Genomic DNA, 281,118 nt, shown 5'->3' with positions numbered 1-281,118 from the left:
TCCTGAGATCAGTCCCTGCAGACCTCATGTCATGTCACTATTTGCGTGTTTACCAGACTTCCGTCTACAACTTTTCCACCAATCAAGCCTCTGATTATTCCTTTTTCCACAACGGGTCTCCCCTATTTCAGTAAAGTAAAACTCTTACATTTTGATTGCTGAAGCATGCTCTCTTTCTCTCTCTCTCTCTCACACACACACACATACACACACTGAGGGGAGAGGGGAGAGAGAGAGAGAGAGAGCGCACAAGAGAGGGAGTGAACAGGACCAGAGCCAAAATCATAAGGCAGGAACTCAATTCAGGAGTCCGGCATGTGTAGCAAGAGGCAGGAACCCATTCAGTTGCAGGATCACTGCTGCCTCCTGGGTTAGCCTCACTAGAGGGAAACTGGATTCAGGAGCAGAGTTGTGTATCAAGCGCAGGCACTCCACTGGGGGAGGTGGGCATCTTAGCTAGCATCTTCACTGCTAGGCCAAATGTCCCTCTACTCCAGTTCCCACAAATGCTTTTGAGTTCTCTCTTGTATACCATTTCAATATAAAGACAACTCCTATAGTACCTACTTTTGGAATATTGGCAGGCCTCCACCAGTTTTCATAACACTTGACAGCTATTTTTCTCCTAATTATTCACAAACCACAATTGCATATCTTCAGAAATATTGTATTAGCTTTTTAGGAAGGCTTTATACTTCCCTAGCTTAATCGACCCTCAATTTAGCAACAAAGTGATTCCCTTAACTGCACATCACATCTTGTCATTTCTCTCTACAAAATTCCCAAATAGCGTCTTATTTTCTTCACAGTGATAAAAAAAAAAGAAAAAACAAACAAACAAAAAACAAAAAACAAAAACCCGTCCTTACAATGTTTTCAAGGCTCGTAAGTTCTGCTGTTCTCACCTCTCCTTCTGGCTTCATACACATTAGTTGCCTCTTAGCTCAGTCTGTTCCAGGCATATTTGCCTCCTTACTTCCCTTGAGCTTCCCAGGTACTCTCCTGCCTCCGGATCCTTGCGCTTGTTCTCCCCTTTGTCTGTGAAATGCATCTCCTTCATGTATCCATAGGGCTTGCTCCCTCATCTCCTTAAGGTCCTCTGGAAATGCCACATTCTCAGTGAGGTTTTTCCTAAAACCTATATTTGAATTTCAACAACCTCTTCCCCAGCCTATGCCCCCTATCCATTTTATGTTATTTATGCTTTCCAAATAATTTTAGAAAATACCTAATTATAATACTGCATATATAATAATAATTTTGTGTTTATAATTCTTCTGGAATGTAAACATCATACAGAAAGGGAGAGTTCAGTATTTTACTCCCTGTATTACTTCAGAGAACTTAAAACAGTTCTTTTCCCAGTGTAAGCATTAGAAAATTATTTGATGAACAGATAAACTAGTTGATTAAGTAACCTATGAATGAGCTCAACTAGAGACTAGAAGCAGGGGATTAGATCTTTTTCTATCCTGGAAGTTTCTTCCAGTTGTTGTGAAGGGGAGAGAATAAGCACAGTTTTAGGTCACTTTTGCTGGAATTTTCCCAAGACAAAATCTTGAGAGCATAAGAAGATGCTAACTAGAAAAAGATAGAGGAAGAAGGGAAACAAAGTTGATACAAAGACCTTATAGTTAGATGACTATGAGGCCAGCTTGGAGAGCTAGTGTCTCTGTGCTTTTTGAGTGGAAAAACTTGACATTGGTTTGTTCTACATTCATTACTAGATTGTACCAGCAACTAAGAGTCCATGTCTAAAATGGACCATTAAATGCAGACTTTTCAAATTTAACACAAATCGTATCACCCTGAAGAGTGCTTTGACATAACTTAGAGTTAAACATTTGCTCTAAGTGCCACTGTTTTTGGTAATAATTGACAAACTGCTCTTAGGCTGAATGTGTGTAAGGGCAGACTGTTTTAATTTTGTAAATTTATTTATTCAAAAGGCAAAGTTAGGGGGGGGGGGAGAGAGAGAGAGAGGAAATCATTCATCCCTGGTTCACTCCCCAAATGGCTGCCACAGCCAGGGCTGGGCCAGGTCAAACCCAGGATCCAGGAGCTTCTTCTGGATCTGCCACACAGCCCTAGGACTTAGACTGTCTTCCACTGCTTTCCCAGGCATATTAGCAGCAAGCTAGATTGGAAATGGAGCAGCTTGGACTCAAACTGGCACCCATATGGGATACCGATGCCACAGTTGGTGGCTTTACCCACTACACTACAGAGCTGGCCCCAAGAGTTGTTTTATTAACGTGCAACATAATGGAATTCTCAAAAACATCAAATTCTAGGTGTGCTTTAAAAACTGTTGGATAAACATTGCAGTTGCCAAATAGCTGAGTTTATTGCTATACTAAACATAATTTGAGAGATACTAAACTGAACTTAGTTGCTCTCACAAACCTCAATGGAATTTTCTTTCTTGTCAAATATTACAAGTTTAAGATTCTGACAGTACAAACCTTTGTGAATGTATGAAATATATTCTCAATTTTTCTTTCACACACCAAATTACTTCCCTCTATTCTCATTTTGAGGTGCCTGATTTTCTCCTCACATAAATATTAGAGTCAGTAATTCTTGAGAAATAATAAAAAATTTACTTTTTGATGTGTTTTCTTATTTTGAATCAAGAAGAGATAATGGAGGAAACTAGTGTTTGTAGATTTTGCTGTTTCTACATCAGTTAGTAGTACAAATGTGACATACTAGGCCCATATATCACTATGAAAATTGAGTTTATTTGGTTTGTGGAGGAAAATATAGACTTCAGGAAGTTTATATTTTTTCCCAGATATCACACTGGCCAAAATATCCATGACTTTTTGATCTAAGCAGGTCACAGTAACTGTAGCTACTATACATCAAGTCCCCATTTCTTGACTAAGTAAGTTACAAACATTGATTCACTAAGGCCTTATCATAACTTTCCAAATAATGCCATTCTCTTTTACAGATGGAGAAAGTAAAAGCACCAGGCTGGTATAATTTGCCAAATATCATAGAGATAGGAAATGACTTCGGTGGAACTAGAAGCAGAAATTATTATGCTTGCCAGTATTCTTCATTCATAAAACTCTTTTTCTTCCCTCAGTATCAACTTACTGCCTTCTAGACATTGAATACATACAGATTCATCATTCTGTTATTTAAGAATACACTGTGGTCCAGTAGGCTAATTCACTGTCTAAAGTGCCAGCTTTCCATGTAGGTGCCCATTCGAGTCCCAGCTGCTCCACCACCTATCTGGCTCCCTGTTAATGTGCCTGCGAAAGCAATGGAAGATGGTTTAAGTACTTGGGCCCCTACCATCCCCATGGGAGACCCAGAAGAAATTCCATGCTCCAAGCACCAGCCTGGCCCAGCCCTAGCCATTGAGGCCAATTGAAGAATGAACCAGTGGATGCAAACTCTCTCTCTTTCTCTCAATAGCTCTCTCTGTCTATCCTTCTTTATCTGTAGTTCTAACTTTCAAGTAAATAAATAAATCATATATATAAATAAAATAATATAAATATGTATAATATATATAAAAATACACTTGGTGACCACTCTAATGAGATTTTCTTCCACAGATCTTTGTCAGTACCCACTGTGTGCCATCTACATTGGAGAAAATAGTTGAAATCTCAGGTTGTTTCCTCATGTAAACACAGAGTAGACCAGAATACATTTTTTTAATAACTGTGTAAAGAAAAGTCAACTTAACTTTAAAGAGATAGCAATTCATTTTTCATGGGAAGAGCTGAAAATAACACCATCTACCCAAAAATCTGCTCCTCCCTTCTTTTAATACTGATTTAATTGAAATATTTATTCCTTTTCCAGATGGCTTAGTTTATAACCCCATGGGTAGCTCAAATAATTGAGATCCATTCATTCATTTTGAGAATAATTAGTTTAGGCATTTCTAGTTCTAAACAATAAGACATGAGAAAATCATGCTATGTGGATTATAGAAAAAAATATTTAAATACCAACAAGAAAATGATTTAAAAATCACAACTTTCTGATTATGAATGTCTTGTGTTTAAAATATGTGTATTTCATACTGGGATTCATGGAGGAGATAATATTGGAGATGGATCAGGAGCCATGCAAAGAGGTAAAGTGAAGGCTATGTTCATGTCAGGCAGAAAGAAGTTTGTGTAAGATACTGTTTGATTGGGGAATGTCAGCTAGGAACTCCACTGTGGCTAGATATAGGGATCTAGGAGTAGATCATGGATACTTTGATTATCAAACTAAATAAACTGGATAAGTATATCCCTTTGAGAAATAAAATTTCTTGGATTTTTGAGTAAGGTGACACCATGCCTAAGCATCTCATCCACAGATGAGATTTCTGCAGGAGAAAATGTCAAGTGAAATGTTTGCCAATATTTACATCTAGATCAAAAAATGATTGAATGTACTACAGCATATCATTAATAATTAATCATCTATTTACTTAGTTTTTAATTCAGATATTAAACATGCTAATAGTGTTCATATTCCTAGGAGAATTAGGAGATAATTTAGACTATGAATGTCCCCAAACGCCAAAGAAGCAAAATATTCATTTCTTTATCATATATTGTGCCTAGAAGTCTCTTGAATGAGGATTGTGAAAGAAAATGAAAGATTGACTAATGAGTACCCTGGGGAATAACTTATGCTCTAAGGAGTCTGCATTCCATTGTGGCTGAGGAACAGAGCACTTCATGTTTGTAATTTAAACTGTAATTTGGGTTGTGATAGGGTGACACTAAGTGGCTGAAGAGGGAAAGGCTTAGTCAATGGAAATCAACATAAGAACAAAAAATTGCACTTCTGGTGACATTTATGACTCCCTGGCAACAGCACGAGAAAATAATGTTCATAGTTGCTCAGAACCATTAAAATGAAATCAACAATGAACAATTTCTTTCCTTATCTGAAGTTTAAGAACCTTACACTTGGATTTAAAAAAAAGCCAACAGAAAGTGAATTATGCAACTGAATTGGAAGATAAGACTTTGTTCTTTCAATTGTAAAAAATAGTATTCTGCTATTATATTCCCTGATTTACAGGAATATTTATTAGGTAACCTTTTTTTTTTCCTTCTTGGTGTTATCCATGATAATAAAAATAATAATGATTTTGATTTCCAGTATATAAAACCTATAATGAGTTATCAGGCAATATTTAAGTAAATTCTTACCTAAGATACTGCTTTTTGACTCCTTGAAAAATATTTATTTAAAAGTGGAAGGAAAGATTTTTCCTTCTGGTAAACACCTTAGTCAATTCGCGCTTTTATTTGATTTCTATTAGTCCTTTTGAAACTCACTGTTTAAAAAAGCAATTATATTTTTATCCAGTGGAAATAAAATAAGATTTCCTGTTTTAATATGTATTTCTTCATTCAGTAAACATTAAGTTAAGCCATATAAATCATAATGTTGCTGGTTAAAATGTTTTGATATTGTAAATTACATCTTATACAACCTACTGATTACTGAATGCTTGTAGGTAATGGAAATATATAAATGGGAACTTTATACATAGATCCCTCCAACCAGTCTTTTACTAAGTTCCTACACTGGAGCAGCCCATTTTTATCTTTGAGTAGGTCTCACAAAATGAAGACTTTTGTTCCTTGAATTGAGCTTAAATCTTTCTTTAAAGACATTCTACAAACTGGTTCTAGTTTTGGCTTTTGAAACCATAGGAAACAAATTCTCTCCATTTTACATTATACAAAATTGTATAAAATATGGAAGACATTTCTTACGGAGAAACCAGATAACCAATTCTTCTCCTGTCATGCAGATTTTACTTTTCTGGATTAAAGACTTCAGTTACTTGATCTGAAAAGTGATAATCCCAACTGAATTAGAAAATGTTGTGGCCAGGGAGTGCAGTGGAGGATGGCCCAGGTCCTTAGGCCCTGCACCCCATGGGAGACCAGGATAAGTACCTGGCTCCTGCCTTCGGATCAGCGCGGTGCGCCGGCCGTAGCACGCTGGCCGTGACGGCCATTGGAGGGTGAACTAACGGCAAAGGAAGACCTTTCTCTCTGTCTCTCTCTCACACTGTCCACTCTGCCTGTAAAAAAAAAAAAAAAAGAAAAGAAAAAAAAAAGAAAAATGTTGGCTACTTTATCTTCTTAACTGTTTCCTCTCTAAATTTCTATAACGCACCTCTCTTCTGGCTTTCTTCTTATTTTTCAGATTCTTTTTTTCTGGATCCTTTAACTAGCCACTTTAATGCCAGTTTCCTCTGCCTTCTTTACTAAAGGGACACTAGATTAACTCTACTGTTCATGGACTTCAACTGCCATCCGCTTGCTGTATGTTTCCAGACGTGTGGCTCGAGCTGAACACTCTTTTAACAGCAGACCTATATTTTCAACTGTCCCATAGATACATCTTCCTGACAGTTCCAGGTATACTTTCAGATGAACCTATCTACAATGGAACACATCATCTTGTGTCCAGCTATCATTCATTCGGTGCTCTCTCTATATACCCCATCACTCAAGAAAAAAACATGGATTTTTTTTGATACTGTCATTCTAATTTTCAGAATTAATCACCCACAAATGCACAAATCTGGCTCCTTCACAACTCAAAATTACACCCTGTCTCTTGGGCCAGTTTGGGACTGCATGTCTAATTTCTTATTGCTTTATGTTGTTCTTACTATTTTGCCCCTCCCATCTTTTTCTTCACCTCCTAATATAAACTCCCAGGCTGGCTTATTTTTCAAAGTGGTAAAACTGATCATATAACTCTAAAAAAAACTATTGGCTTCCAACAGATTCAGAATTAGATGTTTAAATTCCCCATTTTAATGCAAAAAGGAAGAGAGCAAAAAAAAAAAAGGGGAAATCAAGCATTTCAGTATCCTTAAGTGGCAATTTAACCAGTGTTCAATAGGAATTGAGGAGACAATGAACAAGAGAAAGGCAAGATGAAAATGTGAGAAAAAGAGAAAGTTCTTACTAGACTTGACAAGTGATATAGTACCTATACTTTACAGATTTATTTATTTATTTGAAAGTCAGAGTTACAGAGAGGCAGAGACAGAGAGACAGAGAGGTCTTCCATACACTGGTTCACTCCCCAGATGGCCGCAATGGCTGGAGTTGTACCTATCCAAAGCCAGGAGCCAGGAGCTTCCTCCATGTCTCCCATGTGGGTGCAGGGGCCCAAGGACATAGGCCATTTTACACTGCCTTCCCACACTGGCCCCTATTCCCTACACGTTAACAATCTAATGAATCCCTCTAGCTATATGGTTCACATTTGTTATATTACTTAAAAGATTACTAAAAATTGTGTCAAGACTATAACATTAGGAGATATAACAGCAATGAAAATTGAACTTTTTGGTTAACAGTTTACCTCATTTCACTCAAAGTATAAATGATGTAATACGCTAAAACTATTTAAAATCTCTGGCTCAATAAATTTGATACATTTACGAAGTTACTTCAAAAATCTCAAGAAAAATAAAACTAAAAACGTTTCCTTCAGGTAAAAAAATAATTTTTAAATCCATGTATTCTTGTGTACATCCATGACCCCACGGTCATACTCAAGGTATTTCCAGCCAACCCCAGATTCTCCTCAAGTTTCTTTGCAATCTATGCCTTCCTCCAACAAATTCCCAAGGGATCGCTATCTGATTTGTTATAGCATTATTAGCAATATCTGTAATTGAATATAAGTAAAGTAACAAGTTCTGAGCTCTTTTATACCTAGCTTTTTTCCTTCAAATTTACCCATATTGCTTCATAATTCAATAGTATGTTTATTTTTATTACTGAATAATATTCAGTTTACTACAATTTGTTTATGGATTCATTTGGTGACGGACACGTGGTTGTTTTGTAATTTTATCAACTAAAAATAAAACTTCTATAAACATGTATATGAAAGTTTTGGTGGCATAAATGTTTTTATTTCATTTGTATAAATGCCTAAGATTGAAATTACGGAGACACCTGTGAAAAAAACTTTTTAGAAAATTTGTAAATATTTTTAAAGCAGTTGTAACACTTGACATTAACATCAGCAGTGAATGACAGTTAAAAATGATCCATATTTTTGTCAACATTTGCAGCAGTCATCTGAATTCATGACAAGTGCTTTAAAGAACCAGAGGTGGTATCAATGGTGTTGTTTTATTTGCACTGCTCTGATAAATATTAAGCAGCTTCCCACATGCTTTTGGGTATTTGTGTATCTTTTACAAGATATCTATTCAAATTTTATATTTTTAGATTGATTTATCTTGCTGTTGAGTTGTAAAACTTTTTAATATGTTCAGATGCAAATCCTTTAATATATTGCAGACAATTGCTTATAATTTTTATATTATTATAAGTAAAAGCTTTTATTTTAATGATGTTCAATGTATATTTTTATTTATATTTCATCATTTTATGTGATTTCTAATAAATCTACCTTCCCCAATTTCACAAGGTAATTTCCTTTGTTTTATTCTAGAAATGTTTTATTTTACTTGTTCTGTTTTAGTTTAAGATTCTCTTTGAGTAATTTCTGTGTATGGGATGAGGTAAGGATTGATTTTTTTTTCCATAAGGTTACTTGAGGAAATTTCATATTCCTTTTTGTTGAGAATTTTAAAATTTAAAATTCTTAATGAATATTCAGCATTGTCAAAAAAAAAAACTTGCTGGAACAGGGTTGTGATATAGGGGATAAAACCACCACCTGCATAGCTGGCCTCCCATGTAAGCACCAGTTTGTGTCCTGGCTGCTCCACTTCTAACCCAGCTTCTTTCTAGTGGCCTGGGAAATGCAGTGGAAGATTGCCCAAGTACTCCAGCACCTGCCACCCAGATGGAAAACCTAGAAGAAGCTTCTGGCTCCTGGCTTCAGCCTGGCTCAGCCTTTGATGTTGCAGCCACTTGGGGAGTGAGCCTGCAGATGGATTCTCTCTCTCTCTTTTGTCTCTCCCTCTCTCTGTGTAACTCTGACTTTCAAACAAATAAATCAATTTTTAAAAATCTCATGTTGTATCTATTGAAATAATCCATATAAAGTGTCTCCTTTTATTTTGTTTGTATCATGAATTTTGTTAGATTTTTAAATATCAAACTACTCTTGCTTTCCAGGTTTAAAAATTGGTCTTGACATGCTTTCCTGTTTTTGTAGCAGCTCACAGAGATGCAATCAACATGTAGTAGTCACCATTTAAATTAAAAGAGGATCTTTAAAAAAGGTTGTGGAAAATGGAACCAGAAGTATAAGATCATTTTGGTGCAAAAATCTTTTGAAAGCCTTGCATAGCATTTTTTGAATAATATACATTTTCATGGACTTTTTGAAGTATACTAATACCATTCAATGATTTATAATACACTCACGGAATTGTGCAGTCATCATCACGATTTCAGAATGTGTTCATTACAAACCAAAGAAACCTTGCAATCCTTATCTATCAGCCCCCAGTCCTCCATCCTTTGCATCCCTAGAAAATCACCACTAGTGTACATTCTGTTCTTGTAGATTTTCCTACTCTGTACTTATAAAGTAACGGGCTCCTATAATATGTAATCTTTGGGTTTAGTTTCTTCACTCGATGTTCTCAAGGTCCACCCATATTTTATGGCCAGATACACATACATACTTATATGTATGTTTTGGGAAACTCCAAAAGATATATATGTGAGTATGTTATGAGTATGTATATATATATATATGTGTGTGTGTGTGTGTGTGTGTATGTCTGCATGTGTGTGTTTGTACGTATATATACATATCTTCGTGTGTGTTCACATATATGTGTGTATCTTTACATCTGTATACAAAGACACACACTCATATATATCGCATATGAAATGAATTTCTGGGTTAAATTATAACTCTATAACCTTCTGAGGAAATATGTTGTTTCCTAAAGTAGTTGTACCATTTTCAATATTAATAAAATATAAAAGTTCAGACTTCTCACTTCAGTTTTTAAAGATTTTATTTATTTATTTCAGAGGTAGAGTTACAGAGAGAGAGAGAGAGAGACAAAGAAAAAGGTCTTCCATGAGCTGGTTTGCTTGCCAAATGTCTCCAATGGCCGGATCTGAGCTGAAGTTTCTGACCCAGAAGCTTCCTCTGGGTCTCCCACATGGGAAGAGGGGCCCAAGCACTTGGGTCATCTTCCACTGCTTTCCCACACCATTAGCAGAGAGCTGGATTTGAAGTGGAGCATCCAGAATTCAAACCAGCATCCATATGGGATACCCGGGGCTGCAGATGGAGGCTTAACCTACTACACCACAGCACTGGTCTCTCCAAATCATTTTTGAAACTGCTATCTTGCTTTTTAAATTTAGTCATCCTAGAAATAGTTACAAAGTGATATTTTACTGTGGTTTTGATTAACAGTTTCCTTATTAGTAATGATTTTTCACATCTTTTCTTGTCCTTATTGGCTATTTGTATTTGTTCTTTGGATGTATACTTTTTCTAAATTTTTATATAATTTTTTGATACACTATTTCATATCATTTTATCAAAAACTTCTATTAAATCTAACTTTTATGGGCCTGGAAACTTTTCTGAGGGAATGTTTTAACTAAGGATTAAATGTGGGGCTGTGCTGTGGTGCAGCAGGTTAAAGCCATGGCCTGAAGCACCAGCATCCCATATGGGCACCGGTTCCAGTACCGGCTGCTCCTCTTCTGATCCAGCTCTCTACTATGGCCTGGGAACACAGTAGAAGATGGCCCAAGTGCTTGGGCCCCTGCACCCATGTGGGAAGAAGTTCTCGGCTCCTGGCTGCAGATCGGCACAGCTCTGGCCGTTGTGGCCATCTGGGGAGTGGAAAGATGGAAGACCTTTCTCTCTGTCTCTACCTCTCTCTGTAACTCTGTCTTTCAAATAAATAAAATAAATATTTTAAAAAGAATTGAATTTAATAAGAGATCATATTCATATTTATTGGTTCTTTTGGGTCAGTTTTGGCTACTGTATTTTTCTACAAATTTTGTAAAATTTATAATTGATATAATTGTCGAATTTATTGGCACCAAGATTTTCTATATTTTTATTATCCTTTTAATACCTGTTTTTAGTCAAGTTTCTTTAAAGAAACAGAAGCATTAGAATATATATATATCTCTCATTATATATATTAATCATTGGGATATATATATATATATATATATATATGGAGAGGGAAAGAGAGAGAGAGAGAGGGAGAAGGGATTTATTACAAGAATTAGATCATGCAACTACTAAGGCATATTTTTCATATGGAAGTTGTATGATCAGGAAAATCATGAGGTTAAGTCTGTAAGCCTAAGAACAAGGGGAGCCTCTGGTATAATTCTAAACCCAAGGCCAATGGACTGTGAACAAGGGAAGCTCCGGTGACAGGACTGGAGAAAATGTGTATCAGCTCCATCCTTTCTGCCTTTTTGTTAGGTATTGTGGGTTTTGTTGTATATCTCTGGAAAATGCTCCTATTTAATCTAATTCATCATTCTAGTTATATTTAAATGGCAAGTTCTGTTTCACCCACTGAGGCTGATGGTTCAAGTTTCACTTCATTTCTTCCAAACTCACCTCCATTCCTTGTGTCAGTTCTCTATACTTTATTACACTGAGGCTTGTGCAGGGTCATCCCCAGAACTAAATGTTCTCTTTGTATTTGTCTTCCCTCTGTCCACATCCCTGGTCCACCTATGTTCCTGTCTTTATGTCCTGTGGTCAGAAAGAAGACTGTACTGTCCACACTGTGCCACTCTGTAGCTATGGTTCACTTTTAACTTCTGCCAAACAGAGATAAAGCAACACTGAGAACTCACCACCCCTCCCATTTGTTTCTTCTTCATGCTTTGCCTGCATTCAATGATCTGTTTACTTCTGTTTTCTTACCCCTGTGGAACAAAAGATAGTTTCCTTATTTTGTGTAGAATCTGTCATTGTTGTCTGCAGAATGTCTGGGCTATTGGGAGCTCCCACAGCAGAGCAGTAATGGCATATATGCTGCTTCTTTGTGTCATGTTCTACAGCATTTTAGGGGTCACATATTCTATCAGGAGTTATACACACACTTCAGATTATGGAAGAGGAGGGAGGATTGTGACAAAAGAAGTGGAATTCATTTATTTATTCTACATCTCCAGTGTATAGTGAGGTTCACAGAACAGAAGAAAGAACATCTGAATTTTAGTCCTTCTTGGAATTAATTTGTTGTCTATGCTTGCGAAAGTCTCTTTCTCAGAGCACCGATTTAGTTAGTATTGTATCACCAGACCTCTCTGTGGAAATTCTTTATACACTCCAAATCTCTTTAGAAAATAAAGTCTTGTAGTACTCAGAAGCCCTACACAGCTAGATGAATGGATACTTTTGTTTACTATCTTTGGTTATTAAGAAGCATTTTAGTATTATGCATTCATTTTGTGAAGCTAAAAGAGAAACCTAAGAAGAATGCACTAATTGAGTTTTGTCTACGTTGTTGATGTCCCTAATATTGATTCAAAAATAATCAACATCTGTTGATCTACTATGTCTTTAAGCATATTTTCATTTGCCTAGATTTCAGACTGGTTTGTAATTAGGTATCTAAATTGTAAGTTATCTATCTGATCATTAACTTATAAACTCTTTCATTTTTAGAGAAAGCAATTAAGAATATGATGGACCCATTGTGAAAGAGGCTATCTGAAAGCTCTTTATGGTGCTCATCACTTAGAAGAATAGCTATGCAATAAAATATATCTGAAATTTATGGCTTGAAGACTTAAACTACTGTGAATGTAATTTTTTTATCTTAATAAGCTTTTTACTCTTCAGTAAATGAATAAGAAGTAATTTTTAAATTATATTTGATCCTTCATGCAGTTACTTTAATTTCTGCCTCACCACAATATTCCCATTTGTTCATTAGAATTTTATCCAAATAGCTTATAATTGGCATACAGGTAAAAAACTGACAAAATAATTTATCTGGGTTTTAAGCCTTAAATTTGCCCGAATCTTGGAAAAGAAAGGACACAAATGAAGCAAATGACTTTTAAAAATACAAGAGTTGTAATTTTTTTTCTATTTTTTGAGATACTGATACAGTTTTAGATTGGACTTTGAAATTAGATGATAATAGCTGGCACTTTTCATGACACATTATCAAGTCTATTTCCTTGACAAAACCATTTAACAATGAATACTGAAATACATTCTGCTTTAAGGAATTTCATCAGCTAATTCATGCATATTGCATTTGAAATTTCACATTTGGATGGTATATGTGAATTCAGCATGATAAATACCCAAAATGATTGTTGAGGACCTCAGAATATTTATGACTGTATAATTTATTTTCTTTTTCATTTCAGATTTTCAAAAACCTTATCTGTAATCATCATGTTAATATATTTTAACATCTTTATTTTTACTCATTATTTTAGTGATAACATGTTTGGACCTATGATACATGATTTGTTACATTAATATGACTGATTATTCAGTTTTGCAATTAGAAAATATATGATTATAGGAGGGTCCTAAAGGTAAAACCATAAGATGATTATGGGTGTCTTCTCTGAGTTTTACTGAGTAATTTTTGGTAGAACCAATAACCCCCTGGCTCCCCATCACTTCTAAATGGAGAAATCTTATTGCTATTACCATAATAGAAAATGGAATTTAAAATTCCTTTAAAAATGCACTTATTTTCCTGTGGTGTCTTATACATGGCAATCTTTGAATATATAGTTTTGATTCTGATTGATAGTGTTGGTCCACCTGATTAAGGCAAAATAGTGAACCATAGTAGTATAAAATTACTTCTAAGATGAAAAAGTTAAAGATGTATCAAATGTGTAGCTGAACTCACAAAATGAAAAGAGAATCCCCAGGTGCTAGTCATGAAGAGTAAGCTTATGGACTGAATCTCTGGAAACCATAGAGGGAAGTAGACAGAAAGTTTGAGTGGTAGACTCAGTATGTCTAGCATTTGATCTTATTTTATGAATTTTTCTGTTTTATTTTTGATTGACATCATTATAGATTTTTATGGGGTGTTCTAATGCAGGTATACATTGTATAATGATCAAAGTAATAAGCATTTTCATCACCTCAAACATTCTTAATTTCTTTGTCATGAAAACATTAAAAAATCCTCCATCCTATTTTGAAATATACAATGCATTATTAACTATTTTCATTCCATTGCATAAACAGTAGAACAGCAAAACTTGTTCCTTCTAACTGTAACTATTATCGATCGATTCTATCCTCTATCCATTTTCTCTGCTCCCCACTTTCCGGTAACCACTGTTCAACTTCTAAGAAATTAACTTTTTAAGATTTTTATGTGAGTAAGATCACATGGTGTTATCTCACTGCATCTAGCTTATTTCACTTAACAATATGTCCTTTAAGTTTTTCCATGTTGTCACTAATTACAGGATTTCAATCTTTTCTGTGATTTAATAGTATTCCATTATGTGTATATGGCATGTTTTCTTTATAAATTCATCTTTCAATAGACATTTAGGCTTATTCCATATCTTGACTATTGTGAATAGCACTGCACTAAACATAGAAGTGGTGATGTCTTGAGAACAAATTTCATTTCCTTTGAATAAATACAGAGTAATGGGGTTGCTGGATCAACTCACGTACAATGAGCAATATTTTTTTCAAAACTCAGAAAACTGACATAAAAGTAAAAATTCTGTGTGGTCCCACTTGTATTCAATAAATTATATTCAGAGTGTCAATTGTTAAATCAACAATGGGAGTCACTATGCACTTACTCCCCATGTAGGATATCTGTCCTTAATATGTTGTACTATGCAAATTAACGGTAAAACTAGTAGTTAAACAGTATTTTATACTTTGTGTATTTGTGTGGGTGCAAACTGTTGAAATCTTTACTTAGTATATACTAAGTTGATCTCCTGTGTATAAAGATAATTGAAAATGAATCTTGCTGAAGAATGGGATGGGAGAGGGAGTGGGAGATGGGATGGTTGCAGATGGGAGAAAAGTTATGGGGGGGGGGACCATTATAATCCAAAAGTTGTACTTTGGAAATTTATATTTATTAAATAATTTATTAAATAATTCCTTGGTGAATTTATTTAAACTTCTAAAGAATAAATAAAAGCAAAAACATATGTTCTTTCAGAACATACAGAAAGATCAAATGCTTTCCAACTGATTTTCAGATCAACATAATCCTTATATCTAAATCTAATGAGTTTAGGAAGACAATGCTTATGAGAGTCCTACATTAGAATTGAAAGGACAAAGATTATTATCATGAGAACACACAAAAGTACAAAAGATTAGCTCTAGAGCAGATACACAAAAGAGAAAAAGAATAATCATCTAGTGAATCATGTCATTTTTACTTTTTTCTCGATTTGATTTATTATATATTTAGAAGGTTTTTTCAATTGAATTAAATAGGTCTATAACACCTACATTTTAACGACCTCACCTTTGCTTTCTAAAGTAAGAAGCTGCAAAGTGGATAGATACTAGAGCCGGGGTAGGTATCAAGAGCTGAAACGGCTGTGAAGAGTAAAATAAAATAAGGGCTAAACACTGACAAAAGAAGTGGATAGAAAACAATAAAGCTTCTCTTTGACTAGGTTCTAGAAAGAAAAAGAGGATTTGTAAACCTGAATTTAAGTCTGAATAATAAAATCTAAATTGCCAATAGCTGCAAAATGTAGAAATCTCCATCTCAGTAATAACATAAAAACTAGTCCTAAATTATTATATCTGACAAAAGTAAATACAAAATCATTTTAAAGACAGATGTTACAATTCAGATTACAAAGAAATCTTAAATAATCTCTATTGCAATGATATCACACAAAAATGATTTGCAGAAAGTTAATGAGAACAAATGAGTGAGGGGCGCGTGTTGTGTTGTGGTGTGTTAGGCTGCAGCTTGGGGCACCTGCATCCCCTATCAGTGTGGTTGAAGGCCCAGATCCTCTGAATCTGACACAATTTCCTGTTAATGCACCTAGGAAGGCAGCAGATGATAGCCCACCTACTTGAGTCCCTGCCCCAAGTTTTGTGACCTTTTGGGAAGTGAACCAATGGATGGAAGATTTCTCTCTCTCTCTTTCTCTCTCTCTCTCTCTCTCTCTCCCTTTCAAGTAAATAAAATAAATTTTTAAAAAGAACAGAATAGTGAATTAGACAGTTAAAAGATGTACTGAAGGAAATTATGTGCACTACATCCTAGATAATGAGATAAAAACATGGAAGATAGGTTCAGAGGCAGTGGGGAAGGAATAAGAATCCCCAGTATGTATATGACACAAGTTCTAGAATAAGCCAATGTATAAAAGAAAGGAGTCTACAATTTTAAGAAAACATGACAGTATTTTAAGAATAAAAATTATACATAGGGAAGAAGCATATGCAATACAGAGAATAAGTAATTGCACACTTTGACACATTTTTGTGGACCTTCATTTTGATTCTTTAAATCAAAAGCAAAATGTAAAATAAATTTAGATAGAAAAGATAGATTTCATTAAAAGTCATACAATTAAACTAAGGACAGCTCAAGAAAAACAATGCTTCAAGATTATAAAGTAATATCCTCACAGTGTAAAAGGTTTTTAATTAATCTATCAAGAAAGAGGGTCATGGAATGAAAATACTCTATCAACAAAGACTGAGTTTTCTCCAGACAGTCCCCTGTTTCAGAAAGCAGGATTTTAAAGTCTGGAAGAATACTCAATGCTCAGCGAAGTATTGAGAAATGTCTGAGTAAATATAAACACTGAATTATTCTTGCAATAATTGTTCATATTGTTTATGTGGAAGGTAAAGCTATTGATTAAACTTGCAATCATATCTAGAAATTAAATTTAACCACAAAAAGAATATAAAGAAATTAAAGACCTAGAAATTAACTGTGACAAACTATTGGTGATATGCTAAAATTAGTCCGATGGAGGAACAGGGAAGAGAAAAAGAGCAAAGAAGAAAGAATGGTACAGAAAGCATAAAATCACATATATAGAAAAGCATATTTTATATATAAATCTATTGAATGCACAAAATAAATTTAGGCAGTATTTTAAGTGTATTACGTATGTTTTCTCATTTCATCCTAGCTAACACTGAAGTGCGGTAAGAATTAAATATCATAATTACTTCATTTTTGAGATAAAGAAATTGATATGAAGATGATTTAAATAACTTACTCAAACTCATGCATATAGTAAACAGTAAACAGAGAGTATGACTTCAGGATTTATATAAAGGAGTGTAATTAAGAAGGCTTTATCATATACAAATTCTTAGCTTAATAGTGAAATAGATATTTAAATAGGTAATCTTTAATATATACTGTGTAATTAAACAATGATGTTAGCAAAAAATATGCAGTTGGAAGTCAAGATAGGGGCTAGTTGTGTTTAGAGAAGATAGTCTTATGTAATAAAGGATAGTGAGTTGGAATTTGACAGAAAAGAATTTTGATAAGTCATAGAATTATAAAAGTTTGGGTCCATCTACTATAACTTCAAATTTTATAGGCTGTGAAAATTTAATTCTAGATAGGTAAAGTGATTGATTATCTCAGAGAAGTCCTGGGAGAGCCTGACATAGGACTTAGGCCTGAGGTCTTTTGATTTTTTATTTTTTTGGAAAATGAGTTTATTTTAATTTCTCATTTTTCTATTTAGAAGGGGGGGGGAGAGGATGAGAGAGAGAGAGAAGAGGGAGAGAGAGATGCCTACAACCATTGGAACTGGCCCAGGCCAGGCAGCAGCCTGGATTTCAACCTGTGTTTCCCACATAGGTGGCAAAGATCTAAGTACTAAGAAATCATTGATTGCCTTACAGTGTGTACATTAGCAAGAAGCTGGATTGGAAGCAAAGTAGCTGGGACTCAACCCAAGAACTCTGATGCAGAATGCAGGTGTCTCAAGTGGTGACTTAACTGTGACACCATAATCCTCCATCTCAGATCTCTTGATTCCTAACCATTTATCTCTTTCTCTTATAACCCATTTCCATATTTCACCTTACCAGAAAGAGTCAGCATATTTTCAGAAAATTATGAGTACATGGCATAGCATGGTTATTTTGTGGTTTCATTTTTTAAAAGTTTTTAAAATTTTTTTGATAAAAGTGCTCAGACCTTACAGTAGCATAAGGATAATCTCTTGAACAAATGGTGTTGGCAAAACTGGTGGCATATATGTAGAAGAATGAAATTAGATACATACCTTTCACCATATATAAAAATCAACTCAAGATTGATCAAAGACCTAAATTTGAGATTTAAGACTATGAGGTTGCTGCAAGAAAATGTAGAACAAATACTCCATGACATTGGGGTTGGGGAAGACTTCTTGGATAATACAACAGGTAACAAAAGTGAAACTAAACAAATGGGGTCAAATCAAATGAGGAAACTTTTGCACAGCAATAGAAATGATCAGTAGAGTAAAGGGACATTCAACAGAATGAGAAAAAAACATTTATAAACTACTTATCCCAAATATATCAGCAACTTAAAAAACTCAACAACACCAAAAAACCAATCTCATTCAGAAATGGCCAAAGAGCTTCAATAGACAGTTTTCAAGAAATATAAATGACCAACAATATATGAAAAAATGCTCAACATCACTAGCCATCAGGGAAATGCAAATCAAGACCACAATGAGCTATCACTTCACCCATGTGAGAAAGGCTAAAATCCAAAATACAGAGAATAAGAAATGTTGATGAGGATGTGGACAAAAGGAAACAATTATACACTGTTGGTGGTAATGTGAATTAGTGCAGCCACTGTGGAAAACATTGTGAAGATTACTTACAAACTAGAAATTAATTGCAATATATCGAGAAATCCCACAATTGGGTATATACCCCAAAGACTTGAACACAATGTATCAAAAAGATATCTGCAACACCATGATTAAAGCAGCACTGTACACAATAGCCAAAATTAGGAACCAACCAAGGTGCTCATCATGAGATGACTGAATAAAGTAAATGTGGTACATATACACAATGGGATATTATTCACCTGTTAGAAAGGATGAAATACTACCATTTGCAGTGAAATGAACCCAACTCAGTACATTACTTTCAGTGAAATGAGCTGGAATCAGAAAGACACATATCACATGTTCTCACCTATGTATGGGTACTGAAATATAAAAAACAAATGTCTGTGTATATCAGTATTGCAGAAAATATAATTTTGTATAACTTTGTTTTATAACTTTGTCCAAACAATGGTTAAGAATTTCATACTACTGTCATTTTAATGATCTGTGATTACTTTAAAATGTATTGTATATGGGTAAAATGGTTGTTATTCCATTCAATTTTTATTTATACCCATTGTCTATATAATCATTAAACTAGAGACTTCTTTTTTTTCTTTTCAACTTTTATTTAATAAATATAAATTTCCAAAGTGCAACTTTTGAATAATAGCAGCTTTTCCCCCCTATAACCATCCCATCTCCTACTCCCTCTCCCATCCCATTCTTCATCATGATTCATTTTCAATTATCTTTGAGATCAACTTAGTATATACTAAGTAAAGATTTTAGCAGACTGTACCCACAAAGACCCACAACAGACTGCACACACAAAGTATAGAGCATTGTTTGAGTTAGTAGTTTCACCATTAATTCTCATAGTACAACACACTAAAGGCAGAGGTCCTACATGTGGGGGCAGGTGCACAGTGACTCCCACTGTTGATTTAACAATTGACACTCTTATTTGTGAAGTCAGTAATTACCCAATGCTCTTGTCATGAGGTGCCAAGGTTAAAGTTCTTATTTGGCAAGTGCTAAGCCTTTTTACTGTAATGTAATTTTAAAATGTTTTCTTAGAAATTAAAAAGAAAGAAAAAGAAAGAAAGAAAGAAAGAAAGAAAGAAAGAAAGAAAGGGAGAGAGGAAGGAAAAAGGAAGGAAGGGAAAGAAAGGGAGGGGGAGAAAGAAAGAAAGAAAGAAAGAAAGAAAGAAAGAAAGAAAGAAAGAAAGAAAGAAAGAAAAAAAGAAAGAAAGAAAGAAAGAAAGAAAGAAAGAAAGAAAGAAAGAAAGAAAGAAAGAAAGAAAGGAGGGAGGGAGGGAGGGAGGGAGGGAGGGAGGGAGGGAGGGAGGGAAAAGAAAAGAGAAGAGAAGAGAAGAGAAGAGAAGAGAAGAGAAGAGAAGAGAAGAGAAGAGAAGAGAAGGAGGGAGGGAGGGAGGAAGAGAATATCATTATACAAACAAATGGAGACTGAACAGCATGCAGCTGACTAAATAGTGGGTCATAGTAGAAATCATAAAAATTACTAAATATGAATGAAGATGACAATGCAACTTATCAAAATTTATGGGATATAGCAAAAACAGTGTTAAGAAGAAAGTTGATAACAAATAGTGTCCACATCAATAAGTTGGAAGGCATTAAATAATTGATCTAACCATGCATCTCAAGGATCGAGAAAAACAAGAAAAAATCACACTCAAAATTAGTAGGTGAAAAGAAATTATAAAAATTAAAGAAGTAAATAAAATTGCAACAAGCAAAAAAGATACAAAAGATCAATGAAATGAAGAGCTGATTTAAAAAAAAAGCAAAATTGATACACTATTGGCCCAAGTAATCAAAAAAAAAAAAATGGAGGTGGGGAGAAGACCCAACCAAAGCAAAAAAATCAGTGATGAGAAAGGAAATATTACAATGGATACCACAGAGATAAAGATAATAATCAGAAATTACTACAAACAGCTATATGATAACAAATTGTAAAATCCAGAAGAAATAGATAGACACATACAATATACTAACATTGAGCCATGAAGACATAAACAAAAAAACCTAAATAGACCAATCACCAAAACAGACCTTGAGTCAGTAATAAAAATCATCTCAACAAGAAATGCCCAGGACAGGATGCTTTGTTTCTGAATTCTACCAAACTTGTAAAGAAGAACTAATTCCAATTCCTCTCAAGCTATTCAGAACAACTTAAAGGGAGAGAATCCTCCCAAACTACTTTTATGAGGCCAGTGTCAGTTTAATTGTAAAACTAGAAAAAGACAAAACAAAAAAAGGAATTAAAAACCAGTATCAGTGATGCACATGGATGCAAGAATCATCAATGAATTAATAACTAATCAAATCCAACAATACATCAGAAAGATCAGTGGGATGTATCCCTGTGATGCAGGAACGGTTCAACATATACAAATCAATAAATGTGATACATCACATCAACAAACTGAAGAATAATAACCATACAATTATTTCAATAGATGCAGAGAATGCATTTAACAAAATACAACATCTTTTCATAATAAAATCTTAAGCAAATTGGGTATAGAAGGAACATTCCTTAACACAATCAAGACAATATATGACAAACCCACAGCCAGCGTCATATTGAATGGAGAAATGTTGGAAGCATTTTCACTAAGATCAAGGACCAAAGATACCTACTCTCACCATTACATTTGAATATAGTTTTGGAAGATTTATCTAGGGCCATTGGCTAAGAAGAAGAAGTCAAATGGTTACAAATGGGAAAATAGAAAGTCAAATTATCCCTGTTTGCAGATCATATGATCCTATACACAAGGGGATCAAAAGACTTCACTAAGAGATTATTGGACTCATAAGATAGTTAGAAAAAGTTGCAGGATATAAAATCAACATACAAAAATCAATATCCTGTGTATACACAGAAAATTTCATGGCTGAGAAAGAAAATGTAAGATCAGTCCCATTCACAGTAGCTAAAAAAATTTAAATACTTTGGGATAAATTTAACCAAGAATGTAAAAGATCTCTATAATGATAATTATACAACATTAAGCAAATAAATAGAAGACACAAAAAATGGAAAAATCTTCCATGTCCATGGATTGGAAGAATCCAACAAAATGCCCCTAATACCAAGTAATTTACAGATTAAGTGGGATCCCAATGAAAAGACTGAATATGTTCTTCTGAGATTTGGGGAAAAAATGCCCTGAAAGTTCATATGGAATCACAAGAAACCTCAAACAACTAAACCAATCCTGAACAATAAAAATAAAGCTGGAGGTATCACAATAACTGATTTTAAAACATATTACAGGACAGTTTTATTTTATTTATTTTATTTTTTATTTTTTTTTATTTTTTGACAGGCAGAGTGGACAGTGAGAGAGAGAGACAGAGAGAAAGGTCTTCCTTTGCCGTTGGTTCACCCTCCAATGGCCACCATGGCCAGCGCACTGCGGCCGGCGCACTGCACTGATCTGAAGGCAGGAGCCAGGTACTTCTCCTGGTCTCCCATGGGGTGCAGAGCCCAAGCACTTGGGCCATCCTCCACTGCCTTCCCAGGCCACAGCAGAGAGCTAGCCTGGAAGAGGGGCAACCGGGACAGAATCCGGTGTGCCGGAGCCGCAAGGCGGAGGATTAGCCTAGTGAGCCGGGGCACTGGCCTACAGGACAGTTTTAATCAAAACAGCTTGACACTGGCAGAAGAATAGATATGTCAACCAATGGAACAGACTAGAGACTCTACAAATCAATCTACTGTCTACTACAAACTAAACTTTGGCAATTGAGCTGAAATCACTTCCTGAAGAAAGGACAGTCTCTTCTACAAAAGGTATTAGGAAAATTGGATCTCCACATGCAGAAGTATGAAACAAGACTGCTACCTTATACTCCATTCAAAAATCAACTCACAATGGATTAGAGATCTAAATCTAAGACCTGCAAACATCAAATCCTAGAGGAAAACACAGGGGAAGCACTGCAGAACACTGACATAGGCAAAAACTTGAATAAGATCCCAGAAATGCAGACAATAAAGGCAAAAATAGACAAATGGGATTACATCAAGATAAGAAACTTCTGCACTGCAAAGGAAACACTCAACAAAGTAGAGAGGAAACAAAGAATGGGAGAAAATACTTAGAAATTATAAATCTGATAAATGATATAATATCCAGAATATATAAGGAGCTCAAAACACTCAACAACAACAAAACAAGCAATCCATTTAAGAGACGGGCTAAGGATGTGAACAGACATTTCTCAAATGGGGAAATACAAATGGCCAACAAACATGAAAAGATGTTCAGGATCTCTAGCAATCAGGGAAATTCAAATAAAACCCCATTAAGATTTCATCTCACATCAGTTAGAATAGCTATCATCCAGAAATTTTTAAAAAATAATAATATTGATGAGTATATGGGAAAAGAGGTACCCTAATACACTGTTGGGGATGTGAATTTGCTCAACCATTATGGAAAAACAGTATAGCAATTCCTCAGTAATCTGAAAATAGATCTACCTGGAGATCCAGACAGCCCACTCCTGGGAATTAACCAAAAGGAATTTTAATTAGCATATGAAAGAGTTAGCTGTACCCCCTTGTTTATAGCAGCTCAACTGATAATAGCTAAGATATGGAATCAACCAAATTGTCAGTTATGGACTGATGACTGACTAAGGATATTGCTGTATACATCCACAATGGAATACTACTCAACAATAAAAAATTAAATCTTTTCTTTTGCAACAAAGAACAATTATGCTTAATGAAATAAGCCACTCCCTAAAACACAAATATCATAAGTTTTCCCTGATTTTTGGTAAATAATATATATATATACACACACACAGAATACAGAAAAATGTAGTGTATATGAGTAAAACTGACATCTTGAGGTTTGCTTTTTGTTTAGAGCCCTGTCTATGTGCTTGAGTAACAGTGGATTTTCTACTTACTACATCCGGAATTCATTATTTTGTTGAAGGTTAGTATTGTGATTCTAAAGAAAATTGAAAGTATGTCACTTTTAAAAATTAAAAGAAAAATAAGAAAAGAAGGAGGAACAGTGGAAATAAGGAAGGGAAGGAGGATAGGGTTTTAAGTATCATTATGCTCTGAAAACTCTATAGATGAAATAAATAAAATTAATTCCTTTTATATAATTATTTTATAAATTTTCAAAATTTTAATTGCTTTTTAACAGATTCAATGAGATTTATAAATAAAATTCTAAGAACATAATAGTATTCTTTTTAAATTTGTTGAAAGTCACTTTATTTTTTATAGAAAGCTTTTATTTAATAAATATAAATTTTGTAAGTACAACTTTTGGATTATAGAGGTTCTTCCCCCTATACCCGCCCTCCCACCCCCAAACCATCCCACCTCCTACTCCCTCTCCCATCTCATTCTTCATTAAGATTCATTTTTAATTAGTCTTATATACAGAAGATCAACTTTGTACTAAGTAAAGATTTCAACAGTTTGCACCCACACAAACACACAAAGTATAAAGTAGTATTTGAATACTAGTTTTACTGTTGATTCTCATAGCATAACACATTAAGGACAGAGGTCCTACATGGGGAGCAAGTGCACAGTGACTCCTGTTATTGATTTAACAATTGAAATTCTTATTTATGATGTCAGTGATCACTGGAGGCTATTGTCATGAGCTGCGAAGGCTATGAAAGCCTCTTGAGTTCACAAACTCCGACCTTATTTTGACAAGGCCATATTCAAAGTGGAAGTTCTCGCCTTAGAGAAAGGTACCTCCTTCTTCAGTGGCCACTTCTGAAAGTTGTTTTATGGCCTAACATCTGGTCTATCCTTGAGAAAATTTTGTGTACAGATGAAAAAAATGTGTTCTACAGCTGTGGGATGAAATGCTTTGTAGATATCAATTAGGTCCATTTGGTTAACAGTGTGGATTAACTGTTGTTGCTTGCTTGGTTTTGGTCTAGTTGATCGGTCCATTGCTAAAAGTGGGATATTAGCATGTTATCTAGGGTTTACCAGAGAAACAGAGCCATTAGTGTGTATGTATGTGAGTGTGTGTGTGTGTGTGTGTAGATAGGTGTGTGTAGATAGGTAGAGAAATAGATGATTATTAAAACTTTCTCAATTATGAAGTTCCCTTAGGAAAGACAGCAGTAGAGAAAATCCCCAATGTATGTAATCTAACAAGCTGCCTGTACTTTCCTTGAAGTTTTTCCGAGTATTAAGTTATGTAGTTACATAGAGTGTTCTAAGCATCCTAAATAAGTTACATTTCAGGAAATTAAACTTAAAAGAACTGAGATGTGGAATATTTCTCCCAACATAGCTTGGAATGAAAGATAATGAAATGAATATGAAAATCCCATTATACATAAATCCAAGTGAGGTAGCCAGAAAATAGTGTAACCAATACAATTCCATAATTTTGATGCATAAATTATATCTTTATAGGTAAATAAGGAAAGATAGTACAAAAATGGATGGATAAATAAAGAGGAATGACATGGAACTTGTGTGATGATGGCAATGGTCCATGAAGCACCTAAGAGTACAGGATGTGGGAACTAGAAGGTAATTTACAGACCATCTAAACCATACATACAAACCTCTGTAATTGATAAATGGGAAACCAAGGCCAAGAACAGTTAAATAAATGTGGAGTAATATTTTCAATGTTATTAACTTATTTATCATCATACAAGATACAAGGTATACAATACCCCTTGAAATATGTATGTTTTAACATGGAACACATGCCATAGGTATTGCTTTTACTGTCTTTTTATTCATATAAAATAATCAAACATTTTAACATATAAATTGAATATAATACCACTCTATATTAATACAGAGTCTAAAATATTGATATTAACCTTGCAATTTATTTAAAAATATTTATTTTATTTATATTAAAGGTAGTGTTATAGGGAGAGACAGAGACAGATCTTTCATCCACTGGTTCACTCCCAAAATGGCCTCAATGGCTGAGGCTGGGCCCGGTCGAGGGCCAGGAGCAAGGAGCCAGGAGCCAGGAGCTTCTGTTGGATCTCCCACTTGGTGACAAGGGCCAAAGCACTTGGGCCATCTTCTGCTGCTTTCCTAAATGCATTACCAGGGAGCTGAATAAGAAGTGGAGCAACCAAGATTTGAACTAGAGCCTATATGAGATGCCAGCTCTGTAGGTAATGGTTTAACCTGCTGTGCCACAACACCAACCCCGAATTTTTCAAATTTTTATTATCCACATCATGAAATAAATTTCAAAAATATTGCTTTTATGCTAAATGCTTAGAGACACTATGCTTAATTCTGTAGAGAAAGCATGAGATAAATTCAACAACATTCTCTACTTTCAGTTTTTCCATTATGCAAGTACTTTAATAACAGGGAGTAACTCCACAAGTTCTACTGACAAAAATAAATTAAGAAAAATAAACAACAAATAAATTAAGGCATTTCCAAAGGGGTATTGGAAAAAATAGGTCACAGAGAGTTTAATTTTATTCACATTGTTTAGGAAAACCATGAAATTAAAGTGAGGAAGATCGTGAAAGAATAATAAGACTTCATATGTAGGTTGGGAAAGTAGGCCACTTCAGATTAAAAGAAATACACATAAAGGCAGAAATACAGTAAAGCGTAGCATATTTTTCAGGAAAGACAAGGATACTTGCTGCATGTATTTAGGGTTCAAGACAAAGTATGCACTTGGCTAACTGATGCAGTTCATATCCTATACAGTCTCTTCTTTGAGGCTATCTATGTATCCAGACATTGCTCATGGTTCTCTTAAAAGTCATGATTCTACTATGTGTCTGTGTCTCCAAGTACTCCTTACTGGAATAAAGGTCTGCAGCTCCACACGTTAACTGAAAACCTGTATGTTGGCTTATATGAGACCAAACACACTCCCTGCCTTGATTATTTGAACTTAGAATCTCAGGGGAGAGCTAGAAAGAGGATAGATATATTATGTATTATATATTATATATATACACTTTAAGATAGGATCAAGGCAGTGACAAGATGAAATTGTTAGCAGAAAGAAGTGCCTTAAAGATAAACCATGAATTTCCTAAGAGAATGGTTTGTTTATAGAGCTATCTCAGTCCTTGATGTGTTCTTATAAACTTTCTTTTTATCGTGACTGAACTTGAGAGTTTCTGATTCTCAAACACAAAGAACCTAGCTAGTTCAGAAACTAATTAAGCTACTGCAAAATTAGGTACCATTTTTGTTGGTGTATCTCTCAGGGGAAACTGGGTAATTTAGAATGCACGGTATAAATATATATATGAGTTATCTCAAGGATTATTATAATTCAGTAGCAGAGATTTTCCACTCACTAGCTTAGAGATGCAACCAGGAATCTACCATTTCCATAGGTTCACCTGAGGATTCTTAATCAGAGAAAAATGATATAGATGATTTTTAGTAGGGAATCCTCATAATAATATCTAATTTTGTGAAATAGAGGCACAAAAGGAGAGAGAACAAAAATAAACTGTCAGAATATTCTAGATTGAAGTTAAATACTTATAGGGGGAAGTGTCTATTATACAACAAACAATCAATCAGATTCCTCTATTATGTTTTATAACTATAATCTCACTTTTTCCTTTATGGTTCTCTTGCCATCTCCCATTATTTTCTATTTGTATGTTGTCTATTTCAAGACAATTAAAAGTAGTTTCATACATTGAGATTCTGACTTCTAGCTCTGATCTGGCCCAGCTTTGACCATGCAGGTATTTGGGGGAGTAAACCGGCAGTTGGGGGCTCAATTCCCTCCCTACTCCTGCTTCTCTATCTCTCTTACTCTCTAATTTTTTTTTAGTAGAGAATATAGTGGTCTAGATATAACAAAGTTCAGGCTGCAGTATTTCTGTAGTATTCCTACTTATTTTTTTAGAGATTTATTTTCTTTATTTGAAAGACAGAGTTACAGAGAGAGGTAGAGACAGAGCGAGAGGTTTTCCATCCACTGGTTCACTCCCCAGATGGCTGAAATGGCTGGAGCTGCGCCCATCCAAAGCCAGGAGCCAGGAGCTTTCTCCTGGTCTCCTACATGGGTGCAGGAGCCCAAGAACTTGGGCCATCTTCCACTGTTTCCCAGGCCATAGCAATGAGCTGGATCGGAAGAGGAGCAGAGGACTAGAACCAGTGCCCATATGGGATGCCGATGCTTCAGGCCAGGGCTTCAACCTGCTGTGCCACAGCTCCTGCCCCAGTATTCCTACATATTAAATATGTTTCTAAGTTGAAGTCTTTAACACAGAAAACTGATTATACTCATCAGCCATATCAGAAGTGATATTTGAGCTATGATTTCCTTTTGGGTCTTGATGTTCAGGACTCAAACCACTTCTTTGTGTCTCTGAATGTACCCAGAGACACATAATCTATGCGGTTAAAAATCAATTCTTTGAGAGAAACAGAACAAGAGAAGTGAAACGACTTAATAGTTTTAGAAGACTTTTAGTTCTTCAATTAGGACTTCACTGATGAAATGTGAAAACGATGCATTCCCCAGAGCATCTTTGGATTGCATTAACCACCTAGTTCCTTAGATTTCCCACTTCCCTTTGCACCCCTCTGTATCATCAGTGTGACAAACAAGAGGCTGAATTACTGAGCTCTGCATGTACTTCTGAAGGGTCTATGTAATGGCCAATCTACACAGACTGCTGACTTCCTTACCTTCAAAAGGAAGTGCACTCCTAAAAACCAAATTGATTTCTTGATAGCACTGCAGAATAATTAGAGCTTCTTCTCTTTGTTATGAAGTCTTTGGTACTTACATCATCCTTTATCATAAGTCTTGAGAATATTAGTAAAAGAAGATAGGACAGTGACATTAGATTAAAGGCTTGGTGGGAAAAAATCTGCTCACTAAAGGTGACATGAAGGAATATTTAATGCCAATATTCTAGTTAATGGAAATGTAATTATCTTCATAGCATATATTAACACATAAGTCTTATGATGCAATGACTTTAAGAGCTGGTACTTGGGAACTGATTGAGAAAGGATTTAGTTTAAAATCTTACCACAAAAGTGAAGAGTAAGATAAACTAAACTCACCTATGGTGAGAATTGAAAACGTTTGAGTGTTCTTTTCCCTAACTGATCTGGAATATATCATATGAATGACAACACAAAATGTTCCTGTTTTAGGGAGAAGTCTTAGTTGCTCAGCTTATAGTAATGAAGATTTTGTCCCCTGCCAGACCTTTTGCATGGTAGGATAACAGCTGGGCTTCACTCATTTGGTCTGAAAACGCATAGTGGTTCTTGTGAAGGAAACAGAAGGGATCAGGAAGGAGAAGGCAATGGACTGATTCAATAGTAACGAGTTCAGAGGAGTTGTTTAATCATTTGCCTACCATGTGGTTCTATCTGGACAGGACCAAAAGAGCTTCATTTAATGAGAAGATTTATCTGATGTAGCCAGAGATGATCTGACATTGTTTAAACAGAGGACATCAGAATGCAGGGGTTTAAAACTGGTGTATTACTAAAATGCTCAAGGAATCCCATAACAAATACATTGACAACACACAATCTAAATCCTTTTTAAAGGGTCCCTCACATTAATCCTTCAGCTGGGGTTCCTCGTTTTTATAGCATCATTTATCACTTTAATGTAACGTTAGTTTAGCGGCTAAAAGCCATAACAGAAAACCTGCACTGAATGTTGGAACATTAATGACTTAAGCAAAAAGGAAACACTTGAAAGACCAGCCGATGATCTAGTCTTTTCCCCTAGGTTATAATCACAGATGTAGGAAGCAATAGCTGCTATATAAATAATACTGCAACGTGGTTAATGTTGGCAAGACTGGACTTATTTGTAATGCTAAAGGATAAATAACAAAAGGTTCGACAAACTGACTCAAGGGAGAAATGTGTGTTTTTGTGTGTGTAGGGGGAGGAGTGGTACTAGGGAGAGGGATGAGAGCAAACAGTCCTCTTCTACTGTAGATTTTTCTAAAGAAAAGACAGCATAGGGCTGGAGATAAGAGTCAGCGTTTGGAGGATATCAGGGCATCCTAGTAGCGCAGATGCCACCGGAGACTCATTGCCTCCGTCTACACCTGATCTATAGAAGCTACATGAGACAGGTATGAACGTGGGTGTGCAGGGAGTATGAGGGCAATTTCATTCTATTTAGGATAGAACAATAATCCTGTTATTTGTAAAATTAAATTCCCCACAGCACTTTACCAGCTCGACATCTCTGACTCTTCCCTACTTTGTAAACTTCTAGCATTGTTTCTTGGTCAAAATGCTAACCTTTCTGGGATCACTTTTACATGTTTATGAAATGAGCCAGAGATGGGAATACTGAGGATGGGACTCTGTATCACCATGGTCAGTTCTTTTGGGGCTAATCTTATTTGGATTGGCTTTGTGATTATTATTATAACCCATGATTTTTTTAAATATCATCCTTGGTACTGTGACTATATTGTATTAAATGGAAACTTCTGTAAGCCTATTTTTCAGTTTCCAGAATTTCTAAATGGTTGAGCCATTTGAAAACTTTCTAGCAGCCTCTGTTGTCACTGGGACTTCTTAGACAGCTGCCAGTCTAATCTTAAAGTGAATACTTCCCTAATCTTAAGGTGAATACTTCCCTAGTATTCTCCTGGTTCAAAAGGGTAAAATCCAAGCAAGTTTCTCACCCTGTATTTTATATAGCTCATGGTGGGCATTTCCCATCTGCCCTGTCTCTTCTGTCTTTGGGGCCCATCTGGCTTTTGTTTTAATCTCTAGCACAGCAGATGACATTCTTTGCCAGTGAATCCTATTTTCAGCTCTCTTGGGCAAGCAACAGAAGCTGAGCCATGTTCCAAAATTTACTGCTAGTTTTAAAACAATTAAAAAAATAGTAGCTATTTCCCAATGACTTAGGTAGGATCTAAAATGATGGACTTCTGTTTTTTTCTACAAATAATTTAAAGCCTATTTAAAAAGTATTTATCTCTGAAATTATGGGCCTGCATGGCTTGTGGGTCCCTGAGGAGTTCTTGCTGGTTATGAATTGGGAGTTTTATCCATCACAACTATCATCAAACAGTCTTGGGGAGGTGGCTCCGTCTAACATTTATTGTGCTGTCTCGGACTCCTACTGTATAGCACATGGTTGATCCCACTTGCTAGCTCAGAGTTTTCAGGATGGATCCTCTCTAGGACCCCTGGCAGGCAACGTAACTTGAGCTGCTGCATTTGCTTTAAAACTTTGCTTCTCAGCAGAAGACCACAGGTATCTGCAATATCTTAGAATTTTCTGGTAATGCAGAATCCCAGATCCTACCCCAGACCTACTCAACAAGAATTTACATTGTAGAAAGACCCCAGGTGATTCATATGTACTTGAAAGTTTGAGATGAACTGCTGCTTATAATACTCTAAATTTTTCCTGGGCTCCTTAGAGTCCCTGGATCCCTGCCTTCCTAACATACCCAGCAGACTGTAGATATAGAATTTCCCTTACTTGTCATAGATTCTTTTTACATAGACTGTAGTTTTGCTTAGTAACCTGGGAACCACAATACAATTGTCTTCTGGATGCCATCTGGAATTCCAGAGCATCTCTCATTCATGTTCCATTGCCTCTCCTAGGATATAGGCTTGCAACTGCATGCTGGGCACTCCCAAACTTTACTATCCTATTCAACACCTGCCTCGTCTTGGTAGATGCAACTGGTTCCAAGTAAACCTGTCTTCAGTTGATCCATCCTAAGGAGTAAAACAATTTTTTGTGCAGAGGTTCCAGGAAATCAAGACACACTTCAGTCGTGGTTGTGGAATTGTATAACAAGTATGGACTTAGAATTCACAAGAAACTGAATTTAACTTCATTTGGTGTTGGTGCTATGGTTTGGTTGTAAAACCCTCACATGCCTCTGGAACAAATACAATTTGTTGTGGGATATGCATATTTTTGTAATATAATATATATATATATGTGTGTGTGTGCAATGGGTAAAGCCAAGCACTAAAACTCAATTGGCCCATATAACTGAGAGGTGCTTATAGGAAAAAAATGATTTATTCATATTGCACCCCTCTTACAGATATATATGCAAAGTATTTAGAGACTGTCATAAATAATGAATAAGAACGCAAGAGGAATATGGACAGAAAAGTAAGTGATTGAAATAATGGTTGATTTCTTAAAATTTTGCTCTTTGTTTAGATTGTTAGAAGGTTTCAGAATTTTTACTTTTTTTTTTTTCAAAAGGGAATAAGGAAGACAAAATACTTTAACAGACAGTCCTTAATTTGGGTTTCAAGATCTTCCATGATGTGACTACAATCACCCTTTCACTTTCCCTCCCCACTGAATTCCTCACTTCATTGCCACCTTCCCCACCCCACGTAGCTGTTCCTTCATATCCCTTCCTTCCCTGAGCACTCCAGAGTTGTTGCCTTGTATGTAATGTATTTGTATCTGTGAAAGGATCATGTTTTTTGTTTTATGCCAAAAATGTATTTGTTTGTAATTCTAGTTCAAATATATCTATCTGGATTTGTTTCTGTCCACAAGGAAAGACAGGGAATTTGATTTCAGTCACTGTTTCCGGAAGGCAGGAGAGGTAGTCCTCCTCCCTCCTGTGTCATGAAGGAATCTTGAGGGCTTATGAAGTCCAGAAGCCTTAAAAAATAGTGTTTGGGCTTTAATTGTTCATGTCTACATGGGATGAAGATCCAGGAAATTCTTTCTCTTATGCAAAAATTCTCAATTTGGGGGGCCAGTGCTGTGGCACAGTAGGTTAATCTTCCATCTGTGGTGCTAACATCCCATGTGAGTGCCAGTTTGTGTCTCGGCTGTTCCTCTTCCGATTCAGCTCTCTGCTATGGCCTGGGAAAGCAGTGGAAGATGGCCCAAGACCTTGGGCCCTTGAACCCATGTGGAAGACCCAGAAGAAACTCCTGGCTCCTGGTTTTGGATGGGCCTAGCTCTGGCCGTTGTGAGTATTTGGGGAGTGAACCAGTGGATGAAAGACCTTTCTGTCTGCTTCTCCCTCTCAGTGTCTGTAACTCTACCTCTCAAATAAATAACAAATAAAATATTTTTAAAAATTGTTAAACTTGAAATGTTAGCAAATAATCGCAAATTTATAAAACGTTCATGGATCAGTCAGCATTTGGCCCATAGGCTTCGAGATGGTGACCTCTGTCCTGGATTATAGGGTACAAGGTCGTGTTTATCCATCTAGGATGGTGACACTAGAGGAAAGCAAGGAATTATTTATTTATTCATTCATTCATTCATTTTTAATGTATTTATGTGAGCAGTAGAAGCAGAGAGACAAAGATTTGCCACTTAGTGGCTCACTTCTCAAATGTCCAGAGCATCTAGGCAGGGTTAGGCCAACATGAAGCCATTAGCCAGGAGTTCAATCCTTGACTTCCCCAAAGGTGACTGGGACACAGAAACTTGAGCCTGCTACCTCCCAGAGTGAGCTTTATTAAGAAGCTGGAATTGGAGAAGTGTGGTGGAATGAGAAGGTCATGCCAAGATGGCCGCTGGCAAGCGATCCTCAGTTACTCAGGAATGGCTTCAAAACCCACCTGGCAACAGAGCCTGCCTGGCAATAGGCTGTGATTGGATGGCTTCAGATACTGCCTGGCAACAGGCTGTGATTGGTTAGGGCATAAACCATCCCTTGACCAGATTGGCTGCCTTGGCTATTTAAGCTGCTGTACTAACTGAAATAAACGAGTCTACGGGCTGCTTGCCTCTGGCCTGCTTTCATCCGACTCTGGGGGTCTGTGTGGTGACTCCGCGCCTCTTGCCCTCACCACACTCCTCCTCTCAGAACAAAACAACCTCAACAGAGAAGAGCTTGTCTTGAACCTAACAATTTAATTGTCCAAGTGGTGTTTTAACCTCCAGGCAAATGCCTGTGTGGAAAGGGACATTTTAAATTAGATCTTATTTTTTTATCAATTTCTTATAATTCTTAGAATATGACTGAGTTTGAGGTTGAATAAATTATCCTACTCTACATATTGAAACTCTATGAAGTCTTGAAAGTGTAGCTCAGCTGTGTTCTGTAACTTCCCAGGAGCCAAGAATTGCTTCACTTAATGGAATTAATTGCTATTTCCTCTATATCTGGTAGCACTTTCATTCTTCTCTCCTTCCATCCTACATTCTCTTCCTTCCTTCTGTACTAATCTAATTCTACCCTATGACACAGTTATTTTTATTTTTTCATGTAAATTTGCATATAAGTTAGCTGAAATCAGGTAAATTAGCAACCTGCGTAGGATCAACAAATGAACATGTCTGAGATTCATACTCACCAGGGAACACAAACCCAAAGATTGAGCTCTTAGTCATTGTACTGTGGAACCTAAGATCTAAGGAAGATACGTAAGACATTACTCTTTGTAAACAAATCTTTGATGGATTTAAACAGGGCTGTTACAAATTAAGTTAGTCCGTAGATGTACACATTTCCTCTACTACAATACAAATCTTTTGAAGAAAAAATTAAACATGATTAATTTGTTATTCTACTATAGCACCCAGCATGTAACTGTCCTATAGTAAGCACCAGTAAACATCTATTAAACAGATAATTCGGTCGGCACCACAGCTCACTAGGCTAATCCTCCACTTGCAGTACTGCCACCCTGGGTTCTAGTCCCGGTTGGGGCGCCGGTTCTGTCCTGGTTGCTCCTCTTCCAGTCCAGCTCTTTGCTGTGGCCCGGGAGTGCAGTGGAGGATGGCCCAAGTCCCTGGGCTCTGCACCTGCTTGGGAGACCAGGAGGAAGCACCTGGCTCCTGGCTTCAGATCAGCAGAGCGCACGGACCACAACACGCCCGCCGTAGTGGCCACTTGCGGGAGTGAACCAATGGAAAAAGGAAGACCTTTCTCTCTCTCTCTCTCTCTCTCTCTCTCACTGTCTAACTCTACTTGTTAAAAAAAAAAAAAAGTAAACTGATAATTCATACCTGAATATTACAAACTCCATAAAATCTGTCTTAAATTAATTCAACTATTGCCTCTCCCCTCATCCTCATTATCCACACAGTTTTAGAAACACACAGCACAAGGGAGAATGCATTATCCTTTATAAAACATTTGCGATGCAAAACACGTAGCAGAGAGTCATAGGTCTGAGTTCTGATTCTGCAAATCCACTTTACACAAGTCATTTCTATTACCATAGAAAGAGCTTAGAAAGACATGTTCTTCAGAATCCTTTCAACTGTGGTAGTGAAGGAAAATGCCTCTGGGGTTAGACACAGCAGGACTCAAATACAACACCTCCAATTTTCCAGCTGTATGGATCTAAGTAAATTATTTAATCTCTAAGACAAGGAAAGTGCTTACCACAGCATATGGCAAATAGAATACTCTCAATAATTGTTAAAAATTTTTATTATTATATTTTATTTTTACACTATGTGCTAAGATGATCTTATTAAAGTCACACATATATGTTACTCAATTTTAGTTATGGGTTGATTACATCTACTTGTAACTTCTATAAACCCACCTTTAAATGTAGCTATGTTTAAATGTTGTATAAGACACATATATAAATATTTGAAAATTGAAAAATTGAATCATCTAAGGAGTTGTTTTGTAGCTAATATCAGCCTTGATTTATTTCTTATTCATCTGACTTTTTTGTTCAACATGAATTTCCAAGATTTATGGTTTTGTGAAAGCACAGTCCATCTGATTCTTAGTTATTGTTAAGGGAAAGAAAGATGGAGAAAGAATATCCTCTATATTTATGAAAGTTTCTGAAAATTCATTAATGGTTCCACTTTCACCAAGAGAAATCAGCAGACATAGGCAATACCCATAACTTCTGGTTGAGAAAATTGTAAACCTTCTCTCCTTTGGGGAGAGTTGTAAAATTTTAGGAACTTGTCTGTGGAAATATAAATCTACTCAAAATTCAACTTTCATTTAGTGCTTTTCTTGGTGTGTAAGTCTACTAAAAATTCAACTTTCATTTAGCTATGTTAAACGATGTGTATTTAGCACCAACCCTTATAGATCTTTGTGTTTCTTTATTTTGTAGCTGTACATTTTTCATTTCCCCCAGCATCTGTTACTTGAAAACTTAAGGAATCTTATCCCTTTGTGTTTACTCACTAGCAAAAATACTGAAACAAAATACGTACAAAATAGACTCCTTTTCCACCCCGCTAGTGACTTCTTTGCAACTCCTAAAGTGTACTGGTGTCCAAACAAAAATCTTTTTTTTTTTTTTTGAGAGATCAATCTCATTCTCAATTGAATTCATATTTCCTAACCTTCTAATTTTTAAAATACAGTCACAATATTGAAAGCAGGGGAAGAATGAACAGAATTTGGAAGCCACATTGAATGTGTACTTTTCAAAGAACTTGAAATGCTCTTCAATTCCTCCTTAGGGTTATTTGCTAGAAGTGTCTTTATCAGTTTTCCCTCCTGGCTTCATTAAGTCAATTAGAGCAAGCCAGAGATTAATGTTTATTGAAAACTTATCTCCTCCAATGTGTATTATCCTCTAAGGTATTACTTTCTTCTTGATTATGAGATTCGCCTTTCTTCTGATAAATATTCTGTGCCATAAATTTAATTCCACTGATTATACTAGTCTGGGTCCAATCAGGAGGTGGAAGCCACTTCAAATGTTAAGTAGGGGAGTTTGAATACACACACACACACACACACACATATATATATATAAATATATATAAAATATATGTATATAACTGTAGCAAAAGAGTAACTGTATATATACAGAAACTCTATATGGTATTCTTGGGTAGATAGAGTGCCCAAGAAAGGATGAATTCAGAAGGTGTTCAAATCTCATCAGAACCTTCTGCAGTGCAAGTGAACTACAGGGGATCAGCTGCCAGATGGTGTAGGGGTAGAGTCATAGACACATGCTGAGTCTATGACCTTCTGGGCCACCAGTCTTCAGCATTTACCTAGAGAGCCTGAGTAGGTGGTTATTTTTAAATATAAATGAGGTTTGGGTGAGTGGGGGTGTCACTGAATCACTTTACTTGACAAGTGAGGAAAAGTGGCTCTTGAGTAAAACTGACTTGCTCACATTTGTGCAAAGATGTAGTAACACAAACTAATCTGAATTCAACAGTAGGCAGTTTAGGATTAAAAATAAAACCAAAGCTCCAAACTAATAACTGCCTCTCCCAATTTCTGGTTTGCTTTTATTTCCACAGTTTGTGAGTGTAACAATATGACAATTAATCAAGCTAAACAGGAGGGATAGGGAATAACTGTGTGCAATTAAACCATCCTTCCGTGCTATGACCTGAATGTCTTGTCTAATTTGATGCAAAGGTTTCCTGTAAAAGGGGGTCTTTTCATTATTAGCATGTCATGTTCTTGTTCTTCTTGAGCAACTGTTTGGAGCCTTTTCTCAAAAGCACTTTTCATAATTGTTTAATGTACTTACCAGTTCCTAAATCCCTTCACTATTTGAGCCTGGTATTGCTCTGCCTTTCTCAGAGGAGAGAAATCAGTAAAAAATGCTGGTTGCTAAGCAGTGCCTATTTTTACTCCACTTGAGCAGAATAGAGACCCACTCAACGAGATTCTATCGCTGAGACAAGTTACAAAGCAGCTATTGCAGGTTAAGCATTTATCAGTGTTTCTCTATGAACTCCACAGTTAGCCATATGGGGTGAGAGTGTAAAACTGAGGACAAGGAACTGCCCAAGGTAGATATTGATAAAGAGAAAAAAGAACTGATAAACCCATGAACTCATCAAGTATTTATTGAGTACCTACCATGCTTAAATCACTGCACTAGATTCTTGGAATAAATTATTGAAGTAAACAGATTTGGTCCAGCTTTCACAGATTAAAAGATCAAGTGGAAAGATGGACAAAGAAAAGCAACATAATCACAAATTATGTCAGAAATAACCAAGTTATCTGAAATAAGGATAGAGGGAGTTTGTTTTAATTGTGATTCAGAGAGGGCTTTCTAAAGCTTAGGTGTGAAGACTGACAAGGTGACAAGTATGTGGTGCATATTTTAGGTAGAAGGAATAGCTTGTGCAAATGCCATGGTTGAGGTGGGAGTGAGGTAGGGGGAAATGAGAAGTAGGGATGCCACAGGGAAGAAAAGTTTTCCATGGGGAACTGAAAAAAGTCTAATGTAACTGGAGGTCCATGAGTAGAAGATGGGTTTGGGATTATAGAGGTTTAGATTTTAGCTACAGTGAGTGAATGAAGCTCTTTTAGAGAGCTTTATGAATTGAGAGATTTTAGCCTATTTACATTTTTAAAAGATCATATTCATTTACAGGAAGAGAAGTAGTAGGAGGAGGACAAGAATGGAACAAGAATTCAGTTAGTAGACTATGGCATTGATCCAGGAAAAAGAAAAATAGACATTTGATGAAAAGAGTAGCAGTGACAAGTCTGAAATATATTTAGGAGAAAGAAGAAAATAAACCTGATGATTATATTAAATAGTTTTTCATTACTATAAAAATGCATGATGTAGCCTAACTTTATAAAGAAATGAAATTTTATTTTGGTTCATGTTTCAAGAGATACAAGTCCAAGATCAAAGAGGCCCCATGGTTTAGCCTCTTAAGTGATGGTGGTGTTCTAGCTGGCAGAGTGTCACTGAGCAGTCAGAGAAGGGGAACACACTTGTTGGTCCATGTCTATGTTGTCTCTTATAAAGCCACTAAGATTCAATTATTGGGTCACCAGTTTAACAACATAATCCAGTGTAGTCACTACTGGAAGGCCTCATATCACAATTAGATTAAGTTTCTACTCTGTTAGTACCAATAACATAAGACTTTGGGAACTAAATTCCTGAGTTCTGTGGGACAAATATTCAAATTGTAGTAATGATTAACTTTTGTCCATTAACTTAAGATCTCCTTCTTTTTCCTTTATAAATCTGTTTAGATTAAGGTAATGGCTACCCCCTCATCCTACTGCTATTCCATGCTATTCCCTCACAGCTCTCATTCAAACATTCAACCATACATTGCATCTACTTTAAAATAAATCCCAATTAACAACTTCTCACAAACTCTTTCTCAAAATCCTGAGCCAAAACCATCATCATGTCTCAGCTGTCAAAAGGCAATAGCCTTGTGACCGGTCTCCTGATTTGTCTCTCCTTCTACAATTTTTGAAACCCACAGCACTGTGGCCCCACTAAAAGTAGATTAGACCTAACCTATCTAATGCTAATACTCTGTTAAAAATCTACCAATAGCTTTCCATCTCACTTGGAGCATAAGAATACTTTACAATGCTAAAAGACTGTACAGGATCTGGTCAAACATTATATCTCTTATTTCACCTTCTACTACTTCTCCCTTTGTTCACTCCATTGCACCCACGTAAGTGTCTTGAAATTCCTCAAACATGACAGTTTGCTCATATCTCAGGATCTTACTATTTCATCTCCTCAGATTCTCTTTCTGCATTTAACTACATGCCTCATTGTTTCCTCTCTGTTAAATCTGCTAAAATGTCACCTTCTCAAGTAGATCTTATCTGACCACATTATATAAAACTATACTTCCTCCAGGACTCTACGCTTTTTATAATTTACTCTCAATAGAAATTACTCCATTTTAAACATTGCATATCTTATAATTTATCATATAAATTAGGAACATCATATTAAATCATAAAATTATTTAAACTGACCTATTTTTAGAGCAACTTTATATTTTCAGAAAAATTGAAATAATGCAGAATTTTCCTGCATACCCAACATCCAGTTTGTCCTATTAGTAAGATATTTTATTATGGTGCATTTGTCACAATGAATGAACCAGTGTTGATACGTTATTGAACTAAAGTCTATAAAGTTGATTCAGATTATTTTAGTTGACCTCTAAAGTCTTTTTCTGTATACCATGATTCCATCCAGAACACTACATAATTTTGACTTGTAAGATTTCCTTTAACTCCTCTTGGCTATTACAATTTAACAGAGTTTCCATTTTTTGATGACTTTCATAATTTGGAGAAACACTAGTCAGATATATTGGAGGATGCCCTGTTATTGGAAATTTTCTGAGTATTTTTCAAGATTGGATTGAGGTTGTAGATTTTGGAGAGGAAGTAAATATAGGTAAAGTGCCATTTTTGTCACATCATTTTGAGGGTGTGTTCTATCAACATGGATTATGACTGATGATGTTGACCTTGCTCATCTGACTCCTGTAGTATTTATTTGTCAGATTTCTCCACTGTAATGTTACTGCTGATCTCTCTTTTCATACTGAATGCTTTGGAAAGAAGTCACTATACATAGCCTACATTTAAGGAGCTCTTACTCCTAGAGGGAAGAATAAATATGTAAATTATTTGGAGTTTTGTTGCATGGGAGATTTGTTGTTTCTCACTCATCATTTTTTTTTTTTGACAGGTAGAGTTAGACAGTGAGAGAGAGACAGAGAGAAAGGTCTGATGATTCTTTTTATTTCTGTTATGTCTGTTGTTACATTTCCATTACTATCTTTGATTTTATGGATTTGGGTCTTCTCTCTCCTTTTTTTGGTTAGTTGGGCCAATGGTGTGTCTATTTTGTTTATTTTTTCTAAGAACCAGATCTTGGTTTTGTTGACCTTTTATATTGTTTTCTTGGTTTCACTTCTGTTTATTTCTTCTCTAATCTTTAGTATTTCTTTCCTTCTGCTGGGTTTGGGCTTGATTTGCTGCTGTTTTTCTAAATCCTTGAGGTTCATGGAGAGGTCATTTGTTTGGTTCCTTTCCAGTTTCTTGATATAGGCACCAATTGCTATAAACTTTCCTCTTAGCACTGCTTTTGCTATATCCCACAGGTTTTGATAGGTGTGTTGTCATTTTCATTTGTTTCTAGAAATCTTTTGATTTCTCTTTTGATTTCTTTGATGACCCACTGTTCATTCAGAATCATGTTGTCCATTCTCCATGTGTTTGCATATGGTGTAGAGATTCTTGGATTGTCGATTTCAAGTTTCACTGCGCTATGGTCTGAGAAGATACATGGTATAGTTTCAATTTTTTTGAATTTGTTGAGGCTCCCTTTATGGCCTAGCATATGGTCAATCCTAGAGTACGTTCCATGTACTGGGGAGAAATATGTGAACTCTGTGGCTGTGGGGTGGAAGGCTCTGAATATATCTACTAGGTCTATTTGGTCTATAGCGTCAATTAGCTCTGTTGTTTCCTTGTTGATTTTTTTAAGACAGTGACGTGTATTTATTCATAATTGACACATACATACCTCCATATGGGGTCCAGTGTGGTATTCCAGTGCATGTACACAACATGTAATGACCAGGTTAATTAACATACCCGTCACCTCAAATGCTGATCACTTGTGTTGGGAACCTGCAGAATCCCAATAGCTACTCTGAGACACAACTGTTCAGTGAGTGACCCACAAAGTTACCCCTCCCACTCGGCTGCACCTGGGCACCCATGGCCCATGCTCCTCCTCCCAGCCTCTAGTGATCCCTGTTCTTCTGAGATCAGCTTTCTAAGCTTTCACACTGAAGTGAGAACATGCAGTAGTTTTCTTTCTGTGCTGACACAATGTCCTCCTGCCTCATTTCTGCTGCTGCAAATGACAAGACTGCATCCTTTTTTATGGAAGAGTACTATTCCACTGCATAGAGGTAACCATGTGCTCTTTATCTACTGATCCACCAACGGAGCACCCAGGTCAACTCCACACTCTGGCTGTGTGAGCAGGGCAACAATAAACATGGGAGTGCAGGCATCTCTAGGACATTCCAGCTTCCTTTCCTTTGGATATAAAAACCCACAGTGGGACTGTTGGACTGTAAAGCAGTTCTGGTTCTAGATTTCTGAGGAAACTCCAGTTTCTCACAGGGCTGCACTGATTAACATTCCCATCAATGGTGTAGGAGAGCTCCCCTTTCTCTACATCTTCACCAGAATCTGAGTCTTTCTTGTTCTTTAGCCATACGAACAGTTGTGATAGTATTTCACTGTGTCTTTAATTTCCCATTCCCTGGTGATTTCAGATACTTGTTGCCCAATTGGGTATTTTCTTTTCAGACATGTCTACTCAGATCATTTGCCCTCTTTTTAAATTGGATGTGGGTGGGGGTGGGTGTTGGGTTGAGTTCTTTCATCTCAGCATCTGGAAGGCTTGGAAGTATTTTCTCCCATTTTGTTTCTGTGAAGAATGTCATGGTATTGTGACAAGGACTGCGCTGACTCTGTAGACTAATTTTAGTAGCATGGACATTCAAAAACATTAGTTCTTCAAACCCATGACCATGAGATGGCTTTCCAGGTCTTAGCGATCTCTTCTACCCCTTTGCTTCAATTTAGTCCGAGTTATTTTTCAGTTTTTGCTGCTGTTGTTTTAATGGGACTTCTTTCTTCATTGAAGTGTTACTAATTTTTGCAAGCTGATCTTGTACCCAGCATTTTCACTGAAATCACGTCAGTCCTTGTTGATTTTCTTTCGGGTTGATCTGTCCATTGGTGAGAGTGGGGTGTTGAAGTCCCCATTACTATTGTATTTGAATCTATATCTCCCTTTAATTCCTATAGTAATTCTTTCAAATAGCCAGCCACCCTGTAATTAGGTGCATATACATTTATAATAGTAATGTCTTCAACAGGACACAACAGAAATAAAAAGAATCATCAGAAACCACTACAAAGAGATGTATGCTAACAAACTGGAGAACCTGGAAGAAATGGATAGATTCCTGGGCAAATACAACCTTCCTAAACTGAGCCATGAAGATATGGAAAACCTAAACAGACCCATAACCATGAAAGAAATTGAATCAGTAATAAGCACACTACCATAAAAGAAGAGCCCAGGACTGGATGGCTTCACTGCTGAATTCTACCAGACATTTAAAGACCAAGTAACTCAAATTCTTCTCAAATTATTCAAAACAATTGAAATGGAGAGAATCCTCCCAAATTCTTTCTATAAAGCCAATATCATCTTAATTCCTAAGCCCAGAAAACACACAACAGAAAAAGAAAACTACAGACCTATCTCCCTGATGAACATAGATGCAAAAATACTCAACAAAATTCTGGCCAACTGAATCCAACTGCACATCAGAAAGATCATCCACCTGGACCAAGTGGGATTTATCCCTGGTATGCAGGGATGGCTCAATGTTTGAAAGTCAATCAATGTGATACATCACATTAACAAATTGAGAAACAAAAATCATATGATTATCTCAATAGATGCAGAGAAAGCATTTGACAAAATACAACACCCTTTCATGATGAAAACTTCAAGCAAATTGGGGTTAGAAGGAACATTCCTCAACACAATTAAGACAATTTATGATTAACCAGTGGCCAGCATCATATTGAATGGGGAAAAGTTGGAGGCATTTGCATTGAAAACTGGCACCAGACAGGGATGCCCACTCTCACCATTGCTAATCAATATAGTCCTAGAAGTGTTAGCCAGGGCCATTAGGCAAGAAAAAGAAATTAAATGGATACAAATGGGAAAGGAGGAAGTTAAACTATCCCTATTTGCAGATGACATGATCCTATATATAGGGGACCCGATAAACTCCTATAAGAGACTATTGGAACTCATAGAAGAGTTTGGTAAAGTAGCAGGATACAAAGTCAACACTCAGAAATCAACAGCCTTTGTATACATAGATAATGCCAGGGCCGAGGAAGAACTTCTAAGATCAATTCCATTCACGATAGCCACAAAAACAATAAAGTACCTTGGAATAAATTTAACCAAGGATGTCAAAGACCTCTATGATGAAAATTACAAAACACTAAAGAAAGAAATAGAAGACGACACAAAAAAAATGGAAAAACCTGCCATGCTCATGGATTGGAAGAATCAATATCATCAAAATGTTCATTCTCCCAAAAGCAATTTACAAATTCAATGCAATACCAATCAAAATACCAAAGTCATTCTTCAAAGACCTGGAGAAACAGGAGACTGCAAATAGCTAAAGCAATCCTTTACAATAAAAACAAAGCCAGAGGCATCACAATTCCATACCTCAAGACATACTACAGGGCAGTTATAATCAAAACAGCCTGGTACTGGTACAAAAACAGATGGATAGACCAATGGAACAGAATAGAAACACCAGAAATCAATCCAAACATCTATAACCAACTCACATTCGACAAAGGCCCTAAAACCAACCCCTGGAACAAGGACAGCCTCTTCAACAAATGTACTGGGAAAACTGGATGTCCACATGTCGAAGTATGAAGCAAGACCCCTACCTTACACCTTATACAAAAATCCACTCAACATGGATCAAAGAACTAGAGATACGCCGCGACACCATGAGATTAATTGAGAGCATAGGGGAAACCCTTCAAGACATTGAAACAGGCAAAGAATTCCTGGAGAAGACCCCAGAGGCATGGGTAATCAAATAGGATTACCTCAAATTGAAAAGTTTCTTTACAGCAAAAGAAACATGAAACTGAAGAGGCAACCAACAGAATGGGAGACTATTCACAAACTACACAACTGATAAAAGATTAACAACTAGAACCTATAAAATGATCAAGAAACTCCACAATAACAAAACAAACAACCCAGTAAAAAGATGGGCCAAGGACCTTAACAGACATTTTTCAAAAGAGGAAATCCAAATGGCCAACATACACATGAAAAATGCTCAGGATCCCTAGCCATCAGGGAAATGAAAATCAAAACCACAATAAGGTTTCACCTCACCCCGGTTAGAATGGCTTTCATACAGAAATCAACTAATGACAGATGCTGGCAAGGATGTGGGGAAAAAGAGATACTAACCCACTGTTGGTGGGAATGCAAACTGGTAAAGCCACTAAGGAAGACAGTTTGGAGAGTCCTCAGAAATCTGAATATAACCCCACCACATGACCCAGCCATCCCACTCCTTGGAATTTACCCAAAGGAAATTAAATGCAGAAGAAAAGAGCTGTTTGCACCTCAGTGTTTATTGCAGATCAATTCACAATAGCTAAGCCATGGAATCAACCTAAATGCCCATCAACAGATGACTCGATAAAGAAATTATGGGACATGCACTCTGTAGAATACTATATAGCAATAAAAAACAATGAAATCCAGTCATTTGCAACAAAATGGAGGAATTTTGAAAATATCATGCTGAGTGAAATAAGCCAGTCCCAAAGGGATAAATATCATTTGTTTTCCCTGATCCATGACAACTAACCAAGCACCTAAAAGGAAACCTGTTGAAGTGAATGGACACCATGAGAAACAATGACACGATCAGCCCTTGTCTTGACTGTTGAGGAACAACTTACTATTTTATTCCTTTTAGTATTTTATTGTTGTTGTTGTTTTGTTCTACTTAATACCATTGGTTGAACTCTGTAATTAATACACAATTATTCTTAGGCATTTAAAATTAACAGAAAAGTGATCTCTGTTAAATATAAGAGTGGGAAAAAGAGAGGGAGGAGATACACAGGTTGGAATACGCTCACTAGGACTTACCTCCAATGGTAGAGCTAGAAATGTGCCAGGGGATTCCAATTCAATCTTATCATGGAGGCATGTCCCAATGCCATCTCACTTGTTAAAGTGATAAGTTTAAGTACATAATTGATCAAAAAGATAGGGTAAGTGTCGAAGAGATTTCACAAATAAGACCAGTATCTGCAAATAGTGAAGGATAGAATTAAAAGGGAGAGAATGATCCTGCGGGGGAAGCAGGACACACAACAGACTCATAAAATAGCAAATGCCCTAAACAGTACTCCAGCTTCAGAATCAACCCTAGGGGTATTCAGATCTGGCTAAAAGGCCCATGAGAGTATTTCAGGCATGGAAAGCCAAGACACTGGCAAAAACAACCTGAATGAAAGATCTTGGTGAACAAGATCCCAGCAGAAAGAATGGGCCATCAAAGAATGAGGTACCTTTCTCTGAAGGGAGGAAGGAACCTCCACTGTGATATGGCCTTGACACATAAGTTCAGAGTTGGTGAACTCAAGGGGCTTCCATAGCCTCGATGGCTCATGGCAAGAGCCTTGGGTGATTACTGACGTCATAAAAAAGAGTGCCAATTGTTAAATCAACAACAGGAGTCACTGTGCACATGCTCCCCATGTAGGAACTCTGTCCTTAATGTGTTTTACTATGAGAGTTAACGATAAAACTACTAGTCGAACAGTACTCTATATCTTGTGCTGTTGTGTGGGTGCAGTCTGTTGAAATCTTTGCTTAGTATATACTAAGTTGATCTTCTGTATATGAAGATAATTGAAAATTAAGCTTGATGAAGAGTGGGATGGGAGAGGGAATGGGAGAAGGGATGGCTGCGGTTGGGAGGGAGGTTATGGGGGGGGGGAAAGCCACAACAATGCAAAAGTTGCACTTTGTAAAATTACATTTATTAAATGAAAAAAAAAAGGTCTTCCTTTTGCCATTGGTTCACCCCCCAAGTGGCCGCTACAGCTGGCGCCTTGCGACCAGCGCACCGCGCTGATCCGAAGCCAGGAGCCAGATGTTTCCTCCTGGTCTCTCATGGGGTGCAGGGCCCAAGGACCTGGGCCATCCTCCACTGCACTCCTGGGCCACAGCAGAGAGCTGGCCTGGAAGAGGAGCAACCAGGACAGAACCGGCGCCCCGAATGGGACTAGAACCCGGTGTGCTGGCGCCACAGGTGGAGGATTAGCCTAGTGAGCCGCGGTGCCGGCCTTATATGTATCCTGAGATATGAGCAAGATGTGAGCGTTTCTCACTCTTCTTTAACTTATTCAGTCTTTTATTTTTTTATCAGTATGAACTCACAGATTTTTAACACTTTGAGTAATAATCCAATACTACTTTGTTTTGTTGCTGAAATAATTTTACCTTTTACCATCAGGATATCTTTCAATTGCTTCTGTACTTTGTTAACATAGCCTCAGTTTTTTGTTTTGTTTTGTTTTTACTGTTTTCTTCCTTTATCACATTACAAAATGTTCTGGGCTAATCTTGTATATTTCCTGATCTGGTCCTATAACAAACCATTTTCTCCCAAGGAACAGTGATGAATCTTTGTCAGCTGAATTAGTTCTGTATCCTCAGCTTCTAGAACACTATCTGGCAGAGAGGAGTCACTCTATACATATTTGTTGAATAAATAATCAAATAATTGGAATCAAGAGTAATGGACAGACCATTAGGGTCAAAATACCTCTGTTGTTTCCTCAAGGCAAATGGGGGTCCAGTACTTTGAGGTAAGCCCATCATGGGCTTAAATTTATAGGATCTAAATTTGCTTTATTTTGAAGTTATTATGATTGTATTATAAATTTTATTTAAGGTATTCACATTTCATGCATTTCATACATACAGATTGAGGAACATAGTTCTTAGAATATCTTTTAGATATGGTTAAAGTAGCTCAGTTTAAAGATAAAGAATTTATGGAGTGAAGCAATATTTGTTTATTGTCATGTAGGGCCATTATCTAGTTCTGAGTCTCCCAAGTGCTGTATGATTTTGTGCTGTTCCACCAGGTTTCCATGAATCCTAACATGTTGCACACAATTTGGTAATTTTTAGATCCCAATTACACTTTTGAATAAAATGATGGATAGTATAGATGAATTCAAGGTCAAATGTTTTCAAAGCACTTAATATTCTGTAAAGTGGGAAAGAGACTTTGTGTTTAAAATTGACAAAGGACTATGGTATCATTCCCAAATATTAAATAGCTAACATTTGGTCAGAATAGAAAAGGGAAAAGAAAGCAACATATATTTGTATAATCACATGTAAAAATTTCCTTTACATGTTATTTTGTTTGAAGTTTCAAGTCTTCAGCTAGGTAAGTATTGTTCAAAACGTTAAATAAATCACCCCAGCCACAAAGCAATTTAGTGTCTGTAGTAGTCAGCTTTTTCATTACTATTACAAAATATCTGGAGCAGAATGTTTATAAAGAAAAAAAGGTTTATTTAGCTCATGGTTTTGAAGTTTCAAAATCTAAACAGCATGACCTATACTTTGGTGAGGCCCCATGGAAGATGATGAAGGGGGAGAAGAGGGGGACCACATGGCCAACCAGAAAGCAGAACAAGGGGGTGTGCACTCAGACTGAAGTTTTTATAACAACTCTCTCACAAGAATTCAAGCAGTCACACCAGAACTACTTGCTGAGGGCACAGCCCCAGTGTTGACCCAAGGACGTCCTTATAAACCTCCAAGTGTTTCATCAACCTCCCTCTGGTATTCCTTTAACATGTGGGTATCTTGGGAGCATTAAACATTCAAATTAGCTTCCAAACTGTGGCAGCAACAGAGCGGAAATTGACACACTGGCTCTCTGACTCCTATGCCTGGGTATGTGCTTTTCACTATACCGTAATACTTCAAAACTCCATGTCCTAAATTATTCTGATTATAGGTTTAAACTAATCCCCATTGTACTGATAGTAAACATCACATCAACATTCTGTTCATTTAATCAAGTAATTGTCATGTTTGCCATTCACTATGATATAATTCAAACAATATTTACTAAATGCTTACTGTGTTTTGAAAACTGTATACCAAGTTCTTAGCAGAGATGAAAGGGCCAAGATTGTGGCCCAGCAGGTTAAGCCACCACCTGTGATGCTGGAATCCCACATGAGCTCTGGTTTGGGGCCTGGGTGTTCCACTTCCAATTCAGCTCCCTACTAATGTGCCTGAAAAAGCAGGAGAAGATGACCTGAGTGAGTGCTTGGGCCCCTGCCACCCACTTGGGAGACCCAGATGAAATTCTTGGCTCCTAGTTTTGGCCTGGCCCAGCCCTAGCTGTTGTAGCTATTTGAGAAGTAAACCAGCATATGGAAGATCTCTCTTTTTCTCTGTCTCCCCTTCCATCTATGTAAATCTGCCTTTCAAATAAGTGTGAATCATTTTTTTAAAAAAGAAAGAAACAGATAACTTCATCAGGATCCTGAAAGGGAAACACATACTCAGATTTTATTCCAATTGAAGGGAATGTATGAAAATTTCTCAAACATATGGACAAAATGCTACATAAAGTGTGTGTTTGTGGTAAATACACATGTATTGGAGAAGTGTGTGTTTATGTGTGCACACAAGTATGTTTGCATTTGAAAAATCAACACCATAAATTTATGGTTGACCTGCATGCATGCCATATACACATATATAATTCATATATATATATATATATATATATATACTGTTTCCTAATTTTAGTGTATTTAAATTTTCTCCTGTGGCTGTAGAGCTGGAAGTGTCTATATGCTGGCGTGTATTATAACCCCGTGAAATTTGCATCCATTTATTAATATATTTTCTATGATGATTATGATGGTGTTCTGATAATGTATCATAATTTTGAAAGCGATACAAACAGGAATAACAAAATAAAAGAAAAAAGATAATATTCTGACTGGCAAAAATTTTTAAGTGAAGAGACTTTGTCACAAGGACTTGGGATTTTCAAACACATTCATTTTTTATTTCAGACTTGGCACGTTATGTATGCACGCCTTATTTGTCAAATTCCAAATTTATAACTCTCCCTTTCTATTCTCTAGTCTCAAATTAATTTTGTCTGTCATATTTCAAAGAAATTCAGAAAAAATGCTATTACATTGCTTCATTTGCCCCGACATACGTAAACGATAAGTATGTAATTGTCATTTTATCAGGCTAATCTCTTCAGGACATTTGTTCTGTAGTCATTGTGAAATTCACATATTTGGTCACTTACAGTCTGACCTTTAAAACTCTCAGTAATGGGATGCAGGTTGTGCTGTCAGTTGTTGTCTCCTCTCCATTTTTTTGTCTGAGAGATGTTCCTATCATCTGAAGTAAGGACCTTGAGGTCAGTCAGTTGGACAAATGCCCCTCTTCTATCTCCTTTGAAAATCTAGCTCTATAGATGCTAAGATTTCCATTAACAGAAAGAATAGCATAGTATCTGAAATAATCTAATGAGCAAAAGTAACTTCTTTCTAAATCTAAGAGGAGAGATGGACGAGGCAGACAGAATTTTATCTTTGAATGGTGATTATTTCAGGAATGGCCAGCATAGGATACAGAGTGAGAGTATGGGAAGCTAGATTTTAACAAAATTGTTTAAACTAAGGAATACACAGTGCACAAAGGACAATTTCTCCCCACCTCCTCAAAAAAAATTGGAGTGATTTTCTCTTAACATCTTTAAACCCCTCTCCACTCTCTGTGGCTCCCATGCCACCTTCCCTCTGTGAAACTGCTTGTATACTCCTATTTCCTAAAAAATTCTAAAAATATATTGAGGACAGAGAATGGTCCTGAAGTCACAAAATTCTTTTCCACAATGCTTTGCACAGTATTTGTACACAGTAGGTGTATGGGAAATAATACATAATTGGCTGCAGGCCTCAGAAGGGATGTGATGTTAATATTAAAGACACATGGATTGTAGTGTATGGTTTCTATATTCCTGCATGATGTTGTCAACCAATTTTGCAGAATCATTTTTGTTCCCCATTTTTTAGAGTAAAACATACCATCGAGAAAGGTGCCCACATGATTTAATATCCCCTCACACATAAAAGTTTCTTAGATCGGCTTGTTGGGTCAGCCAGACTAGTCTGATGAAACTGACTCACATGGTGTTTGTGCTCCTATCAAGATAGCTGCCATCAATAGTTTTGGGAAGGATACCAGAAGTTCTCCTCTTGAGATACCAACTTCTTGACTTTGTAGGCAACAAAACTTTACCCATTTATTTTATACACCGAGTTTTTTTTGTAAAGATTTATTCATTTATTTAAAAGTCAGAGTTACACAGAGAGAGGAGAGGCAGAGAGAGAGAAAGAGAGAGAGAGAGAGAGAGAGGTCTTCCATCTGATGGTTCATTCCCCAGATAGCCACAACAGCCAGAGCTGCGCTGATCCAAAGCCAGGAGCCAGGAGCTTCTTCCAGGTCTCCCACGGGGGTGCAGGGGCACAAGGACTTTGGCCATCTTCCACTGCTTTCCCAGGCCATAGCAGAGAGCTGGATCAGAAGAGCAGCAGCCAGGATTAGAACCGGCGCCCATATGGGATGCCAGCGCTTCAGGCCAGGGCATTAACCTGCTGCACCACAGTGCCAGCCTCAACACCGAGGTTTTTTGAAACCTCAATTTGAGTTGTGTGTCATCAAAAGTAAAGAATTTCAAAAAGTGATGATTATCAAATATGGAGTATGAAATGCACTGTTGGAGTAGCTCATATGAAATGATAATGGGCCAGCGCCCTGGCTCAATAGGCTAATCCTCCGCCTTGCGGCGCTGGCACACCGGGTTATAGTCCCGGTTGGGGCGCCGGATTCTGTCCTGGTTACCCCTCTTCCAGGCCATCTCTCTGCTATGGCCAGGGAGTGCAGTGGAGGATGGCCAAAGTGCTTGGGCCCTGCACCTGGCTCCTGGCTTCGGATCAGAGCGATGCACCGGCCGCAGTGCACCGGCCGTGGCGGCCATTGGAGGGTGAACCAACGGCAAAAGGAAGACCTTTCTCTCTGTCTCTTTCTCTCTCACTGTCCACTCTGCCTGTCAAAAAAAAAAAAAAAAAAAAAAAAAAAAAAAAAAAAAGATAATGATTATTTTATAATGAAGTCAACTTATATAATTAGTTCTTGACACAATCTTAGGTGGAGACTCAGTCAAACTGTGATAAATGCACCAACTAGTCCTGTAATGTAAGGATTTAAGCAAATAATAAAGCCAGGAATGCATGGCTGTGTGAGGGTTTGTGAAAGATCAAGATCACACCAAAGCAGCATTGTAAAGAGAAACCTGCTATGTAAAGAAACTGAACTGGATCAGTTTCCTTGGTTGACTTTTACCATGTGCATCTGTCCCTGATAAAGTCACAACACTCACTTTGAGCCTAATATTTAAATAGTAATAGTAATTCCTGTTTCTTAGTTTTCTTACTTAATTATTCTGAGGATCAAGTTTATAGATGATAATAGCTTTTATGGCATATTTAACTGCAGAAACATAATTCTAATTATTACTATCCCAGGGAAAGACCTTTCTTTCCTGAAATACTGAGACGCTGATTTTATAACTTCTGTGCATCTGGTGCCTCAGACTTCCTACAATAAATCAAGAGAGCATTTTTAAAACCATATAACTTCTACTGTAATGTTGATTGATCAAAGAGTGTTTATCGAGTGCCTGTGCTAATCAATAAATATGTATCAACTACCTATCACATGCAAGTAATTGTATTGCACTTTGTAGAGAATAAGAATTAGCATTGGCTATGATTTCCTTAAGTTCCTATGGCTCCTTGGAGGACAAGACACAAGCTAAAATTTCACATTTAGTCGAGAAGCTGGAGCGCTAAGAGAGGTGCTTTAAATGTGTGATCAGTTTGATTCCATACAAAAACTAAGCTTTTGAGTCTTTTTCATCATCATTTCTCATGTGTAAACACTGAGACATAAGAAGTCAGGTAACTACTCAAGAACCCACATCCAACCTGTCAGAGAATAGAAAATTCAACTCTGGCCAGAGCCTGAGTTAGGCTCAGGACATCAGACATCAGGAAAGGCTGGTCAAGCACAGCAGGGCCTGATGGGAGCAGTCCTTTCCTCGTTCATTTTTTGTGACTCCACTTTTATGTGTTCTGCAAGGTCACATTTTCAGGAAATGTATACTTGGCTCTCTCTCTCTCCGCCTCTCTCTCTCTCTCCCACTTCCTCCCTCCCTCCCTCCTGCTTTCTCTATTGTTATCCAGTGGCCAGCTTCACAGTCAACTCTTCATATAAATGATAATTGTTTCATATGTGGTGGTTGCATATTATTTCATTTATCTTTAGAGTATCTGATATTACAGGAGAGACCAGAGCATTCACCTCATTTTCACAGTTAGGGAACTTGAGGCATGATACATGGTATCTCAGAAACACCCGATACCTTTGTTAATATCTGATTTAAGTACCAGTTATCATACATTGTTTAGCAAAGAAAAAATGTGTGCATACTTATTGAACAAATAAACACTTAACGATAGTATTGATACCCTCTAAAATTATTGATTATAAATACTGTATGCTGTCATATTTTTATGTTAATACCTATTACACAATTGGAGATAAATTGTAGTGGAAAATTGTCTTTGCAGGATTAGATATGAATACATACAAAGAAAAAACAAATAACCTCTTAATATCAGCATCTAAAAGAAAAAGTAACTTTAATATTAACAATAATAGTTAATAGTAACAATAATAATAGTGAATCAAAAATTAGAAATGTTAGAGTGAAAAATAATGATATCTCATTTCATTGTAATCTTGAGATGTTCTATAGTTCATGATTTAGCCTCTGGTTTATCGCTTATTTTTTATCTCAAACTAAATAGTTTTATTTTCCTTCCTAAATTTATAGCCAAATACTTACTTGTGTACTTTTCTATGAGGAGGAAGAACACTGATTTTTTAATCCTCTCCCCTGAGGGAAAAGATAGCAACACCTCTTTTTAGAGGAATAGTGATAATTCTGTTTCTTTCACAAAAAAATTGTTGTAGAATAGTTTTTTTAAAAAAATCGGTGTTCGCATGCTAATGCATATTACAAGCATCCTAACATTTCACTTAGTTTATTTTTTTATTTGGCAGTTTGGCTATAAATATAATAATTGTGAATTTTATGTTTTAAAGTTTAAAAGGGGGCGGGGATGTTGTGCAGCAGGTTAGGCCCCTACTAAGGAGGTCAACATCCCGAATTGGAGTGCACGGTTTGAGTCTTTCTGCTCTGCTTCCTATCCAGCTTCCTGCTTATGTGCCTGGGAGGCAGTGAATGATGACCCAAGTACTTGAGTTCCTATAGCCCACATGAAAGACCCAGATGGAGTTCCTGGTTCCTTTTTTTCTCTGGTCTACCCCTGCTATTGCAGACATTTTTGGAGTAAACCAGCAGTCAGAAGATCTCTCTCTCTCTCTCTGCCTTTCAAATAAATAAATATTTAAAAAATAAAATTTATATCGAATTTATATGCTCTTATGTAATTACAATTTCTAATGATTATAGGAATGTAATACTCTATCATATTATATCTTTAATTGCTAAGTAATTTTCCTACTTTCTAATAAAATTGGAATACTGTTTTTGAAAAATTGTGATAAAATGCACATAGTATATAATTCACCATCTTAGAATCCTTTTTAAATGTACAGGTCAATAGTAGATAGGGTTAAGTACTTGCACATTCTTGAGCAACCAATCTACAGAACTTTTTATATTGCAAAACTGAAGTTCTATATCCATTAAACAATAACTCTCCATTTTCCCTTTCCCTGAGCCTTTGGCAATCATATCATTACTTTCTGTCTCTATGAATTTCAACACTTTTGGTACTTCATGTAAATGAATCATACAGTCTTTGTAAATTTGTGACTAGCTTATTTCACTTAGCATAATGCTCCCAAGGTTATTCCACATGGTAGCAAGTTTCAGAAATTCCTTCTTTATTCTGTATTAGGATTTGATAATATTAAAGGTAAGTATATACCTTATTTTTCTTATATATTCATCTGTCAATGAACACTTGGATTGCTTTCACATTTGTCTTTTGTGAAAAGTGCTGCTATGAACAAAGGTGTACAACTATTTCTTTGAGACCTTCCTTGCAGTTGTTTTAAGTATTTACCCAGAACTAGAATTGTTTGGTCAGACAATAATTCTATTGTTGGTTTTTAGAAGAATTATCTTACTCTTTTCCAAAGAGACTGTACCATTTTACATACTACAGACAGTGCACTGGAGTTCTAATTCTCTATATTGTAGACAGTACATGCTATTTTCTTTCTTTTGTTCTATATGTTTGCTATCCTAGTTGGTGTCAGGTGGTATCACACTGTGATTTTGAATTGTATCCCATTTGCGATATTGAGAATCTTTTCATGCTTTTATTGGCCATTGGCATATCATCTTTGAAAAAATGTCTATCTAAATCCTTGGCTCATTATCTAAGCAAATTATTTGTGTTTGTTGTTGAGTTGTGGGCGTCTTTTATGTATTGCTGGTTGTGAGTTCTGGGTTACCATTATAATAATAACAATAATAATTATATAAAATATATAACTATATATTATATTATTATATATAATAATTATAATAGTAATAATTATATTATTATTATTTTGCAATGAATGGTATATATGGATACACTTTCCTGTTTTTGTGTTATTCATTCTTCTTTAAAGATTTATTTGAGAGGCAGAGTTAAAGTCAGACAAAGGGAGAGACAGAGAGAGAGAGAGAGGTCTTCCATATGCTGATTCACTCTCCAAAGGTCCACAATGGCCAGAGCTGAGCCGATCTGAAACCAGGAGCCAGAAGCTTCTTCCAGGTCTCCCACGTCGGGGCAGGGGCCCAAGTGCTTGGGAAATCTTCCACTGCTTTCCCAAGTGCATTAGCAGGAAACCGGATTGTATGTGGAGCAGCCAAGACTCGAACCAGTGCCCATATGGGATGCCAGTGTCATAGACAGAGATTTAACCTTCTACGCCACAGCATGGAGGCCTTGAATTATTTCTTTGGCTAAATTTCCAGGATCAAAATTTCTAACTTGAAGAATGTAATATATTTAAGATCTTGACGTTGTTGCCTAAGTGGTTTTTCAAATAGTTTTGTATGTTAACGTTTGTGTTATGATAACGAAACACTATGAAAATGCAACAATAACCCCAAAATTTCACTAGCAAAATTAGCTTTAAGGTTTTCTTCAAAAAAGTTCCTCATTGTCTCCATTTTCATTTCTTTGTTTATTATCAAAGTTATAAAAATTATTTCATATATTATTGACCTTACTAGCTTTCCTTATTTACTCATAGTTCAATCAATATTTGCCTCCTTAACTATTAGAATTTGGATATTTGTTTAGTCACTTTTTCAAATATCCTTCAATATTATCTTTATGCATATTTTAATTTTAGTTATGTTTTAGTTTTCATTTGTAAAGAGGGTATGTGTATGTTCGTGTGTGTGCATAATAGTTAATGAAATATTTCTTACTTTTGAGATACAGTACTTCCCCAAGTTCTTCCACCCAACTATATTTGCTGTGTTTCTTTTGAAAAAGCAAGGTCAACCTGTATGATTTTTTTTCAAGATACCTCACAAATGACATGCCAGAGCTGTGGAATTTACACAATCTGCTTCTCTCATGAGTGGTCACCAAAATGTCAGCCTGTGCTATTACGTGGCCAGCTGAACATTCAGGAGAGATAAATGCACCTTTTGGAAACATAGCACCAATAAATAAAAGAGCCTTCAGTGGCAATGAAACTGTCTTGGTGTTAGCAGCAGCAATCAAAGCCACATTGGAAGCAATGTGGCCAAGAAAAGAAAGTAATGGGTCCTGGCTTGGGGGTGGGGAATGGGGAGAAGATTGAGAAATGCTGTCCCATGGATTTTACAGGAACAATAAAATTAAAGTCTCTGACCACAGAGGGTCTTTACAAGGACCAGGATGAGTGGTGATATTAAATCTGGAGACCTTGGCCAAATTCCAGTGTGGGTAATTGCATTCAGCCAATTTTAAATTCCCTCTGCAATTTCTAATGCAATCCCTTTCTGTGCCTCCTGATGCCAACCTGCTGCATACTGCTGTTCTGCATTGATGAGTAACTGTTGAACTTAACTCTGGAGGAAGCCTGGAGGCCACGAGGGGAAAATTTATTGTAAATGTCTTGCCTGTCTTTCACTTCTAAAGAATCCCACTACCAAACACACAGTTAAAGAGAAGTCTGGGCATCTCTAAGTATTGGGTCTTTGGCAAGGTCACTCTTCTATGACCCTATAAGCCACGTTTGAGTAGTTGGGAGAAGGAAAATGATCTTTAAATTTCAAATCACTTGAATTCCAATCTAACTCATCTAATTCTTATTCCCTGTGTTTCCTTCAGCATGTCTTTCTAACATATCAACTTTGAAGTACTTCCTGTGGGTTCGGAAACCAATGTTTTAATGTGGCCAGGACCGTCATGACTAGCATCTAGCCAACTTTTCCTACTCTGTCTCTGCCTACTTGCTGGAATATTCAGCCACAAGAACTGGACCATATCTTGCTTCCTTGCTATGCAAGTTCATGCCACTACACCCCTGTCTCTGTTATTTCTACTGACTAAATGACTCTGTCTCTCAAACTTGATCTCAAATATCATCTCTAAAAAAATCTTCCCTGATTTCTTGGCTGAAACTCATCTTGTATTTCATGTTTAGGGATATGAGTGTGCCTATTGTTAAAACTTTCATCTCAGAAATCTATAGTTACCTTTGTATTTTCTGTGGAATGTAACACATGATTTTGTATTTGTTAGTAGTTTAAACTCTGAATTACTTTAAACTATTCCCATGTGATAACCTATCTGAATATCAAATCATGTCTTAAATAAGCCAAGAATATTATCGTTAATTTGAGGTTAATTAGGCCACAACACCATAGTCAATTTCATAATTGTTCTTCCTTCTTGCAGAATTCAGGTGATATTTGACAACTATATATGTGCTAATTGTACCAAATGTATTTTAAATTTAATTATCTCTTGTGATAAAAATTGTGATGTAATTCATTTTGAATATATAGTATTTATGCTATATCCTTTGGAATCAAATCAGGTGATCACTTGTGAACTTTTTACAAATTTGTGTTTGAACTTATATATGATCTTAGAAATATTGTCCTGGAACATAACCCAGGAATCAGCAACTCCAGTCATTCTCTATATCAAATTCAAGGTTTAGTAATCACCTCTGAAGTAAGATGGCATGTCTCACACAGTACCTACAACATGAAGGCTAGCACAGGGGTTGGACACCACTAGTTATTAAAAACAAAAACAACCATTCAAAACCCAATAAAACATTGATTAAAAACTGTAGGTGATTTGGATGCTTAGCAAGAGCCAATGATCAAATTTCTAGAATAATGGCCAGCACTGTGGCATAGCAGGTAAGGCCACTGCCTGAAGTGCCAGCATTCCATATGGGCGCCAGTTCGAGTCCCGGCTGTTCCACTCCCGATCGAGCTCTCTTCTGTGGCCTGGGAAAGCAATAGAAGATGGCCCAAGACCTCTGGCCCCTACACCCACGTGGGAGACCCGGAGGAAGCTCCTGGCTCCTGGCTTCGGATCTGCCCAGCTCTGGCCGTTGCAGCCAACTGGGGAGTGAACCAGCAGATGGAAGACCCCTTTCTCTCTCTGCTTCTCTTCTCTCTGTGTAACTCCGACTTTAAAATGAATAAATAAATCTTTAAATAAAATTTGTAGGACAATGCTGTAAACTCAATAATTTTTTGAAGGAACCAAAAATTCGGTAAGCAGAAGTGACTCTGGCAAGAACAGCAAACAAGCAGTCAACCTAGAGTGGAACTGAACCCACCTCACACTAGTTAAGTGTGCCAGGTAGTCCCTTTACTGCCTTCATATCTACCCATACAAGTCTTTTCTAGGGCTCTATATCTGGGGTATCTGTCTATTTTAAGTTTTACAGATTACAATTTGCAAAGCTACAGTGAACCAACATGCTAATATAGATAATTAAAAAAAATAGATGCAGAAGTCTCACTGTTGCTTCCTTTTCTACTACTCAGGATTCAGAGGCAGCTAGATTTGCCCCAGGTCCAATGATCCCAAGGGGTTTCTCCAGTGCTGTTGCTTAATAAAGGTAACTTCTGGCTTGGGGGAGAACACATGTCCCCTAAAAAGAAGCTGTCATTCACCAACTAAGTCTCCAGGCAAAGGATGACTCAAAATCTCATGAGTTCCTAATAATAGTGTGTATATGAAAAAAGCTACAAAGGGAAGCATTTCATCCCAACAGAGATGGATATATTCATTATAATACTAAGTACAAACTATGTAGCCTGTGGCAACCAGTTTCTGATCAGTTACATGGTTGTGTTTAACTTTGCTGAAATTTATGACACTGAATGATTATATATGATTAGTGCATTTGTATATTTTCCATTATACTACAATGAAATAGTTACTGAGAGTATTAACAAAGATAATAATAACAGAACTTCCTTCGTTTGTCACTTAGCACAAGGAAGAGAACAGAAAATAGTCACAAATTCTGGAGTCAAATTTCAAAATTCTGCTTTATATCTTTAAAGTACTGTGATGTTGGAAAAAACATATTATCTCCCTGAACCTCATATTTTTCATATCTGTAAAACAGGAAAAATAAAACTTATTTTATGAAGGTTATATGATCATAACATAATATAATATTTGTAAAAATCACAGGCTTAACACATACCTGTCTGGGCCGAGGTTGTGGCCCATTGGGTTAAGCCACTGCCTACAATACTGGCTTCCCATATGAGCACAGGTTCAAGTGCCTTCAGATACAGTTCCCTGCTAATGTGCCTAGGAAAGCAGCAGAGGACAGTGCAAGCACTTAGATCCCTGCCACCCTCCTGGATGATACAGATGGGTTTTCTAGGCCCCCGGCTTTGGCCTAATCCATCCCTAGCTGTTGTAGTCTTTGGGAAGTGAATGGAAGATTATCTCTCTCTCTCTCTCTCTCTCTCTCTCTCTCTCTTTTTCTCTCTCTCTCTCTTTCTCCCTTTTTCTCTCTCCCTCCTCTCCCTCTCTCCCCCTTCCTCTGTCACTCTACCTTTCAAATAAATAAATAAATCTTAAATAAAATGCCTGTTTCTCAGCAGGCATCAATAACTCATTCATTTGTTCAAACATTCTTTATATTAAGCACCTTTCTCAGACATAAAAGCAAGTAAGTTACAGTTCTTTTTCCCTGAATAATATAGATCATATTTCCCTGCTTTTCCTCCAATGTCAAATCAAGCATAATTTTCCGGATATTTTTTCCACTATCTCCCAAATATTCTCCAGCCTGAGTCATTGGATTCACCTGCTTAACCCTTCTCAACACTCAGTTCTATGTGAAAACACCTTCCTTTGGATGTACATGGAATATCATACTGTATTATTCTGTTTTCTGTTTTCTGTGTCTGTAATAAAATACATGTATCAAGAACAAATGTTTACTTAGCTCATAGTTTTTGAGGCTGAACACCCAAAATAAGGCACCTCCATTCATCTGGGCTCTCGGTTGCCTTATATCATAGGTGACAACTTCACATGTTCAGAAATGTACACAAGAGGGAGAAGTCACATGGCAAGACAGGAAGTCAGAGAGGCTGGAGAGTGACCAGGCTTGTTCCTGCATCACAGCCCTCTCACGGGCATTAACTCAGAAGTCACATGAGAACTTCCTTAATCCCATCTGAAGGCTTACCCTTAATGACCCAAGGACCTCCCACTAGGCACCACCTTTTTTTAAAAAAAATATTTTATTTATTTGAAAGACAAATGTACATAGAAAGAGAAAGGCAGAGAGATTTCCCACTAGTTCACTCCCCAAATGACTTCAATGGCTGGGGCTGAGCCAGGCCAAAGCCAAGAGCCAGTAACTCCATCCAGGTCTCCTATCTAGGTGGCAGGAGTCCAAGTACTTGGGCCATCTTCCACATCTTTCCTGGGTGCATTAGCAGAGAGCTGGTTGGGAGTGCAGTGACTGGGACTTGAAATGGTGTTCATACGGGATGCCACTGTCACAGTCAGAGGTTTAACCAGCTGTGCCACACATCTGTCCCAAAACACCACTTCTTAAAGGTTCTGTCACTTATCCACATCCTCATGCTAAAGATAAACATTAAACACTTGAGTCCTTGGAGGCCACACACAAACCATAGAACATACCATCTTCCCAAAAGCACTTATCACTTTATGCTGCTGTTACTTTAACATACCAAATAGTAGTTGAATTGATAAATGGATAATGTTCTCCCCTTTCCTTGTTGTGTCTCAGTCCTTCCCTTTTTTTTTTTTCCCACACAAATCTTAATTCCCTGATTCTTTCCAATCTCTTCTAGGGACACCCTTTTGGTTTCTTTCTGAGATGCCCTCTGTACCGAAGCCGTTTTCCTTCTTTAATATTCCAATGGCACTTTATCTGAACTTTCTTGTGGACCTTATTGTGGCAGAAGAAGTGTGGTCTTTATAGTCTGTGAGACCTAGCTTTTGGTATTGATTTTAACATTAACAAGCTGTGTGGCCCTAGGCAAGTCAGGTTGTCCATTTTCCCATCACTAAAAGTAGGGGGAACTACTGCTAATTTAAATGCTGTTGTAAGATTTGGAAATAAAGCATGTTTTAAGAGCATGCTACATGTTCAAAGCCAATGACACAATGAAGAGCAGACATTTCAACTTTGTATTGTGTAATCTATGTCAACAACGTATCTTTTCATTTACTCATCCTGCCTGTAATAAAAGAAACATTTCTACTTTATCTCAGTACCTCTCAAAGTATCCTTACAGAGCACATGTTCAACACATCTTTGAATAAAGAATGAATAAAAGTCAAACAAATTTCTCAATGCAGGGAACAGCAAAAGAATCCCACTCAAAGTCCCTGAATACCATATGAGTACTTGAAAATGACTCTCTGGAGTTGAATAATCCAAGTGCTTCCCTGCTGCAGGATCATTTAGTCTTCCTGAAAAAAACAGAGCTCTCACAGTTCTCTCATATTGCTGCAGCAACAAGCAAATATTAACATGATTTTTAACTGGCATTGACTGTTATTCACCAGATGACAATTTAGATCAGGTCTGCCTTAAAGAACCATGTAGTGTTTGGACTTAGGGGATAATACAGATTATGGTATCAATGGGAAGAACATGCTTCTGTAGAGGTTAGAATTTGGAGTCTAGAGTTTAAAAGGCGATACATGTGTTAGCTACTTACAATGCCCTGTCAGAACTATAAAGGTAAGTTTTGGGGCTGGCACTGTGGTGTAGCAGGTAAAGCACCCACCCCTGTGGGTGCTGGTTTGAGTCCTGGCTGCTCCACTTCCAATCTAGTTCTCTGCTATGGCCTGGGAAAGCAGTAGAAGATGATCCAAGTCCTTGGGCCCCTGCACCCACGTGGGAGACCTAGAAGAAGCTCCTGGCTCCTGGCTCCGGATTGGTGCAGCTCTAGCCATTGTAGCCATCTGGAGAGTGAACCAGCGGATGGAAGATCTCTCTCCCTCTCTCTCTCTCTCTCTGCCTCTGCCTCTCTGTAACTCTGCTTTTCAAATAAATAGATAAATCTTTAAAAAAAATTCTAAAGGTAATTTTTTCCTTTTTGCAGGCGAAGTTCTCTTAAAATTTCCTGCTGGAGTAAAATATTAACATTGTATAATAACCATCCTCCAAAATTTTATTAAAATCCTGACCTTTGCTTCAAAGCTTCTGTTTGGAAGGAGAAAAGCAAGGAGAGAAAATTAGGTCCTTTTCAATAGTCTCCAGGAGCTTTAGGCCATAGGCCAGGAAGACTCGAGCTGTCTTTTTAAAAATACAGGTTTACCTGTCTCTAAGCCAATAACAAGCCCCTGTGATGGCACCGGAGCAGCATCAACACGAAGACAAATATTCCGAGAAAGGATTGCAAGTTTTAGAGGAGACACAACTCAGAGAACAGGATTCTTGTTCTTTAACTGCAGGTATTTTATGGGAGAATCCATTGACCCCTGAGAACTACCGCACACTGCGCATGTCAAAGCCCTGTGATCAGACTCTAGCATGGCTTCTGCAACCTAAGACCACATCCCTAGGATGACCCCAGCCCCTCAATCCCCTCCTCCCCTACAGTGCCTGCCTGAGAAAGCTCAAGGCTTCCAGAATTTAGTGTTCGCTCAAATCTGGTGGTAGGTTCCTGCCCTTGCCATTCTTAGAGACTTTACTAAAAAGGACTTACAACTGTGAACATGTGTCCATTACAACCCAGTCATGTTTCTCTGAAAGGTATTCCTTTAAAATCCAACCATCAGGCAGGCCAGGACCTCCCTGGCCCAGTCTCTGTGGGAGGACAGAATCCTAACTTTGATAACTGTCGGCTGGCAGAAACCACTGACCTAAACACATCTACACTTACCAACCTTTTGTGATTTTTCACTTCTGTGACTCTGCTGAAACACATCACTTCTTAACAAAAGGTAATGGAGCTCGTCTCTACACTATCCATAGTTACTGAATGAAATCTATTCTCACCATTGTAACTAATGTGCAGCTGTGTTCAACTTTGACCCCTGCCAGGAGAGACCGCCCTTTCATGAGACTCATCTCCATCCCTATGCATGTAAAGAGCATTCTGGATGAATGAGATCCAGGAGTTCCCCTTTCCTTTCTCCTCTTTCAGGCTTGCACATAACTTACTCAGCTAGATTAAGAGTTAGGAACTCAGGCAGCTTCCTACCACACAGCCAAAATTGCTTGAATTATAATAGGTAGGTGTGTGTGGGCAAATGGACATAGAACCCTGACAGGCTAAGACTCAACTCTTGGTAATCTCTACCTTCACATGACTTTATCTGCTGCTGTTTCATACCTGGCTGTTCAAAACTGAGGGGAGAGGGACACTGATCAGGAACAGGGCCTGTAAGGAAGAAGAGGCAACCCAAGGGAATGGTGAAAGGTCTAAGTAAGTACTGCAGTGCGCTGTCAAACAGTGACAGGAAAATTTTGTGGGTCAAGGGGGAATAGAAACAGGAGACTGAAAGTATAATGGGTGGGGGTGGTAACATAAAAAGATACAAAAGATGACAATTTTCTCTTCTGTTTTCACAGCTTTTCTCTGGGCTCAATATTGCCCTTCACCTTCCTTCCAAAACCTCAGAAATAAAATGTCTCCGTACTGTTCTTTCTATATCCTGGACCCAGCCAAAAATAAAACAAAACAAAATAAAACAAAACAGCTATTTGTCATTTTGCTTTGCTTTGCTTTCAGTTCTTCTGGCCTTAGATAAATGTAAATCAAAGGATCAGGACAATGAATTAGTCACTTAATTAGTGACTTAATCTCAGTTAAACCATGAGAGTTTTTGGATTGATTCACAAATCTACAACTGTTCATTAAATGAATTTTATGCGCTATTGTCTATTTCTTAGAGAAACATATTACTCTCCTAGAATTTGCATTCTTCTTCTTCTTTTTTTTTTTTTTTTTTTTTTTTTGACAGGCAGAGTGGACAGTGAGAGAGAGAGAGACAGAGAGAAAGGTCTTCCTTTGCCGTTGGTTCACCCTCCAATGGCCGCCGCGGCCGGCGCGCTGCGGCCGGCGCACCGCGCTGATTCTTTTTAAAAAAATATTTATTTATGTAAAAGACAGAGTTACAGAGAGGCAGAGAGAGAGAGAGACAGAGATAGAGAGGGAGCATCCACCCCCTTGTTCGCTCCCCAAATGGCTGCAACAGCTGGAGCTGGGCTCATCCAAAGCCAGGAGCCAGCAGTCTCCTCCGGGTCCCCCACACGGGTGCAGGGGCTCAGGGACTTGGATTGTCCTCCACTGCCATAGCTATGGCCTACACAGGCCATAGCAGGGAGCTGGATTGGAAGTGGAACAGCTGGGGCACAAACTGGCACCCACATCAGATGCCTGCACCCGTAGGCATCATCTCCACTCTACAAGTCACAGCAGTGGCCCCTTGGGTTTGCATTCTAATGAAAAAAAGACACTCAATAAACAAATTGAAATGTAACATCATTATGGAATGAAGTAAAAAGGATATCATTTATGGTGATTGTCAGGAAAGTTTTCCCTGAGAAGGTGGCAGGTGAGTAAAGATGTAATTGGGTATGTGAATAAAATGAGGAAGTGAGCTGCAAGGGAAGAACATGACAGGAAGAACGAACAGAAAATGTAAGTGCTCTGGAATAGGAACACCTTAGTGTGCGTGGACAACAGCAAGGGGCACGTAATGAGACTTCAAAGCCAGGACATGTGAAGCCTGGTTGGCCACAGTAAGAACTCTGGGAATTCACCTAATTCTAATAGGAAATCTTTGCATATTTCAGTGCAGAGTCTAACAGAATATTTCTTGTGATATTTCTATGGCCCTTATAGGTTGCAATCCGTGTTCTAAGTGTTTTCTATGTATCTAAACTCATTTGATGAAAACATTTTACAAAATTTTTTTTTTTTTTTTTAAACTTTTATTTAATGCATATAATTTTCCAAAGTACGACTTATGGATTACAATGGCTTCCCCCCCATACCGTCCCTCCCACCCACAACCCTCCCCTTTCCCACTCCCTCTCCCCTTCCATTCACATCATGATTCATTTTCGATTATCTTAATATACAAAATTGTTTATGAAAGATGAAAATAAGGCAAAAAGACGTAACTTTATTATGTAAACATGCTGCAAAATTTGAGCTTGCACTCAGGCAGTCTGATTTGTAAGTCCATGCTCTCGATCACTTGTCTGTATTCTGATTTTCATCTATGAGATTCTCTGATACTTGGGACACAAGCTCTTATGGTAACAGATAAAGCAGGGAGATCAGTGAGGGGAGAGATGGCAGTGAGTTGGGCCATGGGGTTTGTGGTAGAGGAGAGGAAATGTGGTTATATTTTAGACCTAATTTGAATGCAGAGAAAACAGTTTGTTTGTGGAAGAATTGCCTATGAACTAGGAGAAAAAGAGAAGAGTTAACAATGACCACAACTTTTTGACCTGGGCAACTAGGTAAAAGATAATGAATTTTGGGTCTGGCACTGTGGTGTAGTGGATAAAGAGGCCGCCTGCGGCACCTGCATCCCGTATGGGCACCAGTTCCAGTCCTGGCAGCTCCACTTCTGATCCAGCTCCCTGATAATGGCCTGGGAAAGTAGCGAAGGATGCCCCAGGTGCTTGGGCCCCTGTAACCAAATGAGAGTCCTGGAAGAAGTTCCTGGCTCCAGGCTTTGGGTCATATGCCAGCTCCCTCCCTTGCAGCCATTTGGGGAGTGAGCCAGAGGATGGAAAATATTTCTCTCTCTCTCTCTCTCTCTCTCTCTCTCTCTCTCTCCCTCTCTGCCTTTCAAATAAATAAATCTTTATTTTATTTTTTATTTTAAAAAAGAGTGCATCTTACAAAGCTGGGGAAATTGGGAGGAAACATGATTTGGTTTCCAGCCCTTTCCTTTTTCTCTTAAGTTGCTTTCTCTTGGTCTTAATTTCTTGCATAAGGAAGTTAGCAAGATTCAACTAGGTAACTCTACCAGTGGGAGAGAAGTCAGGGAGGTAGGACAGCAAGGCCTGTGCGAAGAGACAAGTCGGTGTGGTGGACAGGCTTCCTCAGGGCAGCTCAGACAAGCGGACGGGGCTTGAGAGGTCTTGCCAGCCAGGGAGAAATTGCGGTGGATACCAAAAGTAGACACAGAAGGTTCTTGAACAAGGGAGTTGTTGCAGAAGATGTCTTCATGCTTCTTGGGTTGATTACACATCTTGATAACTAGAATGGGAGGGGCTGCTGAGGGTTCTTGCAGAAACCTGGAGAAGTGAGAATGAGTTGAAGGCGCAGGGTTCTTTCCTCCAGGAGACCTACTAGTCATTTGATCCATTCGCTCATTCAGCACGCGTGTAGTCAGCAGCGAGGCTGTGCCAGGCACAGGGTCACACGGCAGGCATCCCCAGCAGACAGTACAGCTTCAGTCCTGCTGCCGTGACTCCTTGCTTGTCCCCACGGCTATCAGTTCCAGCACAGCACGAGCTCCCGTAGGCCGACATGGCTTCTCTGGTTCTTCCTGTCACGCTCTGTGAGTGGCACACGGTGGGCGCACAAATCGTATATACTCTGAACGGACTTACGGCCTTGCAGCATAACAGATAAATCCAGAGACCAGAAGAAAACGCAGGGTGGCACGACCTCCGCCTCGGTCCCGCCGAGACCGCGGCCCCGCCGGGAGCGCAAGTGTGAGCCTCCGCGAGTGTGTGTCTGAGAGTGTGTGTGTGCGCGCGCGCACGGGGCGTGTCCTCTCAGGGCGCCCGCAGCGGGCCGAGCTGAGCTGCGCACTTCTCTGGGCACGCTCCAGCCAGTCCAGGCGGTGGCAGGAGGCGAAGGGACCCCGCGCATCCTCGCAGTCTTCCGCGGGCCGGCTCGGCGCGGCTCCTCCTTGCAGCGGGCGGGACTGCCCCGTGGTGCCGCCCAGCAGCCACGGCTCGGGGAAGCTCGGAGCGCTCGTGGATCGCGAGTCAGGGCAGCGGGTGGAGCCGAACCGCGCGGCCAGGGCCAATCGCGCTGCGTCGGGGGAGGAGCCCCGAGGGGGGAAAAAGAAAGTGCGGCGGAAAGTAAGAGGCTCATTGGGGAAGACTGTCGGGATCTGTGTCCCCGGAGCTCCTCTTTGGCCACAGGGGCGGAAAGAAGCAGTGCCTGGCGACCCTGCACGCATTTCTGCCGCTTTCACCGCGCCCGCTCAGCTTCCCGGCAAAGGTGAGTCTCGCGCTGCAGCGAGGGTTGGGCGGAATCACAGATCCTCAGACTCTCGGGGTGGATGGATTTCAGAGTTGAACCCTCCAATTTCACAGAAGTGAACACTGAGGGCGTAGTGAGATGGTGGCTGGGAAGGAGCGCCCTGCTAGACAGTGCTGTGGCCAGGATTCGAACCCTTATATCTAGAGCCCCGATTTTTCATTTGTAGGGATTTAAGTGACCCAGTGGGAAGATTGCTGAACGTTGCTGCCCACGTTCTCAATCCTTGGAGAGATCCATCCTGGTTCCCCTTCTGCGCTCCCACATCCCCAGCCCCAGCTTGGTTTCTCCAGAGCGCGGCTGTGAGCCCAGAGGCTGAAAGGAGGCGGCGTGTCCCCGCTTGCCCACTGGGTGTCTGTCGCTCTGGCCGGAGCGGTGACAGCTTGCTTCCCCCTTAACTAACCTGCTTTTTTCAGAAAGATGCCCGTTGCAAAGGTGTCCCTCCAGCTCCTGGATGAGTCCGGGCTCGGGGCGGGGATGGGGGCAGGCGACGATGAGGGACGTCAGGCTCTGGTGACCTCGGATGGTCAGCGCTATTCTCTCCAGCCCCGGGAGAGAGTGAAGCTGCTGGCCTTGTAAAGCATAGGGTGTATCTCATGAGCTGACTTCGTGGAGCCATACACCCCTTCCCACTTTCAAATCTGGGAAGAGGCGAGGAAGCTGAGTTTAAGAGAAAAATCACAAACATAAAAGCAAACTTCTGCTGTTGCCTTTAAGAGCCAGCCCCCAGCCTGCCTTCCACTCCGGAACCTGAAATTGTGAACAGGGGACCACCAGAAGCGATTTGCTGCTCTGCTGTGCAGGTCCTGGTCTAGCTACTGGCTAAGAAAGATTTACCTTGTTTCGATTCCAGCTATTTAAAAGACACAAACAAAAATGTTCCCAGCCATAAATAGAGATTATAGTGACTACACTGAAACGTTAGGATAGTTAGGAGGATGAATTGGGACAATTTAAGTTACAAATTCAGCTCTGTGCCTGGCCTATCCCCTGATCACTTCAAACCTGATTGCAACTATTGTAAATATTGCTATACAGTAACCCTGCAGAGAGTGGGTTTTCACAAAGATGATTTCACACTACCTAAGCGTGACCTTTTTTTTTCTTTCTTTTTATTCTGTAAATGTGATAGTGCCTTTTTCTTGAAGCTTGAACACTTCTTTGTAGCGCTTTTTGTGTCTGCTACTTGAATCTTGGATGGTTGACTTGGGAAGAAAATTGCTGTTTCTCGGTGAAGTGACTTCCCTACTAGATTCCTGTTAACTAGAGGCATGCTTTGTTGACTAAGAGGGTGCTGAATTTGGTGAGAGGTAGGAAGACAAGAGGAGGAATCTGGAAGTTGCAGCTGTGTTCCAGACAGTCTAAGCCTTCAAAACCTGCTCTCTTTGGTTGGTCAAGCAACAGGATTTTTTAGATAATATCAGAAAACAACTACAAAATCGACCTACATTTCTCTTGCATTGTGTAAGAATGTTGCTAAGTCAGTCTGTTCTGGACACAAACATGTATTATTAAATATGAACACATACCCATCCCACAGGAGTCTTCTTGTGATAATCATATTTGAAAATTAAACAGTTTCTCATCTACACCCCTGCCCTGCTCCTGACTACTGATTTTATTCTGATATACTTTTTAAAATTATTTACTCTTATCTACTGCCTATGCTGTAAATCCTTGAATCTAGCATCCAGCATTTGTAAATGGCTCCTCCTTCCTAGTCTGTAGCATTTGTGTGCACAGTCCTGATGAGTACTTGCAGTGGGGTGTGACACATCTGGAGAGAAGGTAGGATCTCAGTGGTACTGGCTTAGGTACCTCCTGCATGGAACATTTGCAGAACATGGGATTGTCTGCTTCTCTCAGCTTGTTTCTATAGGCGTGCATTGTGATGAGCTGGCCAGGATACATCTGAACGTCTGCCTGGGAGACTGGGGACTTGTGGCAGAAAGGAAAGTGTGCAAAATAAGGTCAGAACAAGCAGATAGAAAGGAGGTTGAAAACTGTTTTTTTTTTTTCTTTAAAGTTCTTGTTCTTTGAAGAAAGGATGCTTATACCCTTATACCCTTCCTCCTTCTACTCATACACATTATAAGTTGTTACAAAAACCATATGTATGCATAGGACTTTTAAACTTTGAAAGTACATTCCACATTTATTGTCTTTCTTGTATTTGCAATTGCCTTGGGAAGACATGGTAGGCCCATTAATAGTTGGAAAGAGGCTGTGTTTTGTAATTTGAAATTCCAGTTCCAGTACCAAAGTAACTGGGTGATACTGAGAAATTTGTTTCACCATTTAGAGCATCTGTTTCATTCCGTTCTACAATGGAAAAAATGTTCACTCCAAGAGTTTACATAAGGACTAAATTCAATGGATTAATGTCAAGTACATGTAGTCAGTAAGTTCTCATTCAATGATACATCTTCTTAGCTCAATTCATTGAGAAGGAAATAGGAATGGAGATAGAAACAAGAGTTTTCCAGGGATCACGTGGTTATTAAATTTCAGTCCTGGGAATATGGTTCATGTTTTTTTGACTTCTAGCTTAGGGCTTTCCCTGTCACACCCTGCCACATATTCAATGCAATCTACATCCACTTACTTCACTTGTTAGTTTGACCTTATTTAGCTGGTGACTTCAGGGTACTTTTTGAGGCCAAGTGAAGATTTCTTTACTAGCAGGACAATGTTTAAGCATGAGTCTGTAGAGTGTGGGGAGTCAATAATCTCTAACGAATCCTATTCTGATGTGTTAGATGTAATATACCTCATGGACCAGGAGGATATCTACTATGAAAATGAGAACTATGTCGAATTTTTCTTCTTCTCTGGAGCAATTTCCTCCCTCTACCATCCTGTGCCAGTTTGAAGGCTGCTAAGAAGATTGAGTAACAAATGCCATGTGTGGCCATAGATAACTTTGTTCCCTCTTTCATCCATTCTATAGGTAAAGGGTAGAATAGTGAGAATGATGGAAAAAGACAGCATTTGAAGAAGAAGAAAAAAAGCAGTACTTGCTGGTGGTGCAGATCACTGGTCTGGAATTGTAGTCCTCCATATGGAAACTGATGGCTGCAAACTTATGAAGGAAGATGAATGGATCTGTTTCTTGTCCAGGAAGTGGGGCCATTTATCCATTGAAACTCCTCACAGGTCTCTCTTTTGTAGCAAGTAGGCAGGTTTGCAAATGTAGTTCTGAGCAAAATGATTTACTTCTTGCATTTGGCATTTGGAGATATGTTTGCTTTTGCCAAAAGGTAGGATGCTAGCTAGCATCATTTTACCTGGCACAGTTAGGAAACCAGAATGTGTCTGGTGATTAGGGAAGGAGGCTGAAGAAAAATGAAACAAAGGTTATCTTCAACGCACACACACATACACACACACACACAATTTCGTTTGTTGTTGAACTTCATCAGGCTTTTGCTGGTGACACAGATGTAGGATCTGGTGAGTCACTGTTGCCTTGCCTATGAAATATTAAAGAGAGCCACCTACTGTGCTCTTTTGCCCATTTTGGAAATTGTTCTGTGGGGGAATAAAGCACCAAAGAACAGGAAGGTTATAGAACATTTGGTATCTGATATTTTGACGCGTAAATCCAGGTTAGCTACTCATTTGCTGCTTTCTTTTAAAACTTAGCTTGCATGGTTCATGCTGATAGGGTTGTTAGGAGACCTCTTTCTGGTATGACTTTGTCCTAACTGTCCCTATCTGCTGTGGCAATGTAGATTTTAATCTGGCATGTACCTGAGGGAAGAAGAATGATGCCCTGTTTTTGGAGCTACAAAAGAGGGAGTCTGGTACATACTTAAAGTTTCAGTGCTTCTCTCATCACCTTATTCACAGGGGACATTTAATCACCACTGATTCCTCCTCCTGCCAAAAATCTGTTCACTTTGTTAGTCTGTGAAATGTCAATAATCAAAATTTAACAGCAACACTTTACCGAACTCCATCGTGGTTTATGCTGAGTGTTTGTATGTATCATCTCATTCAGTTTTTGCAATGATTCTTTTTGGAAACTGAGGCTCATAGAAGTTAAGTAGCATAACCTAAATCATATAACATAAGGCAAGGGCTGATGCTAAGTGCATCTATACGTTTCATATTAGGAAGGGATGTAATTTTCTCTGCCTCTGTACTAAGAACTGACGATGTGGACTAAGACCAATGACCTACCTCATGCCTGTCCTGCCCTAGTCTTATTTTGGTTGTGACTGAGGTCTCTTTACCTTTTGGCCTAAAATGTGGGAAAGCTGAATTATCTGTTCTCTAAGGTTCTTCTGTTTCAATGCATTTTTTTATTTCTTGAAGATTCCTGTCAATTCTGAAAAATTCTGTAATCCCATCTCTTTGCAAAGTCAAGGCCGAATGGGACAAAGGGGAGTGAAGAGAAATGCCCTACTGCTTTATGGCCAGGAGATGTATTTTCCAGCCATATAGAAGAAGGCAAGGGAAGTTGGCATATACTCTTGTGATTCCACTTAAGGACAAAACAACTCTCAGATATATATTATTGTCTGTGTTTTGCCAGTGAAAGAACTGAGTCTCAGAGTCAACATACCGACTTGCCCAAAGTTATCCAATTAGGAAAGATTAGAACGTGTGTGTGCTTGACTGTAAAGCCACTAAACCCAAATATTAGCCACCACCCCATGAAATCTAAGGACTTGTATAAGTAGATTCATGAGTGTCCTCTTCTGTTTTCTCACAGCATATACCAGTTTATCTGCTATCTCCTTACCTCTTCTTCCTCTCTTTCCTTTCCAAAAATGCTTTTCTTTATTGGTTGTTTCAAGTCAGTGGATTCCCCAGGAATGGTTATAGCAACTTCTGTCTCTGTTGTGATTCTTTTTACACTGTGAGGCAGTATGTTGTGCCTTTTTTGTGTACTTGTTCCTTATTAGCACCCAAGCAGCTGAGGGCATGATTTATCCTTCCCTGTGCCTAGCACAGTGCCTTATGAATAGAGAGTGCATAATTGAGTGGCTGATGGAATCATACTCTGTCATGCTGGCCTGCAATTGGACATCCAGTGTTCTACTTTATCATATTAATTTGGTCAAAGGTTGTTGCTGAGGACTAACAAAATAATTTTAATTTCCTTTAACTTTGTGATTATACAATCTGAAAAAATGATAAGGAGTCATAGACTTTAAGAAGATTGTATACCATTGCTTGCATGTTAGGAAAACACGTTTCCACCCTAATATGTCAGCAAACACAATGAAGGATGATGCTGAAGTGCAAGTGCATGCTTGCATTTAGTGACAGCAAGGCCAGTGTCAGGTGTCACAAACATTTCCAGAGAGAAAGTAGGATATTTTCATGGAGGTAGGCAGCTCCAGTGTGGTTAAATCTCAAGATTTCTAAAAACAGTAAGGAATGTAAGTCCAGCCATTATTCGACATAATTGGCATCAGTTGAACATAAGGACAGGCATCATTTTATGTCTAGTGTGTATCAGCAGATGCCTGGGATTTCTACCTGCCTGGTACCTAAGTCCTTATTACTAAATGAGTTTCCCCTTCTTCTAATGAATTGTAAAGGCAACAGAAAAGAGAATCAGTCATTTCATATACTCTGATATCTAAAAAGGTCCCTTTCATTGATAGAACCATTCTTAGAGCTTGTTGTGGCTAAATGTTATGCTGACTTAAAATCATAATTGTGTGACATGGTGGACATCGACATCAGACTGATCTTCCTGGATTAGACTTTGGACAAGTTATTTAGTCTATATCCACCTCATTTTCATCATTTGAAAAATGGGGATAATGAAATCCATTTGTAAGGCTTTTGATAGGTGTCCATCATACGCCGTGATAGTTGTTAAGAGCCTTTTGTGTGAGTATTTTAATATTTATTATGATTAATAATAATGCAATGATGATCCCATTGAATGCCCAAAGGATACTGGATTAGAAAATGAAAGTCCCAGGTTCAAATAACTTTTTTTGTATATATAGAAGTTCAAGCCTTCTAAATCATTGCTATTTTATACACACATTTTCATAGATATGAAATTATTTATTATTATAGTAATACTAAAGTGATTAGGGATGCTGTTGACAACAGTTTATATTCCAGCTCTCAAAGAGGCTAGATATTTGCTAAGAATGTGCAGCCAGAGAATAGTGGAGCTCTAGCCCAGGTTTTGAGCTCCCAGATCATGCTTTTTGCCCTCACCATTGTGATTCACTAGCCTTGGTTGCTTTCTCTCTCTGGATCTCCTTGTTTTCACTATTCTAACATGAAGAATTTCGACAAGTTGCCCTCTAAGGTGCTGTGTTCTACAGTTCTGTGTAGGGTGGGATAGCAAGAAGGGCTAAGAACAGAACTTCATTTGCTAGGCAGAGGCATCCACATGTTACAACATGGGGAGCAATGTAAGGAACAGATACTTGGCAGCTGCATTGACCTCAGTGAGTCATGACTGACCGCTACAGTAGAAGTCAGATGCCTTTGTGTCCTTAAATAGTGTGATTCTATCATGTTTTTCTGACCTGCAGACCATCCCTTACCATCATAGAATCCAGGTTTGGAAATGAGAAGAGAAAATAGTTGGGTTAGGCACATGGACATTAACCATTTAGGAAATGAAAATAGAGCCTTTATTATAAAGCAAATTCTGTACTACCATTAGTCATCATAATCTTCTATAAGAAAAAAAGGGTAAAATCTCAGTGCTTTCATCTGAATTTTATCATCTTAAGTGCACATTTTCTCCTTTCTTCTTTTGAGCTTTTAATACTCGTGGAATGAAGCATGATTCTGCTTGAAATACAGGAGTTGTTTCTGTTTATAGAAATGATAGAGAATTGAGACTGGTAATACACACTACATAGCACTTCACTGGAAGGTTGGACTTCGGCTTTCCAATTACAGAGTGAGACAATGGTGGGAATGGGGGATTGAATGGATATAGTAGGTAGTGAAAACTTAACTGGCTTTTGACTAGAGTTTGAGTCCTAGGTACTACTTGCTTAGCCTTTCCAGACTTAACAATTCTAATTTATAGCTGATACCTATAAAAGAAACATTAAGTATTTAATTCTTCTCTCTTCACTCAGTCCTGTTGTTTATCCAAAGCATCACCCATTTGATAAAACTCAGATGGAGAGGAGGAGTACATCAAGGAGGTGCTCCAGCTGGTCTAAGAGAAAGTGTTCCAGTTTGACAAACCACTGGGATGGTAATGGATAGGAAAGAAATGTGTTATTTACCTAAAATATGGAGGAACCTTTCATGTGGAGTGAAAATGAGAGCAGTGATAAATTGTGTTGCATGGATCATCTATATCAGATCATCTAGATAACTTGTTGAAGAAGCAGGTCTAGATCTCTGTGCTGAAATCTGAGCATTATTATACCAGAATTTGCAATACTGAAAAGCAGTTTAGTGTATATATCTGGAGTCTATATTTGTTCAAATTCTGCTTCATTTATGAGTTTCTAGGTGTGTGAATTAGCATTTCCTTTTAAAATGAAGATAAACACCATGCATAAGCAATTGGGTTCCTGTAGAAATAAGTAATTTAACATATGTGCAATGTCTAAAACAGACTGATACAGGTATCAGTGCAGTATTTCACTCAATTTGCAATCCAGTCTTTAAAATTCCTTGTGAGACCTGTATGTTTATACAATGTTTATTCATTAACCCAGTGTCCTAAAGAACTACATGGTTAACTCCTTAATCTGGTTGAAGTCTCTGCTCAGTATCTTCTCAGTGAATGCTACTGCTTTGTTTTTCTTAAATAAAATTTCCCCTTATCCTGCTTCTTCTACGTCAACCAGACCCATTCTGCTCTCTTTTACCCTACTCTTCCTTTTCCTTTTTTTTTTTTTTTAAGAAATTGGTGCCTCATTAGTTTCCATATAATATTTGGTCTGTGTGTTTTTTAGTTTTTAAAATTTTATGTATTTATTTATTTATTTGAGAGGCAGAGTTACAGAGAGAGAGGGAGAGACAGAGAAGTCTTCCACCCGCTGATTCACTCCCCAAATAGCCATGATGGCTGGAGCTGGGCCTATCCAAGGCCAGGAGCCAGAGGCCTTCTGAGTCTCCCACGTGGGTGCAGGGGCCCAAGTATTTGGACCATCTTCCTGCTTTCACAGGTCATTAGCAGGGTACTGGATGGGAAGTGGAGTAGCCAGGACTTGAACTGGTGTTTATATGGTGGATATTTAACCTATTACACCACAGCACTGGCAAAGTTTTTAAAATTTTATCCCCATTAGACCATAAATTCCACAAGTACAATTTGTTTTGCTTATTAACCTAACCCAAGTACTAAAATAGTGCCTAGAAAGTAGCTGATACTCAATCATGAGTCAACAATGAATAAATAATTTTATAGATAGATGTTCCCAAGAAGTAGAAATAAATATATAGAATTAAATAAGAAAATAAATTATATAAATAACATTGAAATAATAAAATGTATACATTACACATGCATATTTATACTTATACATTTGTATATGTATATACCTATATATACATATATATGTGTATACCTATAGGTATAGGTATACACATGTATATGTGTAGGTGTGTGTGACTTGTTTGTAGAATGTGGAGTATTTATATATTTAGGATATATAAATGATGATTTATGTATTGATGTGTATATAAGTGTGTGTATAAATAGAAATGTCCCTGTCTATATTGGAGTTGTCTAAAACCATCTGGAAAAGCAGATGTATTGAAATGACCCCTTATTGTTAGGATTTATATTGATGGTTGGGAGATTATATGAGTAAACTGACAACAGACCAAAAATGAATGTAAGTGGCTTCAGGGAAAGAAATGAAGGACTTAGATTAGGTTTCAAATAAGATAGGCAGGGAAGGAATCTCTGAGATGGTGATAGTTGATTAATGAGTAAATCCTGAGAAAGGGCTAGGGTAGGACTGAGGTCATGGCTGAGGTAGCAAGGGCTAGGTGAGAAGGAGAGAAGGCTGGAAAAAACGCCCTAAGTTAGGCAGGGTTAGATCAGACTGGACTTTCAGGCCAAGGTAAGAGGTTTGGATTTTATGAAAATGCAGCAGGAAGTCCATTAAAGGATAGATGTAGGATGGTGAGCAGGTTCAATGTATTTGGACCGTTGAACATATTTATGAGGAGATAAGATGCTTTGGTCTCAGGTATGCTTCAATGAAAAGGTGACAAAGACAGTTCATTTCAATGATGTTTTTCAGAGCCTTTCATTGATGTTATTAGTAGCCTCTCATTCTCATTAAAAGGTCTCAAAGGAAAAAAATAAACGATCAGGCAAAAGAGGCAAAACCAGATTCTTTTGCTTTTTTCACAAATAATACATTCTTATTATCAAATGCATTAAGTAATGGATGGAAAATATGCACTGTTGCCCAATTCAATTCAGCTGGAAATTTTACAGTTTTTGTGTAGGTGTTTATATAATCAGTCCTCCAAAACACTGGATCTAGAGCTATTTCTTTATAAAACATCAACTACCTGTTTGTGAAATCTGCTATGCCAAAGAATGAGCATGTAAAAGACAAATTCAATTCCATATGAGGTCAGTTTCTTTTTCCTTTTAGATTTACAAATTTAACGGTGCCTAACTTTTCAAGAAGTAGGTTATAGGGCTTCTCTTCAAGTAAATCTTTCCTGGCACATGGACATGTAATCTCATATGTGCCTCTTAATAATACAGTTGTAAGGTACATTGATGACACATGCCCAACACTATGTCAAGTGCTTTATAAGTATTAGCTTTGTAAAGCCTTAGAATAATGCTATGAGTAGATACAGATCTAATCACCATTGCACAGAAGAAATTGGAATCAAGAACACAGTGTTGGTCAGTGTTACAGGCAATATTTGAATATGGGCAATTTCTACACATTTTAAAAAGTGGCCCACAAATTTATATATTCATCTCTATTTGTTCCAATTAGTTCATGGTGCATAATATGATAATTCAAGACAGTGGTTTGAATCAGAGAACTAATACATGAACTGGTCTTTCAAGTTGTATCACTTCGTTATCATGTAGTGGTAAAAACATGGGTTTTAGACTAATACAACCCGGGAAGGCTAATGTTCCTCACCACCTCAGTATATGATAAAATTACCTAACATTTCTAAACCTGTGTCCGCATCAGTGTTAGCACAACAATAGGGCTTTTATAAAGGCTAGATAAATTATGCACATAAAATTCATTTTTAAAGCTTTATTTATTTGGGGCCAGTGCCATGGCTCACTTGGTTAATCCTCCGCCTGCAGCGTCGGCGTCCCATATGGACGCCAGGTTCTTGTCCCGGTTGCTTCTCTTCCAGTCAGCTCTCTGCTGTGGCCCTGGGGGGCAGTGGAGGATGGCCCAAGTGCTTGGGCACCTGCACCTGCACCCGCATGGGAGACCAGGAGGAGGCTCCTGGCTCCTGGCTCCTGGGTTCTGATCGGCACAGTGCAGCCGTGGCGGCCATTTGGGGGTGAACCAACGGAAGGAAGACCTTTCTCTCTGTCTCTCTCTCTCTCGCTGTCTGTAACTCTACCTGTCAAATAAGAAAAAAAAAAAACTTTATTTGATAGAGAGAGAGAGAGAGAGAGAGAGAGGGAGATCAAGCTTCAGTCTGCGGGTTCACGCCCCAAATACCCACAACAGTCAGGAATGGGCCAAGCTGAAGCAGGACCCTGAAACTCCACCTGTGTCTCCACAGGAGTGGCAGGAACTCAAGTACTTGAGCTTTCGTCTGTTGCCTCCCATGGTGCATATCCGTAGAAAGCTGGATCAGAACCGAAGACGGCACTCTGATATGGGATGTGGGTGTCCCAGGCTGCTGCCACAATACCAGCCTCTGTATTTAAAGTTCTTTGTGCAATGTCTGGAAAACAATTATTGTTCTGTCTAATTGACCTGTGTATATTATCATTTTTTTTTTGACAGGCAGAGTGGACAGTGAGAGAGAGAGACAAAGGACTTCCTTTTGCCATTGGTTCACCCTCCAATGGCCGCCGCAGCCTAGATTATCATTTAAATCCAGACATGCTCCACACACATACTCACACTTACATGCACAAGCAGTTTTTTAGTTGTGCTTGTTATTTACTTCGCTTTTAAAAAAATCAAAGCCAAAGACAGAAACACATAATCAGTGGTGTTAATTTTGCTGCAGGGCCCATTCTGTCCATTGCCCTGGATGGACCATGTGTTGTGGATTCTTAAAGATCCTCTTGTGGGAATGGCAATGGGAGCAAAAGGTGCTCTGTGGCCATTCTGTCTCCTCCAAATATTTACCTATCTGCAGATGACACTTCCACCCCTTCAATACTTCTCCCCAGCCTATGGCTGCCTTGTTGGAGAGTTACTTTGCATTCTAGTGATGGGTCCAGAGTGTTATGGGTGACAAGGGAAATGGGTAAAGTTTTGTTCTATGTAACACCTAATGAGGCTATTTTCAGTGCTTTCCAAAAGTTTAGGACCTACTATTGATCCAGTGCTTCTCATGTGCCAGGAACTGTGCCGAGTGCTTTGTTCTCATTATCTTATTCAATCATTACTGCAGCCCTATGCAAATTCTCAGTTTTAGCTATAAACCAGATTTACAGCTAAGAGAACATAAATTCCCATAGTCACTTCCATATGTATTTTGAGTAGGCTGTGAAGATAAAATAAAGTAGTTCATGCTTGTGTTTTGCCACATTTTTCTTCAAAAGTAAATTGTGCAAGGTTGCAATACTTCTGGAGTCTCCAGGGACCTCCCCTACAGTGAAGATAGATTTGGCAGAGAAATGAGGCAAAGATTGTATGGGGAAGGCAAGAAGCTTCATCCCAGTTGACAGTTTATTTTGCTCTGAAAGAAGCTAATGACAATGAGCTGAATCCTATTTTTTTTGTTGGTCACATCATTTTAAGAAATCAGTATGGTGCTTATTTATTGTGTTAGTCTGTTTTGTACTCTTTTAACAAAATAATTGAGACTGCTTTATTAATAAAGAGCAGAGATGTAATTCTTATTGTTCTGGAGGCTAGGCAAGTCCAAGGTCAAGGGCCATTTTGTGGCATCATTTTTCCAAGGTGAAAGGCAGAAGGCGGAAGGCCGTGAAAGAGTAGGGGCTGAACTCTTCCTATTATAAGGAATCCACTTCCACAGTACTGACCTTGATCTCTTCAGGAGGACAGAGCTCTCCTGACCTAAATAACCTCTTAAAAGTTCTGCTTTTCAACAGTGTTGCCGGGGCACTGAATTTCCAACATATACACTTTGGAGTACACATCCACACCGCAGTGTTTAGACTTGCTATTGTTTGTTAATCGGGTGTTTAAAAGGTGTAACTTTCATCTTCCCGCATCTCCTAAATTCAAGGGTTTCACAGAATCTGGTAGGTTTATTATTTCCTTTGTGGAAAGGACTTCACATGTGCACATACTAATGAGAATTGTGCCTGATTCATATCTGACACTTCATTTTTTTAATGAAGACTTGAGAAATTAAATAACCACCCCCCCTTTTTTTCCTGTATGAATAGGAGCTACTTTGGGATTTTAAAAAATGATGAGGAGTGGGTGTTTAACCTAGCAATAAAAATGCCTGCATCCCACATTAGAGTACCTGGGTGGGATTAGTTCTTGCCTGTGGCTCCAGATGTCAGCTTCCTAACAATACAAACCCTAGGGGCAGTGATGATGGCTCAAGCAATTGGCTCCTGCCACCTAAGTGGGAGACCTGGATAGAGTTCTTAGCTCCAATCTTTGACCCCAACTCAGCCCCAGCCCTTGTGGACATTTTGGGAGTGAGTCATGGAATAGGAGCTCTCTCTTGTCTCTCAACTAACTAAGTGAAATTTAAAAAATAAAAAGAAAGCTCAAATTTCAATATGTACCTTTCTTTTTCAATTTTTGCTTTAAAAACTATTTCAGAAAGAGTATTCTAAAATATGTGGTATTACTTAATGTTGGTTTTTCAGGACAATTATTGGAATCAACTGTAATTCCTTTAGAACTTTTATTTTTTTATTTATTTTTTTTTTGACAGGCAGAGTGGACAGTGAGAGAGAGACACAGAGAGAAAGGTCTTCCTTTTACCATTGGTTCACCCTCCAATGGCCACCGCGGCCGGCGCGCTGCGGCCGGCACACCGCGCTGATCCGATGGCAGGAGCCAGGTACTTATCCTGGTCTCCCATGGGGTGCAGGGCCCAAGGACTTGGGCCATCCTCCACTGCACTCCCAGGCCACAGCAGAGAGCTGGCCTGGAAGAGGGGCAACCGGGACAAAATCCGGCACCCCGACTGGGACTAGAACCCGTGTGCCGGCGCCACAAGGCGGAGGATTAGCCTAGTGAGCCACGGCGCCAGCCTCCTTTAGAACTTTTCAAGCTGATATCATTTATCCTGATACCAAATGGTTCCAGACTAGTGTATTTTTTAATTTGTATAATCTGATTTTCATAAATTTTCTGCCTGTGCTCTTATTTCTGCTAGTTCTTGTTGCTTTCACATCTCACTAAAGAAGTTTTGTCTTCATTTTCCATACTATTAGAGATGTCTAATTTACTGTAGACTAGGAAGATGTGTGATACGTTTGTTTGAACTATGTGTATGGTGAGCATAAACAGTGTTGAGTGTGGCCTGGAGTCTTCTCTATGGAAGGAATGGAAAGCGTGGTGTTTTTTATAAGCAGTCTTCATGTAGCTGAGGCGCTATCATAGACAGGATCACTTGGTTTCCTTACTTGTGTTGGGGAAAGGGAGGGGTGGCAGGGATAATTCATTTACCCTTTGGGTAATGCACATTTTCTGAGACTCTTATGTAGCCACGCACTGGTGAGGTACAAACATTAAAAAACACACACTCACACACAGCCTCTAAGAGTAAGAGTGAATAGATAGTGGAAGTTTTAGAAGATACATAATAACATTTTGATGTCTTAGAAGAAGAGATAACTGCAGCTCAAGAAAGAGTTGAAGAGGAAGGCAAGTTTGAAGTGACTCTTGATGTGATGAGCAGATTTTGGACATAGAGCAGAGAGGAGGAATGGTGTGTGAAAGTCCAACTTGGGGAGCAGAAATGATAGGGATAGATAATGTGTATGACAGGATAGGTGGGGTTTATCAGAGAAACTACAATTGTGAAGAAGCTGGGCAATTCAAGGCCCTTAAAGGGTCAGTTGTAAGCAGGGAAAAGTCATCAGCCACAGTCCCTGAGAAGGAGCTGGGAAAGAAGTCTGGGGAAGGCCATTGCCTCCATCTGTGGTGGGACAAACAAGCCAGAGGGAAAGTCCGAGGGACGTGAAAAGCAATTGGAACTCACAAGGATGAGTTGTAGTCCTTTACTGTTTTCACTGTGCTTAACCCCGATGCTGTGGGCAGCCTACAGCAGGGGCGTGGAGCTTCACACCTATCCCAGGCCTGACTTGGAGAAATTAAAGGGTCAGATTTGGCAGGCATTGAAGGAGCAGTGGGTCAGGTTGTTGCCTTCAGCTAGGAGGTGAGTCAGCAATTAACTACAATGTGCAGGAGCTGCAGTTGTACCTGGGGGCTGAAATGGATGGATTTCCTTATAGCCATCTCTGACTCAGATCCACAGGGGAGAAAGAAATAGGATGAAGCAGTTCAAAACCACAAGTGATAAAGGGAACATTATGAAAACAAAATGAGAGAACCCAGAGCCTTGCTTGGGGAGAGAGCCCAGTCTAATTGGGAATGTCACACCAGCACAGAGAGCTATGAGGATCAGACAGAAAAGGTGAGCAGGGGCTGCATTGTTGAGGATCGTCAATAACCTGTGAGGAATTTGTGCACAATCTTGTAAGGCAGGGAGAGACACTTAACATTCTTGAGCAACATGTGGGCGTATTAGGTGTGTGTTTCAGACATGTGGCATTGGGATTTAAAGCATTGGCACTTGAAGAGAGGGAGTAAGTCAGGTAAGTAATGAGAATTCTCTTGTAGTAATCCAGACAAAATGTATTCCCAGAGCTTGCTCTTGTTCTCACTGAGGGTGGTGACCCAGAATCATTGTAAGAGGTTGTTCAGGATCAGCATGGGAATTAAAAGTGTTGGTGCACATTGCAAATCAAGACAATTTTACATATGGTTGATTTTGTCAACTCTTATGTTCTGGTGGTACAACAGATACTTTTCTCTAATGTTCCCTGATGTTTCCTCTGTAGTATGAGAAAAGCAAGGAAAGTTTGCATGTAGTTGGAACATTGGCTAAAATTTAACTGGTTTATGCAACCATATCAGTATCATTTTGAGATAGGAGAGATCTTAAAAAACAAATATTCTACCTGTTTCATGTAGTAAACCAAGGCTCTTTGTCTCTTCTGAGTAGTTATGAGGTTATTCCCTCATCTTTGTGCAAGTGCCCAACATCTTAGAAACATTATCTCATTTGATTTGATAACAGCTCTGTGAAGTTTGGTCTGAATTATTATAAATGAGAAACCTGAGGCTCAGAGGTGGGATGATGATTTAAGTGGCCACTTAGCCTTGGATGATTCAAGACAGCTCACTGGAGTTCTGAGTGTGTACCTTTCTATCTCTTAGGTTTCCATTTCACTTCACGCACCACTCCTAAAAATCTTCTTGAGACAGATCTTTGGTCATAATGTGTCCCTATTCTTAATCTGTCCATAGTTTTTGAATGTCATCACTTTTAAGGTTTCTTTCCACCTGGAGGACAGGCCCCTTATAATCCAGGAACTCTTGTGATTCCTTAGCCCCATGCAGTATTCTTACTGCTCTCCTTCTAAACACAGAACACCAAACACAGGAAATAGTAGAACATATACACATACCTGAAGAGGTACCTTAAAATTCCTAGGTGCTTCTCACATCGTTTAGTTCTACCATTCCATAAGTCTTCCCTGGCAGCACTTCCTAGTACATACTTCTGAATGTTTAATAACCCCATCTTGGGTTCCTGTTTGCTAAGACACAGCTGAATTCATTCTTGAGATATTTAAAATGCTCACTGAAACCCAGTGCTGTATCACCTAAGATTTCAATAACTGACAGCAGGTGACTAGAAAACCTTATAATCTCTGTTCAGTGCACCCTTGTGATGTTTTTGCCCTCCTAGAAGGATCCCTGGGGCTTATCAACTTGGGGTGACTATTTCAGGTTTTTGCTTTGAGGAATACAGAATTTTTGTAGCTAATTATTTAGATACATGGACTTGGAGGAGCCAGACGAGGCTTACAGAAGTCAAGCTTTCCCGGCTGGCGTCAAACGGAGTACATGCCATGATCACTAGGGTCAAAAACCCCTGGCTTTGCAAATATAAAACAGAGGAACATGCCATGGTTAGAGTGAGTCAAACCTGTCTGTGTCTGTCCTTCCAAGTTCTGGTAATGTACTTTCTAGTAGTATGGTGTACTGTTTCCTCTTGCCTTGGCTCTCACAGGTGAGATTGGCTTTATTTCTCCTTACCTGATATTTGGCATTCAGATATGAGGTGATGTAGGGGAAAAGGTTGGGAGAATCAATGGCTGGATTTCTAGTGATAAGAAAAAAATTAATAATGATCAAAAATTTGGAGTGCTTACTATGTGCCAGGTTCTTCATGAAATTATCACCAGTAATCCTTTTACCTAGTTTGCTAAGGTGCCTTACTGACCCTGTTCACCAGGAAGGAAACTGAAACTTTGTGTGGTTAAGAAATTCTGGAGGATTTGGGTTCAGAGCCATGTGATTCTAATGATCATGTTGACAACCTGTGCTTTGCTTAGACCTGCTGAGGAGTGCTCTGTGTCTCCTGACCCTGCTCCACTGTGCCTGTACCTGCAGTTGAGAGTCTGATAACAGTTTAGTTACTACACTACTTTGTCTGAAAATCTGTTAGAAACTCAGCATAGACGGAGCCAGCCCTATTGGCCCTTTGAGTTTCTGCCTTCTTGTTGCTTTCTTTTCACCTTTTCCAGTTTCTTTTTAGGTTTAGTCACCATGGGCAGTGCTTTAATCAATTGATCACTGTTCTTCCTGTTTTAGTGACATTGTCATTTCCTCAGTGTGTTCTTCTCCCTTTGAATTTCAGGCTGCAGAGTAGGGGAAAAAGTAAGTGCTTTCCAAAAGCCCTAGCTTATGATTTTTGAAAATGAGGTCTACAGAGATATGGAAACACTGCTTTTAAATACATAGAACCACTGGTTTATGCCCAAAGGTTTCTGTAGATGTGACCCCACCATCCTCCCACACAAAAACAAATAGATCAAAATTACAGAGGAGCAGAGTCTGGCTCAGTATAATGACACCTTTATTACAGCTAAGGCCATATGAAAAGTAAATTGATAATTAGTTCACCATCACTACAGATATTTAAAATGGACCCAGACATACTCTTTGTAAGGATGTTACAGGGAGATTTGAATATTGCAAAAAGAGTTTGAATCAAAATGACATTTAAGAGTTTTTCCGGCCTTGAGATTCTGTCTTGAATTCACTTAGAAACTTCATATTGAGAATAAAGGTTTCCCCTTGTTGTAATTAACATCAACTAGTGATGTCGCCTCCCCCTGCCCCCCTGTGCTTCCCCCTTCTGAACAACTACTCGATTTAAGAAGGAGACTTAGGATGAGGAAGGATGTGGTTCTCTCCCTCTTGGCAGCACTCCTTGTCAGAATGGAAGACTTGTGTCTGGACCTGGCACAGTTCCGTCCAGCCCTCTTACCAGCCTAGTTCTGTCTGTGACCAGAGCACGTGGGAGGTGCACATCCGTGTAGGAAAACCTCCCACTGGCTGCTAGCTCTATTTTTTTTTTTTTTGTTCCTAATGTATGAAGTCTTGCCCAGGGCAAACCTCTTGTAGGAATAACACACCCTGAAACAAGTCTGAGTCAGCCCAGACAAGCATCCCCTGAAAAATATTCCCTTTGCAGTTGGCAGCATATGAGAAAGCATCTTTGAGAGCAGGTTCTTCTTGTGATTTCAAAGGAAAACAGCTTGCGGGTCAGAATATCAGGAGCACAATTATTTTATTTATATTTTCCTATTTTCTTCCTATGTTTTGAATTGGCTTACTACTAATCTGAAAGTGCCAGTGTTCCAGAATGATAAGCCTTTGACTTAATGTCAGAATTGGGACAGTTCACTGATTCTTGAAGAAAAGAGTGCTGCAAGGATAGGAAGTGTCCAACAGCTAATGAACAGCTTTGATTCGAAAGAATGAAAAGAGGGAAAGACAAACTGGCAGTAGATTCTACTGGTCAGCATTGCAACTAAGAATAGACAGTGCTTTTCAATTAAATAAGGTGCTCTTTTCCCTCACAATTTACAGAGACCTCACAAATCTCTAAACAGTCTCAATTTTTCTTTAAATGAAATGTGATGGCACTGTGTGCTTGGCTCAGTTCTATCAGTTTTGGATATCTCAAACTCAGGAGTCATATCCCTTAAAGGAAAGCTTCAGAAACTCACAGATATCAGGTCATTCCAACTGTCACCAGAAAAATAAAGATGTCAAAAACTTGGTAGCTACAATGACTCCTTAGGGATCAGATCCAAGGCAGCCTATAGGAGGTTTGACTAAGATTTCCCATGTATGCCATAAACCTTCATAAAGTCGTAGGAAGAAAACAGCAACCTCAGCTCTTTTAGCAGCTGGTTCATTGCACCTGTGCCCAAATAGCTGTCCTCTTTTGATACAGGATCATTGCCTGTTTAGACATGATTCTTTCCTCGGATATAAATGGTGTGTTATTTTTAGGGGACAGATATATTTCTTAGTGGCTTTTCAGTTAGGGGGTTGCATGGTTTCATCTGAGAAAGGCCTAAACTGGGAATTAAAAGATACTTTTCCATTAATAACTTATTGACCTCATGAACGTTACCTCTGGTTCCTGGGCTCTTGTTTTCCCAAATAGTGTCCCAAATAACATTATTGACTTCTGAGGTCCTTTTTGATTTTCCAGAGGTCATCTTGATAAGAAGATAGATACAGAATGAGAGAATTAAAAAAAAAAAGGCAAAAAGACTGTGGAGCTTCGGGAAATAAGAGTCCACTGCATGAAATACATCTCAGAAAGCAACATTGCAACAAAAGTCTCCAATATAGAAAACTTAGTCTGTATTGCACACCACACGATATGTGGATTTCCCTTATTTGTCTCATCTCATTTCTATTTGCTGAGAGCTGCCTAGAAATATGAATCATAGTCATGAGGAAGTTTAAAGGTCATCTTGTTCAAATCACGACTGTTTTACATAATTGTTATGATTTACATAACAATTCGGAGGCCCTTCCTTTTCCTGAGTTACACAGAGCTTTGAACTCAAGACTTCTGACTCCTTGAGCAATATGCTTCCATGTACAATTGTGAGAACTTCAAGAGAAAGAATCAGATTGGATCTTCAAAGTTAATTGATTCTACGCAATAAAATTTAGTGGCCAGAAACACATATATCAAGCTTTGCCGGTTGAGCGTGTGTATGATATAGTTTTCCCATAACAAATGTTCTGGATGTAAGTTCCCTTTTGTGACAAGTACTGCCACCGCCTTCTGCCTTCTCCGCCTCCCCTCCCCCCTCTCATCCTCCCCCCTTTTCTCTCTCCCTCTCCATCTCCTTCTTCTTTCAGAAGGTCTACCTTCTCCAAGAAAAACTATGGTTTATAACTCACTCTCAGGGATCCTCTAGAGTCACTCATGTTCAGATTTCCTGATGACAGTTTTTTTTTTTTTTTTTTATGATTTCACTTATTTATTTATTTGAAAGGCAGAGTGACAGAGACAGGGAGAAATAAAGAGAGAGAGGGAGATCCTATATCCATGGTTCACTCCCAGAATGGCCGCAATGGTTAGGCCTGGTCTAGGCCAAAGTCAGAAATCCAGAACTCCATTTGAGTCTTCACATGGCTGGCATGGGCTCAAGTACTTGCACCATCTTCTGTTGCTTTCCTAGGCACATTAGAAGGAAGCTGGATTGGAAGGGGAGTAACCAGGCCTAGAGCTCTGACATGGGGTGCTGGTGTCCCAGGTTGTGGCTTAACATGCTGTGCCACAGCACTGGCTCCAATCAAGTATTTCTTCTTTATTTCCCAAGAAACTTTTTATTTAAGGTATATAAACTTGATGCATTACGTAAATGCAACTTTAGGAACAAAGTGACAGTGATTCTTCCCACACATTATTGCTTAAGGTGGATTAAAATGAAACTTAAGCTCTCTGAAAATACTCAGTTTGATAATTGAGTATATATGTACATACTGATGAGTACATTTTAGGTTGTAGACCATTAGGAGAAGTTAAAATTTAGTTCCTAATTTCCAATTTTATAATCATAAAGTATCTACAAACACAACGCCAAACAATTGTTGTATCCTGTGTTACAGCTTTGAATATTTTCAGCAACCTACTGATCTTTGATCAATCAGGTTATCCATATGCTTTTGTTTTACTGTTATTAAATGCAATGCTTGGTTCAATAGCTTCCTTAAGTCTCCTTTAGCCAAAGATCTTGTAACTATTTTAACAGAACATCTTTCTAAAGTTATTTTATACTTGGCAAGTATACTGAGAAATTACACTCCATTAGTCATTCAGGATCATGATTTTGAGCGACAATTATTTTTCACTGTGCAGGGTGATGTCCCCAGGGATTATTGGCGTGTGTAAGACTCCAACACTCTAACACTAAATAGCCCCAAACCCTTGCATTTTTTTTTTTTTTTTTACTTATTTGCTTTGACATCTTAACCTTTTCACTGCAATCAACATGCCTACTTATAACATCATTTGCTTTCCATCTAAGTTTACTACTTCTCTGCTTTGGCATAAAGACTCACATAACCCAGTTGTTGGAATGAGGATCTGAGGGTATGTACTATAATTGAAATTGATTAGTGTTTTATGTTGCCATTTAGAACTCTGGGTTGCTGTCCTTTGGCTACTGGGTATTTACTCAATAATTGACAGTGATATTAATTGAGGCACCAACTGTTGATAAATGACTAGATGTCTTTCATTCTGTGGGTCTCACTTTTCTTTAGTTGTTAAGCTAATTGACTAATAGATGTATATTAGATTTTTACTGTGAGGTAGATGCTAAAGATCCTATTTATTTTTAGTTATTTCCTTTTTTAAAGATTTATTTATTTTTTGAAAGATTTTCACAGAGAGAGGAGAGGCAGAGAGAGAGAGGGAGAGAGAGAGAAAGAGAGGTCTTCCATCCAGTGGTTCACTCCCCAGATGGCCGCAACGGCTGTAACTGTGCTGATCTGAAGCCAGGAGCCAGGAGCTTCTTCCCAATCTCCCACATGGGTGCAGGGGCCCAAGGACTTGGGTCATCTTCTACTGCTTTCCCGGGCCATAGCAGAGAGCTGGAAAGGAAGTGGAGCAGCTGGGTCTTGAACTGGCGCCCATATGGGATGCCGACGCTTCAGGCCAGGGCGTTAACCCACTGCGCCACAGCGCCAGCCTCTTTTTAGTTATTTCTAAAAGAAAGTCACCATAATCATAAATGTGATAGGAAAAGAACATTTTTAAAAATAATAAAAATGTCATCAATAGAAAAAGGACTAAAATATAAACTGTATGTGGCAATCATATTTAGCCATCAAACTGAATGAAGTATAATTAATTAAGCTAAACTGGAAAAAAGCAATTCATATATTGCTAAAAACAAGAAATTTATATTAATTTATATATATTCATTTTATTATTATGTATTCATATTATTATGTATTATTATTATGTATTCATTTATATATATATAAAGAAAAGTTTTAGGAAAATCTGATTATGTGATTTACATGGGGAATAGGACTAGATGAATTCTGAAAGGAGAGAAGAATGAGCCACAGTTTTTTTTTTTTTAATTTTCTACATTTTACATGATACACTTTTTAAAAGACAGATAATTGCAATATAAGTAATTTTCCTCAACAATATTATCAAAATTTTAAAACACACAGCAAAGTTGAAAGTATGTTTTAGTGAACACCTGTCTGCAACTACCTAGATTTTACTATGTACACTATATAATACTATTTATTTATATGTCTGTAGGTAATTTATATATTTTATGTGTTTTAATATTTTCATTTATTTACTTTTAGGGGATTAATATGAACCTTCTTGCTATATGATGCTCACAGCCTGTAGTGCCATACATAAGAGATCTTGCTGATATGGACAGACATAGAAACAAGTACTTTGGCCGGCGCCACTGCTCACTTGGCTAATCCTCCGTCTGCGGCACCGGCACCCCAGGTTCTAGTCCCGGTCGGGGTGCTGGATTCTGTCCCGGTTGCTCCTCTTCCAGTCCAGCTCTCTGCTGTGGCCCAGGAAGGCAGTGGAGGATGGCCCAAGTGCTTGGGCCCTGCACCCGCATGGGAGACCAGGAGGAAGCACCTGGCTCCTGGCTTCGGATCGGCACAGCGCGCTGGCTGTAGCAGCCATTGGAGGGTGAACCAACGGAAAAAGGAAGACCTTTCTCTCTGTCTCTCTCTCTCACTAACTCTGCCTGTCAAAAAAATAATAATAATAAAAAGAAACAAGTACTTTAAAGTGTAGTTACTGCATTTCTCTTTATTTTTATGAATAATCTTGTCAGGGGAGGCAGTGACTTGCTTACTAGGGTCTTTCAGTTTTCTCAAGTTTCTTGGGCATCCTGTGAGTTCTCTTGTCCCCATTACCTTGCATTGACTCTATTCTATGCCTTTCCATGTAGGCACCCCTAGAAAAATCTATGCACTCTCATAGTCTCATTCAGTGTCCTTATTTTAGGATATTACATTATGAAATGTTTCTGGAAACATCAGATTTTGAGAATAAATACAAATGATTGTGATTTCCCCAAGCCACTCCCTGGTTTTAGGGTGCTAGGTGGCTTGAAAGAAGCTAGATTTTGTTTTGACCCTCTATATGTAGTTTTATTTGAAAAGAAAAGGTTATTCATTTGAGGAAGAGCTGTTATTTACAGATAGACAATTATTTTGGAGGATAATGAATACTTAGTAATACATATCAAAATGCAAAATATGAATAACTTTAGAACTAAATTTTAAGACTTTTATTCTGTGTCTCAGTTGGAATTTTCCCATCTTGTTAGTGATCAGATGCCCTCCTCCTTGGGATCAAAGCAGAATCAAATCCATGTAAGATCTGCATGCTCTCCCACCCCACTCCTGCAGCATAGCACATTAGACCTATTTCTCACATTCTTTGACTACTGCTCTGCAGATTATACTGCAGCCCCTTACCAGATTGTTGGTTTTTGCTTGGTATCCCATGTACATTTCTCCTTTCAGTATTTTGCTCAAGTTATTTTCTGATTTGGGATGTCCTTCTCCTGTTTCCTTCTCTCATTTCTTTCCTTACTCCGCACACTCTCTCTGTGTGCTCTCTCTGATCCTCAACTATACGTGATGACTGACCTCACAAGGGAAGACATGATAGCACTGTTTGTCACCTGTATTCCACTCCAACTTTACCTGTTTCCTTTGCTCCTCTCCCTGTTTAGATATGGGGTCTTCTCTCTGAAATCTCTCTAAACCTATCAACTGTTAGGCAGAACCTAACCTGAGCATTTCTGCAGCCCTATGTTTATATTTTGTCATTTATTTAGACTGTTGCGTCTCAGTATGTGGCCTGCTGGGGTAGAAGCAGCAGCAACAGTATCCTCTAGAGGTGGAGTACAAATGCAGAATCTTGAGTCCTGTCCTAGAGTTTCTGAATAATGTGTCTCTGTTTTATCCAGTTCTCCGAATCACCCATATGCACTTTTGAGAAGCACTGTCATAGAGCATATGTCTGATTTTGCCTTTCAATTGGTTGCTTCCGTGTCAAATAGACCTTTTCTTGTGATCAGGGACTGTGTCTTCAACTTTCATCTGGAAGGTTTGATGGAGTGTATTGCTGACTGAAGGGACCCTTGAGTGTGTATTGAATGAAAGCCTGTATTTTCAATCAGGGGAGTATCCCATTAGCAAATCTCTGTTTCCTCTTCTCACTTCTTTGACAAAAGCCACAAAGATATGGAGGATTAGAACTTTCATAAATTCATGTAAATTCACTGTCTATTGCTTATATTTAAAGCACAGAGAAATACCTTGTATGAATGTCTTATTAATAGGATTGAATCTGTATAGCTGTCATAAGGGTATTTGTTTCAAGGAGTGGAAGTCTGGTTACAAGGTTAGTGTGAGGTTTAGGCTCAAATTTTATGAGTTTGATCCTAGGAAAATTATATTATTTTAGTTTAATTCTCTTTAAAATTTTGACAAAAGAGAAGCTTCTTAATTTCAGAAGGGCTGTTACAATCACTTAGGACATATCCTCTTCATATTCTTTCTCCCAGTATCTCTATCTCACTGTCTTTCCTGGCATGGCTGTTTTTCTTATTGCCTGTCACTCCTGTCTTCTCTTCTATTCTTTACATATTTGTTGCAGTTTTTTTTTTTTTTTTTTTTTTTTTTTTTTTTGGACAGGCAGAGTGGACAGTGAGAGAGAGATACAGAGAGAAAGGTCCTCCTTTGCCGTTGGTTCACCCTCCAATGGCTGCTGCGGCCGGCACACTGTGCTGATCCAATGGCAGGAGCCAGGTACTTATCCTGGTCTCCCATGGGGTGCAGGGCCCAAATACTTGGGCCATCCTCCACTGCACTCCCTGGCCAAGCAGAGAGCTGGCCTGGAAGAGGGGCAACCGGGACAGAATCCGGCGCCCCGACCAGGACTAGAACCCGGTGTGCTGGCGCCGCAAGGCGGAGGATTAGCTTAGTGAGCCACGGCGCCGGCCTTGTTGCACAATTTTCTTTGTCATTTCCTTCATATCCCAACACTCAAAACATCTGTATCCCATATGGGTGCTGGTTGTAGTCCTGGCTGCTCCACTTTAGATCCAGCTCCTTGCTAATGTAACTGGGAAAGTAGCAGAAGATTGCCCAAGTGCTTGGGCCCCTGCACCTGCATGTAAGACCTGGAATGAGCTCCTGGCTCTTTGCTTTGGTTCAGCTCAGTTCTGGCCATTGTGGACATTTGGGGAGTGAACGAGTAGATGGAGAATCTCTCTCCATGTCTCTCCTTCTCTCTCTGTAACTCTACCTCCCAAATAAATAACTAAATAAAATATTTTTAAAATATACATAAAATTTACCCTGTTAACCATTTTTATCTACAATTTGGTTACGTTGTTGTACAGCTATCACTATCATCCATTTCCAGAACTTTCTCCTCAACTGAAATTGTACCATTTAAATACTGATGTCCTGTTCCCTCCTCCCACTAACCCCAACAACTACCATCATTAGCATTTTAACCCAACTATTAAAAACTGCTCATGAAATTCAGTATCCTGCCCCTGTGTGTTACGTAGAAGTTGTGTTTACCCAGGATCTGAAAAACAAAGATTTGGGGGAGTAGGAACTGGAAATGGTTTGGAAAAACAGCTTTAAACCTTTTGACTGTGTTGTCACCATTTATGCAAATAATGCTGTACTAATTATGAATAATCCAAGTCTGTGAAGCTCCCCAGAAGCATTTCTTTGTGCCACTTCATTACCTTCAATGTAATGGGTGTGGGGAAGATTTTCTAGTGATGTGTTTTTGCTTATAATTTAGGGATTTCACAAATTTTAGGTTTGACATTTTCCATAGCCTTTCCTCCAGTAAATCTTTGTTTTTCTTAATTGATCTTTTGGAGTATTTCATGAAACAGCAAATTGACTATTGAACACTTTTTTCCATATGTTCCGTTTTATAGCTTGCCATAGGCACTGGGGGAGAATGATGTGAAAGAATCAGGGCAGACAATCTACTGCAATCAGAGATCTTTATTTAAAATCAAATCTGAGGGTCAGCATTGTTGAGTTGCAGGTAATAGCACTGCCTGCAATGTGGGAGTCCCATATGGGCACCGATTCAAATCCTGACTGCTCCACTTCTGATCCAGCTCCCTGTTAAAACACATATGAGACTGGCAGAAGCTCTTGGCACCTGGCTGTTTCCTGGTCCAGCCCAGCCTGTTCTGACCATTTGGGGAGGGAGTCAGCAGATAGAATACCTGTCTCTGTCTCTCTCTCTGTCTCTGTAAACTACCTTTCAAATAAATAAAATAAAAATAAAGAAATGAAATCAAACTCTGCTATTTGATTACTGTGATGTCCTGAGTTAAATATGTCACATTTTTGTGCCAAATTTCATTATCTGAAAAATAGGAAAATTATGGTCCTTTCTGAATAATAACTTCTGGGAATATAAAATAAAATGAGACATGGAGGGCTCTGCATATACTGTCAAAGCCTGAATAATTTGAGTAAGATACCTGCATTTAGTAGGAATTTGGAAAATATTGGTTGAATGAATGAACACATAACTCTTCTCAAAGTCAATTTTCCTTGAGTCCTCTTCTTGTGTACTCCTGGCTTGACTAATAACCTCCATCACTCTTCCTTCTGGTTCCTGATCACACCCTCTCATCCTTACCCAAATTAGCTTTCTACTTTAAGCTTTAGAGTCTAGAGTTAGAGGAATGCTGAAAAGTTGCCAAGGAATCTACAGCCTTGGCCCCCAAGGTCCACACTGCCAGGATTGTGGGGCAACGGCATTCTTTGACAAGAAACACCAGAGACAAGTTTCGGTGCACATGTCCACTTTATTAACGACTTTTTAAGGGACAGTCAGAGGGGCGTCACTAATTCTATAGGATAGAGCTGATATTGGCACCGCTGTGCTTCTCCAATCAGCTTGAAGGTCACATTGGCTAGTAGTTTTCCAGGTGGGCCTAGGCCACACCTGGGAGCAGTTTACCTGATTGGCAGAAGGCAGAGGTGGGAAAAATGTTCCTGGAGCTCCTGCCAGGTGCCAGCAGTTAGAACCCCTGCATGGGTAGTCTCCCAGCCTGGTACAGGATCAGCCACAGCAATCTATCTTGTGGGCCTCAGTCAGCATTCCCCTTCTCAATCTAGCTTTTTCCTCAAATCTTTCCTGGGCTTAGAAATCGCAGAGTTATTGAGTTATTCACTAGAACATCTTCAGATGGGTTGAAGGGAATTGTCTTCTTCTCCCCTTCCTCTCAGCATCATCAGGCTAAGGGGATTTCATCCTGACCAAAAAATAATGAGCTGTAATGATGCTGAGTCAGATCCCATGAATTCAAAGTAAGCAATATTCAGGCTGTAATTTCAGTTCTCCATACAGACACTTGGAGGAACCGAGGAATCCTCTCTTCTAGTGCCACCAGGCCCATGATAAATCCAAATGTATGTATGACAAGGCATAGTTGGGGCTTATACTGACAAAAGCAGGTGATAGTCTCAGGGGATTCTGCTGAATGTAAATCGCCTGGCTGATTTTAGTGAAAAAAAAAAATTGCCTCCATTAAGGTAATCAGAAGGAAGAAATGAGTGTTCAGAGACCAGAAGTGAGGAAAACAAACTAAAACATTATAGGTATTCCTGGACTGACTGATACGCTGTAGAATTACTCCATTCCAAAAAAGGCACTCTTTCAACCAGTAGTCCAGAGTATATTTTCTGTTCCAGGCTTCATACTAGTCCCTGAGAGACGAATGAATTAGAGATAGACTCTTCACAAGAGTCTCAAGAGAGAAGACGTACAAACTAAACTGTAGTACATGATAAATGAAATTTCATGCGGAGAATGCAAGGGCAGCATAGTGGAAATTGGAGGAAGAACTGATACATTCTGTCTAATGGAGGGAAATCTTGAAGTTTCATGAAAAAACTTGCTTTGGAAATAAGTTTTGAAGGCTGGTCGGTATTTGTGTATATGGATAGGGGAAAGAAGGACATGTGAGTTGGAAAGAATGATTAAAGGAGATGGAAGGTACGGTGATGATGTATAGCACCATCTGTATGTGTGCCTGTGCTGGGAGCCCACCGTAGGAACAGTGGTGCAGTATAAGGGTTGGAAAGAGAAATTGGACACCAGATCCAGGAGGATTGAGAATGCCATATGAAGGACATCAGAGAAAAGCTTTAGGATGTGATATATGGGGAAATTACTTTGCCTGTTGCCATCCATCACCTTTCACTGGCATCCCCATGGCACCCAAAACTTCCTTAAGCTTTACAGACTTTTTGCTTGTGGTGGTAAAAATCTCTTCCTTTGGTTTTAGAGAATAAGACTTCAGTCTGTTTTTTCAGTGGATAGAAAGAATATTTATATGCAAATATAAATCTATTAAAATTAGATCAACTCAATGAAGTCATGCATTTTTATCCTTCTTCTCTTTCTCAGAAAGACCAGAGCAATTAAAACTATTACCACCTTTCATTTTTCTACCATCTATTAAGTTCACATAGGTTAAAAGGGTGTATGCAGGGTCTCCTCTTGTGTGCTCACTCCTTATACAATTGGAATGAACGAATCCTCCCTCTTTTTCTGACTTTGTGGTGTTCTGTGTTCTGGTAAAGCAACAATCTTTATGTATCCAAAATAATAGAATAAGTGAACTTGTAATCACCACCAATTAGCTATACTGGTGTAGTATACCTTATCCTACTTCAATCCACCAGCATGTCTTATGTTTCATTTTAGCAAGTAATTATGCCATTATCCCTCCATTGACTTGCCACAGGAATGCTTTAGCAAATCATAAAATTGGTTTAAATTCCCACTTTGTTCCCAATGGACAATTCATGACCCTTACCATAAAATTACATTAACTGGGGCCAGCATTGTTGTGTAGTGAGTTAAGCCTCTGCCTGCTACACCGATACCGCATATGAGGGCCAGTTCAAGACCTTTTTGCTTTGCTTTTAATTCAACTTTCTGCTGATGCACCTAGGAAAGCAGCAGAGCATGGCCCAATTCTTTGGGCCCCTTTTACCCACATGGGAGATGTGGAGGAAGCTTCAGGCTCCTGACTTAGATGCAGCATAACTCCAGGCATTGTGGCCATGTGGGGAGTGAGCCAGCACATGGAAGCTCTCTCTCTCTCTCTCTCTCTGTAACTCTGCCTTTCAAAATAAATAAAAATAAATCTTTTATTAAAATCACCTTGACTAGGAGTAATTCAGTGCATATGAGAATTTGCAAGAATCTCTCAAAGCTTGTCCTGTTGCTGGGGTGCCTTACAGTGTTGAAATGCCTCATTTATGAAAGAACTTCAGTCAGCACTTCTCAGCTTTAGGATTCAAAGCTTACAGATTTTGCCAAACAAGAATTTCCAAAGTCAGTTAGGTTGAGGAGCATTGTCAAGTGTTATTCCTAAGTAATTTCATTTTACAGTGTCCACTGGCATTTTAAAATGACCTGAGAAGTTATGTACACACAGATAACTTTTCAATCTAATATTTTACCTAATATTAAAATCAGATGTTTCTCTAAAATGAAGATGAGCTATCCAAACATAATTTCTCCCAATCATTATGTAGAATCCCAAATAGATCAATATGTGGCCTTTGAAAAGTCCTAGCTAATCTAAGAATAAAATTTAGAAATATCACGAAGCTTGCATTTAATGGATATATTTCTTAGGACTATGTATTAGATTTATCCTCTAGGAGGATTTATGTGAGGATTTCTTTGTAACTTGGTGACCCTTTAAAACCTTGAGTTTTTCAACAGAGCTACTACGTCTGATATTATTTTCCTGAATCTGGAGAAACACCAGAGGGGACTGAAATAATAAGACATTAATTTCAGCTGTAGAATGTCGATGTTGCTGACCCTGTGGGGTTATTGTGGAGTGAGATTAATTATGCAGATCTGCCACCCTAGGCTTTGGAGTTGAAGTACCCTGTTGTAATTCACTGCAGGATCATTCATGTAGCCAGCATATTGATATGATTATTATTCTACCAAGGTTTTCTCCACCCCTAGACAATTATAGAACCACTTACCAGCATCTCTCATTGACTTCTTATTTAAAATTCCCAGACCACAGCAGGCATTCAGGTCCTTTTGTTGGAGACAGCTACAGATCAATAGCATGCAGCAATATGGGATTTTCTTTAGGACATGACAAATGCCAAGATGGTTTGCTGAGCTGAAGATAGACATTTGGACTCTGGTAGAAAATTATGTTCCCATGCCTCCCTGTGTCTAACTCTAACATTTTAAGTAATGATAACAAGGGCAGAGAGGGAGGATACGGTGGGAAGGTCATGAGATTTGGTGTTCACATACCAGTTTGAACACAGGTTTCCTCATTTGTTCTCTGTGGAACTTTGGGGAAATCACTCCTTTTGTAAAATGGGGATACCAAAGCCAAAGTTTTGGCAGGTTTGAGAGGTTTAAATGTATCTGTGTGTGAAGAAAATATTTTACCTGGCAGAATGTTTTAAAAATATTTTTGTGCTATTGGAGAAAGCTTCTATTCTTGAACTGTCACTATTGTTGTAACTGAACATACTTTTTATTGCCCCATTGCTTGGGTAATGTCCTATTCTCCTATAATCACTAGTACTGCTACCTAGTGTGGAATATGGTAGCCATGCGTTGATGCCATTAGCAACTGCAAGGAGTGTGTGTCCTTGAAAAGATGTACCTAAAAAATGTCTGTTCCACAGTTTTCAGGACTTCATACCTGCAAGAAAATATTCATCTAATAAGTTTTTTATGCAGTTCTATGACCAGTGGTAAATAGTGTGGTTTATTTTGTTTTAGTTTTGTCTTAAATGTCTTTCTTCTGTGTACATGTCTGCACTTCAGAGTGCTATCTTTCTGCAGAGACCAGCTGTAATGCTGACTGCAAGGACTCCTCCCACATCCTCACCCCTGGGTAGAAACCCTTTCCCTTTTGTCCCAACCCCCAAACTCCCCCACCACATTAGAATGCAACTTGTTACTTCCTCAGGGCATGCCAGCATGTTGCTTGGACTAATATGCATACTTAATAATAGCATGAGAAATACATGCTTTGTACCATTGAATAAATAATGATAGCAAATACTCTTTTAGGCATTTTATATACACTAACTCAAACAGTGCCCTTTATAGACTGAAGAAGTAAGTTGCTGTTATTCTTTCCTCTTGGCAATTGGGAAAACTAAGGCACAAAGAGATTAATTAGCTTGTTGGATGTTGCATAGGTGCTATGAGGCAGAGCCAGGAACTGGAATGGTTAACTAAGAGAACCCGCTGTTTTGTTGTGAGGTTACACTTATCCATATGTGAGATGGAGATACCCACTACTTTGTGGGTTACTGGCTACCTGGGTTATGCTGAAATCTATGTCATCCTTTAGCATTTAGCACAGGGACTCTACATCATAGGTACTCTGTTACTACTAATTGGCTTTGCATTGGGAAAAATGCCTCTGAACAGCTTATGGCAGTCACAAAACACCCCCTCTTTTACTCTGTCAATTTTTTTTTAGTATATGTTCTGCCCTCCTGCTCACTTTACTTGCCAAAGCATTTTGAAACCTCATATTAAGCACTGCTTGAGTACCTCTCAGTGACAGTCAGTGCTTTTCTTTCTTTCTTTTTTCTTGTAAGAAGCTGTATGGTAGAGATAAAGCAAACTTGTTGAAATTAGGGTCACTTGAGTCTGTAGTGGCTTATGAATTGGTAGATAATAGTACTGTAAAATTGCAGCTCATTTTCATTCTGGTGAAAGGGGGAAATGTATGGTTTTACTTTTTGTAATAAAGTCACAAAATGTCAAATAAAAAGAATGGTGGTCAGAGACCCCTACACCTTCTGTCCCTCCATCTAGTGTGATCTGTTAGACTAAGGTCACAGCCCAGACTATGGGACTGGTGGGTACACATTGCCATCTGTCAGGATGATCCTGGTGCCCAAAAATTAGTGAAAGAAGCCATAGAATTTTCTCAACCGGGACACAGTCTCACACAGACCTCCTCAGTGTTAGTTCATAAGGGGATTTTCTTTTAGATACAGAGACATGATATTTTTTAAGGCTACCCCCCGCTTTTTTTTTTTTTTTTTTTTTTTTTTTTGCATGCGGGGAGCTTTTGTTAATCGCTAGGAAGACCTGGAATATTATCTTTGAATTTCAAGGGCAGGTTTAAGTGTGGGAATGGGGAGGATGCCTAACAGTTTATTTTCTACAATAGACTGAAAATGCCTGGAGCGAGAACCTTGGGGGAAGGGGGGGATAAGGGGTGTGCTTTCTCATAGTTAGCACAGTATGACATGGTTCATTCCAAGTGTTCCATGAAAGTTCCAATGCAATTCTTGACCTTTACATTTCTTTTTGTTTAAGACTTATTTTATTATGAAAGTCAGAGTTACAGAGAGAGAGAGAGAGAGAGAGAGATGATTTCACATCCTCTGGTTCACTCCCCAAGATGGCCATAATAGCCAGTGCTGGAGCAGGTGGAAGCCAGCTGCCAGGAATTCATCCAGATCTCCCATGTGTCTGTGTGTGTGTGTGTATGTGTGTGTGACAGGGGCTGAAATACTTGAACCATTTTCCACTGCTTTTCACAGGCCATCAGCAGGGAGCTGGATCAGAAGTGGAGCAGCTGGGGCACGAACTGGCGCACATATGGAATGCCAGCATCAGAGGTGGCAGCTTAACTGGGCTGTCAGCGCCAACCTTAATTTTTCTTGAAAACAAAAACAGAAACTAGTTATGGAAACTGAGGCACAAGAACCATAATGGGCATGGTCAGAGTAACTCAGCTATTTAATGCCAGAGTCAGGACTCAGAAGCAGGGATTATCATGCATGCTTCTCTTTATAATTGAGAAGGAGGAGCCCCTGGGTACTGCAGGGTCTGATTGAGTAGGAGCAGCCTGTCTGAGACTTCTGGGCCGTGACAGGAGGGGAGGCAAGGCCCTAGTCTGATGGATGATCTGTAGTAAGCCAATCAGTTTTCTGACAGAAATTCTTGGTGGAGAGTCAGGGGGTGGATAAGGAAGTGTTTTGTGAAAAGATGGTGCTATTAGACCAAGGGTGCCTTACATCCATTCAGGCTAATTCTTGAAGACAGGTTCATTTTGTGGTCAGTGGATCTTGATGGAAGTCACAAAACTCACAATGACATCTGTTTAGTCCAATCCATTGAGGAGGTTGCATTCGTCTGGGCAGCCTTTAGCTTTGCTAAAGAATGTACTGTGCCCGTGAATATGTGTGCAAAGTAATTGCATCAATACCTCATAGTTATACCACACTTCACTATGTAGGAAGGTTTTTTTCATAAGCATAATCTATTTTTTTTTTTTTTTTGACAGGCAGTTAGACAGTGAGAGAGAGAGAGACAGAGAGAAAAGTCTTCCTTCCATTGGTTTACCCCCCAAATGGCCGCTATGGCTGTTGCACTGCGGCCGGTGTGCTGTGCCCATCCGAAGCCAGGAACCAGGTGCTTCCTCCTGGTCTCCCAAGTGGGTACAGGGCCCAAGCACTTGGGCCATCCTCCCCTGCCTTCCCGGGCCACAGCAGAGAGCTGTACTGGAAGAGGAACAACCCGGACAGAATCCGGCGCCCCAACTGGGACTAGAACCCAGGGTGCTGGCACCGCAGGCGGAGGATTAGCCAAGTGAGCCATAGCGCCGCACAAACATAATCTATTTGGATCCTTATAATATGCCATGAGGTAAACATTTATTATCCTTATTTTATTAATAAGGATACCAGACTCCATAGTGATTAAGTAAACTATCCAAGACCACACAGTTAAAATATGACCAACAACAAACTAAACAGGGAATGGCTATGTTCTAGGGAAATATTCTTGCTGCTACCTAGAAGTTACTGTGCATTTATATTTGTAATTGACAGCATTGAACTATTGACAATGGATATGGACATGGTGTTCCAGGCCAAAAAATGGAGTGCTAAGACAAATTAGACAAATTAGATCAGGATGGAAATTTCTTTGGGCTGTAATAGAGGTAGAAATACTGCCCAAAGTATTTAGAAAAGAGGTAGTATATTTCCAGCCATACCAAGACAAGAGACAACAAAGAAATCTCAAGGGGAGAGTTGAGTTTTGCATGAGGATGTGGGAAAGTTAAGATTCATTTTCTTTCAGTGGTAAGCCTTTTAGTTCCATGTATAAATTTGGAAAAGCATATTCATCTTATGTATTGAGGATTCATCCTGTAGTTATAACCTGGGTTCTTCCTTCACCAGTTAGAACCTTACTGTCTATACCAGTATTTCCAGTGGGATCCTAAAAGGTACATTGAATAGTAATAATAAAGAAATCACAGTCCAATAGTAACTGGTTAACATTGTGCTAAGCCAAGTTGCCACATTATTTACATGTCTGATTACCCTGAACATATAAAATGCCCATATATGGACAGGTATTTGATGCAGCAGTTAAGATGCCGTTTAGGATGTCAGTATTCTATATCAGAGTGCCTGGATTGGAGTCCCAGCTCCAATTCTGATTCTACCTTGGAAGGCAGCAGATACTCAAGTAGTAGATCCTTGCCACCCATTTGGGAGAGTTGGATTGGGTTCCTGTTTCCTGGCTTTAATCTGAGCCAATTCCAGTTGTTGTGAGCATTTTGGAATTGGATCAGTGGATAGGAGATGTCTCTCTCTCTCTCTCTCTCTCTCTCTCTCAGCCTTTCAAACAAGTAAAATAAATAAATGAAAATCTTACAAGAAATTTGATAAAATGTCAATGTGTACCATGAAGTTCCAAGGCATTTGCATTCTGTTATTTCTCAAACTTGTGTTTTGATGACATGGCCCTTCTGAAGAATGGTCACTGTAGAATATGATAGGATAGTTGTTGCTTTTTTTTAAGATTTATTTATTTACTTGAGATACAGATTTATAGACAGAGAGAGGTCTTCCATCTAGTTGTTCACGCTCCAAATGGCCTCAATGGCTGGAGCTGGGTAATCTAAAGCCAGTGTCGCTCCCCGTCTTCGTGGAGGAACGACACAGGACCCTGCGCTGTTCTTCTGTCTGCTCAGCCCTCCCCGGGTTGGCTGCTGGTCCTTCCCGGGTTGGCTGCTGGTCCTTCCCGGGTTGGCTACCGTCCCTTCCACCTCCGTGGAAGGGCGGTTCCCCCTGCCACATTCCCCACTTCCGCGGGGGAGTGGCACACCACCGGCCTGCTCTCTCGGGGGCTGCACAGGTGTTCCCCTTAGATGTTCCTGGTGCATGTTGTCTCTCTCCTCCTTTATAGTCCTCTTCTGCCAATCCCAACTCGGCTGCCCACACGCCGAGTACGCTGCTCTCCTCCAATCAGGAGCAAGTCCTACAGTTTATTGGCTGAACTGGAGGCAGCTGTGTAGAAGCTGTTTTCTCCTCTCCCAGCGCCATATTGTGGGAGAGCAGATGCATAGAATAAGTCTTAATTCCAGTAACTTAGTCTAGTCCGAGTTGCTCCCCACAGCCAGGAGCCCGGAGCTTCTGGGTCTCTCATGTAGGTGCAGGGTCCCAAGTACTTGGACCATCTTCCACTGCTTTCCCAGGCCATTAGCAGAGAGCTGGATTGGAAGAGGAGCAGCCAGGACTCAAACTGGTGCCTGAATGGGATGCTGGCATCACAGGCGGAGGCTTAACCTACTATGCCACAGTACTGACCCCAAATATGTTAGTTTTCACCAAGCATTTTGGTGGGATTATGCTGTGCACGACTCTACTTTCTTGCTTTTTCATTTTTTCCACCTTTCCTTTTGCCTTGTATATATGTCTGGCTTGGCTCACAAACTCTGAAATCCCTAATTGTGAAAAAAAAAGTGTTATTTTTACACACAACACATTTTTTATTAAAATGTATGAAATAAGCACTCAATACATATTCCAAATTGTTACAGTAGACTCAGAAGCTAGACCATATAGTCTTTTTGGAGAAATATGTGACAACTTTGCTCTGGTTTTGATATCTGTGGATTTTTTAACAGTTTGTAGAAGGTGCCTTTCTTTTGAAAATGTCAGACAAGATCGTGATCATCAAACCATCCCTTTGAATTAGAGATATTGTCAGTGCCCATGTTGTTACTACAAGTTTAATGGGAGAAAACCTCAGATGGCTAAGACACTTTTCTATGCTTGGAAAAGTAATTATTTTCTTAACCTGGAGGTGGTTGGAACTTAGTCCATAAGGTAATATGACTGTTTTGTGTCTGTGGTGCTTATAATTTCACTTAATTCCCCACTTGAACTTTAAATGGCATCAAATTACCTGAGTCAGTTTGTTTCTTCCTGTATACTCTCACATGTTTTGAAATGCCTGTGTTGCAGTGCTGTTCTCTGGGCTGTGGGTGAGCTTCATGAGAGCAGTTTCTGTTCCTTCTCCTTCTTCAGACTGTGTGCAGAGCTTGGTAAATAATTGCTGAGCAAATTAGAAGTCATATTAGTTCCTCTCATTGAAAATGTTTATCCTTCCAGTCATAAAGTTGCTAGAGATGACTTTCCATCACACTCTTACATTAGTCTGCTTTCTTGGTTTACAATTTTGTGTGTGTGTGTGTGTGAGAGATATACTCATATATTCTATAAATATAGATGAAAAATTATGTATTATAAATACATGTATGTATTCTATGCACACATATGCACAGGGTACTTTAAAAGGCTCATGGGAAAAGGTAATGAGAATATTTTTATTGTTGTGCAAAAATTATGAAATCCATGTTCCTTTTTTCATAATATACCTTTCCCATACTGTTGTTGAAGACCCATTGTGTGTGTGTGCACATGTATATATTTGTGCATGTGTGTTCTGAATCTTTCTATAAACTTTTCCGAATGATTTAGATGCCCTTTAACTTCAAATGAGCAAAGTTTTCTCCATAATTTTTTAAAAGTGTAACATATTAACAGTAAATTGTATAAATATTAAATATTCATCTTGCTGATATTTTTATAGTTGCATTGTTGTATAACGATCACTTGACCAAAGAATAGAATGCAAGACATCATGAGTCTAGTTCTTGCCCTTCCCTGTCATTATTCCCAAAGTTAATCCATGTTCTGATTTGAATTAAGCAATTTATAAAATATTTTACTTTTGCTTTTAAGAGCTCCACTCCTTGAACTTATTTCAAATTTAAACAAAATAAAGCATAAAGAAGTCTAGTTTATTTCATTTTAAGAACTAGTTGTCATGATACTTTATATTGGTGTAGCACTTTATAATTTTAAAGTCCCTTTCCACATCATCCATAACATGATTTGATCGTCTGCATTCACCTATGAGATGAGCAGGGCAGGATATTTTACTTCTGTTTTTAAAAATGAACATACGAGGCCAAGAGGAGAGAAATCTTCTGGATCATAATTTTCCAAGTTTATGTTTCATTACAGAACCTATCAAAACTTGGCTTTCCTATAATTTGTAGGTTCAAACTTACCTGTGAGTCTCTTCTTTGAAGTATTTTAGAAATGACACTGAACTTGGATCTGGAACACTCAAAAAGGAGGGCAGGGCAAATTTTGCTTGATAGTCAGTGGTCAACTTGAAATAAATTACTTTGGGTTTTCATTATCAATAGTGTTGGCAGCAGTTCACATTGCCTACTACTCCACAGTTTGTCAAATGCCTCACCTTTATTATCTTACTTAATAAGAGTTGATGATAGCTGGCATTTGCTGAGGACTGTGTATGGCCCTGGAGAGTGCTAAGTACTCTACAGGAATTATAGGTTGCATTCCTCTTAACAAATGATAAGGCCAGTATTAGTTTCTACCATCCCTCCAACCCTCAGGGTCTCTAAACAGAGAAGATGTGATGACCAACCTATCCAATGAACTGCTGTTCCTGACTTCATTGACTTCATTTAGAAGTATCCGTAAACACATCAAACATTAGTCCTAAATGAATCTTGTAGACAGTGAGCAGGTCTCTAACTCCTCCTAAGAGTCAACGTGATTATTTGGCACCTCTACTCTCAGGATGTCTAAGGTCACGCAGTCAATCCTGGAACTCAAGTTCAGTGCTCTTTTAAAATTGCTCTTTCACCTTTCTTTCACTGAAAACCCAGTTCTAGTTCTCCCTCATGAGGGACAGAACTTCATGATGATATTTCTTCTCTCACCCCATGGAGCACATTGCTATTCAAAATATTAAAGAACAAAGGGAAATCAATCTGCTCACATTCTATTCCAAGCTTCTAAAGACAGCAGGTGGTGCATTATGTTATATATGTCCCCTCAGATTTCCAAGCGCTTTGAAGCTATTTAGTTAGAAAGGAGAAGGCTATATGTAAGAGCAGTGCGGTAATGTTTTCTGGTGTGAACTTTGACCCTGCTGTTATATCAGTAAAGGTTAGCAGCACTGATTTGGTAAGCTGAAAGTTAGGGCAGTTCATTGATCTCCCTTTGTGGCTCTATTTGTAGACTTTTCTGGAACATTCCAGACTTAACTACAAGATTGTGTCATTTTCAAAGTAAATGTTGAAAATAGATACCGTATTTAGGTTAAAATAGTTTTATTTTTTAGTTTTTATTTAAAAGAGTTCACAGTTCTTTTGTTGCTCTAAAAGGCTTTTTAAGGGAAATATATCTCTTTAAAATATATTTTAGTATTTTTAATTAACAAACAATAAAAGACTTGTTTTCGAGTATAGCTGCATGAATTTAACCACATGTCAAATCACATAACAATGACCACGATCATGATGCCAAACCTTTCTATCCATCTGGATAACTCCCTAGTGGAATCTCTTTGCAGTCACACTCCCCCATCATCCCTAGCCCCATGACTTGTTCTCAGTCACTCCAGTTATGTCTTTTTAAGGATGCCCTTCATTTCTTTTTTCTTTTTTTTTATTTTTAGAGATTTATTTATTTATTTGAAAGGCAGAGTTACAGAGAGGCAGTGGCAGAAGCAAGGCAGAGAGAGAGGTCTTCCATCCACTGGTTCACTTTCTAAATGGCCACAATGGCCGGAGCTGAGCTATTCCAAAGCCAGGAGCCTATAGCTTCTTCAGGGTCTCCCATGTGGTTGCAGGGGCCCAAGCTCTTGGGCCATCTTCCATTGCTTTCCAGGCCATAACAGAGAGAAGGATAGTAAGTGGAGCAGCTGGGACTCGAACCAGAGTCCATATGGGATGCTGGCACTTGCAGGCAGCAACCTAACCTGCTATGCCACAGCTCCAGCCCCTAAGGATGCCCTGTAAATGAAATAATGCGTAAAGACAGCTAACTATTTTTTAAACAACTATTTTATTTATTTGAAAAGCAAAGTGATAGAGAGAGTGAGACAGAGGAATTGAAAGCTATTCCTTCTGCTAGTTCACTTCTCAAGTGATTACAGCAGTCAGGACTGGGCCAGGCTGGAGCCAGAAGCCAGGAACTCCATCCATGTCTCCCAAGAGGGTAGCAGGGCTACAGCTCTGGACATCTCTGCTGCTTTCCCAGGCACATTAGTAGAGTCTTGGATGAGAAACAGAGCAGCCAGGACTTGAACCAGTAGTCCTATATGGGATGCTGCCAGGCAGTGACTTTAACCTGCTGTACTACCATGCTTGCTGCTAGATGGTTAACCTATTGAAATGGTTTCTTACTCTCAACACAAAACCTCTGAGATTCAGCTATGTTTTTATATCAACACACAGTATTAAAAGGTCTTTGTTTAGTGTTGCTCAATAGTATTCTATTTTTTTGTATACAGAATTTGACTGATTCATTCACCTGATGAATGATATTTCTTTCCAGTTTTATTAATTGAGAGATGCTATAAATACATAAGGACAATTTTTGTGTTAACATAAAAGCTTTTATTTATTTTGGGGGAGTTACCTAGCAGTAAGATTGCTGGGTTGTGTAAGTATGGCAATATTATGCTAGACTTTATCAGAAATTGCCAAACTGGTTTCCATAGAAGAAGAAGAACATTTCATGTTCCTCCAGTATGAGAGTTCCAGTTGCTTTGGATGTTTGACAGTACTTGGCACTGTCAACATTTTTTAAAAAATTTTAGCCATTCTGTATGGTGTGTAGTGGTTTTTGATGTGTATTTTATTAATGACTAATGATGAAGATCTTACCATGTTTATTTGTTTTCTACAGTCTTTTAAATAAAATATGTCTCCTGCTTTTAATATTTGAAAAATTGTCTGTGGTTGGGTGATTTCCTCAAAGTTTATTCTTATTTTTTAAAAAAGTTTTCAACATTTATGCCCTTTTCATAAAAATGAAAGAATCAATGTTTCTGTATCTAAAATATCTTACTGAGATTTTGATTGGAGTTAAATAAAGCTGTTGGTCAGTTTGAAGAAAATCGACATATTCTCTTATGTTAAGTTTCTCAATTTATGAATATGGTATGTTTCATATTATTTTCTCCTAAGACTGCAGCAAACTGTCTAAATCTTAGTTGTATAAAAGAAAACATATTATTTCTCTGGGTCAGAAGGCCAAGGACAGTGTGACTTTGTGAATTCTTTGCTTAGGGTTTTATAAGGCCAAATACAAGGTGTTAATAAATCTGTGTTCCTGCTGGAGGCCCTGGAGATGAATACATTTAAATTTCTTTAACAGTCATAGGACTATTCAGGTTGTCTATTTCATTTAAGTTCAGCTTTGATAGTTCCCAGTTTTTGTGACACTGGTTCTTTTATGTTGTCATGATTGTTCTATCCCTAGAGATTACCTTATTACCATTTTAATGTCTCTGTGATTAGTAGTCAAGTCCCTCCTTTATTTCTATTTTTAGTTTCATGTGCCTGCCTTCTTTCCTCCTTGATGTACATGGCTAGATATTTATCAGTTTCGTTGTTCTTTTCCAAGAACCAACTTCTGGTTTCACTTTTTTCTATGCATATTGTTTTGTTTTGTTTTGAAATCCTTTGATTTTCACTCATTATCCTTTCCTTTATTTTGCTTACCTATTTTTTTTTTTTCTTCCTTTTCTGGATCTTTAAGCAGGGGTTGGGCAGTGAGTGGTGGGGGAGGGGCTCAGAGAGGGAGGGGAGATAACATTTTTGACTTGAGCTCGTCATTTCTAATATAAATCTTTAATGGTACAGATTACCCGGTCAGCATTGCTTCACCTGCAACCCCACACTTGGCATGCTGTATTTTCACTTTTGTCCAATTCAAAATTTTTCTAATTGTTCTTGTGACTTTCAATTTGACCCACTGATTATTTTGAAGTATATTATTTATGTGATGTACATGGAGATTTTCCTGTTATCTTTTTGTTTTTGATGTCTGGGTTAATATTATGGATAGAAAACCTACTTTCAATTCTGTTAGATTTGGTAAGGTATACATACTCAAAAAGAATGTGATGCTATTTACCTTTTGGAGTCTTCAAATAGTTGTTTCATACATTATGTCCATGTTTTATAGCTTCATTCATTAGGAAATACAGAGTAGTGTGCGTACTTCATTTTACCCGGAATTGGAATCTTCTGTGTCATTTTGCCAACATTTTGATCAATATTAGATTATGAAGTCATCTGCATAAGGATCTTCTTATGATTCAAAAAAATAAAGATTAAGAATGATGATGATGGGGCGCCGGATTCTGTCCCGGTTGCCCCTCTTCCAGGCCAGCCCTCTGCTGTGGCCAGGGAGTGCAGTGGAGGATGGCCCAAGTGCTTGGGCCCTGCACCCCATGGGAGACCAGGAAAAGCACCTGGCTCCTGGCTCCTGCCATCGGATCAGCACGGTGCGCCGGCCGCAGCGCACCGGCCACGGCGGCCATTGGAGGGTGAACCAAAGGCAAAGGAAGACCTTTCTCTCTGTCTCTCTCTCTCACTGTCCACTCTGCCTGTCAAAAAAAAAAAAAAAAAATTAAAAAAAAATGATGATGAAAATAACCCTGATTTTTAAGTAAATATTGTAAAGTGGTAAAATTTGTAGAATGGTATGGTTAATAATAGCTTGTGCTATGCACTTTAAAGGCTTGTTTATTATATCTCTGGTACACACCAAGGCAAGATCAACTGACACTTTATGCTTTTTGCAGATTGGAAAGAGAAGAATCTGGGTGAGATTGGGACTCTAGGAAGTGATTGGCAGCAGGCTGTACCCCCATGGATATGGTCAGTTGGAGTTTGTGCCACTGTGTGAACAGCCTGCTTTCCAGTGGACAGGGCATAGCAAAGGACATTGGTTGACTGTGGCAGAAATGGAGTAGGTGATAGCAACTTAATTATTGTATGAAGTTTATCCAGCCTAGAACAAGACTTTATCAGGAACAAGTACCAGCCTGGCTGGTGAACTTGAAGGAGTGGCTGTTATTTGAGTGTGGTGCTCATTATGGAATCAGGAAACTGAGGGAGAAAGTTGTGTGGCTGCTGAAATGCTGCCATGAACGAGGCTGAGCAACAGGTGACTCAGTATTTGGGCCGCAAACTCAATTTCAGTCTGTCACCTGCTTGTCTCCTGAGAGAGTCCCTGGGGTCAGGGTAACTCAAAGATAAGGAGATACAAGAGCTTATCAAGTGTGGGGAATGCAGACAATAGAAAGTCTCATACTCAGAGATTGATATTAGTGTGCTGCTACATGTTAACAATTGCCCTTAACATTGCTATTGATTATATAGAACTCAGTACATATTTAATACTTTTTGCTAGATGATATTGGCATCCAAGTTGATGTACCCGGAAACAGTGGTGTTAAGCATAAGAGAAATACCAGTATGTGGTGGGGGAGGATATGAGAATGATCATACAATAAATAAAAAGGGTAATGCAGGAAAGTCTGACAGGAAATTCATCATATGTAGCTTCCAGTCATCTGACACAAGTACAGTGTCTGTTAGACACCATCACCTAAGCGGTAATTCAAACAATGAAGAACCATCATTAATAGGAATGTTCCTTTGCTTTCTGGCTGTTTCTCCATCTCTGGCCCAGCACTCACTTATGCAAAGAAAAAGGAACTCAAATTGTATCGCTATTTACAACAATACAATTCTATGTCTGGGTGCAAGAAAATGTTATATGATCTAGCATTCTTGGAGAGTTTTCAGACCAGCTAATCACCTCCTCCTAAACTTGTCCCTTTAGTCTGTGAAAACAAGCTGGCACAATCGCATATTCTTTTCAGTGGGTTTTATTCTAATCTATCATAGTGCAAGACGGCCACTGGATCTGTGTTTGTACATAGGTTATCCTTAGATTAGCTTTACCTTGGTGACCTGACTCTTGGCTGCCTCTGGCATAATCCAGTTACTTTTGGGAATATTAATTAAAGTCCTCAATCACACTAATTAGAATGTCTTCTAAGTGTTGCCTTAGGACTTTTGCAGCTTATAAACAGGCAAATTGGGAAAATCTAGAGAAACGTGTGTGCATGTGTTTTTTAATAGCCAAATCAATTTGGGAGGCCAGAGTGTTTTAGCGTAGTGGAGTACTGAGGCTGAAATTTCTTTGTCTTGAATTGCAATGAATTATCTTGCTGCACTCACTGACAAGGATTAATGCAGAATTATTAATTAGTTTTATTAATGACTTGAAAGAAGGCATAGGTGGCATGCTGATGAATTTTGTATATGACACAAAGGTAGGAGGATAGCAATAATTGTGATGACAGTCTTAGGAGCCAAAATGATTTCAAGACAGAATTTAGTGGCAGTCCATCTATTATGTGTCTGGCAGAGTGACCTCAAAAAGGCATAACGATGATTATATCATTCCTTGAATAAGAACACTTCAGTGATTCACTATTTGCTATTTAAGTTAAACCCTAAATCCTTGGGTTGTTATTCAAGCCCTTGCCATATTCTGAGCCTAACAGTCTCTGCTTTCCAACAAAATCTTCAGTTCTTCTTCTAATACTCCGTGCTTGAGCCAAACTGAATTATTTATAATCTGTTTCCTATTTGTGTTTTCCTCACTTTCATGACTTTTGAGCATTGTTTTCCACTAAGGGTTTCTTTTTCCCCATCTCAATTCTAAATATCCAGATCAGTTATTACTCAGTTAGAGAGCCACCATTTGTGTTTAGTCTTCTTCGACTGTCTTGCCTGGAGTAAGCTCTTCCCTTTGCTAATCTTCAATAACAGTTATCTGTTACTCTCTATTTTTATCACTTTTGCTTTGTATTGCAGTTATTTTTTCAATACACATTTAAGTCCCTGCTAGACTTTGCCTAGTGCCAGAATGCCAGAATTGCTGTCTGATAAACATTCACATCTCCTAAGTACCTCTGCATGAGTGTATTTTATACATAGTTGATGATATTAAAGAGGTGTGCGTGGGGTTTAATCTCTACTGCAGAGAAGTGCTTTTAGAGAAGGCCTTACATCTTGCTTAACAGAGGCCCCTGCAGTTATATCCTTGTAACTTGTAAACAGAAAATGTTCAATACATGCCTTCTTGAATACATAAATGACAGAGAGAGGATTTCTCTATGATAATGCATAAGAATGAGAAAGGGGTGGTGGTTGGAACAGAGACATTTAATCTGTGACACATGGCGCTTGCTTGTGATCTGATACACTCACCTGTGATTTGTGAAGCTGAAGCAGGAAGTATGACATGAGCCAGAGACTTTTGCTGATATGTGGTCAAGGAAGATGACATATAAATGATAAATGTTTGAGGGGATAGGTTTATTTATCCTAATTGGACATTACACATATATCCATGTTTTAAAACATTATATGGTACCTTTTAAATATGTACAATTTTTAACTATCTGTGAAAACAGGTAAAAAGAGTAATAGTGAAAAAGTGAGGTAACAGATTTGAAAACTTGCATTTCCCTTTAGGATGACTGCACAGACTGGGTTGTTTGGGCAGCAATCCTTTACACTTTTTGATTTTATACAGCACCCTTAGGGTAGCTCGTTTTAGATGATATTATATGGGTGCAATATTTATCAAATACCTTTTTGTTTTTTTTAGGCTGGTGGGTCTGTGGTTATGAAATTTGTGGCATAGACTATTTGGGATAATAGGCTTTAAGTTAGCCTGATATGGGTATAAATCCCACCAGAAATAGGGTCTGGACTGTTACTTTAACCTCTACAAACATCCTTATATACTGTAACCCCTGTAAGCATCCTTCTATGGCCACTGGGTTTAAAACAGAAAGCAGAGGTGTTGAGCATCAAGCTTCCCAGTTATCTCCAGATTTCATTTACTATCCTATAAAGAGTTTATCACTGGCCATATATGTGTAGGATAGTACAAAAAAGTACTTAACAGAGTTGTTGAATCTGTAGGATTTCTGCCTTAGAGGTCATTCAAACAAATGTAAAGGAGTGGTTCATAGTAGTTGGCAGTTTCAACTGTTATTAACAGGAAGACTAAATATCCCAGAAATTGCACCCCTGTTTCCTTTGTCTCTTCTAGTGAGATGAGGAGAGTGGGAACAACAGGGCATGAGCTTTCTTTCTTTTCCCTCAGTATGAATTCAGATTGTCTGAATCAAGTATTTCTAAACTTACTATTCATCTCTGAGAAGGAAAATTACCTGGATCGTGAAATGGTCACAACTTGGAATAGACCAAACACTTATGAAGAAGGGTAACAAGGTTAAGTTTATCTACCAGAAATGTGACTCCTGTTCAAAACCGTCAGATGAATCCTTCTTAAGTGAGCAGGTACCTGGAGTTTCATCATGGCTCTGCTAGTTTTAGCCAAATACTTTGATTATATTATTTAAATTTGTCTGAGTTCCCTTATCTTATGTACTATGGGGATTAAAAAGAAAATAACAAAGAAGAACAAAGGCTATCATGTTGGTTGTTCCTGACAATTATACTTTATATTGTAAAACTCTTAGAACTATCCCTAGTCTATGGTCATAATGCATGTACACTAGTTATTATCATTTATGTACTTAACAGTTTTATGTACTCTCCCTTACCCTTATGTTTATGTTAACAGGATGAGACTTCTGTGGTGTGTAATGAGTCTCTACTTCTATGGGATCCCGCAAAGTGATGCCTCAGGTAAGTGAATGGCTTCTGACAACCAGTTAAAATGCAAGTCGTGTATAAGGGAATGTATTCCCTCTGAGAATGAATTTATGAGAACATAATATTGTTTATTTACATTTTCTTCTGTTCTAGCACAGAATTAGATGTCTAATGGTATAAAATCTTGGTGATGGTAGAGGCATTGATACATCTCTAGTCCTCACAGCGTAGAGTCCTGAAGCTGTGGTCTGGTGTGTATAATACATGGCATTTACCAAATTGGCATATAGAGTACCATTTCAATCCCTTTCCTCAGATCCTATGTGAGAAGAAATGGCAGTGATGTTAACAGGATCTGTTTTGCAGACTTGAGCCAGTTATGGAGAAAATAGTTGCAGCCTATTGAGATATTTTTAAAAAATAACATTTTCTGTCATACTGCTTATATACATGAAAGATTGGTGACAACTAACCGAGCACCTAAAAGAAAACCTGTTGAAGTGAAATGGACACTATGAGAAATGGTGACTTGATCAGCCCTTGCCCTGACTGTTGATGAACAACTTAATACTTTATCCCTTTTAGTATTTTTTTTCTGTTTGTTCTACTTAATACTATTGGTTGAATTCTGTAATTAATACACACTTATTCTTAAGTGTTGAAACTTAACTGAAAAGTGATCCCTGTTAAATATAAGAGTGGGAATAAGAGAGGGAAGAGATGTACAATTTGGGACATGCTCAATTGGACTTGCCCCAAATGGTAGAGTTAGAAACATACCAGGGGATTCCAATTCAATCCCATGAAGGTGGCATGTACCAATGCCATCTCACTAGTCCCAGTGATCAGTTTCTGTTCACAATTGATCATAATGAAAGGACTAAGAGTCAAAGGGATCACACAAACAAGACTAGTGTCTGCAATTCTAACCGATAGAATAAAAAAGGGAGAGAACGATCCAACATGGGAAGCGGGATACACAGAGACTCGTAGAATGGCAGATGTCCTAAACAGCACTCTGGCCTCAGAATCAGCCCTTAAGGCATTCAGATCTGGCTGAAGAGCCCATGAGAGTATTTCAGGCAAGACACTCTGGCAAAAAAAAAAAAAAAAAAAAAAAAACCCACACGTAAATGCCTAAATGAAAGATCTCCGCGAGTGAGATCCCAGTGGAAAGAACAGGTCATCAAAGAAGGAGGTACCTTTCTTTGAAGGGAGGAGAGAACTTCCACTTTGACTATGACCCTGTCGGAATAAGATTGAAGTCGGTGAACTTAAAAGGCTTCCATAGCCTTGGCAACTCAAGACAAGAGCCTAGGGAGATAACTGACGCCATAAAGAAGAGTGTCAATTTGTTAAATCAACAACAGGAATCACTGTGCACTTACTCCTCATGTAGGATCTCTGTCCTTAATGTGCTGTACATTGTGATTTAATGCTATAACTAGTACTCAAACAGTATTTTTCACTTTGTGTTTCTGTGTGGGTGCAAACTGTTGAAATCTTTACTTAATATATACTAAACTGATCTTCTGTATATAAAGAGAATTGAAAATGAATCAAAAAGTATACATGAAAGAAAAGACACTGTCTTTAGGCTCTTTCTTTCTTTGGATGTTGTGTCATGAGAGGAGCCACCTAACACCTTCACTGAGTTTGAAAGACCAAACTCATTCATCCTGGACTTGACTCATTTGAAATCAGAGCTGGAAGGGATTTGATGTTAGAAAGTACATCTTTTAGGTCTCTTTGAATCTGTAATTTACTGCTTAGAGGAACTTATTTCTGACTGGTGATCATCTAATTGAATCTTTATGTATTTGACCTGATCAAATTCTTAGAAAAATATTTTAGTACATAAAACAGATACGTGTCTCTTTATTTCCATGTGTTTATTTGTTTCAGTTGTTTGATTGAAACAGAAAATAGCTCATGTAAAGGTTCTCTAATTTTAATGCAGGGGATTTAGGGATCTTCATTTTAAAAAGCATTATTCTCCTGAGCACCATGGACAATCCTCTCAATGTTATTGCTTTAGTTTCTTTTCTATGTGAGGGACCTGCCGAAAGGTTAAGTGAATGATCATAAGTCCATGACCCTGCTGTTCTGCAATATAATATACACCTGCAAGTATCCTCCACATGGCATGGATTTGAGCCCTCCTAGCATCTTGATCATCTTTTCTGGGTGTGTTTCAGTTTTTCTATGCCACTGAAAGCATTGTATTAGAAACCAAAAATAGCACCTAAGGAGAAGTATAACTGGGACAGAGTTGAGCTCAGTGCTGGAAGTAGAGATAACTTCTAAACTTACTGCTCCTTTGGGGCTTCACAGAGGAAAAGTTGTATCATAACCAGGACTGATATTCTATTGGGATACATTGATCTACAGCCTGATGGATTTTTAGACCAGAAGTAGCCCTGCTTGACTGACTGTTCCATTTGCTTGGTGAGTGACTTGATGTCCTGATTTTAAATATCTTGATTTTCTTAACTATTAAAATATTTAAATATTGATTATAATTTTTTCTTATCTGCTCACAGGGCCCTTCCTTGGCCATCTTAACTAAGATAACTCTTCTGATTTAGTTTTCTTTGTAACACTTAGAGTTTCCTGACATTAGAGTAACCCTCTTTCTTTCTTGTCTTTCTCTCTTCTCCTTTCTCCTTTTTCTCCTTTTGTCTCTTCCAACCCTTTCCCTCTCACTCTTCCTTCCTTCTTTTTTCCCACTCTCTTTACCTTTCTTTCTCTGTTTTTTTTTTTATTATTATTATTATTTATTTGAGAGTCAGAGCTACACGGGGTGGGGGGGGGGGTCTTCCATCTGATGGTTCACTCCCTAAATGGCCACAACGGCTGGAGCTGCACTGATCCGAAGCCAGGAGCCAGGAGCTTCCTCTGGGTCTCTCACGTGGGTGCAGGGGCCCAAGCACTTGGGCCATTCTCCACTGCCCTCCCAGGCCACAGAAGAGAGCTGGAATGGAAGTGGAGCAGCCGGGACTCGAACTGGCGCCCATATGGGATGCCAGTGCATCAGGCCAGGGTGTTAATCCACTGTGCTACAGCGCCAGCCCCTCTCTTTACCTTTCTCCTTACCTCCCTTTCTCTGTGACATTAAGGTACGGGCAGAACTTTGTCCATTTGGTTGGTATCCAAGCACTTGTAATAATGGTTGACACATGGACACATACTAGGTGCTCATACTAGGTCTAACAGTTCCTTCACATCTTCTTTCCTCCCCAAATCTGGCCAGTTTTCTAGCGAAAGTGCTTAAATCCTTATTCATCAGTGTGATTGTATATCTTGCCTCACCTTGAAGAAAAAGGGAGAGGTGACTGTTCTGCTTGTATTGAGAGAACATGGATGTGTCAGATGAAACTGGGTGCTGGAATCTCCCTAGTGGTCTTGGCTACATTGCCTTTCTGAATGATCTTCACTGTAATCCAACCAAGGAACCCTCACTCTGTGCCTCCCTCAATACTGTTGGTAAGTGAGCTTTCTACCCAGGAACTGTGACTCATAATTTTGCCAAGGGAAGCTGACTTCTTGAATAAGATAAGTTCTCATACCAGCTCCATTGAGTCACCATGGGAGCAGGAAACATGTTGTAATCCCCTCAGCCCATCTGGCACATACTCATTTGCCTTCCTTATGAAGAGGTGTATTGTGTCACTGTCAGTGATGCACTTCCTAGTTAGAGGGAGAGAAACAAAAAGGAAGCGTTGTTGACAAAAATAAAAGGGGCAACTGGCTCTGGGCTACCAGGGGAAAAAAGGAATCATTGCACATCCTGAGGGATCAACCAAGCTCTCTGTGACTGAAGGTATTGCCCTCGATAGGGATGGAGATGCTGGCAGACTTAGTGGTCTTTCATGAGACTCTCTGTGTGCTGCAGGTTTCCAGCTTACTGGAAATCTAGTTGATATGAAGAAGAAGGGAGAAATATTTTTCAAATTCTAAAGCATTCTACATGCATTAGCTATGAGTTAGAGCTTTATTTTGTTGTAAATTTTCTTATTCTAAGCCCACCCATTGGATCCTTCTTTTAAGGAAAGCCCCATATTTAAGAAAGGAACATAAAAAATATAAACTTTTAGTGCTATGCAGTGAATTTCAAGTGCAGTGAATTAGCCTTCAAGGAAAAACATTCTGACTTCAGAACAAGGTCTTTTTGGTGGCAGTCCTGTGATTTCCTTCTGCCCTTAGGAATAGAGGAGCAACATTGTCATCTCAGGTGAAGACAAAATAGTAAAAAAACCAGCAAGTGCTTCCTTTTAAGGAATTAAAGCTTGAGTAATTATAATACTGATAATATAATTACAATGTAGTGTTAATAGTGATAACATTAAAGTTCTCTTTACTGACAAAGCAGATTGTATTTTATATATTCAGTGTAATTCATTCCATACCCATATTGTGAGAGTGTCAGTTCTATGGCCAGCCCTCCTCCCCACATTTTTTTTTTCTTTTTTGGATAAGAAAACTTAGAATTAAAGTGGTTGAGTGAATTACCAAAAATTATACAGCAGATACTTAGCATAATTCTGACTTCGACTAGTTCCTGAGATTCGTGTTATTTTTGTCAAATATTCTCCCTGTGGGCTCTGCTAAAATGTAAACAACTTAGAAATAAGATTAAGATGCGAGAAATCACAAGGAATCGCTTTGCTAACTGTTGAAGAATCCCTCAATAATAGGTGTCTGTGTTTTCTAGATAAGGGCTATGTTTACACCCTGTCCCTCCCTACATCCCCCCTGACACTTTCTTCGGGAGGAAAATCACTGTACTCCTAACCTCAACATGCAAGATTTCAAGTTTCACTTGTTATAAACATTTACATTAATAAACTCAAAGAAGTTGCTGTTTGAAAGATTTTAAAAAAGAGAACAACCCATCACAGATTTCCCTTTGGTGTGCTTTATTTGCCACGTGTTAGAGAAAGCAAACTGTTAAGACTGCCTTCAGAGTAGAAATAACTATTTAGAACTTGTGATACTCAGTGGGGGAAGGAACAAAAATGTTACTTTATACAATATGATATATTTCAATAATATTTCCATATCAAAGTTATTTGTGACATAGATCACGTTTAAAAATATAACATACACTGTGTCCCCCAAATGAACACACAGGTATTTGAATATAGCTTTTTATTTCAAAGTCAGCATTCGATTATGTGCCCGCTGAGGGGCTAGATTTCACAGGTACTATCATTCATTTCAAAGAGAACATTGCATGTGGGAGAGGGGCCAGAGATCCTGGTACCCATTTTATATTTAGGAAATGAAGAGCTATGGAGGTAGCCTACATGCTTGAAGCTCATGGTGATGTGTCTCATAGAACCAGGTTTTGAAGGCTGCCCTGAGTCCCCAGATGGTGGTTTTTTTCTCTTTATACTGAATTGCCTCTTAGGAGTTTGATCTGCTAGCAGTTATTAAGATCTCCCGCTTCTTTATCCATTATGTTTTTATAAAATTTACAGGGGGTGGAAATAACCTCCTGACTTATTTGGCAATGAATTATACAATGCAGATAATAAGTTAACACTATGATTTACTAGCAATTGAGCAACATTGATTTAAGTTCTGTTTCATTTGAGTTGTTTATTGATGTTAAAGGAGTCATTCTTCCCTTTTTGTCACTGTGTTCTTATCTATATATGAAACCAGTCAACCAACCACAGCAGCAGCAGACTCCAACCAATTTTGTCTTCTTATATTTTATTATGCAACATTATGCATCATTGAAATATTAAGATTTTGCCAGTGCTGTGGCTCAATAGGCTAATCCTCCACAAAGCGGCGCCGGCACACCGGGTTCTAGTCCCAGTCGGGGCACCGGATTCTGTCCCGGTTGCCCCCCTTCCAGGCCAGCTCTCTGCTATGGCCCGGGAGTGCAGTAGAGGGTGGCCCAAGTGCTTGGGCCCTGCACCCCATGGGAGACCAGGATAAGCACCTGGCTCCTGGCTTCGGATCAGCGCGGTGCTCCATTGGAGGGTGAACCAACGGCAAAGGAAGACCTTTCTCTCTGTCTCTCTCTCTCACTGTCCACTCTGCCTGTCAAAAAAAAAAAAAAAAAAAAAAAAGAAAGAAATATTAAGATTTTACTTCATCCTATCAATAGCATCTGTGACCACTTTATCTTGCGGAATCCAGGGTAGAAGAGGGAAGATTCCTGTTGTAAGGGCCCTGCAGTAAAGTTTGAGAGAAAGAATAGAAAATAAGTAACAGATAAGGTAGTGTATGGTAGCAGACAATGTTGCTAGGGAAGACTTCTCAATCAAAGAAGAACTGTTTTTCTAGGAGGAAATATATCTCTTATTTGGGAACAGAATAGTACAAGCAAACAGAAAGATAATCTGAAAGTATTTAGAAACCAAGCTGGAAGGTAGGTTGGTTACAGATTATGAAAGTTGGGAATGCCTACAGGCCGGCGCTGTAGCTCACTTGGTTAATCCTCTGCCTGCGGTGCCAGCATCCTATAGGGGCACTGGGTTCTAGTCCTGGTTGCTCCTCTTCCAGTCCAGCTCTCTGCTGTGGCCCAGGAAGGCAGTGGAGGATGGCCCAAGTGCTTGGGCCCTGCACCCGCATGGGAGGCCAGGAGGAAGCACCTGGCTCCTGGCTTCAGATCGGCATAGCTCCAGCCGTAGTGGCCATTTGTGGGGTGAACCAAGGGAAGGAAGAACTTTCTCTCTGTCGCTCTCTCTCACTAACTCTGTCAAATAAAAAACAAAACAAAACAACAACAACAAAAAACAAAGTTGAGAATCCCTTCAGGTTAACAGAATATTTGTATCTAATGTATTTTTCGTTTCTCAGTCTTTTGGCTAAGATCAAGTGTATTTAATGTATTTAAATATAATTGACCTTTTTTTTTAAAAAAAGAAATCTGTCTTACTTCTGCAAGGACATATATTTTTAATGCTATGCAATGTTTCTTTCAGCCTTTGGCAAGAATTCAATTTGCTGCCAGCCCCGATGGCCTCATTTTATTTGAATGTACTTTTTGAAAACCTCCACACTCAGATGTACTTGTGACATTCAGTCCTGCCTCTGCTGCCCATGGTTGGTCATCCTGAACACTTCTCATTTCCATGCAGTTTAGTCCAAACATTTGGAGAATGTTTGAATTCCATTTTATTTTATTCTTAGGCCTAAAGGTCATTGGAATTACAGAATTTCATCCCGTTGTCCTTTAAATGCTGTTCCTTGGGAACATATCTCTTTACTCCTTTTTTGTTTTTCTTTAAACTGAATTTGTGTTTTGGAAATACACTAGTGCTTATCTTTAAGTTACTTATATTTCCCAAGGATGGTTACTCTGTAGCTTGATTTCAAAGAGATTTGAATACTACAGTTTAGTGGCCTGATGCTGATTTGACAAATAAATACCTTCTTAAATCACAGTGATAACTGTATGTTCAGGAAAATGGCCCAATTCTTCCTTTGTATGACTGTGTTAGTTAAGAGAAACCAGAGTATTTGGAGGGAATTTATGTGCAGATAGAGTGGTTAGGTGGGAAGGCTTGATTTACAAGAATTTATTCTGTTCTTTGAATCATCTCTGTACCACTTCCCCTCACCCCTTCAAAATAATTGTTTCCGCCACATTTAAATGAGTTTTATACAATCAAATCTATACATTCACAGAGATTCATTGCTAGGCCAGGTCCTAATTACTTTTACTCCACTATTTTAAATCTTGTTTTCTATTTACCTGATGAACTTATTTAGGAAATTAAATACATTGCCACTCTAGAGAGTATGACGATTGGTCTATTTTTTATTTTTATTTTATCTTTTAAGACATTTATTTATTTGAAGGCAGACTTACAGAGAGGCAGAGGCAGAGAGAGAGAGAGAGAGAGAGAGAGAGGTCCTCCATCCACTGATTCACTCTGCAAATGGCCGCAATAGCTGGAGCTGAGCCTATCTGAAGCCAGGAGCCAGGAGCTTCTTCCAGGTCTCCCACAGGGGTGCAGGGGCCCAAGGATTTGGGCCATCCTCCACTGTTTTCCCAGGCCATAGTAGAGAGCTGGCTTGTAAGCGAAGCAGCCAGGACTCAAATCAGTGCCATATGGGATGCTGGCACCACAGACGGTAGCTTTACCTGTTATGCCACAGCACAGACCCCAATTACTCTATTTTTAAATCCACTGGTAGTGCCATATTCTCTTCTTTATTTTCGAGAGACAGAGAGCAAATGGAACATTTTATAATTCTGGAACCTCAGTCTGTAACATCAAGCACTTGCCATCCAAGTCCATAAAAGATGATGTACAGAATTGTTCTGGTTTTTTTTTTTTTTTTTTTTTTCATTTAGGAGCAGAATCAACACTGAAAATACAAAACAGCTGAGAAAATAAAAAGATAAAGTATCATCACCCACAACAATCTAGACTTGATTGTGTTATGTTGTTTTCATGAATTTCATTTCTCTTTCTGCCATAGGAATCAAAATATGTGGTAGAGCAGTGTGCATTTTTGAGAAATACATATCACTTTCCTACATTGGTTGTTAGGTCTAGAATAATAGTTTAAAGTTCTAACTCATCAGCCCGATGTTTTTTCCTTCTGAGATAATTTTATTTTTTTTGAAATGTTCTCTATAAACAGCAGTGTGCATTCTGATATGTATATCAAGGTCCTAGTGTTTGCTTTTTACCTCTTAGCTCATGTAGCAGACATTTATAGTGCCTTTAAGATTTAGGCTTGCTGTGCCATGCCAGTAAGATGCACCAGGAGAGAGCAGTGGCCAACTTTCCTTCCTCAACAGAATGTTTGGGGACTACCCCATGAGTGTACATACTCAAGAAGAAGCAAACAGAGAGCAAGGTCATTCATCGTGCAATAACATTTTTTTCTATATACATTTGATCTTTATTCATTTATTATGGGAAGTTTTAATTTCTAAGTATTTACACTTGCATAAAAATTACAACTCTAGTGAATTTTATACATTTTAAAGCAAAGATATACACATATCATTGTTTCTAAATGGACCCTAGCCATTATTAGCAATCACTGTAGTTTTGTTTCCCCTTTTTTAACTTGGGCAAGAAGCCTTCATTATTTGCCGTATGCTTGTGTGATGTTTAGATGAAGTAAACCTGCTAGTTTTAAAATGATGCACCTGAGTTAACCTGGAGGCTTTTTCCTTCTCTGTAAATACTTTGGGACTTCAGATTGCCCCAAAAGTGGAATAGTGAGCTGACTTTTGGTTTTCAGAGAGACAATATTAATTTTACCTTTATATTTTCTACTTTTGTTTGGACAATATAGATATATCTGATTGTCTGGGGACAGCAAATTTCTTTTATTCAAGATGCTTTGACATCCATGGATTGGTTTTTAAATGCTTCTTCAGCATTTTTCTTTTTGTTCAAGTTGAAAGAAAAGGAAAAGGAGAGAGGAAGGAGAGAAAGGCAGAGGACACACTGAAGGCAGAAGAGAGAGAAGAGATGCAAAGAGCGAGAATGAGAAAGGGAAAGAGAAATACAAAGGGAAAAGTAGAAATACAGAGACACTCTCTTCAGAGGGATTTGCTGGACTTACTGGAAGTTTAGACACTTTCTTTTTTTCAGATTAATATATATATTAGTATATATATAATCTATATATATGGCATATGGCTGTGTTATTGTAGTGGTGGATTAAATTGCCAACTCTAATGCCAGCATCCCATTGTTCCATTCCTGGCTACTTCACCATTTTTTTTTTTTTTTTTTGGACAGGCAGAGTTAGACATTTAGGAGACAGAGAGAAAGGTCTTCCTTCCGTTGGTTCACTCCCCAAATGGCCTCTATGGCCAGTGCGCTGTGCTGATCCGAAGCCGGGAGCCAGGTGTTTCCTCCTGGTCTCCCAAGCAGGTGCAGGGCCCAAGCACTTGGGCCATCCTCCACTGCCTTCCTGGGCCACAGCAGAGAGCTAGACTGGAAGAGGAACAACCGGGACAGAATCTGGCGCCCCGACCGGGACTAGAACCCAGGGTGCTGGCGCCGCATGATTAGCCTAGTGAACCGCGGCGGCAGCCTGCTACTTTACTTCCAATCCAGCTCCTGACTAATGGCCTGGGGAAGCAGTGGAAGATGGTACAAGTCCCAGGGCCCCTGCATTCACGTGGGAGACTCAGAAGAAGCTCCTACCTCCTGGCTTTGGTCTGGACCAGCCTTGGCTGTTGCGACCATTTAGGGAGTGATCCAGTGGATGGAAGATCTTGCTCTCTATCCTTCTCTCCATAACTCTACCTTTCAAATATAGTAAATAAATCTTTACCAAAAAAGCACCTTTTATGTACCATACTGAAATACTCTCTTTTTTTCTGAGCTTTATATTGGATACTTTCTTGTTAGGACAATTAATATTTTTCCAGGTTTTAAAAATATTCTTACTCTCTTTTTCATTCCTGATTTATTTTAAAATAATGATATAAAATAAAAACCATATAGAAGTTTCCTTATGTATAGGGCACTCCAGTTATGAGAACTAACAACATCTCCAGGGGTAATGCTTTCCAACCAAGGTACTTGTATTGTGAAGAAAGTGTGCAGCAGACGTGGTGGAGGCTTATAGCTTTACATGGCCTTCAGGGTGGTGAAGGAAGAGGAGGTGGCAGGCAAGAGTGTGGGACAGGGGGCTCTCCTTTTGCAGGTGCATGAGATCTAGGCAGAAACATCTGTTGTTTGAAATTGGCACTGAGCTGTGAAACATCTGCTAGTAGCAATGAATTGCTTGAGGTTAGTATAAACCCAACTATATATAATCAGGTATAGGAGGAGGATGTACTGTTGTTTAGAAATCATTGGAATCATGAAAATTGTGAATAGAATAATTAGTAAATGGAAATGTTGCAGGAGTGCCCCCTCCCCATTCATGCAATGTTCTTAGATTATGCTAAGGGGTGTTTCATAGGGAAAAAAAGTGATGACAGGGTCTTTTTTCCTGATTGCTTTATTAAAACAAATTCTGACTTATCTCACCTTTACTACTCTAAATATCCTGTTATTAAAAAGATTGTTCCTCTCATCTACAATGCAATGACAACTGATGACTGAAATAATAACTGTAAAGCATTAGACAATACTATTTTAATCACTAAAAATCTTGTTAAGCTAAACATGACTTAGATCTCTTTTATTTTAATTCTTTGTAAATTGATAATAACTACTTTGTGCAGTGTGTGTGTGTGTGTGTGTGTGTATGAGAGAGAGATGGAAAGGAAAGTTAAGGGAAATAACATTAATTGAACCAGAGAGTATGTTTATACATTGTATATATTTCTGAACAGTCCCATGAGATAAAGAGGGATATATCTGCAATCTTCAGTAATGATTCAGTTCAGTTACCAAAAGTAAATTAATTTACCTAAGTTCGTGATAGCTAGTAAGTGATGACATTTGTGTTGTTTGGCTTTTTTTAAATGTACCAGGATGCCACTGAGTTGACTGTAATGAAAATTCTTTATTATTTTCAAAACCTGGTAACTAATGTCATTGCTCTGTAAATTATGAAATAAAACCACACGTTTGAAAAGAATTATTCAACCAGCTAACAAAACAGAGAACATACAATGTGATTTTTCCTGTTCCAGATATTATTTCAAATGTATTTCTCTCAGGCTTCCTATAAGCATATGTGGTATATTTCAACTGTATGTATTCCGATTATCTACATCTTTCCAGGCTTATAAAGATTTGTCTAAGAGAAAGCAGTTCTAAATAAAAGCAGGTTTGCAGATGGAGGAAGGAAAGGTGACTCAGTACAGATGTATGGGTTTGAGTGGAGTGGGAGGCTGTTAACTTCAGTCTGCTGCAAAGTTGCTTTGGCATCATTCATTTGGCTTCCCATGTGGCTAACTCAGAGATATAACTGTAACTCAATGGATTTTCCTCCTCTCCAACTACTGCAAGCTCTGTCCCTCCTCCTAGGTGCTAAGGGACTTAGGAAATGATGTTTACATGTGGCTCAGAGGGGTTTTTGGCACTATGTATTATATAGCTGTAGAAAATTCTTTTCAGGCTAAAAATGCCAGTTCTTTTCTGCTAAGCTTTGGCAGTGATTGGGTGTGAATTTTGAAATTTGATTATGGTTTCACTCCAAGTTCCATTTCATTTCTGATGGAACTAGAATGTTTTATCCTTCTCAGAAACTGTTACTTTTTTTGTGTGTGACAACAAAACAGCTAGAATTGCTGTCATTTGGACTCAATAAATACACAAAAGACTGGGCTTGAGGGATTATCAGCAATCCATATATAGGTAAGATATTTCACTTACTGAAAACTCTCCAAAATGGAAATCTCAGCAAATTTAATGCATGAATCTTCAGGCCTAGGGAAATTCATTTTTTTAGGCTAGTTATCCATTTTAGTGTACATAATACTTTTGTCATAGAAGGATGAAATATATAACTCTCTTATTTAAAAATGCATTTTGTGGTTTAATAGAAAGAAGTCAAAGATCTATATAGTTTCCACATTTAGGGAGGCCACTTGTTGATCATTACATACGAAACTTGGACCAGCATGTGTTTCCTGGGCACCGATATGTAAAAAGCTTTGTATCATAGAGAACATAAAGATGAGTCAGATATTTTTCATTCCTCATTCCTTCATTCATAGTACATGGATACATGCTAAACATTGTGGCTGCCAGTATTGGTGAATAACACAGAAGTTCTCTCTGTAGTGATGGAGCTACTGTCTTGGAGAGAGGATGGAACTGAATAAAGGAAGTAAATAAATTTATTTTTATTTAAAGTTCTGTTATGGTTATCTATAGGGAACTGTGTTAATGGACCATATTAGAAAAGATACTTAGCTTCTGGAGAGGCTAGGGAATATCTACTTAACAAGATACCACTTAATTGAGCATTGAAGGATGAAAAAGAGCTACCTAAATTCAAAACAAAGAGAAAAGATTGTTGGATGGCATTGGGAAGGAAGGCCTGGAAACCATATGGATCATTCTTTCAGTGTTGCTGGAGCTCCAATAAAGGGGAAGAAAGGGACATGGAATGAAGAGGCAGAGATAGACAGGTCTAGTACATATTAAGGATGCTATTATATTTACCTTCTTTGCAGTGAAAAGCCAATGATATGATTGAATAGGGTCCTGACATTATCCAGCTAAGTTATTAAATGTTAATTTTAGCTGTTACGTAGGGAACAGATTGGGAAAGATTTCAGTTTCTCAGTTTACTGGACAAGGTCCTTTAAACCACCCTTTTTGCTGTAAAGCAGCAAGAAATGCTGCATTTAAAAATAAATGTCTTTTAAAATGAATTGCTGAGTTGGTGAGAAATCCTTGGAGGCCAAAACTGAGTAAAAACAGGAATCTAGAGAAGAAAGGAGGACAGCATTGCAGCTGGCGGCTGCCCAGGGTAATATCCAGAGTCTGTGGGAAAAGTGTATCTACAAGCTAGGGCACAGGAATGATTTTTTTTTAAATATAATTCCTACCTTATGCCTTACTCCCCAGAACAACTCTGTTGAATCAAATAGTTAAATTTAAAAAAGTTAATTAACCCTCAAAAGTTCTAGAAGAAAATATATACAAGCATTTTTTATAATATTGGGATGGAGAAGGTTTTTCTAGATATATCATTGTAGGTGGGGCCATAAAGAAAATTGGATACATTTAACTCCATAGTATTAGTGTAGAATCAAAATATTATAAGTTAGAGGACAGTTGAAAATCTGGGAGACGTAGGTATAGGGCAAAGAGTTCAATCCATCAGAATACAAAATACAAAGCCCTTAGGAAATAAATCCTCCCAATATAAAGTATATTTTGTAGGAAAATAAGCAAAGGTTTGAAACTGGCAGTTCAGGCAGTCGGAAAGGATAAAAACAAATTGATCATACTGAAAACAAAAAAGAGCTCAATTTCATGAATAAGAAAACAGATGGAAATTAAGCCAACAAGAGATGCCATTTTTCCCTCATCAGTTTGGCAAAGATTAAAGAGAACAATGCTATGCAGCATTGATCAGAATCTCACATAGTTGGGGAGAATTACCTGGAATAGGCTTTGTGAAGGGCACCTGGGATGTTTGTTTCAAAGAGACCACCAAAATATCCTTTTAATCTTATAATAAATCCTTCACACTTGTGGCCTAAGTAAATAATCAGAAATCCATCGAGGTGAATTAAAAACTATGTTTTTCATAGCATTTAAAAATAGGGGGGCCACACTGTGGTGTAGTGGGTTAAAGCTGCAGCCTGTAGCACCAGCATCCCTTATGGGCTCAGGTTCAAGTCCTGGCTGCTCCACTTCTGATCCAGCTCTCTGCTATGGCCTGGGAAATCAGTGGAAGATGGCCCAAGACCTTAGGCCCCTGCACCTGCATGGGAGACCTGGAAGAAGTTCCTGGCTCCTAGCTTTGGATCAGCTCAGCTCTAGCTGTGCTGGTCATCTGGGGAGTGAACTAGCAGATGGAAGACCTCTCTTTCTCTGGCTCTCCCTCTGTCTGTAACTCTGTCTTTCAAATAAATAAACATAAATCTTTAAAAAAAAGTTAACATTGGAAACAGTAAATATTTACTGAGTGCTTAAATAAATTACTGTATCCAGAAAATGATATTTGTTGATGTGTAAGTAACTTTGTTTTTTTTTCTTTTTTAATCTTTAATAAATATAAATTTCTGAAGTACAACTTTTGAATTATAGCAGCTTCCTCCCCCCCAATAACCTCTCTCCCACCCACAACCATCAGCCATCCCATCTCACATTCCCTCTCCCATCCCATTCACATCAAGATTCATTTTCACTTCTCCTTATATACAGAAGATCAATTTAGTATATACTAAGTAAGGATTTCAACAGTTTGCACCCACATAGAAACACAAAATATAAAGTACTGTTTGAGTACTAGTTATACCTAGTTTACCATTAATTCACATAGTACAACACATAAGGACAGAGATCCTATATGGGGAGTAAGTGCACAGTGACTCCTGTTGTTGATTTTTTTTTTTTTTTTGACAGGCAGAGTGGACAGTGAGAGAGAGAGAGAGAGAGAGAGAGAGAGAAAGGTCTTCCTTTTTTCCGTTGGTTCACCCTCCAATGGCCTCTGCAGCCAGCACACTGCAGCCGGCGCACTGCACTGATCCAAAACCAGGAGCCAGGCGCTTCTCCTGGTCTCCCATGCGGGTGCAGGGCCCAAGGACTTGGGCCATCATCCACTGCACTCCAGTAGAGAGCTGGACTGGAAGAGGAGCAACTGGGACAGAATCTGGCGCCGCAGGCGGAGGATTAGCCTATTGAGCCTTGGCACCGGCCTGTTGTTGATTTAACAATTGACAATCTTATTTATGACGTCACTAATCACCCGAGGCTCTTGTCATGAGCTGCCAAGGCTATGGAAGCCTTTTAAGTTTGCCAACTCCAATCTTATTTAGAAAAGGCCATTGTCAAAGTGGAAGTCCTCTCCTCTCTTCAGAGAAAGGTACCTCCTTCTTTGATGGTCCGTTTTTTCCACTGGGATCTCACAGAGATCTTTCATTTAAGGTTTTTTTTTTTTTTTTTCTGCCTAAGTGTCTTGGCTTTCCATGCCTGAAATACTCTCATGGGCTTTGTAGCCAGATCTGAATGCCTTAAGGGCTGATTCTGAGGCCAGAATGCTGTAACTTTGTCATGGGTATTTCTATTCAAAATCAGATACAACACAACAAGACTAGTATGAAACTTTTAAAAATTATGACAGGGTCGGCGCTCTGGCATAGCAGGTAAAGCTGCCACCTGAAGTGCCTGCATCCCATATGAGTGCTGGTTCAAGTCCTGGCTTCTCCACTTCCAATCCAGCTCTCTGCTGTGGTCTGGGAAAGCAGTGGAAGGTGGCCCAAGTCCTTGGGCCCCTGCACTCGCGTGGGAGATCTAGAAGAATCTCCTGGCTTTGGATGGCGCAGGTCAGGCCATTGTAGCCATCTGGGGAGTGAACCAGCGAATGGAAGACCTCTCTCTGCCTCTGCCTCTCTCTTTCTTTCTCTCTCTGTAGCTCTGCCATTCAAATAAATAAATAAATAAATAGAAAAAAAAAAAAAAAAACCTGTGACAATTGTTTGAGGGAGCTACTTGCTACTTGCTTGTGAAAGCCATTTGTTGAATTTGCCTTTGGTGAGAGTATTTTCCCTTTGGAAATTGATACTCGGATGTTACAGATTAACTCCCTTCTCACTCTCCCGCAAGTTTCTCAACACATAACTGAGATCATGCATGTGTAAGCGTGGATGTGCACTTTTTTGGAGCAATCTTGGTAGAATATGCACTCAAATCTTAATAGTGTTTATTGTCAAACTACATGAAAAAAGTCATCAATCAGAGAAAGAGTCTCCAAAGATAATACTTATTTAGGAATAGCAGAGCCTTGCAATAAGAATATGTGTACATACTATGGGGATATACAAAGAGGTTGAAGAAAGTACAGTTTTTAAAGACAAAAATGAGGAAGATTACATCAAATATTTTGAAAGAATGGCCTTTGGCTCCAATGGTCAATAACAAGAGTGATGGGATTCTAAGATTGAAGAGACAGAGTTGTTGGACAGTTGATTTGATGTGGTACTTTTTGTATACTGTTGTGGTGGTCTCTGTAATGATGTGGTTCTGAAAATCTTTTATCATGGTACTGTTAGGGAGTTGTGCATGAGAACTCTATCTCCATAAACTCCCAGTTTTATTTATTTTTTTATGGTTGACACAGGCAACTCCATTTTGATTCTTTATTAAAAAAATTATTAATATAAAGAGAACCAATTTCGTGTATTTCATAGGTACAAATCTAACAAGATGACCATATTTTCCTCTCTGTCTCCCTCCCTCCCTCAATCCCCTCCTCCTTTCCTCTCTTTTTTTCTTTAATTTTTGTAAAGACAAAATTTCAATCCACTCTATAATCAAAGGCTTAATGCACCAGTACGTATAATATGCAACAAGTAAAAAGAGGAGCAACATGGTGGCATAGTGAATTAAGCTGCTGCCTGCAGTGCCAACATCCCATGTAGGCCTCAGTTTGAGTCCCAGTAGCTCCACTTCAGATCTAGCTGCCTGATAATGGCCTGGGAAACATTGGAGGATGGTCCAAGTGCTTGGGCCCATGTGCACCTGTAGGAGACCTAGAAGAAGCTCCTGCTCATGGCTTCAGCCTGACTTATTCCCAGAAATTGCAGCCATTTGGGGAGTGAACCAATAAATGGAAGACTCTTTCTCTTCCCTCTCTCTTTCTCTCTCAATTCTGCTTTTCAGATAAAATAAAAATAAATCTTTTAAAAAAGAACAAGTAGAAAGTAGAAAGACCACAGTTCCATAGTTATATAAACAAGGGCTAAAACAACAATCAAATCACAAGATGTCCATTTCATTCCTTACAATTATCACATTCCTTTCACATTTTCTTTAGAAAGTGGATTTATGCTTGAATTTATTTCTCATTGTATAAAATATTTTACTTATTGTCCAAATATATTCTAATCTAAGTATATTTATAATTGAACATAAACAATGACTTTATTTCAGAAGTATAAAAGTTTGAAGACCTGAACTATTAGAGTTCTGGTAAGCAAGGGATAGTCATGACAGTTTTTTGACTAATGGTTCTTTGTTTCTATCTGTACACTGAAATGTTACTAATTTCCCTAGAACAAAGATATTAGTAATATTGATGAAAATATCACTGTAGATTACTAAAATTAGAACTTTGTGAGGGGAATGAAAAATTACTACTGATATTTTCTGTGTTTTTTTTTAAAGATTTATTTTATTTATTTGAAAGAGTTACAGAGAGAGGTAGAGACAGAGAGAGAGAGAGGTCTTCCATTCACTGGCTAACTCCCCAGACAGCTGCAACATCTGGAGCTGAGCTGATCTGAAGCCAGGAGCCAGGAGCCTCTTCTGGTCTCCCCTGTGGGTGCAGGGGCCCAAGCACTTGGGCCATCCTCCACTGCCTTCCCAGGCCACAGCAGAGAGCTGGATGGGTAGAGGAGCAGCTAGGACTAGAACCGGCGCCCATATGAGATGTCGGCGCTTCAGACCAGGGCTTTAACCCACTGCACCAGCCCCATTTTCTGCTTTATAACCAGATCCATATTTGTGTATTTATGTATGTATTGTTAAGAAAATAAATGCTAGCTATCCAAATACTTGGAAGTTGAAATCAATGACTACACACATTTCTTGCTCCAAAATTTGCCAATTTTGGATATTTAGTCCCAAAAATACCTATACACGTTGTTTCTTTTATACTTTATCTTCTCAGTTAGCAGTCCATTGCCCTAACCACTCCGTCACCTCGTCAGTCTTCTCATTTAAACATTTATGTTGATTATAGGGAGTTTCTTGGTTTTCTCATTTGTTTGTTTTACTTTTTAAAAAGAGCTCAGTTCTAGAGTATACTCTGTCAATTGTCAACTTTCAATATCTATAGGTAAGAGTATGAGTCCATTAAGCAAAGTCCATTATTTTCTCATCAGTTGTCATTCATTTATTTCTATATACAAGAAAACATATGTAGTATTGGACTTGCCTTATGTTCTAGGTACAGTTAATATTATCATATTTACTTATAATTACATTGGTTAATGGCATCACAGTGTTTTACAGTTTTAAAATGCTTATATTATTTGATCCTCAGAACAACATTGTCAAGTGTAGCATTATTGCTATTTTAAAAAGTACAGCCTGAATGAGGTTAGGTGATTTAGCCAAAACAGTTAGGGCTTATCCCTCATCTTCTCTTCCAAAGCTCATTCACATTTTCCCTGACAGACCAAAGAGAGAAACCCAACCTTTCACTACTAAATGCATTCTTTATTTTTATAAAAACTCCCTGTTTTGCAAGCAATAGATCCAGACATGTTTGGCCTGCCATCTAATTTTAGAATATTTATTACCCTAAGAAGAAATGCTTATCCATTAACTGCCAATTCCCATAACCTTTCCCAATTGCCGAGTCCTAAGCAACCACTAATCTGCTTTCTATCTCTGTAAATTTGTCTGTTCTGGTCATTGCATGTAAATAGAATCATTTTATATTCATTTCATTGCAGTTGGTTTAGCATACTATTTTCACTTGATGCAATGAATTCAAAGTACACTCATGTTATAGTATTTATCATTAATTCATTAATGATATAATAATTCATTAATTTTATATAAAATTAAATAATTTTAATAAATCAAATAATTATATATAATTATATAAATATAATAATTCATTAATTTTATTGACATTATGTTTAATAAATTTAAAATGAATAATTATATATAGAATTATATAATATATAATAATTCATTAATTTTATTGACAGATTATGTTTGTCCATTTATCATTGATGGATATTAGAGTTGTTTACAATTTTAAAAAATAGTCTTTTTTTTTACTTTATTTGAATGGGGGTGAAAAAAGAGAGAGAAAGGAGGGGGAGGAAGGGAGAGAGAGAGAGAGAGAGAGAGAGAGAATCTTCTATCCAGTGATTTACTTCCCAAATTCCCACAACAGACAGGGCTGCTAGTCCAGGCCAAAATCTACTCAGGTCTCATGTAAGATGAGGTAATATTTGCCATATAACTTATGTACATCCTTATCTATACTTTAAATTGCCTCTGGATTATTTATAATACCTAATGCAATATAACTACTATGTGAGTAGTTATATTATTTAGGGAATAATGACAAGAAAGAAATGTCTGCACACATTCGGTACATATATTTTAATTTTTAAATTTTTTAAAAATATTTATTTATTTATTTGAAATAGTTACACAGAGAGAGGAGAGGCAGAGAGAGAGAGAAAGGTCTTCTATCCACTGGTTCACTCCCCAATTGGCCGCAACGGCTGGAGCTGCACTGATCTGAAGCCACGAGCCAGGAGATTCTTCTGGGTCTCCCAGGCCAGTGCAGAAGCCCAAGGACTTGGGCCATCCTCTACTGCTTTTCCAGGCCATAGCAGAGAGCTGGATCTGAAGAGCAGCAGCCGGCACTAGAACTGGTGCCCATATGGGATGCCGTAGCTTCAGGCCAGGGTGTTAACCCACTGCACTACAGTCCATCCCCAGTACATATATTTTTAAAAAATATTTTAAATGCATGATGTTTTTAATCTGTAGTTGTAGAACGCATACATATCAAGGGCTAACTGTACATTCAATAGAATATGATTCTGCATTATAAATAGAAGGAAATCCTACCATTTGTAGGATTTATATGGATGAGCCTGAAGGCCATTATAGTAAGTGAAATAAGGCAGACACAGGACAGAGGTAATATGATACTACTTACCTGGGGAATCTAAAATAGCCAAACTCAAAGAAGCAGAACATGGCATGCTGGTTGGCAGTGGCTGGAGGTAGGGTGGGGAGCAGGAAGGGGAGATAGAAAAGTATTAGTCAAGGGGTTTGAAGTATCAGTTATAGAACATGAGTAGATTCAAGAGACCTACAGTATAGCACAGTATCCATAGTTAATAATACTGTACTGTATACTTTAAAATGTGCTGTGAATAGATATTTTAACATATTCTTATTGCCAAAATAATAATTATAGCAGCAATAATAATAAATCCGATGGCAGAAGGAAACTTCTGAAGGTGATGGATACACTTATAGCATTAGATGTTTTGATAGTTTCATAGGTTTATACTTATTTGCAAATTCATCAAATTATATACATTAAATATGTACACCTCTTTGTATGTCAGTCATACTTCATGAAGGGGGAAGAGCAAAGGAGAAAGAGTTGGGAAAGAGTCCTATGATTTCCTAGGTGTCAGCCCCTTAATTTCTGATCAAGCAGAGGAGTATCTGGGAATCTCCTTTTTTTGTAGGTGTAGAAAATTTAAGTCTTAGTGCCATGGGAGCTCACAGAATGTCCTAGGTCATAAAATGCCCTGAGTAGTTCACAACATATAAGGTAGGGAGAAGAATCCAGACTCAGGTGAAATTTTGGTTCCATATGGTTCTCAGTGGCCTTAGCTATAGAATATCCTTCTCAGAATTTGAAGATTGGCAAGATAATGTATTTAAAAGTTTCCTGTAGCCAGGAAAAGCAAAGAAGGGAGCAGAAGCTCAGTCAATGAGTCTAGAAACTGACACCACACATTCAGCAGATGGGTAAGCCTCAATTATGAGAATAGGATTGAGATTTTTGCATTTGAAGGTATGTGCTGGTCCATAAGAATCCATGTTTCCAAATGCGATTGAATCCTTGCCTAGAAGGATTTTCACAAATTCCAAATGTTTAGTTATCAAGCTTTCTAAGAATCAAAAGGCAGATAGTAATATATTTCTTAAAACCAATTCTCTTTCTTTCTTTCTTTTTTTTTTTGACAGGCAGAGTTAGAGAGAGAGAGAGGAGAAAGAGAGAGAGAGAGAAAGGTCTTCTTTCTGTTGGTTCACCCCCCAAATGGCTGCTACGGCCTGCGCGCTGCGCTGATCCAAAGCCAGGAGCCAGATGCTTCCTCCTGTCTCCCGTGCAGGGCCCAAGCACTTGGGCCATCCTCCACTGCCTTCCTGGGCCACAGCAGAGAGCTGGACTGGAAGAGGAGCAACCAGAACAGAATCTGGTGCCCCAACCGGGACTAGAACCCGGTGTGCTTGTGCTGCAGGTGGAGGATTAGCCTAGTGAGCAGCGGCGCCAGCCCAAAACCAATTCTTGAAAACCAATCAAACTGTGGTCCTTTGATTCTCTGCTGCTTACTCTGGTTTTTATGTCTTACAGACATGGCTTACAGCCAGCTGAAAATTGCATTTCTTTTCCATTGTATTTTTCAAAGTAAATGCAAAAGATAGGAAAAGAAAATATGTTCATTTCATTCAACAGTGATTTATTGAGGTACGCGTTTGCTAAGCATTGGGATACAATAGTGAACAAAATAGGTATTGTTCTTTTTTTTTTTTTTTTGAATAGCACATATAATCTGCTTTATATTCAAATGTCTCTGGTGTCTATTATTCACCATGATTCATAGATGGCACCATTACTATATTTGCTTTAAAATTGAAGAACAAAGTAGAGTCAAACTTAGACTCCAAAATTGTAAATGAGAAATAACCCAATGAACATAAAAAGATGTTGATATTGCAGTTCAACTCTATTGCCAATTTGATAGGTGACCATGGGCAAACTAGATAACCTCTCCTCTCTGTATCTGTGTTTCCTCATCTGTAAAATTGTTTAAGTCCTTCTGACTTGAACACTCTAAGATTCCATAATTGAGGTTAAGTTTGAAGTTCAAGAGACCTGAACCAGGTTGCCTTACTTTTCCCTTCATTTTTCATCAATAAACTTAGCTCTTCTTTCATGTGGCTCTATCTACCTCTCTGTATTTTAACTAGAATTCCCAGTGCAAGCTGCACCATCTTGTTCTAGGATTTTTCTGCAGTAGCTTCATAACTGGATGTTGCTCGTTTAGTCTTGTACCCTATAGTCTGTTCTTCATACAACAACCAGTGTTACCTCTTTAAAATGAGAAATTATATCAGATGTCCCTCCCAATGAGAATACTGAACTATTTTCTGTTATTCTTATAAATTTCAGTTTCTTGTAGTTGCCTTCTTATATGAGCCTATATGTTCTAGATCCTACCTATTGCTTTGACCTCTTCATATTCCATTGTTTTGATGCTTCCTGTAATTCTCTTATGCGTTCATATATACTGTGTCCTTTCTATTCTAAGTTCTTTTGTCCTGTTTTTCATTTAACTTTGCCCTTCATGCCTTCATTCCATAGCACTCAGCTCAATAGTCAATTCCTCAGGGAATATACTCTCGCCCTCTCCAAGCACTGATACCTGAGGCAAAATTTCCCCTTTCACATGATCTTGTACTTGCTTTTCATGGTACCCATTCATATAGCAATTAAGTTACTGTGTGGTTATTTATTTAATTATTTTGTTCATTATTTAATTTTTCTCATTATCTCTAGAATAAGAGGCCCATGGGGACAGGTGCTCTATTATTATCTTCTGTGTCTTGCTTTAAAATTTTTTAAACTTTATTTTTTACTGTTTAAAATTTATATTAAGGGAACAAATTTTATGCATTCTTAATATACTTACTTGAAAGACATGCAAGGAGAGAGAGAGAGGGAGAGAGAATATATTCTGTATGGAAGAACATGGTGTGTATGTCAGGGAGTCATGAAAAAGTGTAAGCTTTGATTTGTATGCGGTTACTGCTTTTTTCTGCTATGATACCATGTAGACACTGTGTGTTGGGCATTTTGCTGGATGAGCGGGTCCCAAGCTCGGTGTTTGAGTTTACGATCCAGCAGGGGATCAGCCAAAACCTCAAATAACAATTAGACAGTGTACAAAGTGCCTAGTATCACAGAGAGATATAGAGAAAATGCTATGGTGGTCTGAAATTAGAGAAATTTCTTGAAACTGAGAGCATCCAACTATATCTGTAGATGTAGTAACCAATTTATACCACAGAGGATTAGTGTAATTAGATTACTTGGAAATAGGTGAGAAAAGGCATTGCAAAAAGGGTCAAATGATTTCTCCTAGTTGTTACAAGTAAAGCCAAGTCTCTAATCAAGAGGCAGGGACAGTACCTTTTACAATATTTTTTTACTCATTCTTACTTACATATAAGTCCTGTTAACTTTTTCTGGTTTGAAGTTTGTGAATTTCGACAAACATACAACCATGGAAAAACCACAATTAAGGCGCAGAAATGTTCCATTACTCCCCCAGATTTCTTTCAGGCTCTGACAGTTTAGTCAACCCACTCCTACCCTGATGTTTGGCAATCACTGATTTGTTTTCTTTTCCCATAATTATGCCTTTCTTGCATTTTATGTGGATGGAATTATACTGGACTGGTTTCTTTCACTTAGTATAATGCATTTGGGATACTTCCATTTGTATATAACAAAAATTCATTCATTGCTGCTGGATAGTATTGCTTTTCATGTATTTAATATCATTTTTAAATCAGTTCATTAAATGAAGGACATCTGACTGTTTCAAGTTTTTGGCTGTTGTGATTAAGGCTGCTGTAAATATTTTTGTACAGGTTTTTCTGAACTTAAGTTTTCATTTCTCTTGGGACTGGTGTGTGTAGTTCATATGGTAAATATATGTTTAAGTTAATAGAAGCTGCCAAAATGTTCAAATTGGCTGTATTTCATTTTGCATTCCAATATTCAATGAATGAGAGTTTCAATGACTACATCTCACCAGACTCATGTATTCCATTTGCTAAATGTTAGCCATTCTAAAAAGTATGTGGTAGTATCTTGCATGATTTTTAATTTGCATTTATCAAATGACTGATGATTCAGGGAATCTTTTCAAACTTATTTGTCATAAATATATTTTGATGAAATATTTTTGAAACATTTTTGCACTTTTTAAAATTATGCTTTTTTATTTTATTTATTTAAAAATATTATTTATTTGTTTGAAAGGTAGAATGACAGAGACAGAGAGAGAAAGACATCACACAGGGCTGGTCCAGACCAAAGCCAGGAACCTGGAGACCTCCATCCAAGTCTCCCACATGGGTGGCAGAGGCCCAAGTACCTGGGCCATGTTCTGCTGTTTTCCCAGGCCATTAGCAGAAAACTACATGGGATGCAGATTATCTGGGACTCAAATCATTGCTCCACTGTGGAATTCTGGAACCTTAACCCTCTGTGCCACAATGTAGACCCGTTTGTTTTCTTATGCATTTCAAAAATGTTGTCAAAAATTTGCTTTCTTATTGACTTTGAAAATTCTTTATTTGGGATATAAATCCTTTATCAGGTAGGTGATTAAAAATATCCTCTTGCCTAGCTTATCATTGCTACTTTTTCATTTTTTCTATATATATTTGAAGTCCCATCATTGTATCTATGTTATTCTTTTCTCCACCCAGCAGAATTTCAGAACTTTTAGGCTTTTCCAGACACAGTGGTGGTTGTGGTGACTGGGGAGAGGGAGTAGGTTGTGAAGATGAAACTTATAATTACCCCGTGAACAAGGAGACTTTAGATAACTGGAAAGAGAATACAGGTATATAAATATCTGTAAACTATGGAATAATGTTCTGAGTGTAATAGGGCTTATAGACAATATACTCCAGAGAGCACAGCTAGTCATTGAGGTTTCAGGTTGTGAAAATCCTTTGAGTCAGACTCCACATGAGAGGAACAAATAAAGACTAGATAATTAGGTCTCACAAAATGTAGTACAGTGATGACCCCTCAGTAGCCAAATGGATTATTATTGATGATTATGGAAATTAGGGGATAGAGGAAGAGTGGGCACTGAGAAATGAAATCGTTCTCATCTTGATAAATCAGTCTCCACACCAACAGTTGTATAGCAAAGGTACCATCTCAGAAGCCATTAGCTTCATTATATCCCTCCACAGTCCTCAATCCAGGTTGTAATGATCTATTTTTACTTCATTTGTGGTTTATATAAGTAAAAACAAAGATAGCAAGTGGTTAAAGAAAATCCATCCTTGACAAATGTGGCCGTAAGTAGAGTTGTTCATGTCTGTGACCTATCAGTGTCAGAGGACAGACACATTCCCCTACCTGTCTTTTATCTTTTGTTGTAATCATTAATGTATCACTTCATTCTTTAAGTACCCTCAATGGCTTTCAGTTGCTACCAAGAAAGTCAACAGTGTCCCTGTTCTAGGGACATCATTCTCATGCTCCAGGAAGTCATCCAGCACTCTGTAATCCACCCCTGCTGGCTGATGGACTGGCTCCTAGTCACAGCCCCCATCAGCCTGGACTCCTCCCCCGGTATCTGTACGTGTACATGCCATTCATTTTTTTCATGCTTAAATCAGATGCCATCTTTTCTGTGGAAGTTCCATTGAACTCCACCCCTCTCACAATCAGAACTAAGATCTCCTCTGTGCTGTTATGACATATTACATCTTTTCTCTTTTTAGCATTTGCTTCACCTTGCTTGCCTTTTGATTATTTGCCTGACTGTTCATCCTCTTTAGATAGTGAAAGCTTGGAGAGCAGAGAATGTCTCTTCCTTTTATCTTTATCCCTTCTTGGAGCTTATTATAAACTGTAAAGTGTAGTGGGTCCTCACTGAAGTTTTATTGATTGAAGGACATGGCATAACCTGCAGTTCACCTTGCTTTGTGACCCAGACAGAAGAGATGTCTGAATGGCAGGTAGTTATAACTGGAGGTGACAGAGTGATCTGATGTGTTCTAAGCAAAGGCAGCCCTATTTCCTTATTGGCTGTAATTATGCTATCTTCTCTAGAATAGGAAAAGTGTGATTTGATTTGAGTAATAAGCAACCAGACTCTAATTGTCTACCTTAAATGCCTGCCATTGTTCTGCTTAAGGTGATTTTCTACCAGCATGAAATGTTCTTCCCAGACAGTTGATGGAAGAGCTGAGTCATGCCTGGCTATACTTAACAAGACAGAGGCAGCTGATACCCGAGGGACCTGCCTTCGAGGACAGGCTGACATTTCTGACTCCTCTGCTTTTAAAGTGGTTGTTCTGCGGGAATGTTGAGCATGAAGATAGCTTTGGAGTCTCCACTGGAAACAAAACTATAATATGACACTCGCTAATTCAGACAGATGAGATCTGCCCCACTGCCTCTTGGCTGTGACATGTGACTTCTAAAGCTGGGAACTGCTAATCAAAAACTTAAGCTTCTCAACTAAAGGGACTCGATTTGTTCCACTTTCTATGTCTACTCGTCCCTACTCCTTCCCCTGAAAACCTAGCTTGAATTTCTGGTTTTAGAATTCATGTTTGAAAATACTCTTGAAGTTACCATTGATCATAAACTCATCATATTACATAAATGACAGTCACTCAAGATCATCCAATTCTATCATCTGGCATTATCCATGAGGAATTGAATTCCAGGGAAGGAAATTTTTCTTTACTACAGTCAATATTAAATTTTAGACTCTGGAAAGACATAGATCTGTTTTAGAATCCTTGCTACTCCCACTTACTCACTTTGCAGCTGTGAAGCTATTCCTTATCTGAGGCTCATGCTCCTGATTTGATAAATGGGGACAACAATAAAACTGAAAATTCTTTCATGAGTATTAAAATTGATAATAAATGCAATACACTTTTAATACCTGGCATAAGGAAGACATTCAATTATAAGTTGTGATGGTGGTAGTAATTATAATAAAAATGATGGTCACCACCAGAAGAATTAGGACAAGAAATCAGGTCTCCTGACCCTATGTCATTATTCTCCATAGAGAATACATCAGAGACTATATTTAGTGGTGAGGAAGTTTAAAGAAATTGTCTGAAGATGAATTCCAACATTTAAAGAAAGGAGCAGTAGTTTGTCATAGCTCAGAAAGAAAGAAAATGTCTTGAAATATTTGTTAACACAAAGAATCAAGGTGAGTGGAGTGTCTGAGAGGAGACACTGAATATAAAGCCTTCAAATTAAAAGCTAATGGGCTGAGTGTAACCCATGCACCTGAGAAGGTCAGTGCAAGGAGGAGTTGCTCTGGAATCTGAAGATCCTGCTACCTAACAGCTTTGTGAGCTTTCCAAGTCACTTTTGGAGCCCTTCTTTCCAAACCCCAAATGGCACAATGATGCCTACCTCTGTGATGGAAGGATACAACAAAGGATATAATGTGGCTGAAACTCCTATCTGAACTACAAATTATTGTGGATTCTGTAGCATTTTTGAATTTGTGATCTTTGGTGAAGAGTGGTGAAGGAAATAAGGCAATGATTCCTAAGTACGAATTTGGAACATTTTCTATCCTAAGTTGTATAGAACTAAATAACTGGGGCTATATTGTGGGGCAATGTGCCAAGCTGCTGCTTGCAATGTTGGCATCTCATATCAGAGTGTCTGTTGGAGTTCTGGCTGCTCTGCTTCCCATCAAGCTCCCTGCTAACACACCTGGGAAAATAGCAGAGCATGGACCAAGTACTTGGACCTCTGCCACCCATGTAGGAGACCTGGATGGAGTTCTAGGCTCCTGTCTTCATCCTATACCAACCCTGAACCCTGGCCATAGTTGCCACTTGGGCAGTGAATCAGTGAATAGAAGATGTCTCTCTCTCTCTCTCTCTCTCTCTCTCTCTCTGAATCTGCCTTTCAGATAAATAAATAATTTTAAAAAGATAAATAAAAATTCATGTTACATCTTTTTAAGCAACCACCTTCCTTATCAGTTTTTCCATGAGCCAGGGAACCACAGATTTGGAGGCTAAAAGAGTTCAGGGATGAGTGTCCTGGACTTGGCAATGTTGCTTTGAGATACCTGCACACACATAGTCACACATACGATTTATACTTCGGCAGTTGCTGAGCCATGCAGTTCCTAAAAGTCCTGTTTCTATGACTACAGGCCCAGTACTCATCTAAAATCTATTTTTTTTTTAATTTTTCTAATTATTTTACTTTTCTTCAGTGGCAGAACATTGGTGGTATATCCACTGGGTAGTGTGAATAGAGAGGGAAAGGGTGTACCATGTGAAAGAGGAGAGTACCATGTGAAACAACACAGGTTATATAAGGATTCCAAATTTGATTTCTCTGGAGTGTTTCCTTTTGCTTCCTGTATGAAGAGTGTGTTCTTTTGTTTTGCTTCTTTTGTTTTAAGAACTCTGGATTTTAGAGAAGTTGGTTTGTAGTTCCTGCTTTTTCCTTAGCAATAAATATCTAAGGGACAAACATTTTGAGCCTTAAGAGTATAGTGAGTGAAGAAGCTGAACACAAAGGTCGGTATAAAAATTCAACCTCAGATATCAGGAGAAAAGAAAAATAAGACCAATGTAGCTGTGTTGTAAGCTATTTTGTGGTTGGTTGGTTGTTCCTGAAGTAACGTCTGTACTATAAGACAAATAACTAGGAAAATAGGAGGTTTCCATCCTGCCTCTGCTGGTGACCTAGTCTTCACCGCAAGCATTCACTTAACCACTCTGGTTTCTGAGCCTGGTCTGTATTCTGTGTCCCAGGACTGAAGGTTTCTAAGGTCTCATTCCAGCTCCAACATGCAGTGGTTTTGTAAGATACGTAGTGTGTTACAGGTGACTTAAACATTCAGAAACTTGGACCAGGATTCCATCTGGGCATTTGTCTTTCCACGATCCTGCCTCTCCCTAGATGAGCAACCGTTGTAGACCCAGCCATTCAGAGGCCCCACCTGCTGAATTCTTCCTGCCATCATCGTTCTGCTGCCAAGCATTTTGCCAAAACTCATTTCTTAGGCTCTCAGCTTGCTACATCCAATTGTTTCTCAGAATCCTTTGTTTTCCGCTTGTCATTAGCAGGCTTCAAGAAAAAACTGCATGCTTGACACGTTATTAAATGTGAATGAGACTGCACTGGCATTTCCACAGGTGATGCCTCTGGTATGTGCCGTGGCAGGATTGTAGCCTGTGTCTCTTCCCCTGGCAAGTGATGAACATTGCACATTCCCTTTTACTCCTGGCAGCTTCCTGAGAACTACTGAGATTCACGTGATGTGCTGTACTTTGCCTTTATAGTTGTGCCTGCAAAGATTGAGGTGGCAGTCGGGTGCAGAGGGGGGTGAATAACTCCTGTTGAAAGCTGAAGACCCCTGATGTACTTTTTTTTTTCTTTTCTTTTTCTTTTTTTTTTTTTTTTACAGGCAGAGTGGACAGTGAGAGAGAGAGATAGAGAGAAAGGTCTTCCTTTTGCCATTGGTTCACCCTCCAATGGCCGCCGCAGCTGGCGTGCTGCAGCCAGCGCACCGCGCTGATCTGATGGCAGGAGCCAGGTACTTATCCTGGTCTCCCATGGGGTGCAGGGCCCAAGCACTTGGGCCATCCTCCACTGCACTCCCAGGCCATAGCAGAGAGCTGGCCTGGAAGAGGGGCAACCGGGACAGAATCCGGCGCCCCGACTGGGACTAGAACCTGGTGTGCTGGCGCCGCAAGGAGGAGGATTAGCCTAATGAGCCGCGGCGCCGGCCCCGGATGTACTTTTAGCGAAGGAACCTCCTGACCCTTGGACTGAGAAGTATGAAGCAAAAGATCCCTTGAGTACCTGGTGGGCTTTAAGTTTCCATCACACTGTTGAGTGGAAAAGAAGTGAATCCACATTTGGCCTTCTTTCTACATTTATTTAGGGATCAAATCTTTATTTATTTAATTTTGTCTCTGGCTCTAGTAAAATGCAGTAAAACTCAGAAGCAAATACACAAAATAAACCACTTTTGCTGGTATTTTTCCAGGTATTAATTTCCTCATCTGTTAAAAATAAAATATAATTACGGCTAAAACTTTCAAGCTCTTAGCATGCACCAGAGGCCATGTGGCATTTTCACATATGATCTAATTTTTCCCTAACAACTGTATAGGGTGGATGCTTTCATTAGCTTTATGTTAAGTGTCTTGTATTGTTATTCAAGAGAATCAAAATAGTGGAAAAACTGTACTAAATAAGTTTATTTTGTTGCATACATTTTGAAATCTATGAATTTTTTTCCATAGTATGCATTTTTCAGGAACTTTTTTTAAAAAGATTTATTTATTTGAAAGGTAGAGTTACAAAGGGAGAGAGAGCGAGGTCTTCCATCTACTGGTTCACTCCCCAAATAGCTGCAACAGTTGGAGCTGGGCCAAATCTTAGCCAGGAGCTGGGAGCTTCTTCTAGGTCTCCCTCAAGGGTGTAGGGGCCAAGGAGTTGGTACATCTTCTACTGCTTTCCCAGACCAGAGCAGAGAGCTGGATAGCTAGTGGAGCAGCCAGGACTTGAACTTGTACCCGGATGAGATGCCGGCACTGCAGGTGGCGGCTTTACCCTGCATGCCATAGTGCCAGCCCATTTCCAGGAACTTTTAAAATAGGCCTTGAATAAGAGGCAACTGAGGCAAGGGATTCTTCTTGTGGGATTCTGTGCCTAAGTTGCATTCAGTGTTAAGTAGTTCCCACTTAACAAATCCACCTGTAAAAGCAGAAGGGCGAGAATAAGGATAAAAGTTGTGTGGCCTGACCATATAGAACACATGAAAGTTATTTTCTATATTTCATTCTTTTTGTTGTTGTTTTAAAATTTTTATTATTTATCTGAGAGGTAGAGTTATAGATAAAGAGAGGGAGAGACAAGGAGAAAGGTCCTCCATCTGCAGGCTCACTCCCCAAATGGTTGAAATGGCCGGAGCAGGGACGATCTGAAGCCAGGAGCCTCCTCTGTGTCTCCCACGTGGACGCAGGGACCTCAAGCACTTGGGCCATCTACCACTGCTTTCCCAGGCCACAGCAGGGAGGTAGATCAGAAGAGGAGCAGCTGGGACTGGAACTGGTGCCCATATGAGATGCCAACGCCACAGGTATGGGATTAGCCTACCACACCGCAACGCTGGCCACAAATGTCCCACTCTTAGCATTATCTGTTCCAGTATTTCTGGTTTGATTGTTACCCTATATTATCCCGTGTTTTGTGTTCTCCCAATACCAATGTAGACTGTGCAGATATGTATATGGAATATATGTTTTAATGTGGAATATGTATTTTAATATGTATGTTAATTTAATATTTTTTAGTAAAATAAACATGAAATTGGGATTGACAGGATAAGTTTTTACACTTGTCACTAGTGATCTCTGCATCATTCATCAAATTAGCTCTCTGGGGTCAGTCATCTCACTTGTAAAACAAGAAAATGTTTCTAAAGTTTTTAAAAATTCCCTTGTATTTCAACACTCTCAAATACTTCATTAGAGGTCCATCTCCAGAAGGGACTAACAACATTTGTTAGGCAATATTCAGTTTTTAAGTGAACATAATCAATTTGGAATTGAGAAAGGTATATAATGTTAGCAGTAGCAAGACTACATAAATAGTTTTCTGCAAAATACTATAAAAATATTGTCTCATTTAACCTTTGTACCACTCTTCTCTTACATGGGGATATTTAACTTACTTATACATATTCACATGGCAAGGAAGCAAGAGGACAAGGATTAGCCTGGGATTATCAGAGGTTTGCCATCACTGTATACTCCGTACAGAAAAAAAAAAAAAAAAGTGGGATAGAAGAACCTTGGCGTTCTCTCTCCCCACCACAATCATACATTGTTCCTATGTCTCAGACCTGCCCTTTATTCTTCTGTGGTCACATTCACTTCACCTGCAGAATGAGGATGTAACCAGCTGTCCCATGGAACTGGAAGCTGCACCTGAATCTAAGATGCATACGAGTGTGTTCTGGGATTCTACAGTAATTTGTAAAATTGCCTTTACTTCCAATGCTGGCAGTCTGTTTCTTGAATAGCAATTTGATGGCAGAGACCATACTTTTTCTGTATTTTGCTCATGGCCCCTAGCACTCCTAGGACCCAGAATAAATATTATGTAATAATGAAAATAAAGAGAGAAGTCAGATCCAGTTGTTATACGAGAATAGTAATTGGATCTTTACATCTTAATCATGGATTAGAAATGATTGCTTGGGGGAAAAAACACAAAAACCAGCTAATGACTGCTTGTAGTTTCTCCAGTGTTCTGTGCCACACTTGACATAAGTCAGTTTATTTATTGTCACAACAGCCCTGCAAAGAAAATCATTCCCTCAGCCACATGAGGATGCTCATTACAGTCATTAATTTTGTTAAGAGAAAATAATGGAACTGAGGTGCAGAGGCAACATACCCAGAAGCCATTCTTTAGCCTGCTAACCCCTGCTGCCGCTTTGATGAGAGAAACAGATCCTGTTCAAGGTGGCTAGTAGATGATGCTATTCCACATTCTTCCTTATTATGTGTAGCAGCAGGAAGAGTGCAACTGGACCTTTCTTGGATGTAGTGTATGATGATTCAAGGTCTTTTTGTGGCTGCCCCAAAAACCAGTTGTAAAATGATTTGATGGAGACCAGGAAAGGGTTTGGGGACCTTCGGCAGCTCCTTTAGACCTGGGGATTTTCAAATTCTCCAGAAAACTTTGTTCGTGGTGACACTTGTTTTCACAACTTAAAAATGTAATTGGGCCCAATGGGTGGCATAGCTGGTAAAGCTGCCAGCTCTGCACTGCATCGCATATTGGCACTGGTTCAAGTCCCAGCTGCTCTACTTCTGATCCAGCTCCCTGCTTATGTGCCAGGGAAAGCATCTGAGGATGACCCAAGTACTTGAGCCCCTGCACCCACGTGGGAGACCTGGATGAAGGTCCTGAGTCTTAGCTTCAGCCTGGCCCAGCCCCAGCCATTGCGGCCATTTAGGGAGTGAACCAGTGGATGGAAGATCTCTCTATTTCTATCTTCTCCCACATCCCTTCTGTAACTATGCCTTTCAAATAAATAAAATAAATCTGAGAGAGAGAGAGAGAGAGAGAGAGAGAGAGAGAAATTTCAGCCTGGCAGGCATTGGATGAAAGTCAAAGTGTAAAGATATCCTAGAGTATTGATCCTACAATAACCATCTTTGGGGAATGGGTGGTTAGCTGAGCAATTAAAATGCTTGTATCCAACACTGAAGTACTGAGGTTCAATTCATGCCTCCAGCTTCTGACTCCACCTTCTTGCTAATGCAGATCCTGAGGCCGAAGTGATGGCTCAAGTAATTAGGTTCCTGCTACCCACATGGGAGACCAAGGTTGCATTCCCAGCTCCTGACTCTGGCCCCAGTCCAGCCCCAGGTGTTGGAGGCATTCAGGGAGTGAACCTCAGATGGATGATCTCTGTCCGTCTCCTCTCCCTGTCTTTCAAGTAAATAATAAAACAGACTCCGGAAGACCCTACCTCTAAGTCATCTTTCAAGTAATTGCAGTTTATAATTTTTAGTGTGCCCTACTTTAGTTCTATAATTTACTTCATGGATTTGTTTCTTTTCATTTGTGATGGTTTCCTTTCCTTTTCCAAACTATTTGTTGTTGTTAACAGGCCAGGCCTGCCACTTGCAATTATTATAAGGGATTTTCTTTAGGACAATGTAAAGATGAATGTTGAGTGTCTTAGGGAACAGTATTAGACTATTAGAGATCAAACTTGTTCTGAGTAAAATTTCCAACAAGCCCTGCAAAACTGAAGCTGTGTTTTGTGTACTTTGCCTCCCACCCCCAGGCCTTTTTCTGAATTTGGCATTCTCTCTTTATCTCTGCTCAGGGCTATTTCCTATTTTCTTCAAATTACTCAATCAAGAAAACTCTTTTTTTTTGGTGGGAATAAAGTATTTCTAATTATCTGGTCCAGGAAAGCCATCTGCTGAGTTATTAGTCCAGCATTGTGGCAGAGGACCAGCAGTGTGAGGGCATGTGAGGGATGCTTTCATCCACCCCAGCTCTCCCTCCCACCTCAAAACTCTCTCTCTCTTTCTCTCTCCTTCTCCTTATCTCTCTCTCAGTCTTTCCTTCCCTCCCTTGAATGGTTTAGTTGGCAAATGTGAATTTTCAGGAACCTTTTCTAGACTTGTGGTATAGTTCTCTCCTCATTAAAAATATCTAAATTTAAATAATATTTTCCACTGTAAATCATACCCAAGGTAAATGATATTTGCAGATATTATATGACAGTGCTAGGAAAAGATCTTACATATCTTAAATAGTTTTTCATTGCAGAACAAAAAAGAATATATTTTTAAAATGCAAATATAATGAGAGTCATATACTCATAGGGTGGATAAAGCCCCATGATTTGCTCAACTCTCCAGATATTTTGAGAAAGAGAGAGAGAGAGAGATAAAGAGACAGGGATCTTTCATCTACAGTTCATTCCCTAAATACCCACAACAGCTGGGCCTGGGCCAGGCTAAAGCCTGGACCCTGGAACTCAATTCAGGTCTCCCAGAAGATTATCAGGGACCCAAGTACTTGAGCTTTCACCTGCTTCCTCCCCAAGGTTTACATTGGCAGGAGTGTGATTACATGCAGAGCATGGACCCGGACCTAGACCATCTAATATGGGATGTGGGAGTCCCTACCACGGCCGCACAATGCCTGCATTTCCACTGATTTTAACACATGGAGTAAGATATTATTATTAATGAGGATGATCATCAGCTGTAAGGAGACTCACACTAACCATGCTTATATAAATACTTCTACAACCATAGTGTACATACATAGGTACCACTTGGAAGTGGCTGACATATAAACCTGATATAGTAGGTCTGGATGGTATTTGGAAGTCTGCAAATCTGCCAAATGCCCAAGGGATGCTAACGAGCCTTGGTGGATGTCAACTCATCAATCACACTGTAGTAACAAGGGTATGAATAAGTTTATTTCCCATGTAAAATACAGTAGAGAGCTCAGGGCAAGTAAGTCAGCTTTGTAAATTAGTAAGGTTCTACCTCCCTTCACTTTCAGATTCCATCATCTTTAGGTTATGGCCCTGATTTCGAGGTCCGTGATGTAGCACCAGCCATTTCATCTATGTCCCAGGCATGAGAATGAAAGAAATGGGGTGGTAGCAGAAGCATAGGAACATGCCAGTGCCTCCAGAGAGATGTCTGCAGTCTACCCTAGGACAAGTTGAAACAGTCCATTGGCAAAAACTTAGTCACCTGACCTACTGCAGGTGGAGTCTAGCTGAGGAAGACCATATTTATTCTATTTTTTTAACTTTTATTTAGTAACTATAAATTTACAAAGTACAGTTTATGGATTACAATGACTTTTTCCCCCCATAACTTCCCTCCCACCCACAACCCTCCCATCTCCCACTCCCTCTCCCATTCCATTCACATCAAGATTCATTTTCAATTATCTTTATATACAGAAGATCAATTTAGTATATATTAAGTAAAGATTTCAACAGTTTGCACCCACACAGAAACACAAAGTAAAAAATACTGTTTGAGTACTAGTTATAGCATTACTTCACATTGGACAACACATTAAGGACAGAGATCCCATATGAGGAGTAAATACACAGTGACTCCTGTTGTTGACTTAACAATTTGACACTCTTGTTTATGGCGTCAGTAATCACCCTAGGCTCTGGTCATGAGTTGCCAAGGTTATGGAAGCCTTTTGATTTTGCCAACTTTGATCTTATTAAGACAAGGGCATAGTCAAAGTGGAAGTTCTCTCCTCCCTTCAGAGAAAGGTACCTCCTTCTTTGATGGCCGGTTCTTTCTACTGGAATATCACTTGCAAAGATCTTTCATTTAGGTCCTTTTTTTTTTTTTTTTGCCAGAATGTCCTCTCTTTCCATGCCTAAAACATTCTCATGGGCTCTTCAGCCAGATCTGAATGCCTTAAGGACTGATTCTGAGGCCAGAGTGCTGTTTAGAACATCTGCCATTCTATGAGTCTGCTGTGTATCCTACTTCCCATGTTGGATTGCTCTATCCCTTTTTTATTCTATCAGTTAGTATTTGCAGACACTAGTCTTGTTTGTGTGATCCCTTTGACTCTTAGACCTATCTGTATGATCAATTGTGAACTGAAACTGATCACTGGGACTAGTGAGATGGCATTAGTACATGCCACCTTGATGGGATTGTATTGGAATCCCCTGGCACATTTCAAACCTCACCATTTGGGGCAAGTCCGATTGAGCATGTCCCAAATTGTACATCTCCTCCCTCTCTTATTCCCACTCTTACATTTAACAGGGATCACTTTTCAGTTAAATTTAAACACATAAGAATAATTGTGGGTTACAGAGTTCAACAATAGTATTAAGTAGAACAAAAAATACTAAAAGGGATAAAGTATTAAATTGCACATCAACAGTCAGTACAAGGACTGATCAAGTCACTGTTTTTCATAGTGTCCATTTCACTTCAACAGGTTTCCTTTTAGGTGCTTTCGTAGTTGTCACCAATCAGGAAGAACATATAATAGTTGTCCCTTTGGGACTGGCTTAATTCACTCAGCATGATGTTTTCCACATTCCTCCATTCTGTTGCAAATGACCAGATTTCATTGTATTTGACTGCTGTATAGTATTCCATAGAATACATGTCCCATAATTTCTTTATCCAGTCTACTGTTGATGGGCATTTGGGTTGATTCCAGGTCTTAGCTATTGTGAATTGAGTGCAATAAACATTAAGGTGCAGACAGCTTTTTTGTTTGCCAATTTAATTTCCTTTGGGTAAATTCCAAGGAGTGGGATGGCTGGGTGGAATGGTAGGGTTATATTCAGGTTTCTGAGGAATCTCCAGACTGACTTCCATAGTGGCTTTACCAGTTTGCATTCCCAGCAACAGTGGATTAGTGTCCCTTTTCCCCCACATCCTCGCCAGCATCTATTGTTGGTAGATTTCTGAATGTGAGCCATTTAACAGGGGTGAGGTGAAACCTCATTGTGGTTTTGATTTGCATTTCCCTGATTGCTAGTGATCCTGAACATTTTTTCATCTGTCTGTTGGCCATTTGGATTTCTTCTTTTGAAAAATGTCTATTGAGGTCCTTGGCCCATCTCTTAAGTGGGTTGTTTGTTTTGATGTTGTGGAGTTTCTTGATCTCTTTGTAGATTCTGGTTATTAACCCTTTATCAGTTGCATAGTTTGCAAATATATTTTCCCATTCTATCGGTTGCCTCTTCATTTTCCTGACTGTTTTCTTTTGCAATACAGAAACTTCTCAATTTGATGCAACCCCAGATGTTACTTTTGGCTTTGACTGCCTGTGCTTCCGGGGTCTTTTCCAAGAAGTCTTTGCCTGTGCCAATATCTTGCAGGGTTTCTCCAATGTTCTCTAATAATTTGATGGTGTCAGGTCATAGATTTAGGTCTTTAGTCCATGTTGAGTGATTTTTTTGCAAGGTGAAAGGTAGGGGTCTTGCTTCATGATTCTGCACATGGAAATCCAGTTTTCCCAGCACCATTTTGAATAGACTGTTCTTACTCCAGGGATTGGTTTTGGATCCTTGATCAAATATAAGTTGGCTGTAGTTGTTTGGATTAATTTCTGCTGTTTCTATTCTGTTCCATTGGTCTATCCATCTGTTTCTGTACCAGTACCATGCTGTTTTGATTACAACTGCCCTGTAGTATATCCTGAAGTCTGGTATTGATCACAATCTGGCTTTGTTTTTGTTGTACAAGATTGCTTTAGCTATTCAAGATCTCCTGTGTCTCCATATGAATTTTAGCATCATTTTTTCCAGATCTGAGAAGAATGTCTTTGGTATTTTGATTGGTATCACATTGAATCTCTAAATTGCTTTTGGGAGAATGGACATTTTGATGATATTGATTCTTCCAATCCATGAGCATGGAAGATTTTTCCATTTTTTGGTATCCTCTTCTGTTTGTTTCTTTAAGATTTTGTAATTCTCATCTTAGAGATCCTTAACGTTCTTGGTTAAGTTTATTCCAAGGTATTTGATTGTTTTTGTGGTTATTGTGAAAGGGATTGATCTTAGCAGTTCTCTCTCAGCCATGACATTGTCTGTGTATACAAAGGCTGTTGATTTTTGTGCATTGATTTTATATCCTGCTACTTTGCCAAAATCTTCTACGAGTTCCAATATTCTCTTAGTAGAGTTCTTTGGATCCCCTAAATAAAGAATCATATCATCTGCAAAGAGGGATCGTTTGAGTTCTTCCTTCTCAATTTGTATCCCTTTAATTTCTTTTTCTTGCCCAATGTCTCTGGCTAAAACTTGCAGTACTATATTGAATAGCAGTGGTGAGAGTGGGCATCCCTTTTTGGTACTAGATCTTAGTGGAAATGCTTCCAGCTTTTCCCCATTCAATAGGATGCTGGCTGTGGGTTTTTCATAAATTGCTTTGAGTGTATTGAGGAATGTTCCTTCTATACCCAATTTGCTTAGAGTTTTCATCATGAAACTATGTTGTATTTTATCCAATGCTTTCTCAGCGTCTATTCAGATAATCATATGCTTTTTCTTCTGCAGTCTGTTAATGTGGTGTATCATGTTGACTGTTTTGCGAACATTGAACCATCCTTGAATACCAAGGGTAAATCCCACTTGGTCTGGGTGGATGATCTTTCTGATGTGTTGTTGCATTCTATTGACCAGAATTTTATTGAGGATTTTTGCATTTATGTTCATCAGAGATATTGGTCTGTAATTTTCTTTCAATCCAGGATAATTTTCCAGCTTAGGAATTAAGGTGATGCTGGCTTCATAGAAAGAATTTGGGAGGATTCCCTCTTTTTCAATTGTTCTGAATAGTTTGAGAAGAATTGGAGTCAGTTCTTCTTTAAATGTCTGGTAGAATTCAGCAGTGAATCCATCTGGTCCTGGGCTTTTCTTTGTTGGGAGGGCCTTTATTACTGTTTCAATTTCTGTTTCAGTTATGGGTCTATTTAGGTTTTCTATGTCTTCATGGTTCAATTTAGGTAGGCTGCATGTGTCCAGGAATCTATCCATTTCTGATAGGTTTCCCTGTTTGCTGGCATACAATACCTTGTAGTAATTTCTGATGATTCTTTTTATTTCTGTGGTGTCTGTTGTTATGTTTCCTTTTTCATCTCTGATTTTATTGATTTGGGTCTTTTCTTTTTTTAGTTAGTTGGGCCAATAGGGTGTCAATTTTGTTTATTTTTTCAGAAAACCAGCTCCTTGTTTGGCTGATTTTTTGTAAATTTTTTTGGATTCAATCCTATTGATTTCTTCTCTGATTTTAATTATTTCTCTTCTCCTACTAGATTTGGGTCTGGTTTGCTGCAGTTTTTCTAGATCCTTGAGGTGAGTTGAAAGCTCATCTATTTGGTGCCTTTCCAATTTCTTGATTTGGGCACCTATTGCTATAAACTTTCCTCTTAACACTGCTTTTGCTGTATCCCATAAATTTTGGTATGTTGTACTGTTATCCTCATTTATTTCCAGAAAGTTTTTGATTTCTCTTTTGATTTTTTCTATGACCCAGAGTTCATTCAGGAGCATGTTGTTCAATCTCCATATGTTTACATATGCTCTAGGGATTCCTAAGTTGCTAATTTCCAATTTCATTCCTCTATGGTCTTAGAAGCTGCATCGTATGATTCTAATTCTTTTGAATTTGCTGAGACTTGTTTTATGGCCTAATATGTGGTCAGTCCTAGAGTAGGTTCCATGTACTGCTGAGAAGAATGTGAAGTCTTTAGATGTAGGATTGAAAGTTCTGTAGATATCTGTTAGATCCATTTGGGCTATAATGTCATTTAAATCTACTGTATCCTTGTTGATCTCTGTCCAGTTGATCTGTCTATTTCTGAGAGTGGAGTATTGATGTCCCCCACTACTATTGTATTGGAGTCTAAGTCTCCCTTTAAGTCCCTTAACATATCTTTTAAATAAACTTGTACCCTGTAATTAGCTGCATGTACATTGATAATCATTATATCTTCCTGTTGAATTGATCCCTTAATCATTATATAGTGCCCTTCTTTGTCTCTCTTAAGAGTTTTTGTGTTAAAGTTTATGTTGTCTGATATTAAGATGGCTACGCCTGCTCTTTTTTCATTTCTGTTGGCATGGTATATCTTTTTCCAGCCTTTCACTTTCAGTCTGCATGCATCTTTGATGGAAAGATGTTTCTTGTAAGCAGCAAATAGATGGGTTTTGTTCCTTAATCCATTCAGCCAGTTTGTGTCTTTTAACTGGAGAGTTGAGGCCATTCATGTTCAATGTGACTATTGATAAGTAGTAACTTTGCCCTGCCATTTGCCAAAGATATTTTCTAATATATGCTTTGAAGTTCCTGTGATCTTTTTCTGTGAGGTTTCCTTCCTTTACCTTCTTTCATATTGATGACCGTGTTTCTGTGTTTCTGTGTGTAACACATCTTTAAGCATCTTTTGCTTGGACGAGTGGTGACAAAGTCTTTCAATTTCTGTTTGCTATGAAAGGTCTCTATTTCACCTTCATTCACAAATGAGAGCTTAGCAGGATATAATATTCTGGGCTGGCAGTTTCTCTCTCTTAGTACCTGGGCTATGTCTCACCATTCCCTCCTAGCCTGTAGGGTTTCTGATGAGAAGTCAGCTGTGAGTCTGATTGGAGATCCTCTGAGAGTAATCTGACATTTCTCTCTTGCACATTTTAGAATCTTTTCTTTATGTTTCACTGTGGTGAGTTTGATTACAACGTGTCGTGGTGAGGATCTCTTTTTGGTCATGTTTACTAGGGGTTCTATGAGCTTCCTGTACTAGGATGTCTCTGTACTTCTCCAAACCTGGGAAGTTCTCTGCTAGTGTCTCACTAAAAAGGCCTTCTAATCCTTTCTTTATCTCCATGCCTTCAGGAACTCCTAGAACCCGAATGTTGGGTTTTTTAATAGTATCCTGTAGATTCCCAACAATATTTTTTAGATTTCTTATTTCCTCTTCTTTTCTTTGGTTTGACTGTATACTTTCCTGTTCTCTGTCTTCTAAGTCCGATATTCTCTCTTCTGCTTCACTGACTCTGTTTTTAAGGCTCTCTAATGTGTTTTTCATTTGATCTATTGAGTTCTTCATTTCATTTTGATTTCTCTTCACTATCACACTTTCCTGTTCTACTAGTTTCTGTGTTTCATTTTGTTTTCTCCTTAAGATTTCATTTTCATGAAAATGATTTTCTATCCTAAGGATTTTCTATCCTAAAGATTTCTGTAGTTCAATAATTTGTTTTTGAAAGCTTCTAAATGTTCTTATCATAAATTTTTTGAAATCCATATCTTGCATTTCTTCCATCTCATCATCTTCATAATCTTGGCTTGGGGTGTCTTGTTCATTTGGGGCATCATAATGTCTTCCTTGTTCTTGTTTCCTCAGTTTCTGTGTTTGTTTTTTGGCATTGTGGAGATATTCTTTGGATTCTTCTTCCCTCGCTGTGCTGTTTTTTTTCTTGTTATACTATGACTGTATTAAGTGGACTTTCTGCTTTTGATGAAGCCTTAGAGGCTTGAAATGGGTGTGGCCAGAGAGCTCTGTTTGGCTCTTCAGGGTTAAGGGTGTGCCAGAGGTGACATACCCAGGTTAGATGTGGTAAATCTCTCTCTCTCTCTCTCTCTCTCTCTTTTTTTTTGATTTGGAAGGGACATAATTCCACACAGCTGAGTGGAATTGAAGGTAGTCAGCTTCCAATCTCTGGCTCCTGTGGGTGTAACATTTGCCTGCTCTTTCCCAAGGACCACACAAAGAATCTGTGCTGCCCTCAGTGTGGGCTCGAATTCCCCTGCTGTCTCCCACTGGGTTCCCAAGGTTACCAAATTGTAGCGTCTCTGGAGAGTACTCACGTGAACTCCGTGAGTTCTCTCACCCGCCGTATCTTTTTTCACAGTCTCAGTTTATCAGCTCCACACATTCACTAGGTTCTAACCTCCTGTTATTTTACCCCCCCTCCCAGAGTCAGGTTTTTCTGCTTGGCTGAGGGCGGGTGCTGCCCTTAGGTCATGCAGCTTTTACATATGTCCAAAATGGCTCCTGCTCTTTGTCTTGCTCTCCTTTGAGAGGTGAGTGTAGAAAGAGAGACTCGCATCCGTACCAGTCCCTTTTTTTTTTTTTCCTCTCTCCTCTTGTTAGCCTGGTGAACTTTCCCCCATGTGGCTTCAAGCCTTGTTCCTTCTAGGCTCCTCCTTCCACTTTCCCTCCAGTGTCTCGGGCTACTGAGGTTCGACTCACCTCGTGTTCCAACGCTGGTGCATAGATTCTGCAGCTGGTGTCCCAAGCCATGGGCTCCCACGCCCTCCACGCAGGTCCACTGTGAATCACTAGTTCCAGAAAAGTTTCTCTGCTGTTTCTTCCCCAGCTCTTCCTTGAACGTGCAGTATCTCCACTTTTATTAAACTGTCTCTTTCTGGACTATCAGTGTGCTCCCTTCCTACTCCGCCATCTTGCTGGACCCACTACCACCTTTATTCTAAATGGCTATGTACCCAACTGAAAAATCTCATTCTGTAAAAGAGGAGTAAGGTGTTGTGGGGGAAGGTTATTGGGACCCATCAAGCAGTTGGAGCCACAGACGTGGGCTTCTTCCTTGGGAAATGGTTTCCCAAGGTCAAATAGAAAATCAAAGTTCAAACATTAATTGTATCTAATGCATACCTAGGACTCCCCAGGTTCTAAGGTTTTCCACCATCATGAGCATCATTTTTTGGATGTGGAAACAGTTTCAAAATGGTTGAAGGGCTTTATTGGTCATAAATCCTTGCCTTACTCCCCTCATTACAACTGTGTACTCCTGCCTCTTCTCTCTTATTTCTCCCCCTTTCTTGACCCTTCTTACTGAGTTCTGTTTTTCTTTGTTCTATTGACTTATCATCTACTTTTCTTAGTTAGCCTCTCCATCATTCATTGTCAATCCTTTAGGGTTAAAAGGTGAGCTCCATAAAACCTGTGGTTTGTTTACATATGCATCCCAAGTACCTCTGTTAGTACTTGGCACATGATGGGATCTCGACTACATAAATTTTAAATGGATGAATAGAGCCAACAGGTGCCATAGCCTGTCTCTGAATCATGTCTGAAATCCCCCACCCTGGTGCTCTGTGCTCTGTGCTCTGTGCTCTGTGCCACATGTCTGCTCTGTCAGGGCTCCTGCTGATGTTGGAGTATCTAGCATTCCTATATTTGCCTCAGAAACTTGTCAGCACTTTACCTGCTCATCTGCTCTTTGTGTTCATGATACTCACTTAGCATCACTAGGCAAGCTAACCAGTTTACTCACACATCTTCTCATTGCAGTCCCAGGTTAATATTTCCTGGAGAGTCAGGCATACTACTAGAAAACATTAAGCAAAACTACCAGCATGGATGTAAAACCAGCTCTTCTGTTCAATTTAGTCTCTGCCCTTAGCCTTAGACAGGATTGCTAGCACATGCTGATGTGACAGTTTTTAAAGCAGCTTCATCCAGATTGGATTCCAGGTCAGAATATGAAAAGGGACTGACTCTCATCTTAGCTCAATCTCAGGGCTTCCACCTCCTATCTCCACCCTATTATAATATAATGCAATATGATATAAATATTTATGTTTCTGTTTAGAGGCCTCTTACACCAGTTAATTCAGTTCACTCAGTTAATTTTATGTCTTTAGCTTTCTTTTATTTAACAATGATTAATTTCTTGATAGGGTAGGATACATTCCGATTTGTCATGCAGATTCGTGTGATATATACTGAGCTCCTTTCAGATAATCGGAACTTTAATTCTCATACAACACCTTGATATAGGTAGATTTTACATGTGGAAACTTAGTCTAAGTGCTTTGTCCAAGATTATGGCAAGGAAGTGGCACATGACAAATAATTGCATGTGGAAAGTAGTTCCACCTTAATTATGCATTCCAAAATTCAAATCTTTACTCTTTCTATTTGTATCCCTGAATGTCTTGAGGTTTTGTGTCTGTGTGTGTGTTTTACTTACATGTGCCTTTTTCATCAAACTCAGCATGGTGCCTTGCCTTGCTCACAACAAGATCTCAGTAAATATTGAACAAATACAAATATATGAACAGCTTTCCTGTGGGAAATATCCTGCTTTGATTGTGTGAGCATGGATTTGGGACAAGCATCCTAGATCTATGTTCAGGCGGCTTTTATTTATGCTACCACTCAGGCAAAAGTAAGTCAATTAATCTCTCTGTCTCCGTTTCCTGGCATGTAATGTGGGAATGGGCATGAAAGCCCCAGAGGGAGTTGTGAGATTAATTAGTTAAAATGTATACCCTGCTATATAAATGCTAATTGCTGTCAGGAGCGTGGGTTGGATTTTCCAGTGACTTGGCTTTGCGAGGCTTTGCACATTTCCATTAGTCCTCTGTGCCACCAAAGCTCAGCCTTCAGAAGCCCTTTGGCTGAGAGAAATGATGACTTTGTGGGTCCCCCAGGTTGCGGGGCCAAATTAGAAAGGACTTCCACTGTGGAGTAAACTGCATAAAAATGGGGCATTTTAAACAAAAAAGTAATTCACTGTGCCAGTAATTTGCTAAATTCCCTTTGCTCTTATTAGAGGCAAATCTATTTGCATAGCAGCCCTTCCCTATCTTTCCTGAGGCTGGTGCCTGCAGTGAATCATATAACTAATTTGGTATTACATGACACCCCAGCCTGTTGCCATAGATTTTATTTTTGTTTGTTCATTGGATAATTTAAAAAAAAAAAAAAAACTGACAGAACACCCTCAGGTGGCTGGCTGTTGAAACTTAAAAACTCACAGAACAAATTACAAATGGGCAAATATGCCAGAGAAAAAGCACAGTAATAATACCACATTGAGTAATGTTTACGAATACTGATGCATACATTTTCAGTCCCTATTGTAAAGGAGCATGATTCACATTATAGACATAATCAGTTGGCCCATGAAATACTATGTAAAATAATAGACAGCTGATATAATTATACTTTTTCCCTTTAAAAATGTATTGCTTTTAACTTCATTGAAAACATGGAATTGGCCAAAAATCTTGGCAGTTGATCTCTATTTAAACTTTGCTATGTTAGGATCTTTAATAAATGCTATTTTTAAAAAAGCATCTGATCTTGGATTATCAACCTTTGTTATGAAAGGAAAATTCTTCCTTTATTAGTCACTGTAGGCAGTGCTCCTTTCTGTGAAGAATCTCATGGATTTAATACAATAAAGGTTTGGCTGGCTCTGCAGCTCACTAGGCTAATCCTCCGCCTGCAGCGCCAGCAAACTGGGTTCTAGTCCTGGTCGGGGCACTGGATTCTGTCCCGGTTGCCCCTCTTCCAGACCAGCTCTCTGCTATGTCCCAGGAGTGCAGTGGAGGATGGCCCAAGTGCTTGGGCCCCGCACCCCATGGGAGACCAGGAGAAGCACCTGGCTCCTGCCTTGGGATCAGCGCGGTGCGCCGGCCGCGGCAGCCATTGGAAGGTGAACCAATGGCAAAGGAAGACCTTTCTCTCTGTCTCTCTCTCTCTCTCTCTCACTGTCCACTCTGCCTGTCAAAAAAAAAATGCAAAAAAAAAATACAATAAAGATTTATTTTTTGCTCATGTCACAGCCCCTTGAAAGAGAGATGATTTTCTTGAGTAGCTTTGCTGCAAACAATGGCAAGAATCAAGGCTCCTACCATCTTGCAAAACCACCTTTGCAAAACTTCTGGCCTTCACACTCTCTTTGAAGGAGGAGAGAGAGCACCAAAGATTATTCAGGGAGTTTCAGGTTGCATAGCATTGCTGCCTACATCCTTTTACCAGAACAAAATCATCTGGCCCCAGCAAAATTGCCATATGTGATTTTCACAGCTGCCAAAGGAAAGCAAACATGATTAATGAGCATCCAGCCAGTCTACCACAGCCTGTCTTTGTGATCACCAAAATCCTCTTCATACTTCCTCCAGGTTTGGCCTACCCGAGTAGCTGCCGGTGGTTGAGATGTTTTGCTCACTCTGCTTTCCTAGCCCCTCATTCACAACTAGCATCCATCTGCTTCACACAATCAAATATCTATGTGTCACTCATCATCTGTTTTACTCTTCTTCTTTACCAAGGCTATAAAGATCTCCAGGGGCCACACAAAGTGGCATTTTCTAATATTGGTGTCAGAAAGTATTCTTTAATAAAGGCATCATTTACCCCCTTAGGGGTTCCCTTTTTCTCTCCAGTTTACCAATGTTCTGTTTAAGAGTGAATCATGATATCAGGACTGATCTGTGACCTGAGCTGGGGTGATCTGATTTGAAACATATTTTGGAGTGGGGTCACACAAAGGAGGCTAGTTTTCATTTAATATTCTTGCCTCTACCGTCATCCAATTTTGTTCAAGAAGTGCAGAATCTTGAGAAAAAAATGCCTTTGGGAATAACACAAAGAATATCTCTATGAAATATAAAGGGTAGTGACATCTTATTTTGTCCATACCCCCCCCCCCAAGAAAAAAAACACTCAACAACAACAAATAATATGGTGAAATTGCCTGTCTCTCTTGCTTTCTCTTTTAAGCTAATATATACTTAATATAATTTGAAAGGGAAATACCTGGTATGTCAATGAATCTCAACACAATTTTTTGGGATGAAAAATAAAATCAAGACTTTTTCTAAGAGAAAATAGATGTGATTAGGAAGATTGCACAGTAAGAATGACTTATCTAATTGTATTACACGGTGTGTATCTTCTTCATACCCCATCCCTGCCTCCCTTCCATCTTTTCTACTTTTTTTCTAATAATTACTTTAAGAATTTTTAAACAAGTTATGCACCAAGATTTTTTTCAAGGTGCATATGTTATAAGACTTAAAACAAAATCATTGTATTCCTTCTGCCTTAATTTTCCTGATTCCCACTAGATCTCCTCAGGAATAGTTACATTTGAATATTTTTTTCTCTGGCATTTCCCATCTATGTTTCTTTTCTAAAGATTTATTTATTTTATTTAAAAGGAAGAGTTACAGAGAGGCAGAGACAGAGAGGTGGGGGGGGGAGGGAGAGAGAGAGTTCTTCCATCCTATGGTTCACCCCCCAGATGGCTGCAACAGCCAGAGCTGTACCAATCCAAAGCCAGGAACCAGGAGCTTCTTCTGGGTCTCCCACATAGGTGCAGGGTCCCAAGCACTAAGGCCATCTTCTACTGCTTTCCCATGCCATAGCAAAGAGCTGAATAGGAAGTGGAACAGCCGGGACTCCAACCAGTGCCCATTTGGGATGCTGGCACTGCAGCCCAGGGCTTTAACCTGCTGTGCCACAGCACCAGCTCCCACATACTTACTTTGATTTGTATCCTTTGCTAACTATTTTCAACTACTTTTCCGCATAATTCTCCACACTGCTGATGTCATCGGATAATGTAAATATTACAATTATTTTCACTTATTTGTTTTTATTTATTTGAAAGATCGAAAGAGAGAGAAATACAGAGACAGAAATAGAGAGAGAAAGCGAGAGAGAGCACTCGGGTCAAAACCAGGAACCCAAAATACCATCCAAGTCATCCATTTGGATGACAGCTATCCAAGTACTTGAGCCATCATGCCTCATAGGGTGCACATTATAAGTTTGATACAAAGTGAAATTATCCATAGGAGACTACAGTAAGACTATAGCTTATTGGCCAAAGTAAGTCACTTGGCCTCTCCTTGCTTAAGAGTTGCAGAAAACTATAATCTTACAATATAATTAAGAAGAAAGCCCAGAAATATTGGGTGGACAGAGTTAAGGGCTCCTTATTTTGATGTGACTAGTTCATGGGTCTTTTTAACATTCTGAATGTTGGTTTCTCTCCAGCTTTGTTTTGTTCTCCAGATTGGTTTGTTCTCCAGTTTTCCCTGCTGGTCTACAATTTGTCTTTTAAATTCCACTAAGCTGTTACCATTTGTCTGTTTTGGTGTTGCTATTGTTTTAGTTTTTTTCTCCTGCTCTTTTTTTTACTTGGGAATATACCATAAAAAATAATTTTTGTTTTAGTGAGCTTCAGAAAGAAGGGAATCTGTTGTTTATCTTAAAACTATGATTGTAATATATAATCTCACATATATAATATAATCAGTGAGCTAGTTTTGCAGCTTTGCATGACAGTGAAAATATATTTAAATAATTAGATATTTTATAAAAATATTGTAGATATTCCAGTACACATTGATGTATATAATGTTTTGATCTTTCCAATTATTTTTATGTTGAATTTTAAAAGTTGTTTCTAAAGGAAAGCTTAGCAACAAATAGTCATTTGTGAAGTTTTGGAAAAAAACAGCTTTACTTCCCAGAGATTTATTCATTACTCGAGTGAGGATTCCTTTTTATAAATCAAAAAGCCTCAAACTCTTTGCTTTTGCCAAAGTTAAAATAACTACTACTTTATTTATTCTACCAGTTTTCTGTTACTGCAAGAATGTTGCCTCAATAAACAGCTAAAAATGTCAGTGAAAAACTTCCTTTTATTTGTTATGCATGTGTTTTTGCCCATCAGTAGAAAGGTGTGTTCTCCAGTCCATAGTCCACTCATATAGACTGGGCTTCCTTTTGCATTGTTGATCAGGTTTGGTAATGTTGGACAGTTGTGCTTTTGGATATTAGCCAGCTGCTGCCAATGACGCCTCAGCTCTAATCCACGTGGTCTATTATTTACTGCCACTTTCCTGGGCTTGTTCTTATCATGGTAACAGGGCTCAACAAGAAAAGGCAAAAGCTTTGAAAACCAAGGCTATTTCTGCGGCATTTTACTGTCCGATGTAACTCACAAGGGCAGCCCAGATTCTAGGGGTGGCAAAACAGGCTTTCCTTAATGGAAAGACTCAGGGTTTCACATTTGCAGAGGTGAAGATGTATAGAGGATCAGAACTAGAGCTGATTTTGCAGACCCTTGTACAGAGTTGTTAAGTGATAATTATAAGTAATTTTTACTGTTAAAAATGTAAACTGGCTTGGGGGCCCGTATTGTGGAGGCAGGTTAAGTCTACTTGTCATGCCAGCGTCCCATATCTGAGTGCAGGTTAAAGTGCCTGCTGCTTCTCTTGTGTTTCAGCTCCCTTATAATGCAACTGGGAAGGCAGCAGAAGATAGCCCAATATTTCGGTCCTTACCATGCATGTGGGAGACACAGGTGGAGTTCCTGACTCCTGCCATTGGCCTGGACAAGTTCTGGCCAGTGCAGCATTTGGAGAGTGAACTGGCAGATGGAAGATGTATCTCTCTCATTCTCTTCCCTCTCTCTCTCTCTCTCTCCTTCCCTCTCTTTCCCCTCCATCTCAACCCCCACCTCTCAGTCTGCCTGTCAAATAAATAAATAAATAAATAAATATTTTAAAAGATGTAAACTGGGCATATAGCTCAAAAAGTGTTTAAACAGTTGAGTGACTTGCTAGCACTAAATTCCATTTGCTTCTAGTTAGGAACAAATTTCTTAAGTGCATAGATGTAAGCCAACAATTTTGAACTAAAGCCAGATACCTCTCATTCTAAATTAGCCCATTATTAAGGCTTGAATTCCAATAAAATTTCATATTTCTGCTTTAATAACTACTTATAAAATATGTTATTTAATTTGTGAATGCTGTTATCATAGAAAAAAATCATTGTAGATGAAAACAATTTTTTTAATGCTTGGAACTTTATAAATTTAACTGAAGAATCAAATGATGTAAAAAAAAGCTACCAGGAGGGTTTATTTAGCCTAGAGGTTAAGATACCTGTGTTACATATTGAAGTTCCTAGGTTTTGTTCCCAGCTCTGGTTTCTCCAGCTTCCTGCCAATGTAGTCCCTGGAAGGCAATAATGATGGCTCAAATGCTTGAGCTCCTGCCCCTGAGCTGTGACACTTAAAATTAGTTCCTAGCTCCTAACTCTGACCACTGGACCAACCCCCAGCCACTGCAGGTATTAGGGGAGTGAATGAATCAGAAGGATGAACTTGAAATAACTCTTTTTTTCCCTTTCTTTGCTTTCCTCTCTCTCTCTCCCTCCCTCCCTCCCTCTTTCCCTCCCTCCCTCCCTCCCTCTCTTCCTCCCTTCCTCTCTCTCTCTTCCTTCCTTCCTTCCTTCCTACCTTCATTCCTTCCTTCCTTCCTTCCTTTCTCCCTTTCTCCTTTTCTCCCTTTCTCTCTTTCTCTGTCTCCTTTCCAAATAAATAAATAAATAAATACACAAACTTAAAAATATATTTAATTAAAGTAAAATTATGTGTAGATATACATACACCCATACATATGCATGTGTGTACATTTATGTTAGGGATGATAGAAAAAAAAAGATACCTGTTTTAAGATGACTGTTTGGAGCTTCACTAGACTCCATCAGCACTGCACTCTGCTTTGCATTCACGTGGTAACTTTTAGAGCCCTCCATTCAGATACCACTCTTAAGGCAAGGAAAGATATAATGTTTTTCTCCTGAATACACGTGATTACATTATAAAAAGAAATTGTGGAGCGGGTGTTTGGCACCATGATTTAGATGACTCTTTGAACACCCACATCTCGTATCATAGTGCCCAGGTTCAAGTTCTGGCTCTGCTTCTGATGAGAACTTTGCAGCAATGCACACCCTGGGAGGCAGCAAATGATGACTTGAGTACTTGGGTCCCTGAAACCCATGTGGGAGTCTCAATTCAGCCTGGCCCAGCCCTTACCATTGCAGGCATTTGGTGGAATGAACCAGTGAATGGGAAACTTTGCTCTGTCTCTCTGACTTTCAAATATAAATAAATAAATGTAAAAAAATTACAAATTATATTTGACTCTCAGTCCTTGAAATTCTAGCACGTTTGAACCCCAGTGGGTATTGCCAAGGACTCTTAACTTCTTGAAATATACAGTTCTGTTCTCCAGTAGACATACATGAGTGGGCAAAATTAGGGTGCACTATTGATGTTCAAACATTGAGTTTAAAGATGTATTACAAAATTATAAATATTAAATAGCTCATAAATGTATTTTTATGTTTGGTATACTTATATACATTTAACAAAAATTCACCAAAATTTATTCTATTAATTTCATCTGCCTCTTTATTTTTTTAATGTGACAACTAAGATATCTAAAATTGTGTATGTTTCTGGCATTATACTTCTATTCGACACTGCAGATCTATAACAAAATTACAGAGATCTAGGGAGAACTGGAATCCTCTTGACCCATTAATCTGAAGTTATCTTTTCAGTTGCAGTTTCCTTCTTAGAACCTCCTCCATCCCCATGATGTAAAAAACATGGAGCATCTTTTTCAGATGATATCTTCCCTCATACCTTGTAGGGTTCAACAGAATCAAGCCCTCAGATCAAATTGATACCCAAGGGATACTTAATGGATACTGAAGGAATGGTGGGAAGTAATTTCTTCACACCACAGGTGCCTTGCTACATGAACAGTGAAGGGCATCTTATTGAAGATGGACAGAAAAGGCAGTTCCTGGGAAAGACGGGGCTTTGGTGGAGAAGATGTGTTCTCTGGAGACCCTTCCTGTGAAGTTACTCATCTGCCCTCTCTTTCTTTCTGATTATTCCAGAACGCTGTGATGACTGGGGACTAGATACCATGAGGCAAATCCAAGTTTTTGAAGATGAGCCAGCTCGCATCAAGTGCCCACTTTTTGAACACTTCTTGAAGTTTAACTACAGCACAGCGCATTCGGCTGGCCTTACTTTGATCTGGTATTGGACTAGGCAGGACCGTGACCTTGAGGAGCCAATTAACTTCCGCCTTCCGGAGAACCGCATTAGTAAGGAGAAAGATGTGCTCTGGTTCCGGCCCACCCTCCTCAATGACACAGGCAACTATACCTGCATGTTAAGGTAGCCTACCTCTCAGCGGTGACTCTCTATTTCCCCTTTAGTCCTGGACTTTGATCCAGTTGATGTTGTGCTCTAAAACAGAGGAGGGAAAGGAAGCATTTAGACAGAAGTAGGCTTCACATTAGCTTAGCTGAGGTGGGAGGAAGGAAGGAGGTATAAAGAGACAATGGTTTTACCTCTGAGAATATTCTCCGTGGGTGGTTTCTTTTCTGAAGCTGACACATGTCAACATTGTCCAAAGGTAAAGCCTTGTTTACTCTCTTCCCATGTCATTGGAACTTGCCTACATGGCATTGGAAGCTGCTGCACTTAGAAGCATACATTTTCCTAGACAAGAACAGTGCAGGGAGTAGAGTCCATTCATATGTTATTCTTGGCATTTTTCGAAGTAAATGGCACAATAGAGACTCAGGGTGCCTTTAAAAAGAAAGAGTATTTGGGAGGTGTCAAATGTATTTAGGGCAATGCCTTTGAAGCTTTTCTACCAAAATTCCTCTCAAAAGCAAGTGAATACCACATCCCTGGGAATATGAGTAGATAACAGCCTACCATTATTGCAAACTTTCTTTCAAGTCCACTTTTTTTTCCTTTAAAGCCCATGTGGATTTTTATGTGTTACTGCACAATATGACTATTTTTCTTTTACTACAGATTAATGCTGTTTTTGAACTGAGAAGAAAAAAAATCTTAAAATAAACTGAGGTATCACCAAAAAAATAACCATTTTAAGCCTTGGTTCTTAGATTACTTTTCACCTATAGTATATTTTTAACTACCAGGCTTTAATTCCTTCATTCCTAGATGTATGTGTGTGTGTGTGTGTGTGTGTGTGTTTAATTTACTTTTAACCTAATTTTGAGCTATTTAATGTATTTGTTGGCTAGGGCTGCAAATACAAAATACCACAGATTGGGTGATATAAACAGAAAATTATTGTTTCATAGTTCTGGAGGCTAGAAGTCCAAGGTCTAAGTGTAGGTAGGGTTGTTTTCATTCTTAGTACCTCAGTCTTCAGCTTGTATATGGCCAACTTGTTTTCATGTCTTCATATGACTTTCTACCATGTGTGTCTGTGTCCTAATTGATTTTTTAAGGGCACATGTTACATTGGTTTATTGCCTATCCTTATGACCTCATTTTAAGTTAAGTACATCTTTAAATGTACCATTTATAAACACAGTTGCACTCTGAGTGAAGGAGGAGTATGAGTTTGGGAAGGACACAATTCAGTTCATTAAGTAATACCACTTCTTTTTCCTCTCATGGATGTTAATGGTTCTCTGTTGGAGAACTATGACTGTGTTTTGATAAGTTACATTAAGATCATGTGGAAAAGTCCTTTTCTCTATCACAGGAAATTCTGTGTATCCCTGTGCCTGTGGGGAACCCTGTAATCACTTAAGGCCCCCTGAGACTTTGAACTGGCACTTTAATTTTATGGAAGAAGGCTCTATTCTGATGTGTGAGTGTCCATGGAGCCTGGGACAGTTAGCTGCCCCTTATTTATATCCTAATACAATTTGGTAGAAGTTCAAACAAATGATATTAGCGAGAGTGCTGGATGAGAAGAAATAATAACTAGGCCAACTCTGCTATTACTTAGAAATCTTATGTAAGTTATGCCCAAATCTTTGGTGTCTATATCTACACAGTGACAACTGGCCTACATTCTCTTTAAGTTCCTTGCCATCTCAAACTATTGTTAAACTTAGTATTTCCCAAGTGAATATTAGCAAATACCTGGGAAGGAGTCCTGAGTGGTTTTCTATTGGACTTTGGTTTCTGTTGTGCATTCTAAAGTGCTTATGATTCTATCTACCCACAATTTGCTGAGAACTCTTCCCCAGACTTTTTTTTTAAGATTTATTAATTTATTTGAAAGGTAGAGATAAAGAGAGGGAGAGGGAGAGGAAAAGAGAGAGAGGGAAAGAGAGAGAGGGAAAGAGAGAGAGATCCGTCTGCTAGTTTGCTCCCCAAATAGCTTCACTTGGGTCATTTTCTACTGTCTTCCTGGGCACATTAGCAGGAGGTTGGATTGGAAGTGGAGTAGCCAGGATTCAAGTTGGAGCCCATATGGAATTCTAGCACTGCAGGCAGCAGCTTAACTTGCCATGCCACAGCACCAGCTCTGTCCCCAAACTTTTAAATTATCTTTTACATTACAAGAATTGGACTGTATGGCTAAAGCCTGTAGTGCCTTTTAACTTTTTTTCTAATATCTACTTCCAGATTTTCACTTATTCAGTTTACATGTCTGTCATATTCCATGTATTCAAAGCAAACCTAGGATTGAAATTGTGTGGTAGGAGCATGACAAAGCTTCCATTGTCCTGATTCCTAAATTGAGAATGGCTTAAATGGAACTATGTGGACTCATAAGCCTGGAGATTTTTATGGCCTTGAGTTGGATATATCTTCCAGGATTAAGTTGCTTATACAATTGCTCCAATACTAGACAAATTGGGGAGACCAACTATTGCTCCTTACTTTCATTACAATCAGAAAATGTGTTTTTAGATTAACTGAAATTTACTATCCGTAGCATATACCAAGAGAATCATTTTTCCATGAGTAGATACTTTGTTATTTGTGAACAGAGATTATGCCATCCAATTCTTGCCACCTTCCAGCTATTGTCAGAATAAGTGCCCTCTTCCCATGTTTGGGAATCCTTCTCCCCTTTCTATCGTATTTAGTCTTAATTCATTAGTCATTGACTATCTACTTTGTATTTGATGTTATAGATAAAAATCACAAGAAGAAATGGAAGGTGAAACACACAGTATCCCATTAGTCTAGAAAATCAATTATTTTCATTATCCTTTGTTGTTTTCCTATAGATAGACAATAGTTTTTCTCTCCTCATTTAAATGCTTTTTTAGCACCTTTTGAAAGTTTTAGACTTCTACTGGATATAATTAATGTAGTAAAAATCAGAAGTGATTATAAAGAACTGAAATTTCATACAGAATATAGATGGATGTTCTAATATAACCACGTAATTATGAACTATGCTAACCTTAGTCAAGGAAACATCCAAGGTTCTCAATGAATGGGAAACTTAATTTAGATATAGAGTAAATAGAGGATAACAGAGAAGAAGAACCCTCCAGTCAGACAGAACAGCCCATGCAAACATTATAACACCAAACAATTCTGGGGTTTTCCAAAGTTTTATGTATTATTTATTTGTTTTACTTTGCTCCTCATGTGTGATTGTTTTCATAGGTGTTTACAACAATTTTGTGCCATACTTTTCTTTGTATTGTTCCTTTTGTTAGATTTCTCTGTATATCCTAATATTTTCCTTACTGAGATGGAACTGGGTAGGTATTTATGATTAAGTACCTGTTTGTTCTCCTCTTTCCATTCTTCTGTCACTTGAAAAAAAAATGTCCAGACACAGAATTACAAGAGTAAAAGCTAAGATTTTTTTATGATTCTGGAAAAATACTTATTTTTCTTTTCTTTTTTTTTTTTTTTTTTTGACAGGCAGAGTGGACAGTGAGAGAGAGAGAGAGACAGACAGAAAGGTCTTCCTTTTGCCGTTGGTTCACCCTCCAATGGCCGCCGCGGCCAGCGCGCTGCGGCCCGCGCACTGCGCTGATCCGATGGCAGGAGCCAGGAGCCAGGTGCTTTTCCTGGTCTCCCATGGGGTGCAGGGCCCAAGCACTTGGGCCATCCTCCACTGCACTCCCGGGCCACAGCAGAGAGCTGGCCTGGAAGAGGGGCAACCGGGACAGAATCCGGCGCCCTGACCGGGACTAGAACCCGGTGTGCCGGCGCCGCAGGTGGAGGATTAGCCTAGTGAGCCGCGGCGCCGGCCCAAAAATACTTATTTTTCAAAGATTATTTATACCACTAACAGCTGTGCTTAAAAAGGTCATTATCAGCACTAATATTAAGAATGTTTAAAGTTACATACATTATTCATACATAATAAACACATTTAGGATTATATCTACACTTGATCTCAGCCAAAAGGCCAAGAACCGATAGGATCATATCTAAAAGTGTAAATATTTTAGTGCATTAATAATAGATAATTGCATCTGTTTTTGTTTTTCTTTCTGTGATGTGAATTGGTATAGGGAATACTAAGTAATTTAATTCTTACATAAACTTATACATATAAATGAAGTCTCAAAACATAGCATAGCTTCACTTAGTTCGATTTAATCTGGTTGCTATATTAAATCAAATGCAAATAAGACTACACATTCATGGCATATTTCTCTTTTCAGGAATACCACATATTGCAGCAAAGTTGCGTTTCCCCTGGAAGTTGTTCAAAAAGACAGCTGCTTCAATTCCCCCATGAAACTCCCAGTGCATAGATTGTATATAGAATATGGTATTCAGAAGATCACTTGTCCAAATGTAGATGGATTTTTTCCTTCCACTGTCAAACCCATCATCACTTGGTATATGGTAAGCATATTCAAGGACATTTTATCCTTTCTACGATGGTGATGCTTGTTGTTTGAGTTAAATGTAGACTTTGAGACATTTCTTCTACTCAGATTTTGTGATTTCCTCCTCAACAACTTTTTAAAAACCTTTGACCATTCCTCCTTTTCTACCAATTTCAAGGAAGTTGTATGGGGTGCCTTGCCCAATCCCACTATTTTTGAAATTACGTTCTCTAGAACAGTAGAACTACCATATTTCTCAACTTCCTGTGAAGAACATTTTGAGAAATGATGCTTGCTTTTCCTCACTACTTAGTTAAGTCAGGAGATAATTCATGTGCTGGGTTTCAACTTCTTGATTAATCTGTAAGATATTTTATTATTTATGTTATTTTCTTATCTGCCCTCATTTTTGAGTACTGTACATCTGTTGTCTCTTTTGTATCGGAGGGATTTGCAAAGTGTTTAATTAAAAAATCAAAGTGTTGGAAGGTGGCAGTTGTGACAGCAGCATGGATTTTGAATCTCTTCAAAACTCCACATACACCAAAGCCAAAAATTCAAGGACAGAGTTTACAACAAAACTCAGTGACAAGTTCGTCATAGAACACTTTCAATAAAGTGAGACAGACCACCAGCAACCCTAAGACCTGGATGGAATCAGTGTTTACAGAAGAGGAACAGATAGAGGCAGCGTTGTTTATGACAGTCTTCAGAACAAGACAGCAAAGAGCCAGCAGGCATTCACCGGAACATGTTGAGAATGGCAGATGAAGTTGGGAGGGGTTTATGGTCTAATAGAGGGCAAGTATAGGAGAATGACTGTAGGAAGTTCTGAAGGGTTTGGAGAGGTTCTAGTGCCTTACAGTTATGAAATATGACTAGTCAGACTGAAGAGAAACTATTGAGACTGGAATAAAAAATACACTGGATCGGGATAATATAGGTAAAGTAAAGAGAAGGACTGGCTAGAAATAGTGAAGCAGAGCAGAGTCAGAACATTTCAGATAGAGTCACCATGGTTTTGAAGAGTAATTTCTGTGAAACTAGAAAATCTTGCCATATTCTGAAGTTTAAATGAAACTAACTTCATATATAAATTAGCATCAAGCAGAATGAAGGCAAAAATTCAAATTTTCAAGAAAAAAAGAGTAAAAACCAGAATAATATCTCTAACAAAAAATAAAGCATGCCAAAATGACATAATTCACTATTTCAAAAATGAGCTAAAACAAATTATGAAAATGATTTATAGTATGAAATAACATAAATAACAATTAGAGAAGTATAGAAATTCTATAATTCACTGAAAACTTGGAAAGAAATAATTTCAGAAATGAGACTAAATTAAAATGAACATAATAGCAAAGAGAAAATTACCTCTGATAATAATGACTGAAGATTAATAGAAGGTGACAAAGAAAACTTTTTAAGTCAAAATAAATGATGAGTAAAATAAGAAGGCTTGATAGCCATAACAGTATCAGATAAAGTAAACAGTGAGTTTTACCATCAATAAAAAATATTTAATACTATTAAAAAGATTACTTCATCAGTATGACGTAAACATAATAAAAGCATATGTACTTGGCCGGCGTCGCGGCTCACTAGGCTAATCCTCCGCCTTGCGTCACCAGCACACCAGGTTCTAGTCCCGGTCGGGGTGCTGGATTCTGTCCCGGTTGCCCCTCTTCCAGGCCAGCTCTCTGCTGTGGCCAGGGAGTGCAGTGGAGGATGGCCCAAGTCATTGGGCCCTGCACCCCATGGGAGACCAGGATAAGCACCTGGCTCCTGCCATTGGATTAGCGCGGTACGCTGGCCGCGGCAGCCATTGGAGGGTGAACCAATGGCAAAGGAAGACCTTTCTCTCTGTCTCTCTCTCTCACTGTCCTCTGCCTGTCAGAAAAAAAAAAAAAAAAGCATATGTACTTAACAACGCTTCAAAATATATGAGACAAAAGTTGACTAAACTCATGGGAGAAGCAGACAATTCCACAATCATAGTTGACAATTTTAAGTTATGTCTATATGGAAGTTTTTTAATATAATTTTTAAATATTTATAATATGTGTTTGAAAGGCAATGTTATAGAGAGAGAGGAGACGAGACAGAGAGAAAGATCTTCCAAACAATCCAGCTGCTAATGCACAAATCTGGAATTTCAAACAAGTTTGATGTAGTTCCAAATCCTGTATTCTTTAGAACTGCTATGGAGAAGGTGATGCAATGTTTACTTTTAGAGCTTGGGGCACTTTGAAGGGCAGAATGACCTTTTGATACATATTGGGTTGTGGGCTGGACCATGAGACTTGGAAAAGCAGAAGGATCACAAACAAACTGAGTTTTGGGGGAATAGAAACCCAAATATTATATTACAGAATTGCAGAGAAAATGGGACAGGATTGGATTTCTCTCCCCTGCCTGTCTTCTCTTCCTCTTTTTATTCTCTCTTGCATCGCAAGACTTCCTTAACTCAGGACTCAGAATTGACAGTTCTATAATTCAAAAATACTGTGATTTAAATTGGTGTCCAATAAATGTTTGTTGAATAAGCTAGATTTTGTAACTAGCCTGGAGAGCAAGCCATGGTTTGTAAGAGATTTGCTGAATTTCAAGTAGCTCATAAAAGAATGTCTGGAACACAATATGTGTATAAATTAGATACTGCCTATTCACATAGGGATCTAAAAATATATACCAGCAGATACACATGTGTGATCCTGTTATGTATTCCTATTATTATTATATTTATTTAGACATTTGGATTTTAAAATATGGCAAGTCATCTTCACATTAAAATTACTAGATTAAGTCTCCATTGTTAAATTTGGGTATTTGAAATTTTTACTTTTAGAGACACAAAAGCAAAGGCAATTTTTCCTTCCTGTAAGGATCAGATGAAGCTCTCTGTTTGGTGTTTTGGATATTACACTTATGGCAGCTGTTGAAATATGCACAACTGCTATTTAGATATATGAATATAATTATGAAAAATAGTTTGCAAAATATGTTTGTTCTTTTACTCATTTTAATCATTAAAATTGATATTCTGGGTCAGTCATTGTGATGGAGTTTGTTAAGCCCTTACTTAGGATGCCCGTATCTTATACCAGAGTGTCTGGAACCAAGTCAAACCTCCTCCATTTCTGATGCAGCATCTTCCTAATAATACACGCGAGAGCTGCAGATTATGCCCCAAGAACTTGGGTTCCTGCCGTTATCCACATAGGAATTCTTGGCTCCTGGCTTCAGACTGATCCAATTTTGGCTGTTGTGTGCATTTGAAGAAAACACCAGAGGAAGAAAGATCTCTCTCTCTCTCTCTATATATATATATATATGTATATATATATTCTTCAAATAAATTATATATTAATATATAATTTTATATAGATTCCTCTATAATTAATTATATATTCCTCACTCTCCATATATATATAGTCCTCAAATAAATACATACAATATTTAAAAAGTGATACATTACCTCCACTTCTAAGTTTTGCTGCATAGTTAGGCAAAATTCATCAGATATTGTTTGTAAATGTCTCATAAAATAAGAATGTCTTTGCTTTTTTTTGATATTACTGCCAGGAAAGAACATTTCTGAAAATGTGCCAGGACAAGCCTTTCTGGTGGCATAGCACATGTTGTTGGGAAGTTAGTACATGGTCTGTCTAATAGATTATTTTTATGTGCTTTTTCCAATTTTATTTAACAAATTATGTTAATTATTTAACTTTTTCCCTTCTTTAAACTTCCAATATAGTAATTTTTAAATACATAAAGAGTATCATATTTTCTTTCAGAGTTACCTATAGTTCTATATGTGCATATACACACAGCATTTTATATGTAGTTTTAAAGTTTCTAATGGCCCAAGATTGATTATTTAAACTTAAAGCAAATTCAAATATCTGAAGCCAAATAAAGAAAAATGAATAACCAATTCTATACTTTTAATAGCACTCCACTCATATTTCTTTTTTGTTAGTATCATGATTGTATTTCTTTTTTCTATTATAGGTAGTGGATTCTCTCTCTTTCTATCCCCTTGAATACCAAACACATAGCACAAAATAGAGACAAGAGACATTACACTTATGAATTGACTCTATAATTGAACGGATTGGACTGGGCTGTAAAATTCCATGAGAATCAGTGCCATTTTTACTGTTACTGGCTATTACATGCCCAGTTCCTAACAGTACCCAGCACATACAAGGGACTTTGTGAATATGTGTTGTATAAATATTGGAAGACTTATTTCTGTCCATTGGAAGTGATTGGTTTGTAGAAATTTTATAGGACTTAGTGACAATGTATAGTGGATTTTATACCAACATAATTTTAGATGCACAAACTTCAGTAGCTAGTCTTAACTGCTCAGGTCTTATGTTGCAGTTTAACTCTTTGTATCGCATTCCAACTTTCTCTACTCATCCTGCAGTCTACCACCCAATATATATATTCCATATACTCATCATCACTTATATATTCCAGGGGCTCACAATTTCATTACTTGCTATTTTGTTTCTTTCATTCATACTTTTCTTCATGCAACACAGATACATTGAATATTTACCATGTGGCCAAGTATTGGGCAAGTTGTCAGTCATACAGATACAGAACTCATCTACTCCCCACTTCTCCTTTATGGAGTGAATTTCCAGAAGAGCAGCTCTACATGAAAACAGAACGTTAGTGTAACGTAATTTAAGCCATAAGAATGAGGGGGAAATATTATGACAGGCAGGTGAATTCTTACTTGTTCCTGTGTTTATCTCCCAGGTCTCCACTCTTCCCTAATTGCTATTAATATTCCACTTATACTTTAGATTCAGCCCAAATCTACCTTCTTAAATTTTTAAGTGCTTACTCTTTGATCTTCTTCCCACAGTCTCATGCCACAATGTACCTATCATTGCATTTGTTGCAATTCTGTGTTAGGCTATGATTACGAATATGAGAAACACCATGTCTTTTCCTTCCTTGTGCCTTCACACAATTCTTTACATGTTGTAGATTTCTAAAATGAAAATAATTACCTTTATTTTCTCATAACATTGCCTCACATGTACCCAATATGTGCCCTCATGATTCATTTCTTGTGCTGTTCTTTCCATATAATGCTGTGGTTAGTTCTCATGGTGATCATTGCATGGTTGAAAAGTTGCTCTTCTATTTAACTTCTCTTTTTTGAATTCAGAATGAGGAACTGATAGGTCAACTAGATGGACTATTTGTCTTCTAGTCAGGCAAGTGTTTGCTTCATTGTGGAAACTCACTCACTACTGATTTCTTGTATTTGGAAACATGTTTTCTATACTTTGGGTATTCAGGCCTTTGTTAATGATCATTTTCTTCTGGAGTTCAAAGGGTTTTGAAATCATGATAAAATTTGCAGGACTTATTTGCAAAATTAATATATCTTTCAAAATAGCATGTATTTCTTTGGTGCATGTGCTAAAGGGTCAAAAATTGGAGCTGCTGAGAAAGAGAGGGGAGAGGGAGCGAGAGGAAGCTAACTAAACACTACAGGCTAAAGTTGATGAACATTTATAATTCAATAGTGCCCTGAAACTACTCCCACCTTGTATGTTTGTGTGTGTATACACACATATATGGGCATTTGGAATGTAAAATATTTCCTTTATTTTCTTTCTAAACTGCTATAAGCCTTGTAGGTTTAAAACAGCTGAAAAGTTCTTTTCAGCGCATTGTTAAGAAATAATTACTGATGACAAGTTCAGTAATAATGGCTGACTTCTCATCTTGAAAAGCGTGCTTTTCCAGTTTACCACAGTTTGGAAGAATTAGCCTGATTTAAGTTGCATTAACACTATTAACACTGAGGCTGGCTCCGCCTGTGACGTAGATTCAGGGTCACTATATAGGATGAGGAGACAATATCAGATGTGGTCTTTCTACCTTATACTGTTGAATTCTGTATTTAGCAGAACATTAAACTTGTAATTATAAAGTAAGTGGAACTTATGCTCTCTCAAAAATTAAAAGAAAAATAAGAAAGGAAAGAGGAAAAAGGGCAGGGCAAAGGGGAAGTATTATGTTCTTAAAATTGTATATATGAAATACATGAAATCTGTTCTCTTTATATGACCAAATAAATAAATGCATTTTTAAAAGGCAGTAGTTGCAAAACAAATTGGAGTAGGTTCACACTCCAGCTTTGATACTACTGTGACATTGCAGTTGTTTAACCTTTGCAAGTCTTTGCTTATTCATCTACAAAATTAGTGCCTTATAAATTTTGTAACTTTGGAATGAAGATCAGAAGAGATAATAGAATATATGTAAAGCATGTGGCTCAGTAATATTTTTACAGCCTCAATTCATTGCTGAGTAGGTTTGATTTTCAGTTAGGAAGCTAGGGAAAGACGTTTATTCAGCCATTTGGAAAACTGAGTTTTAGCTTTGTATTGTGCTATCTAGAATATGTTTTGTCTCATTTTGTTCCATCTGCACAACTAGAGCATATTTATTCTGATTTGTCTGCTTCACAGGAATTTAAAAACACCTAAGATAACAAGTAAGGGAAAAACTTATCTTTGAACTGACTAAATGCAAGGTGCTACAAAAATCAAATAGATTTCTATAGACGTTTTTAACTTAATTTAAACCAAATCTAAGGAAAATTCATTGTAGGAATATAGGCTTTTGTGGCATTATGCTTTGTGATGACCTAAGGGTTTTGAAATTGTTTGTTGATGTGACAAATGATTGGAAGCATTGCTTAACCAAACTGGGGAAATTGACAAAATGTGCTAACCTGAGCATGTATCAGCTTCATCTTGATGATCTCCATGAGACAAAAGTTCAGTGCTGTTCTTAAAAGACATTTCCTGCTGCAAAGAATTACAAAATTTGCTTCTTGTCGTAACTGTCATATTTCAAAACACATGGTCCGGGAATTGAAGTAAGAGAACCTTAAGTATACTAGACTCAAAGTTTAAATATATAAATATAGAAAATTGAACATATAAGTCAGGGATAGATTCCCAGAATTTTAAGCATCTAAATGTTCTGAGGTAATGTACTACATTTTGTCGTTGATGAATTATTGCTATTTAAAAGAAAATCAAGATTTTTCTCTAAAAGTATACATAATCAACATATATTTTCAGCATAGATAATACATTGAATATTTTTACAAATATAAAAGGTAAAACAATGTAGTCTTTTAGTGAAGCTGAGAAATGAAATACATGATTCTAGATATGTTAAAGGGGATTTTCAATATCAAACAACTAGAATATATGAAATGTAACTTAAGAGCAGAAACAAGCTCCTTGGTCTTAATAAAGTTCATAAAAATATTTTACTTTTAGATTCTTGAGTCTGTAGTAATTGTGAAAACAGGATAAAATGGAGGGAAATACAAAAATGCCTGTACATAGGGATTCAACAGAGTAATCAACAATGTCAAAAAACAGACATCTAAATTTAGTCCTGGATTATCAAACAGTGTGACCAGATTCCTGAATTAATATAATCCATGAAGAAATATAGGAAAAAAAATTATTTTCTAAATAGCAGTTTTCAGTTGCTCAAATTTCCTTAGTCATTGTTTTAAAACTTTAATATTGCTTCACTATCAACATAGGATTCCAAGAATTTTAAGACTGGAACCTGAGATAGAAAACCTATGCTATTGAAGTCATACGTAAGTTCAGAATTTTAATATATCTTTTACAGACAAGATAATGACAAATGCATTCATTTTAGAAACATTATCAGGCGCGGCTCAATAGGCTAATCCTCTGCCTGCGGCGCCAGCACACCGGGTTCTAGTCCTGGTCGGGGCACCGGATTCTGTCCCGGTCGCTCCTCTTCCAGTCCAGCTCTCTGCTGTGGCCCGGGATGGGAGACCAGGAGAAACACCTGGCTCCTGGCTTTGGATCAGTGCGATGCGCCGCCCACAGCAGCTGTTGGAGGGTGAACCAACAGCAAAGGAAGACCTTTCTCTCTGTCTCTCTCTCTCTCACTGTCCACTCTGCCTGTCAAAAAAAAAAAAAAAAAAAAAAAAAAGAAACGTTATCAGGCATTTGACCCAAGATAATTTCATAAAAAATGAAACACAGATATTTGTATGTTTTGTGCAAATGTGTTTGTATATTTTTATACATATATCTAAATAAAAGGGGCTTTAGTTTAGTGGGAATATAGACTAGTTATTCGAAGAAGTATTTTGCTGTAATGTAATTTTAGAACATGTTACCCCTCCAAAAAAAAAAAAAAAAAAAGAAATGGAGATGGAAAGAAGGCAGAAGAGAAAGATGGAGAGGGAAGAAGGTAATATTGTGTTCTTAGAATTATATCTACAAGTCACACTGAATCTGTTAAATTCAAATTAAACGTTAAAATTTCTGAGAAGCATGGGGGAAAGAAAGAATAGGGGCCTGCATTTTTTTTTTAAACTTTTATTTAATGAATATAAATTTCCAAAGTACAGCTTATGGATTACAATGGCTTCCCCCCCATAATGTCCCTCCCACCCGCACCCTCCCCTTTCCCACTCCCTCTCCCCTTCCATTCACATCAAGATTCATTTTCGATTCTCTTTATATACAGAAGATCAGTTTAGCATACATTAAGTAAAGATTTCAACAGTTTGCTCCCACACAGAAACATAAAGTGAAAAATACTGTGTGAGTACTAGTTATAGCATTAAATCTCAATGTACAGCACACTAAGGACAAAGATCCTACGTGAGGAGTAAGTGCACCTGCATTTTGGTGTAGTGGATAGAACAGCTACCTGCGATCTTGCATCCCATGTCCCATGTGAGTGACAGTTTGTGTCCTGGCTGTTCCACTTCCGATTCAACTCCTTTTTAATGGCTTGGGGAAAGTAGCAGAGGATGGCCCAAGTGTTTGGGCTGCTGACACCCAAATGGGAGACCTGGGTGAAACTCTGGCTCTGACTCCTGGCATGGTCTGGCCCAAACTTGGTTATTGCAGCCCTCCGGGGAAGTGAACCAGAAGATGGAAGATTCTCTCTCTCTCTCTCTCAATCTCTCTCTCTGTGTGTGTGTCTGTTTTTCTCTGTATAACTCTGATTTTAAAATAAATATTTTTTAACAAAAGAATAAACATATTTTGTTTTACTTCTTCTAGGGCTGTTATAAAGTGCAAGATTTTCATAACGTAATACCAGAAGGCATGAACTTGAATTTTGTCATTGCTTTGGTTTCAAATAATGGCAATTACACGTGTGTTGTCACATATCCTGAAAATGGGCGTACCTTTCATCTCACCAGGACTGTGACTGTAAAGGTGGTAGGTAAGCATGATTTTTATTAAGTATACTCAGCAAAAGCACAAAGATTTTGTTCAGGACTCTAGTAGTTTGTGACGCACAAATATGTAAGCACTGTAAGAAAATAAATTAATGCTTTTAATGCACTGAATGATTCTCTGAACTTTACAAGAAGTTCATGTGTGTAGTATTAATTCAATAAGAATAGATCAACTGAATAAATTTGTGAATGAATGATGTAAAGGCAGTTTGGGAAGTGAAAAGAGTACCATCTATGTCTGTATTCAAATTATATTACTGCCACTTATTAGCAACGTGACTTTGGTCAATCTTTTAGTCTCCTTATCTGTACTCTGGGACCAGTGTGTGCTACTAGTGTGTGCATTCAGGAAGATCCAGACTATGAGAAATAGTATATTGTGTGAATGCAACTGGTAGACAACGAATGAATGAGTGTTAGTTAATAGTATTGTCAAGAGTGTTTTATTTGGATTAATTAAATTCTATCATTATGTGTACCAAAACTGCTATTATTGTTCCTGAAACTGTTTACTGGCAGTGTTCAATTTCTGCACCGAGAGAAGAGAGGATGAGAAACTGGAGAAGTTCAAAGGCAGTCGGTAGACTCTGATCCCCTCCCTCTCCAATATCATGAGAACTAGTGACAGGATATGTGATTGCATTCATTGTGTTAATAGTGATAATAGCATAGGAGAGTGGCATTTTGCCATATCACGTCTTTTCATAGGATTCACTGCCATACTAACATTGAAATTTAGGACAGAGAATAACCTTTTACACATAGCTCCATGAGATAATAGAAGTAATTCTAAACCCCAGATCTTTCTTTGTCAGGTTTTTTTGCACTAGACTGAAACTGAGATTCAGTGTAAGTTACAAAAATAAAGGGTTTTACCATAGTGCAAATAAATTCAAATCAAACAGTTTGTAACCATCTTTGCTCTTATTTTCTGGATAATGCTGAGTTGGATATTAATTCAGGAAGGAAAAAAAAAGCAGACTAAGTTTTGTATGGAACATGAATGGATTTTAGAAGTCAAATGTAATCTAACCTTATGAATGAACCTTATTCATCTTGGCAGTAGTTTTTAATATTTAGATATATATAGATATAGAAATATACTTAAATTTATTCATTTTTGGGAAGTTGGGAACAGGAATGTTTGGATACTCTAATTTATACATATAAAAATTGACAGAAACAGAGCAGGGGATTCTTACCCACCTCTCGTGCAATGCAGACTTTTATTCTTTTGGAGTTGCGAAGTATTGAATACTTATTATATGCTACTAAGGGATGTTTTAATTTATATTACTTAATTTATACCTTGTACCTAAACCATGAGGTGAATTTTATTTGTTCTCAATTTATAGTTTGAGAAAATTAGTTTCTTAAAGATCAAATCAAAAAATTAGGTTAATACACTTAGTAAATAGCCAAGTCAGGATTAGATCTTGCTCCAGATGTTTGGAGTCCAGTGCACTGAAAAGTCTTTTCCAGGTGTTGTTCTTTCAATGTGGGATTACAGAAGAGCAGCAGTCCCCATAATACCATTCAGCTGGTAACTGACCTCAAGTAGATTTATATGCTTTCTTTAAAAGTATGGTTTTGATTTTTCCATTTATGTACTCACTAATTTAATATTTATTTAACCAGGTCCCATATTAGGTATTCTGGAAATATTGAGAAAAATTGAGAAATATTGAGAAGAAATAATTAAAATATGAAAGCAATTAATAAAAATGTAGTGTGATATGTGTATCCCATGTAAGCTTTGAAAAGCAACAAACCTGATAAAACCATTTGCTGAAACATTGAGGATGCTATATTTGTTTTTATTTTGGGGGGAAATTGTTTTTCTATGTTCAGAATACTCCATCACGAACATGAAACACAAAGCAATTCTCTGATTCTCTGTAGACACCAACTGCATGTTCTACAATATAATTCAGTCTGATACTAACTATTAGAGTTAGCACAGCTCCCAAGGGCTGAGGGCTTAGTCCCACAAGATGGCCCTGCTGCTGCTTGAAATGCCAGTTTTAGGAGTGATTCCCAAGGTTATCCACACTTCTGCCCATCTTGCCTACACGGTGAAGTTTCCCACAACTCCCTCTTCAGGTTCTATGGCTTTCTGTAATGACACAAAACTCCGAAAACTCTTTACTTATGTTAGGAAGTTTATTACAAAGGATTCACATAAAAGACAGGTGCAAGTAATAGAAGGGTCTTGGGTGTAGGAGCTTCAGTTCCTGTAGAGTTGAGATGCCACAACCTCCTTGTTTGTACAACCCAGAAGTTCTCCAGACTCCATTTATAAGGTATTTTATAGAAGTTCCATTGCATAGGCATGATTGGTTAAATCATTGACTACTGGGGAGCTGCTCAATCTTCAGGCCCTTCTTCACTTCCTGGAGTTTTGGGGGTGAGCTCAGAATTCTACTTCTTTAATCATGTCATGATCTTCATTTCTGGCTACCAGCCCTTTCCTTGAAGCTACCAAGGGTCCTCAGCCCCGTTCATCTCAACAGGATATATCATTCCAGAGATTCCGAGGGTCATACTAGCATTGTGTCCAAAAGTAGGAAATGAAGCCAAATGTAGCAAAAGCTGCTCCTACTATTACCTTCATTCAGGAAATTACAAGAATTTTAGGAGCCTGGAGCACAGACCAAATCATGCATTTCTTGTCATATTACACTTTGCTTATTTTAGATAAATTAAGAGCAAAAATTAAATAAAAATGAAATTAAGGGATTTCTTTTAACAAACTATGCCAGGTAGTTGGGTGAGACTTCACACAAGAGCAGAATTTTGAATAAACCTCTCTATTTTATTTCTTCTCTATCACAGGCTCTCCAAAAGATGCAGTTCCCCCTCAAATCCATTCGCCCAATGATCATGTGGTGTATGAGAAAGAACCAGGTAATTACAGATATGGCTCTGAATTTCAGTTAGATCTTCTCACTTACAAGGAATTCAAATGCCCATTAAGTTGGCACTAGATGACACAGGGCTATTGTAAAAGAAACACATAGATTAAAACTGAAATGTCATGAGAAGTCAAGGCTGCTATGGAGATTAGCTGCTTCATCAACTTCGGGGACAGTGAGAGGTATTCATCTCTGTCTCAGCATCTGCTCCCTTTTTGTCTTCTCATAGTCTTCCTCTGCTGATTAGTGATTGCTGTTTCAGGAAAATGTCAGTGTGTGGGGGACATTGTTTTGCAGAAGGAGCAATAGGAGCGCAAGATATCCTTCAAAATTCTCCATTATAAGAGGGTAGAGTTGGAGTTTGGAGCAAGTCTGTGGATGTACACAGTAGCAATGGATAGAACTGGTACACCTAGATTCAGCATACAAACAATGTTTACTGTGGGTCTCTGAGTGATTTTTTATTCCCAACAAAATCATTTACTACTGATCAAATAACAGTTTATTCTTTCTATTCAAATCCTCCCACAATTAAGTGAATTGGCAAACACAGAAAGCTTTAGCATTTTCTGTATTGTATCTCTTGCAATATTCACTACAAATTCAATTCAAGGTGTAGAAAAGAATAATACCAATAAAATAAAATAAGTTTGTAAGTATGATTTGCCTTAAAAAGAGAACACATTAAGGAATCTGCTAACTTCAATCGAACGGCATTTGTAGAATTAGCTGTGGTTTGAATATTAATATGAACATTCTTAGTGAAGTTGGGGTAAGCCCTTATTAATGACATAAATGTGTTTCATTTACCTCTCATATTATGCTGATAGAAATATCCTCAAAATCGTGTTTACTGTATGTTCTTTAATAATGTATGGATATAGGTAACTGGAGGAGAAGGACTTAGGAATCATGAATTGGGAAGGAGGATAGAGTATGACCACTCAGAGAGTTAAACCTAAATTCAAATTAGGGTAATGATATAGTTTATCATCTATACCTGGACACCTTTTTGATAGTGAAAGCAGTCAATATGAATAGCTAACCAGGAATGGAAGAAGAAACAGAATTGTTTATAAGCAACTTGGAATGGAAGATGAGCCTAGGTCAAATCCTGGTCTATCACATATTGACAATTTGACTAGGAATGCCCTTTAACATCTTTAAGCTTTACCATTATTTCCTTTTTTTAAAAAAAGATTTATTTATTTGCTTGAGAGACAGAGTTACAGCCAGAGAGATGCAGAGACAGAGAAGTCTTCCATTCACTGTTTCCTTCCGCAAATGGCCACAACAGCTAGAGAAGCCAGGAGCCAGGAGCTTCCTCCAGGTCTCCCACGCAGGTGCAAGGGCCCAAGCAGTTGGGCCATCCTTTACTGTTTCCCCAGATCATCAGCAGCAGGGAGCTCAATTGAAAGTGGGGGAGCTGGGGCTCCAACTGGCGCCCATTTGGGATGCTGGCACTGAATGTGGATGCTTAACCCACTACGCCACACCACTGGCCCCTAAGCTTTAGCTTTCATATGTGGAGGACATCCATTTAAAAAAATACATCATATTCTTCTGTACACAATTGCTTAAGGCCATGAGTAGCTTTAAATATGTGGCACAGGGACTTTTACAAAATTCACATTTAGTAAGGATGTCCCTAAACTCATGTTCTGTTTCAAAAAAGGGTAGCGTAGAATCTTCTGTTTGTAAAATGTCTTTAGATTTATTGAGTGCACTGCTATAGGTTGAGCACGTCAGGATGCATCCTCTTTGGCCAGTCTCTCAGTGATGGTATCACCCATCTGCCCTGGACCTCTGATTAGAAAAATTTCCTTGTTTAGGAAGGAAATGACAAGTGAGAAAGGTACTTTAGAGTCACATAGTATTTTGTCAGAGACTTTCAGAACCAATGCTGCCATGTTATAACATATTTAGATTTTATTAATAATGGCTATTTGATAATTTTGTATAAAGTTTCTGGCATTTTATTTCTTCTGTTTTTGTGAGTATGATTGGAAGAAAATTCTTTTATGGCAGTTCACTAGAAAACCTAAAGTAGAGTTTTAGGTGTATGTAATTTTTATAGTTTCTGATTAGCCATAGAGTAAAACCAGTTACAACCATATAAAGTTACAAATCATTGTACTAACTTCGTCTACTAAATCACCCTTTTGTTTGTTTGTTTCAGGAGAGGAGCTACTCATCCCCTGTGAAGTCTATTTTACTTTCCTGATGGACTCTCGCAATGAGGTTTGGTGGACCATCGATGGAAAAAAGCCCGATGATATCAGCATTGATGTAACCATTAATGAAAGGTACTATGGGTGCAGGAAAGGGACTCACTAACCCTTGTCCCTCAGTCTAAGGCTTCCTGTTGTATAATAATGAAGTACAAATTATCATTTTTGATTATCATTAGCAAAAATCAGGAAGATTTTCAAATCTTCAGTAGTTGTCCCCCAAAGCAGGGTTGTTGGACGTATCGTCTCAGAGCCAGAAGCTACCTGATGACTGTTCACAGATTTGAATTAGAATGTTATGGAGGTAGGCATCTTCATCACAGTTTGTCTGTAAGGCATGCACTCTATTGTCTTAAGCTCAGCAAGATTCATATATTTATGATAGTCATTTGGAAATAGAATACAAATCCTAAGTGAAAATCTTATTGATGTACTTGGGTTTTCTTTTTCAATCCTATCATCTAGGCCAATATTTTTGTGCCTTAATAATTATGTTTCATTTGTTGAGTTTTAGTGAACGTGGACTTCCTGCTTCTGCCTCTTTCTTAATGCACATGTATGTTACACTTATCACTGATAATTGTTAAAATATTAAGCAAATGTGTATATGTTCTCTAAATTGTGTTTTAAATCTGTGTGGGTAGTAACATACCTCACTTAAAATAATAACCTGAGTCATTTTATTACTAAGTAAACTTTATTTTCTTAAGGAGTATTTGAGTCCTTAAAGACAAAATTACTCGATAAATACAGTATACCATTGTTGAAGACCATTTGGTTGACCGCAACAGTTGGTAAGAATTAGCAGCTAATCAGCTACGTGATCAAGTTGCTCAAAGACCTTAACCTTCATTATCTATGTGCCTACAGATCTTAAGCTACATGAGTTTCTAGAATTTAGAAGATGTTTCTTTCCTAATAGTAAACTCAGACTTTGTGCAAAAATTCTAAAATGTTCACTTTTCTTCAGGTACTTAGTCCCTAACTAGATAAGTTTTATAGGAATAACAATGTGAGAGAAGACATTTCAATATAAAGTGATAAATATCATGACTGAGTAGTATTAGATGATGATATGAGGATTTATTAGGAGGTTCAGTCAGTTTTTGGAGATTAGATAATACTTGTCAGATGGTATAGTATCTACATTAAGATTTGAATGATGAATGGGAACTAGATAGAGAAATAAATGCAAAATGTGTTCTGGTATGGGGAACATCATTTGCAAAGGCCTGGAGTTTACTGAAGCAGAACAGACTCAAAGCCGGAAAAGGCGTTTCCTGAAGTTGAAATACTTTGTTGAGAAGAATTTGATGAAAGATGTGGCTGGAGGCTCTGAGGGAGTAATTGATCATTTCAGGAATTCTGAACATTATGCTCCCCATTCTTGTAATAATAATAAATGAATAATAGTGAAAGTCGTGTTTTTCTTTTTGGCTGCTATGGAAACGCGTTGTCAGTGTTCACAAAAGCAGTAGAGTTAAGCTTAGCTAAACCAGTCAGAGCCCTTAATCAAATCTGTATGACTGACAAGCAAGCCTAATCCCAAATGGAGCCTGCATAGCCAGCAGCTGGAGGAGGGAGATTGTTCTCCTTTGAGCAAAGTAGTTCAAAGGGACTTTGGATCTTTTTTTTTTTTTTTGTAAAGATTTATTTATTTTAATTGAATGAATAACAGAGAAGGAAAAACACAATGAAAGAGAGATCTTCCTCTGCTGGTTCGCCCCCTAAATGGTCACAATAGCCATGACTGGGCCAGGCCAAAGCCAGAAACCTGGAACGCTGTCTGGGTCTCCCACATGGGTAGAGAGGCCCAAAGACTTGGACCATCATCCTGTGATCTCCCAGATGCGTTAGCATAGTGCTGGATTGGAAGTAGAGCAGCCATGACTCAAACCAGTGTTAATATGGGATGCCGGTGTTGCTGATGGTGGGTGGCTCAGTCCCTAGGACTTTGAATCTTGATCTTGAACCCAACACACTTAATTTGTGACTCCCAAAATTTGAATGTATTTATTATCAAAATATTTGCTGCTCCACTTTGTTGTGCATTAAGATTAACCATAGTATTTTAGCATTTTGATGAAAACATTCTACCTATGTTCAAAATCCAGGCTTTTGGAATCTCAGAAATGCAGCAACTATTACTGTGAGATAATAATAATAGCTGTACATGAGCAATTACTAAGCATTCTTCTAATGGGTGTGAATCCATATATCCTGCTCTCAGGATCCTTGAGTAATTAATGCATGTCGTATATTGTTGTGGTGTTACTACTTTCCTCTTGCAAAAGAGAAACACAAGACATGATAGATAGTTCCCTGCTCAATGTATGTAGCCGTAAGTGACGATGTGTATCGAAACTCAGATAGATCTGGCCCCAGGAAATTCTGTCTAAACTAGCACAGCATGAAGCATTTTGCTTTGAAGAAAGATCTATCGTAAGAAACCAAGATTGGAATTTGATATAAACATTGGTATGGTGTAGATGATAAGGACCAGGATTGCTGTCTAACTGTTCTCCTTTTGTAACCATTATGTTACAGTTTATCAACATCATGTGTTCCCTGTTTGGAGGTTCTGGGATTGCTTACTTGTCTGATTCACAGAAAGTGCATGACTCTTGAGTCTCATGAATATATTTTGTCTATTTCTAGTCTAAGTTATAGTAAAACAGAAGATGAAACAAGAACACATGTTTTAAGCATCAAGAAAGTTACTCCAGAGGATCTCAAGCGCAACTATGTCTGTCATGCTAGAAATGCCAAAGGCGAAGTTGACAAAGCAGCCAAGGTGAAACAGAAAGGTAATGGATGCACTCAGTGGATGGATCTGTGAAAACCAAATGTAATAAGTGAATGAGGAAAAAGGAGAAATTGAGACTAGTAGTTCTTCAGCACCTAGCATATTTTACAGATAGTAATAAATCAAAGTTGAATGAAAAATCTTAGAAGTTTCCATCTGTGCAGTGATGCTCAAAATATTGTTGTGGTTAGTAATTTAGCACCCAAATGTGCCTAAAAATATTTGGTGATTATAATAATAATGTATAAATTTATATCTATATAATCATGAAAATGAAAAATAAAGAAAATATTCCAGACTACCAAGGATATAATCAAATTTACAGAGTGACACATCATTGGTGTGTTATACAGATCCTTTTAGAAATCATTGGTGCCATACTGCATGGCATACTACTTTTGGAATATTTCCTGAGCAAATAACAGAAATTTGATATTATTAGAAGCAATATCTATAATAATGAAGTATTATACATAGTAATCATCTAAATATATGCATGTAGTTAAGTAATGCATAAGATGTTCTCATAAAAATAACGTCAGCATTATAATTTTGAACACTGTGTGTCAAGAATCATACATGTTTATAATATACCACTAGCTACAATTGCTAAAGTGAAAACTATTTAAACCATTGTTTTAAATGTTGTAAAAATTATTTCTATGTTAAAATTACTATATTTTATAAAATAATAAAAAAATATAAAGCCTTCTTTTGTGAGCTGTTGCTCTTAAACAGATTGTGTCTAAACTACTTTTTGGGTCTGTTCCTGAACACCGAATCCCAGACTATTAATCCCTGCAAAAGTATTTCAGTGATCTGGAAAAAAGGAGTGATGACTTCCTACACATTCAGACAGGTTATTCAGGATCCTCCTTGATTAGTCAATGATGGAGTCTGTATGTCTGTCATGTATATGTAAACATTTACATCAAAATCTAAAAAAAAAAAAAAAATTAATTCATGATTGTTACATTTTGCAGTGGGACTTAATTTTTTTAAAGATGACAAGCAGGGCCGGCGCCGCGGCTCAATAGGCTAATCCTCCGCCTAGCGGCGCCGGCACACCGGGTTCTAGTCCCGGTCGGGGCACTGGATTCTGTCCCACTTGCCCCTCTTCCAGGACAGCCCTCTGCTGTGGCCAGGGAGTGCAGTGGAGGATGGCCCAGGTGCTTGGGCCCTGCACCCCATGGGAGACCAGGAAAAGCACCTGGCTCCTGGCTCCTGCCATCGGATCAGCGCGGTGCGCCGGCTGCAGCGGCGGCCATTGGAGGGTGAACCAACGGCAAAGGAAGACCTTTCTCTCTGTCTCTCTCTCTCACTGTCCACTCTGCCTGTCAAAAAAAAAAAAAAAAAAAAAAGATTACAAGCAAACAGGACCCATGCCGACATTTCATGACACTGTAGAAAGTAAAGAGCAAAGACCTGCAGTGTATAATACCTCATGAGAAGTTTTAGTGGATTCATTAAGGAAAATCCATTGCTTCTGCTCCTTGAAACCACTGTATTGAGACAGGGTTCAAGTACATGTTGGGCGGTTTCCCAATGTCACTTCCTAAGAACACTGCTAAGAACTGTTGTACTGCAATGCATTATTTGTGCCCTATGGACAGGTAGCTTGTTGAAATTCCAGTCTATGCATCAGATTTATTTAATTTTGAAAAAAAAAAAGTCACTTAATTTCTTTGAGCTTCAATTTTTATAAATTAAATAAATAAAATAAAACCATTGTCACATAAGCTGGTTTTCAAGAGCTCAGCCTGGTTACTGGCATATATATAATCCTATTAAATGCTCAATAAATATTAGCTCTTACTGTTTCCACAAGCTGTTTCCTAGATGGCATTTGACGAAGGCTTGTATAGTCAAATAAGTGTCATTATAGTCTATATAAAACAAGTCAATTAATTACTTTAGTTCAGGATTCTTAGAGTGTTTCATATATTAACATTTGGTGTGGTTATCTGCAAGGGTTTTCATTATAGCAGACAGGATATTTTCATAAATGTTTGATTCCAGATTTCTTAAATAAGGAGTATCTTGTGAATTCATCTTCTGAGATGTGTATTCTGGGGAACAGTTATGGGGGATGACATAAATAAGTTATTGTCAAGGACAGTACCAATACATTGTATTAAAATACTGTTTTTGGCCGGCGCCGTGGCTCAATAGGCTAATCCTCCACCTTGCGGCGCCGGCACACCGGGTTCTAGTCCCGGTTGGGGCGCCGGATTCTGTCCCGGTTGCCCCTCTTCCAGGCCAGCTCTCTGCTATGGCCAGGGAGTGCAGTGGAGGATGGCCCAGGTGCTTGGGCCCTGCACCCCATGGGAGACCAGGAAAAGCACCTGGCTCCTGGCTCCTGCCATCGGATCAGCGCGGTGCACCGGCTGCAGCGGCGGCCATTGGAGGGTGAACCAACGGCAAAGGAAGACCTTTCTCTCTCTGTCTCTCTCTCTCACTGTCCACTCTGCCTGTCAAAAATAAAAAAAATAAAAAAAAAAAATACTGTTTTATGTAGGAGTGAAGCGTGAGTCTGCCCAGCAAAGCTAGTTACGTAACCCCCTTGCCTAGAAGCCCCTTCAGTAAGTGTTGTAGTGTGGTCAGTGTCAGGCATGAGAAGTGATGAGTGGGTCCTCTAGGCCAGATGACCTGTCCTCACTGCTGACCCATGATCCAGTCAGGTCTGTGTCCATCATGGCACCACAGGAGTTGTAGCTTTGGTTACTGAGCTTCCATACTGAGGCTGCTGATGCTGACATTCAGAGGTGGTGTCTGAGTTCATGTGCGTACCTTACACTGTGGGTCCTTCTTTGAATTCATTCACAAAACAGCCTATGTACTTTATGAAGGACGTGACAGGAAGGCATTCCCGCCTGGAAAAAGGATTTATCTGGATAGGTTCTAATGACAGCACAATTCAGTCTAGTTAGTTAAAACAAAGAAGCAGCTAATGTAACCATACTAAACAGTTACGTTATAATAGGAGAGTGGTAGGGACCAAGGAGCTGTCTTACTTATTTCCCAAAGGGCGTAACCCGTTTACACTTCCACTAGCAATGTTTATCAACTGCAGAAGTTCTATTTCCTTATCAACTTTTTGAGTTGTCAAACTTAAATTTCAACCATAGTAATAATATGCAGTGGTTCACACTGTGTTTTCCTTTGCATTTCCCCCAATAATAATAAATTTGAGCATTTATCCATGATCATTAATTAATATTTCTTTTGTAAAATATCCATTACAATATTAAGTCATTTTAGTGTTGGATTGTTTGCTTTTTAATTCAGTGTGTTATAATAGGATGGACACACCTGCGCAAGTCTGTTGCCACGTATGTGTCTTCTCAATATTTTCACTCATTTTGTGAATTCATTTTCATTTGATGAGAATTTTTGAAAACTTGATGGAGTTCATTTTCTGTTTCTACTTTTGTGATTAATGCTTTCTAGAACTTGTGTTATCAAATGTTCTAACCTTAACAAATCTAGAAAGATTGTCTCATTTATTTTCTTATGGAATATAAGTATATTTTTATTCTTTAATAGTTTAACCTATGATCTATTTAAAAATATTTTCTTTATGATGTGAAATATGGGTTACAGTTTAGTGCTCTGTTTTGTTTTTCCATAAAAATAACCAGTTGTTTCACTGTTATATTGAAAAATTGTTTTTTGTTGTTGTTGAATTAACTTTGAAAACTTGAAAACATAATCAATGACTCTTTGAGAGGGGTCTTTTTCTGCTTTCCTCACTTTGTTTTGTGTAATGCTTATCTTTATCCTAATACTACTTTATCTTGATTAACAAACTTTTTTTTTTTAGAGAGCACTTTTTTTTAAAGATTTATTTATTTATTTGAAAGTGAGAGTCACACAGAGAGAAGAGAGGCAGAGAGAGAGAGAGAGAGAGAGAGAGAGGTCTTCCATCTGATGGTTCACTCCCCAATTGACTGCAACAGCCGGAGCTGTGCAGATCCAAAGCCAGGAGCCAGGAGCTTCCTTTGGGTCTCACACGTGGGTTCAGGGGCCCAAGGACCTGGGCCACCTTCTACTACTTACCCAGGCCATAGCAGAGAGCTGAATAGGAAGTGGAACAGCCGGGACTCAAACCGGTGCCCATATGGGATGCCAATGTCTCAGGCCAGGGAGTTAACCCGCTGTGCCACAGCGCTGGCCCTGATCAACAAACTTTTAAAGTAAGTCACAAAGTCAGATATTGTATGTCCTCCTCCATTTTCTTTCTCAAGATTGATTTGACTATTTTAGGGTCCATTTCATCCCCACAAAACATAGAAATGCAATAATTTGATTTTTATATTTTGATCTTGACATTTTGATCTTTCCAATTTGCTAATTACTGGTTTTTTGCTTCTTTTATTTCTTTGGAGTTTTCTACAAACTTGATTCTGTGACTCATAAATAGCTCTTTCCTTCTTCCTTTTCCAACTTTATGCTTGATGATGTGACTGTTTACTTCCCATTTTTGACCTCTAGCATACTGATCATTTGCAATTACAAGAGTGGCCAGCTTTGCATTATTTCCAAATTGAGAGAAAGAATTCAGTTTTTATGTATTAAATGTAATCCTACTTGAAGGAATTTTTTTACAGATGGCATTTATCTATGAGAAGTATTGATCTACATTTGGTTTGCTAAGACTTTTTTTAATGTGTATGTTGAATTTTGTTGAAGATATATCATATGATTTTTCATTTATTAGTCATTGTGATAATTACACTGATTAATTTTGAAATAATCAACCAGTCTTGCATTCCTGTAATAAACTCCTGTATTTTTATGATTTATTGTCCTTTTATACTGTTAGATTTGATTAGCTAATCATATTTGCTCCCATGTAGGAATTTTTTCTTTAATTATGAGAGATATTTAATTGCCATTTTGTTTGCTTATTGCTTCTGTCAACATCATGCTAACCTCATGATTTGATTTGAATAATGTTCCTTGTTTTACTGTTTTCTGAAAGCCTGTGTATAAAATTGGTATTATTTCTGGGTAACATTTTTGAAAGAATTACTCATGTAACTGTGTGGACCTGATATTTTCTTTATGGGAAGCTTTCAATTATAAATTCAGTTTCTTTAGCCATTATTCAGATTTTGTGTTTCTTCATGTTGCATTTTAGAATTTGCTTTTCAATGGAATTTTCTTCTTTTGTCTAAGGAAATTTTTCATTTCATCTAAATTGTCATTTTATTACCATACTTTTTTTTGGCATTATTTGCTTTTTCTCCTTTCAATGTCCACATGATCCTTGGAGAACCTCCACTCCCATTCCTGATATTAGTAATTTTTGCTTTCATCATTTTTTTTTCCTCTGGGTCATTCAAGATAAGGATGTCCAAATTTTACTAATTTTTTTCTATGTATAAGCATGATTAATTTGATTTCTCTTTATTGTTTGTATGTTTTTTAAATATGTTCATCTTTACTTCTGTATTATTTTCTTCTTTTGGCTTAGCTTACATTTAATTCGTTTTTCATTTTGCATCACCTTAAAGTGAAATTTGAGATCACTGATTAAAGTAATTCTTCTTTTCAAATATAACTATTCAGAGATATGAATTTCTCTCGTAGAAATACTTTAACTAATACAAGAAATATCAAAATGTTGAACATTCATTATTCACTTCAAAGCATTTTCTAATTTTCCTTTTTTAAAAAACTATGGATTACATAGAAACATGTTAATTTGTATATATTTGAGGGATTTCTTCATCTTTTAATTATAGTATGTGGGAAATTTTATTTAAATTTTAAAACTGACTTTGTGTTAAGTCACTTTTGATAAAGTAATTTGCAGTATTTTATATTGTCCTTTACATTTTGGTAATTAAAACAGTTAGCAGTCAAATGAAGTCAGGAATGGGAATTTGCAGACAGAACTACCTGAGAATGGTATTTCTAATGTATGATAGAGTGGGAAGGACATAGGATTTGCTTCTCTTTTTTATTTCTATAATATTATTTTGTTTATTCTTACATGAATATTAATCAAATTTATTACAACGATACCAGTTTCCACATCACTGTTTCTTAAAATATCAAATTTGTGTTTTCATCTTTATATTTTATATCTTACACTCTTTTACTCTTTTTAACTCATAGTTAGAATTGGCAAAAGCCACTCCTTATACTTGTGTATGGATGGGATAAAATAAAGACAATATATCATGAGACGTTTCCAGGAACTTCATGTCTATCATTCTTTGAACCTACTTCCTGAGAAAAGGAGTTCCATACAAAAGACACAATTCTTGAACTCTTAAAGTCTTCACACACCAGGGCAGAAAAGTCATCTCGAACTTTTCCACAGTGGAAGCTGAATCATAAAACTAAAGCAGATAAAATTATGGTTATCTCTGGGGGAAAAAGAATATACCTATTGAAAGAGATCTAGGATAGTGCAAGGAAGACAAGGGACAGCCAGAAGGAAACTATGCAAAAGACATCTCTGAGAACTATCACCTCAATTGATATTGGCTTTCCTGTTACTAATTCCTTTTTTATGTGCTTAGTTTTAAATATTAAATCCCCCCCATATAAAATGGACTTCAGTTTCACCCTAACCCCTGCAAATGATAGTCAGCCTCTACATATGTATTTTATTTTATGTTATGTGCTCTTTGCTCATGCTTTTTTTTTTTTTTAAGATTTATTTATTTATTTGAAAGTCAGAGTTACACAGAGAGAGGAGAGGCAGAGAGAGGTCTTCCATCCGATGGTTCACTTTCAGATGGCCGCAACGGCTGGAGCTATGCCAATCTAAAGCCAGGAGCCAGGAGCTTCTTCTGGGTCTCCCACATGGGTGCGGGGTCCAAGGACTTGGGCCATCTTCTACTGCTTCCCCAGGCTATACCAGAGAGCTGGATTAGAAGAGGAGCAGCCAGGTCTCAAACTGGTGCCCATATGGGATGCCGGTGCTTCAGGCAAGGGCATTAACCCACTGCGCCACAGCGCTGGCCCCGCTCATGCTTTCTATTTTTCTTTCCCCCCCATCCATTATTTTTATTTGTTTATTTTGTTTAAGGAACACAACTTCATGCATTTAATATATACATATTTGTGAACATGATGCTCTCCTCCCTTCCACCCTTACTCTCACCTTTCTTCCTCCTCCCTCTTCCTTTCCTATTCTTATTTTTATAGAGATCAATTTTCAGTTAATTTTTATGCTTATAAGGTTAACCCTACACTAAGTATAGAGTTCACCAATTATTATGAAGAAAAAGAAGTAAAGAACAAAAACAAGCAAATAAGAAAAACACTGTTCCCTGACTGTCAAGGCAAGTGCTGTTCAAAGTCATCACATCTCAAAGTGTCATTTTCACTCCTATAGTTTCGCTTCCTACATTTTAAGTACTCTACCAGTTACCACAGATCAAAGAGACCATATGGTATTTGTCTTTTTGTAACTGGCTTACCTCACTAAGTAGAATGGTTTTTAGTTGCATCCCTTTTGTTGCAAATGACAGGAATCAATTTTTTAACTCTTGTGTAGTATTCCATAGTGTATCTATACCAAAATTTCTTTATCCAGTCTTCAATTAATGGATATCTGGGTTGATTCAACATCTTAGTTATTATAAATTGAGCTGAAATGAATATGGGGGAACAGATAACTCTTTCATTTGCTGATTTTATTTCCTATGGATAAATTCCCAGGAGTGGGATGGCTGGGTCATAAAGTAGGTCTATTTTCAGCTTTCTGATATATTTCCACATTGTCTTCCACAGTGGCTGTACCAGTTTCCATTCCCACCAAAAGTGGATTAAGGTTTCCTTCTCCCCACATCCTCAACAACATTTCTTGTTTGTTGATTTCTGTGAGAGCCATTCTAAATGGGGTGAGATGAAACCTCATTGTGCTTTTGATTTGCATTTTCCTGATAGTTAGTGATCCTGAACATTTTTTTTCATGTATCTATTGGCCATTTAAATGTCCTCTCTTGATAACTGTCTATTCAGGTCCTTTGCCCATTTGTTAATAGGATTGTTTGTTTTGTTGTTGTTGAGTTTTTTGATCTCTTTGTATATTCTAGTTCTTAAACATTGATCAGTTGTATAGTTTGCAAATATTTTCTTCTATTCTGTTGGTTGCCTCTTTACTTTGCTGTTTCTTTTGCAGTGCAGAAGCTTTGCAGTTTGATGCAGTTCCACTTTTTAATTTTAGTTTTGATTGCCTGTGCTTCTGGTGTCTTTTCCAAGAAGTCTTTCCATAGTACAATGTCTTGTAGGGTTTCCCCAATGTTCTCTAGTAATTTGAGGATATCACCTCATAGATTTAGGTCTCTGAGCCTTTTTGAGTGGATTTTTGTGTAAAGTGTGCGATAGGGGTTTTTCTTTCCTACTTTTGCATGTGGAGATCCAGTTTTCCAAGTACCATTTGTCTACACATTTCTTTTTGTGCCAGTATCATGCTGTTTTGAATATAAACGCCCTGTAGTATATCTAGAGGCCTGGTATGGTGATGCTTGCAGCTTCGTTTTTGTTGTTTGAAACTGCTTAATCTAATTGGGGTCTCTTGTGTTTCCATATTAAGTTTAGCATAATTTTTTCTAGATCTGAGAAGAATGTTGTTGGTATTTTGATTGGTATCACATTGAATCTTTAAACTGCCTTTGGTAGTATGGACATTTTGAAGATGTTGATTCTTCCAATCCATGAACAAGAAAGATTTTTCCACTTTTTATGTCTTCTTCTATTTCTTTCTTTAATGTTTTGGAATTTCCATCATAGAGATCTTTGATATCCTTGGTTAAATTTATCCCAAGGTATTTCAATTTTTATAATAGCTATTGTGATGGGATTGATTTTAGAAGTTCTTTCTTAGCTATGGCATTGTCTGTGTCTACAAAGGCTGTTGATTTTTGTGTGTTGGTTTTATATCCTGCTACTTTACCAAGCTCTTTTATGAATTCCAATAGTCTGTGGAGTTTTTTGGGTTTCCTATATATAGAGTCATGTCATCAGCAAATAGGGATAGTTGAACTTCTTCCTTCCCTATTTGTATCCCGTTGATATCTTTTTCTTGCCTGATGGCTGTGGCTAAAACAACCAGGAATATATTAAATAGCTGTGGTGAAAGTAAGCATCCTTGTTTGTTTCTGGATCTTAATGTGCATTCCTCCATTTTTTTCCCCATTCAGTACAATGCTGATGTGGATTTGTTTTAAATTGCTTTCATTATGTTTTTTTAATTTATTTTTTAAGGAATACAAATTTCATAAGTACAACTTTAGGAATATAGTTATTCTTCCCACCATACCTGCCATCCCACCCACTCTCTCATCCCTCCTTCTCCTCCTCCCTCCCCCTTGCCAGTCCCATTCTCCTTTAAGCTTTGTTTTCAATTAACTTTCTACACAGAAGACCAATTCTATACCAAGTAAAGATTTCAACAATTTGCACACAAACACACACAAGCTGTTTGAGAACTAGTTTTACAGTTAACTCTCCTAATATAACAAAATGAGGGCACAGGTCCTGCACGTGGAGTTAATGTACAGTAACTCTTGTTGTTAATTTAACAATTAACAATCTTATGTATGCATTCAGTGGGCACCCAAGGTTATTGACATGAGCTGCCTGGGCTGTAGAAGCCTTTTGAATCCACAATCTCCATCAGTATTTGGAGAAGGCCATAAGCAAAATGGGGGTTCTCTCCTCCCTTCAGAGTAAAGTACATCCTTCTCTGATGGCCACTTTTTTCCACTGGGGTCTCACTCACAGAGAGTCTTCATGTAGAACATTATTTTGCCACAGTGTCTTAACTTTCCGTGCCTAAAATGCTCTTAAAGGCTTTTCAGCCAGACAAGGAAGCCTTAAGGGCTGATTCTGAGGTCAGATTGTTACTTAAAGCAATTAGCACTCTCTAAGTCTGTTGTGTGGACTCTTTCCCATATTGGGACATTCCCTGAATTTTAATTCTATCTACTATTATTACCAGACACTTGATCTTATTTATATGATCACTTTAACACTTAATGCTATCTGTATGTTCACTTTAGCACTTAATATAATCACTTTAACACTTAAGATGGCATTTTTACCACCAAGCTTAATGAGATTTGGGGTCCCCTGACAAGTTTTTAAACTCTGCTCTTAGAAACAAGTCTTGAGGAATGTGTGCAGAACTATACAACTTTGCAGTTACAAACTTCCTTCTCCCTCTCTTATCCCCACTCTGTTTTTTTACTGAGATCTATTTTCAATTGATTTTATACACATACGATTAACTCTATGTAAAGTAAAGTAAAGGCCATAAGCGACAAATACTATGAAGGAAAACAAACAAACAAACAAACAAATGAAACTGTTCCTTGACAGTCAAGACAAGGGCAGCTCATGTCATCTGTTCTCAAATTTCAGTGTCACTCCTACATATTTAATTTTAGGAGCTCTGTTAGTTCTCACAGATCAAGGAGACATATGGTATTTGTCCCTTTGGGACTGGCTTATTTCATTAAGTATGATGTGATGTTTTCCAGATTTATCCATTTTGTTGCAAATGGCCAGATTTCATTTTTTTTAACCACTGTGTAGTATTCCATAGTGTACATATCCCATAATTTCTTTATCCGGTCTTCAGTTGATGGGCATTTAGGTTGATTCCATGTCTTAGCTATTGTGAATTGAGCTGCAATAAACACTGAAGTGCAGATAGCACTGTTGTTTACTGATTTCATTTCCCTTGGGTAAATTTCCAGGATTGGAATGGCTGGGTCAAATGGTAGCTCTATATTCAGATTTTAGAGGTAACTCCATACGGACTTCCATAGTGGCTTTACCAGTTCACATTCCTACCAACAGTGGATTTGGTTACCTCTTTCCTCACATCACTGCCAGCATTTGTTTGTTGATTTTTGTATGAAAGCCATTCTAACTGAGGTGAGGTTAAACCTCATTGTGGGTTTGATTTGCATTTCCTTGACAGCTAGTGATCCTGAACATTTTTTCATGTGTCTGTTGGCCATTTGGATTTCCTATTTTGAGAAATGTCTGTAGTTAAAGTCCTTTGCTCATCTCTTAACTAGGTTGTTTGTTTTATTGTTGTAGAGTTTCTTGATCTCCTTGTATATTCTAGTTATTAATCCTTTACCAGTTGCATAGTTTGCAAATAATTTCTCCCATTCTGTCGGTTGCTTCTTCATTTTCCTGATTGTTTCTTTTGCCGTACAGAAACTTCTCAATTTGATGTAATCCCATTTGTTAATTTTGGCTTTGACTGCTTGTGCCTCTGTGGTCTTTTCCAAGAACTCTTTGCCTGTGCCAATGTCTTTCAGGGTTTTCTCAATATTGTCTAATAATTTGATGGGGGTGGGTCATAGATTTAGATCTTGAATCCATGTTGAGTGGATTTTTGTGTAAGGTGAAAGGTAGGGGTTTTGCTTCATACTTCTGCATGTGGAGATCCAGTTTTCTCAGTACCATTTGTTGAAGAGACTGTACTTGCTCCAGGGATTGGTTTTAGCCCTTTGGTCAAATATAAGTGGGTTGTAGATGTTTGCATTGATTTCTGGTGTTTCTATTCTGTTCCATTGGTCTACCCATATATTTTTGTATCAGTACTAGACTATTTGATTCCAACTGCCCTGTGGTATGTCTAGAGGTATGGTATTGTTATACCTAGAGCTTTATTTTTGTTGTATAAGATTGCTTTAGCCATTCTAGGATTCTTGTGCCTCCGTATGAATTTCAGCATCATTTGTTTTGCATTGAATCTGTAAATTGCTTTCAGAAGAATGGACATTTTGATGATATTAATTCTTCCAATTCATGAACATGGAAGATTTTGCCATTTTTTGTATCTTCTTCTATTTATTTCTTTAATGTTTTGTAATTTTCATCGTAGAGATCTTTGACATCCTTGGTTAAATTTATTCCAAAGTATTTGATTTTTTGTAGCTATTGTAAATGGGATTGATCTTAGAAGCTCAGTCTCAGCCTTAGCATTGTCTGTGTATAGAAAGGCTGTTGATTTTTGTGTCTTGATTTTACATCCTGCTACTTTACCTAACTGTTCTTTGAGTTCCAATAGTCTCTTAGTGGAGTCATTTGGATTCCTTATGTATAGAATCAAGTTATCTGCAAATAGGGATAGTTTGACATCCTCCTTCCCAACTAGTATGCCTTTGATTTCTTTTTCTTGCCTTATGGCTATGGCTAAAACTTCCAGGACTATATTCAATAGCAATGGTTAATGTGGGCATTCTTGTCTGGTAACTGATTTCAGTGGAAATGCTTCCAAATTTTTCCTATTCAATATGACACTGGCCAAGGGTATGTCGCAAATTGCCTTGATTGTGTTAAGGAATGTTCCTTATATCCAATTTGCTTAGAGTTTTCTTCATGAAAGCATTTTATCAAATGCTTCCTCTGTGTCTATTGATATAGTCATATGGTTGTTGTTCTGCAATTTGTTAATGTAGTGTATCATATTGATTTGTGAATGTTGTACCATCCCTGCATACCAGAGATAAATCCTACTTGGTCTGGGTGCATGATCTTTCTGATGTGTTGTTGGGTTTGATTGGCTAGAATTTTGTTAAGGATATTAGCATCCATGTTCATCAGGGAAATTAGTCTGTAATTCACTTTTTCTATTGCATATTTATTAGGTTTGGGAATGAAGGTGATGCAGGCTTCATAGAAGGAGTTTGGGAGGATTACTTCCTTTTCAATTGTTTTGAATATCTTGAGAAGAACTGGAATTCTTTCATTATGTTGAGAAAGATTCCTTCTATACCTACTTAGTTTAAGGTTTTCATTTTAAAATGGTGTTGAATTTCACCAAATGCTTTCTCTGCATCTATTAAGATAATCATACGGTTCTTGGTCTTCAGCTTTTTAATGTGCTTAATCATTTTTATTGATTTTCAGGTATTGAACCATCCCTGCATACCAGGAATAAAACCCAATTGTTCCAGGTGAATAATCTTTCTGATATGTTCTTTGATTTGATTGACAAGTATTTTGTAGAGAATTTTTCTGTCTATGTTCATGAGGGATATTGGTCTATAGTTTTCATTCTCTATCATATCTTTTTCTGGCTTAGGAATGAAGGTGATGTAGGCTTCATAGAAGGAGTTTGGGAGGATTCCCTCCCTTTCAATTGTTTTGAATAGCTTGAGAAGAATTGGAATTAGTTCTTCTTTAAATATCTGGTAGAATTCAATAGTGAAGCCATCGGGACCTGGGCTTTTCTTTCTTGAAAGGGTCTTTGTTACTAATTCGATCTTTGTCTTAGTTATTGGTCTATTTAGATGTTCTGTCTTCATGACTCACTTTAGGTAGGTTGTCTGTGTCCAGGAATCTATCCATTTCTTCTAGGTTTCCCAATTTGTTGGCAAACAGCTCTTTGTAGTAATTCCTAGTGGTTCTTTTTATATCTGTGGTATCTTTTGTTACATTTCCTTTTTCATCTCTGATTTTGTTTATTTGGGTCTTTGTTTTTTTTTTTAATTTCTCTTTTGGTTTCTTTTATTGCCCACTGTTCATTTAACAGCATGTTGTTCAATCTCCATGTGTTTGTATATGTTCTTGAGATTATTGAGTTGTTGGTTTTGAGCTAAAATCCATGTGATCAGAGAAGGTACATGGCATGATTTTGATTTTTTTGAATTTGCTGTGGCTTTTTTATGGCCTAGTAGATGGTCTATCCTAAAGAAATCTCCATGCACTTCTGAGAAGACTGTGTATTCTGCAACTGTGGGGTGAAAAGTTCTGTAGCTATCAGTTCCGTCTTTTTGGTCCATAGTGTCAATTAGTTCTGTTTCTTTGTTGATTTTCTGTCTAGTTCATCTATCCATTGATGAAATTAAAGTGTTGAATTCCCCTGTTACTATTGTATTGGAGTCTATGTCTCCCTTTAGATCCTTTAGCAAGTCTTTTAATTTGCCAGGCACCCTGTAATTGGGTGCATATGCATTTGTTATAGTTATGTCTTCCTGTTGTATTGATCACTTAATCATTACATAGTGCCCTTCTTTGTCTTTTTACACAGTTTTTATTAAAGTCTATTTTATAAGATATTAGGATGGCTACAGCAGCCTTTTATTCTTTTCCATTAGCTTGGAATATCTTTTCCATCCTTTCACTTTCAGTCTATATGTACCTTTGTTGGGGAGGTCTGTTTCTTGTAGGCAGCAAATATATGGGTCTTGTTTTTTAATCCGTTTGGTTAGTCTGTGTGTTTTAATTGGAGAATTGAGGCCATTGCATTAAAGGTAACTATTGATAAGTATTTGGCTGTGTCATTTTTCCATGAATAATACTATCATTTACTTTGGATTTCTTTTGTACTTTTACAGGTGGATTTTCTGTCTTCACATTCTTTCATGATGGTGGGTTTCTTTCTGTGTTTCTATGTGTAACACAACCTTTAGCATATTTTGTAAAGCTGGACATGTGGTGACAAATTCTTTCAATTTCTGTTTGTTACGGAAGGTCTTTATTTCATCTTGGTTCATAAGTGAGAGCTTTGCAGCAAACAGTATTCTAGGTTGACAATCTTTTTCTCTTAAGATTTGAACTATTTCTTGCCATTGTCTTCTGACCTATAGGATTACAGCTGTGACTGTAATTGGAGATACTCTGAAGGTTATCTGGCATTTCTCTTGTACACATTTTAGAATGTTTTCTCTATACTTTACTGTAGAAAGTTTGACTACAGTGTGTCATGGTGGAGATCTTTTTTGGTCATATCTGTTAGGAGTTCAGTGTGTTTCCTGTATTTGGACCTTCCTTTCTTTCTCTAAGCTAATGAAGTGATCTATAATTATTTCACTAAGTAGGCCTTCTATTCCCTTTTCTTTTTCTACTCTTTCAGACACTGCTAAGACCTGTGTCTTGGGTTGTTTAATAGTATTCCAAATATCTCCAACACCGTTTTAAGTTTTCTAATTTCTTCTTCTTGTTTTTGGTCCTGTCCTCCCACCCAGAGTCAAAGCCAGTGGGGGATGTGGGTTTTTCTCTCTGGTAAGATCTCTGCATCACAGGTGTGCACAATACCTGCCAGCTGCAGCCCTGCTTACTTTGGAATTGTGTTGGGCACATAGGAGAGTCCCCCAGGCTGCACTTCCCTTCCATAGGGATGGCTGCCCCGCCCCTCCCTTTGCCAGGTGGGTGCAACTGGCACAGTGGAGACTGTCTCCATCAGTTGCTCTCCAATGCCATGGAGGGCAACTGGGTGGGAGGTGACAATTGTTGGTGGACCCGAAAATTACTGGGTGCATGCACACAAGCTGTGGCTGTGGCTAAGTGCTTATGTCTAAATGTGGTGCCAACCTTCCCATCACTGGTTGCAGGCTGCTTTTATAGGAGGGAGAAGAGGAAAGAGAGAGAGAGAGCTGCTCTCCCCACAGTGGTGAGCACTCACCCTGCTATCCTGGGGGATCGGGTGGAGTGGCTCCTCTTGCACTCCTAGACGCTCAGAGCCCTGGGTGTTGAAAGCAAGAAAACACATTGATTGTATGAGACAAGACTGGGTGTAGCTGGGATCTGGGCAATCACAGAGTATTGCTGCACACTCTCAGTGCTCCTTGGTTGCTTAGAGCAGCTCACAGAGAGGGAACAGTGCTCACAGGAGGGGCTGCACAGATTAAATATACAGTTTATACGGTGGTGCTAATGAGTGTTGAATACAAGGGGGCTATCACCTGGGCATCCCTCAGCTTGAAGGAGAAGGAGTGGTTAAACCAACAGAGGTGACCATTCCTCTCCATCCACTCAAAAAGGTACAGTTCTCTAAGCTCTCCCTCCCACTATATCAACAGTGGTGTGGGCACATAGAGTCCAATCTCTCCTGGTTTGACAGGGCAGCAACCTTCTTTCCTGGATCCAAGCTGCTGGGTCTTCTGTTGTCTCATTGCACCTTGCTGCGTGTCTGCACATTCTGCACTGGTCCGGGCTGTTTCTACTGCTTTCACAGGATCTCCCAATGCAGTTTCCCCTGCAGCCTTAACCTAAGAGTGTACCTTCTCCACTTTTTTGTATTAATTTAACCATGAGTAAATCAGATCACCCTGTCACTATTCTGCCATCATGGAACCCAGATTTACTTCTCAACAGACTTGGGTTCAAGTCCTGACTTTCTATATTCATTGGTCAACTACATCAAATGGTGTCGGTTTTCTTTAATTATGTTGTTTTTTGTGTCCTAAGGAAGGTTTACATGTCACAAAATCTTGAAATTTCACCTTCTATTTAAATCTGTTATCCATCTGAAATTTGTGTGTGTGTGTGTGTGTGTGTGTGAATGGTGAGAAATAAAAATTAAAGTTTGGTTTTCATTTCATATCAGTATCCAGTGCTTCCATCATAAATATGAGGTTGAAAGTTTTCGTGTATCCTTCTGCCTTCTTTGGTCCCTCAAAGTTTCATTTGAATTTCTCTGGGCTATTATTATATTATAAATAAGTAAATAAATAAACATTTATGATGCAAATTGGGAAGCTTGTTTTGTGTTGTTTTGTTCTGTTTATTGTTCCCCTTTGTATGGCTTGTCACTTTTTATTTAGCAGGTGTTAATATTTTCTTCTTTATTGATTTTGAACAGTTATGGTATCCTTGTGTGGTTTTATTAACATGTATCTTATTTAAAGTTCATTAAACTTCCTGGTCTGTGTGTTTATGTTTTTCAATTAGTGTGAAAACTTTTCGCCAAGATTTCTGCAAGTATATTGTGTTGCCCCTCACTGCTATTTGTCTTCTTTTAGTACTTCAGGTAGATTTGAATTAGACCATCCCTGCTGGGTAGTAGCTGACAGATCTCTGAGACTCTCATTTTCCTTTCATCCATTCTTGCCCTTTTCTTCCCTCTGTGGATAGTTACTTAATAATGCGCACTGATCATTTCTGTTGTGATGTTTTCCTCAGCGATTTTAATTTCAGAATTGGATTCTTCAGGGTTTGAATTACATTTCCCCATGGAAAATTCTTGATATTTTCTCTTTGCTGTTCAGAATGTCTGTTTTTTTTTTTTTGTAAAATTCAACAAATACATTTTATAAATATATCTTTTTAAACTTTTATTTAATGAATATAAATTTCCAAAGTACAGTTTATGGATTACAATGGCTTCCCCCCCATAACTTCCCTCCCACCCGCATCCCTCCTCTTTCCCTCTCCCTCTCCCCTTCCATTCACATCAAGATTCATTTTCAATTAACTTTATATACAGAAGATCAGTTTAGCATACATTAAGTAAAGATTTCAACAGTTTGCACCCACATAGAAACACAAAGTGAAAAATACTGTTTGAGTGCTAGTTATAGCATTAAATTACAATGTACAGCACACTAAGGACAGAGATCCTATATGAGCAGTAAGTGCACAGTGACTCCTGTTGTTGACTTAACAAATTGACACTCTTGTTTATGGCGTCAGTAATCACCCTAGGCTCTTGTCATGAGTTGCTAAGGCTATGGAAGCCCCCTGAGTTCACCGACTCTGATCATATTTAGACAAGGCCATGGTCAAAGTGGAAGTTCTCTCCTCCCTTCAAGAAAGGTACCTCCTTCTTTGATGACCTGTTCTTTCCACTGGGATCTCACTCGCGGAGATCTTTCATTTAGGTCTTTTTTTTTTGGCCAGAGTGTCTTGGCTTTCCATGCCTGAAATACTCTCATGGGAATTTCAGCCAGATCCACATGCCTTAAGGGCTGATTTTGAGGCCGCAGTGCTGTTTAGGACATCTGTCATTCTGTGGGTCTGCTGTGTATCTCACTTCCCATGTTGGATTGTTCTCTCCCTTTTTGATTCTATCAGCTAATATTTGCAGACACTAGTCTTGTTTATGTGCTCCCTTTGGCTCTTAGTCCTATCATCATGAACAATTGTGAACAGAAATTCATCACTGGGACTAGTGAGATGGCATTGGTACATGCCACCTTGATGGGATTTAATTGGAATCCCCTGGTATGTTTCTAACTCTACCGTTTGGGTATTTCTATCATATTTGAGAATTCTGGTTATCTTTATTGTATGATTTTAGCTCTGAATTTTAATTTTTTTGCTTTATTATAGTTTTGTTTTCTTTTTATCATGTGCTAAATACATCAATGAATATCTGCTTTTTTAACAAAATTTTAAGTTTTGTCTAGCAGGTGGTCAATTTACCTGAATAATATTACACTAAAAAAGAATCGTCTTTATCTTTGTTAGATTAGGTCTAAAATAGCCTTTTCTGTAGAGCTAGATTGGACCTACTGGCCTATCTGAAATTTCCACTTACTACTTGAGGAGGTGAACAAACTCTGTTCATTGTCTAGTTCTGCCTTAGTTCCTAGAGTTGTTTCATTCCAAGTAGTTCTTCACCAAGCTTGTAAAATGTGTGTGCGCACACACACACACACACATATACACACACAAACAATCTTGCATTTGGACAATTAGTAACACATGCAAATTTTTGCAGTTTACTTTCTACACGGTTCTTCTCTCTGGTGTCCAGTCCTAAGAATTCAACCCAACTCGATAATCTTAAAATGTAATTTCTGTATCCTTAACTTGGTGTGACTACTGTCTTCTTTTGGCTTTCCTCTTTCTGTGCCACATTCCAGAATGGGTCTTTAGAGAAGTCAGCACAATTATGGGGTTTCTCTTTTTGCTGTCTTTTCCCTCACAGATAGCCCTGATGTGTTGCAAATGGTTTAACATTAAGAAAGAAAAAGATTATTTTAACTATCAGGGAAAGAAGGCAAGTCCAAAATGCACAAGTTTTATCACAAAGTAATAGCAAAACAAGTTCAGGTCTTAAGATCAAGTAGTCATAGGTCTTTGGTTTGCCATCATTTAAATAAACATTTTTTGCTTGCAAATCAGGAAAAGTCTTATTACCTAAGTTCCAAAGAAGAAAAAATTGTCAAGGAGTCTCAGGAGTTTAAAAGGCAGAAGTCACAGTTTCAGTGGCAGCAGGAACTTGAGTATCCAAATAGCTGGTATTTGATTTGGAAAATCAACAGACACCAGGGCTGGAGCCACAGTAATGAAGGTTTAAATCGTAATTTAGATTTCCAAGGAAAAGCACAATTATAGAATGGGAAGTTGAAATAGGATGAAAAACTATAGCTGAGGTTTTGTACTGTTTGATCTAAGGGTGATCAGCTGGAAATTTGTGTATCAGAGCATTTATTACTGTAGAACTGTTAACAGGGTGGAAGGATTTCTGATGCAGGGTGAAATTTGCAAGCAAATGAATAGATTTGCCTGCATCCTGAATCAGATTATTTGTGAAATCAAGGAGAGAAGAAGTTTAGGAGTCCAGTTGGGTCACCTTGCACACCCCTGCCTGATTAGAAAGTCTCTTTTTGGTATTGCATCACAGTTCCAACTGGGGCAGGCAGAAAATATAGGTTAAGGGTCACTCTTTCCCTGTAAACCAACAATGCTTTATGTGAAAGCCTTGTAGAGCTCTTCCTACACACAGCTTCTGCAATTTAGAAAATCAAGCTGATGGATTATTTATCTTAAGAGTCCAATTAGTTAACTAACATTTGGGATTCATTGATATCTAGATGGCTACACAGAATACAGCCTGTAAATATGGCACATGTGACTGTGTCACACAAAACAAAATTGAAAAGCCCCACTAAAAATAAAATAGTAGTAAAATGAATGTGACAGAGAGTAATTTATGGGCATGATTGATCTCATGGTAGTCAAGCAAGATCTCTATTGACTTTTTAAAAAATCGGTTTCAGGAAAGTGCAACCAATAACCTTGCCTTCCCCACATACTAAAAATGTTTATCCAGAGGGAACCAAAATAACTGAGCAAATAAGGAAAATAGCAGTGGAGGTTCACCAGTGTACTGTTAACATCACATGTACGCAGAAGTACAAAAGACAAAGTCATTTTTATGCCAGACACCTGAATTGATCTTAGTAAATTCTCAACTACTGCCCTGACAGTGTTTCTGGCATTTTATGATAGAGCATTTTTAAAGTTTTATTATTCACTGAATGAGTAACAGAGTTTCTGATATAATTATGACTTCTGAGTGCCATACCGATAGCAGTATTGATATTCTGGGATTTGGGATAAAAAAGTTGAAATTTAATAATTTGCCTCTTAATTACAAAACTTTAGGCTCAGCTTCAGGCTGCTTACTGTTTCCCCTTAGGATATACATTTGTTTTAAAAGGGATTTTTCCATTAGTATATGATCAATAATTGGACTTGATGGTGGTGCTATGCAAAAATCTCTGCACTTAGAGCCAGGGAGCTTTGACAGCAATTCCAGCTTTGGATGAGATTTTTATGTGCCATGTCTCAGTAATCAGGCAACTAGCTGCAACATTCCAGGAACTCACAAGAGCCCTCCTCAACAGCCTACAAAATATATGAAGGGACTTCAAAAAGTTCACCAGATATTTGGTCCAGCGATTAAAACCCCAGAATCTCATATTGGAGTACCTGGGTTGGTTTTGTCACTCTCACTCCAGACTCCAGCTTCCTTGCCAGTACAGATCCTGGAAGGTAGCAGGAGATGGCTCAAGTAGTTGGTCCTTTGCCATCCACATGTAGGACCTGGATTGAATTCTGGTTTCTGGTTTCTGGCTTCTGCTGGCCTAGTTCTAGCTGATGCTAAAATTTGGGGAATGAGCCATCAAATGAAATCCCCATTCTCTTTCCTTTCTCTGTCTCTTTGCCTCTTGAATAATAATAAAAAAGGTCCATGGAAAATGGAATTAATTCCATTTTGGTGCAAAATTGTTTGAAATCCATGTACATGACAGATTTTCAAAAAGTTCATGGAAAGTGCATATTGTGAAAATGTATGCATGGATTTCAATTTTTTTTTACCATGATAAACTTAGTTTTTCATTTAGTATTTTCATGAACATTTTGAAATATCCTCCTCCAATAGCTAAGACCTGGAACCAACCCAAATGCCCATCAACAGTAGACTGGATAAAGAAATTATGAGACATGTACTCTATAGAATACTATACAGCAGTCAAAAACAATGAAACCCCGTCATTTGCAACAAGATGGAGGAATCTGGAAAACATTATGCTGAGTGAATTTAGCCAGTCCCAAAGGGACAAATATCATATGTTCTCCCTGATCGGCGACAACTAACTGAGCACCAAAGGGGAAACCTGATGAAGTGAAATGGACACTATGAGAAACAGTGACTTGATCAGCTCTTGTCCTGACTGTTGATGTACAATGTAATACTTTATCCATTTTAGTATTTTTTTTTTGTTCTAGTACTATTGGTTGGACTCTGTAATAAACACACAATTATTCTTAGGTGTTTAAATTTTAACTGAAAAGTGATCCCTGTTAAATATAAGAGTGTGAATAAGAGAGGGAGGAGATGTACAATTTGGGACATGCTCAATCAGACTTGCCCCAAATGGTGGAGTTAGAAATGTGCCAGGCTTTCCAATACAATTCCATCAAGGTGGCATGTACCAATGCCATCTCACTAGTCCAAGTGATCAACTTCAGTTCACAATTGATCACACTGATAGGTCTAAGAGTCAAAGGTATCACACAAACAAGACTAGTGTCTGCTAACTAATGGATAGAATCAAAAAGGGAAAGAATGATCCAACATGGGAAGCGGGATACACAGCAGACTCATAGAATGGCAGATGTCCTAAACAGCACTCTGGCCTCAGAATCAGCCCTTAAGGCATTCGGATATGGCTGAAGAGCCCATGAGAGTATTTTGGGCATTGAAAGCCAAGACACTCTGGGAAAAAAAAAAAGAAGAAGAAGAAGACCTAAATGAAAGATCTCTGCAAGTGAGATCCCAGTGGAAAGAACGGGGCCATCAAAGAAGGAGGTACCTTTCTCTGAAGGGAGGAGAGAACTTCCACTTTGACTATGCCCTTGTCTTAATAAGATCAAAGTCGGCAAACCCAAAAGGCTTCCATAGCCTTGGCAACTCATGACTAGAGCCTAGGGAGATTACTGATGCCATAAACAAGAGTGTCAAATTGTTAAGTCAACAACAGGAGTCACTGTGTACTTACTTCTCATGTGGGATCTGTCCTTAATGTGTTGTCCAATGTGAAGTAATGCTATAACTAGTACTGAAACAGTATTTTTGCACTTTGTGTTTCTGTGTGGGTGTAAACTGATGAAATCTTTACTGAATATATACTGAATTGCTCTTCTGTATATAAAGATAATTGAAAATGAATCTTGATGTGATTGGAATGGGAGAGGGAGCGGGAGAGGGGAGGGTTGTGGGTGGGAGGGAAATTATGGGGGGGAAGCCAATGTAATCCATAAACTGTACTTTGGAAATTTATATTTACTAAAGAAAAAAAAAAGAAAAAAAAAAGAAATATCCTCCTTCTTTCCTGTTCCAGTCCTGCCCCTTAATTACCTCTATCACGTAACTCTGTTTGTTTCCTTTATGATACTGATCAATATTTTAAAATAATTGGCTCACTTTTTTCCCTGTTTAATTATTATTCTGAATTAGAATATGAGTCCCCATGTGGCAGGTAGCCTATATGTCTAATCTACCTTTATATTCTAAAAAAGCATCTGAAAAGTAATTAATGCCAGTAAGTGTTATCAAATCAATGAATACGTAATTTAAGTCCATCTGGGCATGTTTTAAATATGCCAGAAACATGACATTTGAAGTACAGAAATATGCTTTGAGATAATAGTACTAGGAGATGGTAGTACCAGGTGTAATGGGGGTAAGATGTATGGAAAAGGCATAATATTCACCTGGAAGACTGTCAATGTATAGTTTAATGGAGAGTAAGAGGGAATGGAACTGTAAGCCAATAGACAAATTACAATATGGTTAAAACACTATAAAAGAATTATAGACAAAGGAAGAATGGGATATTCTATGAAATTGAATTCAGATTTCAAGAATAGTTTTAACTTTTGAAAGTTTATTCAAACTAATGACATTTGAGCATGGGCTTGAAAACTAAAGGGAGAAAGCACTGTTTGAGCCAGAAAGGCACAACATTAAATATCCCTGATGATTCTGACAAAAGTGCAGTGGCAATGAGACAGGAAGGTAGTTGCATAGTTGTGATGGACCTTATTCCCAGGGCTAATGAGTTAACAGCTGTTCTTTGGATAATTGTGAATTACCTCATTCTATTTCTGATAGTTCTGAAGAAGCTGCAGAGTTACAGGTTTAGCATACAAAGTAAGCAGGTCATGTGGACTCTGTCCATACTCAGATAGTGCAAATTGATCTTTGGAACGTGTATCCTAGAACTGTGGACATGAGAGATCATTTTAAAGCCAAAGATACTCAGCATTTAGTGGGTGCCCCTTGTTCTGCCCAATAAAAACACGTTTTTAAGGCCTATTTCCAACATATTGGAAAGGGAATTAAATTCCTTCCAACTGACACTGGACAAAGGATGAAACTAAAATTGATCAGAACACATTAAGATTGGTACTCAGATAAGCTGCGCCAATAACTAAAATTCTACCAATTCAATTTTCTCCTGGTAGCAGTGAGGATTTCTTTTCAAGAGATGAACACAGGATGAAATGACATTTTTCAAAAGTATTTTTGAGGAGATTCAGGTATAAAATTGTGAATTGATAGGCAGGCATTTGGCACAGCAGTTAAGGTGGCACTTGGGATACCTGCATGCCGTAATACTGTGCCTGGTTTTGAATCCCAGTTCCAACTTACTGCTAATGTGCGCCCTGTGAGGCAGTAGTGATGTCTCAAGAAGTTGGATCCTTACCACCCACATGGGAGTCTTGAATTGAGTTCCAGGCTCTCTGCCTTGGCTTGACTCAGCCTAAGCTATTGTGGGTACTTGGGGAAGAAATCAACAAATGGGGGAAATATTTCTCTCCCCCCTCCCAGTTTCTGCCTTTCAACAAAAAAGAAATTAATAAAAAAGAAAGGATTAAAAATTGTGAATTGAATTAGGTAATCTCTTAAATGCTTCCCAATATTAAAATTCTGTTTTAATTCCTGTATCATCAAAGTGGATCCAAATAACCTAACAGGTATAAACACCTAGGTGCCAGGTGCTGAAAACAAAAGTGGTAAATATGACAGTCTGCTATTAGAAAGTAGTATTTAAACTCCATCATTCTTGTTCATACATGTAAGTCAGGTGCATGGTTCAACTGCTTGAATTATCCAACCACTTGTAAGATCTCGGTCACTGAGATCACTGCATACAAATCAATTCTGTTTCTCTGTTATTCATTACAGTGGTAGCTCCAAGGTACACAGTAGAACTGGCATGTGGCTTTGGAGCCACGGTCCTGCTAGTGGTGATTCTCATTGTTGTTTATCATGTTTACTGGCTGGAGATGGTCCTATTTTACCGAGCCCATTTTGGAACAGATGAAACCATTTTAGGTAAGTAATGGAAGTTTGATGTAAATCTCTTCTATAGTCATCTTTAGAAAACATGTTCTTTTGAAGAAATCTAGATTAGCTGGAAAATGTAAGCAGATTATCTTTTTAAATTTATTTTTTATTTTTAAGGTGAACAAATTTAATGTATTTCATATATACAGATTTAGGAGCATAGTGATATGGCTCACTCTATCTTCCCTCCCATCCGTACTCTCACCCTCCCTCTTCCTTCCTTTCTTATTCTTTCTTTTAATTTTTACAATGACCTACTTTCAGTCTATTTTATACTCATAAGAGTAATCCTACGCTAAGTAAATAATTCAAGAAATAGTAAGAAAAGAAAAATATTGTTCCTCAACAGTAGTGACAAAGGCTGTAAACAATTATATTATTTCAGGTCTCACCAGTGAAAATCTTCACAATGTGTATTATCGTATTTCCTTTAATAAATATGTGATTCAGCATAGGTTAGCATTGTCCAAATGGAAATATATATATAGCCATATCTGAGATTTAAAATTCTCTTTTGACACACTAGAAAAGGAAAAACAAACAAACAAATGAAAATACTTATTTAACTCCATCTATTCATCATCATATTATTTCAGCATGCAACGAACAATAAAAAGTTAATGAGATACTTAAAAACTTCAAAATTCAGAATATATTACATTTATACTTACAGCATATCTTCCTTCAAACCAGCCACATTTCATGTGCTCAGTAGATACAAGTGGTTTGTGTTGAACAGTGAAAGTCTACACTCTTTGTACTCAAAAGGTGACCCATGGGGCTGGCATTGGCTAAGTGATTAAGTTGCACTTAGGACACCCACACCACGTATCAAACTGTCTGGCTTTGAGTTCTGCCTACGCTTCCATTCCACACAGATTCTTAGGTTCACTCTACAAAGATTGTAATTAAGCAGGATTGTAGGAAAGTCACAGAATCTATATTTTTTTTAACTGGGCAATGATTTATAACTTTGGGAAAATCATCCAGTGAATCTGAGCACATTTTGAGTTTTAGTTATTTTTAGTTATAAGTAATTTTGACAGTTTCAAAAAGTTTTGCTCCATTTATGATTCTAATATATTTATGAGCGATAGACTGAGACAAACAGTAGAGATTTTCTGGGTGGTAATAATTATCAGTGCTTATGATTTATGTCCTAGTTCTTTAATTCAAAGTTGTATGAGCCAAACCTCACCTTTTCTGTAAAACGAAGACTCAATTCAGTGAGATGGGATTAAAAGACACATCAGATCAAACTAAATTGAAAATAGTCATTTTGCCTGGAGATTTGCCAGAAGTGGAAAACTACACTGAAATCTGTGGCATGATTCATATATGTAAAAAAAAAAAAAAGGGCACATCTAATACGCAAAAGTTTCATTTAAGAAAAATGCAATACTATTGAGTTACTTTCCTAATTTATGTTGTATTTTTTCATCTTGTATATGCTAATCCATATTGTATCTGTGTTCTTTCCATAGATGGGAAGGAGTATGATATTTATGTATCCTATGCAAGGAATGCTGAAGAAGAGGAATTTGTTTTACTGACTCTCCGTGGAGTTTTAGAGAATGAATTTGGATATAAGTTGTGCATCTTTGACAGAGACAGCCTTCCTGGGGGAAGTAGGTATTTCAGATGAGTCCAAATGGTGCCTCCTTAAAAAGCAAAGGAGATCAGCCTTGATCTATGTGGGAGAGTCTTAGCTTTCTATTGGCAACTTTATATATTTAATGTCCAACTCTTTGAAGTAACAGACTTCTCTAGGAGCAAAAGTGCAATGTAAGATGTACAGTATTCAACTCAGTTTAAGGTGCTCAAATATTTGCCTTTCTTGGTAGTCCTCAAGATTACCAAGTCCAAAATTTATATATGTACAGTGGATTTGAGCTCTATTAAAGCCATACCTTTAAACATCCCATTTACTCACACTTAGATTTTTAGGTTTAGACTGGCCTGAATTGGTTTGCCTACAGTTTTATAAAGACTTAATATTTAAAAACATTATTATTATTATTATTATTATTTACAGAAAATGAGGTTTAACTTAGTTTCTCTAAAGTTGAGTTGCAACTGAGAGTGTGTGGAATTTTCCATTATATTACTCTCTGGTAATAACTAGAGTATTCTGTTGCCTTTTGTCCTTTGCTTATTTCCTTTTCCTTTCTTTCATTTACTGGCAAGCTATCCTTCCTCAGATTCCACTTTCTTTGTGTCCATTTCTTCCTCTCTGTTAGCTTATACTTTTGAGATATAATTGAAAATTTTACGAAGACCAGGGTATTCTAGTGGTTAAAAAAATGAAACCTGAAATGCTGAATGTTTTAAAATCATAGCACATCTCTTCTTTTTGGGTTCACACATAAACACACAAAATAATGGTCCATTTCAGTCTTTTTTTTTTACTAATTTCTTTTTAAAATTTTTTAACAAAGAAATCTTTTAGTTAATGAGTACAAATTTCATAAGTACAACTTTAGGAATATAGTAACTCTTCCTACCATACCCACCTTCCCACCCCCACTCCTATCCACCTCTTCCTCCCTCTCCTATTCCCAGTCTCATTCTCCATTAGGATTCATTTTCAATTAACTTTATATGCAGAAGACTAACTCTATACTAAGTAAAGATTTCAACAGTTTGCACACCCATGCACAAAAAAAAAACCCTGAGAACAAGTTTTACAATTAATTCTCATAATATAACTCATTAAAGACTGAAGTCCTACACGGGAAGTAAGTGTACAGTGGTATACAGTTATTCCTGTTGTAAATTTAACAGTTAACACTCTTATGTATGATGTCAATGATCACCCAAGGCTCTTGACATGAGCTGCCAAGGCTATGGAATCCTTTTGAATCCACAGTCTCCATCATATTTAGATAACTCCATAAGCAAAGTGGACATTCTATCCTCCCTTCAGAGGAAAGTACATCATTCTTTTTTGATGGCCACTTCTTTCCACTGGGGTCTCTCACACAGAGACCCTTCATGTCAGACATTTTTGCCACAGTATCTTGGCTTTGCATGCCTGAAATGCTCTCATGGGCATTCCAGCCAGACCAGAATGCCTTAAGGGCTGTTTCTGAGGTCAGAATGCTGTTTAAAGAGATTGTCATCCTATGAGTCTGCTTTATGGACTGCTTCCCATGTTGGACCATTCTCTCCTTTTCAATTCTTTTAATAAAACACATCAGTAACATCTCTATACCTACTATTAAACCCTTCACTGTTGAAATATATATATGTTTAACCTTAAGAATGACAAACTAATCTTCTTCGCTTAAAATCCTGTTTACCTTAATCACCTGTTTATCATTTAAAAAAATCCATGAATAATTGAGATACAAAATAGACAAGATTTTATGTTCAGTTTTAATTAGTTTGATCACTTTATAATCATAGCCATCCAAAAGTCCATAATGCTTATTTTCTACAGATGATACCTTGCTCAGTATAAATTTGCTAGGCAATGATGACTTAACTATAGAGGTAAAGGACGAATCACACTCAAATCTCCTGAGTATTTTTTGTCCATTATTAATTCATACAGCCATTCAACATATACTACTGTGGAAAAAGTTGTGTAAATATACATAGTATATACGTAGCTAGAATCCTCCAATATGAGTGAAAAATCCTCTGAAGAGGTCAAGTTCTACATGATTACCCTTGCGTTTTTCTTTGGATAGCTGGCCCTTGTATTCTTTTGTGTTCTTCCATCTTCTCTTAATCCTCTTTGCCTCTGGATCTCTTGCTATGCTTACACGTGGTCAGCTTCCTGTGACACTTCTTGTAGAATACAAATCCTTATTCCTAGATTCTCCTCCAGGCAGCCCATTCTAGGATTTAATTGCAAGTGCTTCCCTACAGCTTCTATACCTGTGAAGCATAAGACTGGTATGGCAAGCCGTGGTATAGATTTTCCACAACTCCAGTGCATTACCTGAAGCTGGTAACTCTGAGCCCCAGGTAGAAGATTATACAATCTTCAATATGCAACTGTGAGGAGATGGATTGGCATCAAGAATATAGTGACAGGAATTAATTAAAGCTCTTGACATTAGAATAAAATTACACCATGTTTCCATTTTCCCTGCTTTTTCTTCTTTTTACTTGCAGAAAGCATTTGCTTATTTGCAAAAGCAGACACATCAGCTTGCAGCTGCCTAGATGCATGCTTCCATAGTATTCATAGAATTTTAGAGAGAGGTTCAGAGGTAATTTGGGCTTTAGAGCAGAAAGAGAAAACTGAGTTGAGAATGTTTTGCTAACCAAATGCCATCCAATGCCTGGACTTTTTAAAGATACTGTTCCAATGACATAGTGACATCAGTTTGATTTAGGGAAGAGTCCAAGAACAGAAAGGGACTTTCAAAAAATAAAGATTTCTATCACTATTGTCCTGTGTTGCCAAAAATGGAGTATTGTGACTTCTAATGAATATCTTTTTATGCATTTTTGGAAATAGTTTATATATGAGTAACCTTGGGCAGAAAGGACTCAAAAGCTGGTTTGGCTGGGCCATAACATACCACATAGTTCGAAGAAACTGACTTGAGTCCAACACATCTCTTCTTCATATTTCAAATAATGCTTTTGAAGATGAATTTCATGCAATATAACACATTTTCGCTGTTTGTCTGTTGGGATTCTTTCTGGGGTGGAATGCAAGTGAATACTTCCATTTTCCCCAAGAAGAGTTGTGTTTAGTGAGAGCATGATTGTATCTAAGCATTAAGTTGTTCAAATTGTTGCTGGTAAAAAGATACACCTCTATTCTCAGGCTGTTACCCTAATTCCCTACATTTGCTCCTCAAACCCCATGCTCTTGGGGAGTTCTTGGCCAACACTAATTTCCATGGTGTTTTCTTTCTCAGTTGTCACAGATGAGACCTTGAGCTTCATTCAGAAAAGCAGACGACTCCTGGTTGTCCTAAGCCCCAACTACGTGCTCCAGGGAACCCAAGCCCTCCTGGAGCTCAAGGCTGGCCTAGAAAATATGGCCTCTCGGGGCAACATCAACGTCATTTTAGTACAGTACAAAGCTGTGAAGGAGACGAAGGTGAAAGAGCTGAAGAGGGCTAAGACGGTGCTCACGGTCATTAAATGGAAGGGGGAGAAATCCAAATATCCACAGGGCAGGTTCTGGAAGCAGCTACAGGTGGCCATGCCAGTGAAGAAAAGTCCCAGGCGGTGTAGCAGTGATGAGCAGGGTCTTTCCTATTCATCCTTGAAAAACGTATGAAAGGGGACAAAGGACAAAGTGTACTCCAGGAAGGAAGAATCACTCTTCATTCCCAGTTTGTGGTTGCATAGGCAGAAAAAAATTCTGTCTAAGCTTTTCCATAGGGATCAATTCAGGATGCTATGGACAGGGCTGGCTGTTCTGCTTCTCAGGCAATACTAAAGTTTAGAATATGTTGTCAATAGCCTGTCACCAGACTTTGAGATCATCATGTTCTTTGCAGGCAAAGACTTGGTTGATGTGGATTTCCCCTTTTGCATCCTCTGTCTGTATTCGTGTATTTCCCTACTTCAAAAAAAAAATCTTAATATTATGAATCAGCCTTACCCATGGATTTAAATATAGATCCCTTTAAGATATGACATTGTTGAACAGGGGCATTATGAGTTTCCAAGTATTTCTTTTTCTTTTATTTTTACTTGTTCATTAACAAGAAAATCAGGGCTTGCATTTATTTGAGCTTAGCAGAATGAACAAACGCACTGGCTCATTCAGTTGCACAGTACACCCCCACACCATCACCCATTTAGAATGGGATAAAGCAGTGTAACTGAAAATGCTTCTTATAATTGACTTGAAAAGTGTGCTGCATTTTTGCCCACTGTATCACCTTTACCCTCATCTCAGGTAATTGACATCATATTTGTAAATTTGAAAAATACATCATGATTATTGTTTTATTATAGTAAATTCCTGATTGTCTTCAGATCAATCTATATTTATCATTCCATCTCCCTATTTACTTGTATCAGTTATTCAAAGTGTGCAGATCCAATGAGAAAAAAAAAACAGATTTTGCAGGTGACTCCATATTTGATTCATTCTGAAAGAAAGCTTCTTCTAATGGTGGTAATGGAGAGTGATATAACAGCAGAATGCTTTCAGAAATTATTTTGTCCTGTGGAAATACACGTTACAGGGTGTTTGGTGATTTGCCTTTTAATCCTAGCCTTTCTAATGTGAATATTAGGAAACTGGCCCCTCCTCACTTGTTTTTGCCTCTTCCTTGTAAAGTGTGGAGGTTAGACTTAGCAACCTTGAGTATTGCTTTTAGCATTACCAGTCTCAGAGAATTAGTTATATTTCCCATAATTTATGTACCAGTATAGGTCAAACATTGCCCCAGTTAAATCAGTCTGAAAAGTCATTCTCCATGAAACTTGTTTTTGTTTAAGTAAAATTTTATTGTTTGCAAGACTTGGAAAAGTTAAAGCTAAGTGCAAAGATTACAGAGTGGTAAATATATGTTACATGTAGATTTTATATATATATACATGTATATATGTGTATATATCCACACATATGAAACTTCTATACATTTGTGTGGATATGCGTATATAAAGTGTGCACATATGTGTGCATATATATGAGTATATGTGTGTATATATATATATATGTACACATTATCCTGTCACATGAATTATATGAGAGTACTTTAAAAAGTTTGTGGAAAATGCTGTTAAGAAAAAACTATGCATAGATTTCAAAATTTTTGCACCAAAAAACTTACATTTTATTTCTGTTTTTTTTTTCCCATGGATTATTTTACGTACCTTCATTTATGAGTGTGTGTGTGTATGTATGTGTGTATGTATATATATATATAATAACAGCCATCAGTACTATATGGCAAACCACTGGAACATTTGTCCAGTTGTTATGTTTTTACTGTAATGCTTTTGTGTCAATGTTTTTGGTACATTAATATTATTTGTAAATTCACATTTGGCAGAGTGGTACTTGTCATTATTACTTGCCTTCTCTTGTTAGTACAAATAACTTACTACTACTACAGTTGACTTTGGTTACAGTGGAATCTCTTGTGCATGGAGCTTCCATGGTCACTGTTAAGCAGTAGCCAGTCTCTGATATTAATTGATTTTATACTCTATTCCCAGGAAACACATTTAGAAACTAAGTTATGTTAATCTCACTGCCCATCAATTTAGACTGTTGAGTTAAAAGTAAAATAAATATACATATATGTAAGTCTCAGTATCCTAAAAAAGCACAATAAATCATAATTTAAAGAAACCCTATCCCAGTAGTACAAGTGTTGATAAGCAAATCTTAGATTGCTTCCCACATTTAAGTGTCCTCCATCAATACTAAAGTCAGCCGGCGCCGTGGCTCAATAGGCTAATCCTCCACCTTGCGGCGCCGGCACACCGGGTTCTAGTCCCGGTTGGGGCGCCGGATTCTGTCCCGGTTGCCCCTCTTCCAGGCCAGCTCTCTGCTATGGCCAGGGAGTGCAGTGGAGGATGGCCCAGGTGCTTGGGCCCTGCACCCCATGGGAGACCAGGAAAAGCACCTGGCTCCTGGCTCCTGCCAGGATCAGCGCGGTGCGCCGGCTGCAGCGGCGGCCATTGGAGGGTGAACCAGCGGCAAAGGAAGACCTTTCTCTCTCTGTCTCTCTCTCTCACTGTCCACTCTGCCTGTCAAAAAAAAAAAAAAAAAAAAAAAAAAAAAATACTAAAGTCCATAATAAATCATTTCCACATATGAAAGTTATTGATTGTTTAAATTGAGAAAAGCTTCACCTTTGGATTCTTGACTATAAAACAATGATGTAGAATCACTCTCAGATATAATTTTTTAGCCTTATTCATTCTTTTCCTTGTTACAAATCACAGCTATTCCCTCTATTAACACTTCTCAGAAGATTACAGGAGTGCGGACTCCAAATAAACTGGACATCAATTCTTACATAAGCTTTAGGTAGTGGGTTGTAGGGGCCAGTCTCTTGCCAGTACTGCATTCTTTGCACTTTTGGATTCCCTATTTATCCCAAATGCTGTTGGGTGCCCTTAGAAACTCCTTATTTTTTTTTCCTATTTATATTGCTGCCTTTGATACTGAAATTTTCCAAACTTTATTTTATAAAGTATATCAGATCTAAGTGAAATGGCTCATCCTAAAGAAATTTATTTGATGGTACTTTTTATTCTCCAGGACATGTCAAATACAGAGCATTTGATGAGGGAAACATCCTTGTAATTTAGAGTGCAATAACAAATCACGTCTCACTAAAAACAAAACAAAACAAAAACAATGATTTTGGGTATCTTCTGTAAGACCTTCTGTACCCAGGTTAACAAAAGACCGTGATATAAAATTTATTTGATTCTCTTTTGTATTGTAACATAGATGATTTAGGATTCTAATAAAAAACACTCCATTGTATTGGAAAATAAAAAATCACTTATTAACTATCCATTTTCTATACACAGGTTTTAATATTTAAGGATTACCTTTTTAATTTAATTCATGAACTTTTGTATATTCCATTTTTCATCTGATTTGTAAATTTACCTATTTTTAAAATAAACCATTTATTTTCAGCTTTGAATTTTATTTTGTGCATGTTTTTATGTCTTTATTATCATGTAAGAATAAAAGTTAATAATTACACTTACAAAAGGAATTTAATAAATTACACTAGCTAAGTTTATTTCTGACAGAAATCTGTGAAACATTATAACTTCAAATCAAGAACATTTTCTTTACAGGTGAGTGATAAAACCACTTAAGTAGTTTCAGCAAACTAGGGTGAACTGTGTATGTGTGTGTGTGTGCGTAAAGAGATAGATGGATTACAGATAGATATGGATAGATGACAGATAGATAGATAAAGGATAGATAGATAAAGTATAGATCGATGATACAGAGACAGAGAACAAAGAAGAGAAGAGAATGAGAGTGATTCTCTTAAAACAAAGAAGCCTATTCCTTTTAATTCAACTTTGAAATTGGGTAGCTTACAGTAATCTCTTACCTTTTATTGGTTTAATGCAACAGCAAAGCTGTTTCTTTGGAATGAGTTGAGAAAATTAATACCCTGTATTACTAGTTGACAATTTGCATCTCTTAGTGGTGTGTCTGAAATAATTTTCAATCCTGAACATAATTAAATTACCTCTGAGAACAGAATAGTGGCCAACATTTTGTAGCATCATGTGTGTGTGGCTACTATTGACTTGTTAAAACTCAGGATATTTTCTGTAGTTGCTTGATAATGTCACTAGGTCATTCACTCTAAATTCATGGTATGGTACGAGAGATACATTCATGTGGTCTTATTTCTCTATTTCTACTCAAGTAATACCAGGTAACTTTAGCAATGGTGTAGGGGATTGAATGTTTCAGAAGTATTTTTTGTCCCCATCTATCTTAAACTGAATAGATTTTTTATATCCAAATTACTCACATATATTCACATATTAAGTTGCTGTTCTAAATTTAGGAATTGATATTGAATCAATATACATTAGCCTGTATAGTATTTTAATATTGCCTCTACTAGATATTGAGTGATAATTTACTCAAATTGATTTATTCAAATGTCTACTGTGTGCTAGGCATTTGTATAAAAGTATCTCTAATTTGTCTACCATCTCCTTAAGTTTGCTGCCATCATATGCATTTTATTGAAGGATGAATTCAGGTTCAAAGATATGAAGATTCAAACAACAAAATAACCCAAAGATATTAAGATGAAAACAGAGATTTCAAAGAGAAACCAAGATTTGGATTCAGATACTTCTTCCAGCAAGGTACTCCCTTTTCACGAGGTTCCAGCTTTAAGAGGAACACTGAGACACAGGCCCATTCTTTATTCTAACAAAAGAACAAAATTACAGCCCTAGTTTTCTTCTAGGTGAATTCCAGGGAAATTTTGACTTTCAAAGGAGAGTTATAGACCAGAAAATATGACTACAAAATAAGTTTAATACCACAAAAGAAAACTGGTTTTGTTTACTATATAACCATACCTCATTTTTGAGCCAAAACAGAATAAGCAATCTAACAAATGGAACTATCCCCCAAATATACCTTAGCATAAAAAATACTCTTACCCTCAAAAATATGAATTTTGATAACGCAAAATATTCAGAAAAAAATGCCACAAAAGAGGCAAATGCCTTTGAAATATAACTTGAAGACCCCTACATACAGTCCAAACCCGATCTGACAAGTATCTCTTACATTCATTCCTCAGTGTCTGGGATTTCACCACTTTTATCTATATTTAGCATTGCTGCTATTCAAATGTAAATCTCTCACTTTGTAGGAGTACCAATAAAAAGAAAGAAAGAAATGAATAAACACAGGCTGTAAACATTTTTAGTGGATCTAAGAAAATGTTTCAATAGTGGTATAGTCAATGGAAAGACCATTTTCTATGACCAAGTTGAAATACAGCACTGCACACACACAAACACAATTTGTGTAAGTTCCCTTTGTTGGGAAGCTAATCATGTTACCTTAGTTACCTTAAGCTTATTTAACATGCCTCATGAGCCAAGAGAAGCAGATTTCCACTCTCATCCTCTTTAATTTGTGATATTTTCCAGAAGATTCTGAGAAGGACTAGAGGGTACAAATAAATTATCAATACACATATGCTCACTCAAACACACATACACACACACACACAGATATGATCTCTGAAGACAAACGAAAATGTAGATTTATCATTAAACAACAAAACAAAAAATTCTCTAGAACATTTTTATACTCTTGTTGAAGCCAGTCAAAACTCCAAAATTGAGCACATATGTTTTCTGACTTCCATTTCAACTCATATCAAATCCACTAATTAGAAAGAGTCAATCTGGTAAGAAACTAAGTTTCCTCATTCACTGAGAAGTTCATACAGAACAAATTAATTACAGTTTTACCTTATTTCCATAGGGTAAAAAGTCTCTCCATAATTGTTTCTGCCTTGACTCTAACAGATAGGTACTCAGCCTCATTCTAAAGCTGACACCTGCTTTCTGAGTTGTCAATGGTTAAGATTTACTACCTAGAATTCTTTCTCTTCAGATAATTGCATTGCCTAAGTTCCTAAACACCATGGTGAGTTAAGCACTCTATTAATTTAAAGAACTTCCTTTGGGGCCAGTCCAAATCCATGTCAGTAGCATTAGAATTGAATGTTTTGCCAGAAGTCTTAACTAATTGACTGATCCTTAGCTGTTGTTATTGTTGTGCCTTTAATCAATTATCAGGCGAATTCTTCACACAGAAAGGATAAGGAGAGAGAATTTTAGTTGACAACAGGGTTAGTACTACATATTGTTTGATGTCATTTCCAAAAATCTTAAATATCAATCAAGACATAAAACTGGGGATCCTGGGAGGAGCTTTGCACTGGTCAGACTGTGATAGAATGTTTATTCCTGTTGAGTATACTACCATTAGGAGAGACACACCTGCACACACACATATATGTATTTATATATATATATATATATATATATATATATATAAGCTGAATATTATTCAGAAGAAAGTGATCGAAGAGTGGAGGGGACTTGAAGACATGTTATATATGGAACAAGAGAAAATTTATGAAGTTATTCAATTTGACAGTAAGAAAACATACAGTGATACCACAATAATTGTCCAGTATTTCAAACACTTGAAGACATCAAATCTGAGATCACCAAATATAGCTTGCTGGATTGAAGAGTTCAAAACAAGAAATAATTTACATGCAGAGCTCAAATTCGCTGCCTTTTGAAGTAATTAATTTAATTCTCCATCTATATTTGTTTGTTTTTGATGGTAAAGAATAATTAATTCAAGAAAGGGACAGCTGAAGCAAGGAAAGTCTGCAGTAGAGAGTCCCATCTTCATCCATGAGGGTAAAGATCCTTAGCAACCACTAGAAAGAGTGGATATAGATTGTAGATGACATTTCTTGCCTCGGTATATCATGGAGCACTGAGATCCTGTATTCTTAAATATTTATTCATTTCCCATCCTTTGTAGGATGGACGTGATTAACTGGGAAGCTTTTACTAGACACTATGCTATTTTTTTTCTATTTTCCTGTAGATACAGTGGAAGCAGTTTTTGATTTCATTCAGAGGAGCCGAAGGATGATTGTTGTCCTGAGTCCAGACTATGTGACAGAAAAGAGCATCAGCATGCTGGAGTTCAAACTTGGTGTCATGTGCCAGAACTCCATTGCCACAAAGCTCATTGTGGTCGAGTATCGCCCCCTTGAGCAGCCACACCCAAGCATCTTGCAGCTGAAGGAATCTGTTTCTTTTGTGACCTGGAAGGGAGAAAAGTCCAAACATTCTGGCTCCAAATTCTGGAAAGCCTTGCGGTTGGCTCTTCCCCTGAGAAGTCTGAGTGCCAGTTCTGGCTGGAATGAGAGCTGCTCTTCCCAGTCTGACATCAGTCTGGATCATGTTCAAAGAAGGAGAAGTCGTTTGAAAGAGCCCCCAGAACTGCAGAGCTCAGAGAGGGCTGCAGATGCTCCTCCAGCCTCAGACACAGTGTCCAAGCACCGAGGGAAGCCCTCTGCAGCCTGTCGCTGCTGTGTCACCTACTGTGAAGGAGAAAGCCACCAAAAGAGCAAGAGTCGGGCAGAGATTCATACCCAGCCCCAGTGGGAGACACACCTTTGTAAGCCTGTTCCCCAAGAGTCAGAAACTCAATGGATACAAAATGGCACCAGATTGGAACCCCCTGTTCCCCGGATCTCAGCCCTTGCTCTTCACCATTTCACGGATTTATCCAATAACAATGACTTTTATATCCTATAATGACGGTGTGCGGTGGGTGGTGGCTGCTCTATCAACATATGTCATGAACCTATGGGAATAACTGACCTTTTTATCATCTAGCGGACTATCAGATTTGTGTCCCTTTATTGATTTTTAAAAACTATTTATTTCTAGGAGACAAAAGACCTGAAGGACCTGAATCCAGAGTTCTTGCCTCTAATGGCCTCAGAAGAGCACACTCTTCTTGGGCCCTAGAAGGTCAGTATGTGTAAGTTGCCTAAAGTCTGATCCTCTGTCTTGCCCAGTGGTTTAAAAGTGTGCAGAGAATTTAAATATTTCTTTGAGTTTGCTAATCAGTCTCATGTGTGAGCCAGTCTGGTGTACTTTGGCTACAACACTAACAGGGTAAATTTCCCAAGGAAGCATCCTGGAGAGGAACAGGTTCTGGTGGAGGCTGTAGGACAAAGCTCAACAGAAAAATCTACAGCACATTTTCCCCCAAAGAACCAAAAATATCCATCCAGGGATACTTGGTGTACTCTGCCTCACTGTAAACTAATGTTCTCTAAGCTTCCTGATGTTGTTAGCATTAATAAAGTTATATTTTTATGTCACTTCACTAGTACTAACATATTTTTGCCTTTCATCTCCCTTCTACTTTGTGTGACTTTTATATTCATATCTCAAAATATTGCATTTCAGAAAATCAAAATATGGTTTAGCATCCAGGAGATCTGAGATGAGTCTTTAGTTTACTTCTAGTGTGTATTAAGAATGACCTGGAAATGGATCAGAGGGGAGTTAGAGATTTTAAGATAAAGTGAAAATTCATGCAAAGATTTTATTACTATGAAACTGACAGCTCATAGGCTAGAGTTTAGTGCCTGAAAACCTTCTTCCCATTCAGGATTGTGAGAAACTGTAGTAAATACAAGTGCTTACAAGGATCAGAAGGTAAGAAAGAAGAGAAAAGAAGTCATATATAAGTATAATATACATGGTCTGTAATACCAATATGCACAGGAATATAGGCATTGGTAAGTATTTTTTTCTGTAAATAATTTCACAAAAACATAAAAGGCACATGCCATTTGATTTCAAGTCTGGGACAAATATATGGGATCTTCAAAAGTTTAATGGGAAATCCATATTATGAGAAAGTATGCATGGATTTCAAAATTTTCATGCTGCAATATAAACATCTTTTAATTCCATTTTTGTGAACTTTTTGAAGTATTCTCACATTTCTTTAAAAAGAAGGCAGCTTTAATCAGCCCCATTTGGTTGTTGCCACTGATTTAGCACCTGTGTTGCCAGATTGCCCTGTTTCTTCCAGAGCCTCTGAAAATCCAGATTTTTTTTTTATGTATGCTGTCAGTTATGGAATAGCTTAAACTTAGAAAAAAAATAAGAAGAACCAAGTTAAGCACATTTGTGGTACATACTCCTACTAAGGGCCATTAGTCTAAGATATTCAGCCAAAGAACATATGTCCAAATGGAGATTCAAGAGCTCCTGCCTATAGTAGAAACTGGGGAGAACATACACTAGTCTTGAGGACATGATGGGGGAGGTTTATCTCCTCCCTGAATTGAAGACATGTGGGCCTCAGACCAGAACTGATATGACTTAACCCTCCATCAGAGGGGGAAAAGCTAACAGGTAGTGTGTTTCCATCTTCTTGTAAATCCCCTGCGTATTGTGCTTACTGTAAGAAAATTCAAAGCATAAAACTTGTTGCTCCTGAACAGGGGCATAGTGAAAAAAGAGACTGTGTCAAACATAACTTCCTCCTTCACCCCATTAGCACTGACTGCTACAGAGCTCTGTATGGTCTTAGGAGTGGTAGCCTCCCGCGCACTAATCGAGAATGAGTAGTATGGAAAAAAAGCAGTATTATGACACCATCCCTCTTGGAAAAGGAAACAGAGATCCTTCTCCTGTTGAATCAAGAAGATAAAAAACTGAAAATGCGGAGATATGGGCCCATAATGAGCTTGTAATTTGGGAATGACAGACCATCTACTTTAGTAGCCAGGAAAAAATTACAATACAATCAAATACCTTGCTCTATATTATATCTCTTCTTTACAGAAAGGTAAAACATCCTTGATGTATGTTCAAGGATCTTAACTTGGCAGGCAATAGATTCTCTCTACTTTAACAGCAGCTAACGTAAATGGCTCTAAATTCTAGGGAAGGAAAGGCTGCTAGTCATAATTGGTCTTATTTGTTATTGACATGGTGTCCCAAACTGTAAAATAGCCCTAGAAATATTGAGAAATTACTTACAACATTTATTATATATTTTCTTAAGGAACTAGTGGCAAAGACATTGAAATTAAATACAAGCTCTGATTATGGATAATTTTGATTATCCCAAAGCCAAATTTTAGTCAATATTAATTTCATTAGACAAAATAAGTATAGTTTAAGCAGTATAAAGCCATAAATTTTGGTACTAGCTCTACAGGGTTCAAAGGTAATGGGCTGTGCTTTTACTGCATGGAGAAAGGCTTAAAGGTTGTTATTATTTTGTGACCAGATATGCCACAATTGAATGTGATATTTTGAGTCATGTAATTCAACAAGGCAAATGATAAGAAAGAAAACTTTCTCATTGGCCATAAGTGATTATAATTGAAATGATACAACCATAGGTTAAATGGATATATCATTACATAAGAAATTACCTATTTAGATACATACTTTATAGATTTTAAAATTCTGCTTCTCTCTTATCTGTTTGACCATAGTTTGACCAGGGTCTCCCTATGTACACATCTATCTCTTGCTACTCAAAATGGAGATAATTTGTTAATCTCATGGATGCTGTGAGCATTAAATTATATGCTACTAATTTATTTCATACGTATTATTATTTTACTGTTATGAAATATCCTAAAGCAGTATAAACAGGGTTATATTGTCCAGGTTAAGTGACTTTCCTAATGACATTCATCTAATTGGTAATAGAGTTGGACTTCTAATTTATTTTTCCAATACTTGACCAGTGCTTGTTCTAGAATGATCCCTATAAGATTAGGTAGTTATATTTCTATTACAAATCACCTTAATGGGACTATTTCACTGGAAACATGCTATAATTTAAAAAGCAGTTCACATAAAGCCATACACAACAAATTCAGTATTATGTTGTCTGATGTATCATTTGACCTTATCATGTTATATTATGTGTTCATTTTTATAACCTTTTAAAGTATTTAAAATGCATAATCATTTCTATAGCCTATAGACTATAATTTTACCATAATTTTTTCAAGATAAATTAATTATTTGTAATCTTGTTTTTTTTTTTTTTAATTTTTTGACAGGCAGAGTGGACAGTGAGAGGAAGAGACAGAGAGAAAGGTCTTCCTTTTGCCGTTGGTTCACCCACCAATGGCTGCCACGCCAGCGCGCTGCGGCCGGCACACCGCGCTGATCCGATGGCAGGAGCCAGGTGCTTATCCTGGTCTCCCACAGGGTGCAGGGCCCAAACACTTGGGCCATCCTCCACTGCACTCCCTGGACACAGCAGAGAGCTGGCCTGGAAGAGGGGCAACCGGGACAGAATCCGGTGCCCCGACCAGGACTAGAACCCGGTGTGCTGGCGCCGCAAGGCGGAGGATTAGCCTATTGAGCCGCGGCGCCAGCCTATTTGTATTCTTTCTAAGAAATACATTCACCATTTATTTTGAAAAATTAATTTTATTTATTTTTCCGGAAGTTATGCTAGACACTGTGAGTACTAGAGTTATCTCTTCTTAGAACTATTACAAATTATAATTATATTATATTAAATTCCTGTTTGAAGATTTGAGGTGCACAGGAAAACTAGTATTCCTGTTCAGAAAAAAATAGAATTCCTGTTCAAATAAAAAATGGAAGCAATTATAAAGGTATGCACAGAACAAACAAGTCATATAACCATGGTTTTAAACTTTCGTGCATCTAAGAATCACTTAGGGGGCATCTTACAATGAAAATCCAAGGATATACCCTTGCCCTTAGGGCTGATTCATTAGGAGCTGGGCATTGTCTAGGAGTTGGCATTTTTAAATTGTGCCTTGAGAATTTAAATAAGATATTCTATGGGTCCGACTTGGAAAACTTTCTCTATGGTAACTCTTCAAAATATTTCTCATATTTTATAGATTATAATTCAAGGTGTAAGGAAAGTCTTTTTAAAAAAAAAAAAAGATTTATTTATTTGAAAGGTAGAGTTACAGACAGAAAGAGGGAGAGACAGAGAGAAAGGTGTTCCATCTACTGGTTCACTCCCCAAATGGTCACAGCGGCCAGAGCTGCACCGATCCGAAGCCAGGAGCCAGGAGATTCTTCCAGGTCTCCCATGCGTGTGCAGGGGTCCAACAACTTGGGCCATCTTCTACTGCTTTCCCAGGCCACAGGCCACAGGAAAGAGCTGGATTGGAAGAGGAGCAGCCAATACTCAAACCACCAGCATCCATATGGGATGCTGGCGCCACAGGCAGCGGCTTTACCTCCTATGCCGCAGCACTGGCCCTGGAAAAGTCTTAGAGCCTTTTCCAAGCTTTTAAAGTATATTTCTTGATGCATTCACATTAGAAGCCTTTGGGGTGTATATTAAAATGTGTACTTCACCCAATCCAAGATTAACAGAATGAGAATCTCTAAAATGGGGAAGATTTGCACTTTGAATTAACTTCCCTAGTGATTCTGATGTTCAAAATGTTTAAGAACCATTAATTGTTATCTTTCTTTAACTCCTTATAGGCTCTGATTTTCTCCAGTCAAGGAAGACTACGAATCATCAGTATAACAAAGGGTATACAGGCAATAGATGAAAATGCAGGGCATGTTTAGCCCTTGGAGTTGCCTCAGCACAAGAAGACAGTTGAATAGAGTGGTTAGTAGAGTATAAATGCAAAATATATGAATTATCAAACACTGACATTTGGGACCTTATGGGAAAGCTATAGTCATCTAGCATATTAAACAGAGTTAAGATAAGCTATGTTGCGCTTACAAATAATCCCAGTATTTCAGTAGCTTCATGTAACAAGCCTTATTATTTATACCACATGCCCAGCATTGGGACTTACTCTTTGCAGTTTCCCATCTGAACTGTGTGGCTTTCTTTTATTTTATGCTTCAGTTTAAATATAGCACCCATTTCTTTCGTTTAAAATTTAAAATTTATTGGCTCAAACAGCTCCAAAGTCCTGATACACTTACAGAGAAAGCTAAAAAATACAATCTTTCTGTTTCCATGGGAAGAGCAAAATAAAATGAAACTTGGTGAACACACAGCATTGTCTTTTTTTTACAAATGAGACAAGAATGAGATACTGAGAATGTGAAGAGGCATGATGCCTTCAAACCGCGATACAGGGTACACTTTTGATGAAGGAAGTTTAGAATGACTTTACTCTAACATCCCACCTCAGTGTACCAAGGTATCAGGAAAAAAATCACAAAGAAAATAGTAGAAATTGTTCATAAATGTTGCCCAAAGAAAAGTTGTTGAAGGAATATATGATACTACAGCTTCTGATAAGGAGGAAGCGTGCCTGAAAATTTGAAAGCGGCTGTATTTGATTACTTTCCCTTCAGCAGTTTTAGTTAGTTCTCTGGCTGTGATGCTCAAATTCTTTGTAAATGAGCCGTTTTAATTTGAATATCCAAGGAGCCTCAGAAGAATTGAAGACATTTAAAACACAGCAGAGCATGTAACATGATCATTAGAAAGCATCACTTGATCCATTTATCTGAAGAGCTAAACAGAGAATTCAAATTGAACATACTAAAGCTCAGATGAATTATGAGACCAATGTTAGTGGGATGTTATGAAGTCTGCTCACTGTGCATCTGTTCACACTATGAATTGGATTCGGTTGATATTAAAGATTTAAAATTTTATATGACTTCTCTAATGTGTTCAGTATCAGTTGATCATGAGAGAGAGTTCTTTAGGTTGATAAAAATTAGGGTTCATGAGTCTTGAGCTATGTTAGTAAATTATAATGCTGAACAAGAAAGAGTTTTATTTCTTGTTACAGCCAGATTTCTGATACATTCAAAATCCTTTTTAGAATCATTAACAATGTTTTTCCTTTGGGCAGTTCATACATTTACAAATACTGAAGTGGAAAGAAAAAAATCCTTGAAAATGTGTTCATGGAAAGAAAACAGAAAGATTCTAAATCAACTCTGAAACCAGATCTTGAGCTACTTTTATCTAAACTTGGTGATTGGGATTTTAATACTCCAGTACTTTATTTAGAAAAAAAATTAAGAGACAAACTCTTCTATGCATTTATTTTTATTTCACAAAAAAAGCATACACAAAAGCTTCATTTCATTTCTATCCTCATAAACTGTGTCACATGTTTGCAATTCATTTTTTATTTTGTACAATACTTTGAGATATCTGAGTCAGTAGTTCTTACCTAGAATTGAATACCATATTTTAAAAATTGCACAGGCCTGGACCTACCCCAAACTACTAAATCTTCCAAAACAACTGAACTGCTTTTGTACCTTGAAAATTTTTACAAATTTTTCAGTGAAAATTTTAATGATTTATTGTAAAACTGATTAAAATGTAAAAATAAATCCTTATCTTGAAGATAATATTATTTTCATAAAGTTCAAAGCTTGAATGAATTGCTAAACATTGAGACTTGGATTCTTTATTTTAACATCTTTTATGAAATTATATAAAATAGCAAATAGCAAAATAAGCATAATAAAATGAAAGAAATTCTGTAGCTACTGAACTGGGTAGCTAAAAGATCCCATGATCCTAGTATTTATTACTTTCCTGCCATTAGTCATCCTAAATAAGACAAACCAAATATGATAAAATGCCTTGCTTTTGTACAAAGACTATGAAATGACCTCTAATGAGAATCAGAATAACAAAGGAGAAATTAAAGCTCATTTACCATTTCCAAATATCAGTAATGTAAAAGAGAAAGGAATGTATAAAAACTCCCTGAAATGAGACTGGATAAACATGTGGCATAGATGTTAGGGTTTAGGGAATAAAGTTAGGTGGTTTATTATTATAAGTACTCTTGTTAAAAGTATAAAAATATTAAGTTGGAGTAAAAGATATGAATCAGACTATTCTTTGAATGACTGCGTTACTTTCAATTACATAATTCTGCTAACAAATCTTCAGTTTCTACATATTTCAAATGCAAATAATATAGAAACTCCCTCATTGGATTGTTGTAAAGAAAAAATTATATAATAAATATGAATGTCTAAAATCTATAAAGTATATCTTTGGTAATGGTACTATAATTATTATCAATGTTTTGTTACCCAAGAAACCTAGGAACAGTGAAGAGATTTTTTTTTTTTATTTATTTGAAAGTCAGAGTTACACAGAGAGAGGAGAGGCAGAGAGAGAGAGAGAGAGAGAGAGAGGGAGAGGTCCTCCATCCAATGGTTCACTCCCCATTTGGCCGCAACTGCCGGAGCTGCGCTGATCCAAAGCCAGGAGCCAGGAGCCAGGAGCCACTCCCAGATCTCCCATGCAGGTGCAGGGGCCCAAGGACTTGGACCATCCTCTACTGCTTTCCCAAGCCACAGTTGAGAGCTGGATCAGAAGTGGAGCAGCTGGGTCTCAAACCAGCGCCCATATGGGATGCCAGCGCTTCAGGCCAGGGCATCAACCCACCACACCACAGCGCTGTCCCCAGTGAAGACATTTAAATGAAGCCCGTAAACTTACTAAACATCCATATCACATGATCCAGGTATAATCTTTGATACCTCAAATTTAGGGAACATAAATTAAAGTATTAAATTACCATAAAGGTTGAAAATAATCAAGAAAACTCTGAAAAACTAAAAATTAGTTGAAATAACTGTTGTCTGTTGCTATGAACAAGTTATCCTTTAAGAAGCCTATTAATGTACAGTTCCTGTGGTTCAGAAATATGGAAGAGCCTTAGCTGTGAATGACCAGACTGTCAAACTGCAGGCTAGGGTTCTGGTACACCTGAGGTGGAGGATACACTTGCAAGTATAGGCCTATGGAAGCTGGTAGGAAACCTCAGTTCCTTGTCATAAGAACCTCCATATCGGGCTGTTTGAGGATATGCATATTAGCTTCCTTATCCCAGAACAAGAGATCCAAAAGACTGAACCTGGAAATCCACAGAGCCATTAATAACCCAAATTTCTCAGACACACTATCACTTCTGCAACATCCTATTTGTTAGAAATTAGTCCATAAGTTCAGCCCAAATTCAAGAGCTGGAGAATTCAGCCCTACCACTTGAATGGAGGAATTTCAAAGAATCTGTGAATGTATTTTAAAGTCATCATAGTAACATAGCCAATTATTTTTTCAGTTGAATAAACTGAGGTCCAGAAAATAAAAGTGAAGTGTCCTCACCCTTCCTAACTTCATCCCTAACCTGGTAACCTAACTGGCTATAGTGGGACTATCAGGCAAATGAATGCTCTCTTTTTTGTCCAGGATAAGTTTTTGCCTGGTAAGAGATTGTAGAATAAGGAAGAATTCTATACTGTGAAGCTCCAGTATCCTTCTCTCCCTCTCTCCTTATCCCTCTCCCTCTCCCTCTCCCTCTCCCTCTCCCTCTCCCTCTCCCTCTCTGTCTCTCTCTCTCCACTTCCCACCATCACCACCACACTCTGTCTGCTACTCATTCTCTCATTTTCACTGTGGTTCTATTTTAGTTGATGAAAAGAAAAGAAAGGTGCTGGAAGTTGGAGAGGATCACAGTCTTGGTCTGGGGACTTGGTACTGAAATATGAGCTTTATTCCAGTGTTACCTCTAGAGAGACTGAAAGTGATTATTCCAAAACACAGCCACTGAAGGGAAAAATGAGCATTTGATTCACTTCTTTGAAATAATTCATGTTCTCATCTTAGCTCTGAACTGAAATGGTTAAATGTTAATATTGCAATCATTTTTATTCTCCGTGTTTCAGACTTTTGTTCCCCCAAAATAAATGAGGTTAAACTAAAAATTATGTAGGATATGTATGATGTTTGATTTCATGGAATACTTAAAAAATCCCCTCACTTTTCCATATAAACTCTCATACACATGAACACACACACACACACATATTCAGTGTCCCATGATATCAGAAAGAATATTTTTTAGAAGTCTGAGTATTCTTCTCAAATGATTCTGAAACACATATTCTATATATTTAGGTCTACTTGTTGTAACATATATTTCTCATTTGTAAAGCTAAACTTAGGTTCTTATTTTCTGTCACTGGGTCTAGTAGCTCTGAGACTATGTGTTTTGTCTACCTGGAACCTGTTCATATTCCAATGGCTTGAATTTCACTAAACAAATTTTAACATCAAGATCCAAGTTAACTGGCTTGTAATTTAGATAGGAAAAAAGATACATTTTGTTTTCTTTTTTAAAAAATAATTACTTATTAGGGACCTGTGCTGTAGCATAGTAGGTTAAGCCTCTGCCTGCAGTGCTGGCATCCCATGTAGGTGCTAGTTCAAGTCCCAGTTGCTTCACTTCTCATCAAGCTCTCTGCTATAGCCTGGGAAAGCCGTGGAAGATGGCCCAAGTACTTGGGCACCTGCATCCATGTGGGAGAGTTGGAAGAAGTTGCTGGCTTTTGGCTTCAGATCAGCGCAGCTCTAGGCATTACAGTCATTTGGGGAGTCAACAAGTGGATGGAAGACCTTTCTCCCTGTCTCTCCCTTTTCTGTGTGTAACTATGGCTCTCAAATAAATAAATAAAATCTTAAAGAATAGTTATTGACTTATGTATGTAAGAAAGGGAGAGAGAATGAGAAAGAGCACTCCCATTAACTGGTTCACTGTTCAAATGCCCACAATGATGGGGATGGGTCTGGCTGAAGTTGGGAACCTAGAACTCAAACCAGGTCTCTCAAGTGAGTGGCGGAGATCAAACAACTTCAGTCTTTACTATTACCTCCCAGGAGCTGCATCAGCAGCAAACTGAAAACAGGAAGCAGACCCAAAACAGTTTGATGTGGGATGCAGTGGGACACAGGCTTTATCACTGAGAGAAACGCCCATACCACTTTTTGTCTTCCTAACGAATTTGTGCCCTTAACTCTTACCCATAGAAACCTTCCTATTGTTCATGCATGTCTATATATTTCATGTTACCAAACCAAATAAATAGAGACTGGTTTTGAACAGGAGTTAGGAAATATGAGTTCTAATCCAAATTATATTTCTTTTGTTATGAGACCTTGATCAAGGCACAAACAGAGAAATACTCACCCACTAAAACAATTGAAGGATCACCATTTACCTTCTTTCTCTGATATTCTGGGGAATGGTGTAATAATAGTGAAGAGAGCCTTTTTTGTATATTTTATTGAACAATACACAACACCTTCATACTTACTCCAAATCATATATCTAAAAATTTTGGAATTTTCTGTAAGTATACTACATGCTAGTTGAGTGTATGAAATCAAACCCAATCTCACATATCTCTCCTCTATTCCACTCATAATGAGACAAGTTCTTGTCCACAAGTCTTTCAAAATTCCTTTAGCCTCCATCTCCCCAGGAATCCCAGGAATTTATGCTACATATGTAATGCGTGCTCCACTTCCTGACCCACTGTCTACTTTCATAGCTCATATGCCTTTGCTGATGTTCCTTCTGCTTACAATGCCTACTTCTTCCCTCTCCATATAAGAGCACTTACATTACTTGAGGCTCATATCAAATGTTTCCAAAGTTATTAAACTTTCCCTAGGCAGATTTGCAAGTGCCCTCCTCTTCCTTCTTTGTTTCATCATCCCTGCATCAAAAAATACAGTATTTAGTAAACTCATCATTTTAGGCTTTTGCTCATCAGTACATAAGATTTATTTCAGTATTGGAATCCGGGGGCTCCCAACACAACATCCTGCACCTTCAGTTTCCCCCTTGATGTTACTTAAGGACAAATGATCCACAACCAAGTAAAAGTGGAAAGAGCTCCAGCTGGGCTGTGTTTGTCCTTGTTGCCACCCTCACATTAAGGATGTCCGTCAATGCTCCTCTCCTGTTTATCTGCAGTAATAGCTGATGCTGGAATAAGCATCAGGCTCATTGGCAGATGTTCTGACTATGATCTTGCTGTTAAATAGTCTCAAAATGATGAACACTAAACTGTGATAAATACTGCTACCTAGAGTGTGCCTCACAGTATTTCTGGCTAATGAATGCAAGCAGAAAAAAAACATTAAACCTGTTTACTGCCTCAAAATCTAAATGATATTGGAACAATAAAATTAGGTACTATATTGATTAAAAGATTCATGCTTCCAAATACTCTGCACTGTCTTCCATCAGCCAGTAAACTTTTGCTGTCTTATCTTAGACATACTACAGCTTGCTCCATGCTGATCATAACTGCTACAGTTCAAGACTCACCACCTTTCATAAGTGCTTTCTAGTTTCCCTTGATGACTCCAGTCTTAGTCTTTCACAAGCACTCTATACTCATCATCAAATCACTACTACTAGTGAATACAACAACTATTACAATGCTTGACATCACACAGACTGGGTCATCTTTCTTAATACTAAATAAAGTTGTTTCAGTTTGTTTTACCTTGTTTTAAGGCCACTCTAATATGTAGCCTCAGGCTGCATAAATATTCCCATATATGAATATAATTTAAAAGTTTATATAAAATGAAACATAATATTTTCATGTTACTTTGAAAATATCATGGATGTTCACAAATGTCCATAGAAATATATATTATGATAAACTATATATATATATATCAAATTTTTGTACCAAAATAAATTTATCATTTAATTCCATTTTCCAGGAACTTTATGAATTTCACTGGTATTCACTCAGCATTCCAACTAGAGGAATTAGTGTTTCTTGAATACTTTTCCATCAGTATGACCAAGTCCAAACTGTCACTGTCTGAGAAAACTGTTCTATATACCTCACATGCAATTCTCAAGGTTTACTTAACATATCATTTTTCCAGTGCTACCACTAGAGAATAAATTCTTTCCTATTAAATTACTCATAGCATTTCTTATTGATTTTTATTTGTTTACCCACTCAACAATATTAATTTAATATCTACTAAGTACCCAGCTCTGTTGTAAAAACTAAGAGCACAATAATGAACAACCTAACCAATTTCTTTCTATCCAAGATTATGTTCTAGCAGCAAGGACACACAGTAAATGAAATAAATATGTTTATTATAAAACCTTTTATAGAAGTAGATAAAGCAAAGACATGGAATAGATAGGACTGGGAGTATATTTTCCATTTTAAATAATGTTCATAGGAAGCCCCGCTGAGCAGATGACTTTGAGTGAAGATCTAAATGAAGTGGAGAAATGAACAAATTCTACAACAAATGTAAAAGGCCAAAGATGTCAAAAACGAAAACCAAGAATAACTGTGGTTGGTGTACAAAGAGTATGTGGGAGAGTAGACGATGAAGTCAGAGATACTAAAGTGGTGATTATGTATGCTGTTGCAAGACAATGTAAAGGCCTGTCAGTTTTCTCCTAGTGAAATACAAGCGTATCATCCAGTGTCCCAGCAGGAAACAGATGGCACACATAAACTGGAATATTTAAAGACAATTTAATAAAATGTCTTCTTACAGATGTGCAGACAATATTTAGGGAACACATTAAGAGATAGTATAACACCCAATCCCGGCAACAGCAAGAATTAATACCCTAAATTTAAAATGGCCAAGGGAAGGAGTAGTTAGAAGAAAAAAGGGCTATTTGTATGGAATGAGTTGTAGGACAGCAGCTGAGGCTCTCTATAGAGGGTATAGTCAATAGTTGTTCCACTGATAGAAGCAAGGAAAATATTTCACTCTCCTGCCCACCAATCTGCCTATTGTCTCTTAATCAGTACTTAAAAGTCAGGGAATGTTGTAGGTACCTGCTGAAAGCTCAATCTCCTAGAAAGAAACCAGCATGGAGAACAGAGAGGCTCTAGAGGATATGCAACAGATAATCAACATTGCAATCTCCTGGGGATTTCTGAACCTTCTATCTGCTGTAAAGTTTATCAAGATAACTCCATCTGTCTTGTGGAGAACAAATTTTAGGGGAGCAATAAAGTAATTAAGGGATTGCTAAATTACACAAAGTGAGAGATGATGGAGATTTGAATCAGCATGTTAACACCGCAGTGTCAAGGAATGATTCTAGGTCAGTGCCGTGGCTACTTGGCTAATCCTCCGCCAGCAGCGCCAGCATCCCAGGTCCTAGTCCCAGTTGGGGCGCCGGGTACTAGACCTGGTTGCTCCTGTTCCAGTCTAGCTCTCTGCTGTGGCCTGGGAAGGCAGTGGAGGATAGCCCAAGTGCTTGGGTCCCTGCACCCACATGGGAGACCAGGAAGAAGTACCTGGCTCCTGGCGTTGGATCGGCACAGCGCTGGCCATGGCGGCCGTTAGGGTAGTGAACCAACCGAAGGAAGACCTTTCTCTCTGTCTCTCTCACTGTCTATCTCTCTCTCTCTGACGTCTAACTCTGCCTGCCCCCACACCAAAAAAGAAACGATTCTAAGCCAGTGTTTTAGAAGTTAAACCAAGAGGATTTTATGACAGATTAGATAGTATGCATGCAAGTATGAGAGAACCCATGGACACATTCATAGGTTGGCTTAAGCCACTGGAAATATGGAGTGACAGTTTTGACAGCGGAGATCAGAGATCAAGGGTTTTTAAAGTGTAAGATGCTCTGAAATTACAGAATTATAATGTTCAAGAGACAGGTTAGTAATAAGAAGGGCTGTTCAAGACAAAGGACTGGGCAGAAAATGCATCTAGTTTCTAGTGGCCTCACTAGAAGCTTCTAGAAAATGAGGTCATTATTTATTGGGAAAAGGAAAGCTCTAAAGACTACCTCTGAAGGAGCCCAGTAATGGAAGGTGAAAATAATGAGGAAAGACCAAGAAAGAGACAGAAATAAAGAAAACCAGAAGTATGTAGATCCATGGAAGTCAAGGGAAAATAATGTTTCAAAGTGAAGGAAATGATAAGCATTAAAAATGATGGGGCTGGATCCAGTATGATGAGAATTGAAAATTAACTATTGAATTTAGCAACATATGGTTCACTAGTGAACTTGACAAACAGTTTTGTGGTATAGTGTAAGCAAGATCCAATTGGAGCAAGTTCAAGAGCATGGAGAAAGACATTTGGATACAGCAAGTAAAATAATTCTCAAAGGAAAATGGCTTTAAAGGGAAACAGAGAAATGTGATTGTAGAAGGTGTAAAGTAACATCAAGAAAAGTGTTTGCTTTTTTCCAATAATGATGTGATTAAAACCATCAAGAAATCTTCACTTCAGAATGATAAACCTGAGTTTGATATGAAAATCTTAATCACTCTTACATTTTTTTTTACCTACATTTAGGAGCACATGGACAGATATGTAGAGAGAGAAAAATTAAACATGTAGTATAAAGAGGAGAAAATTTCTGAAGGAATGATCCAGAATGAACTAACTTTAGTACAAAAGTGGAAAGGTTTACCTACTATCACAGTTGAGCAAACAGTAGGTCAATAGATGTAGTGCTGAGAATTTGAGTCTATTTCTCTTCTATTGGTTTCTAAATCAAGGAAATACATATCCTGAATGAGAATAGGAGAAGAAGTATTGGTGCTAGATTTCAGACAAAAAGTTCAGGTATGAAATAGTCATCTAGAAAAGTAAGAATGCAAATGGTCTAGAGTAATATAATATGATTTCTGTGGGTAAAAAATGCCTTTATGAGATTAGCGGTTATGAATTTGATATGAGATAAGTTAATATGGTTGTATGTTTTTCTCCATCACATTTGGGTACATGTATACAAGTGATGAGTAGGTGGAGAGATGGGTTTCACTATAATGTGGATTGAGAATGAATGCAAGTCTTGCTTATGTTGATTGACTGTAGAATTGAAGTCATATAAGGAATGAAAGAAAGAGTGAGAGAGTTAGGAGTAGTGAAAAGTAGTATATTTGGGATCTTGGCAAAGTCAAAGGATTGTTGGAATTAGACTACTCTCTTACATGAACTGGAGAGATAGATGACACACAGAGTGAGATACTTGGAACTGAGGTAAAGGAGAATCTGAAATCCTTCAGCATCATAAATTATGTGTAAGGTAGTGACAGTGAGAGAAATAAGTAGATTTAAAATAGATAGAAGGATAATCTATGTGAATACTTTAGTCACCAAGAATTAAGGCAAAACTATCATGAAAAAGGCAGTAAACAAGAGGAAGAAACCAGACATTACTAAATGACTGTACTCAGGAGGCAATCTGGGTACTATATATGAAATTTAAGAATGGGGGAAGGTATAGAGGAAAGAGGGACATTGTCCAGATGCAACATGAAGAGTTACTACCAACCAGAGAAATAAGGGACAAGGGCTAAACAGTTCCAAATAGAGTGGGAGAAGAGGAGAACCTAAAGAGAGCAAATATCAGAAACTTTGCTGACTACTTACCATCAGTTGCAGAGGGCAGGGTGAAAAATGTTGTAGTTAGAGAGGAACAAGAGTATGATCAGAAAAGAGAGAGCATAGAACCAGGTGTGAATTATAGTGCATGGAATGAAGATGTTCTGGGAGCCTTGAGTTCATGTGTCATCTGTGATGAAACTAGTCTCATAGACACCAGAGGAGAGATGGATATGAGATTAGATCGAGCTGGGGAGTAGCATAATACACATTTTTCCATGAAATTTTTAGGATGCTTCTATGCAAGTGTTACAGATTTTTTGCACCAAAATAAATGTCTTGTAATTTCATTTCCCCAAAACTTTTCGAAAGACAATGGTAGTACCCTTTTAACAGTTTCTTGAAATTATTGCTATTTCCTTATTTTCTCTAAAAATCTTCAGGGTTTTATGCATAGTAGATTCTTTGTAAGCATGTTGAGTTAACAATCTATCCACGTTTCCTTACTCTTGAACTAATTAACTTTCCTATTTTGCCTCAAATTTGTACAATATAATTTTAAATGCTTATCCTTGGAATGACTAGAGCTTCAACTGTCCTGCTTCTGCTTAAGTAATACAATATGGAGATTGATACAATGAGATTGAGCCACTAGAATAGCCTACTCTCATTTCTCCAAATTATTATGCCCTTTAATGATCCCTGTGTCTTTTATATATCCTTTGCCTCAAATATCTACTACAGTGCTTCTTAAAAGTAAATTACTTGTTCACCTTCTAAATTTTTGATTATCATTTGAGGCTAAATATAAATATCATATTTTTATTTTTATTTTTTATTTTATTTTTTTGACAGGCAGAGTTAGACAGTGAGAGAGAAAGAGAGAAAGGTCTTCCTTCCGTTGGTTCACCCCACAAATGGCCACTGCGGCTGGCACGTTGCGCCAATCCAAAACCAGGAGCCAGGAACTTCCTCCTGGTCTCCCATGTGGGTGCAGGGCCCAAGGACTTGGGCCATCCTCCACTGCACTCCCGGGCCACAGCAGAGAGCTGGACTGAAAGAGAAGCAACCAGGACTAGTACTTGGTACCCCAACTGGGACTAGAACCTGGGATGCCGGCGCCGCAGGCGGAAGAATAGCCTAGTGAGCCGCGGCACCAGCCAAATATCATATTCTTGACAAATGTACAAAAATACATTTCCGTAATTCTTACACATTCTTCCCTTTCACAGTAATAACATTCTAGTTTTTGAATGTTTGCTAGTTTTTTTTTTTTTTTTGGTGGGGGGGAAGTCATCCATCTCTTTCCTTTATTCAATTTCTGTTTAAGGAGTAGGATTAAATTCAGAAGAATACATATAGCTTAAGTATATAACTCAATAGTAATGTTTTTCTGGAACAGTAATTAGTGTTAAGAAGACATGTCATCCAAATCAGTCCAAAGAATTCAGCTGGAGCTACCCTTGACAATTCTAGAAAAACAAATTATCTTTTAATAGGGTTGCTGAAAGAATAGAAGCTACCAAAATCTTTACCACAAAAGAGATCACCTGAATTAAACCAAAGTGGGTAGAAAGATGAGCCCAGAGATAGAGAGAATGACTCCTAAAGACCTATTTTTAGTCTCTTGAAGAAGCAGTATTTAAAGCAATTCAAACCCCTGGATTTTCAAATCATGTATATCAATACATTTTCTGTTTTTTCTTAAAACAGCCCATGTGAACATATTCCTTTTTTAAGTAAATTACCACAAACAATATAGTCTTTTTTTTTTTAATGAAAAGTCAGAAGTAGTGTGCCTGGTGGTAAAGTTCCTGAGAATGATCAGTCCTTCTAGAACCCATCGCAGGAACAGTGGAGAGATAAGACTTTGTCTTGCACTTTTCTTCTTAGTCCTAATTCTCTATTTATGCTTTTCTTAAGATGAATAGCATCAGTCAGACCATTAGTGCAGAGATAATTAGCCAAAGATAATTAAAAGAAACCTTTCCTCCTGTTTAAACCCACCCAAAGTCTACAATTAAGGGTTCATTCAATTATGACAGTACCCATATTGAACACAAGTCACACAGTATTAAGACAAAATCTGCCCTTGAGAGAAACAGAAAAGTTTAAAACCAAAATATTTCAAAGCAAGTCTGCTTCCCATTACATTTTATGAAATCACTTACCCTCAGGAAGATCTTTTTTTTTTTTTTTTTTTTTTTTTTACAAGCACATGAACATAGATATTTATTGATGGCAAGCTAGATCCAGTTGCATATTTGGGTTCTTTTTTTTTTTTTTTCATTTTCGATTCTCTTTATATACAGAAGATCAGTTTAGCATACATTAAGTAAAGATTTCAACAGTTTGCTCCCACACAGAAACATAAAGTGAAAAATACTGTTTGAGTACTAGTTATAGCATTAAATCTCAATGTACAGCACACTAAGGACAAAGATCCTACATGAGAAGTAAGTACACAGTGACTCCTGTTGTTGACTTAACAAATTGACACTCGTGTTTATGGCATCAGTAATCACCCTAGGCTCTTGTCATGAGCTGCCAAGGCTATGGAAGCCCCCTGAGTTCACTGACTCTGATCATATTTAGACAAGGCCATGGTCAAAGTGGAAGTTCTCTCCTCCCTTCAGAGAAAGGTACCTCCTTCTTTGATGATCCATTCTTTCCACTGGGATCTCACTCGCAGAGATCTTTCATTTAGTTTTTTTTTTTTTTCCCCCAGAGTGTCTTGGCTTTCCATACCTGAAATACTCTCATGGGCATTTCAGCCGGATCCGCATGCCTTAAGGGCTGATTATGAGGCCAGAGTGCTGTTAGGACATTTGCCATTCTATGGGTCTGCTGTGTATCTCATTTCCCATGTTGGATCATTCTCTCCCTTTTGATTCTATCAGCTAGTATTTGCAGACACTAGTCTTTTTTATGTGATCCCTTTGGATCTTAGTCCTATCATTACGATCAATTGTGAACAGAAATTGATCACTGGGACTAGTGAGATGGCATTGGTACATGCCACCTTGATGGGATTTAATTGGAATCCCCTGGTATGTTTCTAACTCTACCGTTTGAGGTAAGTCAGCTTGAGCATGTCCCAAATTGCACATCTCTTCCCTCTCTTATTCCCACTCTTATATTTTACAGCGATCACTTTTCAGTTAAGTTTCAGCACTTAAGAAGAATTGTGTATTGATTACATTATTCAACCAAAAGTATTAAGTAGAAAAAACAAAAAAAATACTAAGAGGGATAACATATTAAGCTGCTCATCAACAGTCAGGAAGATCTTTTAAAACATTTCATTCATGAAGTTAATTTTATATTCAGAGCTATAAGTCAATTAATTAATCAATTATCATTAATTCAGCAACCACCAGAACAGAACAGTGAAAGGTTAAACACAAAAAGGCCCAGGAAAAAATTCTCTAAGTACACTGAATAATTATTTTCAAAGTTTGAAAAGTGTAAGTAGATCCAAGACACATATTTTGTAAAATAGATTGTTTTTTAAAGAATTTTAAAAGAAGAAATAAAGATAACACCTTTCTTTCTGGTGGATAACAGAATCATAAACAATAGCATATTCATAAAATACAACACTGTTTTGTTACAGACACCCTAATCTGGCAAACCCTAGACTAGACATTTGATTCAGAAAATTACATCGATTTATTCAGGGAATTACATTAATTGCATGCAACAGACCATAGCAATTGATCATCAAGTTCAATTAAATGCAGACAATGATCTATCTCTTGGAGCACATTTCTGATGGCCTACATTGATAAAAAATGTAAGAAAAATGCCACAGCTGGGTACTTTATAAATAGTTATGCTTGCAGACATTGATTTCCTTTAAAAATAAATATTTTCTTTGTACCATATAGTTATTTTCAATATCTCTGACCTTGAAATTTGTTATAAAGGATTGCGTGTGGGAGACAGTAAGGAACTTATTGGAGAGATAGGAAGATGAAAAGTATTATGGGCTTCCCACCTTCACATACATCGTGCTACTTAATCACCCTAGGAATGACAATAGGCAGGCTAGTTATCCCATTTCATGGAAGAGAAAACAGAGATTAGAAAAACTAACACACTAAAAGATCAAACATCTAGCAAGATTTGAAAACCAGATAAATCTGGCTTTAATGTCTAAGTTTTCTTCACAAATCTGACTGTTTCACAGCATTCAACTAAACATAATTTGTAAATTGTTGGACATAATTTTACACTATTGACATATTATAATAATGAAATGTGATCTAGATGGGTTTGATGATTAATAAACCCTATTACTTTGTCATTATAGATTATAATGAGATTACATAAATGACCGTGTGATTGAAAATATAGTTCCTGTTATGTTGCAGCAATAGCACCAGCAATAAATCACATTAAGAAAACACTTTACAGTTTCAAAATATTTCCAAATACTCTATAACTGTGTGATTCTGTTCTCATGGTAACCTGTGAAGTAGGCAGAGCCAATATTATTCTCACCATTTTAGAGTTGAGAAATTGTGGGACAGAAAAGGGGGTTTGCTCAAATCAAATGAATAAAGAGCCTAGATGAAAACACACAGGTAGGCCATATGTTCATTGATGTATTCAATCTTTCAATAGCTAATTTTACACACCTGTTGTATGACATACAGTCTTATTTCTTAAGTGATGTCCAAGAAATCACTCATTTCCCAAGATTGAGCCATATATTATAGGGCACATTAGATATGTTAAGGACAGTGCCTACCAGTTTTATCATATTTTGGAATCGAAACCTAATCTACCACCTCCACTAAGAGAAGCTGCTTTAGGTTGTTCTTGAAATTGCTACTAACATAATATTACCTAGTGAGAAATATATGCTCACAGATATTTGACAGAGAACCAAACAGATATTATTCCTCTGGAATTTGAACTTAGAAAAAATAATTTTAGATAGGGAGAAATAAATAGCAAGACATCTAAAGACAAGGAGAGATGGAGGAACTAAGAGAGCCATACTTTTGGGCTAAATATCAGATTTGATACAGCAGATGACCTTGTTCTTTTTCTGAACACACAGCATTTCTGGATAATATCTTTAAAATAAACTTAAAGTAGTTAGATAGCATACCATGCAAGAAAGAGAAAAATTACAAATACAGGGTATAAAAAACAATCCAAGAGCAATGATAAGCAGGAATTGAAGTTATGTTGTCTCTGTGAGAGTAACAGTATATGCATCAGTGGCATGACTTTTAAAGCTGTGTGCAATAATTTTCAGTATTTTATTTCCCACATTATGATGATAACTGTAGCTGAACTCAGTATAAACTGGAAATCAAAACAAATGATGTTTTGTATTTTTAAGGGATCATAAAATCTCTGAAACCTCTGTCCATTGACCAGTGGCACCTGAGATTCATAGGTATGAGCAAAGTTGCCAGTAAGAGATTGAGATCTCAGTCCTAAACCTATGTGGAGCCCAAATTTATACTACCTAGAGTTTGGAAGACCCTAAATAGAAAAACTGATGTAAAAATTGGAACTAGCTTATCCTACAGGAACTAAGCAGAGGCAACTATAAAACTGCTCCCAGGGGTAAAGCTAACCCTGCAATGCTGGTATTTCATGTGGGTGCCGATTTGACTCCAGGCTTCTCCACTTCCAATCCAGCTCTTTGCTTATTCATCCGGGAATTCAGCAAAGGATGGCCCAAGTGTTTGTGCCCCTGCACCCACATGGGAGATATGGGAGAAGCTCTTGGTTCCTGCCTCGGCCTGACCCATCCTTGGCTGTTGCAGCCATTCGAGGAGTAAATCAACAGATGAAATAGCCCCCCCACCCCATCTCTCTGTCTCTCTATAACTCTACCTGTCAAAAATACAATAAATCTTAAAACAAATAAAAAGAACCAATTCCCAGTTAGTAAATTCCAGTATTCAGATTTTGCAAAATGTTCCGTGCCAAGTTCAAACAATGAAGATTTTCTTAAAGACTTGAAATGTGGATAGACAAAAGGCTTAGCAAACAGGAAATTATATTGTATGGAGCCAAGGTAATAAGGGAAATAAGAAGGTGACATTAAAATAAATCTACCTTCATGTGATTAAAATGTTCAATGTGATCAAACAAAACAAAACTATAACAAGAAAAAACACAGAAGGTTATGATTTGAAAAAATGGGTATTATTGACTGTCAGTGAACTTCTTGTAAGCAAAAACTGAGGATGGCCAACTTTTGGAATATTATCATTAAAGTGATGAGGAAAAAACTGTCTATTAAGATTGCATACCATGTAAACCTTAATTCATATCATTTGATGATATAAAGACGTGTCCAGGAACAAATAATAAGTAAAAACACTTTTCATAGAATTTATAAATAAAATTATACTTAAGCAGTTAAAGTAAACTAAGTAGAAAGACACAGCATGCAAAAATAAAATATGAATTAAGAATTAAATTAATCATTTTGAAAAACCTGAGGGTTAATGTAAATTTAGAATGATTATTTTTTCATGTATGGAAAAATATGGTGGAATGGAAATACTCGATAACATATAAAAATAGATAGGGATAATTAAGAAAGCTATTTTTCCTGTTTAGGCAAAATATAGGAATATTAAGTCCAGCTTTTCAGAAAAACATAAATCAAGTACATATATTAATATGATAGAATCTAATAAATGAACATCAAATTTTGACTTCAAAGTAACACATATGAAGACAGAAAACATCTGTAATTAACACACAGTTATTCTTAGGTGTTTAAATTTTAACTGAAAAGTGATCCCTGTTAAATATAAGAGTGGGAATAAGAGAGGGAGGAAATGTACAATTTGGGACATGCTCAATCAGACTTACCCCAAATGGTGGAGTTAGAAACGTGCCAGGGGATTCCAATACAATCCCATCAAGGTGGCATGTACCAATGCCATCTCACTAGCCCAAGTGATCAATTTCAGTTCACAATTGATCACACTGATAGGTCTAAGAGTCAAAGGGATCACACAAACAAGACTAGTGTCTGCTAATACTAACTGAAAGAATAAAAAAGGGAGAGAGAGAATGATCCATCATGGGAAGTGAGATACACAGCAGACTCATAGAATGGCAGATGTCCTAAATAGCACTCTGGCCTCAGAATCAGCCCTTAAGGCATTCTGATATGGCTGAAGAGCCCATGAGAGTATTTTAGGCATGGAAAGCCAAGACACCCTGGGGAAAAAAAAAAAGAAGAAGACCTAAATGAAAGATCTCTGCGAGTGAGATCCCAGTGGAAAGAATAGGGCCATCAAAGAAGGAGGTACCTTTCTCTGAAGGGAGGAGAGAACTTCCACTTTGACTATGACCCTGTCAGAATAAGACCGAAGTCGGCGAACTCAAAAGGCTTCCATAGCCTTGGCAACTCATGACTAGAGCCTAGGGAGATTACTGACGCCATAAACAAGAATGTCAAATTGTTAAGTCAACAACAGGAGTCACTGTGTACTTACTTCTCATGTGGGATCTGTCCTTAATGTGTTGTCCAATGTGAAGTAATGCTATAACTAGTACTGAAACAATATTTTTATACTTTATGTTTCTGTGTGGGTGCAAACTGATGAAATCTTTACTGAATATATACTAAATTGATCTTCTGTATATAAAGATAATTGAAAATGAAAAAAAAGACAGAAAACATAGGTCATTCATACAAACAGAAAATTCTATAAATTTTTAGGAAGTAGGAAATAGAAGGACCAAAAACAAATCATGATAAAGAAAAAAAAACACAAATTAAGTGATAAAATTAACAACTAGTATAGTATCATTTTGACCAAGTTTAAAAATCCAGGAAATATTACATATGAATTATGAATATGTATGTCTAAGTAAAAATACGGAAAAGAGTATACTCAATTCCTATCTGTGGTTGTTTCTGGAAATAAGAAAGAGAAATAAGATGGGGATAGGTGAAATGCACTGCTTCTTTCACTAAAAAATGGTGAATATATGGTGAATATATTAATTCATGGTGAATATACCATTTTATGCTTCAATTTTTTAAAATGCCTCCACTTTTAATTAGAAGTGGTCAATTCATATTAATAACACATTACCAAAGTGAAGATCATGAATTCCTGTATCTGGTAAATGTGAATAAGTAACTCCATTAGCTTTTCAAGATATTTCTGGGTTCCTCTGTGTGATTGTATATTGACACATAAATCCTTAAAAAAGACCACTTTACCTAAAGTAGCTAAAATAATTTTTATTACTTTTAATTTCAAAAGACTACACACACACGCACACACACATGTCCTAGAAATGCAAGAGCAGGTTTGGAAAAGATAAATATCAATGCTAAAATGTAAATTATTTAGCTTGACTTTGTCTAATTGTACTTGATTCAATTTAAATCAACAAACATTTGCTCAAGCAGGTACTCAATCAGACATGGAGGATGTTAAGATATTGAAAGCAAAATTTTCAAGTAGTTTACTTATAGGTTGAGTGATAGATAAATGAAAAATAAGAAGAGTTACAAAGTAACAGATATGAGAAGAGTAGCAGGTGCATTGGAAAGAGCGTTAAGCATGACTGTATGTAGTGAAAGAAGTTTACAGTCAGAAACAGTAACATCAGATTGGTGGTTTGAAAAAAAATTAGCAATTTAATTTAATTCCATCTGTTAGACTCAAGATGCTTCTGGGAATCTTTTAGTTATGATTAAAACATGAAATCAGGAAGAATATAAAATGACATCTTAAACATCAGAAAATTCATGTCCTTCCAAATGATTCTACATGACCCTAATGGTCCCAGACAAAACTGATGTTTCTCCAGTATTAGTTTTGCTGTAGCAGGTAACTCAAAAATCTTTCGTATTATGAAGAACTTATTTCCTAATTTGTTTGAAGATTATACCTGTTTTATTTACATACTTTGACAATGACATATTTACTTTTCAGTAAACTGGGATATCTTTGGCTATAAACACTATCGCTTTGAAAAATTGGGATTACACAATAGGAAAAAATGTCTTGATCCACGTACAACTGGAAGTGTAGTTCAAATATGATTGATCAACGATTTAGTATTGTAAGCAAGGCTGTAGATGTAGACCTGATGTGTCTTCATTCTGCTGTTTAAAATCCTGGGTTCAGTGTGACTGGAGTCCTTCATGATTGTCGTCTTAGTTGGGGTTCTCCAGAGAAACAGGACATACAGAAGATACAAAAATACTTCAAATTGATAATATGGAAATGGACATAGACACAGATACAGAAAGGTACCTTTGTTATGAGGAATTAATCCACATGATTGTGGAGGGTGGGAATACCCAGAATGTGCCATGTACAAGCTGGAGACCCAGGGAAGCCAGGGTTTAACTGAGAACCAGGGAGGCCAAGGGTGTAAATCCTAGCCCAATAAAGGAATAAATGAGAAGACATGTCCCAGCATAACTGCTGAGGCTAGAAAAAGGGAAAGAATCCCTATGTTTTAAACCTTTTGTTCTCTTCAGGCCCTCAATCCTTGGAATAACATCCCCTACACATACACACACACTGAGGAGATCATGGATTTTACTGAGTACATATTTCAAATGTTGCTGGCATCAGGAGATTCGCTCATTGACACACCCAGAAACTATGATTAATCTGGGTAAGCTGTGGTGAAATATGGTATAGCCATATCAGTTTCCTTATGTTTAGTACTATATGGTAGATTAAAAAAAAGAAAAAAAAACACTTTACCCTGTTATTTTCAACCTATTTGCAGTCTATTTTTAAAGTGTTCTTCAGGTAAACAGCATATGGTTAGCTCTTTCCTTAAAACAGTGTGGGGATTTTTGCCTTATTTTCACTAGAATGTTTAGCTCATTTTCATGTAGTCAATTACTAATATGGTTTAAGGTTTTCATTTATCCAGTCCACTCTCTAGTCTATCATTTCTACCATTTTGAGGGAATCAGGACTCACTATTTGCAGTGTGCATTTTCATCCTCTGATTTGTTTTTTGAACTAACTGATTTTATGTTATTTTTAACCATTGCTCTAGAGATAAGAACAAACATTATTACATTGTTGAAATTTACCTTCAAATAATGTTATAGAACTACACTTCATGGACTGTTAAGCAATATAAATCTATTTCCTCTCCTCCCATTTACTGTACTCCAGTTTTGTTTCATTTTACATCCACATATCCTGTACAAATCATCTTAAATTATTTTGTTTCAAATGTTTAATAGTCTTTTAAATTCTAATGACATACAAAATAGGGACAAATTTTTTTTAATGTATTTACCCAGATATGTATCTATTGGATGCTATTAATTCCTTCCTGCCAATCCAGGGAAATGGATACCACTCTGGTATCATTTCTTTTTAGCCTGAACATTTCATTTGGCATTTTAAAGTTTTTACAGTACAAGTGAATTAGAAACAAGCTATCTTGGATTTTGTCAGTATGAGATATTTTTTATTTTTTGTGAATCCTGAACGATATTTTAATGATATGGAATTCAAGGTGACAGTTTTGTTTTGATTTTTTTACTTTCAAATATTTTAAAGACCTCTGGAAAGAAGTCAATGATCATTTCTACTACCCTCTCTCTATGCAATACTTTGTGTTTTCACTTTGTGTATTAAAAATAAACTTATTTTGAAAATTTGCACTAACTCAAATTCATAAATATTATATGTATACATTAATTTTTTTAACTTTTATTTAATGAATATAAATTTCCAAAGTACAGCTTATGGATTACATTGGCTTCCCCCCCATAACTTCCCTCCCACCTGCAACCCTCCCCTCTCCCGCTCCTTCTCCCCTTCCATTCACATCAAGATTCATTTTCAATTCTCTTTATATACAGAAGATCAATTTAGTATATATTAAGTAAAGATTTCAACAGTTTGCACCCACAGAGAGGGAAGAGATGTACATTAATGTGATTTATTAAAAATTACATTACCATACCAATGTAACTACCTTTACAGTCAGTCTTCACACCATCCCTGAAAGCTGCTCAATGGCCTTTATCAGTAAGCTATGTGTGTGCGCCACCATCAGAGGAAATCATTCCTGCTACTTTAAAAGTAGTTTACTTTTTCCCAAAAATTCATATGTAGTGTAGCATAGTACTTTCTCTTTGTGAGTGTTCTTTCACTAAGGAGAACACCTATGAAATTCATCCATATTATAGCATGCTTCAGCATTTTACTTATTTTTAAATCTTGAATACATTTTACTGTGAGACTATACCATAATTTAAAAATAAATCATTGTGTTCTCTGTGAACTTATGAGCTGTCTCCAGTCTTTGGCTTTTTAGAACAAATCTATGAATATTCTATACAAGTCTCTGAGAAATTATGCCTTCATTTCTATTGCATGAATATATGAGACTAATCACTTGATTACAGGGTAAGTATATATTTGAAATTACATAAGAAATTGCTAAACTTCTCCAAAAGTAATTATTGTATTTCATGTCTCCAAGAGCAGTGTGTGAAAGCTCTTGCTCTCTTATGGCTTATTGTTTCACATGCTGGTCTATATATGATAATATTAGGCTTTAAAAATTGTAGCCATTGTAGTGGTTGGGTACTTGTATCACATTTTGAATTTGGTTTTCCTCGATGGGAAATGATGCTGGGAATGTCATCATACGGTAATTGGTCATTGGCCATATTCATATGTCTAAATATTTTGCCTCCCACACCTGATTGCATTTTTAAAATATATTTATTATTGTTTTAGCAATGCTTGATATATTGTTTAGATATAAGACCTTGATCATATGTATGCATCGTATATGTATATGTATTTTATACACATATATGATGTTTTATGTCAGCATGTAGATTGTTCATTAATCTTAATGTAACCTTTTGATGTACCAAAAGTTTAATTTAAATGAAGTCTTTCTTACTTTCTTATGACTACCAATTTCTCTTTTTTTCTTTCATTACAAGTTGTCTATCCAAGGATAGAAAAAAAAATTCTTCTGTGTTTTCTACTAGAAGCTTTTTTTTTTTAGTTTACTTTTAGGGTAGGTTCCATTATTTTCTTGAAGCAATGACTGCATATGGTGTTAAGTGAAGGTCAAGACTTATTTTTCCCTCTTTGCTTGTATATCTGTTCTAACACCATTTGTTGTAAAGATTGTTCTTTCTCAATGAGTTGTTCTGGTAATTTAATTGAAAGTCAATTGACTGTGTTAAGTATAGGTCTATTTCTGTGTTGCACTGATATATTTGTCTATTTATGCTATTAACACACTGTCTCGATCACTGTAGTTTTACGGTGAATCATATCAAGTTCTGTAAGCTCTTAAAGTTTGCTCTTCATTTTCAGAGTGATCTTTGGTATTATGAGTACTTTTTCATTTTCATATATATTCCAGAATCATGTTGTCAATGTCAATTTAAAATTCTTTTAATATGATGATTGTGATTATGTTGAATGTATAAATCAATTTGGACAAAATCACCATCTTAACAAGTTTAGCCTTTCCATTCATGCGTATGGCAGAGCTTTCTTTTTTCTTAGGTCTTTTGAAAATTTGTCTAGGGACCAACATTTGTTGACATTCTATATGGGCATTGGTTTGTGTCCAGGCTGCTCCACTGCTGATCTAGCTCCCTGCTAATGGTCTGGGAAAAGCAAAGACAGTGCGTTTGCTTGGGCTTGCCACTCACTTGGGAGAACAAATGAAACTGTTGACTCTTGGCTTTGACCTTACCAACTCTGGCCACCGTGGCCATCTGAGGAGTTAACCAGTGGGTGGAAGAGTCTGTCTCTCTCTCTCTTCTCTTTCATGCTGTCTTTAAAAGAAATCAGTTGATCTTTAAACACAATAAAATTTTTCAGTCTTTCATGCCTTCCATTAAATTTATCCCTAATTATTTTTGTTATTTGATGCTATTGTAAGTGAAATCACTATTTTCAATTGTATTTTCCAATTTTTTTACTGTGTTATAAAAATATAATAGATATGGCAAACTGATTTTGTATAATCTGACCTTGTTAAATTAATTTATCAGCAAAATTAATATATATAATATATAATATTTTGTAACATATATTATATATAAATTAATATATATATATATTCTTTCAAGAGACAAATAGGAAGAGTTCCCATCACTCTCCCAATGCCAGAAACATTTGGGGGAAGGTGATGCTGAGATCCAGGAATTTAATCCTTGTCTTCCATGTGAGTGACAGGGACCCAAACATTTGAACCACCACCCCACTGCTTCTCGGTATCCAAATTGGCACGAAGCTGGAATAGGCAGAGGAGAGCATTGAACCAAGGCACTCTGATATGGGACATTGGCATCCTAACACACAGATTAGCCATTCAGACAGATGTCCACCATACATTTATCAGTTTTAATGGTTGCTTTGTACAATGCTTGGTACAGGTTGTTTTAATAGTTACCATGCTATTTGAATACAGTTTGAATTCTTCCTTTCCATTATCATGACTAGGACTTCCATTATCATGATAATGGAAGATTTAATATAAGGTCTCTTCAAGTTTGTAGAAAAAAATCAACACTCAAAAATTATCTAATTGCTTACAATATCATATTTATGGATTGTAGGGTTTACCAGTTACAATGGCCGCACTTCCTTAATAAATTTTTATGTTTGAAACAATCCTTGCCAAAATCCCAAGTGTTATGACATATGAAGAGAGATATTTCATGATTATAAAGTGATCAGTTTACCAAGAAGTCATAATAATGCTGGATAACTGAGCAACTATTAATGAAGCTTCAAGACACATGAAGAAAAAACAGACAAGTTTCAGTAAATACAGACAAAACCTTTTTTTCTACAACGTAATTGGCAGGAAACCTCAACAAAAAAATACAGCTATTCTAAATAATACTATCATATTGACCAAATTGACATTTATGGAACAATTCACCCAATCACTGCAAATAAACATAATTGTTAAGTGCACATTGGAAATTTACTAATAAATGTCATATGCTGAATCATAAAGCAGTACACATTATTTATTTTAAAATAATGAAATATTTCAGAGTATGCTTTTAGACTATCCATATAAGAAAACAGTAAAATGTTATCTGGAAAATCCTGTTATTGGAAAATTTGGCAACACATTCTAGATGACTGATAGGTCAATGAAGAAGGCACATAAAATTATAACATATTTTGAATTGAATGATAATAAAATATAGAATATTTTAATTTGTGAGATAGTTTAAACACACCTAGATCCCCAGCTTAAATTTTAAATGCTGATATTAGAAACAAGAAAGATAATAAATTGGTAGCCTTAACTTTCACCTGGTAGAGATAGAATGATGAAAGTCAGTCAGAAAAACACGCAGAAAGCAGCAAGAAATTCAAAAGTAGAAAAAATAAATAGGAAAAACACAAGAAATTAATACAGAAATGGTTGATTATTGCAAAGAATAATATAATCCACACATAGAATAAACAATAAAAAATGAGAACATAGAAATTACCAGTATCATGAATAAAAAGAGGATTTTAACACATATCCTAGCATGCAAGCAATCTAAAAATGATGTATGTGTAGCTTTTTATCAACAGATTTGACAATTTAGTTTGAACAAAGTTTTAGCAAATATAGTTCACAATAAGTGGCATAAAATGAAATTAAAAATCTGAAAAGAATTGTTATTGAATGTATTAAAAATAACAGAAACCTTCACACAATCAGAATTTAGATCTGTTTTTCCAATGGTTTACTCTAACAAATTCCTGTGAGAGAAATAACACCAAAACTACAAACCACCATTTGCAGATGACTTTATGACCAAGTAGCATTTATCGCCTAAGATTTGTTTAACATTTGAAAATCAATAGATATAATTCCCCATATTAAGTGAATACAGGAGGTATTCTATAGCACTTTTTCAATAAGTCCAAAAATAAATAACATTCAGAAACTATTTATGATTTAAATTCCTAATAAACCATTAACAGAACATATCATTTTCTGTTAAAGCTTGTATGTGTATGTGCATGCTTGTGTGTGCTTCCATGTTAACAAAACTATCACACCTATTGAAAAAATTCAAATGATGATTCTCTTTCCTCCAAGATCAGAAATAAAGAAGGCTGTCCAATTTCATCAATTCTATGTATAATGATAACATTTTGTTTAGTATTTTTGTATCAATATTTATTAGGTTTATTAGTTGCACCCTTTCATTTATGGTATGTTTGTCTAGTTCTTGTCTCAGGATACTGCCAGACTCAGATAAAATGTTTGAAAGTGTTCCACTAATCAATTCATTGGATAAGTTTGTGAACACTTGGTTTTAACTCTTCTTTAAGTGTTACTATTCTTTTTTTTTCTTTAAGATTTATTTATTTACTTGAAAGTCAGAGTTACACAGAGAGAGAAGGAGAGGCAGAGAGAGAAAGAGAGAGAGAGAAGGATCTTCCATCCTCTGGTTCATTCCCTAATTGGCTGTAACGTGCAGAGTTGTGTGATATAAAGCCAGGAGCCAGGAGCTTCTTCCTGGTCTCCCACATGGGTGCTGGGGCCCAAGGACTTGGGCCATCTTCTGCTACTTTCCCGGGTGATAGCAGAGAGCTGGATCAGAAATGGAGCAGCTGGGACTCGAACTGTATGGGATGCTGGCACTGCAGGTGGTGGCTTTACAAGCTATGCCACAGTACTGGCCACTAAGTGTTAGTATTCTACAGCAAAGCCCTCTGGGCTTTCATATTTGTGAAGATTTTTATTTCTACTTCAGTCTCCTCAATAAGTCATAAATCTATTCAGATTTTTTATTTCTTCATAATTCAGTCTCAGTAGGTCATAAATTCTAGGAATTTATACATTTCTTTCTTTTCTTTTTTTTTTTTTTTTTGAAGACACATTTATTCAGTGTCATGATCAGACTATTGCATTTAGCAATCAACAGCCAGGGTATAAAAGATGAAAAAAAAAAAAAAAAGAAGAAACCCTTTGTTGGAATTTTTACCCTTTCCACAAAACAGAAATAAAATATACTGTTATATAATGTCACAAACACAGTCTTTAAGGTTTTTTGCCCATACATGTGAGTATTGTCTAAAACATGTCTTCTTTGTAGCAGCTAGGCTCTGCCACCACTGTGCTTGGTGGAGCTCACCAATCTGTTGTAACCTGTAGCTTCCTTGTCACTTCTCTGGTTCTCCTTTTAAGCTTTGTTTCCTTTCTTTGAAATGATCCAATTTGCTTATATATGGGTATAATTATTAATAAATATTGCTTTTACCCTTTTTATCTTTAATTTTTATTAATATAAAGAGAACAGATTTCATGTTTTTTACACATACAATTTTAAGAAGGTAACAATACTTCCCTCCCTCCCTCAGTCCCATCTGTTTTCTGCCTTTTTTTCTTTCATTTTTGCAATAACGTAGTTTCAATATACTTTGTAATCACATAGTGCACAATTAACCATAATGTTAAACAACTAAAAAATAGAAATCCACTGTTCCACACGAGTATAGATGGGACTTAAAACAATAATCAAATCCTAAAATATTAGTTTCATCTTTAAACATTTTTTCTGTTAGATATTAAAATCTTTTTATTTGCATGGCATCAGTAGAAATATCTCCACTTATTTTTTATTTTAGTTTTCTGCTTTTGTCTTAGTCTAATTAAGAGTTTTTTAATTTTGTTAAACATTAAAAAGTCTCAATCCTGCTGATTTTGTCTATTTTTATTCTCTGTTTCAATTTAAACAATCTATAATCTTTATTACTTCCTTCTTTCTGCTTGCTTTTTACTTCATTTATTCTTCATTTTCTAGTCCCCTAAAGAATAAGGCGAGGTTGCTGATTTGAGATTACATTATAAGTCATTTTTCTCTTGCTCCTTTTGAGATTATTTATTTGTGATGTTTAACAGATTGATTATGATGTGTCATGGTGTAGGTCTCTTTAGATTTATCACAATTGGGGGTTTATCAGCTTCTTGAATTTTCATGTTCTTTTTTCACTGCAGATTTGAAAAATTGGGAAGCATTATTTCTGCAAGTGGTTTGGGTCCAGATTTTTTCTTCTAAGTCCTGATACTCCCATAATGTTTATGTTTGTTACACTTGATGGTACCTCATAATTCCCTATATCTCTCCATTTTTACTATTTTTTTCACATTCTGCTTAATGAGTTTATGCTGCCTGGTCAAGTTTGTTACTGAGTCCACATAATAAGTTTTCAAACTGAGTTAATTATTCAGCTCAAACATTTCTGTTTGCTTCTTCTTCATGATTTCCATTTCATTGTTTATAGTCTCATTTTGTTTAAGCACAATTTTCCAATTTTATTTATCTGTTCATCTAATATGCACTTTTTTAACATTTATTTATTTATTTATTTGAGAGTCAGAGTTACACAGAAAGAGAAGGAGGTGCAGAGAGAGAGAGTCTTCCTTCCACTGGTTCGCTCCCCAGATGGTCTCAATGGCTGGAGCTGGGCCAATCTGAAGCCAGGAGCCAGGAGTTTCTTCTGGGTCTCCCACACACGTGCAGGGGCCCAAGGGCATGGGCCATCTTCTACTGCTTTCCCAGGCCGTAGCAGAGAGCTGAATCAGAAGTAGAGCAGGGGTCGGCGCTGTGGCCTAGTGGGTAAAGCCACCATCGCAGTGCTGGCACCGGTTTGAGTCCTGGCTGCTCCGCTTCCGATCTAGCTCTCTGCTATGGCCTGGAAAAGCAGCAGAAGATGGCCCAAGTCCTTGGGTCCCTGCTCTCATGTGTGAGACTTGGAAGAAGCTCCTGGGTCCTGGTTTTAGATCGGTACAGCTCTGGCCGTTGCAGCCAACTGGGGAGTAAACCAGCAGATGGAAGTCTTCTCTCTCTCTCTCTCTCCCTCTCTCTCTGTAACTCTACTTTCAAATAAATAAAATAAATCTTAAAAAAGAGAGAGAGAGAAGTGGAGCAGCTGGGTCTCGAACTGGTGCCTATATGGGATGCCGGCACTGCAGGCGGTGGCCTCACCCGCCACGCCACAGCGCCGGCCCCTATGTTCACTTTTAATTCATTGAGGATCCTCATGATGGTGCTGGAAATTCTTTGTTTGGCAGTTCACTTATTTTTCTTTCTGTAGATTCAGTTTCTAGAGATAAAATTGGTTTCTTTAAGTGTGTCCTTTACGTCGTTCTCTGTCTGCCTTATTATTCTTTAATGCTCAGATTTTGGCATTTGAAGAATGATCCAACTCTTCCAGATCTTGTGGCCTGTTTCATCCTTCCATTCATTCCACATCATGTCTCTCATTAGCTTAGCTAAAGATTCTGGGGACCTTTCAAGCCTTTTCTGATGTGTCCTCTTCGGGCTTGTACATTTACTCTCCTTTGTAAAACTTTGCCCACTTTTACATGGGAGCCTCCTCTCGTGTCTGTCTTCAATACTGTGGCCTCTGGGCTCTGTGTTAGATGAAAATATTGGAGCTGCCCCTGGTGTCTCCCTGTAGTACTACAGAGTCTTGTGCACATTTAATTGATGTTAGAACCTTCTCTTCCATATTCCTCCAACCAATTTCTCCATTCTGGTCTGTACACAGAAACATTTAAGATAGAAATCAATCTAGAAAAGCCCCCTAAACTACATAATGTTAGCTAAGTTCTGTTGCTTTCTCTTCCACCAGAAAGAAAGCAGCGATCAGAATTTCCTTCCAAAAAGTACAGAGCATTTACTCTGTTGCTTTGTAATCAACAAGGGAAAAGGATTTAGGCCTTCCTATTCTTTCATCTCACTGATTGCTTAGTTTGAATGTAATTATTGTAGATTTAGAACAAAATTTTTCTATTTATTTTGTCTTACTTAATTTTGATCCAATTATTGTTGAACTTAGATTCCTTTTCTCTTTGTGTCATTTTTAAATTTTATGGGTGATGTCTTTTGACTTGGCAATGCAAATTTTAACATTTCATTTATTCTTTAGTATTTTGATGGTTGCTGTGAGAAGCATAATACATATTTCTAATATCATAAGCTATTTAGAGCTGATATTGAATTATTTCATATATAATAAAAGAAATTTAGAATGGTATAGTTTCATTACTACCTCTTGAATTTTGTGCTATTTTTCATATTATAATTAGGTGTTTCACTCTTTGCTTTAAACAGCAATGTCTCTTAAGAAAATTACTTGGGAGAAACATAATCTTTTAAACTTACTGTGTTTATCATCTGTTTGCTTTCTATTCCATCCTTTAGACCCACATTTCATTTTGGTGTAAATTATATTCAATTTGAATAAAGTCCCTCAATATTTATTATAGTTCATATCTACTGGAAATGTGTTCTCTCATTTTTTAATCTAGAATTATTTTGCTTCAATTTTGAATGATATATTCATTGCATATAACATTTAGTTGACATATATTAAAGATTGTTTCATATCGTGAATTTCAATGTATCTAATTAGAAATTATCCTATATTTTATTGTTCTGATATATGTAATTTGCTGTTTTTCCTTGTCTACTTTCAAGATTTTCTCTTCTGTTTTCAGTAATTTCACTTTATTACATGTATATATTTTTCTTATGATTTTCACCATTGTGGCTTGCTAATTTTGAGTAATTAGATGATATTGTAAAACTGTTTGAGCCTGCACATTATATCTCTTCAGCAAATTGAGAGAAATTCCAGCTCTCATTATCTTGAAATATAGTTCTACCCAATTCTTTTCTACCTCTTTTTGAAGAGGTTACAATTACAAGTGTGTTTGACTATTTGAAATTGTTTTATATATAACTGAAGTATTGTTCCTTTTACCTTCTTTTTCTGTTTGTTCTTCAGATTTGCTGTTTTCTACTTCTAGCTTCAAATTTATTTATACATTATTTTTCCTTTGTCTACCAAGTTCATATAGCAAAATTCACTTCAGATATTGTATATGCCAATGCTACAATTTTCATTCACTTATTAACTTTAAAGTTACATTTCTATCCAGGGAATCACCATCTATTAATTAGGTATCATGGCATTTTCTCCAAAAGTATGTGACCATATTTATAATATCTGCTTTACAGTTTCTATCTTACTGAAACATCTGGATCACCTTGGGTACTGAGTTCTTTCAGCTTTGATAATGCTTTCTTCTTTCATTTTGCTTCTCATCATCACCATTATCATTGCTGTTGTTATATTTGTTAAAAAAGGGTGGGAATGCAATTGATCTATGTTTCTGACTAGAAATATTGCATGAGTAAAAGCTAAGGTAGGAGGAATTGTTATGTTCTCAAGAAAATGAGAAAATTTCAATAACAAACAGACTGGATGTATCATTAGTAGGTCAGACTACGCAATGTCTTGTAGAATGTGTTAAACATTTTGAGCTTTTGCTTAAGAGTAATGGAAAGCTGTGAAAAAATGTTTAAACAAGAAAACATCATGATGAAATTATTATTTTGCAAGGATCATTCTAGTCACAGAAAGAAGAGTAGTTAAGAAATGGGACAAGAGTGGAGAAGAGAGATCTGAATCAGGTCACTATTTTAGAATATTATAAATGAGAGTTGACAATAGCTTAGATTAATTGGTGTTCACATTGTAAAAGAATGCACAGATTTAAGGGACTTTTTAAAGATTTATTTGAAAGGCAGAGTTACAGAGAGAGAGGGGGACACAGAGAGGCAGAGAGAGTGCATGCGCGCACGAGAATGAGAGAGAGAGAGAGAGAGAGAGGGGTCTTCCATTTGCTGGTTCACTCCCCAAATGGCCATAATGGCCTGAGCAGGGCAAGTGTGAAGCCAGGAGCTTCTTCCGGGTCCCCCCATGTGGTTGGTAGGGGACCAAGGACTTGAGCCATCCTCTGTTGCTTTCCCAGGCCCATTAGCAGGGAGCTGCATTGAAATGGAGCAGCTGAAACTCAAACTGGTGCCCATATAAGATGCCAGTGTCACATGTGCTGTCTTTACCATAACATGGCCTCTAAGGGACTCTTATATGAAGAAGTGTTAGGAGTTGGGAAAAAACCTGGTTATAAAGATAGTTGTGAGGAGCCAGAACTGTGGTATAGTGGGTAAAGCTACTGCCTGCAATGCTAGCAACCTCTACTAGTTCATGTCCCAGCTGCTCTACTTTTTTGATACAGTTTTCTGCCAATGGCCTTGGAAATACAGTGGAGATGCTCCAAGTGTTTGGACTCCCGCTACCAGTGTGGGAGAACCAAATGCAGCTCCTGGCTTCTGCTTGGCTCAGCTCTGGCTGTTGGGACCACTTGAGGAGTGAACCAGTGGCTAAAAAAATCTCTTTTCCTCTATCTCTTCCTTTCTATGTAACTCTGACTTTCAAATAAATAAATCTTTTAAAAAATGATAGATATGGAGAAAGGGAAATTTATTCCTATTGCATGATACTATTCTAAACACATAAAGCTATATGGCATACAGGAGGTCTAATCAATGAATACTCACAATATATAAAGAGCTGCGGAATAGTGGGTGGGGCTGCCACCTGCAGTGTTGGCATCCATTTGGACCCCAGTTCCAGTCCTGGCTGCTCCAATTCCGATCCGGCTCTCTGCTATGGCCTGGGAAATCAGTAGTAGATGGCCCAAACCCTTGGGCCCCTGCACCCATGTGGGAGACTCAGAGCGAGCTTCTGGCTCATGGCTTCAGATTGGACCAGCTCTGGCTGTTGCAGCCATCTGGGGAGTGAACCATTGGATGGTAGACCTCTCTCTCTCTCTCTCTCTCCCTCTCTGCCTCTGCCTCTCTGTAACTTTGCCTTTCAAATAAATAAATAAATCTTTTAAAAAAAGAGCTCAAGAAACTCAGCAACAACAAAACAAACAGTATGGTTAAGAAATGGACAAAGGATTTGTCCAGGCATTTTTCCTGAGGAAATCCAAATGGCCAACAGATACATGAAAAAAATTCTCAAGATTACTAGCCATCAGGGAAATGCAGCAAAATGTATGCAAGTGGAAAACATTATTCTTAGTGAAATAAGGCAGTCACAAAAAGACAAATAAAATATGTTCTTTTTGATCTGTGATAAATAATAGAGTAACTAAAAGGTAATCTATAGAAATGAAATTGAGACTTTGAGATGCAATGACTTTGAAGAGCTCTTGTCTGGAATGTTAAATAACAGTTTCTTTTTTCTTTTTACATACTCTTTGTTGAACTCTTTACTTAGTGTGGGATTAATTTTACGTGTATGAAGTTAATTGAAAATTCATCTTAGTGGAAAAAAAAATGGGGATAGGAGAGGGAGGAGGAAGAAGGGTGGGAGTGTGTATGGAAAGGAGGGTAGAGTGGGAAGAATCACAGTGTTCCTAAATTTGTATTTATGAAATGCAGTAACTTTGTTTACCTTAAATAAAAGTTTTCTGAGTTAACAATAAGAAAGTATACATATCATTTACACAGCACAATTGTATGGGAAATATATTATCCCACTAAGATAAGGACATTGATAAACATTGATAAGCCAAGATTGTTTTGGTTGTGGTTTTTTTTTTTTTTTTTGAGTTAGAATAATCATTATTTCAGTATTGAACATGTTGAGTTTGGGGAGTTTTCAAACTTCCAAGTAAAGATGCCAAGTTGGTAGTTATATGTAAGTTAATGTACCATAAATTATATTCATTCAATACTAGCAACAGAACTTATGAGTAAAAGGTATAGAGTTAGAAGAAAGGAGTCTTCCAAATGAAGTCATAAATTAATTCACATGCTGTGTTTTGAATAAAGGAAAAAAGTCAAAAGATTAAGAAGATTTATCATAGAACATCTAGGAGAATATGGCCTTCCAAAGGTCAAAGAGAGATTATTTTTTTGAAAAATGTTATAATGTATCAATAATAGTTATCAGCACATAGTTCAACTAACTATCAGTTCTATCTTGTACATAATGACAACAATTAACTAGGCTGAGCGTGCAAAGATTTGAGATTATCCACTATTCAGAACACCATGAGGACTGAGATCCTCTATATTTGCTAAAGGAAGCCATCCACCAGGGAGAGGAGTTTGACTTGGATGTGATTGCTGTGGTCAAAGACACAATGGAAAATCAAGATGACCTGGGAGTATGAAGACCCCTACTGTGAAGTCAGTCTCCTCATTGACATGGGCAGCAATGCCTGCTGCATGGAGGAGATGTGCAGTGTGGAGCTGGTTGACAGGACAGGGGGTGAATGTGTGTGTGAGATATTTCAGAAGTATTGTCTATTACAAGGGAGTAAGTTGAAAATCGTAAGATATTTACTAGGTTTAGTTATATGAAAGTTGTTAGTGAAAGCAAGGTGTTTCCACATTTTCTCTCAATTCTTCTCTACCTTATAGAGTTGTATTTTCTTTTTAATACATAATATATTTATTAATATAAATACATAGGTACAATTCTATGATGATAACCAAACTTTCATCTCTCCGTCTTTCTCTTCCTCAATCCTCCATTCCTATTATTATTTTGTTTCTTTAATTTTTACAGAAATATAATTTCAGTCCGCTCTATAATCACAAGATAAATGCACAATTAAACATAATATTCAACAAGCAAGAAAATAGGAAGACCACAGTTCCACAATAGTATAAGCAAGGACTAAAAACAACAATCAAGGGGCTGGCACTGTGGCGCACTAGGTTAATCCTCCGCCTGCAGCGCGGGCACCCCATATGGGCACGGGTTCTAGTCCTGGTTGCTCCTCTTCCAGTCGAGCTCTCTGATATGGCCTGGGAAAGCAGTAGAGGATGGCTCAAATGTTTGGGCCCCTGCACCGGCATGGGAGACCAGGAGGAAGCACCTGGCTCCTGGCTTAGGATCGGCACAGCTCCGGCCGTAGAGGCCATTTGGGGAGTGAACCAACGGAAGGAAGACCTTTCTCTCTGTCTCTCTCTCTCACTGTCTGTAACTCTGTCAAATAAATAAATAAAATCTTAAAAAAAATTAAGTCTGAAGATGTCCATTTCATTCCTATATTTTTTGTATTCTATATTAACTTCCATATGTAAGAGAAAATATGGTATTTGTGTTTTGGAGACTGGCTTATTTCACTAAGCATAATGATTTCCAGTTGCATATGTTTTACTAAAGACAAGATTTCAATGTTTTTTTTTTTTTTTATGGCTGAGTGGTATTCCATAGTGTGCATATACTACATTTTCTTTATCCAGTCATCAGTTGATCGACATTTGGGTTGATTACAGATCTTAGATATTATGAATTGAGCTGCAATAAACATGAGGGGTACACATAACTGTTTCATATGTAGATTTCAATTTGTTTGGGTAAATTCCCATGGATGGGATGACTGGGTCATATGGTAGTTCTATTTTCAGATCTTGGAGAAATCTCCACACTGTTTTTCATAATGGTTGAACTAGTTTACATTCCCACCAACCGTGGATTAGGGTACCTTTTTCCCCACATTCTCACCAGTATTTGTTGTTTTCTAATTTTTGGAAGCTAGCCATTCTACCTGGAATAAAGTGAACCCTCACTGTGGTTTTTACTTGCATTTTTCTGTTGGCTACACTGTGGTTTTAATTTGCATTTCTCTGATGGCTAGTGATCCTGAGAATTTTTTCATGTGTCTGTTGGCCATTTGTATTTCATCAGGAAAAATTCCTGTTAATATTCTTTGCCCATTTCTTAACTTGATTTTTTGTTGTTGTTGAGTTTCTGGAGCTCTTTATAGATCCTGAATATTAATCCTTTATCTGTTTGTAGCTTGCACATATTTTCTACCATTCTGTTTTTTGTCTCTTCACTTTGTTGAGTGTTTCCTTTGAAGGGTAGAATCTCCTTAGTTTGATGTAATCCCATTTATCTATTTTTGCTTTTATCATCTGTGCTTCTGGGGTCTTTTCCAAGAGTTCTTTGCCAATGGCAAAGTCTTGCAGTTTCCCCTAGTAATTTGATGGAATCAGATGATAGATTTTTAAAAAAGATTTATTTATTTATTTGAAAGTCAGAGTTACACACAGAGAGAAAAAGAGGCAGAGAGAGAGAGAGAAAGAGAGAGAGAGAGAGAGAGAGAGAGGTCTTCTATCCACTGTTTCACTCCCCAGCTGACTGCAACCGCTGGAGCTGCACTGATCTGAAGCCAGGAGACAGGACCTTCGTCTGGGTCTCCCATGTGGGTACAGGATCCCAAGCACCTGGACCATCTTCCACCACTTTCACAGTCCATAACAGAGAGCTGGATCAGAAGCACAGCAGCTAGGACTCGAACTGGTACCCATATGGGATGCTGACACTGCAGGCAGCAGCTTAACACACTATGCCACAGCGCCGGTGCTTAGATGATAGATTTATGTTCTTAATCCACTGTGAATTGATTTTTGTGTACGGTATAAGGTAGGGGTCTTGCTTTGTACTTCAGCATGTGCAGATACAATTTTCCCAGTACCATTTGTTGAAGAGAGTGTCCTTTCTCCAGGGATTGATTTTAGCTCCTTCGTCAAATAATATTTATGGCTGTGCGGATTAATTTCTGGAATTTCTATCCTGTTTTATTATCCTACATATCTAATTTTATACAATTATCAGGCTGTTTTGATTATAACTGTCCTGTAATATATCTTGAAATATAGGATTGTCATGCCTCAGGCTTTGTCTTTGTTGTTTAATGTTTCTTCAGCAATTTGGATTCTTGTGTATTTCCATTTGAATTTTAGCAGTGTCTTTCTAGATCTTAGAAAAATATCTGTGGTGTTTTAATTAGGATTGCCTTGATTTGTAAATTGCCTTAGGTGGCATGGACATTTTGATGTTATTAATTTTTCCATTCCACGAACATGGAAGATTCTTTCATTTTTGTGTGTGACTTCTATTTATCTCCTCTATGTTTTGTAATTTTCATTGTAGAAATCTTTCACAACCTTGGTTAAATTTATTCCAAGTTATTTAAAATTATTGTAGATCCGGTGAATGGAACTGATTTTACAAAAAGGAAAGTTCCTCAATATAAACAAGGCATTATTGACAAACCAACAGCCGGCATCAGTGTTGAGTGGGAAAAATTTGGAAACATTTCCTCTAAGATCCAGAACCAGATAAGGATGACCACTTTCACCATTGCTATTCATGATGGTTCTGGATGTTTTATTCAGAGCCATTAGACAAAAAAAAAAAAAAAAAAAAAAAATTAAAAAATCAAAGGGATGCAATTTGGAAAGGAGGAAATCAAATTAAACCTTGTGCAGATGACATTATTCTATTTATAGGGGAACCAAAAGACTCCAAGAGACTATTGGAACCCATAAGAGAGTTTGGTAAAGTTGCAGGATGTAAAATCAACACAAAAGTCAATATCCTTTGTATATATACACAATGCTATGGCTGAGAATAAAATTGTAGGACACTGTTTTTTTTTTTTTTTGAAGATTTATTTTATTATTTATTAGAAAGAGACACAGAGAGATAGAGACAGAGAGAGAGGTCTTCTAATCACTGGTTCACTCCCCAGAGGGCTGCATCTGCCAGAGCTATGCCGATCCTAAGCCAGGAGCCAGGAGCTTCTTCTGGGTCTCTCACCTGGATGCAGGGGCCCAAGCAGTTGGGCCATCTTCTACTGCTTTCCCAAGCCATAGCAGAAAGCTGGATCGGAAGAAGAGCAGCCGGGATTAAAACAGGCGCCCATATGGGATGCCGGTGCTTCAGACCAGGGCTTTAACCTGCTGTGCCACAGTGCCGGCCCCAGAATATTGTTTTCTAAAATGGTGTTGGAGCTCAGAACGGAACGAACTATGAGTATAAAAGATCAGAATATGCTCTGTTTTTACTCCTCTCCTTTACCCAACCCTACCCAATCTTCTCTCATCTTAGGCTCTACCAATATGGTCCTTCATTCATTTTTTTTCAGCCTAAACAAACTGAAACACAGAAAGGCTATAAACATTTGCACAAAACTCATTTTTACAGTTTTCTCAGTTCCAAATTGCTGTACTCTATCTCTGTGTTGAAGTGTGTGTGTGGTTAATAAAGTTATTTTATTATTTGAGGTAACAGCTCATAATTTACTAAGTAGGTCTGTTCTGAATTGGGCTAGAGATGTCCCACAAGGCTTTTTTGGATCTTAAGATCCCATGGTGGTGATGTAGAAAAATTTTTCAGTTTGTGGAAGATGAACTTTTAACTTCAACCTAATTATCGATAGCTTTAGGAGGTAATTATATTTTTGTAATTGGCTTGGATGAATACAATGTGAAATAAACACCTCTTCAACCAAGAAAATGCTTTAATAGGATGATAGGGAATAATATTAATAGCAACTAATATTTATCTTGCTTTTTACAGTTAATAAAGTGCTTTCGTAAGCATCATCTTGCTGATCTTCACGATGTCTCCATGGAGAGTGTGTGTACAGTGGTCATTATTACTTTCATTCTGCACATGAAGAATATGAGGCTCAAAGGAATTAAATAATCTGCATATTGAGCATGAAGGAAGTAGTAAAGACAGGAAAAGACACATTTTCTGAAATCCCAAACCTTTTCAACAATTTTATCTTGCTTCCCTGGAGAACTCCCAAAGAGAAACCAAGAAGCTATGGACTTGAATAGTTGTTAATGACAATCTTATCTACTCAGAGATTTATGTTTAATGAAATTTTTCCAATCATAGAGTCCCTTTTGTTTTTCACATCAACCTAACTGTGTTTTATTGTGGCTGCTGTTATTGTGCTAATGATTATTTCATCTCATACTTGCCTGAAATAGTCCAGGCACTACCCTAACCGGGTGAGTCAGATAGGAAGGAAGGGTCCTATTTCACATGATTCCCACCTGTATGGTTACCTTGGGCTATTCAGTAACAAGTGGTCTCCCTCTCATCTTCATCCTTTTTCTGAATCTCTCTCTTATTTTCTGTATTTTTCTAAAGATTTATTTATTTATCTGAAAGACTGGGAGAGAGAGGGAGCGAGAGAAAGTGCGAGTGCGAGAGCGAGAGCGAGAGCCAGAGAGATTCTATCTGCTAGTTCACTTTCCCAAAATGGCTGCAACAGCCAGGGGCTGGGACAGGCTGAATCCAGGAGCCAGTATATCCCTCTTTGTCTCCCACACGAGTGTCAGAGCCCAAGCACTTGGATCATCTTCTGCCACCTTCTCGGGTGCTTTAGCTGGAATGCTGCAAATGAAGAAGAGTAGCTGAGACTTCAACCAGCATTCTGATATGGGATACTGGCATTGCAAGCGGGTGTTTAACTCACTGTGTCACAATGTAAGCCCCTTATCACCAGACATATTTTCTCCAATATAAAGAATTAAAAAGTATGTTTAAAACTAGGACAAATGTCAAAGCCTGCTTAGGAATTTCTCTCTGACGCTGCAACAGATGCAATTTCAGTGACTATTTTTCTGTCTTTTCTGAAATAAAGAAGGGAATTTTCATTGGTTAACACAGTCATGGGCTTCAGTTTACTAAAAAAAAAAAAACCTTTAAAATAAAGACTCTTTTTTTCTAAAAACTCTAAAGTTCTATTTTCAGGTACTATGGATTTATCTTCCAATTACTGCCTATGGAAATTGGCTAAAAGCTCTGTCCATTCATCTTAGCTAGGGCAACTGTGGAACCTGAGTGAAATATAAAATACTAATATGGTATTATTTTGTCATGAAGAGAGATTCTAGTAAGTAAAAATGAAGGGTAAGAGAACAAAAATTAAGGAGAGAGAGTTTGTAAAAGGATGCATTATCAACAGTTCATCACTAAGTGTGACTGATTGGTCAATCCCAACATAGTAGCCTCTGAGAGACTGTATAGCCTACGTATCAGGACAGCTCCACCTCCAGTAGAAAGAGGGAATCGTTTGTACTCCAACTTTCTTTTCTCATTAGACAAGTCTTTACCCCATAAGTGTTTAAAGTCCCCATACTTCCCCATTGAATATTTGCGGGCTCAAGTGCAGTCTCACAGCTTCCTGTTTCCAACATATGTGGAAGCCTCAAGGTGAGAGACATAAGTCTGTAGTGTGGTTATAAAACTAAACACTATCACATTGCACATGTGGGGAACTGTGGAACCATTTACTGCAATAGGAACAAGATACACATGAGACTAGCAGGACCTAAATTGTCCATACAGGGTATCTGATAAAGACAAATCCATTTATCACTCTGTACTCTTTCATACTTGGCTGAAATCCCCAATACAGTAACATCTTTTGTCATCACATAGGCTAGATGTTGGCCACTTCAGAGCTTTACGTGACTTAAGACACAATTACTGAAATAAACTTGTCCTTGATTCTTCATCCAGTAAAGAAACTGTCATCAATATCCATCATTATCTTTTCTCAGTATTTTTAACTATAGATCTCCCTCACTTTCAGCTAGATATTGGCTGGTCTAGGTTTGTTGTCTGGTAACACCTAAGTCTTATGTTGTTATCATGGGCTGTGGTGGTTGTTTTTTTTTTTTTTTTTTTTTTTTCCCAATTGTTGTCACTGAGTGCAGAACCAGAATGTATGTTCCAAAAACGCTCATCTTCCTTTCTTATATTAAGCCACAGAAAACCTCACTCCTCATAATCTGGGCTTGCTGTGTCTTTCCACCAAGACTTTCCTTAGCCTATTGACATAATAGCAGGAAGAACCAAAAGAACACAGGTGATAGTGCAATTTAAAGTTCATAAAAATCCTTACTGTGGTCCCTGGAAATAGTGCTTACACTTTTGTGAACCGGAAACTCTAACATAGCAAAGTCCAAGGGTGCAGCAATAGGTAGTTCAAGTTAAGCATTTGGGGTACTAGAAGGAATGGTAAGAGGGAGAACTCATTTCTTCCCTTTAGTTCTCGTATCAATCTACATCTTGATTTTCAGATGGAATATTATGTATCAAACTCATCTAGGAGAGGAGTATATTGTGTACTATTTAACTTCCAATTACACATACTTTGACTGCTTGCCTTATTTTATTTTGCATTGGAAATCCAAATAAACCTAACTTCAATTTTCTAATACTTTTTGTTGCTCAATGATGAGGATTAAAGGAGTAAGGCAATACAGGTTTTCTTGTGTTTTTGTGTATATTTGTACATCTACTTATCTACTTTTATATCTATCCAAATGCCATATCAATGAGAGTAGGACTGTCTCTGCATATTGGATATCCATTTTCTTATTCTTTCACAATTTCAATTTAAATTCCATGCACTTTAGTGTCTTTCCTTAACTACATCCCCATGGCACTCTATTGTGATATCATGATCTAAACTTAAAATCTGCCCTACTATTTAAGGAATTTTCCACACACATCTGTGCATTTAGCTTAAGACAAGCTGCAGGGTTTTCTTGTTGGTGTATGCTGTGTGGGTTTTCCAACTGGAGTCCTGATTTGCAACACCTACAGCTTGCTTAGCTCATTGTAATGCTAGGGTGGTTTCCTTCTGTGAGTAAATGTCAGCGCGGTGCTCCCAGCGAAGCTAGTGCCCTCCCAGAACCTATGAATTTAGTTTGTTCCAGGAATAGACTCCTTATTCCTCTATTCAAGTATTTGGAGCAGGTATATTAGCTAAGCCAGCTTTAGGAGATTAAAAGAAATGACTCTTGCAGCTAAATGCTAAAGTACATGTTTTGCTGCAGATTATAATGCTTCATCCAAACCAACTATATACAAACATTTTTGAGTACCTACTATTTACCAAGCACTGTGCAATTAATACTGTATAAATGTTCATTAATTCTATTGTGAGTTCAGGATAGTGCTAGCTGTTAGTGGAAACAATACATACAATACATATAAGTTAATAAGAGTAATATGGAAAGCCCGATAATAATGACAACCAAAGATACAGTAAGGTAAATAAGATGAAGTACTAACAAAGAAATATGGGTTTCAAATAACATAATAGAAGTACAATCCATTTTAACCCTATGCATTTAATTAGAACATTGGCATGCCATCCTTGAATAGGGCAACATTTGAGTTTAGGACAATTATCTCTCCCTTCCTCTGGTCTTTTATACTCAATGAGGTTTTTTTTTTTTTTTTTTTTCCCTAAGAATCATCAAAGTCCACATCACTTCTATTTTCTAATGCATAAACTTTGGGGAAAGTCAATCTCCCTGTGACAGAAGTAATTTGATCATCTAGCAAACTGAACTTCAAAACAAGTAAATTTTAATAGTTGTTTATCTCAGTATTACTTTCTATTTAAATATATATATATGTAATTTCAAAGGAAGTATTTCAAAGAAAGAGTAAATAAATCAAGTTGCCTTAATTGAATTGGAGGAAGTGTAACATTACCACTCATTCAATCTCTGCTATATCCACTTTTCTGAGTGAATTCTGTTAAGCCAAAATGCCATAATTTAAAACCACTTGATTAGATGATCTCTTAGTCATTTTAATTTTTCCTATTCATAAGTCTGAAATTGACAAGATCATTGTGACCCTGTAGTTTTTAGCTTGCCAAGTTTACAATATACAGTGCAATCAATCTCAGAAAAATTCCAAGTCTCCCAGTATGCTGTTCAAGTCATTTCCCTAAATATTCCACTTTTTAAAAAAATCTAATTTCCATAACTGAAGCTATCTATATATTCTGGTTCAGCATCCTGATATGGAAATTTTGAAACATCATATAAGTTTGGCCCTGGAATTCTCCTTGTGCTCAACCATTGGCTTTAGCTTCTCTAGTCTTGGGTACTAGGCTGGGTTAGAAACTCTGCCAGAATTATCCATGGGATCTAGCCTCAGCCACCTATTTCCACAATTAGTATATGAGTTGGGCCTTTCCTAGTCCTCTGGAGAAAATATTGAAAGTAAAAATTTTAACAAAATATGTCTCTCCTATCTATACTTATTTTTAAATCACAAGGTGAAAAATCTTCAGTTTAATTTCTGACCTACAAAACCTCAAACTAATATTCCTGAGTCACAGGAAGATAAGGAGGAAAGGAATAAAATTTAAGTAGCCAAAATCTTGCAGACCATCCCTTTACTGGAATTACCATGTAACAGCCAGAAAAGAGAGAGAGAGAGAGAGAGAGAGAGAGAGAGAGAGAGAGAGAGAGAGAGAGAAAATGAATTCAGGAATGGAAAAGCACACAATAATTGTTCTTTTTTTTTTTTTTTTACTAAAATAGACTGCACAGGAAAAAAAAGCTTGAAAAAAATTTTATCTCACGCCACCTTGTGGTAAGTGCCTGAAACATAACAGCTCTTAAGCAGCTTTTTTTTCTGATTTTTTTTTTAACATTGCTCTGGATTTTCTTGCATGTTCTAAACAAAAATTATCTGAATTTCAGATGCAATTATTTTGTGACTGGATACTTCCAGCATAAAAGCAACTATATCCCAGGTTCTCACTGTAGCAGTAAAGATATTAGACAGACCCTAATTTCTAAAATGATTTGCAGGACACTCTTGCAACCATATCTAGTATAGGGGGAGCTTTTGTTGTAACAAATAAACTGAAAGAATAAACATTGTTCATTCCTTGGTATTCTATTATTATCAAATCAAATTTTAAAATAACTTACATGGATGTTTTAATCCAATAAGCAAAGATGGTACAACACTATGTTTGAAGAGGGAATGACAATACTATTTGTTTTAAATGGTAAGTCTGGCTTCAGTGTTGGAAATGGAGTGGGGAAAGATTGGAAGACTGAAGGAGTCTGTGACTAAAGGCCTGTAACTTATAAGAAGACTGTAAGAAAATAATTAGAACCAGGGCAGCAGCAGTGGAGGTGGATAAAGGGCACATATTCCAGGAACATTTCTGAAATAGAATTGACAGGGTTTTGGTGTTGAGTCAATGTGAGCTGTGAAGAGTGGGAGGTGTTGAAGATGCAAGCTTTGGGTCCTTGGGCCAGAGGAATTTTCCTCTGAACTTCAAACCATTCTACCTCCTTACAGTGATACACTCCAAAGACTTTATTCCTTGAAATCATAGAGCTTATATGTTATCTGGATGAAGCATAAAAGGTGAGAGTTACAGAAGGGAATAGGCCTGACAATTTAACTTGAGAAATAAGGACAGTTAGAGGGACTTAGACCAAAACTTAAGGATAAGCTATAAAACCAGAATTGGTATCTAGTGTGAGGGAATACGGATGGCCATGGCAATTCATTTTCACTTTTCAATTATAGAATCTTTAATTATTCATAGTATTCTATTAAGCATCAATGGTACCAGGCATTTTGCTAGGCACTGGGGATTTAACTGAAAGCAATAGGACAACCTCATCAATCATTTTACTATCTGGTGGTCTAGCCAAGCAGGTAAGCAGGCAATTCTAACATGGTGGGATAAATATACTTCTTTATAAAATGGAAAAGGTTATCAAGGCGTCATGGAAGCACAAAGAAAGAGATAATTCCCAGAGTTGGAAAATCTAGGAAGCCTACTTTAAAATGGCGAGAACTAAATAAACAAAATAACTTGGAAATCTCACAGAAAGTGAGAAATGGAGGTCCTTCTAGGGAGCACAAGAAACTATGGAAAACTCCAGAGAATTATGAGTAGCTCAGTATGCCAGAAAAGGAAGAAAAAAAGAAGAAAAGAAAGACAAAATTAAAGGACAGAAGAAAGGAAGGAGGGAAAGAAGGAAGGAAGAAAAAAACAAGAAAGAAAGAAAGAAAGAAAGAAAGAAAGAAAGAAAGAAAGAAAGAAAGAAAGGGAGGGAGGGAGAGAGGGAGAGAGAGAGAAAGAAAGAGAGGGAGAGAGAGAGAGAGAGAAAGAAAGAAAGAAAGAGAGAGAGAGAGAGAGAGAGAGAGAAAGAAAGAGGGGGCGAGGGAGGAAAAAAGATGGCCTTTTGAGAAATAACACAGTTGTGAGTGTGAATGCTTGGAAAGTGATTAAGTGTCCACTTGGGATATAGAGCACTGGCTTCTGATTTAGGGTGATGTAGGCAAGGAGGAAGCTAGCATGGACTAGCAGGGAGCAGCTGAAGTCATCAATCCCACCCTGCAATCCTGCCTATCCACTCAATGCTCTCCTACTCCCACTTTTTAGTACTATAGAAAACTGCGTTTTCTGCAAACCTGTGTCCAGAACCATTTCTGGCTGAAAATAATCAACATGGCTGCTGATTACATCCCTGAAATAACCAATAAGTAATTATAATATCATTATGAAAAAATTACCATGGCTAACACTCTTATTCCTATCATGCACCTGACACCATTAACTCTTCTGAGACTTTCATAAAAAGGCAACAAAATGAGTGGTACTTGAATCTTACCCCAAACCCTGCTTCTAGGAAGGTTCAATTAAATCTTTTTTTTTTTTTTTTTTTGACAGGCAGAGTGGACAGTGAGAGAGAGACAGAGAGAAAGGTCTTCCTTTGCCGTTGGTTCACCCTCCAATGGCCGCCACGGTCAGCACGCTGCGGACGGCGCAACGTGCTGATCTGATGGCAGGAGCCAGGTAGTTATCCTGGTCTCCCATGGGGTGCAGGGCCCAAGTACTTGGGCCATCCTCCACTGCCTTTCCGGGCCACAGCAGAGAGCTGGCCTGGAAGAGGGGCAACCGGGACAGAATCTGGCGCCCCGACTGGGACTAGAACCCGGTGTGCTGGCGCCGCAAGGCGGAGGATTAGCCTAGTGAGCCGCAGCGCTGGCCACAATTAAATCTTGCCTCAGAAATGTAAATGATAACTCTAGACCATGTTGAAGCAGCTTATTATCTAGCATGCTTACAGCTCTGTCTTGAGTGTGTACTTCCGCTTAGCTAAGAATAAATCTTGTAACTCTGCTTACATTTACTGTGTCTCCTCAAACTCTTTCTTGCATTGGAGACAAGAACATGGATCCAGTCATTTCATGACACCTTTGCTGAGCTAGCCAGAAAGTCTACCTAGGGATTGGTGTGGTGAGTCTTTCAATCAACTGCCACCTCTCTTAAGAGTCTCAGTTTCATTCCATCTTTATTTCATTCTTCACTCCATTCTGACTGATTATGGAATAATTTCTCTTAACCCAGTTATATCCCCTCTCTCAAGCAACAATGAGAGATGGGAATGCCAAGAGTCAGAGCTATGCAAATCTGACACTGTTGGGTGTGAAGAAGGCATATAAGAGTGGTTGGGTCTGACCATGTTAAAAGCTAGAGAATCAGGAAACCTAGTTACCAATAGAGAAATGCAACTTTAATACTATCTTCCAATTTAACCTCTCTGTTAGAGATCACAAAATGGTCATAAATTCCTTACAGTGAGGCCCTGATGGTACTCTTCCAAAACAGGCCTAATAGAGAGCTGTAGGTTCTGTTGTGTGTATACCCTTCTTGGGACACCAGATTCAAAAGAGAAGATGATAGATAGGGTGGGTGACCCACTATTAAGTGTTCCTCTACCACCTGGGGTTCAGTCACCTCAAGCTCAGCTTGTCCCATGGCTTGAAGCATTCTCAAGGGGGCAATATATTCTTCCCCTCTCCTACAATCCCAATTCATCTTCACCTCCAGCTAGCCAGTGTCTTCACCTTACAATGTGATCTGTCCTCCTCTGTTTGAGGACAATGCAGCTGGAGTCACTCTCAAGGGGGCCTGCTACCACTCAGATACAGTTATGCTTTGTCTGTTAAAGGCATGGCCCATAAAAATTTGGGGACAATCGGAGTATATGTTCATTTCTCCATAACTGATTCAAATCAATGTAAAGTCAAGCTAGTGAGGTTTTCAGAAAGTTTTACCAAATTTACTCTGGAATTTTAGACCCTACTCTGGCCTCTAACTTGATCTTTGGTGAGCTACACAGGTCCTGTCCAATCCTTACAATGAAAATAAACGATTTGGACCAAAGCCCGGGCACAAGTTGACTCCTTGGCAGCCCACCAGACTAATCAGTATAATGTGGGAGCCATGGCATTTCCACAAACAGACCATAACCAAATTACCATCAGGGCCATTAAAATTCAAGGTTCTGAGGCCATATGGTGATCTGTCTAGTGATTGGAATAAAAAGAAGTAAAATCCATAAATTATGACAAAATCAGGGAGCTAATATAACGTGAAGAAGAAAGTCCAGCCTTATTTTAGGATGAACGGTATAAAGACCCTGATGCCCTTGACGGACAAATCACACTCAGTGCCCATTTCATCAGTCAGACCCAGGTATATGAAAGCAATTGAGAAAGTGGCAATGGGATCCCTAAATTACAATGAACCATATACAGGATTTGGGATATGTAATAATAGAGAAAAAACTGAGACATGTGGACTTCAACATTACAAATAACAGTCAAGACAACAGACTCATAGTATAGCAGTCACTGTAATCAGTGCCTGTGACCTCAGGACCAACACATAGGACATCATCCAGGGTGAAAAGTTGAAGAATGTTTCAGATGTGGGAAGTCTGGATATTGGAGAGCAGGGAAAAGTCCTCATCTGAAAATTCCACCTGTCCCCTTCTATCAATGTAAACAAGAGGCATGAACCCTAAATGGAGATGAGGGCTCTCAGTTATCTCATGTCCTTATCTGAAGACTGAAAAGGACCAAGAACTCAGACCACTCCTACAATCCATATGACTATCAGTGCCCCAGATAACCCTGAATGTGACAGGTAAGAATATATATTTTCTGATTGATATGGGAACCACTTAATCTATTGTGATTCTCAGCAACTTTCCTAAGAGTTATGACATCATAGGAGTTGGTACATCCTGTTTATGACAATTTGCCATTGATTTGTCAGATAGAAGATGTCCTCATTTCCTACCAGTTTTTGGTGATACAAAAATTCCAATGCCTTTAATGATCTATATTCTCCAGGAACTTCTCTCAAGTTAATCACCCTTATGTCTGAATTTTTTTGTACTATTCCAATGAGTACTAAGACAAGATGCAATGTAGAAGTTCTTCTCACTGAAATTCAAAATAGGATCTTTAGGTCTGGCTACATGTACTTTCCCAGACAGGCTACATATACTGCCCCCGCTCCCCAACAACAATTGTCCACCTAAGATAAAGCAAGGTTTGCTCATACATGCCAATGCCCCTTAAAAGCCAAAGCCAAGCAGGCAATCTGACTCTTAATTAACAAATTTCTCAATCATGGAATCCTAGTGAAACTGACTTATTGAGATTTGATTATTGTTTATATCCCTTGTATATACTCCTGAGGAACAGTGGTTTTTCTAATTACTACTTGTTGAATTGTAGGATTGAACTTATGATTATATAGTAAATTGAAAGTATGTCACTGCAAAAAGAAAAAGAAAAATAAAAAAGAAAGGAAGAGGGAGGGTGGTAAAGATGGAGGGAGGGTTGGATGGGAATTATAATTATGTTCATAAAACTGTATATAATAAATACATGAAATCTGCTCCACTTATATAAATAAAATGTAAAAAGTAAAACAAAAATAAAACATCCATTCAGTTTGTTTTCAAGCAATGAAAGACAGAATGGTTTAAAACCTTGCATTCATAAATGATGTTGTCATCACACTTCATCCTTTTGAATAAAATCCAACTATCAGAGTCCATATATCTGAAGACATCACTTTGTCCATGGTCCTAGACCTGAAAGATTCTGTCTTCTGTTTATTCTTAGAGTCAGAAGCCCAGGATCTGTTCACCTTTGGACTGACTAATCCATCCCCAAATAAGACTCAACAATACACCTGGACATTTCTCCATCAAACTGTTAAGGATAGCCCTCATTTGTTTATCAGTGCCCTTTCCAGAGAACTTAGAGAGCTCAGATTAAACACTGCAGCTATTTTACATTATGTGGAGCTATCCTCATCTCCCATCCCTCTAAGGGTGACTCAGTTGAAGACTCCATTCAGGCCTTAAAGTTTTTCTAAGGATGAGGTTATAAAAGTTCCCCAATCAAAGCTCAGATTTTTAAACAGGAAGTCACCTACCTTGGATACATCCTGATGCTGGGAAATCATGCATTCTTTCTAAAGTGAAAGGAAGCAACGTGGCATGTAGGTCCACCACAGGAAAAAGAAATTAGCTAAGGACATTCCTGGAAATGAAAGAAAGGCTTCTGTAGGATCTGGATATCAGGATTTGTGTTTGTAGCCAAACCTCTATATAACTAAAAGGGTCCTGTTGTTGACCATTTGAAGGGACAGAAAAACAACACAAAGACTTTGAAAATGTTGAAGGCTTGCTGATAACTGCCTCTCTACTAGATATTCCTGATTTAGAGAGCCATTCACCTTGTTTGTAGTTCAAACTCAAGGAATAGCACTGGTTATACTCACTCTAAAACATACCCCACTCAACAACCTCAGGCTCACTTTTTATATTGCCAGTCTCAGTGGCCAGAGGATGGCCTAAATGCTTGTAGGAAGTTACTGCTACTGCCAGTTTTGTAGGGGAAGCAACCAAATTTACTTTAGGCCTCATTGTTGAAGTTCAAACTCCCCACTGAGTACAGGGGTTCTAAGAGATTAAAGGATACCCATAGTCAACATAACACCTTACTAAATACCAGGCTTTCCTTTTAGATTCATCAGAGGAAACTCCTGAAGTCTGCCAAGTCCTCAATATAGCTACTCTTCTGCCATCTGAAGATAGTGAAAATCTACCTTACTCTTGTGAAGAGACCATACAGCAGGTCTAGTCCAATAGACCCCATCTATAAGATGAACCTCTGGAAAATCCATATGTTGAATGGTTCAACAATGAAAAGTAGTTTCATGAAAGAACAGGGCTCGGAAGGCACTATTTGCTGCAGTAGGTTTTACCCAACTTACTGAGAGCCTGAGAGCGGGTACTACCACCTAACATCTCAGTTCAAAGGCCAAACCTATGACTTTGATCAGAGCTTTAAGGCCAGAAAATTAACAATTAAGCAGACTCAAAATATACTTTCCTTGTGCAACTTGCCCATGTGACAATTTGGAGACAAAGAGTCCTACTGATCATGAAAACTTACCCTTATACATGGTAAAAAGATTTTCGCTCGCCTTCAGGCTGATTTGGAACCTCTAGAAGTAGCTGTTATTCACTGCAGGGAACACCAAAATTGGAGTAGCCATACTATCCAATGAAATGCACTGGTAGCTAAAGAAGACAGCCACTCAGGAGGTTCTGGGGCTGGCGCTGTGGCTCAGTGAGTTAACGCCCTGGCCTGAAGCGCCAGAATCCCATATGGGCAGATTCTAATGGCGGCTGCTCCTCTTCTGATCCAGCTCTCTGCTATGGCCTGGGATAGCAGTAGAAGATGGCCCAAATCCTTGGGCCCCCGCACACGTGTGGGAGACCCGGAAGAAGCTCCTGGCTCCTGGCTTCGGATCGGCACAGCTCTGGCCATCGCAGCCATCTAGGGAGTGAATAGCGGATAGAAAACCTCTCCCTGTGTCTCTACCTCTCTCTGTAACTCTGTCTTTCAAATAAATAAAATAAAAAAAAATGAGGTTCTGGAATGGTTCTAGTACATTAGTGTTTAGAGATAACTCAGGTCCCAACAACAAGGTTACCATAAGATTCCAATGGGCATGAGGCCGGCGCCATGGCTCACTATGTTAATCCTCCGCCTGCAGCACTGGCATCCCATATGGGTGCTGGGTTCTAGTCCCGGTTGCTCCTCTTTCAGTTCAGCTCTCTGTTGTGGCCCAGAAAGGCAGTGAGGAGGATGGCCCAAGTGCCTGGGCACCTGCACCTGCATGGGAGACCAGGAAGAAGCACCTGGCTCCTGGCTTTGGATCGGCGCTTGCCGGCCACAGCGGCTATTTGGGGGGTGAACCAACAGAAGGAAGACCTTTCTCTCTGTCTCTCTCTCTCTCTCTCTCTCACTGTCTAACTCTATCTGTCAAATTAAAAGAAAAAAAAAAGATTCTCATGGGTGGTTAATTGTAGATCAGAAAATCATGTTACCAATGGCCTCTCACTGGAAAAATATCATTGAAGTGCTTGATACTATCTATCTGGGAAGAGAGGCACTAATTCAAATAGTCTCTCATTTCTTTGAAGAAAAAGGAATAAAAACTATTATAAAAGAAGTGATCCAAACTTGTCCCCTTTGTCTACAAAATAACTCTTGTAGCCACAGTAACCCATAGCCTTACTCACTCCTATAGAAAAGAGGAACCTGGTTTGGAGAAGATTGGCAGGTCTACTTCTCTAACATGCCCCCGGCAAATGGTTAACAACGATATTAGTCTTCACTGACACGGCTACTGGATACATAGAAGCCTTTCTGACCAGAGGAGAAAAGGCTCAAGTTTCCAAAGGCCTACCAAAAGAACTAATACCATGTTCTGGGCTATGTGACACTGGCCCCACTTCTGTCTACAACATAAGCTAGCAAATAGGACAATGCTCAGGGGATGCCCTATCACGTCAATGCCTCTTGGAGGCCCCAGTCCTCAGGCAGCATTAAAATACCAACAATTATCTTATCTGTATGTTTTTTCCAAATATTTATTTATATTGGAAGGCAGCATTATAAATGGGGCAGGGAGTAGAGAGAGAGAGAGGGAAAGAAAAAGAGAGAATATTTTCCATCTGCTGATTCACACCTGAAATGGCCAGAATAGCTGGAACTGAATCAGGCTGAAGCCAGGAGCCTGGAATTCCACCCAGATCTAGCATGTGTGTGGTAAGGTTCCAAGTACTTGAGCAATCTTCTGCTGCTTTCCCAGGTACACTAGCAGGGAGCTATATTGGGAGTGGAAAGTCTAGGACTCAGTCCAGTGCTCACATCTGATGTCAGTGCTGTTGCCAGCAGCTTAATCTACTGCACCACAACAACAGCCCATTCAACCACTATCTTAAAAGGAATCTGCATAAACAATGCCAACAGACCTCAGAATCCTGGTTCAAGCTGTTGCCCACTGCCCTTCCTGGGTTAAGGGTAGCACCTCAGGATATCTTACAGGTTTTGAGATATTACATAGGAGGCACTTTATCACCTTTGATGTCCTCTTTGATTCAGATACCCAAAATCAAATGAAACATACTATCAATTTACATAAATCATAGAAAAAGATACTGACTGAATTTGGAAAAAAGATACTCTCAGTATCAGATTCAAACAGTCATGAATAATTAATCTCCCAGGAGATCTAGTTTGGCCAATAGCTTGGGAAGAGGAATCTCTTTTTGATAAACTACAACCTATTTGGAAAAGACACTATGGTGTGCTACTAAACACTCCCGATGCAGTTAAATTACTGAAAATTTCCAGCTGGGTACATCTGTTAATGATTAAAACTCTACTGTTTGAGTGTTCACAGGTACACAGAGGTTAGCTTAGTTGACCCTGGTGAGCTAATTGTGGACCTCAAGTTTATCTTCACAAGGCTAAAAGATAAATAAAACCTACTTTTGCCATAATTTTTTCTCTAAGTAGAGAGACATTAATGGTGTTGCATTCCCCAGCTGACATGCTTTTCCTACTTCTGTCCCTGATTTCCTTGGGAAACTGCATTGGCTGGAAAACCCATGGTAAACTTTTCCACTATAACAAGAGGGAAAACTCTTACTAGACACTATGAAGTTACTTTTATAAACCTGCCTGCTGTTTGGGAACAAATTAGCCTAGAACAATGGCCAGGCCCTTTGGCTTCTATGATCTGGGAAGCAGTAAAATATACTCTCCTTCTGTGACAAAGTTCTTATTCTTGCTCCTTTTTGGCCTATATATCTGCCTCCTGATTATCAAGTTTGTCTTTTCTTTAATCTAACAATTTCATGTGGAGATGATAGTCACCTGGGAATTCCAGCCATATCAGTGACTATTGTTGATACTCTAGATCATAAAATGAAATCTCCAGATCAGTTGGCAAAGAGTTTTCACCTTCTAGTTTGGCAGGATTGATGTTATTATGTACCATGAAGAAGTCTTGGAAAAATGGACTTTCCACTTGTTCCCCCCAGGAAAACCTGAGTGATTCTGAGACTTGTGGCACCAATAGCTACAGAAGAATGAAATTCTTCTCTCACCATACACAAAAGTCAACTCTAGATATAATAAGACCTAAATATATGGCTTAAAACTATGAAATTAGTAGAGGAAAATTAGGGAAAACACTTCAATATACTGATATAAGCCATGATTTTTTTGGATGAGACCCAGAAAAAACAGACAACAAAGCAAAACTAGACAAATGGAATTGTATAACATCCATAAAGACCTGTGCACAGTAAAGGAAACAATGAATAGAGTGAAGAAATATGACAAGACTGGATAAAATATTTGCAAGGTACTTATCCAACAAAGGGTTAATATCCAGACTATAGCAGGCTCTCAAAAAACTAAATGGCA

The 281,118-nt window shown here is 37.8% G+C and overlaps 1 protein-coding gene and 1 long non-coding RNA gene across 7 annotated transcripts; one reads left to right on the top strand and one right to left on the bottom strand.

Annotated features, from left to right (window-relative positions):
• Positions 1-66,894: 66,894 nt before the first annotated feature.
• Positions 66,895-228,837, top strand: IL1RAP (interleukin 1 receptor accessory protein). Of its 6 annotated transcripts, XR_011388002.2 has the most exons (13): positions 66,895-67,030; positions 112,684-112,748; positions 164,442-164,727; positions 168,972-169,158; positions 178,274-178,439; positions 181,291-181,362; positions 183,550-183,676; positions 186,260-186,408; positions 210,610-210,759; positions 212,256-212,399; positions 222,866-223,444; positions 223,720-223,803; positions 228,304-228,837. XR_011388002.2 is itself a non-coding variant. In XM_070072366.2 (12 exons), coding segments are annotated over exons 2-12 (1,926 nt in total). In that variant the 5' UTR covers positions 66,895-67,030; position 112,684; the 3' UTR covers positions 223,722-224,159. The 6 variants fall into 6 exon arrangements, 5 of the variants coding, with proteins under 5 accessions (XP_069928467.2, XP_008264877.4, XP_069928468.2 ...); XM_070072366.2 differs by lacking the exon at positions 228,304-228,837 and having other exon boundaries at positions 223,720-224,159; XM_008266655.5 differs by lacking the exon at positions 228,304-228,837 and having other exon boundaries at positions 222,866-223,732.
• On the bottom strand, positions 209,228-211,544 carry LOC127482918 (uncharacterized). Its single transcript, XR_011388003.2, has 3 exons — positions 211,443-211,544; positions 211,164-211,293; positions 209,228-210,838 (listed from the first exon to the last, which is right to left on the bottom strand). It is a non-coding gene; the product is annotated as an uncharacterized LOC127482918 (long non-coding RNA).
• Positions 228,838-281,118: the final 52,281 nt, after the last annotated feature.

The sequence above is a fragment of the Oryctolagus cuniculus genome, chromosome 4 (genome assembly GCF_051225735.1).
Source record: "Oryctolagus cuniculus isolate XC-2025 breed Fujian yellow rabbit chromosome 4, ASM5122573v1, whole genome shotgun sequence".
NCBI lineage: Eukaryota > Metazoa > Chordata > Mammalia > Lagomorpha > Leporidae > Oryctolagus > Oryctolagus cuniculus.
The sequence above is the reverse complement of the archived record's forward strand: the minus strand, read 5'-3'. Positions and strand labels throughout refer to the sequence as shown.

Coding starts and splice junctions, on each gene's coding strand:
- IL1RAP (XM_008266655.5), top strand. CDS start 112,685: ATGAGACTTCTGTGGTGTGTAATGAGTCTCTACTTCTATGGGATCCCG. Junction 112,749..164,441: donor CCCGCAAAGTGATGCCTCAG/GTAAGTGAATGG, acceptor TGATTATTCCAG/AACGCTGTGATGACTGGGGA. Junction 183,677..186,259: donor GATGTAACCATTAATGAAAG/GTACTATGGGTG, acceptor GTCTATTTCTAG/TCTAAGTTATAGTAAAACAG.